Source organism: Notolabrus celidotus, chromosome 7 (assembly GCF_009762535.1).
Source record: "Notolabrus celidotus isolate fNotCel1 chromosome 7, fNotCel1.pri, whole genome shotgun sequence".
NCBI classification, from domain to species: domain Eukaryota; kingdom Metazoa; phylum Chordata; class Actinopteri; order Labriformes; family Labridae; genus Notolabrus; species Notolabrus celidotus.
Genome location: NC_048278.1, coordinates 30429056 through 30637256, shown reverse-complemented (window position 1 = coordinate 30637256; position 208201 = coordinate 30429056). Strand labels below are relative to the sequence as shown.

The 208201-nt window shown below is 40.7% G+C and overlaps 7 protein-coding genes and 1 long non-coding RNA gene across 19 annotated transcripts; 6 read left to right on the top strand and 2 right to left on the bottom strand.

Annotated features, from left to right (window-relative positions):
* Positions 1 to 2624: 2624 nt before the first annotated feature.
* LOC117816299 lies at positions 2625 to 4914 on the top strand. Its single transcript, XR_004631922.1, has 2 exons — positions 2625 to 2805; positions 2916 to 4914. It is a non-coding gene; the product is annotated as an uncharacterized LOC117816299 (long non-coding RNA).
* Positions 4915 to 9622: 4708 nt separating this feature from the next.
* LOC117816634 (fascin-like) lies at positions 9623 to 18627 on the top strand. The gene is made up of 5 exons (XM_034688992.1): positions 9623 to 10656; positions 14452 to 14608; positions 14718 to 14839; positions 15610 to 15780; positions 17210 to 18627. The coding sequence occupies exons 1-5, from the start codon at positions 9831 to 9833 to the stop codon at positions 17413 to 17415; spliced, it is 1482 nt and encodes a 493-aa protein (XP_034544883.1). The 5' UTR covers positions 9623 to 9830; the 3' UTR covers positions 17416 to 18627.
* Positions 18628 to 27219: 8592 nt separating this feature from the next.
* On the top strand, positions 27220 to 28192 carry rasd3 (RASD family member 3). Its single transcript, XM_034687789.1, has one exon. It carries the CDS (start codon positions 27316 to 27318, stop codon positions 27949 to 27951), a length of 636 nt encoding a protein of 211 aa, XP_034543680.1. The 5' UTR covers positions 27220 to 27315; the 3' UTR covers positions 27952 to 28192.
* A 4604-nt stretch (positions 28193 to 32796) lies between these two features.
* On the top strand, positions 32797 to 40976 carry plk1 (polo-like kinase 1 (Drosophila)). Its single transcript, XM_034687469.1, has 11 exons — positions 32797 to 34299; positions 35444 to 35612; positions 35842 to 35986; positions 36084 to 36177; positions 36284 to 36509; positions 36648 to 36690; positions 36849 to 36946; positions 37067 to 37144; positions 38099 to 38253; positions 38363 to 38545; positions 40064 to 40976. Exons 1-11 carry the CDS (start codon positions 33937 to 33939, stop codon positions 40259 to 40261), a joined length of 1752 nt encoding a protein of 583 aa, XP_034543360.1. The 5' UTR covers positions 32797 to 33936; the 3' UTR covers positions 40262 to 40976.
* A 2295-nt stretch (positions 40977 to 43271) lies between these two features.
* palb2 (partner and localizer of BRCA2) lies at positions 43272 to 55410 on the bottom strand. 3 transcript variants are annotated; one of them, XM_034687028.1, is made up of 13 exons: positions 55280 to 55410; positions 53767 to 53858; positions 53629 to 53688; positions 53374 to 53554; positions 50845 to 52329; positions 48407 to 49743; positions 48164 to 48316; positions 46606 to 46688; positions 46326 to 46475; positions 46128 to 46244; positions 45920 to 46007; positions 44046 to 44251; positions 43272 to 43972 (listed from the first exon to the last, which is right to left on the bottom strand). In XM_034687028.1, exons 2-13 carry the CDS (start codon positions 53842 to 53844, stop codon positions 43741 to 43743), a joined length of 4170 nt encoding a protein of 1389 aa, XP_034542919.1. In that variant the 5' UTR covers positions 53845 to 53858; positions 55280 to 55410; the 3' UTR covers positions 43272 to 43740. The 3 variants fall into 3 exon arrangements, with proteins under 3 accessions (XP_034542919.1, XP_034542920.1, XP_034542921.1); XM_034687029.1 differs by having other exon boundaries at positions 50845 to 52311; XM_034687030.1 differs by having other exon boundaries at positions 50845 to 52308.
* LOC117815364 (collagen alpha-1(XI) chain-like) lies at positions 55380 to 126087 on the top strand. 4 transcript variants are annotated; one of them, XM_034687025.1, is made up of 67 exons: positions 55380 to 55746; positions 60638 to 60709; positions 90894 to 91061; positions 91186 to 91277; positions 92843 to 92964; positions 93090 to 93252; positions 94374 to 94496; positions 99396 to 99512; positions 99595 to 99723; positions 99821 to 99868; positions 101364 to 101405; positions 101552 to 101614; positions 101706 to 101780; positions 102324 to 102407; positions 102520 to 102576; positions 103353 to 103406; positions 103510 to 103563; positions 103724 to 103777; positions 103863 to 103916; positions 104002 to 104055; positions 104148 to 104192; positions 105649 to 105702; positions 106474 to 106518; positions 107465 to 107518; positions 107604 to 107648; positions 107725 to 107778; positions 107959 to 108003; positions 108376 to 108429; positions 108793 to 108837; positions 108978 to 109139; positions 109247 to 109300; positions 109412 to 109465; positions 109580 to 109624; positions 111113 to 111166; positions 111294 to 111338; positions 111430 to 111483; positions 112648 to 112701; positions 112951 to 113004; positions 113114 to 113221; positions 113319 to 113408; positions 113514 to 113567; positions 113789 to 113896; positions 114079 to 114186; positions 114289 to 114342; positions 114443 to 114496; positions 115436 to 115543; positions 115634 to 115687; positions 115786 to 115839; positions 115933 to 115986; positions 116075 to 116128; positions 116273 to 116380; positions 118008 to 118061; positions 118798 to 118851; positions 118964 to 119017; positions 119191 to 119244; positions 119326 to 119433; positions 119526 to 119579; positions 119713 to 119766; positions 119852 to 119959; positions 122150 to 122203; positions 122310 to 122345; positions 122453 to 122506; positions 122599 to 122911; positions 123094 to 123206; positions 123327 to 123395; positions 124817 to 125050; positions 125152 to 126087. In XM_034687025.1, exons 3-67 carry the CDS (start codon positions 90938 to 90940, stop codon positions 125296 to 125298), a joined length of 5094 nt encoding a protein of 1697 aa, XP_034542916.1. In that variant the 5' UTR covers positions 55380 to 55746; positions 60638 to 60709; positions 90894 to 90937; the 3' UTR covers positions 125299 to 126087. The 4 variants fall into 4 exon arrangements, with proteins under 4 accessions (XP_034542916.1, XP_034542917.1, XP_034542915.1 ...); XM_034687026.1 differs by having other exon boundaries at positions 55380 to 55751; XM_034687024.1 differs by lacking the exons at positions 55380 to 55746; positions 60638 to 60709 and adding an exon at positions 65541 to 65631.
* On the bottom strand, positions 56290 to 69590 carry LOC117815366 (retinol dehydrogenase 8-like). 6 transcript variants are annotated; one of them, XM_034687033.1, is made up of 7 exons: positions 69434 to 69590; positions 65459 to 65653; positions 58196 to 58357; positions 57931 to 58110; positions 57567 to 57660; positions 57108 to 57291; positions 56290 to 57003 (listed from the first exon to the last, which is right to left on the bottom strand). In XM_034687033.1, exons 2-7 carry the CDS (start codon positions 65562 to 65564, stop codon positions 56776 to 56778), a joined length of 954 nt encoding a protein of 317 aa, XP_034542924.1. In that variant the 5' UTR covers positions 65565 to 65653; positions 69434 to 69590; the 3' UTR covers positions 56290 to 56775. The 6 variants fall into 6 exon arrangements, with proteins under 6 accessions (XP_034542924.1, XP_034542925.1, XP_034542922.1 ...); XM_034687034.1 differs by having other exon boundaries at positions 65459 to 65617; XM_034687031.1 differs by lacking the exon at positions 69434 to 69590 and adding an exon at positions 65750 to 66008 and having other exon boundaries at positions 65459 to 65617.
* A 7950-nt stretch (positions 126088 to 134037) lies between the features above and the next one.
* Positions 134038 to 180997, top strand: LOC117815337 (noelin-2-like). Of its 2 annotated transcripts, XM_034686989.1 has the most exons (8): positions 134038 to 134618; positions 144919 to 145068; positions 150665 to 150820; positions 159690 to 159909; positions 162904 to 163010; positions 177028 to 177204; positions 177291 to 177464; positions 180242 to 180997. In XM_034686989.1, the coding sequence occupies exons 1-8, from the start codon at positions 134475 to 134477 to the stop codon at positions 180560 to 180562; spliced, it is 1449 nt and encodes a 482-aa protein (XP_034542880.1). In that variant the 5' UTR covers positions 134038 to 134474; the 3' UTR covers positions 180563 to 180997. The 2 variants fall into 2 exon arrangements, with proteins under 2 accessions (XP_034542880.1, XP_034542881.1); XM_034686990.1 differs by lacking the exons at positions 134038 to 134618; positions 144919 to 145068 and adding an exon at positions 148612 to 148951.
* Positions 180998 to 208201: the final 27204 nt, after the last annotated feature.

The window sequence follows — 208201 nt, the reverse complement described above, 5'->3', positions numbered from 1 at the left end:
GCAAGCCAGTCCAGTGTATCATTGTCAAAGTCAATTAACCCACGATCACAATTCGGGGGCCGGTGTTTATGGCAGCTTGTCATCATCATAGACTGTAAATAAAAATGGACAGCATTGCTCCACCTCTTCCCGTTATACAGTTCTGAAGCCAAAAAATTCCCCTCCTGGGCGCCGCCATTGTGCAGCCAGAGCCCGCGAAGCCACTGTAACAAGCTCCGCCCTACCCTACCCATTCAAATGAATGGGGGAGACGGATTTTTTGACCTATACTGCAGCCAGCCACCAGGGGGCAGACACACTGCTGAAAGCTTCACCACCAGGGTCGTATCCGGCACGCTTGAATGTAACCAACTCCACCAACAATCACATCACATATACACTTAAAGGCACTATGATGAGTTTTTAAATGGCTGAGAAACAGACTGAAACTGATACTGATGCTCCTTTATGACCCGCAATAGCAAACAAGACCATCCACAACAACACTGATAGCTTCTCTGTTGTCATTTTTAATGCCTGAAACAAGTGGCAACCTCTGGTCTAGAAATATGAGTCAATGCAGAAGTGTTAAAAGCTGCAGTTCATCGATCCGCTTGAGGCTGGCTCCGGAAGTACCGGAAGTCACATACACATGAATGGGAAAAAGACGATCTTTGCAGCATTAATAAACATGTTTACAGCCTGGTACAAAAGACAAGTGTAGTCTGAATAGCTAATTTCTTGATGTCCTCTCAGTGTGAGGGGGGTGAATTTTTTTCTAACGCAGCAATTTTGAAGATATTGAGATTACTAGTCTTCCAATGAGAGGCACAGCTGCCTGAAGGAACACTGCAGCTGTTGGCTAGGAGATTCAAACTCCTCCTCTTTACGTCACACTGGCTCAACAGAAGCAATACGGCTGCTGCTGCCGATTGGCTTCAAAACAGCGTTCAGAAACAGATGGGTGACGTCACAGATACTACATCCATTATTTATACAGTCTATGATTGTAACCAACTCCATCAAAAATCGCATCACATATACACTTAAAGGCACTATGAGGAGTTTTTAATTGGCAGAGAAACAGACTGAAATGGATACTGATGCCTATTTATGACCCTCAAAAGCAAACAAGACCATCCACAACAACACTGATACCTTTTCTGTTTTCATTTTTAATGCCTGAAACCGCTCAGATGGGGTAGGTGTCAGAACAGATGAGTGACGTCTCGCTTTAGAAACATCCTTTTTTGGCTGTTTTCATGGCAAATAATCACATAGAGTGATAAATCTAAATGTTAAAAGACAGCAGGGTGAGGTTATTGTCTGAAGACACAAATTTTGCATGTACAGGACAAGATATAAGAGGTATCACTTTGTGCACAAGGGTTCGTTAGTATCGATACAAACGTAAAGTTCCTCACAGCAGCTTTAAAGACAAATGACATACAGCTTTATGTTTTACACATTTTCTTATTTTAAAAGAAAATTAATAAAATGGTAACAACACTGACATTTAGCAGGGAAAAATATTACAATTTCAAAATACATAATGTTATATTTGTAAAGAAAACAACAAAAACAAAACAAATCTAAGTAAATCATGAACACAGACTTTGCTTTGAAACCTTTTTTTTTTTTTTTTAAACAAAAGTAAATCACAAGCTTTTAAATTTCCTATATTTAGTTTGAAACAATTTAACTCATTTTCAATTCTATTAAATAAACTGCCTTTGAAACAATAAAATATAAAAACATTTAATGAATCAGGGCAAAATGTTATAACAAGAGATTTATTTTGAAAAGTCATACCGGTCACACTTTTTTTTCTTGGTTCAGCTTCATAAAGCCAATAACTTTACCGAAGCTGTAGGCCCAGTTCCAATAATTTTCTTACCCTTCCTTGCCTTTGACTCATTTCCTCGTGTTTTCCATTGGTGGGGAGAATCTAAAAGGAGGGACTTAAAGTGTTAACCACCAGTAGCACTAGAGTAGGAGACGAATAAGGGGAAGGAAAAGGAGACTTGTCCAGTACTCCCTGTTCAACTTGAAAGCGTCTCCTATAGGAAATCAATGTAGGGCCATGTTGTAGGTACATATTATAGAAAACCCTATGTATCCACCATGGAGAACACAGTGCCCTCCTATAACATAGCTATGCTGTGTCTGTTTTTAATATTGTTGTGGTTTTTGTTCTTCAAGTGTGTAATAGATCTGTAGATGGGCCACTTTGTGTTGTGGATTACTTCGTTTTTAATGGTAGTTCTTACACATGCAAGATAAAGACAAATCTCTGCCTCATATGTAGACACATTTTTACATTATTGTATAAGTTTTTACATTATTGCACATGTAAAAATAGCACACTGACATATTTCTAATATGTGGCTTTCACCCTGGTGGTGTAAAATCTTACATCTTCTTCCGTTTTTCCCTTGTTTTATAGTTTTGTTTGAAAAGACATGCATCTAAATTTATTTTGAAACAGAAATGGAATGCATGATTTTATTTAGAAAATTTCAGATGTTACAGAAAATGTGGATTTTTAGCTAAAATTGTATCAGAAACCTAAGTTTGCATCCGTTTCTGCTTTCAGGATCAACTCTTTTCAATTTTTTCCCCCTCTTTTTAAATCATAGCATCTTCCATCTTGGTCACTCAAAAAAGAAGAACCAGAAGCATGAGGAATTATTAATAAAGTTGACCAAAGGACAACAAAAAATCTTCATAAAGAAGAAACAGCAGAAAATGAGAGATAAAGACAGAGAAGGAAAGAAGGTGAATGATTCACCTGAGCAATCTCTACCATGGGAGATATCAGCAAAGGTAAGGTCTGCGTTGGAGGATACACTTGTCTACATATTATGTGAAAGTGATTGAAAGTAAAAAGAAAAGTAATGAGAACTTTCTCCTCTTCTTTTGCCCTGCTCTTCAAGCACTTCTTATCTCAGTCTGCAGAGAATACAAAGGCCTCATGTTGCTGTATCATATTATCCTCCTCACTGACTCTGTTTATACAGGTGGTGGACCCCCAGAGCCACACAGCCAGGCACACCAGCATACTTTTCTTCAGGGCAAACAAACCCAATGCAGATCTCATCTAAAAACATACAGTCGTCAGTTTTCTTACAAAGGAGTTAAACTGGTTCAACTAAATGTTTCTGAGAGCTCAAAAGTCGACAGGACTTTTCTTCTGGCTATCAAAACAAGTCATCATTTGAGGGAGATGATAGGAACATCACACTGACATAATCCCTGACATGATTACCTCATATTTCCTTTATCAGACTGGATATGCAATCATCATGCACCTCATATCTGTTGTTGTTGTTTTTTAGAAATCCATTGAAGTATAGTTGCATCATCAGCAATGTGAGTGAGCGCAACAATGCTCAATTTAAGCTGTGAAATTCAATTCCACTGTGGATGCTATTCCGGTTTATTTGTGATTGACATGTATTTAATGCTCCCCCTTAACAAAGCTAACAACCACACAGAAAAAAGTCTTCTACACATTGTTACTCCTGTCTTTTTCAGTATTTGTCTTTCAATGTTTTTGTTTGTCTGTGTACGTTTGATGTGATCTGTAAAAATCTGTCATGACAGATATATTATTTATGCACGAGGGTCAAACTAATCCACATCACCTGATGTTTTATACATGGGGTCCTACTATTGATCTTCATGAAGAGCATGACTTAAAGCTCCTCTGAGGAACTTTCTGTTGTTCTATATTTAGGCGCCCCCTTGTAGACAAAGGTGGTATTTGCTGATTTTTGTGTTGTACATGTGTAATTATCTTGACAAAAAAATCCCATCCTGCTTTCTTTAAACGGTCAAAGGAATGACTCATTGAGAATCTGTGCTCTGGAACATGAGCAAAAAGGCTGTCTCAGTAGTGTGCAGCTAATCACTTGGTCTGACGCCTCCCCCCTAAACGTGGTTTTAGGCCTTGTTCACATGATAAAGGCTCCATTACAAACTGGACAGTCATTGCTTTGCCTTGTTAAAAAAAAATCAGCGTTCACCTGAAAACACAAAAAACGAAAATGCTGGAGTTTGCACGAAAGACCAGTATTTGACGTTTTTTCTGTGCTGTTAGCTTTGTTACGAACACCACTGAAGAACATCACGCAACTATGCAAAAGAGCCGTTCTTCGACAGAGCGGTGTGTACAAACAAACAAGAAGACTAAAGTGAATGCAGCTCAGTAGTCGGCCATCGTTGTTATATCCCTCCTATACCTGCATGGCTATTTGATTGGGAAAATAAAACATGCCACTATACACAAAAGGGGCTGCGACGTCCCTTTTTCAGAGGATCCGTACGTTGATGGTAGAGGTTGCATTTAAAAAAAAATCTACTCTGGAACCAGATTTCAAAAGTTTGCGTTTTCAATCGTTTCCATGTAAATGAAAGACCAAAATGCAACAATAGTTTACAGTTTTCAATAGAAAACATTTACCCTCAGGCAGTAAAGATAACTGTGTAGAGATAGTCTCTCCTCTTGTTGATGGTCTTGTTCATTTTGCAGGTCATAAAGAGGCATTGATATTAGGTTCAGTCTGATTCATAACCAGCTAAAAAACTCCTTAAAGGAGATCTTTTCACAGACAAAATAAAATTGTTAGAATTCTTTTTTTAAAGCGGATGTTAAAAATGCACTTTACTGATAAGTCTGGTTTGTTTTCATATTTGTGAACTTTATCAATATGACTTATTTTTCAGTACTGTTAATCTGCTTTGATTTGTTTCTCGAATATTATCTTTGTGCACTTGCGGCTTCTGTACCTCTTGGGTATCCGTAGCTCCCCCCATTGGTCCCTGACAGTGCTGTTTTGCTTTGCTGAGGGAGCAGAGGTGCAGAAAGCAGAGTCCAGGAGGCAATTTGTGTGTTTTTTTGTTTTCTGCAGAGTGAATAAATACTGGAAACCAGTCCATGTGTCAGCTCCTGCTATGCTCAAACACATCCGTTACACTGACAAAGAATTCTGAACTACTAAACAACCTTACATTGCCAGCTCCAGATTTAATTTTATGTCTCTGTTTGATTTTCTTGAACAAATGTACCTTAACTTCTGCTGAACTGCAACAAACACCAGTTAACATTTTGCTTGCATTGTTGGTTTCACATGTTCCTAAACTAGTCACTTCAACTTTAACTTTATCACTGGGTCTGCACAAAAGTACAGACATCATAGTCTTAAATATAAAAGGGAAATGTTGAAAAACTGAATATTTTTTAATCACATTTTTAAGCTCTTTCTTTAGCTTTTCTGACAGTCATCATTCTGCATAAAGAGGAAGTCATGGTCTACAGCATTAATCCCTGTGGGTCATCCTCATAATGTTTTCTGAGTGGGCAGCACACAGTCATAAGCTGCACTCCAGAGGACAGCACGTTGATCACACATGCAATGAAAGGAAAGGTGTTAGGGGACTTCCTCTCTGACGCTGAGCATGCTTTATGTTTAATCTGAGTTTGTCTTTCGGATTGATAACAACAAAAAGGAGGCTGCTTTCTGACATGTAACACACCGACCAATGCTGTTGCTGTTGTTTTCTGAATGTCCATAAGGGGGCGATGTAAGCTGTGTGATATCCTGTATTAAGCAGCCATGACCCAGGCCTTTTGTTGTCTTTCAAACTCTTCAACTCGTTTCCTTTCAGAGTGGCCCAGCCCAGTCTTCATGCTCTGATGTTCACGTCTCAGTCCCAGCTTGTACACGTGTGTCTGATCCCGTTTTACTCTATCAGATCCATCTGTGTTTATTTCACCAACCCACATCAGTTTCTCTGTACTTTTTGTGCTGTCTGGATCATCTTTGTCTGGTGTCTCCTGCCCTGAAACTTCAAAAGTTAGAATGAAATATTTAAGAATTAGAAAAAAAGAAAGACTAGACACCTTTAACATTAAGAACCAGTTACAAAAATCTTATGTAAATCCCAAGGAAAGCAAGATTGTGTTTGTTCCTTTTGTTTGCTTTTTGGTTTCCTCTGTGTGCTTACTGTGAAGCACTTTGGATCAACTGTGTTGTGTGTAAAGTACATAAATAAAGTTGATTTGATTTGATAAAATCATTTCCTCTGCACCAAGTTTTTTACCTTCCTCCCCTGCAAAGTGAATACCGGATACTTTTTCCTTTAACATGCCAAACTTTGGACAAACTACTCAGCTAACATTCAGTTAACACTGATCTGAAAGAAAATCAAAGATTCAGAAGCTTTAACCAGACAGGGCTTGCTCTTTTTTCTTCATGTGTGGCTTTAAAATTGTCATTGATTATCAGTTCGTTCACACAAACACTCTGCACGCCACAAACAGCCCGGGGCAGTGTTTGACTGACATTTGCATAAATAATGACACAACAAGAAAAGGCATGAACATGCAAACTTAAGCAAATTAGTTGTGACCCTCTCGTGATCCTGCACAGTTTCACCTTGTGTAGCATTTCCATCAGGGAATTTAAAATGTGTAACGCTTCATCAAATTGCATTCTGCGATTAAAGCGCAACTTATTCTTGTATTTCAAAGTAGCTCCAATCACGTGTTCGGAGGTGAGGTTGGTGGACATTACAGGACCCAAGAGTAGCTCTGACAGCGCTCTATTGAAGTAGATAGCCTATTAAAGAAGCGTCTCTAATTGAATTAGCATAATCAGATTCATAGTTACAGACTGCCGCAGGAGGAGAAACAAACTAAATGGCTAAAAACGTTTAATTGGATAAACGTTGCATGGGGTTTTGCATAATATCCTGCTTTTATTATTGTATTAGTTATGAAGAAAATATCAGCACAGAGCTCTTAACTCTTTTCCTACTATAAATAAAGATGGATGTGTCATGATGGAGCCCAGGGGAGGATAAGGAGGAGGAGGAAGGAAGGACAAGGCTGACCAGACAAGCGGGCGGAAACAGGTGGAATCACAGGGAGGTTAACAAGGTTAGGAAACAAGTGAAAGTGGAAATGAAAACTCATGCTTTTGATATCCTGAAACTATATTTTCTACCTGCACTGCTGCAGAGAGTCTTTGGACACAGTCCTTTAAAGTGGGGCTTGTGATTCAATGTTATGGTGGTGTTTCTTACACCAGAGAGTAAGAGAGACAGAGGTTGGGGAAGGGCTGGGAGAGAACGTTATAACAGACATACCCTCTCACCCTACAGCATAAATATGTTACCATGACATGAAGTCACCAGGGGCGAGTAAATGCACAGAGAGATGAGAGAGAAAGAGGCCTGTTGCCTGAAGCAGGGAGAGATCGGTTTGGTTAAGTGTGTTTGTGTCTCTTCTTTTTTACCCCAACAGGTTTTAGACCCAGTTTAAGTCAGGTCAGCACAAACTAGATCCCTAAGGGCTCAGCTTTGTGCAAATAGAGGCTCTGACATGTTAAAAACACGGTTATATGCCATTTTCTTGTCAATTACAAAACCTAGTATTGGCAAATAGAGAGTATCTCTCCAATACAGGTGAGTCACAAATAGATATTGATGTGGGAGGACCACTTGTTCCTGCATTTTTCTCAAGTGGCAACTTCCAGTGTTAAAGATAAACTAATAGAGCCATCATGAAAGTGCATTAACTGTTACTTCAGCGTCCACTTGAGGCCGGCTCAAGAAGCCAAGGAAACCCCATCAGAGCCAGGATTAAAAGGCTTATCTCTACAGCTCAGTCAAACATGTTTACAGCCTGGTCCAACAACACAGTCAGGTATCTTTAACTCATTTACTTATTCCTGTAGCTTGTAGTGAGCGGGAGTCAGCTTTTCCACTCAAAGATGGTACAAAACATTGACGTAGTCTCAGTGACGTCATGCATTTGTTTCTGACTAGAGGTAATCAAGCCAGTGGAGTTTGCCATATTGGAAATGCTGACTCAAGCTAACTTACAGCCACCTATAGCAAGAGGCAAGGAGGTCAAGTTGATGCAGGTCTTTAGCTACCGTCTGTCAAGTCAGCCACGCTCATAATTACGCCCAATTATGCAAAACTTGTAACCTTAATATCTTAAAAACAAATTAATTCTACAATAATTCACCCCTGTACAGTGTTCAAATAAAATATTTGGCTATTTGGACAACAATCTTTTTTCACAACAGGGTATAAACATGTTTATTTCTGCTAAATGGATTGATATTTTAACATGCAGTAGGTGTTAATTGAGACTCCTGGGCCTGTATGCACGTCCAGCCATTACTCAAACGGGACCATTAGTCTTAACGTATCGTTATGGAACGGCCCATTTGGCCGTAGCGTTAGCTGCATGCACGACTACAAATAATTGGCCAATTAACCAATTGCGCCATGATAGCAAAGCTGGTGCAAAACGTCATATGTCCAGGGAACCTCCTGGAAAACCCCTATCCAACAAATTTGAATTGTGCATGTCTACTACGCATAAACAACAATAAACATGGCGAGCGGTACCGGTGTGACTGAGAGAAGATCAAGAAAAAACACATTCAGCGGAAGAAATGAACATTTTATTACAATAATATAGAACAAACAGCTGTTATCAGCTGGTCAATCGTCAAAGATAACAAACAAGGATGAAGGGAAAGTTTGTCTCAAGATCTTGAACTTGGTAAATGCGTGAGGTGTTTCTGAGCGCACAGTAGAAAACCTAAAAAATAAAATAAGCAATATGAAGGCGGCTTAGCGCAACAAGCACCGGCACCAACAGGTGCTGTAATCCTGCCTTTAGCACCTCTAATGGTGGGGTCTACCGCCATTAAATTTAACACTTTGTTGGGGAGTTAACCAGGCTCATGCATACTGCTAATCTTTTTTTTTTTTCACCATTAGTACAAACTGTGTTTTCATCGCTAATGGCTGGACGTACATACGGGCCCTGGGCTTTTGAAACCAGCCCCAAGTGGACACTGGAGGAACTGCAGCTTTCTGCACTGCTGCTTTGGCTTCATTTTGTCCTGAGACTACGTCCATGTTCGTACGGTCTATGAATTTTCTACTGTTCTTCACTCGCATCACTATTGCTTTTATTTTCATTCATATCCTAAGTTGCCTGAAACCAACATTTTTGGGAGGCAGAAATGTTATTGCTTGGTCCGTGTACTGGCAAGTGCTTGTGCCTGGAGGCACTGCTACAGATTAGGAATAATCAGAGGCTGATATTGATGCTGGTTTTGATATCAACACAAATGTATGAAAGAAAAGGGAAAGATCCTTCTTTAAACTCTTGGAGACATTAAAGTAAAATCAATCAGGTTAAAGTGATCCGACAATTTCTGATGACCCTCTGATAAATTTTAGCTCAGTGTCTTTTTACCAACCCATCAAGCTGCACACACGCACACCCCCTGAAAACAAACAGTGTTCTGTCACTCAGTGAATAGATCCATCCATGTGGAACTAAAGATGAGCAGGTCTCAGTTAGAGGGATGGAAAGTAGGACAAAATATGGATGAGAGGGGAAGAGTTGTTATAGTGATAGTTTGGATGAAGAGGTTATTGAGGTCTATGCATGTGTACATCAGTGTGTGTGAGTGTGTGAGTCTGTGTGTGTGTGTGTGTGGTGAGGGGTGCTTTGCCAAAATTGCAGTCCTCTCCCTGCAGCTCCTCTGCATGTATGAGGGGCGTGTTCTGCTGTTATAAAACAAATCTCACAGTCCTGCAACTCAGCTCCGCGAGGCAGTCTGGTTTTACAGTCAGGGGACATTCATCACCATCATCATCATCAGTCAGAGCAGACCTCTCTCTCTCTCTCTCTCCCTCTCTCTGTCCCTCCCTCAGACACCCCCACATACACTCTCTCCTTCGCTCTGTCCGTCTGCCCTTCTCTTTCAACACACACAGCACCTCTTTTTCTTTCCTCCCTGACACCCGGCATCATGTCCGCAAACGGCGCAGATGGGGACCTGCTGCGGATCCCTATGGGACTCATCAACAGCGCGGGGAAGTATCTCACCGCGGAGGCTTTCGGCTTCAAAGTGAACGCCTCAGCCAGCAGCCTGAAGAAGAAGCAGACGTGGACCCTGGAGCAGACCGGGGAGGACGGCAGCGCGGTGTTCCTGCTCTCCCACCTGGGCCGCTACCTCGCCACGGACAAAGACGGCAACGTGACCGCGGACAGCGAGACGCGCGGCACAGACTGCCGCTTCGTCATCACCGCGCAGGAAGACGGGCGGTGGTCCCTGCAGTCCGAGCCCCATGGCCGGTTCCTGGGTGGCAGCGAGGACCGGATCACGTGCTTTGCGCAGACCGCTTCACCTGCAGAAAAGTGGCGCGTGCACCTGGCTGTGCACCCGCAGGTTAATCTGTACAGCTTTGCGCGCAAACGCTACGCCCACCTGAGCGCGCAGGGGCAAGAGGTGTCAATAAACCGAGATGTCCCATGGGGAGTGGACTCCCTTGTGACCCTGGTCTACAGGGATGAGCGCTACCACCTCGAGACCTGTGACAACCGCTTTCTGCGCAATGATGGCACCCTGTCCACCAAAACGGAGAAGGACACCGGCTACATGCTGGAGTTCCGCTCCGGGAAAGTGGCATTCCGCGACTGCAATGGCCGCTACCTGGCGCCCGGGGGTCCCACCGGCACTATGAAGTCTGGGAAGAGCACGCGGGTGGGGAAGGATGAACTGTTTGGCCTGGAGCGCAGCCACGCGCAGGTCGTGCTGACTGCAGGCAACGAGAGAAACGTCTCCACGCGGCAAGGTGAGGCTCTGCAGACACTCAGAGCAAGAGAGAAAGAGAGAGAGAATAAAAAAAATCACATTTCAGCATGAAGAAATCACTGCATAACTGGGCACAGAACACATGCAGCTGTTGCATGATTTCGATATGTGTGAGAGAGCAGAACAGAATTAGAGTCCTGTTACTTCATTTTCTGCACACCATGTGTTTTTCATTACCATGCTCTCACTCTTTCCCCCCCTCCCACACCCCTCCCTGCCTCCTCCTCCTCCCCTCCCCTCCCTTTGGCCACTCTGCCTAGCTTAACATTTTTCTGCAGTAATTCTACCCCTGCATTGTGGCTGCTGGTTCAGGGTCAGCTCCAGTCTGCAGTTATCAGTCTGTCTTTATCTCAGGAAAAACAGAATATGAGGAGGAGGAGAGCTTGGGAGACAAAAGAATGATAAAAGAGAGGAGAGGCAGGAAAACTGGCGACAAGGAGGGAGGTGTGACTCAGACAGTCCTGCTGAATATGGCTCTTTCTGCCACATGCAACCTCTTTGTCTTGATGCCACTCAGTCTCACTCAGCTGCTGTGCACATGGGACTGATCATTTATCCATGCTGTCGATATGCTTTTAATGCATGCCGGAGGAAGTGCTGTGGGGGTGTGTATGAGGGAATGTGGGCGACAGTGTGTGTGTGTGTGTGTGTGTGTGTGTGTGTGTGTGTGTGTGTGTGTGCATTCCATGAAAGATGGATTGTGAGGGAGATAGTTTGTTTGAATGAGGTCAGTGTAGGGCAGTGACTCGTGACCTGGCTGGTCTTCGAAGTTACTGCGAATGAAAGACGAGGAGACACGCATTCAGACATTAATTTTAAGGGCCGACCATTTTCTCTTGCTGAATCTGTGGCCAATAACTCCTACTGAGGCAGAAGGCTCAGTGTGGGTGTGCACAGGCTTTGAGTTAGACAGCAGCACAGTGTTAGAAATTAGGTTTTTGTGTCACGCTCCAAATGGAGAACACAAGCTTTTGCTCAGAACTCTTTTATGGGGGAGACGTTCGGCTTCTAATGAGGTCAAGATGGTAAAATTAAAGGCTTTTTCAGCCTCTGATTGGACATTTTCTGTCTAGTGAAGGCTAAATATGCTCTCATTAGCATTTGTATGTTTATAAATGGGCAGAAGACTACTTGTAATGTGAAAGGTGTGGCATATAGTAGTTGCTAACCTCTGAATATTGATAACTAGACTCTGTGGTTCTCTGTTACATAACATCTTCCAGTGCATTGTTCTGGTTTTACAACAGGCAAGTTTTACTTATTCGGATTGATAGCACAGGTTATATCAGTGTTGTGCAAGCAACTGTTTTGAATAACAGATCCCTTATAAACAGACTGTAGCCTATGCCATTTGTACAGCACATACTGGCACATAAACTAAATCTGTGATAAGCCAGTGAGTGTAGAGCAAAGACTGTATAAAATATGGACGTAGGATCGGTGACGTCACCCATGTGTTTCTGAAGCGCTGATTTGAGGCCAATCGGCGGCGGTGGTGATATTGCTTGCTGTCGAGCAATTGTGACGTAAAGAGGCGGGCTTTGAGCCTCCTAGCCAACAGCTACAGTGTTCCTGCAGGCAGCTGTGCCTCTCATTGGATGACTTGTTATCTCAATATCTTCAAAATTGCTGCGTTCGAAAAAAATTCACCCCCCTCACGGTGTGTGCCGATCGAGAAATTAGCTATCCAGACTACACTCGTCTTTTATACCAGGCTGTAAACATGTTTATTTCTGCTGTAAAGATCGACTTTTTCCCATTCATGTGTATGTGACTTCCGGTACTTCCGGAGCCAGCCTCAAGTGGATCCTCGATGAACTGCAGTTTTTAGCACTTCCGCATTGGACTCATATTTTTAGACCGGAATTTGGCGCTTGGTGTAGAGTAGCATTTAACAGGACCAGCCATTCACCTTTCAGGAGGTGGTGGAGAACAAAATAGAGCTAAAAGTAACAGAAATACTGTACTTTGATTTGCAAAATGACCAGAAACACGATCCTACTGAACTCTAATGATGCTATCTGCTCAATGTTAAGGCTAATATAGGCAACCTAACCTCTCCATTTGAACTCAATGATTCAAGCTGAGGATACATCAGAGAGCATCCTTTACATCTAACTTGTTTGACTTGTAATGAGAGGTTATACATCCCATTCATAATGTGTTACTTGTGTACAAGGAATCCAGAGTAGGTGGTGGAAATCCATTGACATTGGCCTTTTTTTATATGCTGGACATTGTTCACAGTCTGATGTATTCCCTCAAAGAAGTGGTATTATTAAGCTAAAATGTTGGATGTCAGTTCTTAACATGGGCAAAGTTTAGAACTGTGAGGTCAACGTGTGTTGGAGTAACTCAGGATGAGACTGCAGGCGGCTCTGAGGAACGTTCTCAAAAAGTCAAATGAGAATAACATGAGAGGGACGCAAGATTTGCTCAAACCATGACGTCACTGATTGGTTAATCTTGAAAGAGCATGATCAATATCATGCTTGCCAAATAGAACTTTCCTGCTCTCTATTCCTGGGAAAAAAAATATCCCTTTCCAAACTTTCCAGTACAGATTTTGGGTCCAAAACTTAAGATACAATCTCATTTCAAAATGAGTTATTTTAAATAGAGAAACACTGGTTAACTCATGATGATGACTTTGTAGCATGGCAACAGTGGAGGAGGCTCCCAGAGTGCTGTGTTCTGGAGTGCTTGGGTGGGTGGCCTTTAAAAGACAGTAACTGAAATTAATCATGACTGAGATGTGGGTTTTCAAAGATGCCAATCTAAGATAAGTAAAAAAGAAATGTATGAGCTGCAAAGCATGTAAAGCTACTACAAAGCTCTCACGAAGGACAATACAAAGCCTGAAGATAAGAACAATACCCCCTCTTATGCAAAGATGGATGACGTGTCTGCATCATATCTCTTTGTACAAAGGTGATGGCCTAAATATTGCCCATGACTGGCGCTGACATCATGCACAAATTATGGCTTTTGGAGCTGCATTATTGACATCCCTATGAACGAAAACACTCATTTGACTTGATGATTAAAGAGAGAAAACATCTCATGTTACATTTTCATCAGCATGACGGCTTCTTGGTTCTATTGCTCTTTGTTAGTGTTGATCATTACTCACTATTCCCGCTCTACTCTGCTAATTTGGTGCACAAAGCGCTACATGAGCCATAATTGCCAACATAGGACTCACTATAATGACAGAATAAACTGTCTGAATAAACCTCCTTTGCTGTGTATTATGGTTTGACCCATGTCCCATCTTTTAACATAAAGGGGACAGGCTTTGCTACTTATACTACAGCCAGTCTGGGGGAGGGGGGAGCTCCAAATTTGGTGCCATTTTTGGGAGCTGTCATGTCATCCTAAATCATCATCAAACAATAGCTTATGGGTAAATGGATTACATTTTGAGTAATGCACTCTACACTTTTACTCAGCCTGCGAAGTCCTTATTTCTTGGTCTTGTGGTATGTTTGTTTTAACCCAGATCTCTACAAATCTTAATTTTGCCACAGTCTCTCAGATATGAATGCATGCAGTCATAAGGAATGCCACAAAATAGCAGCTATCTTTCTTTTTTGCTTTGCTATTGCATGTTTTACTGTAATACAACAAACTGGTTTGGCAGCACCGCTGAGACTCACCCCTTTGAGAGTCTATCTAGGGAGCTTGATGAATTAGAGGGTACAGCAGCTTCAGACAAGGACAAAAACCTCCAGAGACAAATGAAAACTGACAGCAGACTGCCCCACTTTTCCAGGCATGGACCTTTCAGCCAATCAGGACGAGGAAGGGGACCAGGAGGTCTTCCAGTTGGAGATGAGCCGTGAGGACAGGAAGTGTGCCTTCAGGACTGCTGCCGGGAAATACTGGACTCTGACACCAGGCGGAGGACTGCAGTGCACAGCATCCACCAAGTAACCACACACTTACACAAATACTGCATGCTTTTGGATATTACTCACTTGAGTTTTAACGTGCCCATCCTTTACAGCCCGCTCATCCAAGTGTTGATGTGTGTCGCAGGTCAGCCAATACTTTCTTTGAGCTGGAATGGCGTGAAGGTCGTGTGTGCGTGCGTGCATCTAACGGAAAATATGTGGCTGCGAAGAAGAATGGACAGCTAGCTGCTACTCTTGACAATGCAGGTCAGTGGAGTTTCAGAAGTTCATGAAATGAGGTATACAGATGAAGACAGAGCAGGAGGGAAAAAAGTGCTATTGAAGATGTTGACAAACAAATAATTTTAGGTGTAATTTTAGAGTGTATAGTAAAACTTAAACTTTTAATTTAAGCTGCTGATAAATCTGGATTCTGAAGGACTGTTTTTAAGTCAAGAGTCTGTACTTCCTGCCTACTAGGATAATTTAAACTCTTCAGGATAAATGACAAACACGGGACCTTTACAAAAACGTTTAGATTTGCTGGTTGGCTCGGATTATCTGATTTAAGGTGTCACGAGAAGCCGGTAGTAAAGTACCAGATCTGTGAAACCCAATTTTTGATTTGCAGAATTTCAGAACTTGCAAGATTTTTTTGCTTTGGGGTGATTTGTTATTGTACAATTAAGAGCATCTAATGCCATTCAGGTAGCAGCTTTGGCTGGAGGAATGGACTAAGTACAGGACTATCATCTGAAAGATTACCATTCAAATTCCATTAAACCAAAAATCAGTGCTGATTTTACTATTATAACCCTAACCATGATCTTTTCCTGTACCCGAAGACCCTTTGGCACTAAACCGAATTGCAACTGTTTCTAAAAAATGGCTAGCCTGTTGAACGGTCACAGCTTTGTTATGTTTAAACACCCAGAGTCATGTGGTTCCCCCGGGTGAAATGAGAAGAGCAAGTGCATATAGTCAAGACGTTCATTTTCTCAAGGCTGATTCTGAAGACATGACTCCTGTCTCTACAGGTGAGGCTGAGCAGTTCCTGATGAAGCTGATCAACCGTCCCCTCATTGTCCTTCGTGGGGAGCATGGTTTCATCGGCTCTCGTAAAGCTGGGGTGGCAACCCTGGACTCCAACCGTGCATCGTACGATGTGTTCCAGTTGGAGTTCCATAATGGAGCTTATTCCCTCAAAGGTGAGCAATGGTTTAAAATAAATGACTTCATGCTTCACTTTCTTAGAAGTCACAGAGTTAACATGACTGCTGGTCATCTTAATTTGGTATCAGGGATGAAAAATGGTTTCTGAAACTACAACCCCAATTTCATCAGAGTTGGGCTCTGTGTGAAATGTTGTTTAGAACAGAATGTGATGGCATGCAAATTATTTAAGGACTATATTTAAATGGAAATAGTACAAACAAGTACAGCCTGAATGAGATTCACCACTCTGTGAGAGATTGGGTAAAGAAATAGTTCAACAGTTCCAGAATAATGTTCTTGAGCATACAATTGCAAAGAATATGGGGATTTCATCATCTACAGTACATAATATCATTCAAGATTCAGAGAATCTATATAAACATCTGTTCATAAGGAATGAGGCCAAAAACCAATACTGGATGGCAGTGATCTCTGCATTAAAAACAGACCTGACTGTAGTGGAAATAACTGCATGGGCTCAAAATCACATCCAAAGACCAGTGTTTGTGAACACAGTTTATTGCGTGCAGGATGAAACTATCATGCAAAGAGGAAACATATAAACATGATCCAGAAACACTTCTCTGAGCCTAAGCACATTCAAGATGAACTGAGGCGAAGCAGAAAAGTCTCCTGTGGTCCGAAAAATCAAAATCTGACATTCTTTTTGGAAAGCATGGACGCTGCACCCTCCACTTTAAAGAGGAGAGGAACCACCCAGCTTTTTATCAGTGCTCTTCCAAATCCAAGAATAGGAAAACATTTCACTTTCAAAACTCCAGAAACTGGTCTCTCCTGGGTCCAAATGTTTACATTGTTGTTAAAAGAAGAGGTGATGCAACACAATGGTAAACATGGCCTTGTCCCAACTGTTATGAAACCTGCTGCTGGCATCAAATCTAAAATTACCATATATGTTTCATAAAACGATCACATTTTAAAGTTTCAACATTGGATATGTCTTTACTATTTTCAATCAAATTTTCAATTCAACACATCATCCCAGCTCTTATGGGATTGGGGCTGTATTGAAAAGATATCAGATTCCCTTTAGCCCTTTCACAATGTCCAAGTCTGCTCCTGTCTGTGTGGTGGACCTTTTAGAATAGTGCTTACCACAGGTCTGTTTAAATCTGCATTGTAGTAGAAAGTTTATAAACAAAATGACAACATAATGGAACAATAAGTGCAGACATCCAGAACATTTATCAATTCAATCACTTTCTTAACTCTGAAAAACAAGTCAATGTGAAAATGTGGCCTGCTATCTTAACAACTCATGAAATATTCAATGCACATTATAAATAGAAGTATTTTCCTTCTTACCCTGCACACTATCTCATTATATACCCACTACTTTGTATAGAAAAACATGTGTGTGACTATACGTGAGTCTTCATTGAGCGTGTGCTGTTCATTCAGACTCCCAGGGGAAGTACTGGTGCGTTGGAGACGACACAGCGGTAGCGTGTAGCAGCTCCACGCCTGTCCAGTTCCTGTTTGAGTTCTGTGACGTCAACAAGATGGCCGTCTGTGCTCTTGGGGGGAAGTACCTCAAAGGAGACCACGCCGGAGGGCTAAAGGCCACTGCCGACTCCCTGGACAACGCCACCCTCTGGGAATACTGAGGAAGCACAGCCGGACTTCACAACTGTCCGAAACGATACTTCAAACTATAGATAGATACTGTAGGTAGCTGTTTTTATTTGCATATGTGTGTGTGTGTGTGTGAGAGAGAGCCTGTGTGTGTGCGTGTGTGTAACTGTGGACTTGTCTGGATGGATGTGTGGTGGAGATAGAAAAGCTGATTAACTGGAAGTCGTGGCACCAAAGCACTACAGGTGTTTTTTTTATTTCATATAACTCTTTTCTCAATCCTTCTCTTGGAAACTTGTGTGTTCGATGAGTTGTTGCTTCATGAACGAATCAAAGTGTGGCTTCACATTATTTGTACCACTTCAAGTCAAACCTACACAAGCTGTACCTGATGAACGTCAGGACCGTTATTGTTATTAGTTGTGCCTCTTTCTATTAACTACTGGTGTAAACGAATATGTAGAATGCTATAACTCATAACTTACAATATCTTATCTTCTTCCTCTAAATGCTGACTCTATTGTGCTGCTTTTACGTTCTGCTTTCAAACTGTAACACATCAGATAATGAGATGTCATTGATTTATGTGTTCCTGCTGTAAATAAGGCTTCTTTCTGTCGCTGAATGCTTCAAAAACATACAATCATAGAAAGTGTGAAGGTGTTTGAGTCTGCAAAAAAACGCCAAATTACACTCTTGGCCTGCACCTCAAACTCCACCTTCTGTGTTTCCTCTTCACTCTGATGTGCAGGCAGATAGATCTGTATAGAGAGAGACTGATTCCTCTAGAGACATAAGTTGGTATTCAAAGTTTTAATAATACTTTAATGAGAGAATAAAAGACAAAGAGAGCACAAGGAAAAAGGTTTGCTTATTTAAAACGATCATCTCTGAGAAAAGGAGTCAACGTGGCATGACGTGGGAGGGGCCAAGTTGCAATGTAATCAAATGCACAAAATCTGTACAAGTATGCAGTTGTATATACATGAATTCAAGCTGTGAGTCAAAATCTGCACAACAATTTTGCGTCCAACTGCAAGAAATGAAAAGCACATGTTCGTTGTGATGAAACGTCTGCCTTAGTTTGGGTGCTGCTAGTCGTGTGTAAACACATGGAGAGAGTCAGTCATACCTCTGGCTGTATCTGTGTCTGTGCCTTCCATTACGTGTTTCAGTCTTTTCTTTTTCATCTTCTTACATTTGAGCCCGATTAAACCCCAATAAAGCGTTCCCTCCCGACAGTGGAAAATCTCATGGATTCTTTTTTGCTGCTGGGTTTGTTTGTCCAGGTTTTGCTGCTCTGAGGATCTACAGACCTTCCAAGAGTTCTCCTCTGGCCTATTTTCTACTAGATATTTTGTTCTTAAATTCATACAATGAGCAGGTTGTCCTAGTGGATTGGGACCTTGGCAGGGTGAGCAGGAGTATGAGAAAGTTAATAAGCTTTTATTTAATCCCATATATCTTTAATTGAGCAAATTGTTACATACGATCCAGGTGTACATTCAGGTCTCATTTATAATTAAAATTACAAATAATGATTTTACAAACATGATTGTACATCAAAACAAATGAGAATCAATTGCTGATTCAAGTATGAACTATTATAAATGATATTATAGAACAATCACAAGGTAAATAAGAGCAAAAGTGTAGCCCTGTTGCCTCACAGTGAGAGGGTTCCTGATTCAAGTCCCTGGTTGGGCAGGTGCCTTTCTGTGTGGAGTTTGCATGTTCTCCCCGTGCATGCGTGGGTTCTATCTGGGTACTCCGGCTTCCTCCCACAGTCCAAAAACACGTAGGTGTGAGTGTGTGCGTGAGTGGTTGTCTGTCCCTCCATGTTAGTCCTGTGATATGCTGGCAAACTGTCCAGGGTGTACCCTGCCTTCCGCCCAAAGTAAGCTGGGATTGGCTCCAGCCCCCCGTGACCCCGAATGGGATAAGCGGTCAAGATAATGGATGGATGGATAAGAGCAAAAATAAATGACTAAAAGACCAATCAGTTAAAATGAAATAAACTTCTAACTGCTTCCTCCCTCCACCTCCCACTTACCCTTCCCATCTCCCTTCCTCTGTTCACTCTCCACTCTCTAGTTATTTAGGTTTTTCTCATGTTCACTGAAGCATCTGCTGTTCTGTTTTTTTAGTAGTAAGGTATGACAATAGGGGCCTCCAAGTCTTGTTGAATTGTATTAGTTTATCTTTCAAAGTGTATCTTATTCTCTTCAAGTGGAGTGTTCTAGTTAGATCATCAAGCCACATCCTGAAGGTAGACAAGAGCTTTTGCATTCTTCCATTAAAAAGGAATTTGTTTCTTAGCTGTTATAAGGCAATTAGAGAGAAAACACTGTTGTGCATTGTTTCATCTTCTATGTGACTCAGATGTGTCAGGAATAATGAGGAAAGGCTTAATCTGAATATTCAGGAATAAGCTTTTAATTGAAATAACATACTATTGTTAGTATGTCTAAGCCTGGTGATTTAAAATCCACTGAAAAGACTATTCCATTAATATTGTGATCCTTATTATTGTCTTTTCATACAATGAGTATATTTTCTAGCTCATTCCTCTGTGTGATAGAGCTTCACTGTTGCACTGGGTGTGATGTTCCCCTCATTTAAACCCGACTAAAAAAACAGGCGGTGTCCTCATATCTCCAGTTCAGTGTCTTCTCAGGGTTTATCCAACATGGACACCATCTTGTTCTGATAAGAAAATCCATTGTCATGATTTTACAAACAGTGTTGTGTGTGGGAGAAGGAAGAGAAGCTCTGCATCATGCCCCCCTTGAGATTTCGCCGAGCCAAAACTGTACAAAAGGAAGGAAGGCGAGGGTGGAGGGAGGTAACCTACTCTACTTTCTCTGTCCCTCTGCAGAGCATGCTCAGCTCTCCTCCTCTTCTGAGCACACATACGGTCGTTCTTCTGTGAGCTCAACTTTATATCTTTATTTTAATAGACAGAGATAGGAAAAGGCCAAAAACACACTCTTCATTCTGCACTACAGGATCCTGCACGTTGCCATGGTAACAGGTAATGGCAGGGATTGGACGAGAGGAGGATGTTTGGAGATGTAACAGACACACACAGATCAATGGTTTTAGTAGACCTTAATAGTCAAATCCAATAACTCGACTGAAGAAGGACTTGAAATAAAAAGCCCAGAATAAGCACAGACATGATTCTGCCTAAATGAAGCTTCACAGTGACACGACAATACATCCAATTGTCTGTATTTTGTTAGTCATTGTTTGTGTGCTGTGTGCAATCCTTGTCATCTGTAGGTGAAACACAAGGTGGTGTCATGCCAAGACTCCTAGGCAGAGGAAGAAAGGATGGAGCTGATGGAAGGAAGGCAAAATAACAAGCAGAGGCAGAGACAAAACGAAGGACATAGATGAGATAAAAGATGAGCAAGAAGAGTGTGGATGCTGACCAGGAGATTTGCTAAAGTGGTTTGTCACCCTGTATCACTGCAGATCACAGGAAAGTCCTGAGTCATCAAGGTTACAAGTCTCTGACAGCTTTAGCTCGGACAGAAAACTGTTCTCTACTCACTCTCCATGCATGAATTACAACATGATATGCTAGATATTTTAGACAAACTAAAGAATTAAATATAGCTGTGTTATTTTGGAAATCTGGGATGCTCCTCTAGACCCTAACCCCAATCATAACCCTAACCCTAACTCTAACCCCAATCATTGCCCTAACTCTAACCCCAATCATTACCCTAACTCTAACCCACATCATAACCCTATACCTAATCATAAAGAAGTGCCTCGCTCTTCACTCTGATCTTGTCCTTTACATGTTTAAGTTGTGTTTTGCCAAAATAATCTCCTTCTGCTGTCTTTTAATGGTCATATATATATATATAACACTCACAGTTTATCTATGCTGTGAAAAATATCAACAAGAGTGTTAGTCAGCGTAATGTGACTCACTGTGTCTGACACCTACCCTGTGGCAGTGGATGCAAGCATTAAAAAGTATTCTATAGAAATAACTAAACTAGATGCTTAAGGTCAGGTTTGCTTTTGCAGCTCATGTGGAAACATCACTAGTCATTTCAGTCTGTTTCATAACCAGAGAAAAAACTCCCTAAAGAAGCTTTAAAGCGAGTTAGCATGATTACATTTACTGATTAGCTGTTAACAAAGAAATGACAGCTGTGGCTTCTCCTGGTGATTCTAGATGAAAAGTTACATAACTGATTAGCCAACACCAGTTTACAAAGGAATATTCAATCCTTCATGCTTTTACCACAGATAAAGGCTGATTCCCACAGACTTTAGTGGATGGTGTTTGCTGTGGGTGTCAGTGGTTGATATCTTCCAAATAAAAGAGTAATAAGAAACCATGAGGATAAGATTTTTAGGCTTTTTTCACTTCCACTTAAAACTTCAAAATCTGTTATGGCAGAAAACTTGTTATTACTGTTTCTTAACAACGTCAAGCTATGATAGCACTGGTAGCTGCACGTGGACCTTCTCTCTTTATCTGGGCTGTTATTTGTGTAAACTGTGGCACTACGGTATCTAAATATATCACATGCTTCCAAACTTGTAACCCTAGTAATTAACAAACCTATACTTAACAAAGTGAGAGACTCAACCTTCCTGTCCTGTAGTTTTTCCTCAGGAGTCCACTGCTGCCATCTAGTGTGCATTTCATAAACAGGGTTTTTAACTGACTGCTCTTTGCTCCACATGGCAGTGTGAGTTGGTGGATACATCCCATTTTTTGTGGTGTTTACCACAGTGTGAGAAGAAATTTGTGATTGCAACATTATATGACACCTTTTGTAATGTTAATGTTCCCTTCTGTTTCAAAATGGCAAATCAAGCTCCACAAGTACATTTCTTATGAGTTTTGTTTGGAAGACCTTGACTGTTCAGCAGATCTCTGACCTCATCCCTCTTCTAGCATGGGTACGGATGTGATCCTGAATGCCAACTGCCAGACTTCATCATTGTAAATCTCTGGCTAACCATGGCTATGATTGGTGGAACTGGTGGGAGCAAATCTCTGAAAGAACTCTTTACTGTGTGAAGCCTGAATGCAAAAGAGCGAAGACTGCTATGACAGCATGTTAATGCCGTAGTTTTGGAATAAGATGTTTAATATTCACACATGCAGCTCATAAAGGTTCTCTCCCTTTGTTATGGTCCCATTTTGAACCAAAATCCTACATGGACTTTTACCTGTTGAGAGATTGGAATATGGGTAATATCTGTTTGTATATGGTTTGGATTGGTATGTGCTTCTCTGTTTACACATGGACTGTTAAATGCTAATTATTCTTTGTGTTGTACCACATGGTATCTTATCATATCACATGGTATTTTATCATATGGTATCCAAATGTATCATACCTTGTCTTATCCTGTCATCTTGCATCGCATCTCACAGAGAGATACTGCAGGACTGCAGTGGTCAGACTGTATCATCTTGGACAATATCGTGTTTTTGAGTATAGTTTAGTTTAGTGTCATATTGTATCATATTGATTGTAATGTATCACATTTTATTCCATTGCACCACACAGCATCGTATCGGATTGTTTCACATCGTAACGTATCATATCATATCATATTGTAACCAATGGAAGATAACAAAACGTAACATAACGTAACGTAACGTGACATAACGTAACGGGACGTAACATAACGTAACGGGACGTGACATAACGTACCGTACCGTATAGTATCATCTCGTAACGTATCATATCATAATGTAACGTAACATAACATAACGTAACATAACATGACGTATCGTCTTGTCTCGTAACATATCGTCTCGTAAAGTATCGTATCGTAACGTAACGTAACGTATCGTAACGTAACGTATCGTAACGTAACATATCGTATCGTCTCGTTACATATCGTATGGTAACGTAGCGTAACGTAACGTAACATATTGCAACGTAACATATCGTATCGTCTCGTTACATATCGTATTGTAACGTATCGTATCGTAACGTAACATAACTTATCGTATTGTATCGTCTCGTAACATATCATATAACATCGTATTGTAACGTATTGTAATGTAACGTATTGTAACGTAACATAACATATGGTATCGTATCGTCTCGTAACATATCGTATTGTATTGTAACGTATCGTATAGTATAATCTCGTAACATATCATGTCATATTGTATCGGAACGTAACACCTATTGTATCGTCTTGTAAAATGTATCGTAACGTAACGTAACATAACTTATCGTATCAACTTTTAACATATTGTAACGTAACGTAACATAACATAACGTATCGTCTTGTCTCGTAACATATCGTCTCGTAAAGTATCTTATCGTAACGTAACATATCGTATCGTCTCGTAACATAACGTATCGTAACATAACGTATCTTAATGTAACGTTTTGTAACGTAAAATAACATATTGTATCGTATCGTCTCGTAACATATCGTATTGTATCGTAACGTAACGTATCGTATAGTATCGTCTCGTAACATCGGATCGTAACGTAACGTATCGTTACGCAACATAACATATGGTATCGTATCGTCTCGTAACATATCGTATTTTATCGTAATGTAACGTATCGTATAGTTTAATCATCTCATAACATATCGTATCGTAACATAACGTAACATAACGTATTGTATCATCTCGTAATATATCATATCGTATTGGAACGTAACATAACGTAACGTATCGTAATGTAACGTATTGTATCATCTCCAAACATATCGTATCGTATTGTATCATAACATATTGTATCATAACATAATGTATTGTAACGTATCGTAACGTAATGTATGATATGGTATCATATCGTATCATATCGCACCACATCAAACGGAGTAGCACCGCATCTTATTGATTGCATCCCATTGCATCGTAACCTGTTGCATGGTATCGTATAAAATCCTTCCATAAGTAACAGATGCATTATGAGTGGTAGCTTTGCAGAAAGCAATCCTACCCCAAACATGTCATAAAGTCTGGAGAATGTCATGTGTTAGGCAACATAAAAGTGTTGTTGTGACCAGGAGCTTAGATTAGCTTGTGGGATGTTTTTTCCGACTTGATTTCATAGTTCCTATCTTATTTGCTCATTTATATTAAACAGGAACAAGTGACCCTTCTTTGAGGAAAGAGATAAGAGACAGAACAAACTAATTCACACAGTCAAATAAACACACAATCAGATTGTCACTGTATCTGTTTGCCTACTGATAGCCACGTCCAGCCAAACAGTGAGTCAGCAGCAGTCAAGAGATGGTGTTGTATATTTTATAATCATGATGAAATACTTCTGGAGAAACAAACTTAGATGTTCTGTTTTGATGTCCTCAAACAAATCCAACTGGAACCTCGTAATACTTCTGATGCAACCCATCAGTTTCACTGCACAGCACCTGTGAGTGCTTGAGTGCCTCTGAAGACATCTGTGTGGCTGTGATGCAATCAGGCTGCTAAAATCAATACTTTAATTTGTTTTCAGTGTTTGTCAATAAGGGGAAGTGTACAGATGTGTATAGATTGCACAAAAGATGCGTTTGTATCATCTCTTATGGAAGATCAGTTAAGTCAAACCTTCCATGACTCACAGCTGGTGTAAACATGACTGCACGTGTCTGTGTCTTGCTGTGAGTGCATGAATGACCTGCTCTTTACGACTACTAGACCAAAGGCAGTGAGTTCAAATGAACACAATAACAAAGACCACGTGGAGATAATGGACCAGGTGCTAAATCAATCAGGGAAATGAGCCAAAAAATAAAGGTATAGTCACAAGACATGATGTATGGCAGTTCAGGTCAGTACGAGAGAGGAGTTGGACTAGTGACACACAATGACGTCTGATCCACTAAAAAAAACACCTGAGCACACAGACGGACACTAATGATTATAGGGCTGCACAAGAAATGTCATTGTTATGAGCATTTGTAATGAACATATGGAGAAATGCTTTCTCACTCAGCAAGTGTACATTTAGAGAATCAATGGATGCCTGGGTATATTGTCTATGCATTCACCATTTGTAGGCAGATAAAGCAGAAGCTTTAGGCTATGGGCTCATATTAATTAATCCCAGTTTGTTAGGAAAAAAAGACCACTTTTTATATTTATTTTGGATCCAGATGTTACATGTTGCCATCAAAAGCATTCTATAAAATTTTAGATAGACAGAAAATCTTTCACACTCTTGAACATTTGTAATCCATCCTGCTTTATATTGCAAAATCATACAATATGATCCCACCTTGCATGTTTTTCATATATTGTGCAGGCAAGAACATTCATTTCTAAAAAAGAAAAACACTTAACCAATACTTCTGTTCCTGAGTTGTTGTCTTTACTGCCCTGGATCTTATGATTTAACTTCTTGCTTATGCATCTGACCCTGTAGACATGTGCTCTGCAGATAGTCCCATTCCCCAAATTTGGAAGTCAGTCTTGCTAGTTCAAAATCATTGTATCTTTAAAAGGTAAACAAGGATGCAAAATGACTATTTGTGATATGCAAAGACTGTTTTTTATAAAAGTTTTGTGTGCAGAAATGGTGTATTTTGTAATTATTTTGTATGTATTTATCTAGCAGTCAGATTCTAGATTGAACAGCTCCCTTGCTCACCCCTCCTGTCAGTGAAGCAACGGTGGCATCCGAGGACAAGAAGCTCCTGTGATGCATGATGAGTATGATCCTCCATATGTCAAGTTTGTATCATTGAAAATGTGTATCAAGAGAAATGATTTTGCACACAGCAACTCTTTTCTTCGTCCTCATTGTCTTCAAGCTGGTGCATTTCGCTCAGTTACTCATTAAACACTAAAACACATACGTTTGTAGTTTGTCTGCTGTGTGCGATGGTACATACATATTTCTGTTTTATGTGACATCTGTTGTTGCCTGTTTGTGTATATATTTGTTTTTATGCAGTACAAATGCTGCCTTATTGGATAGTTCACTAGCAAGGACCACGCCACACAAGGATATAAGTTTAAACATTAAATGAATTATTTGTGCTTAGTGTGCCCGGCAGAAGGAGACTCAGGGTGGGGGTTCTGTCTCAGCATTATCCTGCCAAGCTGATCTTGACCTGGGTTGTACCTGGAAGTACACAAAGGCATAGAAGAAGCAAGCACAAGTTGAGTAGAAGGGGGTAAGGAAAAAGGTTGAGTGGAGTAGAGAAAGGGGAGGGAGGGTGGGTTGAAGAATCACAGACAAACGGTTGGAGTAGGCTGGCTATGCTTAAGTAGGCTTATCAGGTGATTGAGGGTGTGGTTTAGGCGTGGTCCTGCTCCCAAAATTAAGTGAACACCTTAACTTCATTTCTTTTTTAAAGCTTTGAAGTACAGACTAAAGAAGGAAACAGTGACTTTAGAGTAATTTGAGTTAGGTCCGCCAGTATTAGAGGCATCAATAATATTACATTTACAATACCTAATCAAAAATAAATGATGCAATCTCATTAAATTGATAACACTGATTCTGCTGCCAGGTGAGAGCTGTCCATCCTCCATGACTGGGCTGGCTGAAGTTATTGTAATACGTAAATATCCATGCAATATGGATGCATGATGTCAATGCATTGTATTAAATAACTGGAGCATTATGAGTATGCTTATTTAATGATATGTCCAAAGGTTCTGAGAAAGCTGAGGAGGTTACGTGATTCATTGCTGTGAACATAAACATGTGTGTTTCCAGTGATTGTTGACATACAGTAAAACGTTGAATTCATTTCTGTTTCCATGCTGCCAAATGTCACAGTGCCGCGTGGTCTTGTTATGAATCCTGCTGGAAGCTTATTGGTGGAGCGCAGCAGTGGTCAGCCTATAAATACGCATGTGCGCTCCAGAGGTGACCAGATCATCACTGAGGAGGACTCAGTGATCACTACCTCTGTTATTCTCTAAGACTGGACAGCTGAAGTCTCTGTGTCTGAACATGTCTCTGTCAGGACGACCCAACACAGTCCGGCTTGTGTTCCTCGGGGCAGCTGGGGTCGGTAAGAGCGCGCTCATACGACGTTTCCTCCACGACCACTTCGAGCACAAATACACGCGCACCGTGGAGGAACTGCACGTGCTGGAGTACGACATCGCTGGGTCTGGGAAGATGCGCCTGGAGATCCTGGACACGAGTGGAAGCTACTCCTTCCCGGCCATGCGTGAGCTCTGCATCCGACACAGTGACGCATTCGCCCTCGTGTACGCCGTGGACGACCCAAGGTCACTCGAGGAGGTGAGACGGCTCCGTGACGAGATCCTGGAGCTGCGGGGCTGCAAGGGCGCGCCAATCACTGTAGTTGGATGCAAGGCAGATCTGACGGAGACCGAGGGTCGGGTGCTGCTGGCGGCTGATGTCATGGCCACGGTGGAGGGTGAGTGGGATGCTGACTTCGTGGAGGCGTCTGCGCGCACAGGTGGAAACACGGTGGGAGTGTTTCGGGCGCTGCTGCAACAGGTGAAGGTGCCACACCGGCTGAGCCCCGTTGTGTGGAGGCGCAGAGACACGGAGCCCAGAGCACCAGTAAAGAGACCAGCACCCCTGAAGAAGAACCACAGCTGTATCCTATCATAACACATTCTTCATGATAACAGACTCTGCAGCTGGACTGCACGTGTTCAGGTGTTGCTGGTCATACCTGATGAGACCAGACGGAAGAGTTGATAGGGTCATATGAACTTTATTTTTTTGAACTGTCATGGAGGACCTGAAAGAAATGAGAAATGGAATCCTAGCTGATCCCTAAGAGTTTTGGTTTTTCATTTTTTTTGTGCATTTTTTAATCTTGTGTCAATAAAATGTTGTAAGAAATGTTTGTTTTGTTTGGTCTCACTTTTAATTCACTTGCCTACATGTTGGTAATACCCAGGGGTGTCGCCAGGTAGTCTGGGCCCCCGAAGAGATATCTCAGTGGTCCCCATCACCACAGCCAACCCTAACAAATATAACATTGCTGCTATAATACTAGTTTATTTGCATTAAACAAAAATATATGATTAAACTATCCTGGTTAACTGACTGAAATCTAAGCTACACATCATTTTTTTTTTTTTTACAATTTCTCCAAATGTAACTGCACAATATTGACCTTCAGACTGTCCATTTCTTTAAACAAGATTATTTTAAGCCAAGTGACTTGTTGAATAACAACAAGGGTGCATTATTTAGTATGATCTAACCTCCTGAACTAAAATAAAACTCTAAAAATCTATAGTGTACTTTCAATCAGATTCAGCCACACTTGATGCTGTGAAAATATCACAATTCCCCACTTCAAGCATGAGACGCACATCTCACAGAGCTGTGAAATTCTGAATGTTTGTTAATTTATTCAGACAATTTTAGTTATCTTATTGCAGTTATAACAAAACAAAAGAAAAGCGTAGGCTCATTAAAGGCCCCCTTCCCCACTTGGGCCCTAGGTAGTCAGTCCCTCTTTCCCCCCATTACGACGCCCCTGGTAATACCCATAGGCTACTCTTTGAATTAGCTTACTTTTTCAAAGTGTGTAAGGGATATATTTTGTAACCTGAAAGTGCATCATACCACAAATAATACGGAAGTAGAAAAAGTCCTTAAAACATTTAAGTTCTGCATTACAATCTGACTAAATTTTACAGTAGGCTATGAGAACATTAAATCAGGCCCACGTAACTCCTTCTAGCTAACTATTAACTATTAGCCAGAGACTTGACAAAGCTTGCTTCCATTGGCTCACTCACTCTTTTAGTGAAGCTCATTCAAACAATCAGTTTCTTCCTAGCCCTCACAGTAGTCCTCAATATCCTGGTTGTTTTGCATCCATTATCACCACTATGTTACCATTTAGCATCACCATTTCTTAGGGTCACCAGATTTTCAATTAGGGATACTTTAATTTTACCAAAAACTCATGTATAAGGTTATGGTACAATTGGATTCTCATCAGTGCACCTTTCAACATCATGGGAAGTGCCTCAGCAGCTGAAAAATAATTCCTCCCATGATCAACCAAATCTATATTGGAGAATAAATGTATAAAATATAATATAACACCATTACACACAAAACAATGCATTAGAGATGTTTTTCCTATTGGCTGAAGCATCAAGAGCCGTAGCAATGACATTGATAGACATACAGACAAATCAGTGTTACAAGCATGGTGCATTGCTTTGGTATGTAATTTGATTAAAACAAGGGCAGGGATTGTTCAGAACCAGGACATATAAGTGTTTTATAGATCTTTGTTGGGATCACATAACTTACTGGAATGGATGTCATATGTGTCTGCTGATCATCCTCCATCCTGTGTCATCCTCAACTGAATGGCTGCAGTGTAGGTCATAAACCCTGCCTCCCCTAACATTAACAGACGGAGCATGAGTCACTCTTCAAAATTAAAATACTTTGTCAATTTTTTTTTTCTTAAATCTGGGTCCGTCATTATAGTTAGATTGTATCATGATGCTTTATGTCTTAGTGTTCATTTTTCAGTGAGGTTTAGTTTGTAAATTGTTATTTTATTTTAAAAAGAAGATTGATTGACAGCTCTGTTGTTGACAAATCTGGGCTCCCACAGCGTTCTCTACTGGATTAGCAGAGTAGAAGGGAAAGATGTGCAAAAACATAGTGAACACTAACACAAGAATCATTGAACTTTCCATAGCCATGAGTGCCTGCTTCAGACCAACACAAGAATCTGTTCTGCTGTGGGCTGAACCGACCCACATGTAGTTGTAACGGTCCTGGTCAAACTGGGACACACGGTCGTCGTACTGGGACACACGGTCACCGTACCATTTCTGGATATAGCAGTGTGTGTAGTCGTTAACACTTATATCATACAATCTCGGTCCATAGTCGGTTAATTAGCTTTAATATAATGCACTAAACACATAAACTAGTTGTGTTTTCTCTGATTGATTCGGCACGTTTAACAGCTTGATCTGAACAGATCTCAGTCTCCTCATTATGTTACATTCTTAATTAAAGCTGCTAGCTATACACTATTTCTGATCAAAGGATCTGTACAAACAATTAGCATTTAGTTACCTTGACGAAATACCAACACCTATTTTGATAAAACAAAAAAAAGTTAATATAAATCAATTCAGTCAGTTGGATCGGGGGTAAAAATGTTAAGATGTATGCTTTGTCGGGGACACTGGTGGCCTAGTGGTCCAAGCACCCCACGTACAGAGGCTACAGCCCTCGTCACAGGGGCTGGTCAACCACCTCCTACATGCCCTCCCCCGCTCCCCACTCCCAACATCCCCTGTCTCTCCTCAGCTGTTCTATCAATAAAGGCAAAAAGGCCAAAAAATATAACTAAAAAAAAAAAAGATGTATGCTTTGTAACAGGTAGCACATATTACAAATACAATTTTCTATGTTAGACCAGGTTAGGTTACTTTATTTTTACCCGTTGTGGTTACAATGAATGAGTTGGCCTCTTTGTACACACAATCAACAACACAAGACAAATGAGGACCAAGTGTTGACAGCGCTCAACACTACAAGGGTCTGCAGATAGAATTTTGAACCAGTGGTAAACTTGTTATGTTTTCCCACACAAATCCTCCAAAGGGAGAAACACATATGGAACTGGATGATAAAATTCACACTATTTTCAATTGTCATTGTGAGTCAGTGGTTGAATCCACACAGCTTGAGCCTTTCCTATTGTGTCCCCTTCATTATGTCGAACATTTGCTGCCATCGTTAGCTGCAGTGGATGCATGGAGGGCGTGTTATGAGGGGTCAGTGCTTCATAAAAATCGCTCCTCTCTTAGCATGAAGCAAAAGCGTGCCGTTTGAGATGGTAAACAAACATATACACTGACACATATAAACACACTGTTAAGTGGAACATTGACAATAAACAAACCCAGGGAACTCACTGTCTTTTCATTAATCTGATGTATTCATCCCCCTCTTATCTTCCTCCACTTATCAGGACTAATCTACAACTAAATGCAGATGAACACTCTAGGAACAAAACATGGTCATTGAGGACAAGGAGGGAAGGAGAATCGCTTCCAGGAGTACACAATGCCTAGACAAATTCAATTTCCCCTCTGGTCTGAAAATAGATTTGACACTGTTTAGTTTGAAAATAAATTAAATACATTTCTAAAATGCTGTATGCTAATACAAAATTATAGATTAAAATATCACATTATGCTATGCAGCCTTTATCTCCTTAACCTAATGGGGTAAGTTGAAAAAAAAGAGTGAATGTAGTACAAATGCCATAGTAAGGAAGTTGTTTACAATGTGTTTAACATTATGTTACTAGCTGTCAGACTCATCAATACCTATTTGATACCCTGAACATATTCTGAACATTTAATAATATCAAGCAGTCACTTTCTACACTGCAATGCTCCCTTGCTCACCCCTTCAGTTGGTGAAATTCCAGATGATGGTGGCCTTTGAGGTCAAGAAGCTCCTGTATGCTACATATGATCTGCCATTTGTCAAGTTTTTACCATCAAAAACTTTTATCAATATAACTCCTACTCCCAATACAAATATGTATATGGCCCTTACTAGTTTGTCCATTCTGGGCTACTGCAGAAACAGGGGTGCAAGCTGGCGGCCTCTGTGGAAGGAGGTCTGCTCCTATGCAGATATAAAAGGATTACTCCAAGCTAACAAAAACAAATGTTTTTTATATTAAGGCTATTATACACTAATTTAAACCAACACATATGAATATTGTATTCCATATATATCAAGTCTGTTCTACTAAATGACATTAAATCAAGCGGCAACTGGTCTAAAAATATGAGTCCAATGCAGAAGTGCTTAAACTGCAGTTCATCTGGGATCCGCTTGAGGCTGGCTCCGGAAGTACCGGAAACCACATACACACCAATTCAAAAAAGACGATCTTTACAGCAGAAATAAACATGTTTACAGCCTGGTACAAAAGACGAGTGTAGTCTGGATAGCTCATTTCTCGATCGGCACACACTGTATGGAGGGTGGATTTTTTTCTAATGCAGCAACTTCAAAGATATTTAGATTATGAGTCCTCCAATGAGAGGCACAGCTGACTTGATTGACAGGCGTGAACACTGTAGCTGTTGGCTAGGAGACTCAAAGCCCGCCTCTGTACGTCACAATCGCTGCCGATTGGCCTCAAAACAGTGTTTCAGAAACAGATGGGTGACGTCACAGATACTACATCCATATTTTATACAGTCTATGCATTAAATACCACACACTAAGATGCAAGCAGTATTTCTGTCACTATCAATTTTTAAATTCAATTTGCTTTATTGGCATGAACAAAGACATGTTCCAAAGCACATAAAATTCATACACATACATTACATATATATTCATTAAATATTATATTCATTACTCATTACATATTATATATATTACATATTTTATACGCATTACTGAACGATGGTGTCACCCATACAGCATATCTCAATGTCCTCACTTGATGCAGTATGCTCATAAAACCTTCACCTAAAATCAGATATTATGGCATGGTGCGTCCCTCAGGCTGTGACAGACAGAGATACTGTATTTAGCAGCCAGAGGAGCTGCTGACCCTTCCCCCAGGAGAATATCTATCTCTCTAAATACTGTCTTGGTGGTAGTCCAACTAATGTAACTACTTTTTACTCTTCTTTTTAACATTAAACTGAAAAAACATATAATATAGGAATTATTTACCTGAAAAGCTAAATATGAACCAAATGATAGCTGTTAGAATAAATCCAAAATGAAATATAGTTGAGTAAACGTAACAAGTAATAGTAGAATACAGAGATAGTCATCATGCATCTTAAACTTGTAGATGAGCACATTTAGACTTGTCATCAAACTATTAGGATTCGCTTACTTTCACATTAGTCGATTATATGTTACAGTATTTCGCAATGTATTAATATTGACGTTTCAATTCGCCTATATTCACTGGATGACATTTACATAGTGTTCTTCGACTTTTCTAAAACATTCTTAAAGTTACATTAACTAAAACCCACAACAATTCGTGATCTTGCTGAACAACTGTTTAAATACCAGTTTGACTACATTTCCCGTCGGTATTGCGTTTAAGGAAAGGATGAGCAACCAGCAACCCACATTCAGCCAATCACAGCGCTGGATCTGCCTTTCTCGCTCAGTGATTGGCTAATTTTGCACTAGGTTTCCCACAATGCTTTGCTGCACCGCCTCGGAATTCAAATCGAGCGGACCAATCAGAGAGCGCAGTAACGACCGAGGCAGCATTTTAAACTTGTTCTGAGGACTGTTGTCAAAAGGCAGAACAGGGGTAACGCTGCAACCACGGAGGGAGGACTCCTGCGAATAGTTTCATGTCTTCCTCAGGTTTTTATTTACCTTTATATTTGCTTTCCGATATTGTTAATATTAGAACACAGTGTTGACTGTCGCTCAGGTTAGTTTTGATTTGAATTACTCAGTGTAAGAGAGCAAGCTAGCTTCGAGGGCTACACTACTGTCGGTTAACAAGACTTTGAGTCCCACAGTCAGGAGGAGAGTAGTACCAGGACCTTATTTTAAGGACCCAGAACTCTACTTTAATCCAAAATGAGTGCAGGTGTTGCGAAGCCGGCGAATCCGTCGGCACATGTCGACCCGAAATCCGCTCCTCTGAAAGAGATCCCCGACGTGCTGGTGGACCCTCGCACCATGAGGAGATACGCGAGGGGGAGATTCCTCGGAAAAGGTGGTTTCGCCAAATGCTACGAAATCACAGATTTAGAAACGAAACAGGTGTTCGCTGGAAAAATCGTGCCAAAGTCCCTGATCCTGAAGCAGCACCAGAGGGAGAAAATGACCTCTGAAATCGCCATTCACAAGAGTCTCGACCACGACAACGTCGTTGGGTTCCATGGGTTTTTTGAAAATGACGACTTTGTCTTCGTGGTGCTGGAAATCTGCAGGAGAAGGGTGAGTTTGTTTGGACACTTCATGAACTCATTACTCAGGGCCGACGGTTATCAGGTCGGCCTCTTCTTCCGTTGTCCTCCCTGTCCTAGTGGAGGAAACTGAACATGTCAGAAAGACAAGACTTTTTTTTTTTTTTTAAATTTAGAAGCCTGAAATGATCTGAATGTTTCAAATATGATCCTACATTGAACAAATCAATGACTGGATATGAACTTTCTCCAGTTAAACAAAGAAACAACTGAAATGATTGTTTTTGAAACCAAGGAAGAAAGGTTAAAGGTTACTGCTCAGCCCCAATCTGCACAGATGAAAGGTTCAAACCAAGCCAGAAACCTTGGTGTAGTCTTAGACTCAGACCTTAATTTCAGCAGCAACATGAAGACAATTACAAAGTCAGCCTACTATCACCTTAAGAATATATCAAGGATTGAAGGACTTATGTCTCAGCAGGATGCAGAAAAACGGGTCCATGCATTTATCTTTAGCAGACTAGACTACTGTAACGGGGTCTTTACAGGACTCCCTAAAAAGTCCATCAGACACCTGCAGCTCATACATCATGCTGCTGCTCGAGTCCTAACAAGGACCAAAAAAGTAGACCACATCACTCCAGTTCTTAGATCTCTACACTGGCTTCCTGTCTGTCAGAGAATAGACTTTAAAATCCTGCTGATGGTTTATAAAGCACTGAATGGTTTAGGCCCAAAATACATTGCTGATCTGCTGCTACTGTATGAACCATCTGGACCTCTGAGGTCATCAGGTACTGGTCTGCTTTCAGTCCCTAGAGTCAGAACGAAACATGGTGAAGCAGCGTTTATTCATTATGCACCACATATCTGGAACACACTCCCTGAAAGCTAATGTTTTAATGTAAAGCACAGTGAGTTGCCCTCGTGTATGAAATGCGCTATACAAATAAAGCTGCCTTGCCTTACTTTAGTCTTTGTTCTTTAAAGTTCATTTGTTTCCATATTTATATTTTAAAACATTTGCCCATGGTCACCTACCAAACATTTGTATAGATTAGTCCAGGTCATCTACTTCCTACTTTGAATCAACCCTCAAAGCTGCATTGTCCTTTCAGATCCTGCTGTAAGACAGTCTTAGTGATGGATCTGATCATTTTCCATTTCTCTTCCAGTCCTTGTTGGAGCTGCACAAGCGCCGAAAAGCTGTGACTGAGCCTGAAGCTCGCTACTACATGTCACAGCTGCTCAAAGGTGTCCACTACCTGCACACGAACAGAGTCATCCACAGAGACCTGAAGCTGGGGAACATCTTCCTTAATGATGACATGGAGGTCAAGATAGGTAACGTGCTCTTTCAGATTGACTTATGATCACTGTCATACCTCAGACAGGGGTTACACATACCACTAACTCTTAATCAAACCTGTTGGCCCAGTGTCAAGGAAATGACACACCTTACTTTACATCTGACATGAGTCAAGCTTCTCTGATGATGTGACGAGTGAGGACCAAACACATAGATAAGTCATACACACAAAGTAAAGTCATCTTTCCCCTGTTTCTCCTCCAGGCGACTTCGGTTTGGCCACTAAGATCGAGTTTGATGGCGAGAGGAAGAAGACCCTGTGTGGAACGCCCAACTACATCGCACCTGAAGTGCTTTGTAAGAAAGGCCACAGCTACGAAGTGGACGTCTGGTCACTTGGATGTATTCTGTGAGTCTGGGGCACACTTAAAAATTTAGATACTAAATATGATAAATCAGTACTATTCCATGTGAGACAAACCTCCTCCCTTACTCTTTTCTCTCAGGTACACTTTGTTGGTGGGTAAGCCCCCATTCGAGACCACCTGCCTGAAGGAGACCTACAGTCGCATCAAGAAAAACAACTACACCATCCCCTGGGTAAGTTGGATTGTTTCTGCGCACGCTATTCCTTCAAAAACATACTTTGCATTGTGTCCTCGCCCTTCACTCCTCTCATAACATGCATTTAAACCTCTCCCTTCAGCACATCAACCCGGCCGCGTCCTCTCTCATCAAGCGGATGCTGCATGCCGACCCGGCCCAAAGGCCGACAATCACCGAGCTGCAAGGAGACGAGTTCTTCACATCCGGTTACATCCCCTTACGCCTGCCCACCACCTGCCTCACTGTGCCCCCACGCTTCTCCATCGCCCCCTCCACAGCCATGGAGCTCAACCAGAGACGACCACTGACCGCCATCAACAACAAAGGTAATGATCCCGGCAGAAAATCACTGGTAGAAACTCAAACATCTACAAGTTCTTGTGTTAAAACTCTGAGTTTGATATGGACAGAACTATTCAAATTTCTTAAAGAGAGTAAAGGAGGTTTTTCTTTTTCTTCTTCAGCAGGGACAGAGAAGACTGATGGGAAAGACGAGCCAGTTCAAAGGTGAGAGATGTCTGTACAATTGTTTAGAATGGAAGTGTCCATCCTTGATATCAAGCCTTAGGAAAGAAAATCTTAGTCTTCCCCTGTTTTGTTTAATTTAATGTCAAATTTAGGAGATTCACTTTTTGGGTGGAGTTTAATGTTGTTTGTGTTTGCAGAGAGGTCGAGCCATCAGAAAACAACCTGAAAGATTTGCTGCAGCAGCTCAACACAATCATCGCTGCCAAGCCCTCGGAGAAGGCTGTCATCTGTCAAGGTGGGTTCAGACTCAGGGGATGAAACCTTTTAAGGGTTGCACTTTCTAGGCGTTTGATTGATCTCTGTGCCAATGTCAACTCTGCATACGAATGTTTTGTTTTTATTTTTGTGTTTCCAGAGGAGGCAGAGGATCCTGCATGTATCCCCATCTTCTGGATCAGCAAATGGGTGGACTACTCTGACAAATATGGACTAGGTAAGAAACACTCTGATTCCACATCCAGCTAGACTTATACTTTGTCATTAATCGAGGGAGATTGAAGAAGCACTTGTAGCAGATCACAGCGTTGAGTTCTGACCGGTGCAACCTCTTTATTGTCATTAAGCACTGTGAATCAATCAATCTTTATTTATATAGCGCCAAATCACAACAAACGTTATCTCAAGACGCTTTAAAAACAGAGCAGGTCAAGACCGTAATCTGTTATATTATTAACAAAGACCCAACATCAAGACAGGATAAGATCCAGTTCCATCTTACAGACAGGACTCAGTCTGATCTCATCTTAATCCACCATTAGCAGAGCACTTTGCAGAATTTAGCAAGTTACAGCGGCAAGGACTAACTTCCTTTAACAGGCAGAAACCTCCAGCAGGACCAGACTCATGTTAGACACACATTTGCTGAGACCGAGTTGGGGTTGGATAGAGGGAGATGAAGAGAGAGAGAGATGATAATGGTGAGACGGATAGTAGTAGTTGCAGCAGCTGGAGTCTGGCATGTCCATAGCGGTGACTCGGAGGAACCTATGGGACAAGGGAGCTCAGGGACTCCACAAAGGTCTATGGTTAGTAACTTTAATGGGACAGGAAGAGTTTGTAAGTAAAGTAAGTGATAGGGGGAAGAGAGGGGATCATCTTTTAGATAAAACCGGTGCTCGTCCTTCTGACATGTCCAAATGTCTTCCATAAACACAGTATAGAAGTAACAGAATGCTAGAGTGAAAAGTTGGAAATATGCTGAGAGAAATGACCCTCCATTAGACATAGCAGTGTCATGTCACAGTTTGTCCACCAGAGAGAGCTAACCAGTCACATTTCTAAGTGGAAAGTGTCGAGCTAAGAACAGAACTTGTTGAAATTCTTCAATGAAAAAACACATGCATTTAATCTAACAGGCCTTAACAATAATTTTCCTTCTGTTTTTCAGGGTACCAGCTCTGTGACAACAGTGTGGGCGTTCTGTTTAACGACTACACACGTCTGATCATGTACACTGACGGAGACAGTCTGCAGTACATCGACAAAACAACAGCTGAATCCTACCTCAGCGTGCGCTCGTATCCGGCTACACTCAACAAGAAGGTGCGTAGTCGTCTTAAATTCTTAAGCCATTGGCAGAGTTGAAGTCAAGGGTAAGTCACCAATGTAATCATGGCGTTGACTCTTGTTTCCTTCCCCCCCCCCCATGTAGATAACTTTGCTGAAATACTTCCGTAACTACATGAGCGAGCATCTGCTGAAGGCCGGAGCCAACATCGCGCGGCGGGAAGGAGACGAGCTGGCGAGGTTGCCATACCTCTCCCTCTGGTTCAGAACAAAGAGCGCCATCGTCCTGCACCTCACCAACGGCACAGTTCAGATCAACTTCTTCCAGGTTAGACTTAGACCACATCCCCCACCACCAGAGCTGCACAATCCAAGAAATGTCAGCATTTTCTGTGTCAGGATCAAAGTGGATAGAGTTTTCTTTGAAATGAGTTTTTGGTTGATAACTCAAATGAAGTCTAGGCAAGTTTATTTATAAAGCACCATTCATACATGGAGCAATTCAAAGTGGTTTACAGGGTTAAAAATGAAAACCAGAACAGTAACAACAAAAAATCAATACAGAAAAAAACTTCAAACATTACAATTTTATATGCAGCCAGTTATGTTTGATCTACTCTCTCTCTATCTCCCTCTCTCTCTGTACTTATGTAACTTAACGTACATAGTAAATAGTGTTGGGTATTATTTATTTAAATTAGGAGGCATTATTATAAATAATCAGCCCCCCTTCACTGCTCTGAAGTTTGTAACTTGCAGAGTCTTACTGTCCCTCCGGACACAGAATCACAACTGGTCTTGTCTTAACCGAAATGAACCTTTTAATCATTTGATTCATTTTAGAACTTCTTCCCAAGGATTCACAGATTTAATCTTTTGTGTTGAGTCGCAGCCCGAAGCTGGCTCAGACCTCTTGTCACCCCCGTCTAGTGTACAAAGAATTTCACATTTTGTTCTGCATCTTAAATTTTGTCAGTCGAGACTTTGCAGGGATATTCCTTTTGTGTAGCTTGAAGAAGGCTGCTGCTAAAAGCACAAATAAGAGACAACAGAAGTCACCATGAGGAATTTAACTTCATCACACTGAACATGGACAAGTTAGAAGCTCAGCAATGCAGCTAAAGTCTAGTTAGTTTTAAGCCTCAACTTAGCCTTGTGATCTTGGCGATTGTGTTTGGAAACTAAACATAAAAAAACAATTGTGAATTTCCCCGTTGTGGGATGAATAAAGGAGTATCTTATCTTATCTTAAAATAGAACTCTTGTTAATCAAGAAGCTTATCTTATTACCCAAACACTGAGCACCTTCATTTATTATTGATTTTATACATTGGGGCTTTTACGCCTTTATTTGGAGAGCACAAGATATTGGACAGAACAAGAAACCAGGAGAGAGAGTGAAGTGACGGGTGGGAATGGTGCTGCATTTAACCCAGGCTGTCTGCTTGAGAACTGTAGCCTAGTGACTAAAAACCAGAAGGCTCAACCAGCAGCCCACAGAGCAATTTTTTAAAGTGGATTTCACATCAACACTGGCACTAATTTGGTCCAAGTAAATAAAATTATACTATCAAAGTCCAAGTGATACAATTAAAAAATACCTTCCTTTCAATGTTTGAGTACGACAATGATACATTTTATGCTCCATCTAGATCTATTTCCATATTCTTACTTTTCTGTGAATTAGAAAAGTCTGTCAGGGGGAGGCAGGTGTCCAACAATCCAGGAAATCCTAACTCCTCAGTCTGCCGAAAGAGAAGTCATTCTTGCAGCGCTCTGTCCTCTGTTTTCTGCCGTGTGTTCCCAATTCTTAAACCTGTGCTTTCCTCCGTCCTCCCTATTCCAGGACCACACTAAGCTGATCCTCTGCCCTCTGATGGGCGCGGTCACCTACATCGACGAGAAGCGAGAATTCCGCACCTACAAGCTGTCTCTGCTGGAGGAGTTCGGCTGCAGCAAGGAGCTCGCCAGTCGCATCCGCTACGCCAAACTCATGGTGGAGAAACTGCTGGACAGCAAGCCAACGCCTGCAGCCGCACAGTAGACCCACATCTTAAACCACTCCTTTTATTACTCGTCACTTCTTTTCTCTGTCGTCTTCGAAGGAGGAAAAAGAACCTGAACTTCTCCCGTATTTTATTGAAGGGTCGGGGTGTAATGATTTTTTTATTCGGCTGTGAATAAAATGAATAAAATTCATGGAAATTAATCTATATGATGTACATGTTGAATTTCTGCCTCTCAGCTGCAGATTTTATCATTTTCCCTGCAGTCAATGAAAACCTTTCCTAACTTTCTTGATGAAGCTTAACTCGAGCAACATGTTCACATAGCGGTCTACTCTTAAACCAAAAGGCAGACAAGTAGGAAAATTCTAAATGTTACACGTTCCTCATGTTTCCAATCATAAAGTTCCTCCTTGATTCCTCTCTGCTTGTTTGCATTCAGCTGTGTGTGAAGCTGAGAGGACTTGGATCAGAGCTCAGACCGGCTGTGTGGACAAAGAAAAAGCTTCTCTGGTCACTTCTCTAGTTTGTCTGTTTTATCTGTGTTGTATGTAGAGATGGACCGTGTTAATACTTCTTCATCATGTACATTTGTTTTTCTTCTGTCGCTACTTTTTACACTTTTAAGTCTATTTTAGATGTCTTGTCTTTTTCAACATGTATAGACCTGTACATACTGCTGAATATGCATTCATGTTGTAAAGATGGTTTAATTTTACCCAAGTTTGAATAAAGATTCTCTTGAACAACTCATGCAGCTGTGGTTTAATGCATTATTCATATCTAGGCCTGGTAACAAAACTGTTGACTAATTCAAGACTGAAGGTTTGGTCGTGACTTTAGAGAAGGAAACAACACTTAGCAGGGTGAACTCATGAGGTGCTTTTCATCTGCAGGAACCAGTAAAACACAAGTCAGACTTACTGTACACTATATGGACACCTGACCATTACACCAGTAGGGGCTGTTATGACATGTATTCAAATACTTTAATATGGAGTTGGTACCCCTTTTGCAGCTGTTACAGCTTTAGAAAGGTACTTTATTGATCCCCAGGGGGGAAATTCAATGTTTTCACTCATGCTATTTTGGACATGCTACACATACAGTTTTTTGGTATATACATACAAATGCACACACATGCAGTGAACATGCTTAGGGAGAGATGTCAGAGTGAGGATACTGCCGTCAACCAGCGCACCCCGAGCAGTTGGGGGTTCGGTGCCTTGCTCAAGGGCACCTCGGCAGTTCCCAGGCAGGTGAACTAGCACCTCTCCAGCCACCAGTTCACTTGCCAAACTTCGTCCATACTGGGACTCGAACCAGCAACCCTTCGGTTCCCAAGCCAAGTCCCTATGGACTGAGCTACTGCCGCCCCAAACCCCAAGTTTCCTGTCTTCTTGGAGTGTTTCTGTGGGAACTTGTAAAAACTACAGTTCATGGATCCACTTGAGGCTGGCTCTGGAAGTACCGGAAACCACATACACATAAATTCAAAAAAGCCGATCTTTACAGCAGAAATAAACATGTTTACAACCTGATACAAAAGATGAGTGTAGTCTGGATAGCTCATTCCTCGATCGGCACACACTGTAAGGGGGGTGAATTTTTTTATAATGCAGCAATTTCGAAGATCTTAAGATTACGAGTCTTCCAATGAGAGGCACAGCTGACTTGATTGACAGGCGGAAACACTAGATGTTGGCTAGGAGGCTCAAAGCCCGCCTCTTTACCTCAAACTAGCTCGTCAGAAGTTAGGTTGACTTCAGCATATCCAATATGGCTCCTGCCAACGATTGGCTTCAAAACAGCGCTTCAGAAACAGATGGGTGACGTCACAGATACTACGTCCATTATTTGTACAGTCTATGGTGTTTATGAGATCAGGCTCTGATGTTGGACTATAAGGTCTGGTTCACACTCTCCGTGTCAGTTCATCCCGAAGGTGCTAGATGGGGTTGAGGTCAGGGCTCTGAGCGAGCCAGTCATCGAACTCATCAGACCATGGCCCAATCTCAATGTCCTCCTTAAGCCCTGAGCCCTTCTTGACTTTATTGACGTCAGCTGGAAAGTGACTGAGGGCAGGAGGCTGTGAGGGCTCAAGCTGTAGAACTGGGAATTGGACAGCACTTTGCCACTTCTCACGTAACCTGCATGCAGGATTTTTCATTACACAATTTTTACTTTACTCAAATTCAAGGCGCTTAAGGGACTGACTTCCTGATAATCATGTGATCCAGGACCTTACCGTACGGACTGCTTAACCACACAGTTTAAAATATATAAATAGGCTACATAACTATAGATATATAAATTATACTGTATACACATATGCATGAAGATAGTAGATTAAGGCTGTTTTCTATATATATATACTTAGCAGGCAATTTTTTTTCCCTGTAAATTTCATTGCAACTCTCATGCTTCTTTTTTACTGTTGCACTTTTTTTATTCCATGTTAAGGCGCTCGTTTACCCCTCCAAGCTCTGAAGCTATGAACTATGGGTAATTTCCTTACGCTAAGTCTGCAGAGAGATCCCTCACACTTGATGATTTGACAGTGGGACAGCCCTAAGCCCTCACGGACTTAGCGGGAATGCGCCTCAAAGTCAGTGAATGCTTGAGGGTGGACATTGAGATTGGGCCTACGTCTTTATAAAGTCCCTTCTTTGTGCACTTGGGCGGAGTCATCTTGGAAGAGAAAAGGGCTTTCCTCAGACTGTTGCCACAAAATTGGAAGCATAGCATTGTCCAGAATGTCTTAGTATGCTAAAAAAACATTAAGATTTCCCTACACTTAATGAAACACTTAAATTCAACAATTACCGGTTTTGCCAAATGCTTCTGTCCTGTATATTTTTATGTTTGCACTATTTATTAAATTATTTATATTTTATTTTCACCAGATTTATTTTACTGGTGTGCTTAAGCAATATTTTATTTTATGAAAATATTAAAAATGAAGAAAAAAAAAGTTTCCCCCTTTTCGAATGTAATTAATGTACAACCAATATTGTGAAGGTGATGATTTAAAAAACAGACACAAAATTAAACAGGATTCACAAACTTTTAATGTTCATAAAAACAAACTTTGGTTTTCTTTAAATATATGAAATATAACAGTATACATCTGAACAGCAGGAAGCAAACAGCAGCAGTATAAAACACAACAGTGGTTCTAAGACTGAAGTCTCAGTAGTTTAAAAGAGAAAATTCCACCGACAGGTAGACGTCTTCACAAAAAGAAGTCGTGCTCTTAAAACAGTGTTGAAGAAAACAAGCACAATCTAGAGGCACTGAACCTTCAACAGTATGTTCAGCTTACAGTAGAGACATGGCTTGTTACTCATAGTGGGTTAAAGAGAGACTTCTGCTGAACTAGCCTAATGAAGCATCATCACTGAAGCCACAGAACCTCTTGTGAGGACGTATTTTAAAAGGAGTCTCTGAAGTGCAGCCATGTTAAAATCTTCATGCAAACATTGACTCTTTATGTTTGGTAACTCAGACTTCAATGCTAGTTGAGGAGTGTAGTCTGACTGCTGCTGTAGCGGTGTAAACTAACATCTCCGTTAAGAAGTCCTGTCACCAGTGTGCCTCCTCCTCCCCATCTAGCCAGCTGCCAGCCTTCACTCTCTGTGGCCCACATCATGGTGGAGGCCCCCCGTCGCTCCAGCTGCCACACACACGCACAGCCGCTCTGGCTGAGACCCACCACGCTGGAGCTGCTGACGTCGGCTTCACACAACCTGCAGAAGAAGACATGAGGGTTAGTTTCGTGATTACAGAGGCGTACAAATCTGCGCCTCGTCCTCTTCTCACCTGCCGGACCACGCTTTGGGGGGATACAGCTGAGTCGCAAGGACGGATCTTCCAGTTAGAGGGTTAACAGCAACCAAAGAGAACAGGGCGCTCTTCTTCCTCTTCTCTTCATCCTCTGGACACGTTTGATCTTTTTCTTTGGCCTCTCTTTCTTCCTCCTCCAGGGAGCTGAGTAAGTGATGCTGCAGTAGCACAAATAACACTCCCTGTGCAACAACAAACAGAATCTGATAAGTTGGGATGAGCAGTGATTTCACATTTATTTATAGATTCTGGAAAAAAGCAGAATCAGCAGGAATGTGAGTGGACTTATTGAAAGTTGTCTTATTTCTGTTTGTAGTATAAGGGGTATCATTTGTGTTTCAGTGAGCTTTGTCTTTATGTGGGAAAACAGTCCAGTTGAGATCAAAAGAAGCAGAAAGCTTTGCTTATTTGCAACCCCAGACGCCACTAGCAGTTATATAATGTAGATTTAATTCATGACTATATACAGATATTTGTATGCAAATCTGCAGATCGCAATCTGCTCTTTAATGTTGTTTCTCCATTTGTATTTCAAAAGTTACAAGTCAGACTGTAACCGAAGCCAATCCACCAAAAAGGAAGTCTTGGTTAAAAGTCATTGCTTCTAGTGGTCTAAGCGCCCCACACACAGAGGCTTTAGTCCTTGTCGCAGAGGTTGCTGGTTCGACTCCCGGCATGTTCTGCCTGTCTTCCCCCTCTCTCTACTCCACACATTTCCTGTCTCTCTTCAACTGTCCTATCACAAAGGCACAAAAGCCTAAAAATATAACTAAAAAAAAAAAAAAAAGTAATTGCTTCGAAAGGTACGGAGCCCCTAAAGTGACATGGGCAGAAAAGCATTATTTGATATGTTCCCGTGCGCACCAGAAACTAACCCATGCTCACGTGAAAAATTTCTTGAGATCACAAGATATTATTGCGTGCTCCTGTGAATGTTTCCCATGTGCACATGGTACCAAGTGCGCACTGGAGATCAACCAGTGCATCACTGTCTTCCAGTTGCAATCTAAAAATGACAATACAGCACTTAGTTGAGTTTTATTTCAACCTTGGGCTTCATTATAAGGATATTATGGCTTTGCTTGCACATCGTCACCGCGTTATTGTCTCAGAACGCCACCTAAAACGTACATTCTGCCTCGCTGAAGTGTGTTTTGCCCAATGGGATATGCAGTTCATTTCACGTGCGCACGCAATACCTTTTCATGCACACGGGAAATTATTACGTGCTCACGGGAAAGTTTCTCATGAGCACGCAATAATATTTTGTTGTCTCAAGAAATGTTCTTGTGAGCACGAGGACTTATCTAATTCTTTCTTTCTGCCCATGTCACTTTAGGGGCCCCTTATAAAGGCTATATCATTGCAAGACAAAAGTATTTCTTCAAGTCTTTATTATTGTTATGCAACGCAACTATTGGAGCTATTTCCATCGTTTAATATACTTGATTATTTTACTTTAATTAATTCATTTATGGGGGCCTAGCAGTCTAAGCGCGTGCCCCATGTACAGAGGCTATAGTCCTCATTGCAGCAGTTGCAGGTTCGACTCCCGACTGTGACCACTTGCTGCATGTCCTCCCCCTTTCTGCTCCCCACATGTCATGTCGGTCTCCAGCTTTCCGATCTAACAAAGGCAAAAATGCCCCAAAAGACATATCTAATAATAATAATAATAATAATAATAATAATAAAAATAATAATAATATGTTGGGTTTAAGGCATCAAAGATGTAAACTTTAAATATTTTAGGACTCAAACAGATGAAGTAGCTTGTTGATGAATTGAAGATGTTTTACAGATGAATCAGAGTGAAAGTAATCAGAAGCAGCAGATCTAAAGAGACTTACACAGTACGAGTATCCTCTGAGACAGGCAGTGTGTGATAAACCATCAGTCAGGGTGATTCTCTTCAGCAGCTGTCCTGTCTTTAAATTCCTGTGACACAAGAACAAATACATGAAACTGCAGGAGAGCATGTAAAACTGAAAAAGCTGACGTGATGTAATCTGGTTAAAGTCATTTTGTTAAATCTCAAAGTTTCTGGAGCCTGCTCACCAGACGAAAAGACGCCCACTCTCATCCGTGCCGATCAGAGCATCAGTGAGCCCGTCCACTGCAGCGAGCGCCCCGACACAAACACCAGGAGACACCAGAGGCTGAGAGGAGGGCGTGCTGAGAGACAGAGGAGACACTGAGACGTCTGTGCAACAATGAGACAATAACTGAGCAAGAGTTCATACAACTCTGTGTTACCTGCTGCTCTCTGAGAGCCTGAACACCTGCAGGGTGGAGCCAGGGGCTGAGTGAGAGGAGGTGACAACTCTGGACCCGGATACACCGACGACAGCCTGGAACAGCCCGTCACAGAGCAACACCTGAGAGAGGCTGGAGCAAGACAGCATCCTGAGAGCAATGAAGACATGAGCACATGAGTTAACAAAAGATTTCTTACTCCTGCACTTCTCTTAGATCTAGTTCAGACAGTAAAACAATATGTCTGAATATGTGTTTAACATAAGTGTGTTGTACTCACCTCACTTCTCTTATTTCCAGCTGACCGAGAGTCACACACAGGAGGCCAGCAGCATCCGGGACAGGAAACACATTAATCACAGGCTGTAGACAAACACAGAAGCATTAGTTAAAGCTCCTGTGATGATTTTTTGTTGATTTTAGAGTCCACTGTGGAGCCCCTGATTTGTCCTCTACATGTGTAAGTAGGATTTTCTTACAAAAAACTGATCCTGCTTTCTTTTTTCTTTTTACAATGACGTGCATCAGTTACTGTAGAAAAGGAAACAAATCTGTTTCTCCAGCATGTTGTCAATCATCTGGTTGCAGCAGTTACAGCAATTAAAATGACAATATAGAAAGTATCCAAAACTATTAGTTCTCATTAAATGATGAGCTGATTTACCCCCAACACTGCAATCAAGATTAGTTTTGTTCTATTTCAGTGTTTGTTTGTTTTCTTTTTAAGTTACATTTGGGGCTTGTATGCATTGCCATGTTATCTGCACAGGGAGATCTCACATCATACTGGTAGCTCCAGACAGACCACCAGAGTGCCCTTTTCCTGATCTCTGGGGACTTCAACCATGTATTTTCTACATAGCTTATTTTGTTTTCTGTACATACTTTTATTATCATTATTTTCATTGTATTTGTATAAATATCTTTTTAATTACTTTCTTATTTTAATATTATTTGATATTCTTACTTATTGTGCATAGGAGCAACTTTAATGACTGAATTTCCCCCTGGGATAAATAAAGTATTTCTGATTCTGATTCTGATATTTGGAGGGGATAGGAGAGAAGACAGAGCAAGAAACAGGGAGAGAAAGTGGGATGTGACATGTGGTGAAAGTGAGGTGGTTGTGATTCAACCACTAGGCCAAACTGCTGCTCCCTATTTTACTGTGTGAGAAGAGAACTGACCCGGAGACATGAAAACCAGTGCCAGAAAATTGCCTGGTTCTGCATGTATTTCTGTTAGAGGTACAAGTCAGCACTTCTTGAAAATTCATTTTGATTTCAAATTACAGATTCATTGCTTAGTCCAGTGGTTCCCAAAGTGGGGGTCATGAGACACTGAGTAGGGGGTTCGGTAGATGCCTTACGAAAAACAAGTGTCTGCTTTCGTTTGTCACCACATCACCCCAGAGGTGATCATGAGAGATGGAAGACAGAGTCGCTTTACAGCAGCACAGGAAACACAGCGACATGTGCACTTAGCAGGGCAACATTTAGCAAACCAGCTGAATTATTTATCTTAAGCTTTAAGCCAGAGAGAAGGTCATTGAAACAGTCATCACCTGTGTGTGTGCTTATTAAATATTGTATATCCACCAGTGCTAAAAATGAAGATTACTTTATGTTGCCTCTAGCCTTTCTTAAATGACTTTAAATAATTAAATTATATTGCCATGTGTTGTGTTTGGCTTTAGGATTGGCCTATTGGTGCATGCACGCTGCCATGTTTAACCATCTTTAGGGACAGTGGGGTGTTGCCAGGGGTAATTTAGGGGTCCCGACTTAAGAAGATTGGGAGCCCCTGGCTGAGTCTTTCAAATGTGTCCAAACACTCACCTCATTGAAGGCCCAGGTGTGTGTCAGGCTCCAATCAGAAGCTGCGGTTAGACTCCAGAGACAAACGGCCCACTTGCCAGCTGCTGCTACACACAAACCACCTGACGGTTCGGTCAGACAACACGCATCCACCAAGCAGCCTCCTGCTGGGGCCTGAAACACAAACATACACCCATGAATCCAATCAGGAACACAAACGTTTCCTCTGTGATTCACTCTGTGACTACACTTTAAAAGCTTCACCTTTAGAGTGTGTAAGCATCTTAAGGTGTGTTCCCCAGCTGTCTCCTCGATCCTCACTCCAACCTGATCCTGGACGCTGGAGACAGGAGGACAGGCAGCAGGTGGAACCCTCTGTGGCAGCTCGGATGGAGCCCCGGAGGAGCTTTGGGGCTGACTAGGAGGGAAAAAAATGTGGGCCATACAGGGGGAGAGAGGTGGAGGGGAAAGTTTCTGGGTGGAAGGGCTGTGAGGAGGAGGCAGGCAGAGAACTGGGGCGGAGGGGGAGGATGTCATAGGCGGAGCAGAAGGAACAGGGCAGGGAGTGGGACCTAAGAACGGCAGAGTGAGGCTGGAATCGAGTAAAGATGGGGGCAGGCCTGGAGTCGTGAAACGACCCGGAGCTGATGCGAGAAGAGGACTCAGCAGGAGCTGGGTGTCGACTCTAAGGTCTCTAGGAGGACTTGTGGTGCGTTTAGGGGACTCTTTTGAGTGTTGGACAGGAGAGTTCACATTAAGATTCTGCGCAGGAGACTGATTAGACTTAGTTAAGTTTCTAGAGGGTTCTTCAAGAGTATTCTGTCGTGGGGAATCGAAGGAAAGTGTCCTGATGACATCTTTGTCTTCTGTTTTGGTTTGGTGATCTGGAAACTTCTGACCCTCCAAATTCTGAGCAAAACCAGGACGGTGTGTTGGTTCTTGCAGTGAAATGAGCTGAGGCTGTGGAATTTGAAGTTCCACTGATTGCATAAGAACATTAGCGTTGACGTTTCCTGCAGGACTGTCTGCTAAGTGAAGGCTGGGCTGTGGTTTTAAAGGCGAGTCAACAGGTCTATGAGTGTTTATAATCACAGTTTCTTTCTCTTTATGTTGATCAGAACTATCTTGAACCACTGAAGCAGTCTCTGTTGGTCTGGTGTGAGTCTGACCGTCAGTTTTCTGCTCTTTGAGGTTATCTTGGACAGCCGGCTGCTGAATCAACAAGTCCTCGAGGTCTCCGGTCCGTGCAGCAGCTTGTTTCACTCCAGCTGGATGTGATGAATCTGTAATCTCAGGCGTGAGGCTCAGCGGTGTTGGATGAAGCATCACTGGGCTGTGGGGAGCGTCAGGGTGCTGGATGCTGCTGCACGTGTTGGAGGACGGTGATGTGAAGTGTTCTACACCTGACTCGGCAGAGACTCTACGGAGCTTGTGTAGTTTGAGGGAGGCGAACTGATCGTCGGGGAGATGGAAGTCTTGCGGGTAATCTAAGTTGAGGAGGTGGTTCATCAGCGGGCCGGAGGACAGAGAGGGGAGAGGGAGCAGAGATGTTTGGGCGGGTGGAGGGGAAGGCAGGAGGAGGGACTGCCAGCTTGCTGTGCCTGCAGAAAACAAAATAAAGAGGGGAGGAAACAGGGTCAGAGCTTTTCTTCATTTATTCAGTTATCTTTTCATCATTGAACTTCTTCTAATGTTTGTATTTTGAGTTCATAATGATGTGAGTGGCAGTGAGAGTTTGTTGTAGGCCTGAATTTGGACAGAGGAGTCAACCCTTTCTTTGTGGTCCAACTTCAAATCTATCACTGTATGATGCTGAATGGCACTTTAATGCACTCAGCTGCACAACTTTGTATATCTGATGCTCTTGTGATGTATTGTGTTTTCATTGTCATGCTATCATGATGTACTGTTTCTATCTTATTACATCATATTATATTATATACTCAGGCTCAGAGACAGCTTCTCACTAAACAACACTAAACACCCACAAACAGCTAACATACACAAACCACTCATGTGCAATATTCAACCAAATACCTCTCCTACCTACCTGACTGTAAATATTGGATGTTTGTTTTTATATTCTATTCTATATTGTATTTTGTATGTATTTTTCAACCTGCTTTTATTTATTACATGCACCTACAGGAGCAGGGCTAGACAAATAAAGGCTATTCTATTCTATTCTATTTTATTCAGGCCTCCATCCAACAGATAAACGTTAACATGCTGTGAGAGAAAACATCCCTATTTAACAAAAGAACAATTTTCTAACAACATAAAACTTTTTTTTCTTTAAAAGGAAGGTAAGACACTCTCAATAACATTCTTCTTGTTGCGTATAAACCTAACATTTTGCCGGATCTATGTACTCACCAATTACCCTATCAAGTTTTTTCACAACTAATAGTTTAGTCCTCAAAATCTCACAAAACAAACAAAAAAAGATAATGATGATCACAGTTTCCAAATGGCCAAATTAATGTCCTTGAATTGCTTATTTTGTCCATTTAAGGGTTAAAAAAAGAGATAAGAAAAGAAAGGGATCCAACTAAGCAAAGCTGAAATTTGCATGGGTTCAACATTTTTGCATGAAAAGTGATTGGAACATCTCACAGACAGCAATTTTAAACTGACCCACAACTGCAGCTCCATCTACCTCCTGCATTTCTAAGCTCTATCATGGCTAACCCACATCTCACCTCTTTCCTCCTGTGTGGGTCTCGTGGTGCTGCCACTCATCAGAAAGACGGGATGGACCTTTTCATGACCTCCTGAGGGAGAATCAGACTGAGCTCCATTTCCTCCAGAGCCAGGTGGAAGTTTGGCTGAGCTGAGGATGGTGACAGGCTCAGGGAGGTCTGGCTCTGGAGCAGCCTGTGTGTGAGTGAGGCAGAGCTTTGGCTCTCCATCTCCATGAAGAGATGCAGGTGCAGAGGCTGGGGAGATTGTGAGATGAATATCATCAGGAATTTGTTTTTCATTGGTTTCTAAGCTGAGAGAGCACCGTGGAGTCTGAGCTCTCCCTCTTCCTCTTCCTCTCCCTCTTCTCCCCCTCCTCCCTCTTGCTGGACGAGCAGCAGCGGCTTTAGGAGTAAAAAGAGCCTCAGCTGAGACTGCTTGATCTGGAACCTCACAGGAGCTCTGACTGTGCAGCTCAGCAGGTGTGCCAGCAGAGGAGGATTCCATAGAAGGACCCAGAGGTGAAGACAGAGCTTCTGTCTGAGGGTGTTTATGTGACTCTTCATGGTTGTGCGTGTCCTTGTTCTGTCCTCTGCCCCGGCCCCGGCTCCTGCGAGGTCGCCTCATGCTCAGCTGGGTGTGTATGACGGCCTCCATGTTGGGCTGGCTCTGTGAAGAGGACATACGTCTTGTGGTCCGGACGTAGTACTCTGCTGGGAAAAGGAGTCCCTCCACGAGAGTGCAGGAGTCAAGGAGACTTACAGCCTTTACATCCGGCTCCTTCACAGCCAGATCACCTTTTTCTTCTTTTATTTCCAGGGTGTTTTGAAGCCTTCTTTCCCTTTCTTTTGTCTCTTGTGCAGTTTGTTCAGTCTTTTTATTGCTGCTGTCTTCACACAGCTTTCCATCCCTCTTTTTCCCACTTACCTCACTTTGTTCTTCTCTTTCTCTCCCCCTATTTTTCCCATTTTGTCGACCACCTTTCCCCCCTTTGTCAGGGTGTAAAGCAGGAGTCTGACATTTGTTTAGCACAGAGATGGATTTCTTTCCCTCTTTAGTCTCCTTTTCCCTCTGCTCTTGTACCCTTTGTGTCTCCTTGTCCTCCACTTTTTCAGTTTGTCCACCAGAGTTCCAGTGTGTGAGCAGCAGAGAGGGCGACTCAGATTCTGCAGTAGAAAACAGCTCTTCACTTTCATTCACAACCTCTGCTTCTTCTTCTGTTTTGACCGCCACTTCACCTCCAGGAGTCGCCATCTTTTCACTCTGCTCCCGTCCCTCCTCGCTGTTGTCTGCGCTCCTTCCAGCCTCAGCAGCACTCCTTCTCTCCAGGCGTAGGCGGCTGCGTCGAGACCTGAGACTCAGAGCAGGACTGGGTCTGTGACCTCTCGCTGTGTCATGCTTGTGATCAGGTGTTTGTGGAAAAGCAGCATCAGAGTCAGACGGGAGAAGGAACCTAATCACTTGACTTCTCCTGGTCTCAGAATCTGCTGGAAGAGGAAAAACACCTACAATTTATGAGGATTTTTTTGCAGCTTCATTACTTGTTATGTGATCTTGTTTGGTTGGTTTGTTGTAGGATTGCACCGATTCAATCCTGGTATCGGATATAGGCTAGATCGGACTCAAAAAGCTACTGTAGATCGGATATTGGTGACAAGGGGCCGATATATAGTGCCGATCCATATGGCAGATCTATTTATCTCAGTTCTATGCTTTTCTGTGTTTACAACAGCCATGTGCGTCTCCTACGTCATCAGCGGCCAGTCTGTGCATTTTTGCCTGGTGGAGCATGATGGAGGATAACTACAGAGGCTCTGCAGTTTAGGTGCATGCTTCTTTTGCTAACAACTCCGCCGGAAACTTGCAACATGTGCAGCGGTAATGTTTCGACAGATGGCAGTCACGCTGAAAAATATAATGGCAGCCCAAAGGAAGAAGTTTACGTCAGCTGTAGCCGACTGCAAAGAAGGAAGAAACCTTCTATTAATGGATTCTTGAAATTAAGGGATTCCAGCCTCTGGTTTAGCACTTGGAACCCAGGTACAGTTCACCATCAAGTCAGAAAAGCCTGAAGTTGCCAAAACATGATTCTATCCTCAAATTAAGGAATAGAGATTGTTAAATCAATACCGGGATCGGATCGGCTAGTATCGGTATCGGCAGATACCAAAGCCCAGGTATCGATATCGCTATCGGGACTTAAAAAGTAGGATCGGTGCATCCCTAGTTTGTTGGTTTGTGTGCAGCACATTGAGCTGACAGTGTGCCAAATGTGGTAAAAAAGTCCTTTGCTGAGACACAGAATCACATGTGTTGCATACATTTCCAAAGAGTGCTCCTTAATCCATAATAACAATAGTCAAAATCCCATAATTCAGTAGATCGTGCTGTGCATGTAAATGTATTGAAAGCATTAAGATCAAAATTCAAACCAATTGACACCCTGTGACTTAAAGTCAAAAACAAATCTGAGCTACCTAATAGTCGATGCTGCAGATGTACAGATTCATAACCTGTATTTTGCAGCTCATTCATTCATTCAGACTCACCTCCACAGTTTTCCTGGCACTGAGGTAAACCTGGCACTGTCCCATCTGTGGTGTTTAGCGCCACTGAAGCTGGATTCACACAGGGACTTGATGTCACCTCTGAGTCTCTCTGCTCCTGGTTGTTCTCCTCTTCAATCCTGCTCCTCACATGTCTCCGCACTGCTTCTGACCGCTCTGCACGCTGTGGGCAGATCAACATGTGTGTCACATAAAGAAAATAATAACACAGGACTGATAGTGAAGAGTGATTCTTACCTGTAGTCTCTGTGCAGTCTTGAGGTACTCCCTTTGTAATAGTGCCAACTTCCTGCGAAGCTGCATGAGTGAAACTTCATCAGTAATGGTCGATAGAAACTGTTTTAGAAGTTAAGCATGAAGACATGTATGCAGTACCTTCTCCTTGTCATCACAGTGCAGTGTGGTCTTCAGCTGGTCCTCACAGGGCAGAACATCTCCCACAGTTATCTCCATCCTGCTCACTGGGCCTTCACATTCAGCACACACATAACTACATACATTTATCTTGGCATAATAATAATAAATCTATTCATATAGCACCTTTTAAAAACAGGTTTACAAAGTGCTTTACAGAGTGCAAGACATAGCGAGAGAGAAAAAACACACAAAAGCACATGACAATGGTTTAAGAGAACTAAAAAAGACAATACTAAAAGCCATGCAGAAATTAAAAAGTCAGTGATGAGTTAAGAAGTAAAAGCACATTTTAAAAAGTGTGAAGTGTGTTTTTAAAAGAGGACAAGGATGTGGCTTGCCTGATCTCCTCCGGCAGGTCATTCCAGAGTGACGGGGCCCTGACTGCAAAGGCCCAGTCACCTCTGTTTTTTAACTTTACTCAAGGAAGTTCCAAGTGGGACCTGCTGGAGGATCTCAGGCAGCAGTTGGGGACATACATCCTTAGACACTCTCTTAGGTACTCAGGGGCCAGTCCATTTAAGGCTTTAAAGCGAGTGTTACAATCTTAAAATCAATTCTAAAACCCACAGATGAAGAGAGGCTAAAATGGGTGTGATATGTTCCCTTTTATTGGTGTGTGTGAGAAGTCTGGCAGCGGTGTTTTGGACTAATTGGAGTTTTTAGAGGTTGTGTTTGCTTAAGCAGGTGTAAAGTGAGTTAGAATAATCTAATGGGGAAGTGATGAATGCATGGATGACAATTTCTAGGTTATGATGTGAAAGGAAGGGCCTGATCTGAGAGATTTTGCACAGCTGATAGAAACAAAACTGAACTGTGGCTTTGATATGTTGGTTGAAGTTAAGGTCTTTATCAAAGGTGATGCCAAGATTCTTGCAGTAGGGGGTGACAGGAGAACCAAGCTGAAGTGAGGAGAGAATCTGTGAGGAGTGTGGACCTATGAGCATGATTTTGGATTTGTCTGTGTTAAATAGGTTAAATACATTTTCATATGCTCAAAAATCACAGCCCACTATTTGCCTCAGGAGCTTTACTATTTACCTCATGGACCCTCGATTTGGATGAGGAAATACTTACACCCAGAAACATATTTGATAAGGAAAACAGAGAAAACCTCAAGAAACAAAACCCAAGATGGACAGAAATGCAGTGTATCATGTGTACTAGATAACAACCACGGAAACACAGAGGTGTCATAACACTAATACACAAACGTATACCTTACATGTATCGTAAGATTCTTTACGGCTTATATCACATCGGATTAGCATTGTATAAAGATTATAAAACGTTAGATTAGTAGAGCTAAAAGCTGATTTCTAAGCTCATTCTTCGACTGTTTTATGCCCTTAGCTGAAAAAACACACCGAAGAAGAATCACCAAGCTGATAATAGTCTTCTAAATACAGACACGTTAGTTTAGTTGACCTGACAGCTTGCCCATTAAAGTAGAAAGTATGTTAAAGAGACTTACATTAGCTCTGAAGCTGAGAGGGAACACGGGAAGTTTATTTTCATGATCGATAAATCGACTATCGATTGAGTTTCAATTTCCCGCGACTCCTATGAGCAGACCAGAGTAGTCGAGCACAGATAAGTCGATCAGACATCCGGAGGAACCGTCCTTACTTATGAACTGAAACCAACACACCTGCGCACTGTTCTGATTCTTTTTTCTTCTTCTCTCATTTAGACTACAAATTAACCTATTTGTTCTTTATTTATTTTAATTGAATTTAATTTAATCAAAAATTATTAAAAGTGCTCTTTAGGATCACAGATTTTACTTCCTAAAACTCAAAAATGACTCAGCCAAACCTGACCAATCATTCACTCAGGTAGCTGCAGATAGTTTTATTAAAATGTGGCTGAGTTTTAATTGAGGAAGATGGCTGTGGCACTTAAACAAAATGGGCTTCTCCTGAGCTTCTCTGTGGAAAGGTAAGGTACAAAATCATTTTTTCAAGCATTCACAATAAGCATGTGTATAGTATAGAATAGAATATAATGTACTTTATTAATCACCAAAGGGAAATTCAGGTGTCTGGCAGATAAAATTATAAAATCACATTAAGTAATTCAGGTGTCTGTCAGCTCATCTCCCATTGGCTGCAGCTGTTTCTCTGGTCCACAAAGAAGTTGTGAAGTGGATGATCTGTGTAATTTAGAATGGCCTCATGCTTCTTCTGTTTGCATCTCTCCACCACAGTCCCCAGTGAGTCGAACCTGGTTCCAATCACATTGCCATCTCTTTCCACTAGTTTGTCCAGTCGCCTCGCATCCTTGTGTTTTATACTGCTTCCCCAGCAGACTGCAGCATAGAATAACACACTTGCCAACACAGACTGATAAAACATCTACAGCATCTTACTGCAGGTGTCTAAGGATCTAAAAAGAGGCGGCTCTGCCCCTTCCTGTCCACAATTGCTAAAAAATAATGATAAATAATAATAATAACCAGAAACACAAGCACAACACCTGAAATGATAATTGACCAGTTTTATTGCCAAAACAGTTGCTTCATCACAGTGACAGAATTTCAACAATATGTACATTCATGTAAATACATTGGATATAAATCAGCAAGGTGTAGGACTGTCTTTACAACAATTTAAAACGGCCTAACATGGGTAGTTGTGTTGTGATAATGCTGACCAAAAATATTGAATGTGGGCTACAAAATGACTCATAAGTGCAGACTCTACATATTTGGCACTCTTGGTAAGCTAAGCTTATAAATCTGTAGTTTTAAACTCAACTGGGCTTTTGATATTAGGCAGCTTCTACATCTCTATACAACGAAAGGAGAGGACAGTAAATGGGAAAAACTCGGTACAGTACAGACTGCATACAGCAGGAAATATGGCAGGTCACATTGGTTAAACTTTGAAACTGTCCCTGTCTGGTTGACTGTTTTTCCTCTGGCAACATAAGCCGAGGTAGTGAGTCTCTATTGTGGTCTAGCAGTTTCTAGTTCGGTGAAACTGTCCGGCTCCTCAGACATCCGCAGGTGAGATACTTCATTGCTGTCATGCTAACGTGCATTAGAGTCCCCATGTTGAAGAGCATGTGGTAGAAAGCATGGACAGACAGGCCTCCAGTTTCATCGGCGTATTTCAACGCTACGATTGGCGTGTACAAGGGGTTGGTCAGATTACGGAAACGAGGGCTGCTTGCTTCAATCACTTTCTTTGTGCACTGTAAAAGATGGACACATAAACAAAAGTTTGCCATCAGACTCACAGGACGGATTAATAAATTAACAGTGAGACAAGTTTCACAGTCTGCTTTTGTGAGCTTACTTTGGCGATGTCGTCCGGCGTTTGTCCCAGAGTCTCGAAGATGTCAACAGAAGAGGGAAGATAGACGTTCTTGAAGTAATGAACTGTGTCAGGATCAGTGCCAGGATACTCCTTCTGCTTCACATCCTGAATCATCTTTGCCTCAAATTCTGTGTGCACAGGACCCGGTTCTATCATTGATAGTCTGAGGAGAGAGACGCCCAACCAAATACAAACATAAGGAGACCGTTACGTAAGGGATAATGTATAGTGAGCAGGTGGTTATGCAAGTTTGAATCCTGACATGGTGAGCAAGACCTCAATGCAGAGCAGAGAGGTGTTGTCTCACCCTGAATGGCACAAAAGCATGAAACAACTTATTTTAGGCCCTAGATAACACTGCTAGGATTAGTTAGAGAGAAGTATGAATGATGTGATTGATTTGTTTATAATAGTGAAAGTAGACTAAGTTGCACTCACGTGACATTAAACTTCAGGAGTTGCACAGCCAGACTCTCACAGAAGCCCTCCATCGCAAACTTGGAAGCTGCGTACACGTCATTAAACACTACACCTGCAGACACAGAGAACACATGTTCAAATTTCACTTTCAGAAAACCTGTTTTTGTTAGTCACTGTTGCACAGACAAGTACGTTCTTGTGACGACACAGCACTGCATCTACCCCTCAAGTCTTTCTCCTTTATCCCCGCTCCTCCATTCGTCCATCATCAACCCATACACACGTCAAACTGATCTTAACATACCTGTCAGCTCTAAAACTGTACCATGTAACGCCCCACCCTGCCTCCCCTTTCTTCACTGTCACACATCTGAGTGCTAACCTTGCAGTCCCATCACACTGCTGACCACGATGATGTGTCCTCCTTTCCTCTTCTTCATGTCAGGCATCACCTCCTTTATCATACGGATCACCCCGAAGAAATTAGTCTCAAACACTTTCTTCATCTCGTCGATGGGGATGCTCTCCAGCGGCCCCACCAGGCCGATACCTGCGTTGTTGACTGTTCACAAGAAGAAAAAGGAAAAACATTAGTGATAAGCAACGCAGTGATGTAGGGTAACACCATATGCATGACTTCTACTCACTGAGGACATCCACATGTCGGTCTTTGATGCCGTTGATACACTGTTTGACGGAGTCATCAGTGCAGACGTCCAGCACAGCCAAAGACAGAGTTTTTCCGTACGCATCTCCAGCAGCTTCCACCAGCTTGTCTTTACGCTTCAGGTCACGCATTGTTGCTATAACTGTGGAGAGGTAGAGGAGAAGAAACCAGAAAACAGAGGGGTAGATGAAACTGTTAAAAACATATTAGACATTTACAGTAGTTGAGCTGTTTTATCTCTTTTTTGTTCATTCTGAGTCCAAGGCTTTTTAAGAGGTTTGTAGTTAATGGTACAGTCATAAAAAGCTTTAAAAATTGTCCACAGTGATGCAAGCACCAACCCTTGCTCTTTTTTTAAGCTGTTTTTAAAATTAAACAGATTTATGGACCGTTTTCATTCCACTTGTGTTGGTAGTTGTTCCAGTTGTTCAGCTAATCCACCACTTCAGTCTAAGCTGAAATATCTAAATGACTAACAGTACATTGTCTTTAAAGTTGACTATCATGGTCCCAAGAGGATCATGACTCTGAGGACTGACTTTTCCACTACTGCCAAAGTGAAGTTTGTTTTCAGTAAAATATCTGAACAGCTTTTTGATAATGCAATGACATTTAGAAAAGGAAGTCATGTTCCCTACAGGATATAAAGCAATAACTTTTGATTGGACGTCATCATCAAATCACAAAATGTGACATATGTCAAAATATAAACACATGGCCTTACAATTAGCCTAAACTTTATTTTCTTTTTCTGTATGAAACATGTATGCAGTCTCATCACCCTTTGGTTTCTAAAGAAGCATAATGAAGTCCAAAGATGGGGTTGCCATACTGGAACCATAGACTGTATAAAATATGGACGTAGTATCCGTGATGTCACCCATCTGTTTCTGAAGCGCTGTTTTGAGGCCAATCGGCGGCGGCAGCCATATTGCTGCTGTGGAGCGAGTGTGACGTAATGAGGTGGGCTTTGAGCCTCCTAGCCAACAGCTACAGTGTTCCTGCCTGTCAATCAAGTCAGCTGTGCCTCTCATTGGATGACTCGTAATCTCAATATCTTCAAAATTGCCACGTTAGAAAAAAAAATTCAACCCCCGTAGTGTGTGCTGATCGAGAAATGAGCTATCGAGACTACACTCGTCTTTTGTACCAGGCTGTAAATGTAAATTTATTTCTGCTGTAAAGGTCGTCTTTTTTGAATTGGTGTGTATGTGGTTTCCAGTACTTCCGGAGCCAGCCTCAAACGGATCCTCAATGAACTGCAGTTTTTAACACTTCCGCATTGGACTCATATTTTTAGACTGGAGGTTGCCGCTTGACTGGAACTAGTGACTCCAACAAACTTTTAGCTAACCCACGAAGAGGTGGGTTTCAGGCCATAGCCTAGCTGCCTGGCAACTAGCTACAATGCACCTACCTGTCAATCAACTCCCGAGTCACGCCCCCCTGACACGCCTCTTTTATGTATAACGCCCTAATATTTCCACAATGGTTGAGTTAAATAAAAATTCACCCCTCATACACTTATCAAGAAAAAAGAATGAGCTATGGATACCTAAACTTTGTTTTCCAAACATGTTGATTTCTATTGTGAAAATGTAGAAATGGCATTCTGGGTGTTAAAGTGGTCTCCTCACCTTTGGAGACACCCCCATGTGGCCATTTGTGGTACTTCCGTTTTCTGCGCTTCTATATTGGCTCAATTTTTCTATCCCAAAGGTTACTGGTTGTCACAAACACACTATTCAAGCAAAATATTAGCCTGTTAGCATTGTCATTGTTTGCAGGTTAGCATACTGATACTTTGGTGTAATGGAAAACACAGCTGTGAGCCTCTAGACTTATTGTAGACGTTGATTTGTTTAATTCTGTGTGGCAAATGGGAAATGCTGAGGATGACTGAACTAATAGAGATCAAAGGGATGTAAATGTTTCAACCCAAACAAGATCTTCGTTATGCCACTCCTATTTGTGTGGGCATCAGTCTTTCCATCACTGTGCTGTGTGCCAATAGCCATTTGTGTAATAATAATGCTACTTTATTTCCACTGACATTTTCCAAGAGTGAGTTTGTGAATGGATTTAACACTCCCTACATGCATCCCCTTCACTACAGGCCTTCAGGCTGCTGCTGTTGTAAATAGGCCTCTGATTAGGCAGCCTGCCCAGGTAAAGGAGATTACAAAAAAACGGTGTTACTACTCATGAGTCACGCTGAGTTCACTGGATCAGGCTGCTTATAGAACACACAAACACAAATATTATGATTTGTTGACTGTACCCAAAAGGAAAGAATTTCAACAGAACAAAATGTTCCTTTGTGTTGTTGTTCAGCCTCATCATGTTCTCTGTGTGTTTACATGTATTTGTAGAACATTTCCATACTGAGTGATCCTGTCTTTGTGTACATTTCCTGTCATAGGTGGGAGCGGAAAAAAGGAGCAAAGGTCACGAAGAAGAGGAAGGGAGAGCGAGGAAAAATGTGGGATAATAGGTGAGAATGGATGGTAAAGTACACAAACACAAACACACAAAGGAAACTGTTCACATACACTGCCAGTCAAAAGTTTGAAAACACCTCATTCAAGGGTTTGAATTTATTTAAGTTCATATGAAAACTGTAGATTAATACTGAAGGCATCAAAACTATGAAAGAACATATATGGAATTATCCAATTAACATAAAAAAGTGTTAAATAAACCAGAATATGTTTTATATTTTAGATTCTGTAAAGTAGCCCCCTTTTTCCTTCATGACAGCTGTGCACACTCTTGGTATTCTCTGAGTCTGCTTCATGAAGTGGTCTCCTGGAATGGTTTCTAATTAACATGAGCCTTGTCAAGAGTTCATTTGTAGAATGACTTGCCTTCTTAATGTGTTTGAGAACATCAGTTGTGTTGTTCAGAGGTAGGGTTAGTACACAATGGATAGTCCTATTTGACTATACTGTTGTAATCCATATTATGGCAAAACCAGATTATTTCATAGTTTTGATGTCTTCAGTATTAATCTACAATGTCAGATAATTAAAATAAATAAAAACCATTGAATGCAAAGGTGTGTCCAAACTTTTGACTGGTAGTGTACATCCCCTTCCTCTCTGACCTGTTTTTCAACCTGCATTCACTTTCTGTAAAACTGTCTGAAATTACACAACAATGTAAAGCTCGTACTAAAGATAGTGGTTAAAACAAAGATAATCTTAAGTAGCTTTAATGTGGACCCTCTGTGCTCCAAAGCAGACATGGTAAAGCAGCTAGCTTACATATTAGCATTAGCGTGTTTGCTGTATTGCTCCTGTCACCTGCCTCCTCCTGGAATAGCTCACTGCCAGCGTGCTGTCCACAGCAGACCTCAGTGAGCTGTGTTATATTTAGCCTGAAAGAGGCTGTAGTAGGGCTTTAATAATTGTCTGGGGTTACCCAGACCTTAAGAGTGACAGAAGGTTAAGTCAGGATCAGAGACATGATATTTGAAGCCTACTGAGTGAGCTGGGAGCTTTCCCATCATTAAAGATTGTAAGCCTCTTTCACTAACAGTTTTTAAACACTTGATTTTTTCTCCTAATAATACAGGACACGTTTATTTATTTCTGGTCAATTTCAAATTATTAAAGCATGGTAATATGAGCGCAGATTAGTCTAAATAGTCTGCACTAGCCTACTTAACCTTTGAGGGTTAATTTAACCCTCCTGTTAAGTTTGTTTCTCAGGAACAGCAATAATGTCTCAGGGTCAACTTGACTCAGGGCAGATTTAATTATAAAAGTGTCAGAACCCAAAAAAATCCCAATTAACATTATTTCAATCTCATAACTAACCTTTTAAATCAATATTTAGTGCAATGGTGTTCTTTAAATCTCACAGATCATGGTTCAAAGAGGATAACTCACTTTTTTAAAATGAAAATTCATGTTAAACCTTTTTTTTAATGTCCTAAATATAAATACAGTAGTTTTACACTACTTAGATTTTTGTTTTTACATTTTTTTTCATTTTATTAACAATTTCTTTTTAGATTTTTGAACTTTAAAATGGGTCAATTTGACCTACAACATAACAGGAGGGTTAAATGAACTGAAATACCACAGACATCCATACAGTGCAGAAATGAAATGGAAACCAAATGGAAAACTTTGAGGAAAATATAAATGAATAAAAAAGCTTTAAAATACCAAAGTTTTTCTGGTGAGGTAAATTAGAGAGTTTCAAAAAACAAAAAAATATGTAGCCCTTGTTAGATTGCATACATGGCTTGACTAAGCACATTGTAAGTTGTTATTAAAATGCTATTTTTGATTATTTTTGTGAAGAAATTGTATTTATTATGCCAACATTTGCATATATAGTCATTTTATTAGTTCACAATTCAAAAACACATTGAATGAGCAGTATCTCTTTAATGGTAAGCTGTCATCTCACAGTGTTTCCTGTAGAGTGACCTGTACCTATGGCAGGGGGGTTATGGCTTCTATGTTGTAAACCTATTATTGGGTTAATTAATTGTGATACTTTAATTTGTTCACCTTTATATATTTTTTACATCGGTGTATCCCGCCTCACCTTTCCGAATGTGTCTGATCTTTTGAGAGAATTAATCCCCAGCATGTTTCAGACGTCCAAATACAGTAGGTTTGTAATGTGTCACCCGATATTACGTTATCACAATAGTTGATCGACATGTGGACAAGGCTTGTCACTGACGTTGTGTCTCCTAGCTATCCAAAACTAAGAGAGCAGAATAGTTTTGGTAGCAACCAGCTGCACATGACTTTCAAACTGCAGTATGAGAAATTTTATATATAACATAAGACATCACACCTCAATCAGTTCACAGGTGGGACATACTTGAGGACCTCTCACACTCTCTCTCTCTGATCACCTGCAGAGCATGTGTCGGGTGTTGCAGCTGATCAGATGCAAGAGACAGCGAGAGTGACAGGAGATTGTCCAGATCATTGATAGCATACGTCAATCTTACACAAACAATTTTTAAATTGAAATATGTCATGGTTCGGCATTATACTGGATCTCCAAAAACATACTTGTATTCCCACCCAGGTGTTGTCTGCATGTGGGAAACATTGCATAAAGCATGTGATGTTTTGTATTTAGCAATGAGCTGACACATGAAAAAAAACACTGGTGTGCTCTTCACAGTGGATCACCAGGAAATAAAGGAAGTGTTTTAGAAAGGAAAATAAGTTCAAATAAATGGGGATAGTGAAAAAAATGTCACTATCCTGAAAGAAGCCATTTTCTATGAAAGAATGCTGTTTTCTTAAAGTTGAGATTAATCGATCTGCTTGGAAAAAGGGATTTGGGCTTTGTTGTATCACAGAGTGGAATCTTACTGAGGATTTATCAAAGCCTCAGTTTGGGTTGGACACGGTTGGACATCTGCTGCTACACGGACTTCATTTCTTTGCTAAGATTTAAAAGCTGTATTTTGTTGTTGACTTCTGCCAATGCCTCCAGGAACACATTTTAAAGTGACTGTTTGGGTGAAATATTTGTGCTGTTTTCCAGACTCTGGTATTTCTAGCATCAGAGACACAACCTGATTACTCCCTCACAGTCATTTAAGATCTTTCTTTTATTTGACTGTGATGTGGCTTTCACATGGGTCCTTGAAGCCAGCTTTGACCTCTCTGTGTGGAGAGGAAATACTGAAGGCTCTGGAGTTTCCTCCTCAGGGTACAGCAGACGACACACAGCCTTTGTCCCCACTTTATCAATTTGTCCCGGCTCATTTTTTACACTTGTGTTACTGATTCTCAGTCATTGTGTCCAAATTGGATCCTCATTTAGGCCCATGTGTTTCAGATTGATCTGCTTTATATGCAAACCTCTGCAAACAGCATCTCAGTCAGACACAGATGGAAATCTGTCTTTGGTTGTGCTCACACTGAAACACAGACAGTGGCTTTAATCTGCACTATCATGTAATACTCTTATGTACACTTGAGTCATGATGTAAGCATCCTCTGTGAACACTGTGGAGCAAGGAGGAAAGTTCTGGTGACAAGGCATATATTGAAGGTTAGGACTTCAATTAACAACAACTTTAATTAAAGCAAAATGCATCATTTTTTTTTTTGTTTACACGTTTACTCTCTAAGATCTTTTTAAAAATGGTAAAAATGTTGTGAACCCAAAGCAACTAATTGCTCTATTTCCGACTAACAGCCCTCCTATCAAAAACTCTAAGATTGTTTCCTGACAATTGATTAAAAAAACAGCACTTGTTTTAATTCATTAAGATTTGCTTTCCATTTTAACACTGTTTCTTCAAATTACTTTTAAATTATCATTCTATCCAACATTTCACTCTCTTCCCTTAGATGAATTGGCCGATTTATTCATGCAGCTCTACAGGAGTTCAACAAAAATGGATAATTTCATTTTGTACAGGAAGTTGCATCATATTGTAAAACATTCAACCAAAAAATAAATAAAAAGCTTATCATTTAAAAGCAGGGCTGAGCAGATATTTGACATCTCTGCTTGTGAATTATAAATCAATCATTACAGTTGTTGGAAAGATTTTTGGACCCCTAATTGACTCATCATTGCAGCTCTGTAAAGGTTTAACAAATCCTGTCAATTTTAAAATAAAATCAAGTTATTAGAATACCCAAAGGTAGTTTTTTAATTATCTAATCAAACTATTATATTAGTTTTGTATGAAACTTGTCATTATGCTTTGGCAGCACAAATGTAGCCCATTTACATACAATGCTAAGGAAATTAATTACACAATTTAATAGTCTCTATCTGTCTTCTCTCTTTTCTACCTCTCTCTGTCCGTCTCTCTGCCTGTCTCTCTGTCTGTCTGTCTGTCTCTCTCTCTCTCTCTCTCTCTCTCTCTCTCTCTCTCTGTCTCTCTCTCTCTCTCAATTCAAATTCAAATTCAAATAGCTTTATTGGCATGAAAGTTAAAACAATATTGCCAATAAAGCATAAACAAAATCGCATCAAACAATATATACAATCACAAATAAATCAACAAGAATTAATATCAAAGCTTATTAAAGATAAATAGTATATTCAATATATTTAAATTATAAACAGAATGAAAACAATTGGATGATTACAGTGTAAATAATAGAGAATAGGGTTAGAATCTCTCTGTGGTGTGTGTGGTGTGGTCTCTGTCTCTGTCTGTCTGTCTGTCTGTCTGTCTCTCTCTCTCTCACACACACACACACACACACACACACACACACCCCTGTGAACTCACCATGGTAGCGCTTCTGCTCATCCTTGGCCAGCATCACGGCCATCCTCAGACCGATCCCAGAGGAGCAGCCGGTGATCAGCACCACTTTCTGTCCAGGACTCGCCATGGCTCCTCTCCGGTCTCTTATCAAACTGACTGAAAACCAGCAGAGAAGCAGCCCTAAAGGATGAGAGGTGACTTAGAGAGAGAGACCCGCTGTAAGAGGATAACACACATAGAGAGAGAGAGAGAGAGAGAGAGAGGGAGAGAGAGAGAGTCACATGGACTGAGATCTACTAGAGATTATCTTACCCGGTGCTGGGTTTAATAGCTCTGTCAACCCTTTAGCAGCTCCCTCCGTGTGGGAAAACAAACATACTTCCAGTCGTAGACATGATAAACCCACTGCTCTTCACTTGTGTTGTCTTCCTTGACAACTGTTTACTCAAAAGTGTGAAGGACAAACTGATAAGGAACATTTCAAGTTGCTTGCTGGTTGTGACAGTCAATCTGTGCAGGGTGAAGAGATCTGGCGCCACCCAGTGGTCAAAATGAATATTCCACAGATCATCGGCTTCAACTCGAACGTCTGCATCAGTTACTCAAAAGAAAACATCTGGCCACATCTTACATGTTGATTCTTGATTCTTGATAATGTTTTATATTTATCTTTGGCAGATGCTATAATCTACATGAAAGCTTTTCAGCGACATGTCACAAAAGTTTATATTATGAGCTACGAAAAAAGAGACTAAACATATGTTACACACATGCCCTCAAGTACTAAATATCTGTTTGGTTTCAATTCAACAAGCTTTTTTTCTGTATGTTTGGCTTGAGCTGCAAAAACACATATGTAGGTAAATGTCTTTTGCTTCTTTGTTTTTTAACTTTTTTTTATTTCAGTGTATCTCTCTACCACTTTTCTCTCTCTCCCTCTCACTCACTCACTCACCCACACACACACACACACACACACACACACACACACACACACACACACACACATAATTAAGCACAAAAGTGTAGCTGCCAGTCATAAGTCAAAGACAGAGTTGTAGGAGGAGGGAGGGCGTTGTAAAAATATGCCTGGAATCCATTTTCTTCTTCCTTTGAATGTATGTGTGCCTGAATGCAATTTACCTCTGTTACCAAAACAGTACTGTTGCCAAAACATTGTCTTATAACAGTTATTGTAAACCACATGAATCGTATCTGAAAACATATTTTGTCACTGTCAGAGCATGCCAGGTGTTTGAAAATGTTTTACTGTTTCTTTCATGTATATTCACAAAAACTAGGAGTAGGACAAAATAATGATACAGCAGTGTATCGTCGTCCAGCCTGTGTGATACAATTATCTATATGCTAGGACTACATATTAATATTGTGATTGAATAAATATAATGCTCTATAGACCGATTATCGGCCGATATTCTGCATTTTGACGCATATCGGCATCAGCCTTTTTTAAAAATCTGACAGCCAATAAGAGATCGATTTAAAACTTGTTTAAGTTTTCATTTAACTTTATAAGACATGCTGCTGAGCCTGGGAGCTCCCTGCACTTTTTGTTAGAATTTTAAAACAAAGATGTCTATTGTCTAAGATTAAAAAAATAACTTTAACGTTTTGCAAATCTGAAAATCTGTTTAATAAACATATGCTTAAAGCTGGGGTTGGCAGTCTCGGAAAACCAGCACGAATTTGAATGTAGCATTTCCTCAGGACTCCGTCTAACCTCTCCCCCCCTCCCCTCGGAGCTCCTCTGAAATGACGCGCCCCCCCCCCCCCCCCCCCTCACATGCACGAGTGCACGGCGGGGAAATGTACGCGCAGGAGGCGGGCAGAACGGGATTTGAATGGTTTAAAATTTTGGCACCCAAAAAACGGTGATTGGCTGGTGTTTTCCCAGGTTTACTCCGGCTGAAGACAGCAGTTTTTTTTGGTTCTTTTTTAAGAACACATTATGTATTGATTGCCATCAGGACATAAAGATCATTTTAACCAGTATAACAAAAAGTGTATCTAAATCTGATTACCAACCCCAGCTTTAAAGGCATTTAAAGGAAGTTAAGTGTTGGAGTTTGATTCAAAATTTTGACGCCATTTTCCCTTTTACTGCAAATGAATATCGGCTCCAAATATCGGTTATCGGCCTCCTTGACTAATAATAATCGGTATCGGTATCGGCCCTGAAAAAAACATATCGGTCTATCACTACTCTAAACAGCACTAAAACTAGACCCCCCCCCCGAAATGATTATTTTACACTTATTTTAAAGATGCTCTTTTGTTCTGTAGATTCACCTTACAAACTAAAAACATATGTGCTGTTTCATCAGTGAAACCAAATCAAATAGCATGAAAAAATACATCATGCCTGCGCTTTATCTTTCATACAGGGTCATTTTGTATTCCTAAGTTGATCTGATGTTGCCCTTGATCGATTATCACAGTTTGCTTAACTGTGATATTATCATTAACGTGGACCAACCATCACGTAATTTGTCGTTTCATATCGTATTGTACTGCATCAATCTTATCACATTGTCTCATATCATATATATTGTATCGTATCATCTGCATAGAATTGTATGTATCGTATCCTTTGTCATTTTATACAGTCTATGATCATGACACTCAATTGTGATTGTAGGTTTAAGACATTTTGTTTAGTAACTCTGCAGGCCAACAGCATCCCAGACATGAATAATACATAACATTAATAGCTACGTTTTCTGTTAACATTTTAAAGATTTGCACATTTACAATCCTGTTTGCCTTCGAGTGTTTACATTTGTTAGTGTGTTTTTGCATTTGAACAGCCTTTACATGATAAAATATGCTCCTGTGCTAGATACTGCAGGTATATTTGAATTTGATTTGACTATGTAGCTTTTTTGATCTAGAGTTACCTGTATGTACTGCCATTTTAAGTCTTAAACAATACAGACTGAGCCGAAACAGAACAGGGGAAACCTTCAGGCTCATATAGGTAATCCTGTAAATGTATGCATGTGTGTGCATGTACTGAGCTCTGATTCTGTCAGACTCTTTGTCAGCCCCATAAACCGCCTCTAAAACCCCTAAAAGGTTGCAGATACCACCCAGTAAGATGTTTGTATTGTCAGATTTTTCTACATAAGAGAAAGAGAATAACAGAGAAATGAAGCGGAACGCAAGGAGCAGCTTTTAGATTTGTTGTGTTGTCAGGAATATGGTGTGTGTGTGTGTGTGTGTGTGTGTGTGTGTGTATGTGTGTGTGTGTGTGTATGTGTGTGTGTGTGTGTGTGTGTGTGTGTGTGTGTGTGTTCAAAAATAGTGTGTGGTGGGCAAAGACAGACAGGCACTGGAATTTGGAATCTGCAGCAGCATATTTTTATTAGTTGGGCAGCTCCGTTGTCCTGTTCTAGCATGCTTTGTGTGTGTGTGTGTGTGTGTGTGTGTGTGTGTGTGTGTGTGTGTCTGTGTGTGTGTGTGTGTGTGTGTATGTGTGTGTGCGCGTGTGTGTAGAAAGAGAGAAGGAACAGAAAATCAAATGTGGCACAAGCTCTACTGCACATGTTGGATGTTTTGCATTAGGTAGAAACTTTAATGGCAGCGTTTCATTCGGTCATTGAAACTTTTTAAACATGTGCTCGTGCAGATTTTGAACTTTTTCTGTTGCAGTGACAAACAGAGAGCGAGTTTCCTTTTTTCCTCCTTTTTCTCAGAACGCGCATTGACTAATTTCCTATCGCAAACCGGTGTGCGTAAAAAGGCAAGCGAAACTTGCTGCTTTTGTTTAATTTCATTTTATTTATTTGATCTGTGAGCCAAGCTTGTTATTTTGTGATTAAATATTTAATTGGATTTAATCCAAACTTACACCCATGTGCCAATGCATGCTGATATGTGCCCGTTTGCGCGCGTAAAAGACAGATAGAGACGCCGCATAGCACCTTAAATCACTCATCCAGGACTTCTTCTAATAGTGACACGGGTGGTAATTACCTTGCTGTACAGCCCAACGTGCCCCAACCAACAGTCTCCCTTGGAGGGAGGGGTCACCCCGGAGGAGAGAGGGAGGAAGGGGCGGTGGGGGGAGGAGGGAAGAGAAAGTGAGGAAAGTTCTCAGCAGATGAAGAAGGAAAGACCTTCTTAGATTAAGGGACTTCTTTTCACCAGCTGGTCCTTCTTCTCAATCCGTCCATTAAGAAGAAAACCCCGCAGACAGGAGTAAATGGGCTGCCAATCACCATCATCAATTGAATCAGCATTTGAGCGCTCTTAATTGCCTGCTGGTGAAGTGCGCGCAGAGACGCACGGGCACGAGTAAGTGAGTTCAAGACCAGGAAAGCTCTCCCGTTCAGAGCAGAAGATCCTCTGACTGCAGGTGTCCCGTGGAGCACAGAGGAGCCACGAGGGGATTATTGGCCGCCGTATCGATAGCTTCTCATGCAGTGATGGATCGATGGGGCATGGTGCGCGAGACGTGGCTGCTGTGGCTGCTAGTGACGTTGTTTTACACCTCAAATGCAGGTAAGCTGAAATATCCAGGACTGTTTCTTTCTTTTTTTTTGCAAATAATTGTCTCACACTGTTGAAGTGACAATCTTATTTTTTGACAACCTAAAAATGTTCCTCTTTTCCTCTTCTCTCTCCTAATCAACTTTTGTCGCATCAGTCATTACCTGCCCTGGAGGCACTCATGGGTAATGAAGTGTTTTGCCCCATTCACAACATAGGCTAATTGTGGCCTTTTGCAGGAAACTCACACACACACACACTGTCATTAATGTATTCGACCAATTTCAGGGTTGTCTTAGTGAACTTGATTTGTCAGGAAAAAAATCTCTAAAAACTTTCTCTCCTCAAAAACAACTCATCTATCACCTTCTTCTTCTTCACCTTTAAAAAGCAGTCTTTGGTCTCTCATTTGACAGACGATTTTGTCATGCCAGGTCATGCCGGCCTGCAGCTTGTTGAACTGAAGCACCTCATTTCTGGGCTCATGGAGCCTACTGCACATTTGCTAGACAGTCATAAGACATGGGCCTATATGTCTAGACTTGTTCTGCCATACCTGCTGCTGCATCAGTCTGTGCTCTCGTGCTGCAGCGTACCGGATACTCAACCTGTACAGCTGGGTAATGGGGAGCAGACTGAGGCAAATTAAAGTGGGCTGTGGAGTGCTGTGCTGTACTGTACTATACTGCAACGCTTGGTTTCATAGAGTAGCCCCTGGAGCTGCACAGGGACCATGTGAGGAGGGTGGTTTGGAGAGGAGGGTGATTGATGTGTGTGTCAGGATGAGTGTGAGTGTGCATCATGAGTACATAGTTTGATATATTGTAGAAACCTACAAAAAAGTATTTAACTAAATGCTGTTCTTCTGGGGAACCATATAGGAATGCATCTTTGACATGCCAAAAAAGCAAAGTTATTCTTTTAAAGTTTCATGTAGTAGGTTTTGACTTTTTTATACTGGACTGGTAGTTTTTAAAGTTGAAATTAATCTGTCCAGCTACAGATTTCAGTCTTGGCCTTATAAGGTACTTGAAGAGATAACCTGCTCTGATGCTTCATTCATCTCCCATGGCCATCATTAGAAAATTGAATCATTGTTTGTCACAAATGTAGTTGTTTATTTTATTTCTTAGCACCTCATATTTCCTGGACATATATGCTTTATGGAACGGTGATCAATTTTGAGTAATATTTCAGTTGTTGCAGGGTAAATTTGAATCAAGCGCCAAAACCAGTTAGCTGAACTTAGCACAATCACTTAATATGCCAAGGGAGACTGGCTAGCATAAATGTTAACACGAAACAATATCTGGTACCAACAACTTTAAAGATCTGTAATTATCACATAATTTCTTGTTAGTTTAAACTTGTTTTTAAAAACCACATTATAAAGAATGACAGTTTGTGATGTTACCGGTGTTATGGACCAGAATTATTCCTGGCTAGGTGCCGTAATTTCCTGGAGTCCTGTCAGCATGTGCCTGCTATGCAACTAGCGATGACTAAGGCTCTGCAACACAGCCAAAAATATCAAACTATTCCAATAAAAGTTGAGCGTCAGCGTTAATTCTTGACATTGAAAACAGCAGTTGGCTTAACAGGCTTAACTCAAGATGTGATCTGAGATTTAGATTATGTAATAAGACGAAAGATCCAGAGGCGAGATTGTTTAGTCAGACACATATGATATCCTCATGGGCTTTATGGGTCCACAAGAAGTTCTTTTCATTCTCAGCATGTAGAAAAGCAAATTAAGAGTCTGTTAAGTACCCATAGCTGGTTCGTTTTCTTCCTTTAATGACTATTCTGTTTACAAGTCAGCATCCACAGGGATTGTACTGGACTCAACCAGTGTGTTGTGATAGAGTTGGAAAGCAGGTGATTTGGCTGAGGCGCCACCATGTTGCCTCCACCTGCACTGTCTGAGAAGACACGAGACAGCTGACTAGTGTTTGTGCAATGTGCCCATTATTACCTATCTGGTTTTGTGCAGATGATTAGCAGAAAACTTGCATCCTTGAACCACCACCACCCACACCTCTCCTTCTATGACAAAAAGATGATGCAAGTGGAATTAGATTCAAGGTTTCTGTGTCTTTTCATTGAAATTAAAATGGCCTCTAAGCAAAGGATAATGCATAGTGAGCAAGTTGTTGAGCAGGATCCCGACACAGAGGGGTCGTCTCACCTACTGTTTTACATGTCCTCTCATCTAAAATATCAAAATTCTACTCCAATAATGATTTTGAAAATATTTTATTGATTTTAAAGTGATCAAATAATCCTTTACACTTTCAGTTTGAGCTGTGTCTAAAATGGTTAACTCTGTAGCCTTCCTAAAATGAGCTAGCTTCACTCTTCTTACTCACATTAATCCGAACATTTCAACTGATGATGAAGGAAAACAAGTTGAACAGAATGAATCAGCGAAGCAACCTTATTGAGCTTTATCAGAGTCGGTGACATTTTCCCTTCCATTTATCAGGCATTGATGCCATGATGTAAGTTTTAACATCATGTGCCATCTTCAGTTTTTTAGGTTTCTCTGTCTTCAACCACTCTTGCCTTTTCTCCAGCATTTTTTTTAACCTTTTTTGTTTTTCCCACTATAAACAAACCTACTTATAAACAGGACTTCTCTCTGCGCAGTGATATGACTACAGTTACCTGTGTTAGAGCCATATTCCTTGTTTGACGTATCTTCCATTCAGCTGTCCTCTGCTTTTTTGCTGGTGATTGCTCAGCCACTAACCACAAATTTAAAGTTTTGTGCTCTCAAAATGCTCTTTTGCTCTTTTGTGCTCTAAATCAAAAGTAGCATAAAAAACATCATCAATGTTGTTTATCTATTTAGAATGCAAACTAACATTTTGCCACAGTGTCAACAGGCAGTGGTTAAATGTGCCAGACTCCTTTACGCCAAATTGATTTGATTTGAGGTGTGGAATCACGTTGTCCCTGGTTGGATGTCCATAGGGATGGTTTGCTACCAATAGGTAACAGATGATTGCTATGCAGTATTATCCAATCAGAATCAAGTAGTTAGCACAATCACAGAATACGTTTGTCTTATAATTAGCTAATTAAAGTTAATTTGGATTTTAAAAGAGATTAAAAGAACAGAAGGCAGAGGTTGTTAGGGTCTTTTTCAGTTTAATTATGCATCTCTTTCACCTTGTAGGTCACTCACATTCAGGGTCAAACCTCACTCTGTCTGTGAAGGTCATTACTGAGGTGACTAATGTGACCTCTGACCCTCTAGGATCATCTGGGGTCAAACTCGCTAAGGGTGTGAACCCTGTAGCATCCCACACCTGGCGGTCAGAGAAGCTGTAAATAAGAAAGTATTTGGAGATAACTTTCCTGCTGTGGAGAAAAAGAGAGAAACAAACAATAATGCTAGCATACACAGGGTATAATTTGTATCTTTGTTTTGCTCCCTGGCTACTGGACAAACTCTTTCATAACACCCATGATTTAACTGTCTGCAGGTACGTGTTACACTTGATTTTTGGCTTACTGTCAAATGCACTCACACACCTGGCTGTCAGCAGGTTGGGTGTAAATTATGATCATAGTTACCTGAGCAATGTGGTCATGTTACGGTCAAGCATGTCATGGTGTGGCCTAAGGTGTTTCAGGCTCTTACCTGGCTCACCTTGTCTTTATGTAACTTACGCCTCGGGAAGCTGAAGGCCTGCGTCTTGCTTTTTATTGCGTTTGAAGAATTCAAAGTATTCATTAGTCAGAAAATGGATCCTAATGGAACCTGGTTGCTGATGTTAGATAGCTGAATGTCATAAGGTTTTCCTGTTTGGTTCTGAAACAGGTGATTCTGAAGAGAAGTCCTGTTCATAATGTTTATGTTTAATGAGAATGCAGGACAAACTTTGTCCTCTCAAATGTGTTAATTCAAAACCTTTGGGGTTCTCAACAGAGTTACAAATCCATTCAAACTGTAACTCAAAGGGTTTCATTAAGATATTTTGCACTACATTGATTTTTCTGTTTGGCCGTTAACTATTTGTACATATGTTACATAATATGGACTCCTGTTCGGACTGGTTAGGGTCTTGAACTGACCTGTAAAAAAGAGCAAAACCATGCTGAATGCCGTCATATGGAAGCAAATGCAAGTAAGCATTCCCAGTTTGATTTATAGGTTAGTGTGAGGTGGAGGATTTTTGTTTTTGCCTTTTTTCCAGCATTGATCGCTACTCACGTGAAGATATGTGATTTATGGCTGTCAAGTTGAGGCTGGCATTGGTGGGATCGTGACAGGATTTGCTTTACAGAGACAGATTTCTCTAAAGATTTTAGGATATCAGGAGCGACTTTTAACCATATGTATCAGTGCAAAGTTGTTACAAATGTTGATCTTGGCTGTCATCAATGTTTCATGAATTGTGATGTGAATTTTCAGACTTAGATGCCAGAACAAGAAAGTCAGAGTGGGTTGTCTCTGTGGTATGATGTAAGATTTCATTGATTGGCAACAACAACTTAGCCTGATACTTTAACCATAGCATAAAAGAACTGAAGGTAGAAAACTAAAACAGAACTGGTCTGCATAGGTTGAATTTTTACAAAGGTGCTGTTCTGGTCATACACCCCTCTGTTATTCTGAGGCAGGTGGTTCGGATTTGACAGCTGATGGGGAACACCTGCCGTGACATCATCAATGGAGAGCTCGCCAGAGGCACTACAGTAGCTTTTCTACCACATGTTGCTCAATGTGGAAATCATCTTTTTAGATATTTTGAGCCATGCGGGCAGCAAGGCCCAAGGGTTCAATGTTGGAAATACAAACACTCTGGGCTTAACTGACATATTTCAACCATTGTTGGATTGATTTCCATTAGAAATACATTTTCTGACATTATTTTCTCTCTTCAAGATAAAACTCAGCAGTTTTTTAGCTAACCAGTGCTAGTTTGCAAATGTTAGCATGCTTATATGTTAAACTGAGAGGGCATCATTCTTGTTGGAACATCTTTGGCCTTTTTCTCCCAGTTATTAACAGCCTCTTCTTCCATTTATTATTTCTGTGTCACTGATAGTTCCCTGTCAGTTGTTGCTTTCAAAGTCATGTTGTAAAGTTGTGTGCAGGAAAGGCTCGAGGTTCAAGTGGTTACAGAATGTGATGTTAGGGAAAGATGAGACCACTGAAATATAACGCTAACGTGACATCTGCATGACCAAAGGAAGGTTTTTGCACTGCAGCTTTCAAACAACAGATTACAGCCAAAATTTTCACCAAATATATTACAAAGCTGCGCAAATAAATGACTAAATGTAAATAAAACTGGATGCCATGGGCTCTGCCAATTCTGAAAACGTTATTGCGCATGCCACAACCTGAGAAAAATGTGACTTACCATGCTGTACCATGAATACCTTAAGAGGGGGCCGTATATGGTGTCTTCTCATGAACATGATAAACGCTGTCATTTCCAATTAGGGTGAATGTACGATCAAGTTGGAAGTGACTATGTTTATGTGATAGTCATTAACTTCTAAGTCCCTGCCTTCCTGTAAGATTGTATCAGTGAAATTGAGTGTTCATGGTGCATGTGTTTTGACAACTAGCTTAAGTTCCTGTGAAACCTCCTTTAAGACATGTTGGATTCTTCTGTTACCAACAAGAAAACATTAACACCAGGATCTTGGTCAAGAGAGATAAAGAAAACAAAGAGAGGGGAAAAAAACATGAGAGTAGAAGGTTTTTCTCAGCTTTGAAAACAGCATGGTTTCATTTACCGATTTGAATGATTGATTTGTAAATGTCTGTGAACAGTGATTGATGATAGCCGTCTTTGTAAATGACAATTTGAGATGAATTGTTTGAATCAAGTTTCAAGGTCAGTTTTAAGGTCTGAGGAAATTCCTCCTAACAGACTTTCAGAACAGAAATGACAAACTGTTGAAGATGCATCACTGTTGAAACCAGTTTGTTGTATAACCAGCTAAAAACTCCTCACAGTGGCTGTTGAATAAGCAACTTTCCACCAATGATGCATCTGTTTTTGATATCTAATAACTCATGTGGGAAGTAGTTAATTTCAGGTAAAGTAAAGGTAATATTCCAGCAACTTTATACTGGACACAACTCTCTTTATGGAGGCTATACTGAATGGTGATCAGTCAGTGGATTTGGTCCAGACTGAAATCATCAACAACTTGTCATTAAATTGTGTACAGACAATAAATGTCTTCACAGGATGAGTCATAATGTCTGAAGTATTCCCCTGATTTTGTTGACTTTTGTGGCTGTTTGGGATCAAAGCACAATGTTCTTGCTTGATCAGGAGATTCAGTACAGACTTTCTGAATAAGACTTAATTGAATCACAGTTGGTGAACCCCCTCTTTTCCCTCCTGGCTTTCACCGTGTCAATGTTTCCAACAGCTTTACACAGCTATGTTTTACAGCAATGCAAAGCATGCAAATTTATTAAAATGGTGACAGTAAGTGCATTTCTGTCCATCTTTCTTACAAGTCCAAACAGTAGCAAATGACAGATGTCAGTGTAGGTATGAGGAGGATTTCCAATGTCAGACTGTTTTAGCTGGATAATCAGCAGCATCAGTTAAGCTCTATAATTTTTGTCTCCATACAACAGTAGTGAATGGGAATGCACATCTATTCGAGTTTCTACTTCCAGATTTTCTCAAACTACTGTTTCTATTTTGTGCTGAAACATCTGCATATGTGTGAACATATAAGCTCAAAGTCCCACAGTGACTCAGTACAGGCTCAGGGTGTTGTAGCATGGCTGTTCAGTCTCAGTCTGATTTTGACACATTAGACACTTTTTTTAGACACAATTTTACATTTGTATTTAATTCTTTTTTGATCCAAGCTTTGATTGAAGTCAGATTTGTACAAGTCTACAGTTCACTCTCATGTAATGTCCCTGATCAGCCTTTCCCAGACAAAGCCATCATAATCATTTGAGCCAAAAACAAGATCCACCAGTGGGAATACATTGATTAGAGCCACGCTTTACTCTGTCTGAACTGACGTCAATAAGTTCAAAAGCTGGGAAACCACAGATGTTGCCATTTGTTTAGTAATGGAACATAAAATAGTTCAAATTAACTAATATCTCTGCAGTTGTTCTACTTCTTAACTACTTCTTATGCACTACTTTTTTTTATAATCAGACCCTGTCATGTTATGAGGCCTCTCAGTATCCCATATACATCTTCCTGCACATGCTTTTGGTTATTTCTTCCCCTTCAAAGAGTGATCTGGTTTGATGCTCCTTAATCTCTATTTACCAATTCTGTTTTAAATGTGAAACCTGAAAACAGGGATGTGAATTTCTTTATGGAAAGTGTGCTGGTTTCTGTATGTTTGTCATTTCAAGGCCAAGTATTACTGTCAACCTTTGCATCACTAGGCTTTGGTGTATGGAGATTAAACAGTCCACATGGAGAGCAAAAGCAGGCTGAACACTAATCCACCGCAAAGACATCCTGGCTCACATTGGCGGTGATTTGAGGATGATTTATTTATTGCTATAAACAAATATCTACATGCAAGAGCAGCAAACAATCTGTTCCCAATCATTTCATCTTGAGCAACAAATCTGCTTGGCGCTGTGCTGCATAAAGCCAACCAGCATTAATATTTCCTTACAGACTGAAATGCATCCAGAATGATTGATTCAACCTCTGTTCAAAAGGTTAACTTTATCTAAGTTGTTTCCTTCTCCTCTTAAGGACACACATGACAAAACTCACATCTGCATTATCATATGATGTTTTTATTCCTGCAAACTTGAGACCCGTTAGTCGCAAGTGTATCAAAAGAAAATTAGATTCTTCTGAACATTCATGCATCTGAAGTAAGCCAGAGCAAATCATCTGTGTAACTTATTTACAGTGAAACTGAGACTTACAGGAAACAGGTGAAAGGTCCCTTCTCTGATGTGTGAAATAAACCGAGAAATGATAGCGTTCTTTTGCAGACATAACATATATGAGGGTTGAATTTCGCTTTTCTTTTATCTGAACACATGATCACTTCTCAAGTTGCTAAGTGGACAGTAAGTTGTCTATCCCTAACCACTGGCTTCACTGAAGTGCCTGAGAAGTTGGGAATTATCCCCATCAAACCCACCGGCTAGTGTCTTCAGAAAACAACCAATGGGTTTGAAGAATGGGTGTTCCCAATACAGACTTTTTTCCATTTCAGATGATCATTAAATGCTTGTAGAGTGGCTGTATTGTTAAACCGAGTCTTAAAAAGCTTAAGATATAAGCTATAATATGGACTACTGTCCAGAAATGTTCTCTATAGCATGTGTGCTTCTTGCCTACTGTTGAGCTTGCATCTTTGTCTTATAAGCACAGCTTTGGGTGTATATGTTAAAGCTGACTCATGACATTAAGTGTAAGTTCTTAAATGTGCCTCTCTGATCAAGTAATATGAACATTTGCCGCACAGTTGGTTGGCCATTGAATCCAGCCTTCGTTGTGAAGATGTTGCTTTTTACTGCATGTGAACACAAACCATTCAATAAGCACATAAATTTGATGATAATGATGGTTTCTGTCATCACTGTGCCCTTTGCTCCATGGTAGGCCTGCATGCTATAAAACAATATTTTATGTGTGAAAATAAACTTGTTCTTTGTTCTCCAAAAATCAAAGTCACTGTATGATGCAACATCCAACAATAATAGAGCGCAGAGCCACAAAAAGCACCATGTAGCTGTCCATGAAGAGTTGGAACCCTGTGCATGATGATAAATATTGATTCAGTCTTTGATCCGTGTTTGGGGGAACACTGACTTTGTTGGAGCGAATGTATGCAAAAACATTTGTTGTGCATTTGGATCCGGAGGAGAGATAACTTGAACTCAGATGTTGAGAGTTGAGATGATTTGTGATTTCAGCTCGAGTACCACAGATTCCTAGAGGTAGATTAAGTGCACATGTCTGTCTGTTTGGCTTCTTAGTCAATCTCTGTGTCAGCAGAGGAGGGTTCTGTATTTGTTTGGTTTTGTTTTTTTTCATTGATTTTTCCAGGAATACTCCAGAATCTCTTTTAAAAGAAACAGTAGTTCACATAAAATAAACTGAATATAACAAGATATTACACCAAACAATGAATTAGCAGCCCATCAACACATCCGTATTCACTAGTTGAATGATTCTTCACCCTGTTTTTATGATCATCTGGGCTTACAAAATAATATTTTTTGTTGACTGTCATAACACCAAGATGAGCAAAATGATTAAATGCACTTACACCAGAGACAGAGCAAGTTTGAGAAATGACATACAGTACATGTTGCATCCATGTGACTGGAGTTTAAGGAGTCAGTAGAGAACATTAAGAATACAGCTGATGTATTATGTCCTCACAAAGAAAGAGTATAACGTTATGTCAGTCATATGTGACGCAGGGTAGGTGTAAGATGAGGGATCAACAGATCACTGCTGAAGCTGCCTTTTTTAGTTTCCACCCCACAATTGTGAGTTGCAGTTAGACATTTAAAATAAAGAACGTAGAGATCATCAAAGACGTGATTCATACTTTGTCCACAGGGGTCGCCAAAAGCAACGTAACCCCAACGTTTCTGTCAGGCGTATGCGTCTAAACATACAAAGATGTCTCTGGACAATCATAAAAGCAGCTTGTAGTTCCTAAATCACACTCATTAAGTTTGATGAAATTCAGTTTGTTTCAAAGACACTCATGTTGTTGCCATTGAACGGAAATTTAAATCCTGACCAACCGACAGGTCTGAAGGTATGAAAACAGTCAAACAAATCAACCTGAATTTATTATACACAGCTGCATCTGTGGGCAAACAATGTCAAATTGGTTTGTCGAGTGTGGCTAACATTTGCAGAGCTAGCACCACTAGCCTTAGCTCCTCCTTGCAGGTTAACCTTCACATGTCTGTGCTGGTTTCATATTGCTCCAGTTGAGTGGTTATACCTGAACCAGGCACAGCCTACATACAAATGTATCTGCCAAACTGCACAGCAAGATGCCATCTGTCATCTGTGCTGGTTTACATCTTAGTAGTAGAACTTTGAAGCATTGATAGCTGTTGACCCGAGCTCATGTAAGGGTGATTATGTTGAATTGTTCAGTCGACTGGACCCAAACATAGTTGATGTTATCGTCTGCATAAAAATTAGATTTTGTAGAGCTAGCATTTTAACACAAATGATGATGCAAGTTATGAATAAAATAGGACCCAGTATGGACCCCTGTGGGACACCGTTTTATATAGAGGATAATTAATCAACTTGGATGTTCCATTCTACCATTCAAATAATTTCAAAACAATTCATAGTTTGTGACAGCAGCTCTGAGTGAGTCAACCTCTGTCACAGAACAGAAAGATGACGATGTCAAAGGCCTTAGAGAAACATATGTTCTTTGAAGTGAATGGCATTTGTGAAGTCATTTAAGACTCTCATTGAAGCAGTGATTGATCTGTTTTTTTTTTACTGGAAGTGACTGCAATTCATTTAGAATCGTCATTCTGTATGCAAAGACAAGTTTATGTGTTTTATGTATTTGTATCAGCAGGACGGACAATCCAGTGCGTTGCTTTGATCAGAGACAGCTGAACTGGGAGGAAAGAAAACATATGGTCCCTCCATACTATTCTTCCCTCTACACTAGTTCTCCTTCTCCTCCCTTCTTCTTTCTGGTTTTCATCTCACTCTTTTTCATCTTTCTCCTGGTTTAGTCTCTGAGGAGAGCCGTGTCACATGTTTGAAAGAGACGTTTGAGAAAAGCAAGCAGAAAGAGAGCAGAGAGAGTGAAAGAGGTGAAGGATTGTAATGACAGGCTCCTGGGGCAAATCCTCTTTAGGGGATTTTAACCCTGTGTGTGGCTGCATGTGTGTGTGTTTTGCACTTGTGCAGGAGAGGTTTCAACTAAACAACAGTTTTTGTCTCTGCATAAGGCATGTTATTACCTTTTCACCCTCACTGAGTTAATGACAGACTGATCACAAACACACACGTGCAACCACACACGCACACAAAAAAGCGCTTACCCTGTCTTCCCTCATATAGCACACACACACAAACACACAAACACAGACACACATCTGGTTTCCAGAAAATTCAAAGTCTTTCCAATATGGTGCACGTTAAGTTGTCTTTGTGACAGTGTGTTGTTTGTGTCCCCGTCTGCCTCACTGACCCAGTTAACTTTGGTGTCCTTTATGTGTCACTGCTTCACCTTTGTGTAAACCATCAATAATAGCCTTAATAGTTGAGGATCAGAAAACACTTGCTCTAGAATACCAGACAATGCAGTTAGCAATCTGATACGCACCAACAGTTTAACAGATGTTTACAGTCTTTTTAGTACAGTACAATTTAGATAAATACATATTGCAAGTACAGAAGTGAGGGGTATATGCATTTTTTGTACCAACTTACACAAGCAACTAAACACTCATGGGGGAATTCCCTAAAAGTGGATTGCGGTCAATTCACAAAGCATACTGTCAATGATATTCCACTGCAAAAAAACCCTCCAGTGTTCTGCAGCTCCAGTTTTGTGCAGTATGGTGATCGGGATAAGCTGTCAGCATCTCCACCTTTTTGCTGCACAGAGCTGTGCTGTGCGCTCTCATCCTGATGGCAGAGTTCTAAATTCTATGCACATAAATGTTGAGCTGAATAGAGATGGACACTTCTTACCACACATCCTTTGTTGATTAAACATTGTCTTTTTGGCTCCTTTGCACAGGTTTAGTTGGTGCAAAAGCTGCAGAATCTTTTTCTGGATCAGGCCTGTAATTTTGCCACATTATGTCAAAGGTTTCAGAGCTAAGAGATACACTGTGTTGAACTCTTTCCCTACATAACACGAAAAGTAATTCCTGGTGACCAGTGTTTAAAAGAAGATACATCCTTGTTTTTCCAGGGGGGTAAAATGTTCCTTTTTGCAGCAGCCATGCCATGTTGTATCATCCTTTATTTGCAAGAAGGGACAGAGTTAGAAAATGTCAGGTACTGCCTAAAATGGCCGTGCACAGCACTAACAGGGTTCTTTAACAGAGCAGAGAAACTTTATGTCTGGCGAACGTAACGCACATGTGCAAATGAGGCTGTGATTTCACTGTTTTCACAGGATCCATGTATTGCCAGTTAACACAGGGACAGAGGGGGTGGTGTTTCAAAAGATTCCACTCTGGAGCCCGGTTTCAAAAGTTTGTCCTTTCAGCCACCCAAAACTGTGTTTCTGTGTACAGGATCAGCCAAAACACAACAATAGTCTACTGTTTTCTATTGAATACATTTCTGTGTAGACAGCCTCTCAGGTTCTCCTCATGCTTCAGTCATTCCCCACTCTCTCTTCACAGCCCCTCTTGTCTTTCTTTGTCTTTTGTATCAATGAAAACACCAAGAATTTATTTTCTGTTCAGCAACTTGTGTTTGAATAGATTTTAAATATTGGCAGTCAGAACTTTTAGGCTTTATTAGAGGCATTTCTACATGAAATCAAACAGGCAATGAAAGAAAAGTGGAACAATCAGGCTGAAAACCAGAAAACAAGTTAGTTTCAATCTTTAAAACTTATGTGAAACACAACTTCCATGGACAAGCACATCAGCATTGTGCATCAAATTAAACGAGTGTTGTACCTTATGTAATTCGGCTGTCTCCAGGCTCAGAAAACAGTGTCAGCTCCAGCTGCTGTTGCAGCACAGTCATCCTCCTCCTCCTCCATAAAAGTCAACTAAATGAGGTGGCATAAGGTTAAAGTGCAAAGTGTTTGAGGTCAGGGCCTATCTATCTATCTATCTATCTATCTATCTATCTATCTATCTATCTATCTATCTATCTATCTATCTATCTATCTATCTATCTATCTATCTATCTATCTATCTATCTATCTATCTATCAGCGTTGTAGTTCCTGTTGTGGATTTGTGTGTCTTTAAGCTACACTCGCTCTGCTTTATGTTGAGTCTTATATTTGACATACTCTGCGTGTGTGTGCATGTTGATCACGATGCCCTTCACACCAAAGTTTAGAGCCTCAGGATACCTGCAGCAACTGATGGAGACCAGAACATAACCAAGTGAGGGTTCAGCAAAATATATATGCTACACTGTGTGTGTATGTGTGGTGCACACACACACACACACACACACACACACACACACACACACACACACACACACACACACACACACACACACACACACACACACACACACACACACAAACACACACACACACACACACATATCAAGTGGATGCTTTTTGTGCTTGTACATTCTCATGCATCAACAGTATGGGGAAACACTGTTCAAGTGTTTAAGGGCATACAGAGAAAGAGCAGAGTTTCCATGTCCTATCTTGTCCTCTGCTGCATTCAGATGTCAGTGCTGCCGATCATTTCTTGGTATGTATGGAGAGAAAACCCTCTTTCTTTTTAAACACACTGCTTATGAGTGTTAGGAGCAGTATCATCTGAAATGCAAAAGAGGCCCCGTCTGAGGATCACATGTGATCCTCAGAAGCTTAAATGTGTTCAAATCAATGATATGAACAGCCAGTTATGCTAATGTTTGACCAAGAAATAAAGACACTGAATAATGTAGTACAGTCCTATGAAGTTACAAAGTCAAAGAGGGAAAAACATGCTCATTTAGCAACAAGCTAAAGGTTTATTTGTACACAGCTTTGATGTGTTCATGGGAAAGACAAAATCCATCAGATGACTTTACAATCGATGTTTGACATATTTGTAACTAAGCTTGTTTGTCTTATTGATGAAGTTAGAAAGATTGATACCAGCAAGGGTGTAGGTTTGATTTTGACATTGGTGGGGAGGAAGAGTTTTGTTGTTGAGAGAAGCAGTCAGAGAAAGAAACATCAGTATCCCAAACAGCCGAGAAGTGGAGCAGAGGAGGAGTTTTGTGTAATGTACATCTTTAAGTACATCATGAATAAAGTTGAAAGAAGAAAAACGTCCTCCCAGCGTCCGCCTGTGTATCCGGCTGCAACTGAAACGATGTTTTGCATTCATTGGTGGTTGCCTATGAGGGGGGGCTATTTTCCTCTGGTGACTTCCACTTTATCTGTTGAAATAGCTTCTAATGTCCTCCGACATGAGTGTGTCGTCCACACTGGCGAGACCTGCAAGCGAAACAGCCTACAGGGAGCTAAGTCAATCAAAAAATTGACTGGTCTCAAAGACGGATTTGGGAGGTGGTGCTGAAGTAGGAAAGGATTTAACCCTTTGTGTGCTGCATGAAGCGCATTTTTTTCCCCTTCAACCTTAATATTGGTGGAGACATTTCAGCCATTGTTTGAGATTGGTAGAGACACGTCCATGTAGTCCATACACAATTATATGCCACTGGATACAAGTCTCATGTCTGTACATTTAAAAAAAAAAGCAGCTGATTAGCTTAGCCTAGCTTTGAATGAATATTGGATGCAGGGAGGAAATGACTGCCTTTGCTTCTAACTTCTAATTCATTGAGTGTTCAGGTATTAGTAGGGGATTTTGTTAGCTTTGGTAAGAGTCAGGCTAGCTACCTGTCTCCAATCATAATGCTAATAAAAGGTTGGAATGTAAGCTAGGCTTATTTTCTGATAGCTTCAGACCATAGACTGTATAAAACAGGGACTTAGTCTTAGTGACGTCACTCACTGGTTTCTGAAGAGGTGTTATGAAGCCCAAAGATGGTGGTCGCCATGTTGGAAATGCTGACTCTAGCTAGCTTCAGGATAATCTAGAAACTAGAAACGAGGTGGAGCTTAGGCCACAGCCTTTCCGCCTGGCAAACAGGTACAGTGCATCCACCTGTCAGTCAAATCAACCAGGACACAAGTGAACACTGAAGGAACTGCAGTTTTTTGTACCTCCATATCGGCTTCACTCTTCCACATCAAAGGTTACTGCTCACTTCAGACATTTACTAAGAACAAGCAAGAATCTGGTATCAATAGTTTTGTCCAACCCAAATATTCACCCAAACTTTGAACCCAACAATAACAGAGGTAATGTGCAAAGGCTAAAATGAGGTCACTAACTTAACATCGGCTTATTTAGTGTGTCATACAGGATGCTTCTTGCACCAGTTATTATTAGTCTGTGCTATCATTAAGCTGCTCTGACTTTACTGGCAGGAATGTGCCGCGGTGACTTCAGTTAAAACAAAAACAGACCAGCGACCTCAGGAAACACCGAAACCACACTGAGACATGAACAGTGTGAGCTGTTTATCTGTTTGATGATCCATGTGAGCGAGATTAACAACCCAAGCAGATGTTTTGAGTCTAATTGTGGATTCAACTTTGATCATTTTTAAGGTTAGGTATGATGTCATAATAAAGTGTGTTATATTTTAGGGTTTATTTCTTATCTTTGCTCCAACATGTATTTACTGAGATGTACAAACTTCAACCTTCCAATGCAGGTCAACACAAAATATCCAAATACAAAACTGCCCCAGTCGTAGTCTGAATAAAAAGACAAACATTTTAAAGTAAGGTGAACACATTTTGGCACTGTTGCATTGCTTTCTATTGCACAGGAGTTTTTGGGATCTCACAGAGCAAGGCTGTGTCCAGATATGCAGACTATGCTCTACAATCCAAATGTATGTACCATCGTTCAATATACTTATGTGTTGATAAACAGTGATATGAATCTTTTTCGATATACTGCTAAGTGTAATTTATCTATATTCACAACCGTTTTTGGAAGTGATTTTAAGCCTGTGCAGTGATTTCCACTACAGAGCCCTGTCTGTTTTTAATGCAGTGCTGCCTGAGCACCCAAAGATCATGGGCATCCAATGTTGGTTTCCAGCGTTGTTCCCTTTGAGATTTCTCCACATCCTCTTAATCTTTTCATGATATTATGTACTGTATGCGATAAAATCCCACATTCTTTGCACACTGAGGAACATTTTTCTGAATTGTTGAACTATTTGCTCACGCAGTCGCTCACAGAGTGTTGAACCTCTTCCCATCTTCACCTCTGAGAGACTCAGCCTCTCTGGAGTGCCATTTGTATACCCCGTCATGTTACTCACCGGTTGCAAATTAGCCTAATTAGTTGGAAGATGTTCCTCCAGGTGTCTTTTAAGCATTACAAAACTTTTCGGTATTTTGTTGTCCCTGTCCCAGCTGGCACCAAATTTAAAACAAGCGTATATTTTACAAAAAACAGTAACATCTTCCAGTTTCAACATTTGATTTGTTGTCTTTGCACTATTTTCAATTAAATGCAGGGTTGAAATGATTTGCAAACCATCAACATCTGTCTTTATCAACAGTTTACACAGCATCCATCTTTCTTGGAATTGGGGATGTGCGTTATCATTCTAAATAGCATTTGAGTTTTTTGGATGCAGAGTACATTTGTGCAACACTCTAGCAGTGGGAAGCAATCTGAGCACAAATCAGTGAAAGCTAAAAATGTGCTGAATGTTAACTTTCAAAGATTTTTCTCAGCCCATAAAGCAACAGCAAAAAAAAAAAAACACTGTCAGTTTTGATTGCTAGGTATTTACTGTATTGGTAAATAACATGAAAGATGGAGCTGACAGAGAGTCAGCAGGCAGCCTGGCAGTCCGACAGGCCAACACGTGAAAAAATGGGCAGCTAATACATCTGGCACTCAGACTCAGACATCATGCCAACCTCTTGTGTTCATGCACATGCACGTGCATGCATGTGTTTTTACTGTGTGTGTGATTTGAAAGGTGCGAGACAGATGGAGGGTTTACGTAAGCTGCAGAAATAGGTGTGAAAAGAAGCCATACCAGTAGAGGCATGCCCTCCTCTGCTCTCCACTACCATTTATTATTTCCTCTCTACCCCGTCCTCTCTCTTTTCACTTTCAATGTGCTGCACATTCTTCCTCCCCTCTCCCCCAGCTTTTTCTTCCACATCCCATCTTTTTCTGCTTATTGCATCTCGCAGCTCTCTGTGACCATTGTGTCTGCACTCTTCAAAAGAGTGTGTGCGTACATATGATCTGCATTTCTGCTCAAGCTGCAGCTCTGTCCACATCTTCAGCATTCCAAATGTCTCTCGTGCTCTCTTTGTGTTTTTGTCTCGGGCTGCATCATTGTCCGATCACTTGTATTCTGAATCGCCCCCCGGGTATCACTCTCTGTTGTGTGTATCAGACTGATGCTTGTGTCAGAGCCCAGATGGGCGTTATCGTGTGTTTACACCAAGTTTTTGCAACAGGTATGCGTCCTCAAGGGACACCAACATCCTTCAGAGACTGAGAGACAAAAAGCATATGGTGCGACTGATAAACTATTTCATTAGTATGTTTACTAGCAGCTAAATTACAAGGCCAGCATGTCTGAGAGATTGCATCAAGGAAAAACAAACAGTTGTGAACATTTAAAGAAAGTTACAGGTTCATTTGAGTCTTTATTAGTGATGCACCAGTCCAACTTTTTCAGTTCTTATACCTTTCTCTGGACTTCGTAATATTCAAATGCCAAACAGAATAATATTAAACAAATAGTCTGCATGCCTCACTGTGTGAAAATACTCATTCTTTCAATGGAAAGGCAACAGCAGGCATTGCTCAAACATGTCTTTCATAAAACATTGCTTTCCAGGTAGAGCAGGTTGGCGTTGCAAGCGTGAAATCCTTCCAAACAGCTGAAGATTTTACTCCATCTGTGTGAGCAAGTTGGCTACTTCCTTCTTTTTTTTCTTTTCAGCAAAATGGCCGCCTGAAGTGCTGCAGAAGCATGATCTTGCATATGAATGTCGACATTTAAAGCCCCTGTGAAGAGTTTTTAGCTTGTTATTAAAACAGACTGGTATTAACAGTGATGCCTCTTTATGATCTGGAAAAGCAGACGAGATCATCCACAACAAGTCAGTCAGTTCCTGTGTTGTAGTTTTTAATGCCTGTAACAGCTGGTAGGGAATATGTGCCAGACAGGACAATTAACAGCTCATGGAAGAAAAAGTCTTTTTTATTTCACCACAAATATTCAAAGGGAGTGATACTTGGCTGCATCACAAAACACTTTTTTTTTGCACATGTACAAGACAAGATCAGCAAAATGATAGAAGTAAGACTTTGTCTGCAGAGGGCACAAAAATAGCAGAAAGTTCCTTACTGGAGCTTTAATGTAGAGTCACATCAACTGCTTTTTAAATATACCTTATCAAATTATTTGAGTCTGTATAGGACCAACAGTAGCAGGTAGGGATGTTAAGAACTTACTCAAGCACATTTTTTTGTTTCAATTTTCTATCACGTGGAACAAACATCATGTGATCTCATATTTGGTTCAGCTATCAGGGAGGTGTTTTATGTTTAAAGCATGTTTTGATGTGAATCAGCTGACTGAAGGTGTTGCGGACAGCGGAGACGCTCAGCTGGGGGCTGCAGCTGAGTGACAGGTCTCCACGAGCGCTTTTTTTCTCCGCTGCCGGACTGATTGCGCTCCCGGCTGACACCTGACCACGTTCATATGCTTACTTTTTTCAGTAAGAACGAGTAGAAAGAAAACTGGACACTGAAGTCTGAGCCTTCACTTTTATGACTGTATGCCCGCAGAGATCATGAGCCTGCTCCACAAACTTATATTCAGTGTGTTTAACATTTTGAACACAACAATACGATCTGTAGCTATTCAATACTGTCAGTTATATACATTGTGTCGTGAAGGAAAAAAACGCATTTGGCATTGTTATTGACATGGAAAATGTTTACGTTTCTTTTAACAATTAATCGATAATTGATTGTTAAACTTTCCAAAAATTGATCATGAAAAATACTTTAAATTTACATCCCCAGGACTAGATCTGTGCATCCCTAGTGTTTAAAATATTGCAGAGGTAACTCCTTGCTTTCGGTGTTCATTATTCAGTTCAGATACAAAACTCTAATCATGACTTACATAGCAGTAACTAAAACCGCTCCAGTTTACCTGGAGCCCCTCATCCAGGTCTACTGCCCTTCTCGGCTGCTACACTCAGCCTCTGAAAAGCGCCTAGTGCTTCCAGCACATAAGGCCTCAAAATCACTAGCTCGACTCTTCTCTTCTGTTGTCCCTAAATGGTGGAATGAATTGGCCAACTCCGATCTGCAGAGTCCCTCTCTACTTTCAAAAGACAGCTAAAGACCCAGCTCTTTAGGAAGCACTATGCACTTAGCTAGACTGTTCTCCACTGTTGTCCCCAGTGGCAGATCATGTCGTCCAGCTACAGTTGACTCGCACTGTCCTGCTCTACTCTGGGAATCTGTGTTCAGCTCTTGAGTGACTCAGCACTTAGTACTTTGGTCATTATTGTGGTGATGTTAATTGTTGATGATGATAACGGAAAGTCTTAAAGGGTTTGGTTGCTTCATTGTAGATGTTCCTTATTTTACAAAAAAAAAATAATCCTTATTTACTTTTGTGCATTGCCTTTACACTGCTTGGCAGTACCGGCACCCAAATGGACTTGAAGCACTTTGTTACCCGTACTGATCTTGTTTCCTCTTGTCTAGATCTTTGCTTGTGTTGTTCTTGTTCTCGTATGTACATCGCTTTGGATAAAAGTGTCTGCTAAATTACATTGTAACATTGTAACATTGTAACATTATTCAGTTGATTTCTGCTGTCATTTAGAGCTGAGCAGGGAAATGCATAGCCACTAGTTAAAGCTTGTTTGTCTTAAATAGTTAACATACTGAACCTATAAAGCACTTTCTCTTGTCTTCTGACCACTAAAGTCACTTTTACATTACTCATCACATTCAGGATCACATACTGTACATACATACACTGATGGCAGAGGATGCTATGTAAAGTTCCCTTCAGTAATGACTAACCACATTCACACTCTGCTGGATATCACACAGGAGACTATGTGGTTTGGTGTCATGCCCAAGGACATGTGGTCTGCAGCAGCTAGGATTACCTCTCAAGTGAGAGATGACACACACTGCCACTGAGTTGCAGCTGCACCAAATGAGTGTGAGCAGAGGTTAATAGATCAAGTTTTCAGTCAAAGGACACCAAGATTAAGCTAAAAGACAGTAAAACTATCCGTAGAGATTTGGGCGAAAAACAGTTTCACCATTTTTTAAATCAGTGAGCACGTTGATGAAATACTCCTGTGGCAAGAGGACACAGTAGAAATATGGAATACATTCTTTGTTATCTAAATAATCAGGCTGTTCTCACTTTACGCCTCAGTCTATAAATTATGTGAAGTCATCATGGCTCAACTGCTGGAACTCTGGTTCAGATTTATTGACTCAAGACAATGATGTCGACAGCAAACAAATAATATAGTGTAATGGTATGGATCCCTGTGAGGGACATGGAGATAAAAACTCCAGCAGCTAGAGATCGTTTTTTGTAAACAGATCAGAGAAGAAATGAGAATCAAACTTCACTCACCGGTGCTGACCTAGGTCTCACTTTTTTAGTATGCAAACTGTTTGATATGTGACTGTGAGAGCATTGGGTGAGAAGAAGTTATTGTTTTATTTTTTTAATTTAGTGCATCATGATCACTGCTTGATGATTTAGGGCTTTCACAGGTGCTCTGTAAAGCCAGGCTGGAACCAAAAGGCAAAATCACAGGGGCACTGACAGACAGCTGTTACATAATGGGAAGCACAAAACTCATTTGCAGTAACAGCAGAAAGTGAACCATGATTTAGCTGTCACACACATGAACAAGCACAGTTATTAAACTTAATGCCTCCTGCAGCTCAAGTCTGACAACGTCAAATATGTGACACGTGACGTGTGTTTGATGCTGCAGACATCTGCTCAGGTCACGTTTAGCTCCAAATGGTTTTACTAAAGAGCAAAGTGAAGTGAGATGCCATTAGTACCTAGGCACAGGCTTAACCCGTTAACTATTTTAATGATGAACTGCAGATCAGCTGATTGTTCAACCCTCCTCTGGTCCTCTCACTCAGACTGTGCCTTGTCTCTTTGCAGCTGATCCTATTGACGTCCTGAAGGTCCTGGAGCTGTCAGAGGACATGGAGGGTGTGTCGTTGGAGTCAGGACTGTGCATCACCAGGGAAGGACGAGAGGAGACGGACCTGTCCTATAAGATTGACAAAAAGATACAACTGAGCGCGCCCACTAAACAACTCTTCCCTGGTAAGTTCAGATACAAATCTAATGTGAGCTTGTTTGATAGATTCAACAATCATCGAGTGGGTGTGTGAATGAATTAAGACGTTGAGAGGCTGTAACCTAACGTTTATGTGTGTGTTCTCTCTAGATTCCCCGTTCCCTATGAATTTCTCTGTGATGACCACAGTGAGAGCTGTGAAAGGCTCGCAGGCCTTTCTGCTCTCCTTGTACGACTCACAGGTACGCATCAACACGCTGCAACAGGACGGAGAAACCTAACAGTGATGTTGATTGATGAGAAGTGCAGTGAGACTCCGGAGCCAATGGGGGCTTTTAACTATGTTCAAAATGTGTCTTGATTAATGAGATTATAATTCCAAATATGAAGAGTTTGTTAGAAAAAAACTGTTACATTTGCATCAAAAACTATATCTACACTAGTAACAGGACATGGTGGCTGACATTGGAAAGTATTTATTCCACAGCCTCTGGAGTATGACTGAACTACTAGCGTCTAGTGTCTAACAAGCAATGCTAAACTTTTGTGCTCCAAAGCAAAAAAAAACTCCACTCTTTAACTCTGACTCCCCCGTCGTCTTCCTGCAGCAACGTACCTCCAGCTGTTGTGGAATTGAGCTGCACCACAGCTCAGGAGAAAGCAAGAGATGCTAATGTCTTTACAGCTGAATACCTGTTGCAGCTTGGTCAAAGAGAGCTGACATGTCCAACAGCAAAGTTATTCTCCTCAGTGTAAGAGTCTGGTCTGTGCAAAAGTTACCTCCAGACAACCAGTGTCAATGATAGATTTGACATTAGCATCCCATTTAGCTATCTGCACCTTCCTGAACTTGGCTTCTGAAGAAACAGAGCCTCACTTCTTTCTCAGAAGGCGAGTGTAAGGATTGTTTTGGCAGAACACCAGATATCAGTTCAACATGACCCAACAAATAGTGGAGCTAGGATCACAGAGGTTCAGTGTTTTCAAACATACACAGTAAGCATAGACATACATAAAGCACTATTACACAAGAACTGAAAAGACGTCAGTGAATGTGTATCTTGAAGTTCCACTAACAGGCCTAAAGCTGCAGAGGAAAGCAACACTTACAAAAAAAGAGGACTGCCCCTTCTTCCAGCAAGACCTTGGGTTAAAGAAAAATAAAGAGAAGACAAAACATAACAAAGAAACACTTTGGTGAGGCAGAGCCAGAATATCTGTGAATGTACAGGATCAGGCAGAGTTTGCACAAAGCAACGGCAACATTGCAGCAGAGGTTTATTAAATAATGTCAAAAACTGTCTCCACACCTTCAGTAATTAACTGATTTCCATCTTAGCAATAGAAAGCATGTTATAAACTGCCTCCTGAAACATGGGAACACTGAAGACTCACAGATTAGTAATATTAACTTTAAACTTTTTAATTAAGAGCCTGTTTCTGATGAGCGAGAACGCCTCCCGCCTCCAGAGCAGCCAAGTATTGCTTAATTACACTCCTGCTGGATGCTCGTTTCATGTTGTTTAGAAAACCAATCAAACAAGTCACACCAAAAAAGACATTGTACTGAACAATGCCAGAGTAAGAGTGATTTTTATCCTTCTGCAACACCAAGTTCAGTGTTTTCCAAAAAATACAACACTGATGAGTTTTTATTGTGAGACATCTCCTTCAACAAGACTGGTGGTAAAGACAAGCACCTCAAGTGGAGACCTGTTTGAAAGTCTGACCTGAAAACAGCTGTATCTTTGTCTTGTTACCATTTTTCCAATCATCTTTCTTTCCGTCCATCATTTTTGTCTCCCAGGGCACACAGCAGCTGGGTGTGGAGGTCGGTCGTTCTCCTGTCTTCCTGTATGAGGACCATGAGGGTCAGCCCCCGCCTGAACTCTACCCCACTTTTAGAAAGATGAACCTGGCTGATGGCAAGTGGGTAACTGCACGTACACACACAGGCAGCCTCACACACTTTTGTGTTTGCCTTTCTTTCAAATCAACTTTTTGTAAGGTAAGATGTAAAAGAAGTGTACCTCTTCTTCTCTGCTTCCTGCCAGGTGGCACCGAGTCGCCTACAGTGTGGAGGGACAGTCTGTGACTTTGTACCTGGACTGCGTCAAACTGGACACTCTGGACCTGCTGAGAGGTTTTGACGCCCATGTGAGCACCGAGGGAGTTACTGTTTTTGGGACCAGACTGCTGGATGAAGGCGTGTTTGAGGTAGGACTCTGAGTGTGTGTGTGTTCATGGAATGTGTGTATTAAGGCATATAGATGGAAATAAAAAAGGCACTTCAGGTGAAAGGTAATTGATGAAGGGAATTGAGGTTAAACGGTCACAGTTGTGCTTGAATTAAATGAAGGAACCAAGATAATCTCATCCACTCTCATCTTCTTTGTTCACTTTAAACTCATTTGGCTTGTTAAAAAGTGAGAAAAAAAAACTTGGCAGAAAATGAGAACACATAATAAGTTCCGTGTGTGTGGTTAGGAAGTGTCTCTGCTTGTTGGAGCCTGTTTGATTTCTCTATCAAAGTGGGACAATGAATAAACATAAGGCCTTTCTCCTCACACTGCCCTCCAGTGGTTGTTAGAGTGAACTGCACCTGAACTGCTGCTCCAAACCTTCAGTGCTTTAACTTCACAAAGCTGCAGATGATCAAATGTGTGCAAAGATCCAAGTTTAGACTATTAATCAGACTTATTATTTCATTATGTCCTCAGTCTGACCTCATCTGTGTTCACTGCAGATATTAACACCTGCTTAAACTCAAAAAACAACACTCAGCAGAAGACCCCCCCCCCCCCCCCCCCCCCCCAAAAAAAAAAAAAAAAAAATCTGCTAAATGTATTTCACCTTTAACAAGCTCTGTTTCTGTTGTTACCTTCAGCAGTGTGGGGTCATTCTGAAATATCCTGAAGGTGAACTTTGACCTTTGTTTTCAGTATAATGTCAGGTGGTCCATCTGTTTAACTGGACTACTCCCCGCCCATGTTTGGCTTGGACTCTCTTCCATGTGTGTGGATGTGTAAAATAGCTCAAGATGGAAAAAAGCATTTTGGTCTTAATGTGCTGGCACCAGTTATGACTGAAGCTCTGGAGACGATTAACTGCAGCTCAGCGATAAAAGCCAGCCTGTTGAACCACTTTGATCTGATTTAATGAACATATACAGTCAAAGAAGAGAACAAGGGAGAAAAATGGATTTGACATGTCATTCATAGAAGTACTGAGAGTGATGACAGACTTAATGTGATGTGACACCTCATGTACATTCCTGATGGTCGTGGGTTTTCACTAATGTGTAGAGAGTCACAGATCTGCATGTTTTTGTGACACAGGGTGAAATCCAGCAGCTGCTGATTGTTGAGGACCCCGCAGCAGCAGAGACATACTGCCAGGACTACATCCCAGACTGTGACAGACCTTTGCCATACAACACCATATTAGCAGAGGCTGAGGAGGTAAGTCCGTGCTCCCAGTTTATTCTTGATTTTAAGGAGTTATCATCACAGTGCCAACCAAAATGACATGGAAGAAGTCATAGTGACGTCACTCATTGGTTTCTGAAGCAGTGTTTTGAAGCCTATCGACGGTGGTGCTATATTGGAAATGCAGACTCAACCTAACCTTCAGTCTTCCTTACAAGAGGCAAAGAGGCGGGTTGAGCCTCCTTGCTAAAGCTTTTGTGTGCCCACCTGTCAGACAGCCATGCACCTAGTTATACTAAACTTGTAAGCTTAATATTTTCAATGCTAATGATATAAGTAATTTGTTTTGAAGATTTTAAGGTTATTAGTTTCTAGAGTGAAATGAGCTATTCAAATATTTGAAACATGTTTAATGTGACATGTAAACATGTTTAATTTAAAACATGGGCTCTTTCTAATAGCTCTGTATGTGGTGTCCGGTGCTTTTGCTGCCAGCCTCAAGTGGACACTCGAGGAACTGCAGTTTTTAGCACTTATGCATTGGCCTCACTTCTTAAGACTGGAGGTTGCCGCTTTGCAACAAACTCTGTGACGTAGCAGAAGGATTGTGATGAAAAGCCAGTGTCAGCATTTGTTTTATGTGGCTGCTAGTGGGTCATAATCATTGACTGCATAACAGATTCTTGTGTCTGTTTGAAGCCGACTCTTGTAGAAGGTTCAATGACTCTTGTGCTGGTGTTTGTTAGGTTTCTTCTCACAGTCCTTCCTCTGCTCTGCTGATCAGGTGCACACAGCACTGTAGGAGTGCAATTGTTGACAAAGCTGTCAATCATGGCGTTCTTTAACTCTTTGTTGCATAAAATCACTGATTAAAACTAAACTTCTCTGAAAAATACACACTTTGACATAAATCACTATGAAATTAAATAAACAGTAACAACAGGAAGAATGTTCTGGGAAATGTATTTGAGGTGTATTTTGATTTTCCACTTTGACCCATCTGTTAACATGGATGAGGTGGGCTTTATGGCCAATTCTGCAGCCAGTGAGAGGCTGTTTGTCATGTTTGGAGCAGCTCAAACCTCAGCCTGTTTTCTGTTCTAGAAGAGCAACTTCGCATGAAAGGACCTCAACTTTTAACCCCCCTTCAGACCTTTTTAGTTTTGAGTTTGTGTGGTTAGCAGATCTACTACTGTTACTTCTATTTTCCTTAATATAGATCTAGCTGAAGTATAATCAGTCCTTATCAAACCTCTACCTTTGAATCTGAAGCTGTTCCTTGATCCCAGGTCTGACTTTAGCATGGAGAGTGGCACATTCTCATGATTTGTGCACCCACGTTCTGCATGCGACAAGATATACCAGACCGAATCCTGAAAGTGTTTTAATAATCAAAGAGAAGAGGGGAGCTCCAAATGTTTTTTTTCTTCACTTTTGAAGAGCTGCCACATCATCCATCTTTATATACAGACCATGATCACAATGCACAACTTTGGCATGACATTATTTTGTCGCCAACACTTACTATTTGAGCTATTCAGGCAGTAATTCAAGCTTGGAAATCCTCAGAGATGTCCCAAAATGTGCTATAAATTAGCAGCAGATACTGTTATCCATAAGTCCCCCTCAAAGATTGATTGCAGCAGCCTGCACAGATGTAATAAATATTATAACTGCCACTGGATTCTATTATTTCAAAGCTACAAATATGATCAGGCCTGAGGTAAAGTATCATGTTCGTCACAAGCAACAACAGCATGCTACACAGAACGCCAAGATGTACTGTGAGCTAAGCTGCTGCTAACATTAGCTAACTTGATTTTAGTGCTCAGCTTATTATTAGGGTGAGTAACAAACAGCTGTTCTTTGGTTACAGAGGATTCAGAAGGTTTTAAATCAGCGGGAAGCAGCTATGTTGATTGTTTACAAAATGTCCTTGTATGTGCCTTAAACCACCCTTTTCAATAAACTGATTCTGATTGGCCCGACCTTAATCAGGTTGGATGGAAACCCGTCTGAACGTGAGGGAAACCAGACACATCTGCCAGATCAAATAAGATGTGAGCTCACAGATTCGTCTGGCTCTCGTGTTATGTAAGCCGCCTCTCTAACAGCCAATCACAGCGAGCAGAACCACATGTCGGCGTGAACACAGAGATCAGTTGGATCTTGATAGATCATACCTGCACCGTCTCACGTGTAACACACTCCTCCGTGAGGCATCTCGGGTGGAAGGTGATGTAAATCCTGACTGTCTCCTTCAAAGTAAAGGAGCCCTCAAGGGTTTCAAATGTTGGAGGAAAACCATTACAGGTATTTATGGACAGTTCAGATCGCAGATATGACAGCAGGACTTATGTTTTAATTAGTATCAGTCATATATTTACATAGTGTGGCTGACATAAATTAAAACATCACTGTGGGCTGTGGAGAGAGTGTCTCTGTATGGAGAGTAAGTGAGACATTCAGCTCAAACACTTTGTGGTTTCCATTACATTGTAAATCTTTGCATGAGTGGGTTGTGTCTACATCTGTGTCCACACACAAACACGGAAATCTCACCACTCAATGCAGTTTGAGCAGAATCACTCAGGCGCCTTCAGCTGTTTATTCGCTCAGTGACAGGATAATGCTGCAGTTTCAAGATAAAGTAACAAATCATGTAAAGCCACTTGTGTCTACTGAGCTTTCACTCACTTATTTATTTACAGTGTTTCTCTCCTGTCTTAATCTGTGATCTCTGGATTAAAACAAACGAGGTGCTTTTTGTGATACGCTGCCAAACTCTTTGTGCCAACACTCTGCTTGCCTGGGAAAAGTTTCAAACCCTCTTCCTCTGCTGCTGTTTGATTTATCATCTGGCTAACAGCTCGAAACACAACAGGACCCCTGTTTTACTGTTTCATGTGTGTTCAGTTGTTTTATTTTAACACCTCCACAATATGGTATCAGCAGGAAGAAGCCAACTGTAAACATGGCAGTTACACGCTCCTTTGTGTCCAAATAGTGCTCTGACGAAGCCGTTCTGTTTGGACAGGATGTCCTGGGGGAGCTGAAATTAAAAAATACTAAGCTGTTGTTGTTCAACACGTCGGCTGTTTGGCCTTTTCATGAGATTTCTAAAGTAAAACATCAGCTGGACATGACTACCAGATAAATCTGACGTCTCTGTTGGGATCTTTCATGTCATGAAGTTCCCTTTCCTTTCATTTTATACATACTGTGAAATTAACTTTGAATAACAGAGTGAATTTAACTCTGATGCCTCTTTATGACCTACAAAAGCAAACCAGATCATCAGGGACTAGAATGACAGTCTCTGTTTGAAGTTTCTGTGAAGTTTCTGTATCTGAAACTGCTGCCATGGAGGTAGATGTCAAACCAAACGACTGACAGCACACTAGAGAAACATCCTTCTTCACATTTCAACAGAAGAAATTCACAATGAGTGACACATTTTACTGTTAAAAGTATCAAGATGAGCTTTTTTGCAAGAAAACACTACCATGGCTTGTTCAGATTAAGATCAGCAACGTGATAAGATTTACATCTTTGCCCACAGGAGGCGCCAAAATCAACACAAACCAAAAGTTCCCCAGTGCAACTTTAAGAATCCCTGTATACATCAAGACATACCAGATATTTAAATTTTTTTAAATGTTTTTTAGATTTAAAATGTTAAAGATCAGAATGGAGGTTTGCATGATGGGAAGGTAGCTCACTCTTTAAATGTGAAGTAGGAAATGTTTCAATCACATTGGGAAAGTTGGGTTCAAAAGTCAAACCTGAGAGTCCTGATTTTGTCAAGATGGTGACTTAAAGGAACATCACTTTCATTTTAACACCGTTCTGTAGCTTGTTTTATTCATTTATCCTCTTATATGTCATTGTTTATTTTTGCATGTGCATGAAGCCAAACTGCTTCTGGACTTGTCTTTGTTTATGTTACTAATGTAATCCTTCTTTTCTTTCTGTCGCTTACTCTTTGGATGAATCAAATAAATGTGTGATGTCTCCTTTGTGTAGCTGTAAAACAAAAAACTCTTAAGAGTCCATTTTAACAGATTTACGTATGATGGTGTATTAGGGACATTTTAGAAAAAATAATGGAGACAGAGGAGAAGAGTAATAAGATTAAAGTCACAAATTTATGAGAAAAAACTTGGAAAAAGTTTCAGTTTCATTACCTCTCACCTTTGTACATTAGACTTCAATGCAAAGCATCATGCCTGCTGTGCTCAACCTCATTAAATTGTACTTTTAGCATTTGATTAAGATCATCCATCTTAAATGAATCATACACTAAATTCTTCATTCATTTCATTTTAAGCAAACTGACCTGATGAAGTCATGTTTCCCTGCTGTTCCACCTACTCACTTTGTGTGCGTATCACATCTTGTTTACTGGCTGCGTCTGAGGTGTAAAGAAGATGTGCAAAAGTGAAGAATCAGGGTTTCTATAAATACTGTTTTCTGAATTTCTGTTCCTCATAAGCTTTTTTTCTCACAAATTTACGACTTTATTCTTAAAATATTACTCCTCTTATTCTTCTTCTCCTGTTTTTTTTCCACATTGGCCCTAATATGCTGTCATTTTTAAGACTAGGATACAACAAACAAACATAATGTAAAATGAGTTGACATTATTCAGCATTAGAATCAGGTTTACTGTAGTAGATTTGCTCATACAAGGAACTTGTCTTGATGTTTAGGAGAAAAAGATGAACCAAAAAACCCACAAAAGAGATAAAAAGAAGAAAGCCATACTTTTAATTTCAGGGAACTAAATTAGAGTATGATAAAAAAAACAAAACAATAAAGAATAAAACTTTAAAAAACATTATGATATAGAAAACGTACAGTCTGTGTACAAAAGAAAATCTGTGTAATGCATTAACTGATTGGCTTTTTGATTCTCTTTGATCCTCTCAGGTGGAGAGAGCACCCAAGAAACACGTGCAAGAGTTCCAGGAGTTCGACTACAGCGACCTGTATGATGATCTCTCTGTTTCCACCGTGACCACAAGCCCTAATGTTACTGAGTACGAGGTGAGACTCAGCATGATCAACAAAAGCTTGAGTTTTGTGTCTGTGTGTGTTTCAATTTCTTATGTGTGTGTTCATCGGCCAGATCATCGAGTATGAAGACTACGACAACACGACCGAGTACTACCATGTGAACGAGTACGAGTATGAGGAAGAGTACGATGAGCGCTACGGACCTGCAGAGAGGGAACGGGAGATCTCTCTGGACACAGAGGTGACGTGATGAGAGGATTTAGCTTAGAGACTAGATGACTGTCTCCTCTTTGCCTCTGGGTTATCTTCATTAACACTGTTTTCATGTCCATCACTAGAATTTACCTGAGAAAGGAGAGAAAGGAGAGCCGGGCCAGCTGGGAGCGGTAAGAAAACACACATCCAGACTTTATAATGGTTTTCAGATTTAAAGTCTGGCTGAGTCGTGGCCAACATAGTGAGATTTATAAACTGTCATGAACCAGAAGACAATAATCAAGTACTTTATTATTCCCTGCCTTTTTGAGAAGACTTTACCTCCATCTGCTCCATATATTGTTGTCCTGTAGAAGTCGATCAGGTCATTCCTGGCTGAGATTAAGAAAATGATTGAAGACGTCCTGCTTCTGTTAAAAATATTGAAATAGCAGTGAAGACTTGGAAGGTTTGCATAACTTTTTAAAGGAATAGGCTTTAGTTTACACCTCCTAGCTTAAAGGCACTGGAAAGAGTTTTGAACTGATGTTGAAATAGTCTCACTCGTATGTGCCTCTTCATGCCCTACAGAGTAAAATGAGATTATCAACAACAAGATTGGAAATGTTTTTTAGGGAATTTGGGAGCCTTTGTTTCAGGTTGTATTTTGGCACTCACCCTGTCTATGTTTGGAACTGAAAATGAAGTTAGCAAGCACAAGGAGTGTATTCTTCCTTTAGACATGTTCTTCTTGCATCACTTTTTGTCCTCATGGCCTAAACTGGAGCAGGATTACCAAAAAGACATACGTTTTCTGTTGAAGTATTGCTTTAGACAGAGAAACTCCACAACCAGGGCTATGCTAGCTAAAAGAAAAAAAGGGCTATGAACAGGATTTTATGACTATGTGGACAAAATACTGAAACTGTGTGAATATTTACGTTATTCTGACATATATTGGGACACCAGAGCACACATCATGACACTGATGCTGTGAGAAGTACTAAACCAGTACATATAATCACCTTTTGCAAGCTAACTAACAGTAATATACCAGATTTTACAAAATGTTGTCATAGTTAATCATTTGACATAGCTGTAGATCAAAACACGACCTCAAAAGTAGTATTAAAAGATCTGCATTCCATTCATTTACTTCAACAACAAATGCACACTTTGTTAAGGGCCACATCTTTATGACATTGGTTGATGGTGCTCCTGGGAAATGTAGTCTTCATCCTGGAAAAACGCGACAGATTTTAGACCAAAGGGGTCACCAGAAACAAAACAACATGAAAACTCATTATAGTGCCTTTAAGGTGGTGGGAAAGAGTCCACTTCACATTATAACCGCACTGTGTTGAAAAAGGACAAACGTTAGATTTAGGGAGCTGAACTGGTGTCTGTGTTCATGTCAACTAAGTGGTTCGAACACAGAAATGGTGACAGTGTTAAGTTTGTTTACCATGTGTTAAATGAGGATTGTGTGAGCAATGTAGAAAGTGTTTTAAATCACTGATGATAATTATTTTACATCAAAATTGCTACTTATCCAGTCTCTAGAGTAGGTCTGGTAGCTGTTCAGTAAGCCAGGTATTGAATATGATTGTGATGATTGGTATGAAAAGTTACATCTTAGCCAAACTCACTTAAGAGAATTTATAAATATCTGTATTATGTCTGCAGGGAACACAGATAACAGGACCATACGGACCTCCAGGACCTGAGGTGAGTGTGTTTATCAGCATGAAATATGACTTCAGATGCATTCATAACTCAGTATTCAGGTAAACAAACTGTTTTGCATATGGACAAGGTGAATTTAACTTCCCTGAATCTTTGCTGTATTTTTGATGTTTTAAATTTCATTGCAGGGAGATCCAGGACCTCCTGGAATCACAGGGCCTGTAGGACCTCGAGGAGACCCCGGGGAGCTGGTGAGGACTGTCCCCTGTTAGCTCTCTGACTGACATGAGTCCACCACATTTTATTCTCTCTTTATAACTGTCCTTCTCTTTCTCCTCCCAGGGCCCTCCAGGGCGGCAAGGCCTTAGCGGGGCTGATGGGATACCAGGACCTCCAGGAAACATCATGCTCATACCGGTAACATGAACAAACTCCTGTGCTGCTTGAGGCTTTACAATCTGCAGTGAGGCTGCGCTGGCTGTTATTTGGCACTAATGACCCTGAGTAAGGCCTCAGGGCGAATAGTGATGTTGGCATATTGTTGCTGAGAAACAGGCTGGCTCAGAGTTCTTGAACTAATTGATCTAACCTTGCAATTAAGGTCATCACTAAACCAGGCGTTCATCTCATTTCTTGTCAATTTCAATCTATCTCTTCAGTGTGTTTTTGGAGCGAGTGTTTTTGGATCAAAACATGAATAATTTATATAATTTGAATACATCTTTCCATGCAGATACCTGTGTGCTGTGAATGGAAGCACTTACATGTTATATCAATTCATTTAATTACTCAGTCTCTTCTTTACTTCCACACGCCCGTCCCTTTTTTATGCAGGACTTGATAGCAGTGTTGCATATTGACCACTGGGTGGTGTATTGAGTTACTAAGCTTTTTGTATTTGTGTGTGTTTGTGTGCGTGTGTGTGTGTGTGTGTGTGTGTGTGTGTGTGTGTGTGTGTAGTTCCAGTCAGGTGGCGATCCAAAAATGGGTACTGTAGTTTCTGCACAGGAGGCGCAGGCTCAGGCAATCCTGCAGCAGACCAAGGTACACACACCTCTGAAATCAAACCATCATGTGTTCAACACTGAAACAAAACAGATTTAAAACTGCTGCAGTCTGACTCCTTCCTCCTCCCTCTTCCTCCTCCCTCTTCTAGCTGGCTATGAAGGGACCTCCAGGGCCACTCGGCCTCAGGGGGAGACCTGGACCACTGGTGAGTGACATCATGTTGACACCTTAATGTCGGTGTGAATATGTCTGCTGCTTGATTTTCTCCTCATTTAGAGAACAGGTAGATGAAAGATGAATAATCTGTCAGAGCTGGAGTGGAAAAGTACATTACTTGAAGAAGTTTTTCTCAAAATTAAAAAGAAAAACTACTAAATATAACTAGACTGGCAGTTTATTTCCTGACTCTGTGAGAAGAAACTACAGTTCAAACCTAGAAATCAATAACAAGGTTGAAAATCAGCCATGTTGGATAAGGAGCATTGAGGTGTCTTAATTAGGGGGCGCTGGTTTAGCTGAACAGTTGAATCACATGTCCTGTAAATAGAGAGGCTACAGTCCTCAAAGCAGCATCCCTGGGTTCCACTCCCACCTCTGCCATTTGCTGCATCTTATCCTCCACTCACCTCCTTATTTTTAATTCCATGCCCTATCCTGTCCTCTCAATAACAGCATCCATCAGTAAAGAAAGTCTTTTTACATAGAGCTTTGTAAATATAAGTGTTCCTTTGTCATTTCTTCAATCCTCTTTAACGCTAACAACCTGTTGCACCAACTTCATGGACAGCGACAAAGTTTCAGTTGATGAAGTCACCTTCAGAGCGTGCCGAAATTGTAAACACAGATGAAACAGAGAAAGGGTGATCACACTTAAAAGCTACAAGAACTGAAGTACAGTGTGTGATGTATTCATGCAGCAGGTGAATGCAAACTGAAAATTCATCCCTATAAATCCTGAATGTTGTGAACTCTTTCACCCAGGGAGCACCAGGTCCGTCTGGGCTGAAGGGAGCCAATGGAGATATGGGGCCCCCGGTGAGTCAGCTTGCTATCATGGCAGTCTAAACACCTCACTCTAACACCTGAGCTCATTTGAGAACCTGCTCACCTTTTCTCTTTTGCCCCTTTGTAACTTTAGGGTCCTTCAGGTCTGCCCGGTATCTCAGGGCTGAATGGACGAATTGGGAAAAGGGTGAAGTATTAATTAATCATTACAGCCTCTTCTCACCTCCTCTGGTGTCTGTGATTTAGCGGTTACAGTTCTCTCTCAGTAATTTAGATGTACATTATGCAGTAGAGAATAAGTCTGGAGTCTATCAGGCTGAACTTGTTTTTGTGTGGATGTCTTTCAGGGCCGAGCGGGTACAGACGGGGGCCGCGGTGCAATCGGAGAGATGGGAGCAAAGGTGCAGAAGCGCTGATATCACCTGTTGTTCATAAACTCACTTTTCTGTCGTCTGAAAATAAAAACTCCTCTCTCCTCTTTCTCAGGGGGATCGAGGCTTTGATGGCTTACCTGGTCTCCCTGGAAACAAAGGACATAAAGTATGTGACCTGCCTGAAAGTGTGTGAGGTGATTTACACGTGATTCTTAGAACCAAACAAACATCCATGTGTCTGTTTTTCTCAGGGGGACAGAGGGAAGCCGGGTCCTTTGGGTTCTTCAGGGGATCCAGGAGAAAAGGTGAGAGGTTACAGTGATGAAGAGCAGAGGTGTGTGTATATGTTTTTGTCTCTTTATGTTGCTGGATGTATTCATGTTTTTGGTCGTTACAGGGCGCTGAGGGGCCGTCTGGGCCAAGGGGACAACCAGGTGATGCTGTAAGTGTGACATACAATCAGAAACACACATGCACATATAAGACATGTCTGATTTAACTCAACTACGACTTCATTTTATGTGACTACAGTACATATGTGTATTATGTTGTGCTTACAGTAGTACTATTCATCCTCCACACAGACCCACACATCATTCAACTACACATTCGATGTTAGACATTCCCGAGCTTCTGACCTCAAACTACACACACACATCCATCATTTCCCCTACAATGCAATCTTAAAGTAACAAACAGATATTAGGAAAAATACTTTTGTCACCCAAGTGAATGAAACGTATTCATTCTTTGCAAAGTTATAAAATCTGAACAAATTCAGAAACCTCAAAAAGATGACTCTTGGTGTAATAAGTAGCAGCTTTTTATTGCAGTCTGTGAATCATTGTGTAGCTATCATTCAACCAGGACACATCTCAGGAAGTTAGGAAATCGTCAGGTAACACAGCAGAAGAAGGCAAACTGGAACATTCACTTTTTATTTTGTACAAATGAAACTAAACTGATGTTACATCTTCACAAAGAGCTCCTTAGACAGAGCCACTATAGCTGCCTCTCCTGCTTCTATGTTCTTCTCCAAGCTAAGCTAACCAGCTGATTGGCTGAAGGTTCAGAAGAAGACGACGTACTTTATTTATCCCCAGGGAGAAATTCAATTTATACACTATATTAATGAGCCCGTGGTGCGCACATGAGCCAGAAATGCTCACGCATGCACAAACAGGATCTTATGGACATGCACTAACAGGGAGGTTTCAGAGAGAGGAGGCTGCATATGGAATGGCAGCGGGGGCTTTGGTGCTTTGTTCAAAGGCATGTTGGCATTGCCCGGGAAGTGAAGGGCACCTCTCCAGCAACAGGCCCATGGTCCATACTTTGGTCTGTACTGGGGCTTGAATCAGTGACCCTTCAGTTCCAAAGCCAAGTCCCTACAAACTGAGCTACTGCCGCCTCAAATATTGCCCCAAATATTGTTAAGAATAACAATAGTATTGATCCTTTTATGAAAACTCTCAGCCAAAATTTTTTTAAATATCACAATTTTATAACTTATGACATCTCAAAGCTCTCTGGTTCTTTGTTCTTTGTAAAAAATATGTTAATCCTTCAAAAATAACAACTGATGCTCTGAAATACCATATATTTTTTATATACAATCCAAAAGTGCACTTGTATTTCTGATTGTAGATACTCATATTTGTCCTCTATGAATGTATTTAACTGTAAACATCCCCTAAAACCAAGACTTGATCCTTAAAAAGATCATTTTAGACACAAGGGCTAATCAAAATGTCTAATCTTTCAAAAGTCTCTGCTATCTTGACATCTAAAATATCTCAGATTCTGATTGGTCCTCACAAAGATTGAAAATAAAGGTCACACACACCCTTTGACACACAGTAATGTGTCATTTAATACTGCTGTGGTTTGTGTTTCAGGGTTCCAGAGGTCTCAACGGTCCCAGAGGTCGTCCTGGTCCTCCAGGCCAGACTGTGAGTGTGAAATATACCCTGTGTCATACATAACAAATCTGCACTGCCACAAACACACACACAAACACACACACACACACACACATACTTAACATTCATGGTCTCACATTAATGTCTCCCCTAAAGACAAACCATGCTGGTAATTATCCAGCTTTTGTTACGCCTCTTTTTATCGATGCAGAGAAACGAAGGCTTCCATCACCGCAGACATAAATCCAGCTGTGATCTCACTACAAGATAATGTCACATGATCATCTATAACTCCATGTAACTGTGGTTATCCATTTGTTAACATGATGTTATGTAATTCTTATCTCATCTCAGGAAGCCAATCTTTGCCAAATACTACATCATATCCCCGAACACCTCGAGCTCTTTCTAGTGTGCATAATTTATAATATGTGTGCGCTCGTAGAAACACAAGCTAGCACTTGCGAGCTTCTGACACTTTTTCTTTTGTTGTTGTGTCGGTTAATTAAGCATTCAAAGCCTAAAGCCAGGAGGTCCAAAGCCAAAACTAACAGGCGCCTGATCATATTCAGTTTCATTTTCTGTCACAGCAGGCTTATGTAACAAGACACAGGAAAATGTACCGTTAATAAAAAGTTGAATATATTCAGGCAGTGTGACCTTCTTTTATCTTTCGTTCAGCCAGACAGGGAAATAAAATATGTTTTGTCAATGAGACTTCATGTGTATTAAAATGAAGGTGCAGAAGAAACAAAACTTGTCCCTCCTTCCATAACTTGTGTTTCTCTTCTCTCCTCACAGGGCATTCGAGGAATTGATGGTGTTCAGGGTTCAAAGGGTAACATAGTGAGTATAACCAAAGACCCTCTGTGACAAAAATGACACCTAACAAGCTATTCCACTGTTAGGAAATAATGCACCCTCTTTCTCTTATTTTTTCCTCCTTTCCAAAAACATAAATGACTTTGTAGTTGTATGTCTTAGTTCTTCAAAATTTGTGTTTATCTGATTGGAAAGAGGCTCTATCTGCACCAACAGATTAAAGATGTCTGTAATGCCAGATGCTGCAAGGGTGTGTTGTTTAGATGACAACAAGTTGCATACTTATCTAATTTTCTCCTGATTTATATATAAAAAAAATGCTTCTTTAGTGCCAAAATAACAAGGAGATTTGTGGTTTGTGAAGATGGATCCAAAATGTACTTTGTTTAGTGAAGGAATCAATCATAACTTGTCCTCATGTTAATTTTTAGCAGTTGGGTGAATAGACACAGGGCCAATCGCTCGCCTCTTACAGGGGAGGGACTGTGGCAAAACTCTGAGGGAGGTCTTCATTCTGAGCCATCTCTGGTAACATAGAGGAACCCTGAATGCAGCTGGAGTGGAAATGATCCAATAACTAAATTCTGGCATCAAGTCTGTTAAAAGCTGGAAAAGTTGCAGAAAGTTGATGTACCAAACTTGCTGAGTTGACAGAATCGACATCAAACTTTGTAGAAACATGGCAGACCAAAGAACATAGCAGTTTGCTTGTTGAAAAAAGAAGGTAAATCAATTATTATAAGTAATACTTTTCCTTATTTTGTCACTTGTATCATGGTCCAAAGTTGTCACCACTGGTTGCTGCCCATGTTGAGTGGCCTCATTATTGCATCCAAGTTGCATTGTGAATGCAACAAAGTCAGAATAGACTTTCTGATTTGGTAACTTTGAGGACATGAATGTAGGAGAAGTAGACTGTACATCCTGATGACAATTTATCTGCAATGACATTATCTCCTGTTTGTAACAGGGAGCTCCCGGAGAGGTTGGAGCACCTGGGCAGCAAGGAAACCCTGGGATTGTGGTACGAGCAGAAAACAGAAACTCACACAAATATATCAACTGTATGAATCAAACACAGAGATACTAATGCTCTCTTTCTCCTGCAGGGTTTCCCTGGTCCTCAAGGTCTCGTTGGACTGCCAGGAGAGAAAGTAAGACACTTTCAGTTTAGTTTGTTTTACTTTAAAGATGCAGATTGATGATTAATGGTCTGATTTTGTGTCACAGGGGCCTCAAGGGAAAAAAGGGATGCAGGGTTTACCTGGAAATGACGGACCTCCAGTGAGTATATGCATGCTCATACTGAGACCCCCTCTAAAACGACATGGCACATCTCAAGGGGTTTATCCCAATAAATAAATTTCTTCAGATACTTCAAGATGCAAGGACCATACCATACCGTAAAACCAACATGAAAACTACATGTCCAACATTGATCACAACATGTCTTCCATTTAACAGGGTCACCCTGGAAGAGAAGGTACTCCAGGGGAAAAAGGATTGCCGGTAAGTCTGTCGTCTGCATGTGTCTGTAGTTGATTTGAACAAATATGCTTTTATATTTACATTTTTGTTAGTATATGTATATTTAATTGTTTAATTTTAAGTCTCTACATTTTACTTCATCTGAGCTATGCTCAAGTGTTTTTATTCCAAAGCCTTGAAGTACACTCATTGAACTCTGCAGCTCATCTGTACGTGCATGTGACAAAAAGTCCCTGAATCTTGAACTTTATGCTAAAGCTAAGCTACCAGACTGCTAGCTGTAGCATCTTATTCAACTGACAGGAATGAGAGCTGTGTTTTCATATCTAAGTTACAGCAAGAAAATGTGTTTACTTCTCAAAGTTTTGAACCATCTCTGTGTGTGATTTAAAGGGTCCTGTAGGAGTGCAGGGTCCTGTTGGATACCCTGGACAACGAGGAGTTAAGGTAGGAAATGCAAAGGTGCCTTATCCCTGCTTTTGTGTAAAGCCCCTGTGGTTCAAGGTGGTCAGGTGAACTTCATGGTCATCTGTTGCTTAAAAGAAATCCTGATCAGTGAATCAAAGCAATCAAATGTTTATCAATCTGAACATGAGGTGTTATAGTTTTGTTTTAGGAAAGTTAACTCTGCCCAGGGCAATACTTTTTAAGTTATAACCATCTTGTTAAAACTTACCAGAGATTATTATGGTTTTACGAAAGGATGTGAGCAGTTTAATGTTTGCCACATTGTGAGACTGAGAGCCATTGATATGATATCATGTGTTTTCTGTTTTTTGTTGAGCCACTCTTTGTTTTCCTGCCTGACAGGGAGCAGATGGAATCAGAGGATTAAAGGGAAGCAAAGGGGAAAAGGTAAAGTGGAGAAGTGACACAGTCTGTGCACATTCAGGATGTTTTTGTGTCTGAAAATGAAAAATTACCAGAAATGATCAACAGGATGCATCCAGTCGTTCACTGCCATCTGTGTGTTCATGGTGTCTTTTGATGTGCAGGGAGAGGACGGTTTCCCAGGAGCCAAAGGGGAAATGGGAGGAAAGGGGGACGTTGGGGACAACGGATCTCCGGGTGGCAGAGGGGAAGACGGACCTGAGGGGCCCAAAGGTCAGATGGGTCCTCTGGGAGAAGGTGGTCCTCTTGGTATTGCTGGAGAGAAGGTGCAGAGCTAAGTTGGCATGCAAAATGCTTAAATGCTAACCATCAGATATTGCTGCAACTTTAAGAAGCGTGTTCAAGATTAGCTGACGGTCACTTTGTTTTTAAGGGGAAACTGGGAGTTCCTGGGCTGCCTGGATATCCAGGACGACAGGGGCCAAAGGTATGATGAATAAAGAAGCAATCATTGATGTATATATTAAATTTATGTGATTAACATCTTGGGTAGATATGATTAATGCAGAGTGAATGTGTGTGACTGCCTCATTCTCAGGGTTCTGATGGATTTCCTGGTGGTCTTGGGGCTGCAGGAGAGAAAGGAAAGAAAGTGAGTGGAGCCTTTAAAATCACAAACATATTCTGTGCCCTCAGATATTTACAGTTTGAATTTCAAAATCAGGAAAACAAACTTTTATATGAAACTCCTGTCTTTCTTATCCAGGGTCCAGCAGGACAAGCAGGAGGCTCAGGCCAGAGGGGTCCAAACGTGAGTGTTGTGTCACAAAATACAAATTTTGTTTTTAAAGTGGCAGTATGAAACATGTGGATGGAAAAAACACCTTCCACTTCTCCCTCTGCTAACTCTTATCACTCTGCAAAGCCATTACCACTTAATATTGCACCAAACATGCACAAAGGAGTGTCCATCTATTGAAACTCTTATCACTTTTTTTTCTAGAGTTATACACAGGAACATCAAAACTATATAATACTTGATAGTTGTTTAAAAAAAAGGGAGTGACGACGGAGAGCGTAAATGAAATGAATGTGTGTATGAGTTCATATATCCCTGTCACTCCTGCCTATGTCAGGACCACAGCTGGGCCACCCCAGTGAAAAAAGTTTGGACATGCCCCTGAACATGTATGCCAACCCTCATCATGCAAACAGTTCCACTCAGTTGAATATGTCAAGAGCACAGATACACTGACAGCCAATCAATATGTATCCAAAAGAAGTTCAAAGTCAAAACAGCTTTTTTAAGAAAACTTTGATAAGATAATGTTGCCTACTGTAGCTTTAATTTGAATATATTGAACTTACTTTTGAATCCATGTTAGTGAGATGTTTAGGACGAGAGCTTTACCCTCTTCCATAAGATTTAGTGAGTTAAGGATTTTCTTTTAGTCCACGGTCACTTTGAATGTGATCTCAGAAAGCTAAAACATTTTACTGTCTATTGTCTGAGGTTGATTAATTTTAAACCCACTAAAAATCTCACCTGATCAATTCATTCCTGAGGGTGGGGGGCTGGTTTGGTTCGATCAGTAGAGCAGGTGCCCCATGTACAGAGGCCACAGTCCTCATTGCACTGGTTGTGGGGTTGATCCCTGGTCCTGGCATGATCTGGTGCATGTAGTACCCCCCTGTCTCACAAAACACTTCCTGTCTCTCTCCAGCTGTCCTTTCAAAATAAAGGCCAAAATTCCCAGTTGAATCTATCGGTTTCTTAAGTTCCTTTCAGGTCAAGGTTTTGGTTTTGGCAGTGGGAGTTAAAGAGACAGAAATTGCCTTCAGCAGTTGATGCAGAGCGAAAACGGCATACTTTGACGTTACAAATGTCAGGTGGGCAGAAACATGACTCTACATTAAACTGAATATTGCATGAATAATAATTAACATGCAATGAATAATCAAACATGATTATTTGTCAGTGTTGTGTTTACAGCTTGTTTCTGCTGCCCTAAAGTGGCCAAAATACCAGTAACATAGGTTTAATCCATCTGAATGTTTTAATCCTTCAAATTAAACCTTGATACCATCTTTATGTTAGTCTATTATTATTCATCACCCAATAACCACAGTACAGCAGATCTCTGAGTCCTCCCTGTGTTCCCTCTGCAGAAACCTAATTAGACAGAGAGTAGTTACACTACATATTGAACGGCAGGATGATTTCAGGCCTTCTGTCTGAGGTCAGTATATATCGATGGGTGTCCTGTGTTTGATGTGAATCATGTATCTCCTTCGACAGGGTGCCCGAGGAGCCAGAGGAGCTCGAGGGCCTACAGGGAAACCAGGAGAAAAGGTCAGCTGACTCCTCTCTCAGCCAATAAAAACATCTGCTCAATCTTTGTCAAAAGTTCAACACACTTGCATTGTTAGCTGTTTGTTCTATCCATCACTGCCATGCTCTTCTTCGATCCTTTCCACAGGGCACCTCAGGACATGATGGGCCTCCAGGATCTCCTGGAGACAGGGTAAGAAAAACACTGTACTGTGTGTCTTTAGTTAATTGATTGATCGGCTGATTGATCACCTGATATATTGGCTGGTTGTGTTTTTCTTTAGGGACCTTCAGGGCCGCAAGGAAGGAACGGAGAGCCAGGACCTAAAGGAGGAAGCGTGAGTTGTGACAAAACAAATATTCAATATATATTTTGTGTAAGAATGTGTGTCACCATTTACTCCGCCACTCCAATCTGACTAATGCTACTGTTTTTGGAGGTAAGATAGATTGTTCAAAACTTCACTCTAATGTTTGAATAGAATAGTCACAATTAAACATATATATTGGGTAGCTAAGGACCTTTGTTTCTTAGCAGACACAAGTATATCTCTTCTTTATAGTTCAGACACTGTTGGACTAAACAAAGGAGGACAATTCCTTTATTGAACATTTTTTATTCTTTTGATTATTCTAGTTTTAAGCCAAGACGGGACCAAAGTGAGAATCAGTCTAAAGTCACAATGTAAGAAAAAAAGAAAACTAAAAGAAAACAAGAGCAAGAATATTTGGGGCAGTTTAAGTATGCGCCCCATGTACAGATACTAAAGTCCTCATAGTAGTGGTCATTGGTTCGACTCCAGCCTCCTACCCTTTGCTACATGTCTTCCCCTACCCTCTGCTCCACACGTTTCCTGTCTTTCATCAGCTGTCTTATATATTAAAGAGAAATGATATGCATAAAAGGATGCCGAAAATAAAATAATGAACAGGACACTACGGTGAAAACACAACCTTCTAGAAAATAAACTCTGTAAAGGTCAGAAATAAAGTGAACGTATGAGATTTATCTTTAAGCAAATGTTGGATTTTTCCAGTCCCATTGAGATAAATTTATCCCTGATGATTATTAAAACTGTAATTGATAGTATTTTATATCATGGCCTGCACTGCGGGGTTTTCACTTCAGATGCAGTCTGCTGGTGCCAACATTTTAATACAGCTGTAGGGTTTTCATTTTTTCATTTTCTGATAACAATTCCTCTTCCTAAGAATTCACAAGTAAGAAATCCTGCTCATGTGCTGCTATGAATCACGTTCTGCTGCCTGCAGGCGACAGTTCCTGCAGACTTATTTGAATATCTGACAGCTCCTGTAATAAAATGCTACACGGGCAAATTTTAAAAAAAGGTACTCATGATCATTAAGAACACTTCAGCGCCCCTCATTCTGAACATCACTGATATTAGTCCAAGTTTGAAGCCAACTTTAATAACACAAAAATCCATTAATATCAAACGTGTCTTGATTTTGTGTGTGTGTGTTTATCCTTATGTTGGTAGGGTCCTGCAGGGAAAGACGGACTTCCAGGTCACCCAGGTCAGAGAGGAGAGCCGGTGAGTGAGTTTACATTTTTGGAGAGTTCATGAGAGGTCATCAGTGCTTGCACCTTTCTCTGAGAAATGATAAATGATCTTCACCACACACACACACACACACACACACACACACACACACACACACACACACACACACACACACACACACACACACACACACACACACACACACACACACACTCACACAACACACACCCCGTGCACACTGGAGTATTTTTTTATACCCTTGTTCTTCTGTGACTTCAGGGATTCCAAGGAAAGACGGGCCCTCCGGGACCCTCAGGTGTTGTGGGGCCACAGGTGAGCTCAGCAAATCACTTGTTATGTAATATTTGTGACGCCTCAGGCTCCTGGTCTGCACCGGTTTAACTGAACTTATCACTTCTGTGTCTGTGTGTGTGTGTTTCAGGGTAAATCTGGTGAACCTGGTCCAACAGGGGACAGAGGTCACCCAGGGGCACCAGGTGTTCCAGGAGAGCACGGTTTACCTGGTACTGCTGGGAAGGAGGGAGGAAAGGTGGGTCCATGAAGACACACATGAGCTGCTGTCCTCACATCTCAGGAGGTCTTTTGCTTTTTAAACTTCTAATATACAATCATTTTTTGTGTCTCAGGGCGATCCAGGTTTTCAAGGGACATCTGGGAAGAACGGTCCTGCAGGACTGAAGGGGTTCAGAGGAAGCAGAGGAGCCCCGGGAATTATGGTAACACCTGAATACACACACACACCACATCCTAAATGACATGATTTCTAAATACTATGAATGATGTAAGAAGCATTATAAAAATGATCCATGATCTTTTTACAGGGACCTCCTGGTCTCAAAGGAGGATCAGGACCTAGTGGAACCCCAGGAGCCTTGGTGAGTCACAGTGCATCTTTTTTGTCATTGGCTGTTTTTATTCAGGATGCTGTGTTTGTTATTTGTCAAATGGAAGCATGTTCTTCAGTTGTGTCTGTTTTTGGTGCAGATTTTCCTGGACCAATGAGACTCTTATCAGTTCATCGTCTCTGCAGAATTCTGATATGTGCTGTCGAAATGTGATCACAACAGTGGTGTTGAATGAACTCTTGTGCCTGTAGGGACCGTCTGGTGAAAGGGGCCCTCCTGGACCAGCAGGGGCCATCGGACAGCCTGGTCGGTCCGGAGCAATCGGAGGACCTGGACCAATGGGGGAGAAGGGCGAGCCTGTAATTACATCTACCTGCTTTTTTCTGTGTTACTGAATCTTTGTTACATCGTCTCTGTAGACTTTGCATGTTATTGAGCACAAAAAAAGCTCTATTTGGATGCAGTGAATTCATGATTTTTAAGTGTGTGTGTTTATCCTGTGAGCAGAATAACACAGATTTGAATGTCGTTGTTTTTCCAGGGTGAGAAGGGTCCGATTGGCCCAGCAGGTCAGGATGGAGATCAGGGACCTGTTGGTTTGCCTGGAGCGACGGGGTCTGCAGGACCTCCAGGAGACGACGGGGATAAGGTAAACTGTCTGTTTCTTTATGTTTCACAGACACAGAGTGTGTGTGTGTGCTTTTACTGTAGTGTTCAACTGTGCTTCATCCTTATCTGTGTTTGTTTACAGGGAGAGCAGGGAGAACCTGGGCAGAAAGGCAGCAAAGGAGACAAAGGAGAATCAGTGAGTCTGGAGCTCATTATGGACTAAACTTCTTACCCAGAGTAGATCTGATCATGTCTGAAGCCTCTCTCTCTCTCTCTTTCTCTTTCTCTTTCCACAGGGTCCCTCAGGCCCCGCCGGCACTCAGGGGGTGGTTGGTCAGCCAGGACTTCCAGTGAGTCTGCTCTCCTCTTTGAGCTCTTTAAACTGAAAGCTCTCAAACCGCACATTAACATATGTGTCAAGAAGATTGTGAAGTCCCTCAGGTTCAAATGTCCTGCTGAGAAATCTTCACAGATGCAGTTTTTCACACACTCTGGTTTGGATTTTTGTCTCTGATCAGGAGGATGAAGGAGCTCATAATTACTCTCATTCCTCTTAGAAATATTATATTTAATTGGCACCCTGGCGTGTATATCTTGTTTTGAGAGTCAGAAAGTAAGGTCGTTATTCCTCACATGTTGGTTTGTTAGATATGAAGCTACTGCCTGAAGACTGTAGCATGAAGCCGCACCTAGAAAGCCTACTTATTAACCCGTCTTTACAGTGTTAACTATATTTAGGGAAGAAGTGTTTCTCACCGTGAGGAAGTGCAACAACATGTGGGGGTGTCATTACATCAAGGCATGAAATATATATCTCTACAGAAATAAAACATGGCACTTTTCCATGAGGGTTTTCACACAGATCGGATAAAGACTGATACAACAGGATATTTTGTGAGCTCCTATTTGTGAGCTCCTATTTGTTGCACCTGTGGACAGAGCCAGGCTAACTGTAGCTTCATTTTGTAACTTACAAGTAGAACGGTCGTATAAATCTTCTCTCTTTAAGCTAGAGAGTAATTAGATTAGAGAACATTAATTAGAGAGCTCTGAGATGAAATACGGGTTAATTTCCTCTGCTGTTCTCATGTTTCTCTTTTCTTTTTTTGATTATAAGATCTAAACACAATCTCAGAGAGATAACGTATTTGAACAAAAATGATTAAAACACATCAGAAAGTAAGACTAAAAGATAAAGCAAAACTTAAGTTTTAAAATAATTCGCCTAACTTTATATTCTTGCTTATATTCATACTGACACTCACTCCACACTTCCCTCTGTGTATCAGGGTGTAGATGGATTGGTTGGTCCCAGGGGCCAGCAGGGCATGTACGGTCCTAAAGGAGATGAGGGACTCCGCGGCTTTAAGGGCTCCAGAGGACCAATCGGATTACAGGTGAGATTTGCGGATCAGACAGATCAAAATTGATCCTGAAGCTCTTATCTGAAATCCTGTATCAAAGTGTGTGTGTGTGTTTTCTCACAGGGCATGCCCGGTCTGCCAGGAGAGAAGGGTGAGAGTGGACATGTGGGACTAATGGTGAGGTTATATCCTGTTTAAAGATCTCTCCCTTATTGACATCTCATTATTCCTTTATTTACATGAAGTGATCTATGGTTTCTTTCACTCTGTTTTAGGGTCCACCTGGTCAGCAAGGCCCTAATGGTCCTCAAGGACCTATTGGGGGACAGGTAAGTCTCACAGTGATATTAATACATCCTTAATTTGTCGAGCACATCATTCATATTCTGATGACTCACTCTGGTCTTCTCTGTGTCATGCAGGGTCCTAACGGTCGGCCTGGGATGATAGGACAGCCTGGTGGTGTTGGAGAGAAGGTGTGGCATACATATTGTTTGATAATATTCGTCCCCAAACAAATTGTCTCCTCCTGAAGATCTGTAATAAAGTTTCTCTCTCTCTAAGGGGGAGGATGGTGAGGCAGGTGACCCCGGTCCAGTCGGTGTCCCAGGAAGGCTGGTGGGTTTTTGTGGGAGCACATTTCAACTTCAAAGAAATAGATCAAAGAATTTGCTTCCTCCATATTGGGGTTTTAAGCCTCTCTTGCGCTCCTTCTCTGCCCCACTTTTCTTAATCGCTCTCTTTGCTCCTTCACTTCTTTAGGGAGAAAAAGGAGACCACGGGGAGAAGGGAGATACAGGCCTTTCAGGAGCAGCTGGTCCTCCAGGAGCAAGGGGCCCAGCAGGAGAGGACGGAGCCAAGGGCAACGCTGTGAGAAACACCGACTCTTAAAACCACTTTATGATATGGCACCATTAAACACAGCACAAATCAGTTCAGAGCACTCTGACACTGCTGAAGACTACATTCACTTAATACCACAAGAAACCAAGTAAAGCTTCTGTGAAAACAGAGCTGAAAACTGAGGCACACCACCGTCTCTGCTCTCTGGCTTTGTGATATTAAAGTTCAGAAGCTGCTGCTGGCAGCCCTCTCAAGTACTAAAGACAAGAGGGATATGAAGTGATCGCTGGCTGCTTAAAATGCCTTTGAGGCTTCAACTTAATTTCCTTGATATTTCCTCTGCTCTTTTTCATAAAGCATATAAAAGAAGAAAGTCTGATCAAATGACATCTTTACTTTTAAGTTTGTAAATCTACATGAGCAATGAGGCTGTGGGGAAACAATGATAAAGTAAGTTACCCTGCTGAAGCTCTCTAACTCAGCAGATATAAGTTACTGACAGTGAAGTCCATGAGTTTCAAAGGTTTCAAATACATAATTTTTAATTCATTATTTAAATTCCATGACTTTTATCAAAGATTAGAGCACAGTATCTACCTTTTCTATCCGATGTAGGCTCCTGAGCAAAATGTAACCTCTAATGACAGAAAATGAAGGCTCTCTGTCAGCCACACATTTTGTTTAGCTTTGCTGATTCTGTCTCCAATAACACATTTAAAGCCCTTTAAGCCAAGGAAGAAAGGTTGAAGGTTACTACTCAGCTCCAATCTGCAAAGATGAAATGTTAAAACCAAGCCAGAAACCTTGGTGTAGTCTTAGACTCAGACCTTAATTTCAGCAGCCACATTAAGACAATTACAAAGTCAGCCTACTATCACCTTCAGAATATATCAAGGATTAAAGGACTTATGTCTCAGCAGGATGCAGAAAAACTTGTTCATGCATTTATCTTTAGCAGACTAGACTACTGTAACGGGGTCTTTACAGGACTCCCTAAAAAGTCCATCAGACGGCTGCAGCTCATACAGAATGCTGCTGCTCGAGTCCTAACAAGGACCAAAAAAGTAGATCACATCACTCCAGTTCTCAGATCTCTACACTGGCTTCCTGTCTGTCAGAGAATAGACTTTAAAATCCTGCTGATGGTTTATGAAGCACTGAATGGTTTAGGCCCAAAATACATTGCTGATCTGCTGTTGCTGTAAGAACCACCTCGACCTCTGAGGTCATCAGGTACTGGTCTGCTTTCAGTCCCAAGAGTCAGAACGAAACATGGTGAAGCAGCGTTTAGTCATTATGCACCACATATCTGGAACACACTCCCTGAAAGCTGTAGGTCCACTCCAACCCTCACCTCTTTTAAATCAAAGATCAAGACTTTTTATTTGCCACTGCCTTCCTATCTTAGCTTATTTTAACTCACTTTAAATTAAAATGTTAATGTAGTTTTTAATATATTTCTAATTTTCCTTTTCTTTTCTGTTTTATTATATGTGTCATTTTAATTATGTTCTTTTATGCTTGTCTGAATGTTTCCAATGCTTTTAATGTTTTAATGTAAAGCACATTGAGTTGCCCTCGTGTATGAAACGTGCTATACTAAAAAGCTGCCTTAGCTTAATCAGTATACTTTTTTCCCCACCTCTCTCCTCAGGGTCCTATTGGTCTTACTGGGGACCTTGGACAGCAGGGAGAAGCTGGGCCCAATGTGAGTCTCTGCTCTTCAGTATTCACCATCCTACTTCACTTCTTCTTTTTCACCATCTTTAATTTAAATTCTGACTTTGGCAGTAATATAAATTACACGTCCGACTGAAACAAAAGCTAATTAAAAGATCAGTCTGGGATGAAAGACGTTATTTTACTCTGCTTTAAGACATCCCTGTCATTTATTTTCTCTCTTACATTGTAATAGAAGAATGTTTGCTTTAACATAACTCCACTAAAACCCAATGTTGTCGTTGATTTTAAAGAAACAATGGTTGGAGTAAATATGAAAGAGCTGTAACATTACATTATATCAAAGATCAGGACAGAGTTGACTTTTTGAATGTCATTTAAAGAAGCTAACCTTTTAGTGCCATGTTTTTCCTGACTTCTTAAATCTGATTTACTGGGGTGGCAGTAGGGTGGGGTTACTCGTCGCAGCGGTCGCAGGCTCCACTCCCGGCCTAGACCGTTTGCTGCATTTTGTCCCCCACTCTCTACTCCCCACATTTCCTGTCCCTCTCTAGCTTTCCTATCCAGTAGAGGCAGAAATGCCCAAAAACATAACTTTAAATCTGATTTACAGACTTTTTTTTAATCTCATTCAGTGCCTCATGATTTTATCAGATTTATTACATTTCTTAAAACTGAGGTTTCCCAAATTAAAAACTTCTATGATGTAATACAGACATCTTCTTCTGTATTTTCCTTTGCCAACCATCTATTTTCCTCGTCAGGGTATCGATGGCCTTGCTGGGACTAAAGGAGACACAGGAGACCCTGGAAAATCTGTGAGCGCTACTATTTATTACTTACACTGAAACATTTTTGAATTCAAGAACATGAAAGATGTCAACAGAAAAAGCAGGACAGGGTTCTGAACAGTTTCTTAATGTTACTCAGGGACCCCCAGGGGCACCAGGAGAACCTGGACCATCTGGACCTCCTGGGCGAAGGGTTTGTGACTTTTTGCTTTGTATCAGAATCTGTATCTCTGATCCACTTTGGATCCTCAGTTTTGTTTACTGTTTGATTAAATAAAACATTGACTCTCTTCCCTGTTAGAATGAGGTAAAGCTTTATTTTCCTCCCAGTTTTTTATGTTTTATGTGTTTGTGTTTGTATTCTAGGGACACCTGGGAAAACCAGGGAAGGAAGGAAAGGCAGGTCTGAAAGGAGTGAAGGTGAGACTCAAAAAACTCTTTGATGAACATTATCTTAATGCTTACAGCTTCTGAGGGTCACCCTGGTCTCTGTTTTTTCAGGGTGCTCCTGGTTTGGAGGGACCAATCGGGAAGACAGGACCTGTAGGTGCACAGGGACACCCAGGGAAGTCGGGCCCTCAAGGTTTGAGAGGGATCCCTGGACCTGCAGTAAGTTCAAGAGCAAAGACTTCATATATTGAGATAGACCATAACAAACATGGAGGCTCAATGTTTTTCCTGTCTGTGTGTCTGTTTTGCAGGGAGAGCAGGGTTTAAACGGACCACCAGGCCAGACAGGACCCCCAGGCCCTATGGTATGATGACTTGGCAAATCTTGAACATAACAGAGGAGAAATAACAAGATTGTTTTAAGAGAGAGGAAAAAAAGGTATATTTTAATGTAATTCATTTGAAGTACAGCTTGATACAAGCTCTCTCTCCTCTTAGGGTCCACCAGGATTACCAGGACTGAAGGGAGATCATGGAAAGAAGGGGGACAAGGTGAGTGAATACTGAACACAGATAAACATTTACTATAAACTCTGAAAAAACACAGACCTTGAGCTTATTTGTGATGTCTTGGCAGGGTCACGGGGGTCTCATTGGTCTGATAGGCCCACCGGGAGACATCGGAGAGAAGGGGGACAGAGGACTGCCAGGAAACCAGGGACTTCCGGGTCCAAAAGGAGATGAGGTGCTGAAAATATAAAACTGAATTCAGTTTATGATGCGTGCTGAGGTTCATTAGTCACGGCTCAGTTTATTTCAGGAAGAGAAGGAAAAGTATAATATATATTTTTTTATTACAGTACCATAAAATGAAACGCTTGACTGCTTTAAGGAGTTTCCAGAGAAAAATCAAGGCTGTCAAAATAATGTGTGTATTGTATAAAACTAAAAGACATGCAGCAGTATCACTACAACTTAACGTCACAGTCATGAAATCCAGCTTGCATCATTAAACTGTCTCCAGTATATCCACACTGTGCACACTGAGCTAACCTCACAGACATGATTCAAATATCAAACATTTATTTCCTTATCTGTTATTGAACCAGAAAGACTCTTATCTTCTATCTTCAGTTTAAATAAAACACAACTGGCGACGAACACAGGCGTCAAGCAAACAAATGAAAGACTGAATCAAGATCGTCTCTCAGTTGTATTAACTGTTATCCAAACCTTACATTTTTCAAAGAGGAATTTATAATTTAGATGGAGGAAGTTTTGCAATATTGTGGAGAAAGGCTTTTTTCCTGCTCGGTGCAAACTCTTTGAACTTGGTGAGGAAGCCACCTGCTGAAAACTGCTGGAGGCCTGCATCAGGAGGTTACATAAGTGTGAGGGCAGTTTACCTCACTGCATGGCTACAGCAAAAATGTACGAGTTAAGTTGTCCACAAAGAATTAGTATTAGACAGACCACCCATGATACAGTACTCTTCTTTTAAAGTTGAGGAACAGAAGAAGACTTTATTTTAAGTATTAATTACATACAATAAAGAGCCAGTGTCAGACAAATCATCAAAGCCTGCAGCAAACAGGGAGATACGTGTGCAAGTGAACTAACTGCTGAGGCCCTTTGGAGCTGGATTAATGTGATTCTGCAGCAGGTTCAGGGTTTCAGGGTTTATTTTAGTCCCCCACCTACCTCACATTCCCAAACACACACACACATACACACACACACACACACATCTGCACTTCTGGTCTCTTAACACACACAGCAGCATCTGTACCCTCCTTTTTCTGTCTACCGCTGCCCTTTTCTTCTCTCTGCTCTTTAGAATTTCTTCACCAGCAGTTCATTTATTGAGTCCCCCAAATAACACATCAAGCAATCTGAAATGTCTCGGTCGAAGCCTCGTTCTCAAAACAGCTGATTCAGTAGTGGATGAGATTGTTGATGATGTGGAGTATTGAACAATCAAATAACAAGACATCAGGAAAATAACAGCTCAGAAGGTTCACATTTAACATGAGGCATCGCTCCTCAATCAGTGCTTTCAGGAGGGATGTGCAGGGGAGGTCTCTCTCCTCCTTCTCCTTCTCCTTCTCCTTCTCCTTGCTCTTTCTGATTACCTGCAGAGCATGTGTGGACACATTACTTGTGACAGGTACACAGGGGGTTGAGAGAGCCAGGGGCAGATTGTTCACTAGTTTATGATAGAGAATGGACATCTTACACAGAAGAAATAAAAAAGAAAAATGAAAGGAATGGTTGGCAATTTAAACGCTGGCAATAATTCATATTTCACTAACTGTCATGACATCCAGTGAAAAGAGCCAAAACATCAGAAATTGTAATCGATGCACGTACATGCAGTCTGTTACAGGTCATGTCTTACACTGTTTGCATTCACATTTTTGTACTAATTGCTTAACTTTCTTTTCTTATGCTTAACTCTTTCTCCTCCCTCCACCTCTCTGTGCCCTCTGCCCGTCTCAGCACCATGGGGAGCAGAGCTTTCAGTAGCTCTGCTCCCCAACTCTGGAACTCACTCCCACCAGACATCAGAAATATTGACTCTCTACCTCTCTTCAAATCACAACTCAAAACCCACCTGTTCCAATCCGCATTCTCTGTTTAATTTCCACTGCTTCATTTTTACTTTGTTGTTACTTTGCTTGTTGTTTTTGTTTATTTTATCGTGTTATTTTATTTATTGTGTTTTAATCCCTCTGTAAAGTAGCCTTGAGTGTTGAGAAAGGCGCTTTTAAATAAAATGTGTTATTATTATTATAATCCTTGCGTCCTACATCCCCTTATGCCCATGTCCTTTACAAGAGCAACTTAACACCACAGTGTGACTGATTCTGATTCATCCTCAGCAGATCTTTGTTTATTTATCTTACTGGTGTTTTCTTTTTCTTGTTCACATCAGGGTCCATTCGGTCCAAACGGTCCCCCCGGCCCTCCTGGTCCCAGTGGTCTGTCTGTGAGTAAACAATATCATGTCATAATTTATCTGTAATAGAATATATATACTTACTATTAGGCATTTGAATAACTGTGATATTATCTTCGACTCTCCTCTCTGACAGGGTGCCATCGGTCCAAAGGGCTCTAAAGGAAACTTGGTAATTGTGATGCCTGTTGTTTGTTTTTAATTAATCAATACAACAAAATTGGATCCCTGTGCCTCTCCAGCACTCTATATTAATGGCTTTGTTTTGTTTCCATGTAGGGTCCTATTGGTCCCAGAGGAGACACTGGGCCTGCAGGACCTCCAGGAGCACCAGTGAGTTCTCTTTACAGCCTCTTAAACTCTGTGAAAAACTGTACTGTCGTGTCTTTTTTGACCACCTTCTTTTTCTTCTCCTCTTAATTCAGGGTTTGCCAGCAGCCGGCATGTCCCCATTGCCAGAGCGAGGACGCAGGAGGAGAACTCACACCTTGGTGGATGGTGCTGTCTTTGAAGAGGAGGAGCAGGTGGATGGAGGAGAGGAGGACTGGATGCAGAGAGACGAGGCAGGGCAGGACGGGTGGATGAAGGAGAAAGAGGGCAAAGGCATGGAGGAAGTGTTTGCGTCTCTGTCCTCTATGAAAGTGGAGGTGGAGGGTCTGCGAAACCCACTGGGGACGTTCCACAGCCCCGCCCGCACCTGCAAGGAACTGTGGCTCCTCAACCCTGATCTCCCCAATGGTACTTCATCACTTTGTGTCTGCAGCCGTTTTCACATCACAGCTCCATCTCTAAACTACCTTTCTTCTGTCTGTCTACTTCTACGTCTAATATTATCTGAGTTTTTTTGTGGCTGTGTTTTTGTTCAAGTGTTATTAGCCTTGTGTATTTTCCTCTGCCCTCACTCTGTTTCCTCCCACCAGGTGAATACTGGATAGATCCTAACCAGGGTTGCCATAGAGACTCCTTCAAGGTGTTTTGTAACTTCACTGCTCAGGGAGAGACGTGTCTGTACCCTGACAAGAAGTTCCAGTCGGTTAGTTTTCATGCAGAAAATCAAAAACTCAAACACACACCTCGGTTTGCTGAGAATTTGATCACATGTTGTAGATACGTGGACTGAACTCTAATTTGATGTTTGTTTGTTTACCATCAGGTGAAATTAGCAGGCTGGAAGGGTGAAAAAACAGGCTCCTGGTACGGTTCATTCAGGAAAGGAAAACAGGTATAGTGTGATCATTATTTGTGCTATCAATTCATGTTTCTCTCTTTTTTTAAAACCAACAGTACATAGGAAACATGTCTTAAGTAGGGATGCACCGAAATGAAAATTCTTGGCCAAAACCGAAAATGAGGAAACCAAGGCCAAAAACCAAATCACCGAAATAAATTATCATTCCAATTATTAGTAGGGAGACCGGGGACAGTTGTAACAGTTCACTCCTTGGATTTGAGATTAAGCCATGCATTTTCTGATTGAGTTGCACAGACATTTTCTAGGCGCTTTATTAGCAGACACTTGAAGCTAGTTTGCATAGCAGTTTGAACACACTGGGTTAAAAGACCTCAAAGTTATAGACAGACTCTACAGTGAACTTTTCATTGTTTTCACTCTGTGGTCCGTCTCAACCTCTTTGCTTAGAAGACGCTTTAGTGCTGCAATTAAAGGAATAACGTCTGCTCCAGATGCATCAGAGGAGCTGATCTCTTTAGTTAGCTGCTCAAAGGGGGCATGAAGAGAGGGAATGTTCTCTATTAAGACCCACTGGTGTGAAGTGTATGTCGTGGGGAACTCGTGATCTGCGCTGCAGGACTCGCTTTTAGACAAAGCTATCCAGACATGGTTTTGGCTTGTGTCATCACAACATTTTGTTTCGGCCGTGTTGTTTTGTTGAAAAAAGTGTTTCGGCCACCAAATTTTTTTGTCCGAAAAATGGCGCAAAAGTGCATTTTTGGTTTTCAGCCGAAGATTTTCGGTGGCCGAATTTTCAGTGCATCCCTAGTCTTAAGTGGTCTCTCTGGCTGTTTTTGAAACTTCCTACTGTACTAGCAGTACGTACTGATTTGGCCAAAATTCAGTATGTAGTATGTGAACAAGAGCAAAATCTGCAGTATGCCAAAACTACCTGGATGTCTACTGATTCAGGAAAATTTCGCAGTATGCATCGTACCAGTCTGCCTTACGTACTGTTTCCCATAATGCACAGCGCTCGTTCCACTTTTTCTTTTTTCTCAGTTTTTAGGTGTTGTGAAAATGATTAAAGTCCAAACCACTTCTTAACTTTTAAAATCATAAGTGGATGCTGAAGAAGCAGTTTCTCAGCTTGGCCGTTGTTTACTTCCGCTTTCCGAAACCGGAAATCCAGTGATGTCTGGCTTAGCATACTGCAGACCAAACCCAATAGAACAGTCATACTACATACTAAATTCAAACGCAGTCTGTGTTTGGCAGTAACTACAGCCTTCTACATTCGTAGGTAGTATGTAGCAGGCTGTTTCGAAAACAGCCTCTGTGTCAGTGTAGCACTAGCATGGCAGGGTTTGTAAGCAGCGCTGCTGCTATGTGAATGTAAACAAAGTTTACTCAGCTAACTTTCTGTCTTCTTCATCTAAGTGTCTGAGAGTCATTCTGGTGTTTTCTGTCAGTTTACCTACTCGGGGTCTGATGGCGTTCCAGCCCATGTGGTGCAGTTGACCTTCCTGCAGCTTCTGAGTGCCACAGCCAAACAGACCTTCACTTACCACTGCCTGAACTCAGTCGCTTGGCTAAACACTGCCACCTACAGCCACGAACATGCACTGCGCTTTAGAGGCAGCGATGGAGAGGAGATGACACACGAGAACACACATTACATCAGTGCGCTATACGACGGGTGTCAAGTGAGTTACACAGAAATCCACCGCAGATTATCCATACCGGTCTCTTTTTAAAAACGTGTGTTAACATTTGTTTTCTGATTATTTGTGTTTCTCTTCTGTAGACACGCTCAGGACAAGAGAGGACAGTGTTGGAATTTGACGCTCCGCAGTCCAACACGCTCCCCATCATCGACGTTTTTGTGCCTGATTTTGGGAAGGGGAACCAGAAATTTGGTTTTGAAGTTGGCCCGATCTGCTACAACGGCTAACAGATTGGGGAGCCCGGGGCTTAAGACAGGAATTATTTAATAGGAAAAAAAAGAGCCATGGACACTTTTTACATGCAGGGAGAAAACTACATTCAAGACTTACCCGGCGCAAAATATTTATAAGTTGATTTACCTACAACAGTGTTCCTCTATCTGAGCATTCATCCTTTTATGCAGACGTTCATTCACTCCATAGGTCTTCTTATTGATCTCACATTCTCACAACATTGCATTGACTGTCATCTGTGCCATTAGCGTCTTTTTGTCACTCCTCTTTGAAGGAGTAAGTGGTGCTCCAACAGTTTCATTCATGTCTTTCATACACGTATTGATCTATGCACTCAAATCTGATCTATTCACTTGTATACACAAGCCTCCAATATATATATAATGATCAGTGAATCATCTTCAAAAATCCAGAAACAACACATTTCAGGCGCATTCACTCACCATGTAGTTCTGTGTTATTATCAAACCTCAACTTGTTGTGTTTATTTTTGTTTGTTGTTGTCATTTTGTTGTTATTATTAACTGTAATGTGATGTATATTGGAGTGTAATTCACCACGGTGCTATTATGTAGCTCCTTACAGGAGTACATTTCTTTGTAAAAGGGAACTGGGGCAGTGCATTTTTTATATTGTGAATCTGTTTTATATTTTTTCAACATTTCAAACCAAACTGTCGTACATGATCGCCTCAATGTCTTTCTATGCATAGTTTGTGGAGAAGTGACTGAGTAACATATTTTAATAAAAGTACATAATGTACATTTAAGTTAACATGATGACATTTAGTTTGACTGGGTGTTTGTAAAGGAGAGACGACAAATGGAAAAGTTTGGGAGAGGAAAGACACCTGCATTTCAACCAGGTAAGTCCCTTCAGTGTGCTCTTTTACATCTCCTGTTCTGATCTGTTTTTAATTTTGTTCTTAGTGGACAGTGACCGGGTTCTTGATGACCCCATATACTCTTATGTTTGCATATTTAAAGCCGTTTTTATGAATGATAATTTCGGTCAGTCCACCACTCTGATTGGATGACACTTTAACTGAATAATAATAATAATGCATTTTATTTCTAGACGCCTTTCTTGACACTCAAGGTCACCTTACATCATTAAAACAAACAGTAAATAAAATACAATTTAAAAAGTTTTAAGAGAATGGACAGTGGAGTTCTGGTAAGATGGAGTAAGCCAGTTTAAACAGATGAGTTTTGAGTTTGGATTTAAAATGTGTGTCAGTATTACAGAGATCAGGTGGGAGAGAGTTCCAGAGCTAGGGAGCAGAGCAGCTGAAGGCTCTGCTCCCCATGGTAACAAGGCGAGCAGGGGGGGACAGTGAGGTGGATGGAGGAGGAGGATCTGAGGGTGCGGATGGGTGTGGCAGTATGGAGGAGGTCAGAGAGATATGGAGGGGCAAGGTTGTGTATGGATTTGAAGGTGGGGAGAAGTATTTTGTAGTTGATCCAGTCTGTGATGGGGAGCCAGTGGAGCTGTTGTAGGATGGGTGTGATGTGGTGGATGGAGGCGGTGCGTGTGATGATGATACGGGCGGCTGAATTTTGAACCAGTTGTGGTTTATGGAGGGTTTTGTGGGGGAGGCCAAACAGAAGGGAGTCTAAACAGTAGGTGACAAGGCTGTGAACAAGAATGGAAGTGGAGTGGGGAGTGAATGAAGGATGGAGACGGTTAATATTACGTAGGTGGAAGTAGGCGGACCGGGTGACGTGGTTGATATGGGAGGTAAAGGAGAGGGTGCTGTCAAGGATGACACCCAGACTCTTAACCTGAGGGGAGGGGGAAGAGGGACGAGTTGTCGATGGGAATAGAGAAATTATGGAGTTTGTCCTAATGGAGTAAATGTCTTAATAATTATTGGAAGACTTTACAAAACATTTGATACAAACACTTCACTCATATCCTAAATCTGTGGGCTTTAAGTAATGGAATTCTCAACATGAGCTAACATTTATTAGCTAGCGAACGATTGCATGGTTAGACAGTGAAATAAACAGTTGAAGTGAGAGACATTACACCTTGTATACATCTGCATGTTAGTATCCTCATTGTAAACATAACCTCATAGGAATATAATTGCTGTTGTCTTGTGTTTCTAGAGCTGTCTTTTATTCAATGTCTCTACTGTGCATATAAAAAAATGAAGATGGTTATAGGGTGCTTGGTGACCACATATTGTCATCCAAAGCGATGGTCATAAGATGTAAATCTAAAGCATGGTAGTATTACAATACACTAATTAGCAACTAAAGCACACATTTCATGAAAAGTCGGGGTCAGGGCCGATGAACTCAGTTCTTCGTGACTGATCATTACAGTCATAGATTTCTTTTTTAATTAACCGGAAACCTGCCAAGGTCATAAATATAATGTCCCCTTATAGTGAAAGGTCCAACCACTATTGAACAGACAACATGCGTTGGTAGAGGTAGATCACTGAGTCTGAGTTCTTGTTGTTAAAGTTGTCTTCAGATAAGGACAGGAACTTACTTTGCATATACAACAAATCCTTTTATTCCTGTTTTTTCAAAACACACATTATTGAAAACTAAGATATTGTGTGCATTGCAGTGCTTGTAACCCTGTAACTCCTTACTCTTCCTTACTCTGTCACTACTACTGTGGTGTTGGCCGTTTTCTCACCCTGCTCTGTCTTTGCTGTCATCTGCAGTGCATCCAGAGAAATTTACAATGATGTTAAAACTTTAATGAGGTGAAGCGGATGCACATAGTGCATCCTGGATTGTTTTGCCTCCAATATTCAGCCATAAAATATGAATATGGGCTATGACCTGACATGAAAGTCACATCATGGTTACATTCAAAGAGCACCGTGGAGGTAGGGCACACAGGTTGAAAACATTGTTTAATATTTTATTCCATTTCAGCTTTTGTATCCAGTGGAAGATAGATGTCAGTGTCTACAGTGACCTAAGCCCCCCAGCTGTTTGTGACTTCTAACAGATGAAGTGATATAGAGTGGTCTCTTTCTACCTAGCCCACGGGTCAGTGTTAGCAATGTCATATGAACTTCAGTTGGACAATATTGTGGTTACAAGTAAGATGAAAATATCAAAAACTAATAAATTAGGCAAGTGTTTATATATTTGAGATAACATGGCACACGCTGTAGTTTTGTCAAATATACATATTAACACGTTAATGTGAATTTAAATGTCTCATGCTCATATTAAGTCAAAGGTATGTAGCCAAACTTAAAGCTGCTGTTGGTGGTCCTGGAATAAACATCAGTTCAGGGAGAGATTGCAAATGTCAACACTATGCCTCCACACCAGATTTCCCTCTCTCTACACTCCTCTCCTCCCCTCTCTGCTCCTGTAAGCCCCGCCCACAAACAGACTGTACCTACGCTCAATCAGGACGATGTAGGAAAACCAATCAGGAGAGTGGCTCTGATTGGTCAGAGCTGACAGGAGCGATTGGAATTTAAAGATTGCTGGAACATGAGGCATAGGAAAATACAGAGATCTCGCCATAATCTCAAATTACCTAATTTATTGATGGCTGTTGATGAGTGTTATGACTTTTTGCAAAACACAGCACAATATAAGTACCTTTTTTTTTTTTTACCCCTATCCTATCAACTGCAACTTTAACTAGCTAATGGCTAGCAAAAGATACTAGTTCTGCACACAGCTAAAAGCTAAACTCAGAAATACAAGAACAAAAACCACTAACTGTAATACATTTTTAGTTGTAAAATGTCAATTATTTACATGGTCATTAATAATAAAGGTCATCATACCCATCAGTACTCGCCAGTAAGTGGAGTAATTTGAAACTATTGCGAAATCTGCGTTTTCCAATGCCTTTGTATCAAGCAATGTTATTATTCCCCTCGTTCCCGTAATGACGGACCAATCATAGCTAATCTCCAATCCTCTGTCCTGATTGGTTAAGGGGCGGCCCCTACTACGTTCTCCTGTTGGTTATGAGTCAGGCACTATCATGATTGCACACGTTGATCTGTGTTGGGGGGCTAAGAGGAAATCTGGTTGGGAGGGATAGTGTTGATATTCGCAGTCCCTCTCTCTGAACAGATGTTTACTCTGTGACTACCAACAGCAGCTTTAAATCATAGAAAATAATGTATGTTGTGTCATAGTGAAAATGGGCTAAACATGCTAAACCAAGCTAACAGATTATGTACTAGCTTTCTGAAATGTTTGTCACGTTAAACATGAAGATTTGAGCCCAACGGTGAGTCTAGTTCTTATCTCAGTGGGGAGAATGAAATCCTTTGAATTTATGTAAAAATATGTCGTTTATTATGTTTCTCTAACTCTGTTTTCAATGAGAGCTGTGTTTTCTATGACTTGGTTTAGTGTGTTAACTCATTTGAGTCAGCTGTATCTTTATTGTTCAACAGTTAAAGCTGCTGTTCATAGTCACAGAATAAACATCTGTTCAGAGAGAGGGACTTGGAATGTCAACACTATCCTTCCCAACCAGATTTCCTCTTAGCCCCCCAACACAGATCGGCGTGCGCAATCATGATAGTGTCGGACTTATAACCAATCAGAGGATGTAGTAGGGGCCGCCCCTTAACCAATCAGGACAGAGGATTGGAGATTAGCTATGATTGGTCCATCATAACGGGAACGAGGGGAATAATAACAGTGCTTGATTCAAAGGCATTGGAAAATGCAGAGATTTTGCAATAGTCTCAAATGACTCCACTTGCCGATGAGTACCGGTGGGCATTATGACCTTTTCTCCAAACCCAGCAGAAAAAAAGTAATGTTTTTTATACCATTCCTACCAACAGCAGCTTTAAGTCCATCTCTGAAAAAGCAGGTCTTCAAATGCTTTGTACCTACACTGGCACTCTGCCTGATCTTTATAAGACCAAAACCTTGGCTACTCTGTGTCACATGCAATCTGTCACTTACATGGACACCCACGCACTCGTAACGTACTGCTATCTGCAAGCTTGTGTTGACGTAGCAGAGAGTCATCCCTATTCCCCCAACTCCTCCTTCACTATCCCTCCTCTTTCACCTTCTCTGACACAGTTGTCCTCTCCAGTTAGCCTGAGTGCATCTCTTCACTATGCTGCTAACACTAGTTTGTGTTCCTCTTCCACAGCCAGAGGGGGATTCACACACTCCAGCCTGGCCTTCAGTAGTCCTTAACCCTGAGGCTAACTAAGAGAGGTGGATAGTGTCCAGGTGGCACCTGAATTTGGAGACTCTCCTGAATGCTCTGGGGTTCACAGCTTGTGTTTTCTTCTACCTGTGTGGAGCCAAATCGAGGTCAAGACTGCAGTGGCCAGCAAGAGAGGAGAGGATGCTGATGGGTCCATCTGAAGTCCTTTGGGTGCTGCAGCTGGTGTTCACTGTCTGCTCATGTAAGGTATAAATACACCTTGCACTTACTTTCAACTCCTAATCTCTGTGTTTGAACATGAAATGTATAAGATGAGCCAGAATCCCTGCAATTCAAACTTTTCATTAAATATCAAAGGATAGAGTTGATGGAGACTTATTTATAAACCTGTGCACAGGAAGATGAGGTTCTCAGTTACTTTGAATATTTGTGCTGGACTTCAAAGCATAGAAAAAGTGAAGGTTTAGAGAATAATTGTACTTTCTGTGGCTCTGTCAATACCTGTATTTAAAGCATGCATTTGTTTGCATGGAAAAACATTTCTATCTCCATAAAACATGCCTTGTTGAATATTTCCAGCAATAAATAAAAAGCTTCAAGGATCAACAGCATAAAAAGGACTAGATAAATATAGTATTAGCTGCCAGAGGAGTTGAGGGAAGCTTCTAGAGACTTTTTCTCCCAGAAAAATCAAACTATTTCTTCTGTTTTTTACACTTAAAGTGCTGCTGTCTTTCTTTTATTATGGGTTCTGATGTGCCTTGTGTTGGCTCTATTTTGAGGCTGATTGTTAGTTTTATATATTCTCTCAAACTGAAAAATCACAAGTTTGTCGTTTGTATCCTGAAAATGCAAATGCAAAGCTCCTGTGTCAGTGACCGTAAATACCCTGGAGGTGTTTTACATCGCTCAGTTGTCATGTTGACCCCATTGTCCCCCCCCCCCCCCCCCCATCTCCCGTCGAGTGTGTTACCCCTAAGTGCTGCTGATTGAAATATTCATGTTAGTTCAGCGTATTTGCTGAAGGGCATTTTATGTATAATCCATGCTTATCCTGGGGGTTCTTTTTTTAAATGAGGAAGCACAAGCATGTAACTGCTGATGAGAATAAAGGCACAATAAAACATTTAATGTTTGTAAGTTAAATTGTTGGCACATAATCGCCCGAGGCGTGAAGCACAGAGCTGTTCTTTTGTAGTTGAGCTGTAGTGGAAGGATGTTACTGTACCATGATGTATGTTTGCTCTGTGGGTGGAGACACAAGTTTCTCTTGAGGAGCTCAAATGAATACACTTATTGTTGTTTCATTAGCAGGAAACCTTGTGACTTTTACTCTTATTTTAAGAATTCCTTTAAAACCTGCTTTTAATGCATGAGCTGCAGAAAATGATAAAATCATGAATTACTTCTGTTTGGTGTCAAAAAATGTGAATATGATTAAATACTCAGATTTTTTAACTCACTTACCTCTGTGTATATATATATATATATGTATATATTACGATTATGTTATTGAAGACATTAAAGACAGATATAAATTCTTGCAGAGAATCGAGTAGGGGAGAACAATGTTGGTTGTTACACGGGTTGGTTGGCACACTCGTTGTATCTCAAATTGGGGTATGGACATTTCCAGAATTAGGATCAGAGCTCATCTACATAGTCTTCTCTGGAGTAAGACAGCTCAACTTGAGGTGAGAGGACTTTTTGTGTTTTTCATGTCAAATTGTAAATATTCAGCTCCTCAGTATTTTTCTTCTAGGTTTTTAAACGATGGTTGTATAACAAAACAAGTGTTACCCTTACAAAGTGTGAGGGGAAAACTATAGTTTAGATTTTTATTAGCTAGCTAACTAGTTGTTAGATGGTTGTTAGCCTTGATGCTAGCAAAAAAATCCAGTTGGGGTTGGTCGTCACATTGTCTTTGCCTATGTTGGCAAAATCATCCATGGTAAAATGAGTTGGAGTGTGCAGACCCTACATTTGCCATCCCTGTAACTCAGACAGTGACTGCATGTAGCCTAGTTGAGTAGGCCATTATTGTTAGGCCTATTTGTTTTGTTCTTTATGTTGTTATATAGGCTGGCCTAAAGATGGGCTTGTTAAAGATGTTAAAATGAATTAAGTTTTGTTGGCCTATCACTTGTCAGTGCAATTAAACTTTCAAACTTAGTTCTGCCTTCTTGCCTTTTTAAAAAGATTTTTACCATTTAAATACCATTGTGACAACCAACCCCATAGTGTGTGACAACCAACCCCATAGTGTGTGACCCCAGGATAGGGTTGGTTGTCTCACTGTGTCAGAGTGTCTTTGATAGTTAATTGCCTCTTTGTTACAATGAGTTGGAAAGTGAGAGGGATACACATTTCAAGCCAACACCTTAAGCTTCAATTTAATGTAGGAATGACTATTGAAAGATGTTTTGATGATGAGCAATCATCAAAACAGTAAAAAGTGTGACAACCAACCCCGTTCTCCCCTACTTCTGCAGCAGAAATGGAAAATGAAGTAGGTTCAAATCAAACAGTGTGCAGGTTTCTCAGTCTATTATTGATTGACAGTGTTTTCTCATAAGCATTGCAAAAAAAGAAATGCACACAGCTGGAAGAAAAAACAACTACATTTGCTTGGTGACAAACAAGTTCGTGGGAAAGAAAATTCAGCTGTCAGTCTGTGATGTTTCATTTCAAAGTTCCAGCTGGATGCATCAGTGCACACGTTGAAAGCTGTCAAGCATGTAGATTTTTTAGCATACAAAAAAAAAAACAGTATACAGGGACACTTAGTAAATATTTTATGATGTATACACTTAGTATGGAATTGGGACATTCTTGAGCTCAGCAGATTTTCTAATTAGCTCCTTTTCCTCTGAGTCCCCGGGCAGGTCGACACAAACACTGCACAGAACAGAAGTGGCAAATTGGCTGGATTTTGTTTAGGGATTTTGCTGCTGCCGTGGAAAATGCTGCAGACATAAATCAAATAAAACATCCTCAGAACGTCTTGTACTTCTGTTCAAGTTTTAATCAGCTCCAGTGTGAGGCAGATTGCATACTAAGTTTGCAGTTTGGAGATGTTGCTGACCACACGGTGGCAGTGTTGCATCAGTTGACCTATGAAATCGAATTACACACAAACACACACATACACACGGACACACACATAGACTGGGGACAGGTCAATCCACAGCATTGTGCGTTCATGTAGGCGTTTGCATTTAATCAATAAAAAGGAAAGAGAGGAGAAAAGGACACAGGAATCTAAATCAGTGAGTTCTCTCGCTGAGGAAAGGATGCAAGAAAGGAAGATAAGTGGATAGGAAAATAAGCAGAAAAAGAGTACGGATCAGAAAACAGGCAACAAAAGCAAGAAAAAGATGAAGGTTATCTGCTTGTTCATTTAAGTAAATGCTCTTCAAGTGGAGAATTTGCTCTTTTAATGAATGAGTTGAGAGAATGAGGGGGAGAGATGGAAGGGTAAGTATAAGAGAGAGAGGGAGAGAGTGAGAGATGGAGAGAGAGGGAGGGTGGAGGGAGGGAGAGGCAGAGAGTTAGTGGATAAATGAGAGAGCAGCGCTGGCTCAGCCACAGCATCTTACTGCCAGGCAAAGGAAGCAGTCCAGGAGACACACACACACACACACTCACACACAGCTCAGTAGGATCTAACCAGCTGTTTCCAGGAGCATCTCCTGAAGCCTGAGCAGGTTGTGGATGTTTGGACTTGATGTGTCTACGCATGGAGGAATCTTGAGTCTCTTGTGCTCTGAGGATTTATTCTCTAACCTGTGGCAGTGCAGGACTTGGGACTTGGACTTGTTTTGGCACAAAACCCTGGCTCTGGATTCTCGAGCTGAAAACTCCTCCCAAGGCTTTTTCATACCTCTTTTTTTTTGTCATTAGCACCATGCTTTGCACCTGCTCTTTGTAGCATGACTGCTGTCAACAGTTTGGACTGTGTGTGAGAGCTAGCCAGAGTCTCTGTTTGTTTGTGTGTGTGCTGTGTGGATGTGTGTGCATCAGGATGAGTGTTCCCATGTTAAAGATTGGTGCGGTGCTCAGCACCATGGCTATGGTAACTAACTGGATGTCCCAGACTTTGCCATCCCTGGTCGGACTCAATGGAACCATCATCTCCCCAGATGGCACACATGAGCGGATCGTCAGTGTATGTATTCTTCAGATTTTCACACACATGAATGAAGCATTGTTGTTCATGAGAGAAATGAGCCTTTTTATTCACCTGAACTTTCTATCTGATATTCTCTTAAATGTGCTGGAGTCGAAACAGCAGCCAGTCACTCAGTCAGCCGAAGTTATCTTGTATTCTTCAGTGTACTCTCACACGCTTCAATCGGCTTTTTTGTTCACATCAGCACCCACTCTTTGTGCAGTTCATGTAATCACATAAGCTCTCATGAGTGTGACTAATAAGAGAGAAATTGCTTCTTTGGACAGGCAGCAAAAAAAACCTGTAATAGGATCCAGAATCGAGGAAAAGGGGAATAAAATCCATGGATCAACACATTCAGGAAAATCTGAGTTGCATGTAGAAGATATTTGATCTGTTCATTGATGCAGAAAATAGACCAAAGAAGAAAAGGATCAGTCAAAAAAGGACAAAAGAAGGCTTAGAGGAACAACATTTAAAAATAGAGCAGGAGGAAGAATAAATAGCACAAATAGCAGTGATTAATAAATATATTAACATCTTCTGTTGATGTGAGTCACAAACAGCACGTGCATTTGGCATCCACTGCTACACACAGACAGAATGCACACATGTGAACACACATATACAGGTTAAATATACAGAGGGTTGATGGGATTGCCCCCCTCTACAGATGACTTCCCAAGGTGATATTTCTCCTGGGCAAGACTGACTCACCCCCGGGACAGCCAGCAATTTGTTGCCCTAGCAACACATTGGAAACCCCAGAACGTGTACACAGGTTTACTTAACTCTGTGTTTATGTGACTGTGTGTGTGTGTTTGTGTGTGTGTTTGTTTGTGTGTTTGTGCGTGCTCTGGGCTTTGCATGATTTAGCTCTCTGGCTTGAGAGGCACCTCACAGCTGCTGTGTGGCTGTACTTTGCAAGTTCAGCAAAGTGCACACAGTCTGATGCAAGCAGACGCCTACACGCAACCACACACACACACACACACACACACACACACACACACACACACACACACACACACACACACACACACACACACACACACACACACACACACACACACACACACACACACACACACACACACACACAGAGGAGAGCTGGCTGGGAACAGATGGAGATGTAAGTGGTGCAGTGTTGCTCCTTCCTGCTGCTTCAGAGGATGATGGACAGAGAACGTCTTAAATCTAACTCTGTTGTGTTTCTGTGAATCACTTCGACGGCCGAATGTAATTGTGAGTTAGATCTGCGGTTCGAGCCTTGTCTATCTGATGTTCACTCTGTTCTGTCAGAGGAGCTCGAGTGCTCCATTCTCTCCACCTGTCATGTTCAAAATGCATTTACTGAACTGATTTTAAAATTAGGACCTTTTAACTCAAATACTTTATCATTTATTAAATTGATAAACAACTTAAAATATTACAAACTGGGTCATGGCTTCAATTTATAAATGTATTTCTGTTAAGATATTTGAAGCTCTTTGATTCAACAATCTCGCCAGCCATGCTACCCTTTTTGATTTTGTAACATAACGTTGTGCAAACCTCTTAAACCATATGTTCATGACTTCAAGCTGTTCAACGTTCATTTTAAAAGGTAATGAATTAATGGTAACTCACTATTTTGAGTTGCATCCAGTTCTCTGATTCATCATTTATTCACCATGTGTTCATTTCTGTTTAAATATTATCCTTAGCTTTAGCTCTATTGACATTGCTCCCATGCCTTCTAGCTCTAATTTAACATTACCCATTACCTTAAGCTCTCTGTTTTCAACATTATCTGTTATAAGCTCTGTATTAATATAAATCCTTTTCCATTTAGTCCTGTATAAACATTTTCCATTCCCTAAAGCTCTTTGATTTAACTTAATACATAACCTTTGACTCTCTGTTATAGACAGTTCAGAAGATATTAAGATTCCAAGTTTTTGCCCAAATAAGGACATGACTGACTTGACTGACAGGCGGGAACACATAGCTGTTGGCTAGGAGGCTCACACCCCGCCTCTTTACATCGTCACACTGTCAGCATTTCCAATATGGCTGCCGCCGACGATTGGCTTCCAAACAGCTCTCAGGAACAGATGGGTTACGTCACGGATACTACATCCTTTATTTATACAGTCTATGAATATCATCAATAACCTTTGACTCTGTTTCAATATTACTTCTTACGTTTAGCTCTCAGTTTAAACACGATTCATTACTTTTGACTCTTTGTTTTAACATAATTTCTTACCTTTAGTTCTCTATCTTGATTTTGTCCATTAGCTTGAGCTCTGCATTGACATGCATCCTTTTCCTTCTAGTCCTGTATTAAAACTGTTCCCCAAAAAACTCAATCCATTACCTTTGACTCTCAGTATCATCTATTACCATAAGTTCTCTGTTTTAACATTTATCATTAGCTGAAGCTCTGCACTGGAAAAACTCCATTTCCTTCTAGCTCAATGTTAACATTATCTGTCTTTTTTAACATAAACCATTACCGTTGGCCCTTCTTTTTAATATTTATTTATTACCTATAACTTAGTTTGAACATTTATCCACTGTCCTTCTAGCACTATTTTCACATTATCCAGGGTTTTTCCTTCACATAAAAGTCAGAGGCCACCACCTCAGCTTTATTGTCGTATACTGCCTCTGGCCCTCGCAGGTATTGGGAGGGTTTTCATGAGGTACAACGTTTTCCAAGGACAGCACTTAGTGAAATTGTAGTTTTTTACTGCAATTGCAGCGTTGCGCCGATGTGGTCATGGTGCTGTTTCGTAAGCCAATGCTCTAGTGCTTAAAATTGCAGTTTCTGGAGTGTCCACTTGAGGCTGGCTGCAGAAACACCAGAATTCACATACACACTCATGCAAAAAGGCCGAACTTTAGAATAAAAATAAACATGTTTACAGCCTGGTGCAAAATATGATTGCACTCTTGCGGGGTGATTTGTTTGTAACTCATTAGTTTTGAAGATAATAACATGACAAGTTTTGCATACTAGCACAATAGCTGTTAGTGAGGAGGCTAAAGGCCTGCTTACACTCCACCTCTTTGCTTGTTGTAAGGTGAGGAATGTAGCAACTCAACCCTATTTAGCGCCAGGAAAAACCCTGCATTATCCAATACTTGAAGCCCCCAGTGTGAGCATTATTAATTTAAAGCTTTCAGTTTTTACATTATCCATTACCACTGGCTCTCTGTTTTAATGTTATCTGTCACTAAAAGCCCTGCATTTTAACATCATCCATTGCTCTTGGCACTCTGTTTAACATAATCCATTGACTTTAGCACTCTAATTTAACATTGTCCATTATCTTGTACTCCTTTTATAAACCTTTTTTTTTTACAGAAGTAATTTTTTATTAAAGGTGCAGTTGGTAGGAATGGTGTCAAAAACGTTGTTTCTGCTTGGTTTGGAAAATAAGTCATAATACCCATCGGGACTCATCTGTAAGTGAAGTAATATGAGATTATGGCCAAATCTCTGTGTTTTCCAATGCTTTTGTAATAAACAATGTTATTATTCCCCTTGGTTCCAGTCATCATGGACCAATCAGATGTACTCTTCGACCCTCTGTCCTGATTGGTCAAGTGGCGGACCCTACTAGGTTGTCCTGATTGGCTGGGAAGCTCCTCATAGAACGTACACAAGAAGTAGGGGAAATCTGGTGGGGTGGGGTAGTGTTGACATTTGAATTCTCTCTCCAAACTGATGTTTATATCACGACTACCAACAGCAGCTTTAAGGGAATTATTTTTTTTAAATGTTCATCTGTTTCTCTTTGTTTGTTTTTTGCTTTACACTGCCTTTGGCTCTATATATTTCTGATTATCCACTACAGTTTCTATTTAAAGCTATTACCTTCAGCTGACCGCCATGACTCAGACTTTTGGTTGATAGCTCATTTCTACACATGCTCTTTTTAAAAACATAAGCTGCCAAAGTACTCGTTTGTATCATAAAATGATTCAAATTAGTCACACTGCTCTGGAATATTTCCATGTGTCCTCTAGCAACTGCAGAACTTCTCCCTTGTGTTAAAGTACTCCTGCTGGAAGACAATATTTAGGCTCTTGTGCCTAAAATTAGCTATTATACTTTTTTGAAGCGTCACATCTAATTTTGTCTTTCCACTGCTGCCTTTGATTCTGTCCAGTTCTAGCAGGAATTTAGCCCTGTCATCTCTATTCTCTCTCGCTATATATATTTATATTGCCCTGATCAGAATCAGCTGATATGCTTTTATCATCCCTCCCCTTGTGTGAAATGAGCCCTAAGGTGCCGCTTGTCCTCGTCTGCTTAATTACATGCAGCATTCGACCCAAACAATGCTTATATTCTCCATCCACGTCTTCCTGTTTAAACCCTTTTCCCCCTGTCGCCTTCATTGTCAACATGACGTCAAGGTTAACACACCAAACACAGCTGATTGATTTACCAAATGTTTCCCTCCAGGTCTCCTCCACCCTTCACTCCTCCATCCTCCATCCTCCCAGCATCCTCCTCTGTCGGTTTTTCCTTTCCAGAGATTGTAGGGCAGCTTCTCACTGAGATTATTGTGACAGGCCGGTGTGCTTGCGTGGAGCTATTCTTTTGTATTGTTCTAAAATGTAAAAAAAAAAATAAGTAGGTCAAACAGAAGACCTGCTTAAATCTGGAAATGAGCTCACACATGCTCTCATTTAATGTGTTGAGGCTTTCGGTCAGACGCCGAGACCTCAGGGAACTATTCGCATCACCTCAGCACTTTCTAATGAGGTCCAAAATAACCCAAAAATTAAAAACAGAAACACGTGTCTTATATAACAAGCAAGGTGTTTTTTGGAACTATTTATAAATGCTAGTGGCAGCATTGAAATCACCTCAAAGGAGGATGTTAATCTCAGAGTTCACACTGTCTCTGTTTTGACAGAAATTTTGACCTTTGAAATCAAATGATGGAGTTAAAAGTTCATCAAGACACATATGCTGTTAAAATACCACTAAATGTTAACATTAACGTATTTGACTTTAAGAACCAATTGTCGGAACTTATGAGATTGAATTTTTTTATGAGAGCTTCAAGCAATGTCGTTTCAAAGACGAGATCTCACACTGCCAGTTATTGATTTGGCCAAACTTGTTAGTTCAGAAGGCAGTGACCTATATAAACATAAATCATACATTAAGTAACATTGGCTTTTAATAGCGGCTCTGTTTGTTGCTATGTGAAGAAGTTCAGGTCAATATTAATTACCTTTCAGCTCTGGTTTGGTCCTCTAAAATACTGAAACACCTGGCTTTTGGTTAAAAGTTCATTACTAATTCTGTCTGTGTGCTGTTTGGTACAGGACAGTTAGTGAATTTTAAAGAATGACTCCATGAGAGCGCGGAGTGTTCGGCTCAATGGTGAACTTTAGAGATAGAAATATATGATATTTGTCCCTTTGAGCAACCCCTTTGAGTGGCCAAATGTTTCATGCACAAATAATGACACGTACTTTAATGTAAGGTTCACAAAGCTGGAGTGCTCAGAAGATACTAAATAAAGCTAATATCTGGTCGAGAGTCCAAAAAACAGGGTGCTCAAATTGGATTAGTAACTCTACATTTAGGCACCAGCATTTAGGATTATTCTCTAACATCCAGGATGGTTTGAAACTCTTCTTAGTGTCTAATTGACCTCAAATTCAAGTGGAAGAGAAACCTTTGTCTACACTTATGTTCAAGTTAATCAACCCAAGTATCCTCAAACTTGTTTCTCCAAATTTCTGCAAATAGATAAAAAAAGATTTTAAAAATTTTGGCCTCTTATTTCCCAATCTGAATTTTTGAGTCTAATGTTGTTTAGGAAAATACAACAGAGTGGATATCAAAATAAATTACAACACATGAATTCAGATGACTTTAAAAGTAAAAGTAAACATTTGTGGAATTCACTTATGTTACAGGTACTACATTATGTATGGATAGTATTTAATACAATGAGAAATTATGGAAAATATATCAAAGTTACAAAAACATTTAGTATACCTTGCCTCTCAAATAAGTGATTTTATATAAAAAAAAAGCAGGACAAGAAATATTAAACTAAACCAATCTATGTGTACTGTAAGTTACAATACATATACATGGGATCACAATACCAGACTTTTAAACTTCAATATCAGAATCAGAAATACTTACACAATAAGTAAGAATATCAAATAATATTAATAGAATAAAGTAATTGATAAAATATAAATACAAATACAATGAAAATAATGATACTAAAAGTATGTACAGAAGACAAAATATGCGTTGTAGAAAAGACATGGTTGAAGTCCCCAAAGATCAGAAAAACATACCAGTAAATATCAGGAATTCATACCCCAGCAACAGAAATTAAATTCCTGTCCTCCCATAAATGAGTATCTTTAATTTTAGATCACCTCACTATGAACAGTGCTGGTTCAGAAAAGGTCATTGAGCAGAGACCAACATTTGACATGCTGATAATAATAATAATAACACCTTATTTTGTGTTCACTGCTTCGGTTTAATTAGCAGTGTTCGCTCTCTTCACGTAATCTCTATGTACGTAACTCAACCTCCCTCGCAGCAGCAACTTGGATAAAACTGTAGATCTGTCTTTAACAATAATACAGTCTATATTGTTTCCAAACCATGAAAAGTATCAATGCATTGAGGGTACTATAGTTTGTTTGTTTGTTTGTTTGTTTAAACAAAATGAATAGTAAGTAAATAGAAGCTGATTATGTATGAATTTAATTTGTGGAGTAATGAGAGTAGAAGCAGATTCATGCTCTCGGGTGGACTGTGAGTTGGACAGAAATCCTCTCTGGTGCAGTTTTCTGGACACTCTGGGGAACTGGTGACTTTTTGCCAGAGAGAACAGCAGCTCTGGCTGTGGATCCGAGGATGGAGTCTCTCCAGAACGGCTGATAGCTTTCCTGGACGCAGACGTGTGGAAGATGTCACAGCTGATTTAAGCTACAAATGAGAAATATCCAATTCAGTTACAGATGTCTGTGGTGTAGTCAGGTACAATAAACGTGCAGAGAGAGCATGCACTCATCCTCTGGAAAACCTGAATGGACACTTATATTACAACATGTGTCTTGCAGAGAGCTCCTGAAACCCTGCTGAGATTTACCAGCCAGATGAAAATAGACTAAAACATTGTTAAAAGAGAAATATTTGTCCTCCCGCATAAATACAGCCTGACCTGAATTGCACACTGAGATGCTGAGGAAGTGTGTGAAGTGTTAGATGTGTGAAAAAGAAATGCTTCAACAGAATGACTCATTGATTTCTTGTGAAAAGAAAACTTAGCAAAAAGAGACTCACATCAAAATAACCTAAAAAAGGCTTCAAATAACGACACAAATAGATAAAAAATGCAAACATGAGGATTAAATATAACTTCAACAGTCCCTTTATCCATCCTGCATAAAAGCACTGCATGACTGCCTCTTCAAATCATTTCTACTTCATTGTCATTTTCATTACTTTGAAACAAGAATTCCTTTGAAGTTCTCTATATGCTGTAATTCTTCCACCTGGATGCAAGCCTTCTTTTTACTGTATATGTGCTGCTGGATTTATACACTGCCTGAAGGGATGCAGCTCCTGGGGGATGTGACTCAGGGCAAATTATTCCATAACACCCTCTTGCCTGTAGAGCTCGTGTTGTTTGCATATGAGAGAAGCACATTTAGTGAATATGTGATATCTGAGTGTATGGTCTTATCGTGTTCACAATCAACCATGGAAGGGGACACAAGGTTCAGTTTTTAGGGGGATAAACATTTTGATTTAAAAGAGGGAATTACAGCCAGAGGCTTTATGTGCATTGAGAGTACATCATTTTTTTTTTTTACCAGTTAATATTTTATTCAGTTAAACTCAGAGAAATGAAAGTACGTTCTATATGTATTAATTTTTCATTTTAAAATGCTGAATCCTTTTACCACATACTCAGCCAGCAAGAAATAGTTGAGACTACTAAATGTCTAGAAGAAACCACGACCATATCTCGTGTTGTCTGATGAATAATTTAACAGCTAAAGATATTTAATTTACAATGATTTTAAAGCACAAGTGTCAAGCAAGGTTATTATAAGAGATGTTACGAGGCTACTCATTTCCCAGTTGTTTTAAATGGAAATTCAGATTCTGACTAACCGACTAGTTTGAAAGAAAAAAATGCTCAAAGAATCAAAATTAAGCAGAATTTATTTCACACAGGCTAAGACAGGATCACAAAGTCTGCAGGTTAACAGTGTCAACCAAGAGAGCCATCACAACACTAAACACCCATAGACAGCTGACATAAATAATCCAAATGAAATATGTATTACTGTGTAATAATATTCATGTTAAGTGCAATACCAGAAACTGTGACAACTGTTCATATAATGTGCAATATCCTAAACCCAAATACCTCTTCTCCCGACCTGACTGTATATATTCAACATTTGTTTTATATTATTCTATATTTATATTGTCTTTTATACATATTTTCTACCTGTTTTTATTTTATTTGTATTTATCTCATGCACATTCAGGAGCAGTGCTTCTAATTTCATTGTACACCTGACAATGACAAATAAAGGCTATTCTATTCACGTGTGGCTTACATTAGCAGAGCCAGCACTACAAGTCTAGGGTCCTATTTGGAGATTAACATCCCCACACCTGTGTTTGTTACTCATTGCTCTGGTCGAGTGTTTATATGCCACAGTTAAACAAGACACAGCCTACATACTACTTTATCTCTGTTCTCTAGATCAAAAAACTGCCAAAACACTGCCACCTGTCATCTGTGCAAGTTTATATCCGAGTAGTAGAGCATTATAGAATTATAGCAATAAGACTTCTTGGAGCTATAACCCCGGCTAGTTGTAGTTCAATCAGGAGAGACACAATGTTTGAAGATTAAATGTTATTTATTACAACTTAATGAACAATGAAACTTGACAGAAATCTTTGGCGTAAGGACTCTATGGGGATAATTTTGTGAGCGTAGGATGCATGAATTTGGCAGCTGAAGAAATCCCCCTAGAGTTCAGACACTGGTGGTGGTGGTTGATGATCCAAGGAATTGAAGACTTGCAGAGATCAGGTGGAGACGGGGAGTTGGAGGGATGCGCACCATCAATGCAAGAAGGAACTAGCAGGAGAGAGAGACACATTTAAAAAGACAGCAGAGAGTTGATAGGCTGATGATAAGGGCGTGCCACTGAGCTATTGGATGACGCCGCTGCTGATTAACCAATGACAGCTCCGGAGTATGCGACTGGTAGCGGGTGATCTATTGAATGAGGGAGAGGAGAGTTAAACAACTGCTGTGATTGCTTTATAGTCTTCCTGTCTGAACTTTCGCTAGAGCTACATTTGACTGCGCAACAGCAGTGACAACATGTGATCGGCATTTCAGCCTACAATAATAAAAATGTGAATAAGTTGTCTAACAGTTTTGTTATTCTGATGCCAACAAGCCGACAATGTTTAAGATTTGAGATCACTAAATGTTAAAATCCCTAGAATTAACATTTTTTGTTATTTATTTTGGCTAGTTTTGTAAACACACAACAGAGTTTAGTTTAGGAATGATCCGAAGCAACAAATTAGTCGTTTAAACGAAAACTTAAATTCCTGCAGCCCACTGTTATGCCACCGGGAGTGCAGTCATTAATAAAAATGTCAATGACTTGTCTGACTAGTAATTCTGGTGTGCATTGGTGACAATGTTTAATCATGTTGTCAACTAAACGCACACATCCCATAGTTTAATTATCTATAATTTACAAAGCCTCATTTTTATCTTTGTTTCAGTCCCAGTCATAATGATTTTGACAATCTGGTTAGTTTTCATTAACGATAATAACCTTGGTGTTCTTGATGCTGCATGGAGCAAATGAGTTTTTACAGCTCTCAAACTGTTTAATCAATTAAAACATCATCCACATTTTTCACAGCTCTTTCATTGATTTGTGTTTTATGGTTTTAGCCCCATAAAACATGTCGAGTGTTGTAACAAAAAAAGCTCAGTCACTGTGAATGATCACTGCAGGATCTGTAGAAAAGTGTCAACTGATGTAGAGTTTAAATCCTTGATCTACTGACAGATTAAACATTAAACCTGGATTGAAATGCTTTTGCAAAAAAAGATAACATGCTGAAAAATGTTCATTTTTAACCCGATGTGTGTCTTTGTTGACCTTCTCTTCTGTTGAATGCACAGCTGACGTGTTTATCCTGCAGCGTCTTCATTAACATGGCGTGTGTTTGTGTACGTGTGTGCAGGGTTTGTACCCGGGCTCAGAGGAGGGCTGGCAGGTTTACAGCACGGCTTCGGATCCTGACGGCAGGTGTGTTTGCACGGTGGTCGCTCCGGCACGAAACCTCTGCAAACGAGACCCTCGGAGTCGACAACTACGCCTGCTGACTGAACAGGTGTGTGTGTTTGTGTTTTATGTTTGTTTGTGTTCGTCTGACTCTTGAATGCGTCCCTGCGTGTTTCAGCGGTCAGCATTGTGATGCTGAGCAGGAGGGAAAGGCAGCGTACTGGAATGAAATATTCACTGGACTGTCTCTTTGTTTTGACACTTGGAGAAACACACATGAAGAGACACACGCACACACACACACATGCAGAGGTCTCACTGACAGATGTATTCCTGATACATCAGTAGCTGTATCCTCTAAAGACTCCCAGTCATTCAACATGCCAAAAGAGTTTAAACTCAAAGGAATCCCTGACAGATGGGTGGGGAGGAAACATTTAGTTCTATATGCAGCACGCAGCTCAGAATGAGAGTGTTTGGGAGCTTTAATGTGCGTGCAGTTGTGTGTTTTGCTGCAGATTTGCATCTGGCTGCGTAAGCAAGTTCTTCTCAACGTATATGTGCGTCCTGAGACATAAATAAATGTGATTTGTGACAGAAGATGATGAATTATTGAACACTTTCAGGCCAGCAAACATTTTCCAAAGCATGCACGATGAGCAGGCTCACACAACAGGACACACACACACACAGCCTTATTCTCACCAAAGTAAAAGCAAACCACGGCAAATTAATGACCACATCATGAGGATTATGACCCCTTTTTTAAGATTCTCTTGAAGTGTTCCATCCAGCCCTCTTCTCAAAGAAAGAAAGAGGTGGATGAACACTATCTGCAATTACTTCCTCTCCTCTGTGCTCACTCTTAAGGCGTCTGTAAAAATGAATCTTAATTAGTTCAGCGTTTTTCTGAAAATGGCACCTATTTCTTGCTGTGATTGAGATTGTGTGTGTGTATGAAGGTGTGTAATTGCATGTGTGTGTTCACATGTAGTGCTCATCTCCGGCCTGGCAGCATGTGTTTCAGCGGGAGATGTGTGGGTGGGTTATTTTCCTGAGTGTTTGTTTGTTTGTTTGCTTGTTTGCATATCACTTCTGAATATCTGGGTCATTTTCATAATGGATGCCTTCTTTTATGCTTGTTTTTAATCCAATATAAAAGAGGTTTGAAGTATCTGGTTATATTTCAGGGTGGCTAATGAGATGAAGCATCAGTGTGTTTGCTCCTTTAGAGCAGATCACACTCTTAGATAGAACCTCATGTTTAAATGGATCTTTAATATGAAGCTCCTTCAAAGAGAGATGGGAGCCCTGTGCCTGCGCATCATGTTACTGAGCCAATCTAGTTTGAATATTATATTGCACACAAGCCAACAACATATTTTCTCACTCCTCCTTAGATTCACTCCACAGTTTAGTCGTCTGTCCCTGAGATATCTGCTCCTTCCCCGTTAAAATTTGGTGAAAGGATTTTTGTCAGTGGTGCTTAAAGATTTAGGAAATCATATTTAAAAAACTGAAGCAGCCATGTGCTTTCAAGAGACCGTGTCTCCCTTATTTTGCATAATCCACAGTCCTCTGTAAACGGATAAAAAAAAACGAGTCTCTGTGAAAACACTGACTGATCTGTTTCTGGAATACTTTGTTCATTTTTAGCTGTCCCAAAAGTGTGACTGTCACCATGTGGGTCTGTCTGTCCAGACAAAACAACTCAAGAGGTAGACGGCTGGCATTGCCATGAAATAAAAAACATATACTGTATATTTGTGCTCCCCAGAGGATGAACCCTAATCTCTCTGATTATCTCCCTTCCTCAAAGGGAAGATGTTTTTAGTTGAAAATATTCTTCAAAGCATCGGATGATTTGCTCTGAACCAACTTCATTTATTCCAGTTCCTCAGAGGATACGATCTGATAACATCCTTGTTTTCATTTAGCTCCAACACCAGGTCCAAAATTAAATTTGTTCAATGTTTTCATTTATGAAGAAACACCTTTAAAAGTGAAAACATACCCCTCATCAGTCTCATGTGTAGTTTGTGTGTACTGCTGTTACTTTAGCACGCTAACAGGCTTCACTAAGATGGCAAACATGGTATAAATTATAACTGACAAAGATTATCATTATTTCAGTTTGCATGTTATTACTAGGGATGGGAATCACTGGGTGAATCATGATAAGATTTGATGCTATATCCGACAATGCTTAGTGGACACAACACAATAAGACATGACACGATACAACACGATACGAGAAAGTATGAAACGACACGAAACGATATGAAATGATACCATACGATATGTCACGAGACGATACGATATGATACGATACAATACGGCACGATACGACACAAAAAACACGACACAATAAGACATGACACGATAAAACACGATATAAAAAAGCACGAAACAAAACGAAACAATACGATACGAGATGATACGATATGACACGACACAGAAACATGACACAATACGACATGACATAATAAAACACGATACAATACGAAACGACATAATATACAAGACGACACGATACAACACAAAAAAACACGACACAACATGACATGACACGATAAAACATGATACTGAAAGCATGAAACGACACGATACGGTATGACACGATCGATATGACACGATACGATACGGTATGACACGATCCGATACAACATGATATGATACGATACAACATGACACAATAAAACACGATACGAAAAAGCGTGAAACAACACGATACGAAACATCACGGTATACGAGACGACACGATACGACACAAAAAAACACGACACAATATGACATGACACAATAAAACATGATACTGAAAGCATGAAACGACACGATACGATATGACACGATACGATACAACACGGCATGATACTACATGACACGATAAAACACCATACGAGAAAGCATGAAACGACACGATATGATACAACACGATATGATACAGCACGATATGATACAGCACGATATGATACAGCACGATATGATACGGTAAAACACGATACGAAAAGCATGAAACGACACAAAACGATATGAAATGATACCATACGATACATCACGAGACGGTACGATACAATACGGCACGATACGACACAGAAACACGACACAATACGACATGACACGATAAAACACGGTACGGAAAGCATGAAACGACATGACACAATATGATACGATATGATACGACACGGCACAAAACGATATGAAACGATACGATACAACATGACATGACATGAAAAAAAACCACACAAAACAGCGCGAAACATCCAACATGATACTATATGATGCTTGGCTCACTATATTGATTATATCATGGTTCAACGATACTGCAGTAATTGATATATTACAAAACAATCATATAATGATACATCACGTTATCTGAATAAGGGAAGGACACAGAAAGCCATGAATATAGAAAGCACAGGATTACAGTGTTTATTCACCAAACTTTGATTTGGTTTCACTGAGATAAATCAGTGTTCATGTTTTAGACACATTGAATTTACATAACTACAGCTCAGCTGTAAAATTAGTGTAAAAAATACACTCTTGTGTTTGGATTTAGACTAGTGGTTAAGTCACCCGCCCCACTCTCTCTCTCTCACAGTTTGCTGCTCCATCCACTGTCCTTTCCTCTCTGAATAAAGATGTAAAAGCCCAACCCCCACAAAAAAAGGCAAAACAAAAAGTATTTATTTATTTCTTTAAAAAAGCAAAATTTAAAATTGCATACAGGTTAGTGCTTGAACAAACATTACCAGCTTGTGTATTTAAAGTCATGGATGGATTATTTAAGTCAGGATGTCAATAACTACAACCGGGCCCTTTTTAGTCCTCCATCCCTCTGTAGCCTTCAGTAGAAACCTCTGCCCTATCAGCACCAGAGCACCTCTGTAGTTTGTAGCACCTAGGAGTGTGTTTCCCACTCTTTGTCAATAAAAAGGGCGGTATTTAACTCGTTGGACTCTGTGGACCGTGAAGTCCACCCACCGCAGGTGAGTTACACTCTCTCTGCAGACCGGAGTGCATTCTCTCACTTTTCCTCTCGACTTAGCACAAAGAACTGGAGCTGCTTTTTCTCTCTTTCTTCATTTGAGGTTTTAAATGTGACGAATGCATCTCTAAGCTTCTTTTACCACTGTCTGACATCCCACTGTCTTCTACAGCTGTCAACTTCCTCCTCAGCCAATTAACTTTCGTTCATGTTACTCATTCATGTCATTAGCAGCATGGATTCATGAGGTAGTGATGCGGTGAGTCGAATTGGCAGGGAAATCTATTCAGAGCGCCTTATTTATTCAATTAAAATATTGCGTATTGATAGTTGTATCAAACAGGTCAGGAGGACAAAACGTTGCTGTATTTATATTTCACCCCACCTGTACTTCTTACACTGGTGTAAGTATCAAGAGTATTTTTGACCATGTTTTATGCAGATATCTAATCATCCTCAGTTGAGATAATAAGTTCTTCACAGTGTGCTGCAGTCTCACTGGGCAGAGCTGGCAGTGCCTACATGTACCATGATGCATTGTGCTCAAACAGCTGCTAAGTCGGCCTTATTCTGCTGCATTTATTTGGCAGTGTTCTTTGGCTGGAATACAAACGTCTCGATATCAGAGTCAGCCAAAAGCCTTCAGTCATATTTTCTAGGTGCCAGTTTGTCAGTTAGTAGCGCAGCTTCATCGCTAGTTTGCAAGTCATACGAGGATCGAGAGCAAAATACTGAGCTGATTCAGCCTGCAGTTCTTTGAGGGGTCACCAACTGCATCAAAGTGGAAGAACAACAGATTGTACAGCTGTGCCCCAGAGACACAAAGACCATCAGCAACAACTGCAGAGGGCTTTGTTTCAACTTTCACAGACAGAGAGACGTCAGGCTGTGGCATGAAGAGTTTTCTCACCTCCTGAATTGACATGTTTATGAATGTTTCTAAGAGTAATATGTTTTTATCTGCTGCTTCTGAAATGTAAGTAAAATATTTAAAACAGCTCTCTCTGAGTCAGGAGTGCCTGAAAGTGTAAATACGTAGTATATCATAGAACAGGTGCAGGTGCAGTTTTACTACCTGGATAAGATTGGAAAATTGCAAACAGTCCCCTTGAGCTCGAGGCCCTTCTGTACAGTGTCAGAGTTACTGCGTGGGCTCCACACTCTTAATCTCATTGATTTATGATCGGCAGAGAAGACGCCTGCTATAGTGTCTTAAAATAATTTAAAACAGCTTCAGACACTCAAAAAAGACGACTGAATACACAGCTCCCTCGTGTCCTGTGGATTCATTACAGAAGAGGGATAATCTTTCTGGGAAGACACAAGCATCTAAGTGTCATTTTTCAATGCTTTTAATGGCACACATAAAACTCCAGTTTTATCTTTCTGTTCTGTGGCAGAAGCAGAAATCTCACAGCTGGATCTCTCCTGGACAGATAAAACCAAAACGCTCTGCTTGGCTCGATTCCAGCAGAGGTGTGAAAGGAAACATGTCAGCTTTGTGATTTAGGTGAAAGGGCCCTTTAAATGTTTTATCACACCTCCACGCAGTCATGTTAGCTGGCAAACAACAGGTGTTTGGAAACAAATAACAGGTGGCAGAAATCAGACAACAGCCAAGACTACTGATAAGCATTTCTGGCACCTAATTATCATCCATAATATCTACTCTGTGTGATGTGTGTGTGTGTGTGTGTGTGTGTTTGTGTGTCAGGTTCAAAATGTGAGTCAGTCCATGGAGGTGGTGGACCTGCGGACATCCAGAGACCTGCAGTACGTCCGAGACTCGGAGCCACTGCTGAGAGGAGTGGACGGACGTCTACACACTTATGTTGCCAACCCTCGCTCTCTGACGGCTAAGGGCTTGCAGGTACACACACACACACACACACACACACACACACACACACACACACACACACACACACACACACACACACACACACACACACACACAGAGCCAGATACTGAAACACACACTTAAAGACAGTCGCTGCAGGGAACACATAACCTTTGGTGTGAAAACATTGATTTCACGCATGCCAAGTTGAAGTTTCCTGCCTGCACTCAGACACGCAAGCATCTTTCATGGAGGGGACAAAATTTGTCTTGGAGCTGTCAATTCACCGGCCTCATGTCCACTGTGAAAAGTGTCACACAGCCTTGTACTGAAGGTGCCAGCAGAACTGCAGCGTCACTGCACATATGAAGACTTTCAGGTGTCCAGTTTGGACTCGTGTGAAATTTTAATATTAATGAGTAAATTTGCACAATATTGACACACAAAAGTGAAGCGAGCTCATGTACAGTTTATTTTCAGCTCGCTGTCAGTGTTTTGAATTCTGAGGCAAGAAGATGAGATTACCTCGCTGGATAAGTATTGCCTTTTATTGTGGGAAATCTAAATCTATTTCACTTCCTAATTTAGGAGCACTAATCTGATCAGGCTCGGTGTTCTTTGCCACAACGCCGCTGGCAGGCGTCTGTGCCAACAACAAAACCAGCCGGCAAGAGGAAGATAATCGGAAGAGCTACAGAATTAAAGGCTGCGGATATGAGGAGTGAGGATCTGGCTGTTAAATCAGCTGTGACACAGCTTCCAATACAGAGATCAGCACTGCTAATGATGCTGACTCCATAAAGTGGAGTAAAAACCTTGTAAACCGTTTACACCTGCTTATAACTTTCCCAGTAAACATGAATGTGGGGATTTGTGTTCCTTGTTTGATGCCAGTGTGGAAGTGAGCTAAGTTTGACTCACAAGCTTTGAGATGTCACGGCCATGAGCAAAGTTTCTTCAGCAACATTTAAGGACTAAATTCAAGTAAAGTTTCAGCTTGTTCTGTGTCATTTCAACCAAATTTAGCCCTTTCTCAAACAAGACATCAAGGTGTCTTTTGATGTGCAAATAACGCTGCTTTGCCCACAGGATTTCTTGGCACAAGATAATAAGGTGACACAGGAGAAACAATGAGTAAAGATGAGTTGAAGCAACATATTTTTAGACACTTTTTCTGCCTTAAGAACAAACTTCAGTGTAGATTCGGCTCTGTGGGGAATAAAGCAGACTGGCTCTTTAAGACTTGAATCGATCCTGACTCGTTCATCTCCGGCTCAGTGTGATTAAATTTTAACCTGCGTAGTCGCAGAGCCAGTAAGTATTGATTGTTTATATCCTTAAGTGCAAGGACAGTGATTGCAGGTAAAGTGTGGTTAAAGTTTTATGTGATGTTGAATAATTTACAGCTAGTGGTATGCTGTAGTTAGCTTGATATGCTACCAGAGCAGCCATATATTAGGGTTTCTGCAAAGGCTTATATAAAAGTGTTTGTAGAGTGGGATACTTTATACTTAAGAAATCAGCTGCTTCGCTTTCTGTGTGAGAATTAGATGAAAAGATTAGATGATTCTGAGTGCACCAGTTGTTTGTGTGGCACTCGTACAGAGTCGATGCTTAGATGTAAATACTTGCAGATTTGCACAGCCAGTCAAAATATTTAAATCTGCTGTATTTCAAACATTTGGCATTCAAGCCATCATTACCCCAGCAGGAATCAGAGCGCAGCAGAGGATTATCTATTGTCACCGGTCGTCTGTGATGGCTCTAGGATTTAATTCCAGAACAAAAAGAGGGAAAGGTCTCCAAGAAAAGGAAACACAGGACTACAGAGAACGCTCTGAAAGTATTTGGCTGCAACTTGATAACAGCTCTCCACTGTCTTTTCTTAATGAAGAACTCCTTTTTACTGTTCCAGGTCAATAAAACACGTCTTGCTCTTTCTGAACACACTTTCAAATCAATCTCATGTCTGCACAGCTAATTTGAAGCAGAGCCAGACGCTGTGAGTTTGACTTCAGGCAAAGACTTGGCATAGAGGAAGGGCCAGCTTTGTCTCATACTGGCTCCTTAAAGGCTCACTGATCAACATGTTACACATTATTTGTTTAGATAGATACAACGCTCTGCTGCTGTACAGGGCAGTATGTCAGACATCTGTGGCCACTGCTAAGAAAAACTCAAAACACTAGTTAAAAACTTAGTTATGTCTCTGACTGTTTGTAGATGTTAATTAAATGTTTGGATCAGATTTCTTTGAGACACCTGCGTTACTTGTCAAACATTCACACACATATGAACAAGGATTTTTAAGCTACATCTCTATATATTACAGCTTAAATGATTGTATAACAGCACATCAAAGTCAGCAACAAGAAAAGAGCTCTTCCACTCTCACAGTTCCATCAGGCATTAATCTACTACGTCTTCATCCAGGGGTCTTTCTACCTTTGTAGTTGAAGCTTCACAGCCTGAGTGCCTGAGCATGTGCAGTCTTCTTTTTTTCTTCCTCTGGGGTTAAAGTTTAAATCTGCTCCCTTTACGATGTCTCTGAACCTTCTTGATAACATCACAGCCCATAATGCGCAGTTCTTGTGATTTTCATATATAGAAATAAAACATATTAAAATGACATCTTTGCAAATGTGGGATTTCAGCCACTGCTTGAATACTACTCTGGAAAAATACAGTCCCAATAATAATTTCCATTCTGCTTTTACCCTAGAATAAACAGTTTATCAGAATTATAAGATGGTTGGGTTTATGATGATTATGATTATGATTATGATTATTTTTATTGTTGTTGTTGTTATTATAATCTGTATCTTCTTTTAAATCACAACTGAAAACATATTTTTATCGAAAGGCCTTCTTGTAATATTGTTTTATCCATTTTTATTAATTGGTTTTCTTTAATTCACTCATTGTTTTTATTTGTTTTACTAATTTTCAATGTTTTATTGTTTTAATTGCTTTTAGTAGTTTCTCTTTTACTCTTTTATTCAGCTATTCTTCTAAAATTGTCTTGCTAGCTCTTTATGTCCCCCCCATGCTCTGTTTTTTTATTGTGGGTTTTTATGATGTAAAGCACTTTGTAACGTCTGTTTTGATAAGTGCTTTATAGATAAACTTTATTATTATTGTTAATATTATTAGTATTATTAGTATTATTTATTCCCCCTGTTTTCAACCAAATTTAAACTTTGAAATCTTGGTTAGAGCTTTAAAGCTAAGCAGATGCTGACTTGATGGCTCAACATGTACTGCGCTGACACTTCCTGCCTTTTCAACAGGATAGCAAATGAACATTTTCCCCATTGATCCTTACATCAGTGTTTGGATTTGCTGTCAAACTTACTCCCAATGTGATCATAGTTGACTAAATTAACATCATGCTGTATTGAACAAGACTTGAAAGTAGTAATCCAGAGGAGGAACAGGAAATGATTACGCAGGTTTAAAAAAAGTTTATTTATTTTTTAGAACCAATCGAGTCACCCCTGCTGGCCGTTAGTAAGGTGCAGGTTTAAGGAAGAGCAGGACCAAGAGTCAAGAGTTCAAAAGTTAACATCTGTGATGGTATGGGGATGCATAAGTTACAATGGCATGGGTAGCTTACACATTGGAGAAGGCTCCAATAATGCTGAACAATAGATACAGGTTTTTGAGCAACATATGCTGCCATCCAGATGATGCATTCTCCAGTGATGACCTTGCATAATTCAGCAAAACAATACCAACCCACATTCTGCACATATTAAAACAGCATGGCTCTGCAGGAGTATTGTCTAGGTGCTTAACTGGCCTGTCTGCAGTCTGATTTGTCACCCATTGAAAACATCTGGCGCGTCAATAAACGAAAAAACAAAGGAAGACCACAAACTGTTGAGCAGATGAAATCTTAAATCAGGAATAAACTGGGACAACATGTCACTTTCAAAACTCCAGAAACTGTTCTCCTCTGTTCCCAAATGTTGACAGAGTGTTTTTGAGAGAAGAGGTGATGTAACACAATGGTAAACATGCCCCTGTCTCAACTGTTTTTAAAAAAGTTGGTTGCATCAAATTTAAATGATCATGTATTTTTTATAAACAATGAAATGTTTTAGTTTCAACATTTAAAAAGTCATCTTTGAGTTGTTTTGAATCAAAGTTTAAAAGATCTGCAAACCATCAGATTCCGTTTATATCAACATTTTGAGCAGCGTCCAAACTTTTTTGGAATTGGGGTTGTGAAATAATAGGATGCTATATGAAGGAGACCAAGGTTTCATAAGTGAACTAGACACACAAACACACACACACACACACACACACACACACACACACACACACACAAACACACTCCCCCTTACCGTACTTTTCCAAATAGAGAGAGATCCCGCATTCCCGTTAATCCATTCTGCCTTTCATCTTTTGCCGAAGAATCTTCTGAACAACATCACGGGGCTCTGGGGTCTGTTTTTAAGTTTTCATGCCGTTAGTTTATGTGTGTGTGTGCGTCTTCTTTTTGTGTATTTGTGTGTGTGTGTGGGCATGCTCTGTGCTCCTTGGGGGTTTTCACAGTCATAAGCTTTTGCCTCTGCACTGAGAGGCAGAACTGGTGAATATTTATGTGATGTGCAGCTACACTAAGTTTATCAATAACTAAACAGTATTTCCATCCCATGGGGGGATGAGAACAAGGGAGATGGAGAAGAAGAGGAGGCAAAACTGAGAGATTAAGTCAGACAGAAAGATGGATTGATTGAGGGTTTGAGTAAAAAAGGAGTACGGAAAGAGAGAAAAAGGACTTAGTGCATATCATCATTTTCCCCCTGCGGGTGGAGGGGATGAGCAAAGTGAAGTAAGAGGGGAGGTAAAGGTTATGCAGGGGGAGAGAGGGGTGAGATAAAAGAGTGGAACAGGAGGGGAGAGATTAGAGAGAGGTGAGGATAAAGGGGGAGACATGGCATGGGAGGGATTAGCCAGGTAGAGTGTTTACGATCTAACAGGCTGTGACATTTTCAGCATTTAGTCACGAGTGATTTTGCTACATATTAATGAACTCAACATGCAAATAACCGTGTCAGTACCAATCAGTGTGGATAGAATGGCCTGATTTAAGGTCAAACATTTGAAGAACAGCTTTGCAAAAATGTTTTGAAGCTTCGTCTGAGAAGTATTTAGGTCTTGATTTGAGGATAGCAGCAAAGGGATTAGGCACTAAGTGTTTGACTGGCTGCCAAGCCTGTTCCTGGATGTGTTTTTGTGCTTGTGTGTGGGGGTATGGGATGTTCTGAGGAGATGATAATGTTTTTGTTTCTGCTTTTGACACTTCTTTTAATCCCTTTCCTTCTCACCATATCAAATCCAACTCTTCCCTCTGCATGGTGAACGTTTCTGGGGGGGATTTCAGGGTGAAATGACATCTGAGTGTTGAGCGTAAGCAGAGGAATGAAAGGGGGGGCATATAGGGAGAAGCATTTACTGTCCTTCTGCTGCAACACGCAGCTGTGCCTCACATATAATTCATACACTAAATATTGATCTCAGAAGAAGTCCAGCACTCTCCATCCTTCCTTCCATTTTAAACGATCAATTTTCATCCAAAGGATAAGCTTTTTGGGGGGGAAGGGAGGCCAGAATGCAAACAGAGTAGATTTTTCTTTCCATTTTATTCTGCTTTTCTGGGCCAGCGGACTGTTCAAAGTAGACCAGACGTACTTTCCCATTCTCTATCTTCCATCTCCTCCTGTGGGACGGTGAAGTATTCCCAGGCCAGATGGGATATGTAGTCCCTCCAGCATTTTCTGGGTTTTCTGCTTTCCATTTGGCTATTGCGGTTCCTCGCTTTCCTCACTTATGTCTTTTCCTCACGTCTGAGCTCCTCTCCACGGACACACTGAGAGAGAGAGATGTGAAGAAGATGGAGATGCGATTACTCATGACACACAGCATCTTCACTGTCGAATGTAGAGAAATAATTTAGTAGAGGAGGAAAACATGGGGCACAACAAAATATGACTTGGTGCAGGCTGTGGCATGCGACCAGTCCAAAATGAACAACAGTTATATTTTAGGAGGGTTATAACTGCGGTGGTTTGGCTGTATGTGTGTTTCTTTCCAAATGAGACACTTGGACAGACAAACAACACAGAAAACGTCTGAAGAACCAAAATAGGGCAAAATTACCAAGAGAGTTCTACTGATTCATTTGTCATTCCGATTTCATAAACATTTGATGATTTTTATTTAATGAATAATAAATAGAATAAGAACTGCCTTTTGTGGTTTCAGTCTTGTTTCTACAAGTAACTCGTCCAATCTACAAAACTGAAACCACCCAATAAGATGAATAATACATACATGATGTTCCAACAACAGACGAGCTGTTCCTAACACTACCCCCTGTTAAATCAGCTGACCAATCCCAGAACAGACTCATGTTAACCCCTAAATGTCTTTGAGATTCACATTAAGTTACCTCACCTGGAACAGAGAGAGAGAGAAAAGAGGCTTCATTATCTTTGAAAACATCAGAGCTGAGTGTTGACTGCATCAAAAAGGGAATGTAGTTCATGTACTAAATGGTGAAGCCAACATAAAAGTGCTTTGAATACCACTGGTTGCAGAAAGAAGTCAGATTGTATAAAACCTGACTCGACTCTGAGTTAACTTTTTTTCCTTTTTTCATGTTAATACCTTTATGTTCTTAATTGCTATTACCAGCTGTTCTGCAACACAGCATGATGTTCATTTAGGGTTAAATTGAAGATAACTTAAGGTAGGGTTTGGCTACATGTGATGACCATAGACTGTATAGAATATGGACGTAGTATCCGTGACGTCACCCATCTGTTTCTGAGGCGCTGTTTTGAGGCCAATCGTCAACAGCAGCCATATTGCTGCTGTAGAGCCAGTGTGACGTAAAGAGGCGGGCTTTGAGCCTCCTAGCCAACAGCTACAGTGTTCCTGCCTGTCAATCAAGTCAGCTGTGTCTCTCATTGGAAGACTCGTAATCTAAATATCTTCGAAATTAACGCGTTATCAGTTTGTGCTGATCAAGAACTGAGCTATCCAGACTACACTCGTCTTTTGTACCAGGCTGTAAAAATGTTTATTTCTGCTGTAAAGATCGGCTTTTTTGAATTGGTGTGTATGTGGTTTCCAGTACTTTCGGAGCCAGCCTCAAGTGGATCCTCGATGAACTGCAGTATTTAACACTTCTGCATTGGACTCGTATTTTTTAGACCGGAGGTTGCCGCTTGGTGATGACATGTGTTGTGATATTTTCTTTAAAGCAATTGACAAACTAAAGGAGACTGACAACAGACGACAGGAGGATGTTTTTCTAAATGATGTGAAGCTAGGTTTCCACCAAGCGGCAACCTCTGGTCTCAAAATACGAAGCCCATGTGTAAGTGTTATAAACTCTAATTCATCGAGAATCCGCTTGAGGCTGGCTGCAGAAACACCGGAAACCACATACACACCCATTCAGAAAAGACGATCTTTGCAGAAGCATAAATAAACATGTTTACAGCCTGGCGCAAAAAATGGCTCGGTTTATGTAGCTCATTTCTCTATTGGCACACACTGTACAGGGGGGGGGGATTTTTTTCTAACACGACAGTTCCGAAGATATTAAGATTACAAATGTTGCCCTTGTAAGGACTTGACTGACAGGTGGGAACACATAGCTGTTGGCTAGGAGGCTGAAACCCCGCCTCTTTACGTCACACTATGCCTGGTTGAGTTCAGCATTACCAATATGGCTCCCGCTGACGATTGGCCTCAAAACAGCGCTCAGGAACAGATGGGTGACGTCACAGATACTACGTCCATTATTTACACGGAAAACTTCTGTTGGGGAATCAAGCATATAGTTCGACCCTAAACGTGTTGCTAGACATGCTGTGATCAATGGATTGGGAAGGAGAGATCATACTGGATTATATCTCTTCTCCCCTGATGTCACTGGATCTATAAAATGATGGACCTTAACGATTTATGACTGTTCTATGTCTGGTTTTATTCAATTCATGGATTACTTTCATGTGTTACACTGGTGTCTTCTTCTCAAAGGAAAAAAAATGGGTGCTAAACACAGACACCATCTGAGCAGAGAGAGGGGCACAGAGATGGATGAAAAGGGAGAGGGAGATCATACAAGAACAATCCTGGTGTTAAATACTTAACATAGCTTACCACATGTGAGACTCGCTGCTCGCAACAGCAGAATAAGCAGTCTGATCTTTTAACGTACACGCCAAAAATGAAAATCAAACCATTTCACAGCCAACGCGCTTCCTAAGTGAAGCATCGGAGGGTATAGTACGCTGTGGAAACGCAAGCAAGATCAGGATTTACTGTACCAAACTGGGCTGAACCAAACAAGACCACTTGGTGGAAACACACCATCACACTTGCAAGAAGACACCACACAAGCACAAGACATGCTCTGGCTTAATGCACACAGTCTGTCATTAAACTCACACAGAGTTGTAGGTCACTTATTCTCTGATGTTTCTGACGAGCTGTGAAAAACTAGATCTCTTGACCCTGTCCACAAAGGAAGCTTCAGACGTGCTGGTGAGACTCAAACAGCCTTCGAGGATGTCAAGATTGTCTTTGAAATTAACTTTTTTGTTATGTGTTGTTTACTGAGTAGTGATGTGCTGTTCAGAGTATTATTCCATTACGTTTCATGAAGCTTCCATGGAAACCTGTCAACCAGCACAGAGATATATCATCCCTATTCACCCTGTCATTCAAATATGGTCACTCCTGACTTAAATTACAAGCTGGTGACGGCCAATTTGGTAAGTGTGCAGCTTCAGAGCAAGACTTCACATTGACAGGTGTCTGTCTGGTGTGGAACCTGTCTGTAAGTTTCCTCTCGTCTGTCATTTACCCACAGGAGTTGAAGGGCCAGATGTCTCAGCTCCGCCCCCTCCTGTCAGTGGTGGATCAGTACAGATTGGACCTGCAGACGCTGGCCACCCTGCGAATGGAGCTCCTCAACCTGTCAGTCATGTTGGCATCCATCCAGGAGGAGGTCGGAGCGTACGACTACGAGGAGCTTCAGCAGAGGGTCTTACTGCTTGAGACCAGGCTGCACAGCTGCATGAACAAACTGGGTATGTACTGGAGGTTCAGGAATACACATGAAACTATGAATGTGTGTTTTTGAATTAGAAAATCCTGTGGCATTTAAGGGGCACTTAGCAGATTACGCACAAAGAAGAATTGACTTGTTACTAGGAACTGTGAAAATGGTTGTATAATCCCTTTTGTGGCTCTGAAAGGGGCTTTTAAAGTTGGACTGGAGCCTCAAAATTTTTAACAGCAAAAAAATATATATATATAAACGGAGGCAGGAAGATTGGAAAGTGTGGTTGTATACTAAGCAGGACATATCTAACAGAGTTCACTATCAAGATGCATTATGGGAATGGTGCTGTAGGATACAACCTTTTTAGCATGCAACTCATCCTGTGGATTAACAGGTGGGACATCTCAGCCTTAGCTTCAACAACTTTGACCGCTTGGTGTTGAACATTTTAAGTTAAAGCTAGGGTTGGTAGTCAGGGAATACTAGCATGAATTTTAATGTAGCATTTCCTCAGGACTCCGTCTAACCCCTCCCCTCGGAGCCGCTCAGTGCTCCTCCAAAACGACTTCCCACTCACATGCAAGAGCGCCGCTGATTCACGACCATATCATGGTGACTGATTCAAAACCGGACCTCGTGAAAGTTATAAACACAAACAAACATGGCTATTGTTAGTACTCACAACTCACAGCAAGCGGGAGAGAGGAGAGACAGGCAGGGGAAGTTTTTCATTAATTCAAACATTGATTGTTGCTTTGTTGGTTGGTGTGATCACGGCTGACAGTGACCGGTTAGTAAAGCTCAACCTGTGGTGAGAGCTTTTTAGACTCTGATCTGGACTACAGTCAGAGGGGACAGGCCCGAGGTCGAGTGAGAGGGGCAGTAAATAGAGTCAGGGGAAGCAGAGGAAGTGTACGTGCAGGAGGCAGGCAGAACGGCAGGACGGGATTTGATTGGTTTCATATTTTGGCTCCTGATGGCAGGGATTGGTTGGTGTTTTCCCAGGTTTACTCCGGCTGTAGATAGCAGCTTTTTTTCACTCTTTATTAAGAACACATTATGTATTGATTGCCATCGGGACATAAAGATCATTTTAACCAGTATAACAAAAAGTGTATCTAAATCTGATTACCAACCCCAGCTTTAAAAGGAAAGGGATTGTACGTTAGAATTACATATCGCTGCTGTCAGGCTGAAAACTCAAATCTTCAAAACTACAGCTTTTCAGGAATTCAAAAAAACTGTTCCTTAAATAAAAAAACACTGAATCATCATTGCAAGTATTTCTTAAATTTTGTAATGCCCTGAGAGGCACTAAGAGAGACCAAAAACATCAAATAAAAAATAAAAATGAAAATATGATATGTGATATGTAATTTATTTTGTAATGAGCATCCATTAATACCTAAAATTGCTTCATATAACTCTACACCTTTGATTTTATTTCGTATGCAGGGATGTATGGATGTGCAAATAATCCCCACCTCTAATCTCTCACACAGCTGATCAGCTCAGTCTCACTTTGTTTCAGCTTTTGGCTCAACTTAGTTATCAATGTTTGCAAACTTTTCGTTAGACAAACAGCGCTGACAAGTTTATGTGCAAGGTAAACTTCCAAAATAAAGATACATAGTCACACCTCGCATCTCCACTGATACCTCTTATATCACTGTAACACCGTGCTGACAGGATTGCTTCTGCAGATATCATCCGTATGATACCGAGCCTGCCTGAATCTGACAGGAGTACACAGCAGTTTCAAAGCCTGCTCAGCCATGAGTGTTGAATTCTCATCTTCTCCTGATCTGTCTGAAAGCATTTTGAAAACACACCATAGACGTGTTGACATGGTTAAAAATATGATTTCTAATTGGACAAAAGATAGTTTAACATGATGGGATATTTGCTCATCCACATGATGTTGTCACAGTGTGTTGATACCACTCTCATGCCTGTACTTAAATATAAAGAAACATCCTGCAGCTGTCCTGACTCATTCTAAAGGTTGTCCCCTGTCTCCAGTCTGTGTGCTCAGCTCAGCTTGCAGGCTGCTGGCTGTGGCTTCACATTCACCAGACAGATGTCACAATCTAACCCGGCACTTTAAAAGTGTTTCCCTAAAAATGCCCTCATATTTCTTTCAGAGTGATAAGCAAGGGGCTCTAACATGAATTTGACAAGGTCATACATGTTGATAGAGAAGGATACATTTGCAATAGTTGGGACACACTGAGTTCAGTGAATAGACAGCAGAGAAATGCCGACAGCAGCAGGAGTGCTTTTAGATTTTATTATGCCAACATTTTGATCGTGCTTTGAAGTGAAAAATTGTCACTTTTAAAATCCATCAAAGTGCTGTTAGCCAAGCTGACCACAGCCTTTTTCAGCTGTCAGCGACACCAACTGCACTTCTACTGAATTATTTCAAGGACTCAAGCTGAAGCATTTCAAGGACTTTGTTCATGTGGATGTGTTTTAAATCAGATTAATGCAGTTAAGAAAAAGGAAAATTTATGTTTTCTGTTCATGCCTTTGTCATGTGAATGTTATTACAGTATTTCTCAATTGCTAAATCACATTTTTTGACATCCACAATGCTTTTCTCAACACTATAAGCATAACACTGCTTCAACAGTATAAGCATAACACTGCTTCAAAACTCTGCTGCCCGCATCAAAATGAGTTTGACATCCCTGGTTTAGTGTTTTAGCAATTGAGAAATACTGTATTATAGGGTTTGGAAACACATAGATGTTACAGGAACAACCATCATGTGATAGGTTTTATGATATGAGGGTGAATTGAGTTGAGCCAGGTGACAGACAGGTGACAGCTGCTCATAAATCAGCTGTGCAGGTGACCTCGTCACTCACCGTCACTCACTCAAAACCAGAAAACAACACGGACACTGTCGCCTCGCAATGTAATCCTCATTATTTCACTGCTGCATGATTAATACTCACTGTGTTGTAACTACATGATTGATTTTACACATTGCATTCAATGTTTTTGGTCACAGGTTGTGGTCGGCTGACTTCAGTGAGCACCCCGATCACCGTGAGAGCCTCGGGGTCCCGCTTTGGTTCCTGGATGACTGATGCCATGATTCCCAGCTCCGACAGCAGGGTGGGTGCACAGTGTGTGTGTATGTATGTGTGTGTGAAGTGAAGCAGCTGTTATAAATGCAGTCACAACTTTGCTAAGCTCCATATTTTCTGTATATACTTATTCTGTCTCTCTGCCTTACTTCTGTAATGACTCCTGTGTGCCCTCTGTCTGCACCCGCTACAGGCGTCACCCATTTCCAAAACACACTCACACACACACACATACTATGTTCAGGGGAGCGCACATTAAGCTAGTTGTCAAGGCGACTGTCTCCCAGTTGCCAGGTGTGATTTATATCGCCATGGTGACCCTTGGCTGTTGCCTATTAAAGCTTTCCCCTGGTGATGAGAAGGAGCTCTACACAGCAGCAGTATCCCAGTTATTACTGTCTGTTTCCCAGTTACGACTGTGACTGCAGTCAAAGTGAAGTCATCACGGCTCCCTCAGTCTGTTTCTTCCTCCGTCCTGAGAATGAAGAAGCTTCTTCTGTCTCCATCACTTAACGCCGTACACTTGATGATTCTCAATCTGATTTTGACATTCAGCAGCGCACAAATAATGCATTTAATAAAAATTCACTAAATGTTCTTCCTGGAAATGTGTTAGAAATAAGCCGGTGGAAGTACAAGCAGCAGTAATCAGCTGAAATCACTTTAATCTTGCCTCTCTTCAGGCTTGATGGAGCCCTGTGGAGCTCTCTCGTAAACAAACAGTTATGTTTACATTCAGATTTTCCAGACACTCAAGGTGGTGTTTTTTTTCTTCCCTTGAGGCCTGACTAACATGTGGGATGTATTTCCATCTTTATAAATAATTGCCTGGGTTTAAATATTTCAAACCTTCATAGATTACAGTAACTCATGGAAGTAATAACGAGATCTTGAGTTTCCTTTCAATGAGTGCTCCCCATTTATTTCTGTGAACGCTGTTAAGTGGGCGCATTTGACACAGAAAGTCTCTGCAGGTTACCTCTGCAGCAGAGCAAGGAATTCTGACAAGTGAGTCATTGAGTCATGAATCATTAAGTGGTGCTTGTCATACTTAAAAAAAAATCATTCAGCATTTTACAGCCACTCTTTCACTGGCCCCAAAAACCTATTTCACGTTCTCAAATTGAAAAGAGAGCGGCTGCAAAACAGTAAATACACTTTATGAACGTCATCGCACAAGAGCAGAAATAGCATCTTTAAGACGAATACATCACGTTTAGAAATCGCACCAGTCTTGAATATGCCAACGTTTTCTCCTCACATAAGTGAAGAACAACATCAATCAATCAATCAATCAATCAATCAATCAATCAATCAATCAATCAATCAATCAATCAATCAATCAATCAATCAATCAATCAATCCATCCATCCATCCATCCATCCATCCATCCATCCATCCATCCATCCATCCATCAATCAATCCATCAATGTTTATTTATATAGCACCAAATCACAACAAATGTTATCTGAAGACACTTTCCAAACCGAGCAGGTCTAGACCGTACTCTATGTTCTATTATTAACAAAGACCCAACATCAAAGCAGGATAAGATCCAGTCCCCTCTTACAGACAGGACTCAGTCTGATCTCATCTTAATCCACCATGAACAGAGCTTTTTGCAGCATTTAGCAAGTTACAGCAGCAAGGACAAACTTCCTTTAACAGGCAGAAACCTCAAGCAGGACCAGACTTATGTTAGACACACATCTGCTGAGACCAAGCTGGGGTTGGAAAGAGGGAAAGAGGGAGATGATAGTGTTGAGACGGATAGTACTAGTTGTTGCAGCTGGAGTCTGGCACGTCCACAGCAGCAGGCAGGAACCTACGGGACAAGGGAGCTCAGGGACTCCAGTAAGGCTATGGTTAGTAACTTCATCAGGGTGTTATCTCAAATATCAGTGTTGATGTTCAGACTGATACATGTGCCTCGTTTATTATCACAGAGACTGAAATCTCTCCTGTGGAGGAGTTAACACATCATGACGCCTTATTCTTATTTGAAAACAGGTGGAAGTACACAGAAATCAAATATTATTATTCTTAAAATGTTTACAGTCATTTGGAAAAATAGGAAAACTATTAAGAGTTAACTTGCATATTCAGAATCAGAATCAGAAGTACTTTATTTATTTCCCATGGGAGAAATTCAGTCATTACAGTTGCTCTTAAACACAATAAGTAAGAATATCAGAATATTCCATCACCAACCAATCAAAATCAAGAGGGGCCTGGACTTCGTCAACTATCAATCAATCAGACTTTATTTATAAAGCAGTTTTCATACAATGACATTGTAACACAAAGTGCTGTACATAAAAACAACTTAAAATAGAATAAATTAAGAAAAAGATCCCATCCCCAGCCCAGACCCCAAACCCACCCCACAATCCTAAGGTTAAGAACACAATAATAATAAAAACATTAAAAATGAAATAAATAAATAAAATAAAAAAGAAGTTGCTGAACGAACTGAGGAAACGCTCTCATGATATCTTAATGAGGAAACACTGGAGGTGAAATAAGAAGTTAAAACTCAACACAGGAAATTAAAATCACCCAAAATAAAATAAATTCGTAAGATAATAAAACACCAAAATATTAAACCATTAAAAGAACATAAGATGGTATACTTAAAAAAAAAAGAAATAGGTACATAAATAACTAAAATAGAATAATAAAAATGTTGATGCTGGGTCTTTGTTCATTCAACTATGACCAAGATCTCCATGGAGGAGAAACTAACCTCATTTGTTTTTTGGAGGTACAGTTTCCAGAGCTTCTGATCAATCGGACCTCATCATAAAATTTTAGCTGGTGCTGTCAGGGGATAGAAGACTAACCTAATTCATGACAGGCTGATTAATGACTCTTAATTGATCACATATTTCAATCATTTTTGTGTGATGCACGACATCACAGTATGTATAACTCCCCCCTTTGATTGAACCTTTTTCTTTACCTCACTGTTTAAGAGTTCATTCATAAACTAATTTAATCTGATCACCTGACTTCACACGCACACGCACACTCAACTCCACCTCTATTCTCAGCCCAGCTGCTGTTTGACCCCCCTGCTGTTTGTCTCCTCTGTATGCATGAGTCACGTAGAGGAGGATTATAGTTTGTGACATGGCTTGTAGAAACCATTAAAAAGACTGTGACACCAAACGACTTCAGCAACTTTTACAAACCTTTCTTAACATCGACAGTTTGTCTTTGAAGGTAAGGTCGCAGTGCAATCAGTGCATTATCAGGAGAGACATGACAGAGGTTGTTACCCTGCAGAGCATGTGTGCAGATCCTACCTGCGACAGGTGGTCCATAGAGGGGACACTGTCATGTATTCATCGTTTTTGGACCACAATGTTCTCTCAAATGCTCGGACATGAGATAATAAAATGATCAGGTTGAGCTGTGCCCTGTGTTTCCATCATATTTATAAAGCTGCCATAGACAGTGGTGTGATCAGTGACGTATGACATCAGGGTGCGATTAATCTGCCTTAATATATTCAGCATGTTATCTTTTCTGTGATCAATCAAAATGAGTGTGTTATTTTGACAGCTCTTATTTTAGCTAGCAGTCTTGTCCCCCAGCCTTTTATTACTTTACTGATGTATTACCTCCACGATGTGTCGAGGAACAGATCAGTGGGCTTTAACTCTTTTTTTTTTTACACAGCATGTCCTTGTCTGCTCTTTAATGAGCCTCCACCATCATTACACCTTTGTACCTTCACACTGTCCCAGGGTTTGTTATTGTGCTGTGGAAGAAAAAGATTTTATTACATTCTCCGATGTTGTGACACAAAATCATCAAAACTGAAGGTTTGTAGAAAATGCGAATTACATCATCACTTTCCAAACATCCTGGTGCTCTTCTCTCTCCAAAAATACAGATTAAAATCAAAACAGTGACGTCTGTGAACGCTGCCTGCATGCCCATATGACCTTGGCAGCCTCTGATATTTTATAAGGTCGTGGCTGTGAGGCTGTTGGTATTTAGTATCTGCATCTGAACATAATGATAAGCTTTTATTTTTACCTTTTAAAGTCCAATAACTGGAATCATATAAATCCAGCACTGAGTTTATGGGCTACACAACCTGCATTTTATCAGCTTAAGATTCAACACACTGAGACACACACAGGCACCCACACACACTTACACACACTTAGTAAAGTCATTCTCATACATCCTTTGGTATCCATGACTACAGAGTCTGCACAGGGTCCCAGTTTGGCATTTATGAATTCTTTATAAGCTCATCAATATGGGAATGTGTGTGTGTGTGTGTGCGTGTGTGTGTGCACGTTTTATACTTTACACCCTCGCACACACACGCGCATTAACACACACCTGTCGCTGTATTTGAGAACAGATGCTGAGGTGTGGATATCCCCTGATCTGTCAAGATGTCTCTGCTGAAAGTGTGAGAAGAAGAGAGAGAGAGAGAGAGAGAGAGAGAGAGAGAGAGAGAGAGAGAGAGAGAGAGAGAGAGAGAGAGAGAGAAAGAGAGAACAAGGCCTGCTGGTGAGGAGGTGTGAAGCAGATAAATGAAAATGGAAGAGGAGGTGGACAGGTAGAGGAAGAGACAAAGACAGGAGGAAGAGGAAGCGGGAAAGGTTGATCAAAAGAACAAGAGTCAAGATGAACAAGTAGGATAGGAACAAAGAAGCAGAGGGCGGAGATGAAAACAGAAAGAGGGGAGGAAAAGGTCAAGGCCAGGTAGCAGCAGACATGAGGGATAAGTTTGAATTTTTTAAAGGTAATTAGTTGCGGTAATCTTTCACTTTGACCCTGAAGGGATTGCGTCCCAGTTTAAATCCACTGCTATGAGGAGAGCAAAATCCAGACAGTGTTCCTGTGCTGTGTAGTCATGTTACCCAGAGTTCATCTGGAGATAAAACGAGGCTGTAGCAGTCTGAGTTAGATAAACCAGGCGGTCCGGTTCATCCTGTGATAAAAATGAAAAGGGATTACAGTGAATCCTGATGATGATGATTTTGGTTTGAGCAATGCAAATAAATATGATTCAGAAAGTTCAGCAGAAGGGAAGAAATATATATATTTATTGGTTAAATCAGATGTTGTCAACCCTCCCATTAGAAAAAATAACATACATACAGAGAGCCAAAGAACATGTTTTTTAAAAAATGTGGAAACCCTTCATTGATTATGTTAAAAAACGATCCAACACGGCATTCCCTAAATCCATGTAGAAATACAGATTCTTTCATTTTGTCTTAATATATGCCAACTGACCTTGATTTTATTTCTTTTAAATTGAATAGCCTTGTTTGATTTAGAGAAGCTTTGTTCATTCTATTTTTTTAATTATTATTATTTTTCTTTCTTTTTTGTTTAGTTGTTATTATCTTGTTTGTCAGCCATACAGCTGTGAAAGTGGAAAAAGATTAATGATAAAGCTGTATATTTGTGGTTAGAAAATACACACTATGAGATACGATACTATGAGATGCAATGAGATTAGATTTATTGAGATGAGATGCTATGCGATTAAGGTAAGATGAGATGCGATGAAATGAGATGCGATTGAATGTGATGAGATGAGATGGAGTGAGATGGGAGTGAGATGAGATGAAATGGAGTGAGATGCGATGAGTTGGAGTGAGATGAGATGGAGTGAGATGAGATGGAGTGAGATGAGATGGAGTGAGATGAGATGGAGTGAGATGAGATGGAGTGAGATGAGATGTGATGAGATGGAGTGAGATGTGATGAGATGAGATGGAGTGAGATGAGATGGGATGAGATATGATGGAGTGAGATGAGATGTGATGAGATGGAGTGAGATGAGATGGAGATGAGGTGGAGTGAGATGAGATGGAGTGAGATGAGGTGGAGTGAGATGTGATGAGATGGAGTGAGATGAGATGTGATGAGATGGAATGAGATGTGATGGGATGGAGTGAGATAAGATGTGATGGGACGGAGTGAGATGAGATGTGATGCGATGAGATGGAGTAAGATGAGATGTGACGAGATGGAGTGAGATGAGATGTGATGAGATGGAGTGAGATGAGATGCGATGAGATGGAGTGAGATGAGATGTGACAAGATGGAGTGAGATGAGATGTGATGAGATGGAGTGAGATGAGATGCGATGAGATGGAGTGAGATGAGATGTGATGAGATGGAGTGAGATGAGATGCGATGAGATGGAGTGAGATGAGATGTGATGAGATGGAGTGAGATGAGATGTGATGAGATGGAGTAAGATGAGATGTGACGAGATGGAGTGAGATGAGATGTGATGAGATGGAGTGAGATGAGATGCGATGAGATGGAGTAAGATGAGATGCGATGAGATGGAGTGAGATGAGATGTGATGAGATGGAGTGAGATGAGATGTGATGAGATGGAGTGAGATGAGATGTGACGTGACGAGATGGAGTGAGATGAGATGTGATGAGATGGAGTAAGATGAGATGCGATGAGATGGAGTGAGATGAGATGTGATGAGATGGAGTGAGATGAGATGTGACGAGATGGAGTAAGATGAGATGCATGAGTCATCCCTGTTTGGTAATCAGTCTTACCCGGGACTTCCACCAGATCTGTGTACGGTCTATATCCAATCCGCTGCGGTCCGGCTCCCACCGGTTGCGTTTTCATAACGCAGCAGGGAGCAGGACCGCCGGACCACTGGAGTCATGGGAACAAGGCTTTACCGCAGGAATTACTGCATTAATGAATATACTCCTCCTCTCCTCATCCATGCTGTCTTTATCGTCCTCTGAAAGCCTCTGACCTGTTGACTCCAGGCCTGTCTCCACTCATCATGACGGTTTGTTGTTGTAGTTAGGTGAAATACGATCTGCCGATAACATAGCGTGTTTTATTCTGAAAATTAACCGGATGTTTTAACTTTGTTTTGGTTACTTCCTGTCCCACTCGATCTGCCCTGTTGAGATTGATTCATCGTACTAAAATCGAAGTCTTGCTTCTCTGCGCAGCCATTATCACATTGATTTGAATAGAAGCCAGGTCCGATGATGTGACAGATTGGAGATGGACCGAACATGGATCTGGTGGCATTTGGCTGTTAGGCTCCATTGCTCCACACATGGAGTTTCTTTTTTAGTTTTTAATAATAAATAACATGAAATGGAAAAAGAACACCTGTTCATGTTTCTGCTCTCTCTATCTGGAGTGCCCTGTGTCTGCTCAGGGCTTGAATGTCTTTAAAGAATCGAGGAAATGTCAAGAGTCCATGTGTGAAAGGGGCTATTGTGACTCTAATGATGCAGTTTGACATTTACCTGAAGTCACCTGTTCCAGTGTCTTGTCAGTCCATTGAACTTTAACTGAAACCTCTTGGTGTACAGCTTGCAGCCTGCCAGCAAACTCTAAAGCACAAATGTATTATAAGTGGCCTAAAGATCAATTTCCTCATAAAGAAGACTGAAGATGTTGTTCTCTGTGAATCACTCTGCAGTATGCGAGCATTACTTCAGGAAAATCTTGCATGAAATTTGTGAAACATGAAAAATGCAAAAGTGCAAAAACATCTAAAAACTGAAGCGGGAGTTCAAGAAACTATAAAAATATCTCATCTTCATTTCTTGCATGCAGCGTTTGTTGTATAATCAGCGTCTGGAGCTTGTTTATGAAAGCAAATGGTGCAGTTGAATGCGAGAAGATTACAGCTGCCAGAAAACAAAGAAACAGTTTTAAAGGGATTTAAGATGGAGAAAGCTTCATCAGATGAGCTGCTGAAGCACAGAGGAGAGCGAGTGTTGGTATCTGAGAGCAATCAGTCTGTTTTATTGTCTTTGTGAGCATCAAGCTGAGTGGCAATTAAACATTGTGTTATTGATGTCTCTCAAAATCAATGCAATCAGCTATCTTTGTCTCAAAGTCTCCGATTCAACAGGGATTCCAGGTATTGAGAGCAGAAATGAACTCTAACTGTAGAGATGTTGGTGCCACTGCAGGAGAGGTTTTTCTTTCCTTTGACCCACAAAAAACAAAGATATTTTTCATCTGCTCTCTCCTCTGCTCTCCGTACATTTCTCCTCTTTGCACAGAGAATAACTAGACTCTTTTCCACCAACAGTGATCCCTCTTGCCAATGCTCTTTTGCTTTTTTCTTTCATCTGTTTCACCTCTCCTCCCTCATTGGGTAATTAATCCTCCATGCTGTCAACGCTCAATTTGTCTTGCATCTTTTTTATTCTTCTCCTCTTTAAGTCTGTTGCTTCTCTCAGACTCTTTCTACCCATTGACATCTAGCATACTTTACAAGTTGTGGTTAGCATGTGGCAGCTAATTAATGCTAACTCTGTGTGGGTTGAATCTCGGTGTCCAGCTTACTCGTTTAAAGCCTGTTTCAGGGTTTTGAATATGCTGTGGGCGGATACATTCATGGCATCCTGATGAATGACAGAGGCTGAAGCAGCATCCTGACAGCATCCTGGCACACAAGGATTCATGAGCAAGATATTACAATGAGACAGCAACAGTGTTTTATTGCAGTTTAACCTTCCTGTTATGTTGCAGGTCAAATTGACCCTTTTTAAAGTCTATTTTAGGCAATATATGCATTCCAAACCAGCTAAATGCCGCATACAAATCTGGGCTGCATGTGACAGAAGAGGTGTCGTGTTAATTTATCAACATCACTTCATTAAAAAAAATAATAATTCAAAATGTAAAATAGAATAAACAAAAATCAGTGTCATAAAAAACGATTGTATTTATATTTAGGGCTTTCCGATGTACATTTAAAAAGGTTTAGCATGAATTTCAATGAAAACTGAGTGAGTTATCCTCATTGAACCATGATCTGTAAGAATTAAAGAACACCAATGGTGCAATTTTATCCCTGCAATAACTTACCTTATCTATTTTTCAGATAGAAGTGTACATAGTGTGTACACATCTGTAATAGTTGCCAAATTGTATTCTATTTTACTTTATTTTATTTTAATTTATTCTATTCTATTCTGTTCTATTTAATTTAATTTAATTTAATTCTATTCCATTCTATTTTATTTTATTTTATTTTATTTTATTGTATTCCATTCCATTCTATTTTATTTTATTTTATTTTATGTTATTGTATTCTAATCTATTCTATTTTACCTTTTTCATTGCTATTATTATTGTTATTATATTTTTAACTAGGATCATTATTGCTGTTCTAGAGAAAAGAACATAACAGGAGGGTTAAAGACAGTTAGCTGGGGCATTATACTGCTGTGAGGAAGGGAAAACTTCCAGATAACACTGGTATGTGAATGTTATATTACTGTTCTGATCCTTGTTTAAACAGAAACACAGATTTATGATTTATATGTAAGCTCTATCAGCCTTTACACGATCAACTCCTTTAAGGATGATTGTTCCAAATAAGTTAAGTAATAAGCAAGTTAGGCTCTTGTGCCTGGAATAAAAACTTCATGAAATATAATTAAGTCCTGCAGCTCTTTGCACCAGATGTGATTCTGTTCAGACTTGGCCCAGTTTAGAACAGGAGTTATCACTGAGTTATGATTTATGCATCAACAAAGCGGATGCACATCAGAGATAAATCACAACATGACTTAAAGAAGGAAATAGTCACACAAACCCTCCAGGTACATATAAATTACACAGAACTCTATTACTAACTGTGAAACAGATGTTCACTGCCAGACAGCACGTTTTATACAAACTGCATGCTGGATTGTAACAATGTAATCCAGTAGAAACCTGGTGTGATGATGTAGTTCAGCTTAAAATGACTATGATGTGCTATAATGTGAAATATCTCATGCCAGACAGAAAGCTAATGCAGGTATTCATCATGACCATGGAACTGTGTCAGTGATCAGTTATTGGCAATTCACTCTGGTTGTTACTTTTCATACAAACTAGTTAAAGTGTGCCTCAAGTTTTCAGGGTGCAACTCATTTCAGTAGCAAATATAAGTAATAATATTAAAGTGTATTCTAAAACAGACATTACAAAGTGCATTATGTAACACTTACCAAGGGTTTAGAAGAAAAATCTTATGCAAGATTGCGGATGGACCAGTAGGTCCGACTACTAGAGCTAGGTGGAGTGTTTAAATGAGACTCAGAGGCAGTGTATCGACATTTTCCGGCTTCAGTGTAAACAGGAGATAGAAAACAATATTGTTTACCACCAGTAACAATAGTGTATACAATAAGACAGTTATCAATATCACATTGGCTAATTATAAATTTGTCTCTAGGATGCACTCTTTAAACCTGAGTTTTATATATCATTCTTGAATTCCAGTCTCTGCTCAATATCAAAGTTCAACATTCAAACGACAGTTTAAATCACAAATACCTATTCCTTTCCTTTCTGCTGGTTTTCTTTTGTTTTACAACCTGCTTCCTCACAGAACAGGGACAGGTAGGCAGGACTACCTGTAGCAAGGAGCTTTCTGATTGGCTGAACCACGGTTTTCACTCTATTTTTTACAGTTTCTATTGATCAAATACATTGAAAAGAAACACTTTAGCAAAAAAATACGATATAGAAAATAGGTGATAAAATAAATATTTAACACTTTACCTCAGTTAGAATTACTAGGCATAATTATTCATACTTTTTCAATAACTAACACAATACTTTATATGGGTTACAATTACATAATAAAAAAACCCAATAACTAACAAATCAAGACAGGGAGACGTTTTGGAAACTTAAAGTGTGAACTTGTTACTAGTTGGTAATTTACTGTTAAGTGTAAACTTTAATAACGAACTAATAAAATAACTTGTGTTGCTGCGCAGTACTTAAAGCACTCACACAAATCATGAGAAAGTTTAAAAAGGAACTAGTACTCTGCTCACTTGTTGGATCTGATTGGAATGTGTCACGATGGGGGTAAACAAAAAGGAGGACCCAAGTGCAGATTTTAAAATAAAAATGATTTAATGACAAAAAAACGAGATACACAAACTAAAACTTACTTCAACAAATCCACAGAAAAAATAAGAGGACTTAGAACACAGGAACACAGATCACAGGGAAGACAAACAATGATCCAACCAGGGACAGGGGAAACAGAGGAACTAAACATACAGAGTAATCATCACAGGTGTGAACACAGGACACAGGTGAAACTAATTAGGGTAATCAAAAAGGAGAGAAACACACTAGGCCCGGAAGTAAAACTAAACTTGAGACACAAGGATTCAGAACTGCAAAATAAAACAGTACAAGACTAGACTAAGGACACACAACAAGAGACATGAATCAATAAACACACAAGGAAGACAAAGGATAACTAATACAGACTAAACACAGCGAGGAACCAAGGCAAGAAACACAAGGACAAAAATAAACTAATCAAACCATGACAGAGTGTTTTAATTAAACTTGATATTCAACACTGAAATGGTGTTTCCTAATGTAAAAATATAGGACTTTAGGTTGCTTTAAATAGGTAGCATGGTGTAGCTGTGTCTCAGTGATACAGTGGATTGTCTCTCCATCAAAAGGTCAGCTGTTCTATCTTCAGCTGCATATCTGAGTGTCCAGTGAGCGACACACTGAGCCCCATGTTGCTCTCAAAAGCATCGCAAACTGTGCATGAATGTGTTTGAATGGGATTAGGGATGATGAGCAGTTGGACACTTCTCATTTAGTGTGTGTGGGAATAGGTGAATGTGCCATGTAGCATAAAAGTGCTTTGAGTGGTTTATAGACTCATACAGCACTTTATAAGAGCAGCCCTTTCACTGTTTTATTCAGCCTGCCAAAACCAACTGTTGCATTAATGTAAGACAGAAACCTTTTCTTCTCTTTATGCTTCAAGAATTTAAAAAGCGCATCCCTCAGAAACCTTACGGATGTTGAACATCTTTTTTTTTTTTTTTTACAAAAACTCCATGAACCTCCCCTCTACTGTATGTGCAGGAGTCTAACCTTGACAGGTCTGCTGTGCATTGTTCTGGTTGCTAGGCTATGTGGAGACGGCTGCTGCTTTGGCGAGAAGTTCAGCTCAGTTAAATATCCTTAGTTTGCCTTTTCTGACTCTCTAGATTTCAAAAGCTGTGAAATGAAACAGGAATGCAACACAGGGATGTAATTTAAGATGTAACACTGAGTCAGTTCTCAGTCATTAGTGTCCACTAAGGCGTTTTTTTGTGCAGGGAGCGCCCACAACCTCAATATCAGAGCGCTTCTCGCCAGTGTTAACTGTTGCTTGGATACAAAAATTGTGCCGCGACACAAATGCTCCAAATGCTCCAAATGCTTCATACTTGCTTTCATACAATGGCATTTTAACCAAAAACTGTAAAATGTATTGCTAGAAACCATGTCATAGTATTAGTAGCAGCTCTAAACTTGGAAATTGTACCTCCAAAAAACGAGTTTGATAAGTTTTCTCCTCTATATGGTCCTCTGCCATTGTTGTTGACAAAGTTGTTATCAGAAGCCCCGCCACTTCTTGATTCTGATTGGTCGGTGATCAAGAAGTGACATTGTTGAGCACGGTGGTGTTCCAAAAGTGTAGGGGCTGATCAAGCGGCAACCTCCAGCCACGAGAATTGAAGCCAATGCGTAAGTGTTAAAAACTGCAGTTCATCGACGATCCACTTGAGGCTGGCTCCAGAAGTATCGAAAACCACATAATAATAATACCTTTATTTGTACAGCACTTTTCAATACAAGTAACAAAGTCCTTCACAAAAATAATAAAAGCATAATAAAAGCAGAGAAGAAATAAAGCAAAATGACAGTAAAAGCAGAGACGTAAAATGTTAAAGATTAAAATAAATTCATAAAATAAAAGCTTTACGATAAAAGTGTGGCTTGAGTAGTGAAATAAAATGAGGGACTGACTTTGCAAGTCTGATTTCCTCTGGCAGGCTGTTCCACAGTCGGGGGGGCTTTGACAGCAAAGGCCCTGTCGCCTTTAGTTTTTAGTCTAGACCGTGGAACAGAAAGCAGAGCGCTACCAGAGGATCTCAGACTGCGTCATGGTTCATGGGGTGATAAAAGCTCAGAATTGAATTGAGGGGCGAGTCCACGTGATTCAAATTATCTTAAAATCAATCAATCAATACAAAACAACAGGGGGCCAGGGTAGGGATGCTAAAATGAGGATGATGTGGGAATTTTTTAGTTCCAGTTAAAAGCCGGGCTGTTGTATTTTGCACTGTCTGAAGTGGGTGAATTAATTTTTGGTGAGACAGGAGTATAGTAAGTTGTGGTATGAGATGCGTACACACAAAGTCAAAAAAGCCGAATACACCTATACACCTATATAGCCGATTTATAGCAGAAATAAACATGTTTACAGCCTGTTACAAAAACCAAGTGTAGTCTGGATAGCTCATTTCTTGATCAGCACACACTGTACGGGGGTGCATTTTTTCATAATGCAGCAATATCAAAGATATTAAGATTACGAGTTTACCATTATGAGAGGCACGACTGACTTGATTGACAGGCGGGAACACTGTAGCTGTTGGCTAGGAGGCTCAAAGCCCGCCTCTTTATGTCACAATTGCTTGACAGAAGTTATGAGTTCTGCATTTCCAATATGGCTCCCGCTGATGATTGGCCTCAAAACAGCACTTCAGAAACAGATGGGTGACGTCACGGATACTACGTCCATTATTTATACAGTCTATGGTGCTGATGGGAATGACAGATGACCATGATGGACTACTTTGGATATATGACAGAACTGAAAGCTCAGTGGGAGTGATACATATCCAAACAACATTTGAAATCCCTCCGGGGGCAGCAGCTTGGACATAAAAGACGTTTAAAAACACAATAAACAGACCATCATAAATTGCACTTGAAGAGCCAAAGCATGGGAGAAGATCTAAACTGAACACTGGTATCAAGCAGACTGAGAAAAGAATTCAGTTCTTTGATCAATTTTCAAAGAAGGACAAATAAGAAGACAGAAAGTCTGTGAAGAAATATAAATCCTCAGGAGCATCTGCAGACAGTCTGAATGATTTTGATTCATGTTATTTGTAAAATCTTTTGAATGTAAGAGTAACATAGTCTGTTTCTCTCCCTGTCATCATCAGGTGTGGTCGATGGACGGCTACTATAAGGGCAGGCGTGTGTTGGAGTACAGGACCATGGGCGATTTCACGAAGGGGCAGAACTTTGTGCAGCATCTGTTGCCTCACCCCTGGGCAGGAACAGGCCACGTGGTTTACAACGGATCCCTGTACTACAACAAACACCAGAGCAACATCCTGGTGAGAGACTGTGCGAGACCGAAACACAGGAGCAGTGTAATAATCAGATGAACAGATTGAGAGATGAATGTGTGTCTGTGTTTCAGGTTCAGTACCATTTCCGCTCTCGCAGCGTGCTCCTGCAGCGCAGTCTGAGTGGAGCCGGGTACAACAACACGTTTCCCTACAGCTGGGGAGGATCGTCTGACATCGACCTCATGGCTGATGAGATGGGACTCTGGGCTGTCTACACCTCCATCCCAAACGCTGGAAACATAATGGTGCAGGCTTTTTCTCTCATCTTTTTTTTTTCGTCTATATTGAAACTGTGCACACAAACAAACGGATGGAAACATGTTTAAAGCTGAGCGACTTTAACAAGGCGCAGCACCAGAGAGCTGGCAGACAAACTGTAATGATGGCACTGTTTCAAAAAGATCTTTGGCATTTCTCTCCTGAAAGAGCTCGCTATTTAAAATCTGTCATATATGCCGATACAGATGAATGTATTGTAAGACAGATAGATACTTAAAATCTTTATAAAACTACTGAACTGAGAACCTGACATATCTTTGAGCTCATTTTTATTTGTTCTGGCAGGTGCATTGAGTCACTCTCCTGTCCATATTAGTGAGGTCAACAACCTTTAATCAGATCAAATAAACCAGAACTTTATTAATTCTGAAGGAAATATTGTTCCAAAATATCAATACAAAAATATGAGGAGGACAAAAGAGCATCAAATACCAGTGAGAGAGAAACATAGTCAATAATCAGATGACTCACGGTTTATTGGTTCAAGCTTTTATTGCAGCAGAACATTGTTTGCATTTAGTCTCTAAGCTCTGACCTCAACACTCCTCACACATCAATTTTATATGCAGACGTTTAAGAGGGATTAAATTATATCCCAATCCCTGATCCAGAGCCTGCAGGTGGATGCTGGGGATGTGGTGGGGTTGAGCACAGCACTGGTGAAGCAGTACTGGTGCAGGGCATTGGCAAAGCAGAGGGAGAGACTGAACACCCTGCAGCTTAAATAGACTGCCAAATTAAAAGGGTACATTTATCAGACGATTGGGAGAATGATGCACGGCAAATATGAATCAGTACAGCTAGAGTCTGCTCAAACTAGCTCACAAGATGTTGTGCTATTTAATGGTGTAACGGTTATAGTTGTATTAGCAGTTAAACATTAAGGGTTGAGCTTAAGATACAAATGATAATAGTTGAAAATAAGATTGAAAATGTATATGGCACATGAAACATGAACATAAAGCCTGGAAGTGAAAAGTAATATCTGATTTGGTGTCAAATGTTGACTTTATTGGAGTGACTTGATTGTGCATGATGATGAAGAAGAAGGAGAAGAGTGATGCTCCTGCTGCAGAGCAAAGAGGAGTTAAATAGTTGGATTGCCCTTCAAAGCTTGATCCAAAAAGGCAACTGGACTTGGTGGATAGTCCAGTTGCCTTTTTGGATCAAGCTTTGAATTACCATGACCTGGATGACTGAGAACCTTCACAGACATAGTTGGATTGCCCTCCTTTGACATCCAGTGGTTCTCTAATATTTGGTGTGTTTGAGCCATAGACTGTTTAAATAATGGCGTAGTATCCGTGACATCACCCATCTCTTCCTGAGCGCTGTTTTGAAGCGAATCGACGGTGGCAGCCATATTGGAAATGCGGAACTCAACAAGGCAGAGTGTGACGTAAATGGGTGGAGTTTGGGCCTCCTAGCCAACAGCTATGTGTTCCCGTCCAGGAGTCAAGTCAGTCATGTCCTTATTTGGGCATAAACTGGTAATCTTAATATCTTCTGAGCCGTCACGTTAAAAAAAAATTCACCCCACTGTACAGTGTGTGCCAATAGAGAAATTAACTACGTAGAGACAAGCCGTTTTTTGAACCAGGCTGTAAACATGTTCATTAATGCTGCAAAGATCATCTTTTTTGAATTGGTATGTATGTGGTTTCCGGTGTTTCTGCAGCCAGCCTCAAGCGGAGTTTCAATGAACACTTCCGCAAGGGCTTCATCGTTTGAGACCGGAGGTTGCCGCTTGGTTTGATCTCCTTTGAGGCATATTTGTAACAACCAAGTTTTCTGCTCCCCTGCTGCACTTCCAGACTCAACTTATGAGTCATTGTTAAACAAACTTAACAGTTGCTCACCCTACATAGAAAGTCTATGTTTTGGCAGCATTATCATCCCACTGTTAACAGCTGAGTTATTCAATACTAGGATGTAACTGGCAACCTTTCAACAGTTTGCACGTACTTAAAGCATTTGTTGCTCTAATCACTTGTTGTGTGTCGAAACATTTTAGTATGCCCAATGATATTACCCGAAAGAAATCAACACTGGATTTAATGCTTTGCAATCAATCATAATTTCATGGTTATCACGATGAGCATTTGCAATAAACACATCACAAGGGTAAGAAGAGTTATTTCATGTGAATGAGCGATGCTCTCACGCTCAGCTTACCTCCACTTTCTATGGAGGAGGGGAGGCCTGGGTATAGCAGCCATGCTTTCTCTCTGTTTTGCTGCAGCCTGATGGAGCTTAAGATAACTATCAGTTACCCTCAAATTAATTGGTGCCAATGAGTTTATTTCAGACTCATTAGGGACATGTTGGAAAGAGAGGTATTTTGTAAAACAATTAGCAGATAGACAAAGAAAACTGGCGACTAAGTACTCTTCAGTTTAGTTTTTTATCACACATATTTATATGTTTGTTTTCAGAATATTAAACAATTTGTTCAAGCATTGCATATTTTCCTCATGTTGTGCAGGCCTAACTGAATTGGGATTCTCCTGATCAAGTAACATTGGCCAAGTGGTCTGACTCAAAGTGTATCATTGACTTTGTACTTTGTAACTGTGCATCACTTGAGGCTACAAAGTGGACCCACCAAAAAACCTTGTCTCATTCTATTTAAAAATGTGGGTTTATACAAACTAGACTTTTGACTTTGCTTTTTCCCTGCCTGAATTTGTTGAACTGTCTCATAATGAGTGATCTCTATTCCACTTTCCCTCTCTGACTGTAGGTGAGTCGTCTGGACCCTCGCTCGCTTGACGTCCTGCAGAGCTGGGACACGGGGTTTCCTAAGCGCAGCGCAGGGGAGGCTTTCATGATCTGCGGCACTCTGTACGTCACCAACTCCCACCTGGCTGGAGCCAAAGTCCACTTTGCGTACAACACCAACTCCTCCACATACGAGTACACCGACATCCCCTTTCACAACCAGTACTCTCACATCAGCATGATGGACTACAACCCCCGAGAGCGAGCGCTGTACGCCTGGAACAACGGACACCAGGTGCTTTACAACGTCACACTATTTCACGTCATCCGGAGTGACGGATAAATCGACACGCAAGAAAAGGTGCAAAAAGAGGGGGAGGTGCAGTAGAGATGGAGTTTTTAAAGGGGACTTAAACTCACACAAAAATGTCTATTCACATCAACAGGAAACAAAAACTGTCAGTATATGAATTTGAATGACCTCTAGACTGCAAAAGCTCACTGAGCTAATAACTGGACACAAAACACATTTGCTGAAGCTTGAGTTTATCTATGTTCTGTTATGTTTCATTCCACTCGTGTCTCAAGAAGTGAATTTGAAAGTTGAGGTCGAATTGTGTCATAAAAAAAAAATAGAGCTCGGGACTGGATAAGAACTCGTCTAAATCCTTGAGCAATGACGACGGACCTGATGGAGGGATTCTGGGTTTGTGATGTGATCGTGGACGTGTCAAGTCAGCATGGTTGTTCATTCAATAAAACATTACTGTCAAACTTTGCCGGGACTGTTGTCTCCTCTGTTTTGGAGCAGGGAGTGTGGAAACAGATATCACTTTCTTCCAGTGTTTCTAATATGAGCCTGGGGATCTGTTTTCATACAGTGTATGCATGCGCTAACAAAACAGGTTTGTTCTCTTCAGGTTTAGGTTTATTTCTCCTTTGTTCTACAACATGATGATAAAGTAAAGGCTAGTAATGGATACAAAATGATCTTTAACCCAAGAGTACAATATCCCAACTGAAAGTAGCTCAAACATAATTAAGTGAGACTATAAAGTGAGCAGGTCATTGTGTGAAATATAATCCAGGCCCCTCTGCCGGGTAATAAACCACATTAAGTGCTTCACAAGCAAAAGTTATTTAAAAAAAACAGATCTGACCCCATCTACCCTCAAGAGAAGGACTTGACAAACAAGGGTCAAACAAACAGGAGTGTCACGGGTTGCTTTTGTTTACTTTGAATCCTTCTTGTTTTAGTTTCCGGGTGTTATTCAGTTGTCATTCTTTACCCTTGTGTTCTTGTACTCCTTGTGTGTGTCCTGTTTTATTCTGTACTGTTTTCCAGGAGTGTGTCAAGTCTAGTTTTACTTCCTGAGTATTCACATTAGTTTCACCTGTGTCTGTGTCACACCTGGGGTTGATTACCCTTTGGTATTTAGTCTCTGGCTGTTTTAGAATCCGCCTACTATACTAGCAGTATGTACTGATTTGGCCAGAATTCAGTATGTAGTAAGTAGTATGTGAACAAGAGCAAAATCTGCAGTATGCCAAAACTCTCCAGATGTCTACTGATTTGGGAGAATTTCAAAGTATGTATCAGACCAGTCTGCCTCGCATACTGTTTCCCATAATGCACAGCGCTCGTTCCTCTTTTTCTTTTCTCTTCTTTTTTTGACAGGGGGAACTCAGTTTGTAGGTGCTTTGAAAATTATTAAATTCCATATAAACCACTTCTTAACTTTTTTAATCATAAGTGATGCTAAAGTTAAGATAAGATACTCCTTTATTCATCCCACAACGGGGAAATTCATGGAGTTACAGCAGCAAACAAGAAGGTGTTCAGTACAAGAATTTCAACAAGAATATGTATATATTAAAAAAAAGTCCATCAGCAAGCAGTTTATCTATCAGCTTGACTGTTGTTTACTTCTGTTTTCCGAAACCGGAAATTCAGTGACGTCTGGCACAGCATACTGCAACACAGATCTAACAGAACAGTCTACATACTAAATTCAAACACTGTATGCAGTATAAGATAAGCTAACAACACAGGACAGGGGCATACAACAATGTACTAACATAGTTAAAAATTATAATAACAATAATAACAGAAATGACAAGTGTTAAATATAATATAATGAAATAAAATAAAATAGAATAAAATAAAGTAAAAATTAAAATAAAATATGGCAACTATTACAGATATATACACACTATGTACACTTCTATCTGATAAATAGATAAGGTAAGTTATTGCACGATAAAAATTGCACCAGGTTATTTAAAAACAAACATACACAGTATGAAGAGCAGTGCGATTCAGATGGATACAGTAGTTATTTGTGAATGTGCCAAGTCACATAGTAACTTCCATGTAGTGGAATGAAAGACAATACCTACTGCCTACTACATTCATAGGTAGTATGTAGCAGGCCGTTTCGAAAACAGCCTCTGTGTTTCCTCCCTCCTGTGTCGCTTCATTGAGTCCTTCCAGTGTCTCTCGTGTGGATTTTTCATTGGATTTTCTTGGACATTTTCAGTAAGCCTTTGTTTTCCCTTTTTTGTTAATAAATATCTTAAGTTGACTCCATGCGGGTCCTTGTGTTTCATCACACGTGACAAGTAGCCCCACTGAAACTATATTAAGCAAACCCCAACCCAAAGGAAGCAGGTCTACAAAGGATTTGTAACCCACATAAACTAATAAAACTACAACATCAATTAGTTCTGTGCCTCAGGGTAGATGTCCTCTCCATGTCTGGTCTGCCTTTTATATCTGACATGCTTGCTGTGGGGACAGATATGCAGAGGTATGGAAGTGGCAGGTATATGCCACACATCCAGCTCTGGTCAGGAGGATTTGGGAGATACTGACTTAAAAGTAGCTACAGATGCTAATCAGTGCAAATCATGCAGAGCGAGGCTGCAGCCAATCATAAAACCAGTGGAACCTGCAGAATACAGGAGCATTTTGTGCCCAGACTTTAACCTTTAGATGGCCAGTGTCATTTCTAAGTAGTAGTTGATATTTTAGAAATATGACCTCAGTGAAAATTTACAAAAACATGGTTTTATAAGTTCTATGAAAGGATCAGGTCCTTTGCTCACTGGCTCCTTATCTGCTTCTTTGTGTTTTACAGCCACCAAAGCTTTCCCCACAGGCTTATATTCTACCTGACACACTTAGACAGCCCACCTTACAGAACAAGCTATTTCAATTCAGCTACAAATTTACAGCTAGTTATCCATTCTTCAGGATATTTACCTCCTGACAGAATGAGCCACCCTGCAGTTACCCACAATTATCATGGATGTTGTCTGCTTTGAAATATATTTTCTAACAGTTATAATAAGCTCTTTACAAATGCACCTGTCAGTAGGTGGGTAATGTTTGTTCTGTTGATATGAAACTATGCATCTAAAATAAAGAGGTAAAATAAAGGAAGGCAGCAAGTGAACATCTTTTGATTACATGTGTTGGAAGCAGGAAAAACAAGAAAGCATAAGAGACTTTTATATGGGTCAAAATGATGGCTAGACGACTGGATCAGAGCATTTCCAAAACTGCAGCTCTTGTGGGGTGTTCCAGTCGGCAGTGGTCAGTATCTACACAAAGTGGTCCAAGACAGGAAAACTGGTAATAGTCATGGGTGGCCAACTCAGCGATGTGATTGGAGAGCAAAGGCTGGCCAGTCCAAGAGGAAAGCTACTGGAGTTCTGACTGTTGGAAAGGTTAATCCTGGTCTTGAAAGAAAGGCGTCAGAAAGCAGTGCATCGCAGTTTGCTGCGTACGGGTTTGTAGACCGGTCAGGGTGCCCCTTCTGACTCCTGTTTACAGCAGATACACCTTAATACAACATGAGAACTAGACTACAGAGCAATGTAAGAAGGTGGCCTGGTGTGTTGACTTGGCTTCCTATTCCCCCGGGTCTTAATCCAGACATCTGTGTGGTGTGCTGACAACCAGGTCTGATCCATGGAGGCCCAGTCTCACCACTTCCAGGACTTAAAGGATCAGCTGCTAATGTTTTGGTGCCTGACACCACAGCACCCCTTCAGAGGTCTAATGGAGTCCATGTCTCATCAGGTCAGGACTGTTCTGGCCCTGATCTGATGAACTTTGAAAGTTGTTATGGTGTATGTTTGTTTCTCATTATATGAGAGACATTATGTCAGGTTATTTCTGACAGACTGCACTTGTAAAGGTGTCACTCCATCCTCTTAGATTATTCCTCCACAGAAGAATAATCAACTCTACCAGAGAAATAAACGATACCTTACTCAGAGAGGTTTTAATCTGCTTTCTATTTAACAGGATGAGCTACCTCCCTTTTAGTTTTTGAGGTAGTTCACTATTTGGATCCTCTGAGAGTTATATTCATGAGATCTGTGTTAATTGTGAATTTTCTCTGTGTAATTGTGTTTTTATTGCTTGTGCAGGATCAGAGCAGTGAGAGGAGAACGTCATTTTGAGTTCAGGTCAAGTGTGTCTGCAAAGGTTAACCTGCTCATTATTACTGAAGTGGCTATTATGAGCTGGAAATGAAAGGTAACGTCCTCACAGATCAGTCGATGCTGCTGATTCACAGCTGCGCACTCACACACACACACACACACACACACACACACACACACAGTCAGCTCTCAGTTACACATGCACACACTGTTCCCACACGGTGCATGATGCCTACATAGACATAAAATAGAAGATGCAGGTGTATCTGACAGCGGTGGTCTCTGCAATGATAACACTGGATCGATTTAAAGCGGCAAAGGAGAATAATAAAGCAGGATTATATGACTGTCTAATTTGGCGGGTGATGCTTCCAACTAACTTGAGAACAGGTCACAGATTTAACCCTCCTGTTATGTTCAGGGTAAGATTGCCCGTTTTCAAAGTTTCAAAAAAAAAATTTAAAAGTGTTTTTTCAGTATGAAACTTCTTCTACTTGCCTTAATTAGCGTAATCAACATATAGAATAAAAATGGTTCCTTTCACATATTTGAAACCCCACTGCAGGTTTATATTACATAGATACTGTTCGTTTTATAGTGAATCAGTACCCTAAGAATCACTACCCTAAGAATCACTACCCTCAGAACCCTAACCCTTACCTTAACCCTAATCATAACACTTACCCTAACCCTAATCATAACCCTAACCCTAATCATAACCCTAATCATAACCCTTACCTTAACCCTAACCCCAATCATAACCCTAACCCTAATGATAGCCCTAACCTTAACCCTAACCCTAATCATAACCCTAACCCTAACCCTAATCATAACCCTAATCATAGCCCTAACCTTAACCCTAACCTTAACCCTAACCCTAATCATAACCCTAACCCTAATCATAACCCTAACCCTAATCATAACCCTAACCCTAACCCTAACCCTAATCATAACCCTAACCCTAACCCTAACCCTAATCATAACCCTAACCCTAACCCTAATCGTAACTCTAAACCCTTAACAGACATCAAGTCAGCTTTTGAGCTGGTCATGTTATTTATGATTATAACCCAATCTCACCTTGAAGACTTTGTTTAATGCGTATGTGAATATAGCAGTAGTTAAAGTGGATATGTTTAATGGAGGTAGAAATGGTAAAATAATGGCTTCCTAGCACACATACTGCACGCCATGCCAACCCTGCAAACATCAGCGCTGCCTGGGTCAGGGTATCCCAGTCCAGAAAGTGTGGACACGCCCCTGGACAAGGTGTGAACTTGCTGCAGATGTTACTTTGCTGTTTCCTCTTCAATAAAATGAATGAGTTAATGTATCAACACAGTAAAGAAACACCTGGAGAATAACTACTGTTGTATAAGGGACCTTAACAAGGTTACAGAACTTTTTAACTTAATAATCATCAGATTTATGTTCCTGACAGCTGAGGGTCAAACTCGCCTTGTGTTTAATAGAGTTACAGCTTCATCTGAACCCATAAATGTTACACAGCACCTGTTAAAAGAGAAACAACAGTCTGAATACTGAATGTGAGTAATGCTGCTTGTTGCTCTCAGGTTCATTTTGTGGTCATATTATCAGAAAGATGATGAAACACCACCACAATAATTCAAACTCCAGATTTTTTAAACACACTTGCTGCAGGCCGCTGCCATCAGGATAGAGATGTTTCACTGCAGGAGAGAGGTGATCAATCAGAACAAGTTTGTATTGATCTGTGGTGACCCTTCACAGCAAGGAGACAAGAAGACCCCAGGTGGTTCTTCTTTTTATACATGACACCCTTCTCTGTGTGTTTGTGTCCTAAGGTGTCGACTGTTTAGCTGATAAGATGCAGGATGTGTAGCCTTGAAATTTTATTTTGGATTAACATGATTTGACTTTGACAAATTAAAATAAATGCCCATAATTCAGGCTGGCTGCTGATGCTCAATATCAGCAGCCTTAAAGTTATCTATTCAACAATCATTTGCTTTAATCAATGAATGTTATTGAAGAAAGAGTATATTAATTAATGAAATATGTGAGGGATGATGTTTAGTGAGCGTTTGGTTATGTGATTTATAATAAGCTGGACCTTGTCTCACCCTGTCAGGATTAACTACATAACCACACGCTCACTGAACATTATCCTGCTTATTACCCAGTTATCAACGATTCCATGTCAGTGGATTTTCATCAGCCTCCCTGTGGGACAAAATAACATTAAATCGAACATTTCAACACATGGACAAGTTAGAACATAAGCCTGGTTATTTGTTATAAATTACATTCAACTGAACACTTAGTTAGACAAGGTGAATGAGAAGTCTGCTGGGAGATTTGTGTTGATATTTCTGTTCTCATCCAGCTCTCCTTCTGCTCCGAGCTTTGCAGTTTGACACACCTTTAAACATAAATGAGGCAAATGTCACAACTGGGAACGTCGTTGCTTCTATCACTACGGCTTACGGCTTAAGTCACTTCACAGTAACTCAGAGATGCTCTCACCAGTTCCACTTCTGTTTCCTGGATTGCAGGAGGACATGGATCTGGCTCCACTTTTCCCTATCAGAGATGGTTGTGGTCGTCAGGCAGCTCTGAGATCCATGCCTGCTAACTGTCATTTTTTCCCTGACATTCAAGACCATCCTGCGACGGTGACTACAAGGTTTACTGATTCAGAATGATAAATGTTACTCAGCGCCAAAATACATCTCTCACATGCTTGTGTCATATGAACCCACGAGGACACTACGAACATCTGGGGCTGCCCTACTGACCGTCCCAAGAGTCAGAACAAAGCATGGAGAAGCAGTATTTTGTTATTATGCAGCACAGGCCTGGAATAATCTCCCAGAGGGTATTAGACAAGCCCCGACTCTGACCACTTTTAAGTCGAGAATAAAAACTTTCCTCTTTCATGCTGCTTACTCAACCCATTTTTAAACCTTAGATTTATTTCTGTAACTACAAACTTTTAATTTATTTTAACAAACTGAGTTTTAATGAAGTTTTGTAACTAATTTTACTTTCTTTCTTTCTTTCTTTCTTTCTTTCTTTCTTTCTTTCTTTCTTTCTTTCTTTCTTTCTTTCTTTCTTTCTCGATCTTAGATTTCTAAATATTTTATGTTTTCATTCTTATGTTTGTTTAATGTCATATTTTTAAATTGGGTATTTTCTGACAAGGTATGGCGTTATGGAATTAACCTGATATTGGATCTACAATTAAATGTTGGGCATACCGGCACCCTGCGGGGGTGTCAAGAGGTCTGAGCCAGCTTTGGGCGGTGACTCGACACAGAAAAGATTCATTGTGTGAGTCTGAATCCTTGAGAAGAAGTTCTGAGATGAATCAAATGATTAAAGGTTCATTTCGGTTAAGACAAGATCGGTTGTGATTCTGTGTCCAGCGGGACACTAAGACTCTGCAAGTTACGGACTTCAGAGCAGTGAAGGGGGGCTGATTATTTATAATAATCCCTCCTAATTTAAATAAATAACAAGACCCAACACTATTTACTATGTACGTTAAGTTACATAAGTACAGAGAGAGAGAGAGAGAGTAGATCAAACATAACTGACCCATACGAAATGTAAATGTTTGAAGTATTTGCTGTATGTTTTTGTTGATTGTTACTGTTCTTGTTTTTCTTTTTAACTCTGTAAAGCACTTTGAATTGCTTTATGTATGAATGGTGCTTTATAAATAAACTTGCCTCACCTTGTTTTTGCCACAGTGTCAACAGGCACAAGTGAAATGTGCTGAACTTTTTTCTACGAGGCGACTTTGGCTCAGTAGTAGGGTCGGTCATCTCTTAATTGGATCCCAGTTGTCCACTGTCCACACACAGAAGTGTCTATGGGCAAGACACTTAACCCCAAACTGTCCCCCGTGGCTTCTTTACAAGCCTCTGCCATCAGTATATGAATGTGGTGTGAATGGATGAATGTGACATGTAATGAAAAAAAGAGATTTGAGTGGTCGGAATACACGAGAAAGCGCTCTATAACCACAGAGTGTGTGATGAGGTTTTCCCCTGGCGTCCCTTTTGCTGCTGAGAATTCATCATCATTATAATGGGGTTTGGACCAATCAGAATCAAGTATTTAACAAGCCGAGTAATCAATAGAAGATATTGGTTTGACTCCCTGATGAAGGCTTGGTGCCAATACTCATAGCAGTTTGTTTTAAGATTTACAGGACCATGCCATCTCAGAGGCATTCATCTGTTTATGAAGAAAGTGCTCTGGAGTTTCACTTGTCTTTTATGTAATTTTTATATAATTTGAATTGAGTGCTGTTTTTCTTTTTCCTGCTATCTGTCCTCAGCTGACCCTGCTGAGCACAGACTAAAATACTCTTAGGATTAATAAGTAAGTGCTCTATTGGAGCACTGTCTCCATGTCCCCTATCATTACCTCATAATCACTAATCTCTTTCCAGGAACCCTCACAGCAAATTATTCCAACATTATCAACCCATCCCGAAGGGTTATCTAAAAGTCCAAACAACAGAGAGACGCAGTACACATAAACTTATTCTAGCACAACATTTATATTTAATTAATATATGAGTATATTTTAGAACACATGCATCTTTCAGTATTGTCTCTTTGCAGTCTATTGCACAGAGTTAAACCACACGTCAATGTCTCGCATTGCAGCCTGTGATGTTATTCTTGCAGACACGTTACATAACAAGTTGGCACACATTTTAACTCTGCTTTGAGACACAAGTGAGCATATTGTTGGAATCACTTTGCATCGACAGACTCTATAGACGCACTGAGATTGATTTCCCTCCATCTCTTTGTGTTGCTGTGCCGTAATTTATTTATTTTTATCTCCCTCTTTTCTTTATTTACCTTCCTCCCTGCTGTCTTTGGCCCGGCCCCCAGTCAGTTTGGCACAGTCCCTGCTGCAAGGTTCCCGTCTCTCCATCTATCACCATCATTGGCTCGGATTTTCTGCATCGCGGAAGAGCTTCTCCGGAAGGGATACTCAGTCATGCACACACGCGCGCACACACACACACACACACACACACACACACACACACACACACACACACACACACACACACACACACACACACACACACACACACACACACACACACACACACACAGAGAGAACCTTGAACAAAATGCTTCCTGCAGAGAACTAGACGCCGGATATATCATTTTTAGCTTTTTATTTATTCATCTCTATCTGTCCATCTATCCATCGGCTTTTGTCCCCTGGGTGGATATCAGCCTTATGAATAATTTAGTGATGTTAAAAGAGACCACCTGAGGGAAGAAGAAAAGGAGGAGAGAAGGAAAGATAATAAGGAAAGGAGGGACGGAAAACAGAAACATCACAGAATAGGTTCTTAAGTTAGGAAATAAAACTCTATATCTCAAATATTTGAGAAGGGGATGCCTCAACTCACATCAATGCAGAGCGGAGTGCAGAGAGAGACATGTGGCCAGTGATCATGTTTAATTAATGATGGAGAGATCAGCCGATTAAACAAGGACATAGGCTGAAAGACTAGCCTGGGAGGGGGAAAAAAGAGCGGGTGGGGGAAGGAGGAGGTGGCAGATTGTTTCCACTTTCTGTTTTAATCTAGTAAAAAATAAGAAAAGTAAACATGGAGGATTTGGAAGTCTGAAAGATAGAAAAAGAACAGCATCAGGTTCCACCCCGGCTCGTCTGCTGCTGTTCTATTAATAGAAGTTGAGGCACATTGGGGAGGGAAATCCAGCCAATTAAAATCAAGCTGCTCCACGACTAGTAAACCCATCACTCAGTCACACTCACACGCCCTCACAGAGATGTCACACGCTGGGTTGTCACATATTGTCACCTGGGTGATCTCTGCAGAGAGCTTAGCTGGAATCTGTGGGTGTTATCTGACCTGCAGTCCGCTAATTACACCCAATCACTGATGTCAAGCTTGAATATGTCGAGTGCAGAGGTGCTGCCCAAGAAAGTCGTCTCATTTGAGCACAAGGGGTTTGTGGTGCACTCAGAGATGTTGTGTTGAAGGGATGTAAGTCGACATTGTTGCAGCAGCTGGACAACAAGGTTAGAGTCGTGTTGATAAGGTTCCTGTGAAACTGCTGTTGTAACAAAGAACTGTTGTCTCAACTTTAAATTGAAGTTGGATTCGAACATTTGTTGGTGTGGGACTGGATTTTAGTTTGGAAGTGTTCTGGTTTCTGTTTTTTGTAAGTAGTAATGTCCACTAGTGTTTTAGTAAGTGTTATAAGACTAGCGTTGGTGGCTGAGCACAGGAAAGCGATGTTAAGGAGAGCAAAAGATGCAGAACCGTAGGTTTAATGTAGCCCAAGTGACATTGCCCATTGGTTTCTAGAGTGGCGTCATGAAGCCTATGTTTCATTCTGCACAAACATGTACTTTAATATGGGCTCTGATGGGGATTCCTTGGCTTATGGTGTCAGCCCTCCGGCAACCTCCGGTCTCAAAATATAAAGCCCATGCGGAAGTGTTATAAACTGCAACTCATCGAGAATCCGCTTGAGGCTGGCTGCAGAAACAATGGAAACCACATACACACCAATTCAAAAAGGACGATCTTTGCAGTATTAATAAACATCTTTACAGCCTGGTTCAAAAATATGCTTCGGTCTACGCCTCTTTACGTCACACTCTTTTGGTCCATCCTTATGAGTTCAGCATTTCCAATATGGCTCCCGCAGACGATTAGCTTCAAAACAGCACTCAGGAACAGATGGGTGACGTCATGGATACCATGTCCATTATTTATACAGTTTATGTGTCAGCCTCAAGTGGACACTGATGGAACGGCAGTTTTTTGCATCACTAGCTCTGGCTTCATTTTTCAACACATGAGGTCAGCTCTTGGGCAGAACACAGTCCTCTATAATATAATCCAATAACCATCAGTGATCATATAACAATATACTGCAAGGAATCTGCTCCTACATGTCGTCTCACAACTCCAGTAGTGTTTCTCAAGATGCTTGTCTGACCTTAAACAATTTGGCCATTGCTTCCAGGGGTGTGTGATTGTGTGATGAGAGTCGAAATGACAGGAAGTGGTGTAAATAAAACTTGAATACATTCCCAGTCTGTATAAGAAATAAAGTATTTACATTTACCTTGTTCCTTTATTAGCAAGACCTCACCAACATAAAGCACTGGAACATTTATCATTCTGGCAGTCTCATGTCTCTAGCTTTTCAGCTGCTAGTATAATCCTTTCATCATGAAAGCATCTGTATTCAGAATGTCACTTACCTGAAGTAATCACACAGCCTGAAGAAAGTACCTCTAAAATAAAAAGACATAAAGAAGAGACTGGTTCTGTCATTTACAATAGCCTCCGAGTTTATTAAACCCTGACAATTCCCACTTTGTCTTTCAGTTTTATCCTTGAGACTGCTATTCTGCACTCATACAAGATTATTGTAGCCTGAACCATGGTGTTTGGTATTTATGAAGACCTACTTTAAACAAATCCAGTATTGTTCAGAAGAAGTCACTGAGGAGCTGTTTTGAATGCAAGGATAGCCTTAACTAACAAATCAACGTCCAATGTTTATCGTCATGTTGGGTTTGTTATTACAGGATTCCAATAATCTGGCACCAAACTGATGATTACACCTTACAAGCCAACAAGGTCAAAAACTGTTTTCTACTTACACACCTGGCTCGGAGCACCTGGAGCCTTGATTTTATGCACACTAAGCCAAGGTTCCACCAGGTGTTTCCTGTAGGAATTAAAAGATAAGATAAGATAAGATATTACTTTATTGATCCCTGTGGGGAAATTCGTTTGTTGCAGCAACCCAGATATAAGTACAATCAAGAATACGTTTAAATAAGTAGAATTAAATGAGTAAAAATAAAAATAGATAAATAAAAGAATACAGATTTAAGATATAAACAAATGAATTAAATAGTGGTAATTACAGGCAGTGTTTAAAATGTTTCAGTAGTGACAGGTTGACATGGTGTGATTATGGTTTGGTTATGACAGAGATAGATAGATAGATAGATAGATAGATAGATAGATAGATAGATAGATAGATAGATAGATAGATAGATAGATAGATAGATAGATAGATAGATAGATAGATAGATAGATAGATAGATAGATAGATAGATAGATAGATAGATAGATAGATAGTGACAATAAAAGACCAGATGTTAGGATAAGTTTGTGCTCTGTTGTAGGCTATGTCACAGATTTGCAGAGCTGTTCTCCCAAGCATTCCGGGTGCTTGTTCGAAACTGGTTTTGGTTCTTGTAATATTACTATGCAAGCAAGCCAGTGTCACAAAGATTCCTTCTACATCTACACATCACGGGCGGTCAAGATATGACAATAGATAGATAGATGAAGTACACAGCACTGTTTTCTATTGTGTCTCACACAACAATGAAATAAAGCTAAATTAAAAAAAAACATTTAGGCTCCAACAGCACCCACAAAAGGTTTAGGAAAAGATGAGTCAATAGGTTCAAGTCCATGTTCAACCGTCTCATCCACCATGACATACTCCCTGCAAAAACGTCAACCCTGTTTATTCCACACTCTGCATCATAACACTGCACACGATGAAGAACAAACACATTCAAATCCCAGGAGATCTCCACAGATTATAATCTACAATCAGCCATGTCACAGAGAGTGATTGAGGCTTTAACAGCAGTTTGTTGACACTTTTGTGATTATTTTCTTCAGCTCAGAATTACAACAAAGAGGATGACACGGTTTGTTCTTCCCACTTTCTGCTTGTATTTCCCGTCTGAACAATATAACATGAACAAAGCAGAAGCATATGACTCACATCCGTTCACTCCAGCGAGCTCCTGAAGCCCGCAGGGGAGCATTTGTTATCTTTCACTCCTCATTTATTCAGGTTATTCACGCTAGTCCCTGTTAGTAAGGTTGGGTCATCATACATCGCCGTCGGCTGACAGTCATCAACCACTGAGACATCTTCCATCGTAACACTGTGATTAAAAGGCCCCCTTGCCTGACATGGGCATCAGTAACAGAGGTGAAACTGTGTCATCGTAAATGTCAGAGCCTGCAGTATGGAACAGCTCTGTTAGCTTACAGCTTCCACAACACTATGACCCAATGAAGAACCAAACACTGGGACACCAATATGACGGTTCACTGTTGAAGTACAACCAAGAGTGAGGGGAGAGCTTTATTAAGGACTTGCAGCAGAATCTCAATATAAAAAGAGCTGCAAACAGCGGGGCCGTGTTCAAGGGGTCATCATCCCACATAGCAAAATTGGTCTGATAGGTCTCGGCCAGATCTGGCGTCAAGCCGGCACTGCTGGCGTCAAGCCGGCACTGCTGGCTGACTGCTGGCATGGCAAGTGGTATGTCAACCGGATGTGGACCAGGTCTGGCAATGATGGAATTGTATATATGATGGCATGCCACATCTGGCCCGATTGTGGCTTGGTTTATGTGGACCAGATCTGTCCATGTCGCATCTGGGCCGATTAAGGTTGAGCTTGTGATCAAGCTGGCCCATGTGTGGACCGTTTCTGACAAACTATATCTGGGCCACTTAAGGGCCGTCATTCTTTGCGGTATGTTGGCTGAGTCTAAGAGTATTGTGGGCCAGAACCGGGCCAGACCAGTTTTGCTATGTGGGATGGGGAGGTATGGGCCCTGAAATCTGAATGGCCACCCTAAAGTCCTACCTTATGATTGGCTATATGCCCAGTCAGAGGCGGAACTTGGGTTCAAACCTATTTTTTGGGCTCTGCTGCAATAAGCTTCCTTTTGCTTTTGTAACACTTCTTTTCTTTTAAGGATAATTATTCTAATTCTATTCCTTTATTGAAGGGATAGGGCAGTAGAAGGACACCAGGAGAAAGAAGATGCAGACCAAGCAAAATTATTAACAGTGCATGCAGTCTGCGTTACATTTTTGGGGAAGTGTGCGTCAGGGGACATGCGTAAGCTTCTGCGTATAGTGTGGCAGAAATCTAAAAATTAAAGACTCAAACTACAACGGTTTGTCTTTGTGAGCTTTATTCCGGCCTTCAGTGAGCTTTGCAAAGCGGTCAGCTGGCAGAGCGATCTAACAAGCGAGACAAGGTCTGCTCAACTGACCCAGAGTGAAGATTCAACATGTTACTTATTCTCTTCAGAGTATAAGATTACTGCATCGTTAAACACATTCAAAGAGCTGTGAGATAAACCAGAGAGCTTTTTACGGCCTCTCGCTTCCTGGTCACCTTCGTGACTTCTCACCCCCCTGGTCTACTCCTCAGCCATGCGAACAGATAACAATATGCAAATCACAGAAGTTCTGGTATGTGTGAGTGTTGCTAACTTCTTATCAACTCAAGAATAACATTCTATGATGTCTGTGTTTTCCTATCACAATAGGTACAGAGCTAAGCGGACCTACAATGTATTATATGGTGTAGATTCGACACAGAGATATTTGATACAGGCTTTATGCAACCCGTGCATGAGTCAAAGCTCCAGTTAAGCCATCCCTGTCAAAAAGTCTGGATCAGTCCCTGACTAACACACATAGACAGAATCCTTAATGAACACCCACAAAATGCCCAGTGCGGTTACTTCTATAGATTTTTCCTTCCATTACTCAATTGTATGAACTGATCTCCTGAATGAGGAAGCTGTAGCTGTAGACTGATGAGTAGGTGAGGGGGGTGAATGGGTTTTAAAGAGTGGGGAATTCATGTCGAGGACCATGTCCATCGGAGTTCTGGTTTGGCCCATTAGTTAAGTCACACGCTCCATTTACACAGGCTATTGTCCTCAAAGTGACTGGCCTGGGTCTCATGGCTCTCTGTCATTCCCTTCTCTCTCCTCCAAGTTTTCTATTCTATCCACTGTCCTGCTCCTCTCAATAAAGGACATAAAGAAAATAAAGTTATATTAAACAACACAATGTCCGTAGTATTATTCAGTAAAAGGAAAGTCACAAGTGGAAGCAAATGACCCCATCAAAGGAGACTGTGCTGACTTCATGTAGCTGCTCCATGTCATTGAATGCTCAACCAGAGCTGTAACCTCACACTCTTACAACCAAACTCCTAACTGCTCTCTCTCTCTCTCTCTCTCTCTCTCTCTCTCTCTCTCTCTCTCACACACACACACACACACACACACACACTGACATAACTCTCCTTTACGAATAGTTTATAAGATATGCTGTCATTGGTCACACCTCACAAGCCTGAGGGTTAAAGATGGAGACTTAGGGATTGCTAATGACTTCAGTGTGTGCTGACTGACAACCTCACAAGAAATGCATTCATAATTCTCACATGCATTTGTGTGATTTTTAATTTTCCCAAGTTTAAAAAAGGATTTGACGCTCTGCTGTTGATACGTAACACAAACCTCATTTGGAAATTGATGTGCTGCGGTGTGCATCCATTTATAACTGCAACTTTAGGGAGACACCATTGACATAGCGGAAGGGGGGTGAATTGTACTACAACTATCAAGAGATCTTATTGCACCTTATAATAATTATACTTAAGAGAAATAAAACAAACAGATACCTGTAATATGATGAGGTATGTATCCTCCAGTTGATTTGGCAGTATGCTTTTGTCTTACCCAGTTAACACCAGCAAACCTTTTGAGGTTCTGTATCAGGCCTTCAACCTGAGAACCATTTTTAATTCAAATCAGACATCTGACGGAGAGAACCCTTGAAGCCTGGGTGTGCATTTAAATCAATGTCAAGGTCCTGACAGAATGAACTTTCATTGTCTTCTTGCAGATCACAGCGTAGACAGGAATACAATTATGCTCATACAAATGTAAAAGCTGTCTGAGTTACATGAAATATAATCCTCCGCCAAAGCACAATACCTTGATTTTGTGGCGCAGCATTTGGTGCGTGGTAATTAGCTGTAAGATATATCTCACATAAGCTGATGCATCGTCAAATTGAACTTTAAAAGCAGTGAAACTTAATGATGGTGTAAACAGTGAGCATGCATTAAAGGAAGGAGACACAGACTGCTCTGCAAAATCACTGGGGAAACATTAACTTAATGTACACAGCACTATTCTGCTTACAGATGAGGATGAAGATTGTGATGAAGGTTGTATTTAGGTGTCTTGCATACAAATAGTTTAGCCTGAATGAGATCAGAATACAAATCAAAGAACTATAAAGCATACGCACTCGCAGACATTTCATTATGATAACATTAAGAATCTAAGTAATTACATTTTGGACCTTACACTTTAAATTCAGAGTTCTGTTGATCTTTTCTCATGACATATGCTACCATGTGTAACACAGTATGGTACAGTACATGAGCTACATTTCTTGCTCTTTCAGATCTCTCAGCAGCGAGGGAAGTATACCTTCAACTACAGACCTTTAGGTATGTGATGTTTCAAAGTAATACCTTGACATTTGGGAAACTGTGCTTCTTTGCTTTCTAGCTGAGAGTTTGATAAGATGACTGATACCACTCTTTCATTTGTCTGTCAAATAGAAAGGTACTGTCTGCAGGCACTGAGCTTTGTTTCAACCTCTCAAGCCATCTGCTATCATCCAACAAAGAAACAGCCTCTGGCAGTAACGTCCAACTTTTCAGGGTTTACTGTGGAGCAACAGTTATGGATACAGGACTTCCGTCTTCATGCTGTTTTGGAAAGTCTGACAAGCAACTTTATAGGCCAATAGGGAGTTGGAATATTTGACTCTCCGGATATGTCAGCACAATAAAGCCCATCAATATTTTTGTTTCATTTCATCCCCTTAAAGCTGGGGTTGGTAGTCAGATTTAGATACACTTTTTGTTATACTGGTTAAAATGATCTTTATGTCCCGATGGCAATCAATACATAATGTGTTCTTAAAAAAGAGTGAAAAAAGCTGCTATCTACAGCCGGAGTAGACCTGGGAAACCACCAACCAATCCCTGCCATCAGGAGCTCAATTATGAAACCAAACTTTCACTATGATGGCGTTTTGGTGTTTTCTTACCGCTGAGTGAGACATGAGTTGACGTAGTGCAAAACACAAACGACCGGACCGGTTTTGAATCAGTCACCATCATATGGTCGCGAAGCAGCGGCACTCGTGCATGTGAGCAGGGGCGTTGTTTTGGTGGAGCTCCAAGGGGAGGGGGTGGAGGGGTTAGACGGAGTCCTGAGGAAATGCTACATTCAAATTCATGCTAGTTTTCTGTGACTACCAACTCTAGCTCTAAGGAAATTACCACTGATAGACACCCACTACTCACATACTACTTCATCTGCCTCCTGTGAGTCTCAGTTTTACTGTAAATAGCCAAGCAAACTGGCTGTACTCTGGCTCACTTCAATCAATCTTCATTTATACAGCGCCAAATCACAGCAAACATTATCTCAAGACTGTTTTACAAACATAGCAGGTCTAGACCGTACTCTATGTTATATCATTAATAAAGACCCAACATCAAGACAGGATAAGATTCAGTTCCATCCTACAAACAGGACTTAGTCTGATCTCATCTTAATCCACCATGAGCAGAGCACTTTGCAGCATTTAGTTAGTTACAGCGACATGGACAAGCTTCCTTTTAACAGGCAGAAACCTCCAGCAAGACCGGACTTGTGTAAGACAGCCAATCTGCCTTGACTGATTTGGGGTTGAAAAGAGGGACAGAGGAGATTAAGAGCCGCTGGAGTCTGGCACGTCCACAGCAGCAGGCCGTCTATGGCAGTGACTCAGAGGAACCTACAAGATAATGGAGGTCAGGGACTCCAGAAAGTAGTTTGAACCCAAAACAGAGATGTATAACATCATTATGTGAATTTGTAAAAAGGCACCCATTGTCAGGTCAGGACATCAAAACAGTACACAGTCCCTACAGTAACCACTAGGTTGTAAAAATTCAATTATTCCCTTTCCCTTTAATCTGTGAATTGTAAGCTGCACCAGCATACAGCTCTCTGTTTATGGAGATTGTGAAAAGCCATGCAGACATCAGATAATTAACAGAGATTGGGGGTTACATTTAGGTGCTGGACCTCTTTGGTGCTCCATACAGGCTGTTTCCTGCATCTAGCCAAAGCCTGTTAAAGGGCTTGTGAACAATAAAGCTAGTGCTATAAATGTAAACCAGAACACCCCTGACATTAAAAACCTTGTCACTGGCCTACAGACTGCAGGGAAATAAACTGAGACAGCTTCACCTGAAGGCTGGAAACAGAGAGCCTGGTTGTGTGCAACGGTTAAAAATCCACCTAGTAGTAGGTCTAAAGCTCACTTATGTACTTTTTACACTTAAATTGTTCTGTGTGCACTATTTATTGGTGTAGTAACTATGTCAACTTACACTTTTTATGATGTTATTGATGCCACTAACTGACCCTGTGTTCCTGTGAACTCAATCTTTTCAATGTTTCCTTCCTGTATGTTTTGTGATGTTGCTCTGCTGAAGGAAACAGACTCAGAGGAGCCTTCTCTTAGTTTTCCAGTGTTAAGTACTTTAGACAGTCATAAAGATAAATAATTGATTGTTATTATGCGCATGACTGAAGTAAGAGTGAGCAGAAACATGTCTGCAGCCGACTCCAGATGATCTCTTTTGTCGTGAACGTTTACTCCTGGAAGCCGAGGTTCCCACATTATCGATTCTGTGCATTACTCCGTCCTCGCTACCTTCGCTCTTGTTCCCTTTCATCCTCTAATTTGATCTCTTTCCCTCCCTAAGAGTCTCTTCATTGAGATGCCGTCCCCTTCCTCACATCCATCAGAGCATCGCCTCCCTCTCCCTCTCCTCTTATCTCATTACTCTCTCTAATTAGCCCCAAACGAGCCCGTAGGAACCAATAACACGCCTGCGCTCACGCATATCAATGAGATTCCCACACACATCTGCAAAGTCAGGTTTGATTTGTGTGACTGTTTGTGTGTGTGTGTATCTGTGTGTATGTGTGTAGCTCACATTAATCTTTCCTCATATTTGGATTTTCTCATACAGCCATGAGTTTTGGCAGACTCTACTTCACCGATTATGCAAGAGCGTGTGTTGCATGTGTGTGTGTGTGTGTGTGTGTGTGTGTGAGTGAGAGAGGGAGTGTGTGAGTGTGTGTGGCCAGCTTGCATCACAGTAGGGCACAGGAAGAAGGTGTTTGGTAAGGAACAGATGATTGCGAGGCACTCTGTCCCAGGAAGAACTCTGTACCAGGAGGTGGCCACTAGAAACACACTCACACACACACTGGCACTCTCACAAACACACACAGCCACAGATTCACACATAAAGACACACACCTACACAGACATTTGCACACACTGATTATCATCATGCTCACTCAGTAAAGCCCATGTGCAAATGTACGGAGGCCCAGAGTGGACATGTATCCATACACGCATACTTAAGTACATTTTTTGAGTATCTGTACTTTACTTGAGTATTATTTCTTGGGGGTACTTATTACTTTTACTCCACTACATTCAGAAGACACTGTTTGTATCATTCAAGGTGAACATTTCAACCTAAGTTGTCTGTGCTTGGAGTAACTTAGATGCTGTTTTTATTCCATGGTATAGCTTTTAGAGATTTCAAGTAATGGTTTCTAAATAAACATAATGTAACAGAATGTACTCCTGTATGTATTCTTGACTGCACTCATGCTTTGTGAAAATATAAGGTTTTGAGATTTTTTAAGAAGTACTTTGACATCATAGGACAAGAAATTAACAAGATCCTACATATTGATATCAAAGGTGGACCATTGTCATTACTTCTTGAGATACCTAATGCTACTGTTACTGACAAATATAAGAGGAAACTTTATAAGATGTTAACTTTCTGTGCCAGAAAGTGTATTCTTTTAAACTGGATTACAGATACGGGTCCCTTCCAAGGTACAATGGCAGAGAGTTATACTTGAATATGTCCCACTGCTACTTAACTTGCAAACTACATTCCAGAGAAGATGTCTTCCGTAGAGCATGGGAACCCTTTCTGGTATATATTGGGCTAAATGTTTCTACTATTCTTACAAGAGGCTTTGTGCTATAGACACAACTTTTTATTATTATCATTATTATTCTTTTATTCTATTTATTCCCCCTTTCTCATTTCCTCTACCTTTGCACCTCTGCAATGTACATTGTGAATCCTGTGCCTGACGCCTGCATTAACTTAACTTGAATGCTAACCATGATGTATATGTGAGCCAAGTGTATATGTTTTGTTTGTTAAAAAAAACCTAATAAATATATTCCTAAAAAAAATAAAAATAAAGAAGTACTTTGAGTTCTTCAGTATTTTTAAAAGCAAGTACTTCAGTACTTTAACTCAAGTAATAATCTGACAGAGCAACTTTCACTTGTATTGGAGTTATATTTGACCTGGAGTATCTATACTTTGACTTAAGTAATGAAGTTGTGTACTTTGTCCACCACTGGTTGTACCTGATTGGTTAACAGTGAGTGAGTTTCGTACAAAATCAACAACACATGTAAGGTATGATGGACAGAGAGAGGAAAGAGCTGAACACTTCAAGGGCATCCCTCAGTAAAAAGCAGAAATAAAGCAATAAGTTGAATCAAGGTGAGAAAAAACAAGATAGATATAGAGTGTTCCTTCAATCAATAAAAACATTGTAAATAAAAAAACAAGATAAAGGACAAAAAAAGATAGATTTGTGCAAATATCCATTAACAGTGACTATATGATACAGAAATTTGCTCCTACAACATCAATTCTGTATAGACTGATTTTGTTTTTGTAAACAGCGATGACGCGTTTGGTGGGCGGAGCCAAAGTGGTGGTTGAATGTTAGCTAGCACTAGCTAATGCCAATCAGAAAAATACGGACCAACTGGACGCCTTCTCAGATTATTTCAAATTGTGTCAGCTCACTCTGAGCAATGGGGTGAGGTTTCCTGTCACTGTCAGCTCTGTGGTTTATGGATCTGACTGACTTGCAGGAGTTACAGTTTCCAGACAACTACATATACCTTATGGAGAAACCATGAATCTATATTACAGAAAAACTGAAGACATAAAGAACTCTGGATGTTTACAATTATTTACTTTGTGGTCACAAGACATGGAATACCAGGTCAGAAGGATTTGGTATGTTATTGATCATCGGGCTGCCGAGCCAGCAGTAAGGACATTAAACGATAAGACGTGGGCTGTCGTAAACAAAGCAAACAACTACTCTTTGATGATCATTGAATTCATTGTTTATTGTATATTAAAATGATGCAAATCTCGACTGCTGCACCTCAAAAAATGTGAATATTGAGAAACTTATGATCATCTTCTGGATAACTGTGAAGTCAGTAGTCTTCCCCATGATTATAGTTGCGTGTAGTGACCTAAACAAAGAGATATGTCTTATTTACAGCCTGCTGTCTGGATGATAATCAGCGTTTCTATGACTTGCTTCTGGTGTTTTTCGGCCACAACTTTGCCTGCCCTCACTGCTGTGTTGCTTCACATAAGAAATAAAAGGCTGCATCCAACTTCTCAGTGAATCCCCACAGCATGTTTCTTATCTTTTCTATTTTGAGGAAATGCATGACCTCACAAATCCACCCACCAAATGTTTGGTGTCATGGTCCTTCTTTTGATTGTTAAACACTGGAGTGACTTATATCCTAGATATTACGGTAAGTTAAGCCAGTTCTGTTTGTTTTGTGCTTCTGCAGCTCTTGGGATACAATCAGTGATCACATGACATTAAGTCGAGACCACAAGTAAACAACTGAAATAACTTGTTATCACAGGCAAACAGAGTAAATACGGTGTATGATGGATGTCCACTCAGGACTTCCACAGAAAAACATCAAACTGTTTGTAAATGTTTCTCATTTTAAAAAACTGTTCCCCTGAAAAACGCATCAAATTATGTTTTTTTTCCTTCACATTCATGCATGAAGGGTTTGTCCGTGATATCAGATAACTATAGCAGGACTCAGCAGGCTGTTTTAATTTCTGCACTGATGCTGTGTTTAAACGTGGTGAGAGGGTTTATCAGTCAGCTGTGTGTGACTGAGATGGGAAGTAACCTCGACACAGCTGCAAGTGCAGCTAAACAAACACTCATACATAAAAGATGAGTCTCTCTCTCTCTCTCTCACACACACACACACACACACACACACACACACACACACACACACACACAAACACACACACACACACACACACACACACGCACACACGCACACAGAGAGTTATCTATAAGTGTTTACCTGGGTTTATTGACTAATCTTCTTTCTGTAGGATTTCATTTACCATCCCTCTGTGTACACGGGATCTGGACAAACAGGCCTCAGCTCCACTTGTTATTTTAAACTGGTATGGATCCTCGCACCTGAGTGTGTGTGTGTGTGTGTGTGTGTGTGTGTGTGTGTGTGTTTCTGTATTTATTATTTCTGTCATTTCCTCCTCTCACTGCTTTTCCTTTCATTCACTCCCCTCCTTTCCCTTTCCCTCTACATGTCCTATACTCTCATCCTTTGTACTTTCTTGTCTTTCCCTCTACCTTCCTTTTTTTCCTCTCTGTTTTTTCTTCTTTTTTGTCTTCTCACCTTTCCTTTCATTTACTCTCTATCGCTACTCCTTTCTTTTTCTATCCTTCCTTCTCTCCTCTTTATTCTATTTGCTCTCTTATCACCTTTCATTTCCTCCTCTCTGTTCCTTTTCTCTCCTTCCCTCTGCCCTCTTCGTTCCTTTACTCTCCTTTCCTTTTTCTTTTCCTTCCTTTCTTCATCTCATCTTACCTTACCCTCTATTCCTTCTCTTTTTTACACCTGTCTTCCCTTTCTTTTACTATCGTGATCTCTTCTTTCTTCCCCAATGCACCCGACTTTCCTTTTCTCTGCTTTCTTTCCTCCCTTCAGGCTTCCTCTCCTTACCTATTTTCTCGTTCCCTTCTTTGATCTTTTCTCTGCTCTGCTTTCATTTCCTTTTCCTTTACTCCTTTTTGCTTTCCTTTCCTCCCCATTGCTTTTCCTTTCCTCTTCTCTTAGCTGCCCTCCTTGTCTTTTCTCTTCTCGTCTCTCCTTTTCTTCCTTTGCTTTTCCTTTTCTCTTCCTCCTCTTTTCTCTCCTCTTGTTTGTTATTTGATTATTTCTTTTCTCATCTCTGCACTACTTTCAACTCCTGTCCTGTCCTTCTCTTTTCTCCCTTTTTTCCTTTCTCTCTTTTTCTTTTTCTGATCACCCCTCTGAACTTTTATCCTTTGGTCTCCTTCCCTTGTTTTCATCTTCTCCCCTATCTTTTCCTCCGCTTACCTTTCATTTATTTTCCTCTTTTTTAATATAATTGAGTCTCTGCTTCTCTGCCCCCCTCCAAAATTCCCTCTCTCCTCTCCTCTCCTCTCCTCTCCTCTCCTCTCCTCTCCTCTCCTCTCCTCTCCTCTCCTCTCCTCTCCTCTCCTCTCAGGCCTCTGTTTGTCGGTCTGATGGAACAGAAATATACCTCTAGGTGTTTTCATCATCAGCGCTGGCTCTGTGTCCGTAGAAAAAGAAGGGTGTGTGTTATTCTGTACGGGTTTGTTGTGTAATGAATTAATAGCGTTGCATATTGTGACAGTTTGTGAAAGCAGGTCAGGGTGAATCAATACTATCTTTGTCTCCTTCTCACAGCTCTATCTGTCTTTCTCTTTTCATCATTCATGCACGTCTGTCTGCTTATCTAACCCCCTTTAAAACCCCTTCTCTCTGTCTGTCTCTCTTTTTCTCCTCATACACCCAGAAGCAAGGAATGACTTGAAGGGCAGAGGGTGAAAACACAAATTAGGCACAGAGAGCGACAGAGTGAGCAGCAGAGGCAGAGGAGGAGAAGAAGGAAATGGAGGGAGAGACGATGTAAAAAGAGATGGGAGAAAGAGATTGTCTCCGATATCGATCTGGTAATCCTCGTTGTGCTCTCTGGCGATTCTAATCTTCCTCCTACACAAGATGAGGAGACGCAGGGAAAGGGCGAGAGAGAGAGAAAAGGCGTGCATTTGAAGAAGGATGGGAGGGAGGGGGGAAGTGGTGAAGCGAGGACAGAGGGGAGGTGAGAGAGGAGGTGCAGTGCCATCCAGTGGTGTGGAGAAAAGCTGCAGCACTGAGGATCTGTCTCATTATTTCATTGATAATATGGTTTAGTGTGAGCATGCCTGTGCTGGTTTGAATGGTAGCATAAATAGCTGCTCATTCATAACTGCATGAACCAAATGCAGAATAATTCCTCCTCACAGTCTGTCAGTCTTTGGTTCAGAAGAAGCAGAGGTGAAACCGTGAACATATGGTTTCTGTGACACGCTCTGACCTTGACAGTGCTAATTATGGGGGTGGAACAAGCTAATACACAAAACACCTGTGGCACAAACGTAGCCATTTAAAGTTCTTTCAGGCAACATTAAATAGAGATTATTATTATTTTAATCAAAGAAAAAAAAGGATAATTACATAAATTGCTCCAGGCAAGTAAAAGTAATTTTAACCAGAGCTGTAATGATGCACTCAATTTACAAAACAATACGTCACGACACGACCTGACACGACACAATACGACACGACATGACACAACACGACACGACAGGTCACGATACATTATAATTCATGATACAACATGATTATTTTGTTGTTTCTTCCGACTTCTACCTGTTGTATCTGCCTGTTTTCTAGTGAGCTCTGTCTGGCCGAGAAGTGTGTACAGTGTGTCACAGTTCGCTAGCTAGCAGCTAACATCCATACAGTTGTGCTGTCTAAAGCCAAAAACAAGCTTATTTGTTGTTGTTATTTTAAGTGTCCTTTAAGGCTGCAAGGGAAGCAGCCTTTTGTAGCGTGACATATTGTAATGTTTGAACCATAGACTGTATATATAATGGACAGCGTTGCTCCGCCTTTTCCCATTGGACAGTTTTGAAGCCAAAATATCCCGTTCCAGAACACTGACATCTTGGATATTTTCTGAAGCCAGAGTCTGCGCAGTAGGGAATTTGTGTGTTTCTACAGTAACAAGCTCCGCCCTACAGCGTACCGTCCCGAGGTCCTACGGAGTTTCTCTCTACGGCAGCTGTCAATCAAAGCAAACACAGATGTAAAACCCAGTTTTTTAACCGCTTATAACTAACGAAAAAGAAACTTTTCAGAAAAAAGAGGCCTTGAACACAAAACAGTCAAATTCTAACTACATATCACCACAGCATACGGATGGGAGAAACATTCGTACGACGTGTATTTATTTTTTAAAGTTTGACCGCAGCCCCATTCAAATGAATGGGGGAGACAGAGTTTTTGACCTACACTGCAGCCAGCCACTAGGGGGAGCAGTTTTTGTGGCAGCCTCACTTCTAGCAGAGCGGGATGACGTCCATTTTATATACAGTCTATGGTTTGGAAAGAGACTGGTTTGCTTTTTCCAGCCTTTAAAAGGGGGAAACTATTCTCTAATAGATTCTGTACTAGAATACAGATTTTGGTTTAGGAGGTGTATCGCCCTCTAGTGTTTCAGCAGGCTTTGGCTGTATACAGGAAAACAGTCCAGTCAGAGAGCAGCTGCATCAAGATTCCGCCATAATGCAATCCTGTACCTCATCAGTATTTATCTAGCAATGACTTGTCTTTAATCCACGTCTACAAACAGATCTCTGCATGCAAGTGAGGCTGAACATCCTTTTTTAAATGTTTCTCATCATCAATTCTGTTCTTTCCTCCTAAGTTGCAAGTTGGACTCTTAATAACAACACACAAAAGGAACTCATGACCTGAAGCTCTTCACTGCTAACCACTGAGGGCACAAGAAGCATGGAAAATGTAGCTGTCGCTCCCAGAGGCCATATCCTGTCTGATGTTACAGGCTTGGGAACAATCTGCTATAGGTTATCAGGCCAGCTGGGTCAGTTATCTCTCATAAGTCCCTTCTGAAAACATACTGTTATTGGTTTTATTGGTTTTATTCCGAACCCCAACTCGGTCTCATCAGATGTGTGTCTAACATGAGTCTGGTTCTGCTCGAGGTTTCTGCCTGTTAAAGGAAGTTTGTCCTTGCTGCTATAACTTGCTAAATGCTGCAAAGTACTCTGCTCATGGTGGATTAAGATGAGATCAGACTGAATCCTGTCTGTAAGATGGGACTGGATCTTATCCTGTCTTGATGTTGGGTCTTTGTTAATAATATAACATAGAGCACAGTCGAGACCTGCTCTGTTGTCTGAGTCTTGAGATAACGCTTGTTATGATTTGGCGCTATATAAATAAAGATTGATTGTTGATTGTTGAGTTTTTTATCTGATTTAACTTTGATTTGATTGTTTGAGATCCTTCAGTGAATTAAATATCTTACAAAATCTGTGTATTTCTAAGTCTTTGCTTCCACATAAGATTCGATTTACCTGTCGGTCTTATTTAGTTGCCTTTGTAAAGGGCTTGGTTTTTGAAAGGTGCTCAATAAATAAAGGTTGTTTAACGCTGCCAGTCAAGTATATCTCTCACCACTGGGAGAGGGTGCTGTTGAGCCAATAAATCCAAATTAGCACACAGATATCACTTCATGTCAAGTGCAATCCAATTCAGTATGGACTGTTACACCCAATGTGTTTTGTTTTCCTGTCTCTGCTTGTTGCCCTCTCTCTCTCTCTCTCTCTCTCTCTCTCTCTCTCTCTCTCTCTCTCTCTCTCTCTCTCTCTCTCTCTCTCTCTCTCTCTCTCACAGTTTGTCTATGTGCAACATTTCTGACTACTTTACTTGCACTGCAACACCTGTTCTCCTGTCTGCAAGATTCCTCGCCTGCCCGGCTCATATTCATAGGATTCCCACAGTCAAGCCTTCCCCTGAGTCTCCTCTCACCCCAGCCCACTCGTCAGCGAGCCAACCTCTCACCGTCTCTGACAGTTTGAGAACAGGAAACTTGAGTTTTCACCTTACCTGCTCGTCTGTGTGTCTGAGTTTGGGTTCAGCCTGGATTCATGACATTAACTGTGTGTCTGTTTCTGTTCAATCTTGCAGCAGGCTTCTGGTTCAGTGAAAAATGCTTTAATAAACCATCTACGTGTTCAACACTTAAGAGCTGACAGGTCATTTAACTAAAAAGCTGGTGCTTAGAGTGGATTGATTTCCTAAGTAGTGGTTGGGGATACAACATACAAATTAAAGGTGAATAAATATTGGACTCTGACTCAATGCACAACTTTAAATGAATGATTATGTTCCCTTCTATCTGCTGCCTGCATAACTAACAACTGTATGCAAACAAGTTCAACATTACCACTTTAAAACAATGCTTTGTTCGGTCAGCTGAGGAGATCTGTCAATTCAGATTTGACAGAACATGCATTGCTCTCCAAAAATTGCCTCATAGCTTGTGGCGGGATTCATCCTAATTGCACAATAGGTGATGGGCTTGAGGATTGCATCACCAAAGCAGCAGAGGTTTTCATGGAATTTAGTTTTTCCTGTAAAAAAATATAACGTTCATAAAGTGCTGTGACAAGTTTCATTATCCATTTTAATTTCTAAAAAGGTTAAATGTATTGACACCTCATGTAGCGTCCTCTTGGTGTTTTAATA

What these genes read in the sequence shown, in the direction of transcription:
- palb2 (XM_034687028.1), bottom strand. Translation starts at nt 53,844, where the DNA reads ATGGAGATAACTGTGGGAGATGTTCTGCCCTGTGAGGACCAGCTGAAG. An exon ending in AGACTGCACAGAGACTACAG is followed by an intron (nt 53,555 to 53,628) that starts GTAAGAATCACT and finishes ATCTGCCCACAG; the next exon opens with CGTGCAGAGCGGTCAGAAGC. An exon ending in CTGGAAATAAGAGAAGTGAG is followed by an intron (nt 46,476 to 46,605) that starts GTGAGTACAACA and finishes CATTGCTCTCAG; the next exon opens with GATGCTGTCTTGCTCCAGCC.
- LOC117815366 (XM_034687033.1), bottom strand. Translation starts at nt 65,564, where the DNA reads ATGGCGAGTCCTGGACAGAAAGTGGTGCTGATCACCGGCTGCTCCTCT. An exon ending in TGAGCAGAAGCGCTACCATG is followed by an intron (nt 58,358 to 65,458) that starts GTGAGTTCACAG and finishes ACCTCTCCACAG; the next exon opens with TTATAGCAACAATGCGTGAC. An exon ending in CAGTGTGATGGGACTGCAAG is followed by an intron (nt 57,661 to 57,930) that starts GTTAGCACTCAG and finishes CTGTGTCTGCAG; the next exon opens with GTGTAGTGTTTAATGACGTG.
- rasd3 (XM_034687789.1), top strand. Translation starts at nt 27,316, where the DNA reads ATGTCTCTGTCAGGACGACCCAACACAGTCCGGCTTGTGTTCCTCGGG.
- LOC117815364 (XM_034687023.1), top strand. Translation starts at nt 69,886, where the DNA reads ATGGATCGATGGGGCATGGTGCGCGAGACGTGGCTGCTGTGGCTGCTA. An exon ending in ATGGACGAATTGGGAAAAGG is followed by an intron (nt 103,564 to 103,723) that starts GTGAAGTATTAA and finishes GATGTCTTTCAG; the next exon opens with GGCCGAGCGGGTACAGACGG. An exon ending in CAACCCTGATCTCCCCAATG is followed by an intron (nt 122,912 to 123,093) that starts GTACTTCATCAC and finishes TCCTCCCACCAG; the next exon opens with GTGAATACTGGATAGATCCT.
- plk1 (XM_034687469.1), top strand. Translation starts at nt 33,937, where the DNA reads ATGAGTGCAGGTGTTGCGAAGCCGGCGAATCCGTCGGCACATGTCGAC. An exon ending in AAAGACGAGCCAGTTCAAAG is followed by an intron (nt 36,691 to 36,848) that starts GTGAGAGATGTC and finishes TTGTGTTTGCAG; the next exon opens with AGAGGTCGAGCCATCAGAAA. An exon ending in CGGCTACACTCAACAAGAAG is followed by an intron (nt 38,254 to 38,362) that starts GTGCGTAGTCGT and finishes CCCCCCATGTAG; the next exon opens with ATAACTTTGCTGAAATACTT.
- LOC117815337 (XM_034686989.1), top strand. Translation starts at nt 134,475, where the DNA reads ATGAGTGTTCCCATGTTAAAGATTGGTGCGGTGCTCAGCACCATGGCT. An exon ending in TTCCCAGCTCCGACAGCAGG is followed by an intron (nt 163,011 to 177,027) that starts GTGGGTGCACAG and finishes TGTCATCATCAG; the next exon opens with GTGTGGTCGATGGACGGCTA. An exon ending in AACACCAGAGCAACATCCTG is followed by an intron (nt 177,205 to 177,290) that starts GTGAGAGACTGT and finishes TCTGTGTTTCAG; the next exon opens with GTTCAGTACCATTTCCGCTC.
- LOC117816634 (XM_034688992.1), top strand. Translation starts at nt 9,831, where the DNA reads ATGTCCGCAAACGGCGCAGATGGGGACCTGCTGCGGATCCCTATGGGA. An exon ending in CAGTGCACAGCATCCACCAA is followed by an intron (nt 14,609 to 14,717) that starts GTAACCACACAC and finishes TGTGTGTCGCAG; the next exon opens with GTCAGCCAATACTTTCTTTG. An exon ending in TGCTACTCTTGACAATGCAG is followed by an intron (nt 14,840 to 15,609) that starts GTCAGTGGAGTT and finishes CTGTCTCTACAG; the next exon opens with GTGAGGCTGAGCAGTTCCTG.